We start from the raw sequence: 253,470 nt of genomic DNA on the forward strand, positions 1-253,470 counted from the left end.
CGCAAAAGCCTAAGTGTTCAACAAACATTTCGCCGTAAGCCGTTTTACTAAAATGACCGATGGAGGACCTTGGTGAAAAATAGAAAAAGTTACAGGGAATAAATCATAACATTGCAGACCCCGAGTAGCAAACACATCTCGAGGGAAACAACATTCAAGTCCTGCACCATTGAAGTGACACTGGCATGTCATCCGCATCATCAGCACTGAAGCGCCAGGTCGAGTCCGTTAGCCACGTGTGCAGGGATGTAGCGCGAATCAACAAATATAACGCCAAATCAGGCGGGGGTTGGCTAACCACGTGTGCAAGAACAGGTTCAATTTGCTGAGAGTCTAGAGAAACAATAAGTGGAAAAGGGGCAGGCTCGTGATGATTCGAAAACAACATTAATCTGTTTAATTTGTATTGAGGACAAGTCTTAGGGGTAGCCAATTATAAAGATCATCCAGATATTTGCTAGAGACCTCGAGGGCTGTGCCATCAGCAATTATGTTTATTTTCGAGTGGATTAGAGGTGTATCTTTCGTGGAGAGGGCGAACACAATCAAGTTGTCTATTCTTAGGGAACTATGCCTCCCTGAAATGTGGTTTTCCACAATACAGAGGGGAAAAGGCTGGACTTCATCGGCAGCGACAGCAGAAGAGGTGTTAAGGGAGGGGACTCGGTTAAATATGTTCAACTCAGAGATAGGGATGAGTTTGAATGCCTGCTGCAAGGTTTGTCAATGAAGAAGGCCAGGAGACTGCATAGCAGATATGGGGTCAAGTTGGTAAAAATTACGAAAAGATACAGCCTGCAGAGGCAAAATTGGAATATAGGCCATCTACGACTTATTTAGGGTCAGAGGCATTTACCAGCAATTTTAAGCTTCGGTGGAACTCCATAGTCAACATGTTAGCCGTCAACAGTCTTCATAGCTTTCCAGAATAGCTTCCGATCGTAATGGGAATCTAAGAGGATGTCTGGGAAGTAGCAATGTTTGGAATACCGAATCAGCTTAGTGCAGTGGTTCCTTAAAATTCTGTAATTGGTCCAATTTAAATCGAGGTTCGTATGCTCGGCCAATTTCCAGGCAGCATTTCTAGATTGGATGAGCTGGGCGATTTTGTGGCTGAACTAGGGGTGGTGGGGGGCTGTCTACCTTTCACTTTGAACTTTTTTCAGAGGGGCGTGTTCTATCCACAAGATGGTTGAACACTCTTTTTAAATAAGACCACCCTGTGGCCAAAACTGGAATTTTGCCAATGGTGGACAAAGCAGAGTAGGCAACCTCGTGGTGGTAGGCCTTGGGGTGAAAACACATTCAGGAACACTCACAGATTATTTTGTGGGGTAAATCTTGCATTTTAGAATTTCTAATACCAAAAATTTAATGACGCGAGTTCTTTTGCGAACTTTCCATGAGCATTGGATAGAATAAGGTCGGGTATAGATGAGTCAATGAGGGTTATAACCTGCAGCATCGCATCTGGCACACCTTTGTATTCCAGGCGCAGGTGTTTACAAACAATGTCAAGGTCGAAGTAAACCTAGGGGAGGCCTAGGCTTGTTTCAGATACCCACGTGTCACTGGTGCTGTGCACAAGGGAGAACACCAGAAGCCAGACGTGTGAATCACAGTGCAGTGGGTAGAGCAATGGGGCTTGTTGTTTTTATTCCAACACAGAGGCAACACATTGCACACGCAGGGCCCAGCTGACGACAAACACTCCTCCTCACAACGCCCCCATGCCCACCTTCCCCTCGTGGTTGTCATCGGAGGAGGAGCTCGAGTCACCATCTCCTTCGCACTGGGAAATAAACAAAAGCACAGCAAATCTCAACGGTAAAAAACAGGGGACCTCACGCACAGGAGAATAAACCATTCCCCCCTCCCCCCCAATGTAAAATCTCCCACCCACGACGATCATTTTCCACGTATTGTTCCCCGCGTTTGTAAACATGAAGCAGTTTACGGTGTCAGACAATGCTTTTGCAAGTAAATATTTAATGATAAATACGCAAAAACATGACTGCCATCATTATCATTGAAATATACGTACTCTAAATATGTGGACTGCAGAACAAGCAAATATCTTTGGGCAAAAGCCCTTTGCTCTATTAATATAAATGAATCTTCTTGGTTCTTTCGGTAAAGTCACGTAGAAGGGAAGTAATAAAATAATAAAAATAAAAATAAAACATTATTTTATTATTTTATTACTTCCCTTCTACGTGACTTTACCGAAAGAACCAAGAAGATGAATCCCTGCAGTCACGAAAGCTTTAAATCGAAATATAAATGAATTTTCCTTCCCAGTCAAATTTTTGTGGAACATTTGATTCTAAATGTGAGCATTACAGCTATATCATAAATTACGACATCTAACATTTTTTACACCGCTTCACGGTTTATTCTGTTGTATTTTGTAAATGTTTTGCTCATTGTTTACTGTTCGTTGTTTAATATTTGTGTTAAGTCCGGCTTGTTAGGTGTTTGAACCGTTTGTTGACATGTTTACAGTCTTGCCGTTCGACTCTTGGGCCTCTCGTGCACAAGAGACTTTTGGTCTGAATGGGTTCTCAAATCGTACAAAGTGTGTGTGTGTATGCATGTGCATACATGGCCACATCACCTGGGGTGTGCCCATTTTCATCAGATCTCAGAAGGAATAATGGCTTAAGCCTATTGCTTTGATGGACAGAGAATGCTGAAAGCGATCAAGGGTTGCATTGAACCAATGATGTTGCATTTATTTATGCACTTCCAGAAGTCCATGCGGCTCATGTATTGGGTGAATTATTCTTTTTGTATGTGGAGCGACAGATATGGGAAGGAGACATATTGTTGGCTTATTTATTGTTGCAATTCATTGGCGGGTTGCTATAGGGCTCCAGAAATGTGTGGTGGGCGTCAGATGGCGTGTGCAGCAACATCCATTGTTGTACTGTGCTTCTATGCTCCCGACAATATATGCCCGCCAACCCATAAATGACCAGCGTGGTGAAGTCTGGTCCAACAACCCGCCACGTGTACTGCATGTCTACGCATGTATGCATATTGGGAGCAGCAATGCATCCCTCCCACAGCCCAAGGTGCTCTCTTCACCTTCTTCCCTTCCTTGTGCTTATGTTCGCCGCCCTTGGGTTGAGGGTGACATTTGGACCCTTCGTCCTCCTTGCAGGGCAGAGCTGTCAAGCCACAGGACCTCTCATCGATCAACATTGATTCACAATGAAGGGCAATGGGTAAGAGCATTGTCTTATCAGGCTCATCAGGTGAGCAATACTTACCAGAGATGCATCTCAGCTACAACAGTCAAAAGTCAGTGATTTATTGCTTAAATGGACATTGGGGCGGTGGTTATCTCCCATTTAAAGTCTGGAGCCAGTGGTGGAAATTCCACATTGCCATTTCTGGGGTGAGACTATCCATTGGACAAACATTGTAGACTTCGACAAAATGGTAGCAATTTTATCGACCCGACTCAGGAGGTATTATGAGCCCTAGATGCGAGGCACTTTCTCGACTGCAATATCAACGGCTTATGGAAATTCCTCAAGGATTTAGAAGGGGATATGCCATTTAACAGGAATTGTTAATAAGTCACATTATTCAATTTAAGAAAACTTGCATTTAAAATCACATATTTGCATTGTGGCGATGCATCAATTAAATATTGCTTCTTACGCTCACGACATTCATATTTATACGGTATCGCCTGCGTAGTAATCTATATTTCGATTCGCGTACATTTCACTCGGGTTACGTGACCACTGCAGCCGCTAGAGGCCGCTGCATCAACAATGGAGTTGCCACCGTGAATCGTGACTTCATCGAATGGCGCATGTGGGGGGGGCAGGTGGAGGTGCTACTCCTCCCAAAGTGCGCAGTCGGTGCAAATGCACAGGGGTCCCAACGGGGCCGAAGGGGGTCCCCCCCGAGCACAGGGATACGAAAGGGGGTAGAAATTGGTCAGGGGGGCGGGGATTCATCCCTTGCGCCACGGCCGAAGGGGGCCGAAACTCACTGCGTCACACGGCAGCATCCATTCCTCTCCCGGGTGTTCCTAATTGGCGTCATCCTTACCCAAGGCCAAATGCTGCGGGTATAATTTCGCTCAACTGGGGACGATTATCATCACCACCGCAATACACGCACGTCGCGTTTAATAACATAATGATTTTCCATAACATTTTAATAATAGCGTACAACTGAAGAAAAATTGAATATCTTAATCATCACCGTCACCACCACCACCACAATGATTGACAACATTTCCTACCTTCTGCGAGATCCATCACTGCTGCGATGGCGATGCTGTCGTCTGGAGAAGATGGTGGCAATTGTGAGCGTGGAAAACGCCCTGCTCGTGGATTTGTGTGCTGCGTAGGGCGACGGGAGTCGAACAACCCCCCCCACCGCACCGTATTTATACCCCGTGCGGCCACGGGATCGCTCGAGGGGGCCTCCCCACGTCAGAGCGGGCAGCAGCAGCAGCGGAGGAGGAGGAGGCACCGCCACCACCATCCATCCTGGCCCCTTCCTCTCTCGCCAATCGCTTGCACGTGACCCAGTCACCGCCCCACGGATGGCGTGATATTTGTTGCTTGCGAATTCCTTAGAATTTCGACTTTTCAACCACCAACAAAAAAACACCGTTTTTAAATGTCCTCGATTTTTGTTATCAAATACCCGCAGTGGCATCCGGGCGTGACCCGGGCCACCGGCTGATGGTGACGGGGGAGATAACGCGTGTGTTGGTGCAGGCATCATCACAACCACCACCTCCCCACCCCTGCTCACACATTGCCCGCAGCCCCGCATGCGCATTGCATACGCGATGTTTCGTGCACGCGGTTATTTGGAATTTTCGTTCATGAACACGTCCGTGAACACGTCCGTGAACACGTCTGCCCGCACGCAAGGGGCGCGTTGGTGTCCCATCGCACGCGCGCGTTCTGTGTCGCCGCCGTCGTGCCCGTGGTGGATGCTGCGCTGGGGCCGATGCAACAAAGGCGCTGCCTCCAAACGTCGAATCGTGCCCGGCAATTGAAGAGGGGCAAGAGGCACCAGGGAGCTACCGAATGCGAAGACGGCGCAAACCCTCACCGTGTTATTTTTTTTCCTTTCGCATATTCATTTCTGTTTCAAATAAACCTGACTTTATTTTTTAAAATAAATCTTACCATAGAGGAATAATGGGGGTGGTGGGGGGGTCACAAGACATCTGGACCGCTATGTAGGGAGCAAGACTATATGACGCACAGTGCAATGTTATTATTTTCTGCACTGACCACAGTTCACGGTATCCCGTGGCAACCGAGATGCATGCACGGTGGTCACGCATCTCGGCACCACCCAGCCTCGCCGCCGCCGCTGATGATGATGATTCTAAAAGGGTCGTTCGTGATGCACCGTTTAATTAGAGGTCTGCCTCACCTGTTGATCGTGTATGACTCAGCTGTTATACAAAGATAAAGATCCCCCATATAGCCTTAACAGACTGTAGGGGCAAGTGCTGTTAGCGGGCACCTATGAAGGCCGGAACGGTACACGAGGGGGTTGGGTGGCCAGCACCACGCCCGACCGCCTTTGTCTCCCTAGTGGCGATGCTTACACACCGCACCAGGTACTCATTTGAGGCTGAGTCGACCTAGGGGAGGCCCGGGACCGATTCAGATAATCGTCACTGGTGTTGGCCGTGAGCGGGAATCGAACCCGGGTCGCCGGGTTCATAGCGCAGCGCGCTAACCGCGGCACCACCGCTCTCCACGTGTGTTTGACACAGCCTGACACGCACCCACTGCGACATGTACAGTGCCTCTATGTTGCTGTTCGCCAAAGCCTAAAGTAAACAAGGACATGCAAAGGATTATTGTTATTATAATGATCATGCCAAGTATTTTCCCAGGAGTCTCAAAGCGTCTCTAGACTATTTTCAAATGATCCCTGCATCGGTAATATTTACTGCAGGACAATATTTTGTATTTACATGAAAGCCTGAACACATTCTTCATTGACACTGCATTTATAAATATACTACAGTGTACTGTATACATCATTTCCGACTTTTCAGGCAATAGCTATGATTTACGTTATATATGGGTTATTGCCTGAAACGTCGCCGATTATATATATTTTATTTTAAGGCCACAGTATAATTGACGACTGTCGAGTTTATGTTCATTGTGCTTGTGCATCACCGCCAACGCAGCAGAAGAAAACCCGAGTACCTGGCTTAAACCAAAACTCCGCACAAATAGATTGCATTCACCACCGATGGACAAATCGATTAAAGCTATAATCCATTGTCGTACTGCTGTCGTTCTGGCATCCTCGCAGCCCATGCCTCCATCTGGTATGTCCAGGTATGCTCCATTCTCCAGCACGAACCAGGCTTAAACCCTGCTTGGCTTCTGAAATCGGATGCGTTCCGCGTGAATTCTTTGGAATCGTATCGGCTCAACACGATGGTTGTTAAAAAAAAGAATTGCATAACCAATTAACCGCATGAACCCCACAAAAAGCCAACCCCCTTAGTAGAACACTGCTCGGTTGCCGGTTTGTCACAAGTACAGACACGCCTATCGTGATAGGTGTTCGCACACTGGACTTGCGATGCTGTGGTGGTGGCCGGTTCGAGTCGATCTCCTGGCATCGGCAGTTGTTGAAACAACGGTGCGTGTTGCTTAGACACAAATTCCTGCGGAGGGAGCTGGTAGGAACGTTGGATTGCTCGGTCAATGGCCAGGGTCAACGGCGGCGTGGTGTATTCCGCAAATATGACCGACTGTGAGGGCGGGCACAAGCCGGCGTGAGTAGGTTAAACGTTGAGTTTTATAAGGGCACCACGGGGTGACCAGCCCCTCCCCACCCAGCCCCACCCCTCCCTCCCACCCCCCACCCAGCCCCACCCTCTCCACCCAGCCCCTCCCCACCCTCCCCACCCAGCCCCTCCCCTTTCCACCCAGCCCTACCCTCCCCACCCAGCCCATCCCTCCCCACCCAGCCCCTCCCTGCACGACGGACGGACGGACACAATAATCCCCTGTGGGCTGGTGTAACCAGGAGGTTCCTACCAGTTAAACCCTCCTCCGTCTCTGTCCACCCAGCAGCAGCAGCAGTGTACACGCGCACACCACAGCCAGTCCCATCGGCAAGCTGCGTGTGGTGAGGTAAAGCGTGGGTGCAGGACAGGTGGGCCAGTGTGAAAGAGTAGGCCAAATTACTTCTACAGGAAGACTTTGTTGAGTTACTCGTAGTGGAGCTCCTTCATTCAGCAGTGACGTAAGCGAGTAATTGTAGGATTGCACCTTTATCGAATAGCTTTTAGTATTATGACACTCCTTGGAGGCACGCAAGCCTGGAATTCAGGTCTCACTCTACACTCACTTGGGCCATTTTGTGCCTTTGACCACCACGAGGATGTGTGCAGAACAAGGTCAGGAATGGTGATGTCTTCCCGGAATGCAAAAAATCTTGGGATCTCCTTTGCGTTCAATGTATTCCTGTTATGCCTTGGTGTTGAAGACCTATTTTTTGCGAGTTCCGTATGTACTGTACAGCGTTCGCCCTAAAGGAAGCTTTGAACAAAAGCTGCAAAATTCGCACGAAACATGGAGGGGGGACACATTCTTGGAATGAAATCGAGGGGCAGAAGGACGATCAGAAGAATTCGATAGCATACGCAACGCAAATAATCTAATTTTGACTGTAAAGAAACAGCACCGCAGGTAAACAAGAGCAGGGCGCGTCGTGGCTAGAAGAAATAACGGATGGCCTATGGTCGAGACCCACCACGGAGTGCTAACCAAGAGATGGAACGCGCCTGAGAGGTCTCCACCACCGCCGAGGTGTTGGAGCGATGAAATCATCTCAACGTACAGCTGCTGGGTGGATTGTTACATTCCAGGACCGTGTGAAATATGGCGACGGCTTGCGGTGTGGGAGATCTATTTTGCAGTGGATTGATCATGGCCGACGATGATGATGATGACGACAATAAACAAACTCATCGATTAATTGATCACCGGAAGAAGCAGTTATTGATTTAAAAACCAAGTGCGCGTAGCTGCCGTTTCATCTCTCATCCCTGTGACCAGGCGCGCGCTCACAAAATACTCTCTCTCCCGTCTTGCTCTGCGGATGACAAGGCTGCGGATAAAGTGTGGGATAAGGACGCTTTCGGCGTTTCCAATTAGCCAGAGGGATGTAATTGCAACCGAGTCGTATCCAATTAATACACCGGCTCTATTTTCATTACTCGGGGTGCCTGGGGAGAGGAGGGGTGGGGGAGGCCATGGAATATTCGCCCCATTTCCAGAGCCTCCCCATCCCCTCTCTCAATATACGCGTGATGAAGCGACGTGCATGAGACGTACAACGACAAAGATACCCCGTATAGCATTAACAAACTGTTGAGGCAAGTGCTGTTAGCGAGCACACATGAAGGCCGGAACGGCACACGAGGGGGGTGGGTGGCCAACATCACAACCGGCCGCCTTTGTTTCCCCAGTGGCGATGTTTACACACCACACCAGGTCCTCATGTGAGGCTGAGTCGATCTAGGGGAGGCCCAGGACCGGTTCAGATAATCGTCTCTGGTGTTGGCCGTGAGCCAGAATCGAATTCGGGTCACCGGGTTCGCGCTACACACACGGCCGCAAACACGTAGATGAGCGGCGTGGGCACGGGCACCACCCTCATGGGCTGGTACTGAACGAGCAGCAAGGATTGTCCGTGGAAGTTCACCCCCCCCCCTTCAAGGTGATGTTGAAACACATCTTACAGTAATTTACGTCTACTTGGCTTCAACCCTGCCACGCCGCCAGTGGGCATTGTGTGGTGCCACGGCCGCGGAGCAACTCTGCAAGCGCTGCGACTCCCCGCTGGCCCCCACCCTGAGCACACACACGCAGTGCACACACGCAGTAGTGTCCTGGCGGGGGATCGCCTGGCACATCGGGTTTTAATCCGAAGGGTCCCGAGGAGGAAAGTCCCGCGGTTTCCCGGTGCCAGGAGATTGGCCGACCCTCGCAGGAGAAGTCACATCGCGGTGCCCCTGAGTTGGCTTAAAATTGTCTCGGCACACAAAGTTTCACCGGGATTGCCGCAAAGAGTCATACACGACATCGGGGGGAGGGAGCTGGAGCGAAATTTTAAGCGAGCAGAGCAGACTATGAGGTCAGGGCATCGCAGCGCCACGACCTCCACTGGCCCCAGACCGAGTACACACTAGCAGGGTGTGCATCTGCCAGCTGGACTTCTTTCCCGATTAAACGGGATGAGTCAGAAATGAATGAGTGCGAGTTAATAGACAATAGGCTGCCGAAGTAGCTGTCGCAACGCTCCATGTAAGTGGAGAGAAATGAGCGAGGGTCACAGGTAAGCGCACGATTGCCTGCGCGGGATAACGGAACCCTGGATTTTTGAAGTCAGGGGGCATACAAAGGGGAGCCTGAAACCGTTCAGATGAGAACTCTTCTTCAACATCTTCGTCACCAAGACCCTCCCCTGCCGTCCTGCCTCATCCAGCCACTGCCAGTGTGTGCTGCTACGAGGCAGTGATAGGAAAGGTTTTTTCGTCATCCTTCCGACTCTCACAGCCTCTGTGCGACGCCCTGAGTACAGCTGCGAGGTACGTGATATTTGGGGACTTGGGTAGCAGTAGGCTCGGCTCTGCTCGTAGAATATTCCCTCCGGGTAGTGCGGGGTTTGCGCCGCGAATAAAAGTTAGCACAGAGCATCGGTGTGGTGTCTCTGTGACTCCTGTGTGGAGCGGCTGTGTGGGCGGACGCGCGGCGAGAGTGAGGGCGGAGCCGCAGCACGAGCTTTAGTTGAGGTAATCGCTCGCAGGTGTGGCCGCTAGTGTGCCGCTGCGGACTGCGTTAACGTTAGCAGCGGTGTGTGCGCGTGTTAGCATATAATCGCCCGCAGGGGCGCGCGCATTCGCGCCCCTGCGTTTGCGGTAGCTGTGGTGTACGCGGGCGTGTGCGGGTTAACTCCGTGCGGCTGTGAGCCAGCAGCATGAGCATGTCCCTCAGAGGGGGCGCTAGCGCGGGGGGCCCGGTCACGCGGTCGGCGGGGGCCCGGCGGGAGCCGACCGACGCGGTGGAAGAGGTAGTGGAAGGGGTGGACGTCGCGCCCCACCTGCCCGGCGAGGGCGGTGGGGTGGACATCGGCCCCCACAATTGCTGAACAGGTTCCGGACAGGGTGAGGTCTCTGTGTAGTCAACCTCCGCCGTCTTCACGACAACCCACAACTACAAGTGTGGCTATCTACAAACAGAGTCGCGTATTGTTGACGAATGTCCACCGACTGAGTTTGGCGGAGCTCTACGAGAACACCACATGGCCACGGAGGACGCTACCGCATGGCTCGGCGATTACGCACACGCTGAATGACGACCATGTGACTTTGTGCTTCGGTAAATTAAACCATGTTTTTACCCTAGATCACAAATGTAATGTTTTCAAAATTGCCAATATATATACAACACCATTGTAACCTCATTTGCCAGTAGCAAAATATGATAATTGTTTTTTTGTTTTTTACCCTTTTATCTGGCAACAAAACATGACTCCTTGTAAAAAAGGTGTCAGTTTTGTTGCCAGACAAAAGAGTAAAAAAACAATTATCATATATACAACATAGAATGTGGTTATGCACTATCATTGGTTACCATTCCAGCTCTGATCGTTAAATACCGGGTTGACTGTCATGCGACAAAATGACGCTCTAGTGTGTAGAGGGTTAAGGAAGTGCTGCCCTCCATGGAGTGGGACTCGAGGTCCCTTCAAGGAGGGAACTCTCAAAGACAGCCTACTTCTTTGGCCACCAATGACTATAGGGGACCCGACGTGGACTCCAGCCCGCGGCCTCCACAAAGCTCCGGGCGGCCCTGATAACTCACAGCGTTTGGCCAATACACTGCTGGATGAAGAAATCGCCACGCCGTGTCGGTCATACGAGTTGTTTTGACCATACTTCACCACGCCGGGCAGTACAGGTTGGTGTGAAGGATGGGTAGGCGAGAAGCCATGGCCGGTACCGCTGATCCACCCCAATAGACAGCTTAAATACTTAATATTTTATCAAAGAAAGGCGCAAACATCACTCGCCACTGATGTTGGTCATGGCCAGGAATGGAAATCTTGTCGGATTTATATACACAGTGCAGTAACCACTGCGCCACCGCTCCACCCCCCACGACAATATAATCAGACCTGAAGGTCCCATTATTCACTACCCCACCCCCCACGACCCACACAACCGCGGGGCTCTCCGGGGCTTAGGGTTGATTCTAAAACAGGACGGTATTTTTTTTTCAAATTGTCACTTACTGCTAGCTAAGTGTGAACGCGAAAGGGCACGTGTGGCTCTTGCATATATTTAATTACCGAATTAACGCGGATCAGCCCGACTGCATATCCAATTACAAGCCAGCTAGCTTCACGCTCTCGCCTGTGCATGCGATTCAATGCACGGCGATTGCCGTTGTGTCCTGATAATGAGACGCTCCGGAAAGTAAGATGCACCCCAAACGTGTGCCCGGTGTCAATAACTGTGTATATATATAATCTGGTCGCACTCACCTAACCGGATTGTAAGACGCATATACAGGGGGAAAGAGTGTGCCTGATAATGCGGAGAACACGGCGATGAATGTGTAAGGGCACTGATCCCTATAACCGCGTGGTTTCTACAACTGCAGTTGTCGCGACCCATCACGTAACACCTTCCCACGTTTAGCCGTCCTCTCCGTCCAAATATTAAATGGGCTCACGCTCCACGCACCCTGACGATTGAAAAATATGTCCCACGTGGTCTATCGAATGCCGATTCAAATAAACATTTGAGGTCTCGAGCGCGCGCGTGGCTGTGTACACGTGTCTCCCTCGACGTGGGCGGCACTCGTTCTCATTAAGACGCGTCAGTTCAAACAAACGCTGAGGGCAGTGCCTCCAGAGGTATGACTCCAGGCTCCCAGTGTGGGCGGCGCGGTGAATCGGGGGAGTCGGTGAGATGGAGCAAGCATGGTGACACGTGGGGACCTGCCCTTGGACAGATAACTCATGAAGACGTTCAGTCTACATTCAAATAAAAAAAGCCACAATAAATGTCACAATTTGCTCTTTATGTACATGTGTTTAAGATAATCATTTTCAAAGTCAAAATAACGAATGTTTTGTATGAGCGCGTTGTATCTATTATGTGTGATGTACGTGACAGGTCTGTGTCGATTTCACTGCTGGATGAAGGCCTCCCCACTTCGTCTCGGTCACTGGGTGTTGTTGACCATACTTCACCACGCCGGTCAGTAAGGATTGGTGGAGTTTCGGGCCCAGAACCTGCTCGATTAACACGATTGGCTATGTACAGTGCATAAGAAGTGCAGATACTGTATATCCCTTGCTACTGAAGGTGGCAGTGGTCGAAAATCGAACGCGCTGCGTTTGTAGCCTGCAGGATGCTTAATTCGCTGCGTCATCTCTCCACCCCACGTTTTCTTAATTAAAATATATGAAGATACAGCGTTAAATTGCTATGTAAACTATAGAAGATAACGCTTGGTAATTTAATACGTGAATATAAATATTACTTTAACCCAGCAATGCCCTCCGATGTGCGAGCGAGCAGCATTATACTGTCAGCAGAGGGCGCACGTAGGCAATCATTAAAGCCCTCTTTGAACGCAATGGTGGGACAGGCAGTGGCCGACTGGGTTCATGGAATGAACTCCGTGAACTGTGCATGCAGCTCAATCTCACACAGAGCCGCAGCACCTCAGCGGTTTATCCACTTGCACAAAACTGATAAAAGTTAAATTAAGATTGTGCTTGTGAGATTTTCACCTGGTTATACAAAATAAACTTGAAACTCGATTGTGACCGGATCCACTAAACCACGTACAGAATTCAGATGTGCAGATATGGAAGGCCTTATATCTTTATTTCACTTATGTACAATAATAATATACGCCAATATATGCCGAGGAGATAAATACGTACACTTGTTCATGTAAATTATTCACTGTTGGCCACAAGCACAAAACACGCAACCGCTCACAACAGCACACATGTTTGAAAAACTGTGGACTAAAATACTGACAGTGGAAATTTTGAATTACGGTGCAATGAGCCACAGGGAAGGGATGCAGCCCTCCAACAGTTTGTTGCTGACACCGCTTCTGGCGCAAGAACCAACACCAGAATGAGCTCTCGAGAGCCAATAGAGAGGGTATTTGGCCTATTCTTCCACGCTGGCCAGACCTCTTGGAAGAGGTGGGGGTACCCACATTTTACCCCACCACACGTGGCGACCTGCCGGTTGAATAATTGTGATGAGCCCATTCATGCTGTTGGGTGCTCAGAAGCGGGGGTGGGGGGAGGGATTTTAGAGACCTTTCCCGTTGTTTCAACTTCCCTCGCCCTGAGATTGTGTTGCACCAGCCACCTCTGGGTTGCAACTCCAGTGGGCTCACCATTACACCACGGCAACATTCCTCGATACTTGATCATGTAAAATGAAATGTTCTAACAACAATATTGCATATAAGCTTTCAATACACATTGACGATTTAACGTAGAGATTTGTGGGCTGTTTTTGTCATATACACAATCAGCTATAGGAACCCGGTAGGCGTCAATACAAGCATTGTAGGACATTTATATGACTATACATTTTAGTTAATACACAAGGCAAACGTCACTATTAGTCATGTGAATGCATTTCAAATGCTTGCGATGATATACTTTTTAAAAAATTATTATAATTACAATGTGGATTTATATCGTGTCTCTAAATGCCACCCCATCTCAAGACGCTGTACAGAAACAGTAAAAAAGAAAACTACGACACAATGGAATAATACCTAACCATTGGATATCCCTTATTCCAACTGAGGCCAGTTTACCCAAGGTGGCCCTAAAACCACTTAAAACAAACAACAAAAGACACTCAAAAATGAGCAGAGCTGGTGAATGTGCTGGTAGAAAGCCCTTTCCCACGTGCATGAGGATGTAATGCTCAAATATCTGCACAAATGGGTTGACCAACACACTTGCTTTACCGCTATATTCTGAGCATCTTGAAGCCTCGCATATTTTAAAGTCTCATACATCTACTTGATCGATCCACCTTTGGCTCCACAAGAGTTAATAACATATGCCCAATATGAGTTTTAGACAGAAAAACACAGTCCAGTCATGCCCATTGGATCCGTCCTCCCATCATGCCCTGCATGTCACGTGAAATCACCGTGCTGCTTGGATAATGCGCACAGCCTTGTTTGAAACCACCGACTCGAAATAGTCAAAATCACTGCTATACTATTTTGGACATCAGCAGCGATAACAGCAGCAGCATCAGCAGCAGGGCAGTGACTTGGGTTTGTCATCATTTACAGAAAGCGTGAGAAATGCTTTATCTACTTGAACCACTTGCGGCTCACCTCCAAAGCGCTGGGACTAGGAGTACGCACGACCGCGCCTAACCATTCACCGCGTGAATCTGGCCCCGCATTGCCATGCGGCTGTAAAACCACAAGGTGAAGGTGCAGTCCTGTCTTTGCTTGCAGTGGGTCGAACTTGCCGGCCTCCCGCCCTCCCACGGCGTCTTGGCTCAGGACGCGAAGTGTTTGAGCGCCGCTTCGCCGGGCAGCAGCAGCAGCTGCTGCTGCTGCGGCAACGTGGGCACGGGGCCGTGGGGCGCGGTGTGGGGGTGCAACTCCGTGGGGGCCGCCGGCGACACCCACGGCAGCCCCTGGGGGAGCAGCATGAGGCCCCAGCAGTGCAAGGGTGGCGCCATGGATGACGACGACGATGGCGTCGACGACGACGATGAGTGCACGCAGGAGGACGGGAAGGAGGAGGTGGATGAGGAGGGCGTGCCGCTCATGCGGGGAGGCCCGGCGGGCCCGGCGCAGGGCAGGCGCGACGCGAGGCCGTGCAGGTGGGCGATGAGGCGGCTCCGCAGGGGGTGCTCGCAGGCCGGGTCTCCTCCACTCGCGGGGCTGGTCATGCTCAGGTAGCGCGCCACCTCGCCCAGGCACTCCCTGAAGCCCATGCTGCGGTAGAAGTCCAAGGCCAGGGAAGTGTCGTGCAGGTAACCGCCTGTAACGGCCGATTAATAAATTCACGAACGCAAGTCTTGGAAGTATTGCCTTGCAAATCGAATTCCAAGCATGCATTTCTCCGTGAATCTTTATGCACTTTCGAGTTTTTCTTTACGTAAAGTAATATTTGAAAATTCTACGAAATTGAACAAAATATCACAATTCCAACACTTTTCTGGCAAATCCATGCCGAGTTCTGCATGAGGGGCGAATCGTGGATATTGAACTCATCGCACGCACTGGAGGTAAATATGGCTTTACTCTACTGATGATATCTAACAAGGATAAACCCAGTATACAATCGTTGCATCGTCCTATTGCTGTCGAAAATAATATGGCCACAATCTTCTTGGTTCTTTCGGTAAAGTCACGTAGAAGTTCTACGTGACTTTACCGAAAGAACCAAGAAGATGAATCCCTGCAGTCACGAAAGCTTTAAATCGAAATATGGCCACAAGTTTGACACCTGGTGGACTATAACAAGGATGTGCCCATTATCCATGCACTTTTGTGACGTCTTGTGGCATGCTGGGAAAACCATGCTCATGGTCCACAATTATAGCAAATTCTGTTTTGTAAATGAGCATTGTGTGTATTATAATTATTACTCTAATTTGTTTGCAGATTGTATGTACGTCTCTGGTGAAATTGTCGCCATAATAATTTACATCTGTAAGGCGCATATCATCCATACATCCCAACGCACGCCGCGTATAGAAATCAGGAAATAAACAGAACCAGGGTCAAGGACCAGAACGAGGGAGTGCAGGCCAATTTAAAGCGGCGAGTTTTCAAAACACAACTTAAACATCTCTAACGACTCTGATTGTCTCATCACCAAAGGCAAAGCATCCAATAGTCTGGAAGCTGCACTGGCAAAAGCCCAATCACCCAAGTAAATGACCCATGCAGTGCGAGAATAGATTAACCGCAGGCCTCAGTTTCTCACTGCGGGCCACTGGCGGCCCGTGATGGCCTTTAGCGTGCACCCTGGCCCGCCGACAATACACAAATGGTGAAAACATCCCCCACCATCATCATCATCACCGTGCCGATGTCAAACCCAACAATGGTTTCAAATGTGTGGGCAGCCCTCACACTGCTGACATCTTATCGGCGACAGTGGCCAGGCTCCGATCATTAGTGAAGAACGCTGTAATAATACTGGATGGGTGCGCCGGGCGACAAAAATATTTCCCGTGCCGCCGTCCCGGATGGAGGCGGCCCGAGCGAAGCCCCTAGAGGGGCAGTGTTTACCGGCTGCTGCCCCGCACGAGTGCAGTTCCTTGAGGTGGTCCACAGTCATCTGCAGGATTTCGGCTTTCTCCAGCTTGCCGCGCTCCTGCGTCGTTACCCCGGCACCGGACGCCTGTGGCACACGAGGAGTTGGCCGATATTTTTTTGGTCGATTGATTGCAATCGTTTAAACTTGTTGAGATCCCCGTTTTATCGCACGTCTCTCTCTCTCTTAGTTTTTTGTTTGTTAGAGGAAGACCTGTGATACACTGAGTACATCAAACAGCAGGACGGATACGCACTATTCGTAGAGGAACTCACGTTGGGATTGTTGGGAGGCGTGTAGAGGTTTTGAAATTAATTCGTGTTTGTGATTTCTCACTGTTATTTTACTGGGGTGTCTATAAACGGATCGCCCTGTGCGTTAACCTCGGGTTTTACCCGGGAACATCCCACTGAGTCTCATGGCTCTTCTTCAGGAGGGTCCTGCCACGCTTTCGCAATAGAATACGATGGTTGCTATGTACACAGTAATCACGATTGAGTCATTTACAAGTAGATGTCCACATTTGGCTAAAAATGTGGACTGCACCGGCACGCAATGGCCGAATCTTGCTAATTATAGCCGTGGCACCTTTAATGTCCAATGTGAAGCAGACGGCCCCCTTCCCCCACTGTCGGCGGCTTTGCTCTGTAACCCCGCATCGCATCGACCGACAAAGGTTTTGCGCGTGTGTAAAGGTGTTTTTGGGCGAAGATGCGCCATTCCCATGCAGTTAGCCGGTAGTACCGGCCACATGCCAATAGGGGGCAGAAGAGGGGCTGGGCCCCAGTGCTAAGAGACGATGGTCCATAGGGCCCAACGGTTACCCCTATGGAACGGCATGTCCAGAGGTACAGACCCCAGACCCCAGGAGGGAGCTGGGGGATGACATCATCCCCAGGTCCTTCTGGAAGGTTCATGAAGGAAGGTGTGACTGGGGCGGAGCGAGCCACGGCCCTGCATAAAAGCAGGAACCCTGAACGGTCCCGGCAGTCGTCGTTCACCCGAAGATTGAAGAGCCTCCAGAAGAGAAGAGCCCAAGGGCAGAGCCGTACCCCTGGCTAGGGTCGGCTCGAGCTTATACCCGTGAAGACCCAAGCTTCATCCAAGACGGAGTGAGGTTAGCCAGTGAGAGGCGTGTTAGTCCAGAGGGGCTCCCTCCTTAGTGTATCGGGTGTGAGGGGCCGTTACCCCTCTGTGTTAAGGATTTATTGTTAAATAAATTCCGTGTTGCCTCAAGAAACTCTCCTCTAGTTATATAAGATCTTGTCTCTTGGACTTCCCTTTACTCGATACAGTAAATTTGGCTGTGACGGTCCCACCTGTGTTGCCTCCGAAACGTCCTGATTTAATTGATTTATTTTCATTTATTATTATTTTACTTCTATTTTTTACCTACGTGACTTCATCGAAAAACATAAGAGTATCAATCCTTGCAGTCACGAAAGCTTCAAATCTAGAATCTCCTCTAGTTATTTAACCTGGCTGGTCCGGATGTTTTGTGACCCCCTCCCATTGAATTCTCTAACACGTATTATTTTAGCAAACAATGTTTCTTTAAAACAGAAACGACGAATGTGCAAAGGAAAAACAAGTTAGGGGTCAATTAATTGGGCGGGTCACAAGACATCTGGGCCACGCTGTACAGTACATTATATCGTGGACCATATCGCGAACCGCTACTGACTGCGCTCCTTCAAAGGAAGAATCGCGATACAAGACAAACTCTCTCCTTGAAGCCCTCTAGTCGTGGCTAGCAGACCTCCACATTAATATCTAGCCCCTGAACGTATCGCTGCTGCCATCATGCGTAGGACTGGCATGGCATGAGTGCACCATTCAATCAGAGGAGGGGGGGGGCAATATAAATCAGTGGGGTATCAATAAATGGATCGCCCTGTATTTATTATTAATCTTGAGTTGTTGTTGTTCACAGCAAGGCCGTAATTATAAATATGCTCTTAATGTCCCCCCAAATATATTGCTATAAAATAGATTTCTGTTTATATGATTGTGGTGATGGTTGTACTTTATTAATCCCTAATCTCTGCCATTACATACAATGAAACAAGAAAAGGTAAAAAAAAGAGAAAAACAGAGCAATGTAATACAATAAACTATTCGACATTATTGTAAAAAATAAATAAAAAGTCCATCCCATGTGTTAGTGAAATTTGTAATATTTTGGCAGGAAATGGCAGGAAATTCGTTTTCAAATTTCGATTATTTTTTTTCTGGGGGGGGACCCCCAGAACCCCCTGGAGGATTTGGTCCCACCCCAATGTTGACTCCATAGTTACGGCCTTGGTTCACAGCACCTGCTGTTGCTGCTGTAGGAAGGCCGTGGGCTGCAGGAGATGGTGCAGCTCCGACAGGCAGTTGTTGATGCGATCCCGGCGGCGTTTCTCGATGACCTGCCGGGGAACACGCGCCACGTCTCACGGGCTCCGAACGGGCCGCCCTCTTAGACCATCCACTGCTGGATGAGGGCCTTCCCCAACCCCCCCCCCCGCCGCCGCATGGCTCGTGGCGATTGTTTAACTCGCCAGGTCATTTACTTGTCCTGTTATGTATCCAGCAGCAAACCGCAGCTACACCCCAAGGGGGCGTCCATAAATGACGTCACGCGATTTTGGACGATTTTTGACCCCCCCCTCGTCGTCACACGGAGTGACAAAAAGTCAGACCCTCCCCTAAAATATGACGTCACAAAGCTCTGCCCCCCCCCCAAATAAAACATGCTTCAAATCGCTTTAAACTATTGTCATTGTAGTGCGTATTTAATGTGGCGCTGCACTCTGATGTTGTAGGAGAAAACATTTATTAAAAAGTAGATTTAATTAAGTAGAACGTGTTGTCTATATTTATTTAAAGTTGCGCATTTTGATGTGACGTCACATTTCTCAACCCCCCCTCCCCCTTGTCACACATCGTCACACATCGTCACAAATATCTGACCCCCCCCCCCCCCCCCCTAGGTGCGTGAGGTCATTTATGGACGGCCCCAAGAAAAACATTTGTTTTTGCTCCGACCGAGATGCTCGGAGAGGGAAAGTACTGACACCACCGTGAGACGTTGGGAGCGCCTCAACATTTCGCCCCTCCGGTTGTCCGCTCACACTTTGAGTGTGGCAACTCGTGACATCAACTCTTACGCATGTGCACGCACAGCCCTTGTGTCAATCCACTGCTGGACAAGGGCATCTCCGCACCATGCGATTTTTGGCCTTCACCATGCTGGTCAGTGCGGGGGGGGGGGGCTAAGGCGAGGGAGCATAGGAACAGAGTGGTATTGTGGCTTTTGTTGCACTGCCCTCTGCTGCCCATAACAAAGCCTCCACAGTTGCCGATGTCACCAGTTTCATGCATGGTGGTCGACCAATCCAAGCACCGTCCAGACTCAATCCTGCTTACTTTTCAATATCCAATGAGATTGGACACATTCCGGGTGACCATATGCCACATGTCGTGTTATTGCAAGGCCCGCGGGCCACTGGTGGACCCCGACGGCCTTTAGCCCGGCCCCTGACGTGCGGCCCCCGACAATACACAAATGTAAAACCACCCCCCCCCCCCCCACATCATCATCGTGCTGTCAAACGTCAGTGGTTTAAAATGTGTGTGCGCGCCCTCACACTGATAATGTCTTATCGGCGAAAGTGCCCCCCCCCCAACCCCCTCTGAAAATGAGTGAAGAACCACTATATTATTGGGACAACTTCTCTCCACCCTCCATCCCCGAACGACCCCCTCCGCACCCGTCCTACGCGCTCACCCCACGCCGCTGCTTGCGAGCTATCGCTTGGAAGGCGGCGCTGGGAGAGAGGCACCGCGACTGCGGGTGGCCTGCCCTGCAGCACAGGGAGAGAGGCACGAAGGGCAAGAGGGCGCCCTGGTTAGTCGGCCGCACACCGCAGGGGCAAGGCACTCGACAGAGGCGGCGGTGTGACCAGCCGCTCACTGAAGATCCCAGCAGCAACGGCGCTCTTCGTCCGCACGCATTGTCCAGCGTGGTGGTGAAGCGTGGCCAATCCCTGTCACCGATAGGACTTGGAAAGGCATCCATCCAGGAGTGGATTGACAAAGGGGCTGTAGGTATATATATTTTTCCGCTATGGGTTACAGATGTTATTACAAGACAATGCTTATTTGGTTAATCCGTACTGCTGATGAGACAGCTAATGTCGAAACCGGCCCCGAGTTTGCTTGTATCAAACCAATGATGCTGAAACCTCCCGCCCCCCCAGAATGCTATGTAGCTGATGGGATCTGTAAAACAAATAAAAAGTAAATTGTTTCTAGATTTGAAGCTTTCGTGACTGCAAGGAATCATACTCTTTGTTTTTTTTTGGTTTGTAATGTAAATTTGGATTGTGAGAAAAATAAATAAATAATTCTCATCATTCCCATATCTGTCCCTCCAGATAAAAACAAATCAAAGCAATTTTTTATATCTCATTGAACCACACGGCCTTATGGGAGTGCATCATTTTCAGCAGGAATGTTTCACTCAAAACCGGCAACACTCTGGACAGGTTTCGACATCCAACGTCTCGTCTGTGAGAGAAAGAGCTTTACAGCTCATCGGATTCCTCCGGTAATAAATACAACATTCTGATTCCGATTCGGATGGATAGCACGCCGCCATGCGGGCCTCTATGAGTATCGCCAAACTTCTGACATTGACCATAACTCCTGCCACACATTAAAGATCCCCCGCATAGCCTTTTAACATTGCCCGAGCACAAGTGCTGTTAGCGAGCACCTATTAATGCCGACACTACACAAGAGGGAGTGGGTGGCTAAGCACCACGCCCGGCGGCCTTTGTCTCCCCAATGGCGATGTTTACACTCTGCTCACACACACATACCGGATTATATGACGCATCTCTAACGTTGGATTTGAAACACAGGCGAGGAAAGTGCGCCTTCTAATCCGGAGCAAAGTTACATATAACGAGACGCGGAGCCTATTTGACAATGACAAAGCCATGCACAATCCACTGCTGGATTAGAGGCATTGTATGGCAGTGCGGGTCGGCGGGGTTATATCACCATACTTCACCACACCAGTCAGAGCGGTGATGAAGGTGGAGAGAGGGGGCCGTGAAATTGGCAGCATAGAAGTACAACATGTTGCTGCATTGCCCTCCGCTGTGCGCGACGTAACGCAGCAGCAGCAGCAGCCTATAATACCTATCCCATGCAGGCTCCCATGCAACCGCTAAGCAGGTTGGAGCCTGCTTCGCCTCCGACATGTGATGAGGTCGGACGCACTCCGACCAATGTGGTCACAGGCAACGATGCACGCAGCAAACATCACCCATCAAGGACTGTGCATGTCCAACTCCGCTTGAGAAGCGTGGGTTAAGCAATGTCGCGGGGGGGGGGGGGTCAGTACCCCCCCAACCCCCCCCCCCCAGCTGAAGGCTAAGCCATCCGAAGGTATTTTCTTCTTAAAACGTTGGTACAGCCTCTACTCACACGTGGGTTGAGAGCTGGAGCAGAATAATGACAAAATCATTCCACATCGTTAATCATTCGGTTTAGTGTTGAATAACATTGACATTCGTCACCTTCCCCCCCCTCCCCTTTAAACAAGGTCACGCTACAGGGCTATGTGGAGGTGTGACGCTTACCTGCTCCTCATGCTGCCACTGCTCCTGTGGGCAGCCCCCCCTTTGAGCTGACAATCCACAGGGCAGCGACCCGCTTCATACACTGCCTTCATGCTCCCGGCTCCCAAACTTCACCAACAATCTTACAGAATGCCCGTCTCTCTGCTCTCCTGCCTGCTCCGCCCTGCCAGCGCGCGCGCGCGGGTGTGTGTGGCGTTAAATCACGCTCCTGCACCTAACACAACTTTTTTCACGGTTTTTGGGTGGGCTCCAGCCCACCCCCTGGGACAATTCTGAATAATCGTCGTGCACACAGAGGGAGGGAAGAGAGGCGGTTCCAGCATGTATTATGCGGATGTTCCCAATCGCCAGCATAGCCAAGCAGTGGCTGACGCATGCTACTACCCCCGGCAGCATAGCTGCAAACAGCAGTACACCAGATTGAAATACAAACGCAATCACCCAAATGTATTTTCACGTTGACAATGTGCAATTTATATTAGACTTAGTACAAAAAAAAGATAATTAATATTTACGTCACTTTTAGAGCCAATGAGCAAATCAGCCTGGATGTGTGTGTGATCTAAACAGGTATCAGAAGCTAAGCAGATTTGAGCCTGGACAGCGTCTTGGGATGGGCGATCACCAATCGTGAAGTACGGTCAAATAAACTGCACACACAGCGTGGCCTAGGGAGGCACTCACCCAGCAGCAGCAGTGGACAGACAAAAGCGCTGAATCTCCAAGCACCGTACGTACACAGCATAATAGTTTTTTTTTGTTAAACAAGTCATTTTTATTTTTGCTTACAACAGCACTTAAGTAGACTCGAAATTAACCCGTAGGCTTTCGCAGACAATATAATTCAACCAGCAACATCAAGCCTTGCGATGCTGGTTGTGATCACTAAGCGAAATGTCATACCCAATTGTAAATGTTATGGGTTTGCTCTCCGGCACACACCGACATGCTGAAGTAGTAACATACTGGCAGGTTCTGTTCAAGTGACAAACCTTACCGATTGGCTGTGTCAGATGGAGCTGGGTATACGATACATTTACACGTTTTAATAAAAAACCTCAGAATTTCACCGCTGCTTATTTTATATGAAGCTGTGCATGTGACTGTTGATTGCATAACAATTCCAATGCCACTTTTACAAGTAGAATGAACCAGTTTAATGCAATCTATTTGATTAACCAGTTCATGCAAAGCTGGATACAATTACTTAAATATGGACAGGTATAACCTACTGCATAAAGGTAGCTAATCTTTTAGAATGCTTTAGTGAAAACGCCATCATTCTTGAATGTAAGGGAGCTTTTGTCTACATCACCAGCTGTTCGCATCATGCTTTGGTTTACACACAAATATGAAGACTGTGCAGTACACTATTACATAGAGATGACTTTACTTAAAGTTTTATTTTGCAATTGGAACTGACCTTCAACACATGTTGCTTCAAAACAACTCAATAACAATGACATTTCTTTGTCTAATATGTTGCAGCTGTACAAAATCTATAACTGTAAAAAACAGAAAATATTCAGTCCATCGACAAGGTCCATTTGTGTCTTCGGTACGGTCTTCTCAACATCTCCGTGGGTGAGGCAAGCAGCGCGCCAGGCAGGTGGGCAGCGAGTCCCCCCCCCACTCTGCAGGCTACCTCGACAGCCCCCAGGGTCAGCAGACGTACAGACACACGCACGGACGGATGGATGGACGGACGGATGGACGGACAGACGCACGCACGGCTGATCACGCCGCCTCCCCCTTGCTCTCTTGCGGGTCGCGGGACTCAACGAGCCCCAGCAATGCGGCGTCGGCTTCCAGGAGCGTCGTGTCCGTCTTGGCACCGAGGAACCGTGCCGTCATCTCCAGGTCGATGAGCCGGAGACGGACCCGCGCGCCACGTTGGTATTTCCTGAGACACAGAGGGAACGCCCGATGAAATTAATGGGCGCGCAATGATGCATCGGTTAATCCATTAAAAGTTGATTCGTACGCTCAAGGGGCACGCATAGAACCATAGCGAGAAACGACGATCAATGTAAAATGTATCCTAGGTTAATGGCATGAACAAAAGTGTACAAACGAGGCAGAAAAAAAGAGAAAATGTAAACGAGATGATACAAATTTGAATAGAATCCCGACCCTCGATTTGTTTAAGGAGCGAATTATTCAACGCCTAAATTTGCATTGGAGAACCGATTCATCCAAGTCACCCAGGGGCAATTGTTATTTTATTAGAATTCAGGGCAAATGTTATGTATAAATTATAGCATTTTCAATCTATTGCTGTTTGGAAATATTACAAACTATTCGAACACACTTATAATTTATTAGCAATCCAGACCGAGGTGATTATTAATTGCATGCCATGGTGTTTTGTTTCTGTACAATGATGACCACCACACAAAGATTTTTTATTTATTTTAAGTTTCACAATGCACAGACACGGTCCGCTGAGTTCCCCAAGCTAAAGCTGCATAAAGAATGATTTAAATTTTCATTAAACCATATCAATTGGGATTTACAATCCATCCCATACTTTCCAGCAAATGGCAAACTTAAGCCCTGACAATAAAATCCCGTCGGGTATGATGCATGTGGGTAGATATACCGATGGCCTCCTGAGCAGAATTAATTTAACACCGCGTACGTCGACTCTCAATCACCTGACGCTGCACAACTCTCTGTTCCGCTCATTCGCAGTCTGATCAGGTCTGCCCCAGTATCCAGCTAAATGCTACCGATGGTTCTCTCCCAGTGTTATCGTGGGGAAGCAGCAGCAGCAGCCCCGCACTAGCGCAAGTGACAGGTGCTCACTCGAACACCCGTGATTGTCACGATCGTGTTTCCAGGCTGGCAGGGTGGAGTTCGAACTCTGGCATTAAGGCGATAAAATATACCTGGCCGAGGACCACTCACAGCGCCCGTTAAAATATTAGAATCAGAATATTTATATATACTGGAGGAATCCGATAGGCTATAAAGCTCTTTTTCGCATATATCCAGTAGGGGCCGGTCAGAAAGCTACTACAACAAATAATACAAAACACCATAGGAATGCGAAGTATAGAAAAGAAAAGCAAACACACACAATGTGTTTTTATTTTACCAAAGCCCACTGAGCTATTAGCTTCTTTTTCAGAAGCGATCTGGCCACTAATGATAGCTCAACGAAGTGGCTCATCATGTAAAAAAGGTGTCAGTTTTGTTGCCAGATAAAAGGGTAAAAAACCAATTATCATATTTTTTACTGGCAAATGAGGTTCCAATGGTGTAAATGCTTCACCCCGAGCTCTCATACTCTGATGGTGCATTGTCTTTGAGTTGTGCGCCTTTTGGCGTCATCTGGTCCAACACCATGTGAGACTAGGCTCTAAGGAAAGCTGTATCGGGTGTGGACCAATCAACTTCAAGGACAGTGCATACATTATCAGCGTTATGTTTTTTGTTTGCATTATGACTGCAGGTATTGTGGTCTATGCAAACATGACTCCTTGTAAAAAAGGTGTCAGTTTTGTTGCCAGATAAAAGGGTAAAAAACCAATTATCATGTAAAACCGTTCAGAGAAACTCTGAAGATGAAACATTTATAACGCTCCTCAACCAGACTGCTGTGATTTTGCTGCATACAACGGCATTTCCACTTAAAATAATTTGAATATTAAAAAAAAAATATGCCACTTAATAAATGTAAAAGCGCTTCACGGGGTCTAACTTTACCAAGCAAGTACGCACGCACTTAACGCGGACGCGAAAATGATGATGAATGTGAATGGGCCCCCTTAAACACTTTGATATTAAAATGCCTGGCAAGGGTAAAAGTTCACCCAAGGCTAATGTGCTTTGGACGAGGCGCTTTGATCCCATGGAAGCTGCAGTCGGGCACGGACGTCACGCAGCCCCGGCCGCCCACTCCACGCCAAAAACCTTGGCTACCTCTTTGTTTCTGTTCTTTCACGACTCAATGTGCCGGCTGCACTCTCCGCGCCGAACAAAGCTGCCAGGCGTGCGCTAAGAGCGGGCGCAGTGTGGGAAATGTGGAGGTGGTACAGAGCCAGCGTTGTGTGCGCACAGTCGCAGGCAGGAAGGCTGGGATAATTATAGATAAAAAAAACCATTGACTCATTTTGTACAAAAGACTCATAAAAAATCAACCCCAACTGCAGTGTAACACACAATGTGCATTTTCATGCTTTAATTAAACCAACCAATTCTGCTAGAGTGGAATGTATTTTTCATACATTACAAAAATGTTAATTACCGACGATGAATGTATAATAGAAACATCTACATCTGAAATCCTATTTATACACTTACTGGATAGCAATAAACGTCAAAATATTTTAACGCTATTTAACGTATACTACACGTCCAAATTATTCAAGTGTAATTTAAATTTATCATGCTACGGAATTTGGGACTCGAGGATTGAAAGTGACAGAGTTTGACGATATCTTAAAAGTATTTTTTTTATATTAAAACTTAATTAAGGATAATTACAAACAATTACAGGGGTAAGTGTGATGTGGAAGCTTTTATAATAACCCACAGGCCTAGTACGCACAAACATAAAGCAAATAAAGACGATTTCTCTAATTAGCAAAGATTCATTTTGAGTAGACAAAATATATTCATGCGATTACACACAGTGTGAGGCAAGTCACCACCTGAAACTGCATGGGTTCTGTCATTTTATTTCCTAAACATGCATGCCATAATTATCAAATTCCAGAAACATGATATCTTTGTCGGTAGGGAAAATACTGGCTGGTTGACTAGGAGTGTATCGCAGAAGTTAGCGCAATGCACTTTGCACCCGACAAAACTGTGTTTTACTCCTAGCCACGGCCAACATCAAAGGGCGAGTGATTTCCTAACCAGTCCTGAGCCCTCTTAACCAATCCTCAATAAGCAGCGTGGTGAAATACGGTCAAACAAGCCATAGGACCCACACAGCGTCAGAAGGTCTTCATTCAGCAATAGATTGAGAAATGGTTGTTAATTAATACATTAAAAAAAACTTCGTGCATGCCTTCCCCCATTCATCATGTAAAAAAAAACCTAGCCTTTCTGAAAGAAAAAAACCCACCCTTATATCAGAACAGCTAGGAGGCAGACCTTTGTTTTCTCACCTGCAACTACCCAAAGACACCATGATCAAAGCCAAGACGGGAACACAAGGGTATCATTCCAGTGAGGTCCGAGACCTCTTTTCTTTTATTCTCTGCCTCCCTAAGATCTAAAAAGGACCAATGCTACTGCTTCAGGAGGAACAAGTCAAAACACGCTCTGTTCGTAGCGCCGGGCGTGATCGCGTTAAAAACAAGGACCCCTCTTGATCGGAGCTTCAAACCGCCACACTTCTTGCGGGTAGAGGGCGTCATTCAGTAGCAAGCGTCTGCATCCTGCTCAGACGTGAAGCCTGTAAGGCCTCACCAACAGCCAAATTCTCTCACATGAGAGGCACAGAAAAAATACAGTTGTGTACTGAGGGTGCAACAATTGAGTTCCCAGACTTGATAATAATTTTGGAAACTGCATCGGATGGTAGATCCCCTCATGAGTATAGCCATGACATGAACCCATTATATGCAACATACATGAAAATAAATGAATAATTATTGCACACATGATTCAATGGGCATAATTGTGAAATAAAGAATCGATAATGAGGCAATGCATCGTTTCACCTCTATTACATATTGCACTCCTCAGAAACCTTACAGAGCCTTTCCAACTCTTTTTAAATTAAATAATTATTTTTGCTGTTCCTTATTCTATGCATATTTACATGTTACATATTTACATCAAATTATAGCACCCACCCACCAAATTTACCACCTCTCACCCTACTCTGATTAATAAAATATGATTACAGTACCATCATTCATCTGTCCTTCAGGGACATCTTTGACCTCTAAAACACAAGGTACGATAAAACATTTTTACTGCAAACTATCTGTAAACTCAATGGTTGGGCATGTGTACAAAATGTAACCAACTTTGTGTTATCCAGTCGTGCGATTATAAGTGTAAAAGGCAGCAGTGACTCAATTCATATTTAAGATTAGCCAAAACATTGAACTCAACAAAAATATTCCAAATCATACGAATCTAACGAGCACTGGCCAATTGTAGTTTTACAGGCAATAGAACTAATAATCTCTATGCTTTAAATGCCTGCTGTGATAAATCAATACAGTGGCATGCCCGGGAAAATGAGTACAATTAAGTTATATAAATCAAGGCAACTGAGACACTTCAGTGTTATCTCTCTACTTCCAGAAAGAACAGCGTGTATTGTTAACAAAGGCTGCCATTGTATTCACTCTTGATTTCAACTAAGTACCGGTTATATCTCAACCAGCATAAAACTAAAACACTATTAATTGGGCACGTAACAATTTATCAATTAAAACATATATTTGCACTCCCAATACACGTGTCAAATCGTGCATGTGGCAGCCAATTATTTGTGATTTATGAAAACGATGTGCATATGCTCCAATTAGGCTTAATGGAACAAATGGAACTGTATGCCTGAGACAGTGCAAATTAAAGTGGCCAAAAAATAACCGATTCTTCAAACCGCAACCCCCACACCCAACAGTGTTGGGGTTGCGGTTTGAAGAATCAATTATTGGGGGAATAGTTACACGCTCTTGCTACATGCACTTGTTTATGAAATGCCCGGGGTTGTGCTCCGAGCAGCAGCATGGGACTCACTCTCCGTCCACGGCGGGGCGCTGACACACGCAGTGGAACTTCCCCCCAAAGTCGATGTACAGCTCATTCTCCACCACGTGGAAGATGCGTCCCAGAACGAACTTGTCCTTGGCAGGGCCGAGCTGCATGAGCGGGGACTTGCGCAGCATCTCGGCAAACGTCTCCTGCACTCGCCCGACGCGCAGTTCGTGAAAGTAAATGGAAAAAACGTTGCGTTACACCCGCACATCTATGTTCAAATTGCAAACAGAAATATGGCTTTATTAATTTGGCTCTCTCAGCAAATACCATATTAGTACACAAATGTATTCTAAAATAATTTGTATTAATTATTTTCCAGTTACCAACCCAAGCTGTAACATAGAAACACAACTAAATATTAATAAACCTAAACTAATTAGGAAGCATTGAAAAGAGAATGTGTTTCCAGCATAAACAGCGTGAATTAATAACATCCTGTCGCCCAGACATTAAACATTGCCAACAGCGAACTTAATGAAACCAATGTTGAATGTAATTTCTATTTTACATTAATTTACTCACAAGAAAGCTCAGTGCAGCTCATGTTACATTAACAGAAATTACTTTAAGTAACATGTTATTGTGGCTGGAAATATAACCAAGTCGTGACTTTCTGGAAAATATATTTTACATATGCAGACAGCAGCAACGGTATAATTTACTGTGCACTTTAGAGGTATAGTAAAGGGAATATCCACATTATCAAAACATTATTCGATGTAGGACAATACAAATTTGAGGGTTTAAACAAAAACATTTCTAGAATAGTGTTCATGTGATCCGTTAAATGTAGATTAGTCACTTTAAAGCCTCGGAATTTCCCTGTGTATTATAATAATTATAATATTTTACAGGGATTAGTCGATCCACCGCTGCATGAGGGCCTTCTCTGGCGTGTCAGGCATGGGGATTGTATGACCATACATCACCACAATGGTCAATGCGGCTTGGTGAATGGATGTCTCAGACCAGTTCAGGCATCGCTGCACTCATGTTAAGCGGACAGAAATCGAACGCCAATATTGTGTAGAGCGCAGTGCGCTAACCACTCCACCCCCTGCAGGTACCAATTTGAAAATGCAATAAGTCTTATTGGTGCAGACAGTGCCATCTACTGCTTCGTAAAGTTTACACCGGTACGTATTGGGAAGTGACCTCGGTATCTTGAACTTCATTCAATCTTTCAGTATGCGCGAACCCACGCAGTCACTATGCACAGATCTCATCGCAAAGCAACCTCGTGCCCTTCACCAGCATTGGATCTCAATAAAGCCCGACTTTGCTGATGAGACGTTGAATGTCGAAACCAGTCATACCTGTCAACCCATACGGTCTACCCGTATTCTTGTACAGGAAAATAGAGTTTTCAGGTCCATACGGCGTACAGCAGTTTCAATATGGGCACAAGTTTGTGTTGTCTGTTTGTGTTTCTCCCGTGTGATCGGACTTTGTAGGATGAACGCTGAGATTCACGAGGGCCACGGGGTGACCAATAAGGTCTGAATTTGTCTGTAACGAGGTAGGGCACTGATAAGGGGATGACAGCTATGAAACCTGCGCCAAGAGCTTGCTTGTGTTGAACCAATGCTGCTGAAATGACGCACTCTCATTAGGCCGTGTGGTCGCCGTGCAAATTAATTGTATGTTTCTTCCAACTTATTTTTGTTAACTTGAGGCTTTCGTGACTGCAGGAATCCATACTCTTTGGTTCTTTCGGTAAAGCCACGTAGGTAGAAAATAAAATAAAAACATAAAAACCTACGTGACTTTACCGAAAGAAACAAAGAGTATTATATTTGTTACTCGTATTTTACCACAGCGACGCGAATGATTATCTGGTGAATTAAAAGTCTCCCCAGAACTCGAAAAAGCTCAGCAGAGGCCGGGCCCCGGGTGAGTGACCGCCGAGCAGGTGGCCGAGGGGCAGCGTGGTGAGGGCAGCGTGGTGTGGGCAGTACACCAACATTGTATGATCGACACCGCATTTAGATGCCCCCTGCGAGTATGCGCTCCCCCTGGACCAGCGTGGTGAAGTATGGTCAAACAACCCCCGCGACCAACGTACAGACGGGGGCCGTCATCCAGCAGATTGATTTCGAAGCGGGGTCTGAGCGTGAACTTGCTCGAGTCACCTTGTCCTTGCCGGGGGTCTGCCGCGAGTGTCTGTCCCACGCCGCCGCGAAGCCAGGCTGCACGGCCCCTGCTGCTGCCCCTGCTGCTGCCGCCTCGTCTCCTCCGCTAGCCGCCAGGCCGCTCTCTCGGCGCCTCGCCCCGAGCCCGGGGAGACCGCGGGGCTGCCTCAACCTCGCCCCGGCGCCGCACGCCCAGCGCGGAGCCGCCTTCCCCGCCGCCACAGACATCATCCTCATCCCTATCACCGCAGACATCGACATCGCCGCCGGCTTAACAGATACCTGTGAGGGGAAAGCGCTGTTAGCGAGCGCCACAAATCAACCACCACCACCAACAAGCGAGCACGCAAGGTCGCTTCACTGCACGCCGTGGGATGCCGCGTCTATAAAGGAGACGCGGTGCAAGTGGCGGCCATGTTAGGTAAGGAAGCCCCCCCCTACCCCCCCCCCTATCCCCTCCCTACCCCCCCCCCTATCCCCTCCCTACCCCCCCCCTATCCCCTCCCTACCCCCCCATCCCCCCCCCATCCCCCCATCCCCCCCCCATCCCCCCTCCACCCCCCCCCTCCACCCCCCCTCCATCCCCCCCCTCCACCCCCCCTCCATCCCCCCACCCCTCTATCCCCCCCACCCCACCTGGATGCTGCGTGTCTTGGGCGGCTGTGCTGAGACGGCGCCGCCGCCGTGGAGGGGTGGGGGGTGGGTGGAGGGGTGGAGGGGTGGGGGGATGGAGGGGGTGGGGCGTGGAGGGGTGGAGGGGGTGGAGGGGTGGGGAGTGGAGGGGTGGGGAGTTGAGGGGTGGAGGGGGTGGAGGGGGTGGAGGGGGTGGAGGGGTGGGGGGTGGAGGGGGTGGGGGGGGTGGAGGGGTGGGGAGATTTGAGGGGTGGAGGGAGTGGAGGGGTGGAGCGGTGGGGGGGGGGAGAGGTGGGGAGTGGAGGGGTGGGGGGTAGAGGGGTGGAGAGGTGGGGGGGTTGAGGGGGTGGAGGGGGTGGGGGGGGTAGGGGGTGGAGGGAGTGGGGGGGTGGAGCGGTGGGGGGGTGGAGGGGGTGGAGGGGGTGGGGGGGTAGGGGGTGGAGGGAGTGGGGGGGTGGAGCGGTGGGGGGGGTGGAGGGGGTGGAGGGGGGTGGGGGGGTAGGGGGTGGAGGGAGTGGGGGGGTGGAGCGGTGGGGGGGTGGAGGGGGTGGGAGGTGGTGGAGGGGGTGGAGGCTTGAGGGGTCGCTGCGAGCCGCTGGGACGGCGGCGGCGGCTCTACCCCCTCCCCCCCCGAGTAAGATGGCCGCGTTTGACGCCTCCACGTCCACGCGCAGGGCAGGGTGGCGTGCCACAGTCGTCGTCACCCAGTCAGCGGGACTTAATATTTACATGAGAGACAACGTTTTGGGCAATGGCCCTTCTTCACGGCACACGATTCGAGGGAAAGGAGGGGAGGAATATGAGCGGCAGAAAATCGATTATCGCAGGAAACTAGCGACGAGTCGATTATTTACAACTCAAATGTGATTTTGTTGTTGCTCAAATGCGCATTGAGGCGGTGCCCATCTACTTACACTCCGTGAGCCAGTGGTGGAAATTCCCCATTCCTATGGTGGCGGGCGAGTCTCTCCACAGGACAGCCGCTGTTGACTTTCCCACAAAGTGGTGCTCGTTTTACCGTTCCCGCAGGGATGATGGGCTGATTCATCCCCAGCATTAGAACTCGTAACCTTCAATCGTGCACCGCTCGCTCGACCAATGAACCACCTGACCATCAACTAACGCAGAATGGATGCAAATCAAATGATGCAAATACAAAAAAAAAGCATTCTCATTTTTGGCATCACGATTCAATAGTGATTCAAGAATCAACGATTGATGTCCTATTCATATTCTTTGGGTCTTTCGGTAAAGTCACGTCGATAGGTTGATTTCCTCTGTGTGGACAGATTCTGACACCGCTTACTGTGATCTTGGCAGGACGAGTATCTGGAGCCCGGGACACTGAGAATAAAACAATTCCAACACATATCCATTGCTGTCAACCTATATTCTTGTACAGGGAAATTGAGTTGTCAGGTCCATACGGCGTAAAGGCGTTTCAATACGGGCAATGGGGCATTGTAGGATGAACGATGATATTTCTAAGGGCACGGGGTGACTAATGTCTGAATTGGTCTATAATAAGGCAGGCACTGGTAAGGGGTTGACGGGTTTGCATATGTCATGTTTTATATGTTCGTGGGACCCTATTAAGTTTTGGGCCCTGCACAAATGTCCCCGCGTGTGTTCTACTACACAATCATTTGTTCCTCAAAAAAACCCTAAACAACTCCACGAGCACTGCTTTCATCACCACATTCACTACTGATGTCCTCACCACGCCATCCAGCATGCTGGGGAGCAATTGCTCGTGCTGGTTTAGGCGTGTGGCGTTCATGGGGGTTGACCATACTTCACCAGCCTGGTCAGTTTGGGTTGGTGCTGGGAGCACATTTGATCGAAACTAATCTTTTAAAAAAATGTACCAGGCAAGGCCCCCTGAGCTATATAGCTTTTTTCACAGCTCAACGAAGTGGCTTATCACGTGGACATTTATAGCAGCCAAATACGCTAAACGCATGTTGATTCTAAAGGTGGAGGGAAAAACCGGAGGATCTGGAGAAAAGCCGACCACCGGAGAGAGAGACACGCAAACTCCAAATATACAGCAGGCGTCAGGATCGGGATCGATCCCACGACCTCCTGTATACCAGGCGAGGTAGTTAACATAATGAGTGTGACTGGCGTAGGTGACGCTATCCAGTGTAGCTCCTCAAGTCTTCTGGAGCCCTGAGCTTCGTCATGTCACGGCAGCGCCCCGCTGAAGAGAATACCGCTGTAATACAATATACATTAACACGGACAAGGGTCTGTTTTTACCACCAATAAAAGAAAACAACATTTTGGTCCCATTACCCGATGAGTGGCCTGGACCAATTAATTATAACAGCATACTGTTGGCTTTTTATCGCTTGTGGTGTGTAAGAGCAAGCACAGTAATTTATGTGGTAGGTGTGCTTTCAAAACCCTGAAAGGCAGGCGAGGTCCTGATGACACAGGGTGGCAATTTTGCATCAGGGAATCGAGGAAAATACAGGGTGCAAACAGAGTATAACGAAAAAAAATGCACAAACCAACAGAGACCCAGCAGAAACACAATGACACCGTAATCACTCACTTATATAACCTCTGCAATTCACGAAAACTCACACATTTATCGGCACTTATTTCGTTGTATTCGTTTGGGGATATATTTTCAGTCTCTCACATACACGTCTGCCTATATACCCTTTAAAGTAATATGCCAGTTGATAGAAAGCCTCTGACATTTGGAGGACAGCACACCAAGCCGGACGCTTTTTGTGACTAAACATTCAATTTGTTTGGCTTTGTAACTGTATGTGACAAGTCCCCGGAGGAGTGATTGCTCTTGCATTGAAACCTTGTGCAACAGCTCCGCAGAAAGGGCAATATCTTGTGGAGCATAAATCTTAAGTGTGCAGCGTCTTGAATTTACAACAAGCATTAGCAGGCCAGACATACGCGTGGCTTGAAGGAGGATAGTGTTTTTGGGGTTAGAGATTTTCGGGCTAAGGGTTGGGATTCTGCAACAGTTTTTTTGTGGATTAAATGGAATTCTACATTCCAGCTTGGCCATAATATTAAGAAGCTAGTCGCTGTCCGCTCTGTACAAGTCAGCTGGAACAAATCACCTGGGATGCACCCGATCTCATCAAATTTCTTAAATTAAGCGGGGTTGGATAGTGCTTGGAGGGTTAACCACCGCCATGAACAAGCATGTTGCATTGGCTGCTTTGCGGCTGCGTGGTGGGCAGCAGAAAGCCGTGCAGCACGTTCCACTGTTGTACCGCTATGCACCTTACGACTGTTCTCAATGCCTTAACCAACCCGCTCTGATCGACGGGGTGAATTTTGATCAAATAACCCCCACAACCTACATGACGTGGGAGGGCTTCATGCAGCAGTGGATTAACAAGAATGGCTGGAGCTTACAGTCCACACGGCAATTGAATGTAATCTTGCAATTATTTATATGTGCATTGGCCAGTTGGAACAGAGGGGAATTGGGCTATGTATTTGCTCAATCGAACGTTTTACTGCATGAAAGGTAGGACTCTAGATCACAGATAAATTGTTAAAATCTAAGAAGAAATGTTTTGAAAAAAATGCTCCTTCTGAATTTAATTAAATGTAAAAAAGTGACAAAAAATAACAATTGGACTTTTAAGTGGGCATTTATTTAAGTATTTTTACTGCCGGAAATTGCAGCACTCAAAGACGTCGAAATTATTCAGGACATTTTATGTGCGTATTTTAAATTCTGAAACAAATTATGGAGGAATAAATATATTAATATACTTCTCCAAGTCAAAATTTGATCACAGATTAAAGTCTCGGCATACACAGAGAAAAAGATCCCCATTATAGTCTTTAACAGACTGTTGGGACAAGTGTTATTAGCAAGCACCGATGAAGGCTAGCATGTTACACTATGGAGTGGGTAGCCAACATCACACCCATTCCACACAGCACCAGGTACTCATTTAAGGTTAAGTTCACCTAGGGGAGGCCCAGGATTTGCTCAGATAATCTTTGCTGTAGTTGGCCGTGAGCGCAAATCAAACTCGGTTCACTGGGATCGTTACGCAGTCGCTAACCAGTGCGCCACCGCTCCTCACACACAAATACGTATACACACAGATGCTAATTATACATGCATATTGTGAATATGTGTAGTGACATCGCAGATGTCACTGTGTGGTGCCGGCCCTAGAGGGGCATGGCGTACGATGTACTCACATCGCAGACATCACGGATGTAACGACATCGTGGATGTCACTGGGTAATGCCGGCTCGAGCGAGGCATGTGTGCGATGTACTCACATCACGTGTGTAGCGACATCGTGAATGTCACTGTGTTATGCCGGCTCTAGCGAGGCACGGCGTGCGATGCGTTGCCATCGCGGACACCCCCTGGTGGGTGTGGTACCAGCCCTAGTGAGGGCTTGGTGAGTGCTGGGATAGCGCTCAGTGGCACCACGCGTGGCGTGCAGTGCTGACTCCGACAGGAGGGAGTGTGTGAGTGTCAGCCATGGGATGAGGTTACCCGAGGCCATGGCACTCTGGTTGACACTGGAAGACACGTGACCAGTAAGATCTACACAAGGGCCCCAGGTGAGGGCTTGGGGTGGTCACGTGTCAGGGTGAGATCCTACAGGAAGGGTCGAGAAACGACAAGAGGTTTCTCGAAGGTGGCCGTGGCCAAGAGCGGGGCCAGCCACGACCCGGGAGCATATAAACCGGGTCCCCACAGGGACCGGGGCTCAGCGTTGCTGTTGTCATCTGAAGATCTACGATCTACGTCCAAGAAGAAGTCACCAACACGTGGACGAGGACCCCAGCTAGGGTCCTGTCCGTTGTAGCTACTCCCAGTAACAAGCGTAGTTAGCCTGGTGGTCCACCACCAAAGGTTATAACCCCATTTGTGTTACGTGTTGGTGTTAATAAATATGTGTTGCCTCCAAGAAGTAAGTCTGCGACTAAGTTGAATCCACTACATTTGTACTAATCAATAAAATCGATACATATTGATGAGTAAATATATTCATTTCCATTTTAAGGAGACTATAAGCCATACTTTTAAATAAAAGGAGTACAGTTAACCTCAGTAATGGAGATTAATTAATCCTGTACATACATGCAGACATCTACATACAGTCACAGCCATTGTAAATCCACTGCTAGATTAAGGCCTCCCCACACCGTGTCAATTATATGGGGGATTGATCATACTTCAGTGCAGGTCGGTGTAGTGGGGACCTAGCGGCGGCTCAAATATCAGTCAGGCTCATAGTGCAGTGTGCAAACTGCTCATTACCACATACACGATACAGCACTCTGTATACAATGGTGTACATAGCTACTCACAAGCAGTCTACGCAATCACCAATACGTGAGTGATCATAGTTTCTGAGCATGCCATATACGGAACAATCTTTTTATATTAAAAAAATCATGAATGATTTAACGTTGTGTCCTTGTAGATCAATGTGCGTGGTCTACTGATGTACATCGGCTTTGAGCATTCTTTCTTATTAGATACAAGCCACTCATTAACTGCATCGGTCAATGCCACCCAGCTCAAACGCTTTTGCAATACAAATTTTTTTTATCAAATGTAAACAGGTCAGACAGCTTTAAACTTCATGAATAAAAAGCCAAGACATTATTTTGAATTGGTATACTGGGTATCAAAGAAAGTCGGTGCGACATGAGATATGATCTTGGGTACCACCTTGGTACAATGCTTGTACTTTTTCCAATTTCATTTTTCAAAGATTCATTGCTGAAATTTATTTGTAAAATAACACCCAGTGATGTGTAATTGCATGTCCCAGGCAGTTGACTGGTTGAACTTTATATACATTAATAATTCCAGAAAAAGTGCCCGCAACCCTTTAAATGTAACTTTGAGGATAATTGCATCGGAAATAAATCGCTACGGTTTAGAGATACGATTGAGATGGTGGAACAAGGACAAACCACACATTTCATCCACGTGACAAGCCAAAGCAGGGATCTTCGCAGCGTTGCCCAGATTCGGCTCGGGTCCCTTGAGGGTTTTTCACTTGAGGTCACTGCTCAGCACCTGTCGACAGCAACTCATCTCGAATGCACTTTTTATCGGGTCAAGGCTTTCTTTGCATTCCCTTTGAATGGCGCCTCGTGACAAGCCCCTGGATCTCACCAACGGCTGACAGCAGCAAGTTGTCAATAGGTAGGAATGCCTCATTATCACGCTGTGGATATCATCATTGTTTCACTGAGCCACGCGAGCCCGGAGAGGCCTGCTCTGAGGTCATCTTCGAGGCCGTAATGCTTGGCCCACAGGTTAACTATAAACAACAACCCTGCCGAGGTAAATGTAAGTGTTTAAACATATATATTTTCTCAAGGTTCTACGGATCTCTTATTTAGAACAATCAAAACTTTTCTCATTTGCACCAACACGATATATGTCTAATGTATTATCAATAGCACTTGCATGTTTTTAGTGGTTTGAAATCTTAATAATTGGTCTAAAAGTACGTGATATTTCAGTATGGTTTGGAATATATTGTAATGTCAATTGCAAATTAATGTTTCAGCAAGTATGTTAATTGGTTTTTTACCCTTTTATCTGGCAACAAAACTGACACCATTTTTACGAGGAGTCATGTTTGCATAGACCACAATACCTGCAGTCCAGGGGCTGTTTCTTCATTAGGGCGATTGGGCGACGCACCACCAATGTCATTCAACCACAGAGTCATGCTAGCCGTCACTGTGCCTCTGGATATAGTCCAATCAGCGTCATTTCACGTTCTGTGGAGTACCGCCTCTTTTTGGGCGATTTCACTCCGGCTGAGAATCGCCCCGAGAGGCCCCATAGACTTACATTCAAAGATGTTTTTTTTCGAAGGGCGGGCGCTGCAATGCATTCTCTATGGCTTCCGGGAGGGCTCGCACTAACGTGCTTACGTCATCATACGTAAGCACGTTTCATCCAACAATATAATTTGTCGCCACCTAGTGGAATATTTAATGAAATAAACTTGAGTGGATTGTATTAATAGTGAGTATAGAAACAAACAAGATGTATTGTAAGAGTCACTTTATTTTTCATTAATATTAAAGAAGTGAAGTTGCCTTTACATGCTTAAGCTGTTAATTTATCCATTGCATGGGTGGACCTTATCCTTATCAATCATCCAGACATTTGCCCCCCTGAGAGATTTTGCAGGAGCCGCCACTGCTGCAGTCATAATGCAAACAGAAAACATAACTCTGATCATTTATGCACTGTCCTTGAAGTTGATTGGTCCACACCCGAGACAGCTTTCCTTAGAGCCTAGTCTCACATGGGTTGGACCAGATGCAAACATGACTCCTCGTAAAAAAAGGTGTCAGTTTTGTTGCCAGATAAAAGGGTAAAAAACCAATTATCATATTTTTTTACTGGCAAATGAGGTACCAATGGAATGTTTCAGCAGTTAGCTTTCATACTGAACAACCTGCAGTTTGTTTGGAGGGAAAACTGGATTCCCGACTGCACACACGCACCACTGTGCAGTCGACGTGTTCTCTATTGGAGGTCTCTTTTTCTCCAGTGCTGCCCTCAGGATCTGGAACTCCCCTGGCTGTCATGTCTGACTGCATTCAAGGTCAGGCTTATAGACCTGCTTCTCTTTTGGTGACCAACTGTTTCCATCCATTAAATGTCTTATTTGGAGAAGTCCTACCTTCCCGAATATCCTCCTCCCCCCAACATCTTCCCCTTTAAAAGAACACCTCTCAAACTGGCCGGGTGGTTCAGGGGCGACAGCACTGAGTTGGTACCGATGGGAGCCTGGGTTCGAATCCGTGCAAACATCCATGATTAATAATACATCGTAGGATTTGCGAGAGTTTGGCTGATGATGGTCCATGACTAAGCAGAGTTCTCAATTGTAGCAAGTTGATGGTCTCAGCTTGGTCACCAATGACTGCAACACCCCCGCCCTCCAGCTCGGAGAGGGTAAAGTTTCCTTTTGACATGCGATGAATGCTCTCTGGAGGGTCTACAGAATGGCGGCTTAAGAGGCCGATTGAGTTAACGTTAGCAGCAGCTCCGTGTGATCATCTTGTCGGAGGTGCTCGGTGACACCCGGTGATGCACTACCATCGGCAGAGTCCTGATAGTACATTTGCTCGTCTGTAGCACAACTGGAATGCAATTTGGGAAAAGCGAAATAAATGTGATTACAATAAATACATACATTTACTTCTCTACCTTGCAACCTCGAAATATAAGCAAGTCTTTATGTTTATGCAGAGTGTCTTGAAATGCGGTTGCGTTATTGAAGCTTCATGAATTGTGTTATTGTGTGGGGATTTGTATTTTCTTATCAATGAACATTTTATTGAACAAAAATAGCCCATGATGAAAGCAACATTTACGTTGACACCAACGCCTCGTTGAAATGCAGAGTGCAGTCCGGTCGTGCATATTCCAGCTGCGGCTATTCTGTGAATTATTCTTTGGTTCTTTTCGGTTAAGTCACGTCTAAAAATAAAATAATAAATTAAAATAACATATTACGACGTTTCGATTGCAACACAAGCAATCATCATCAGGCATAAAAGAAATAGCAACAAAAATCTAACTAGAAAACTATAGACAGACATACAAGCAGACAGACATCACAACGGCACACAGAGAGAGGACACAAATCGGCACAAAGAGAGGGGTCGTTTCTGTGACTGTCCCTTAAATATAGAGAGGGGGCGGGGACGGAGAGAGGGAGGGGGCAGAGAGAATTAGCATAGCAATGAGTGTACGGCAACGTACTGCTGTTGCAAGTAAGATGACAATGTGGAACGGGCACGCAAAATAGAAAACGGGCACGCAAAATTGAAAATTAGGAGACAGGCACACGAAAATTAAATAACCTAGCAAAATATCGAAATGTGATGTAATACAACACAGAGAGTCGGTTAACACACAATTAACGCATAGCCTGGTTGATTACGTGTTTCAAAATTGGCTAAGTTAGAATTTTAAGTGTGAAAATTCCAAAGAGAGGACACAGGCAGAGAGAACAAATAGCCAGAAAGAAAAAGGATAAGCTTAAAACTTCCCCGTAGAAGTGGTTCAATCTTAATTTAGGAGCTTTCGTGACTGCAGGAATTATTCTTTGGTTCTTTTCGGTTAAGTCACGTTATAATTTTATTTTTAGACGTGACTTAACCGAAAAGAACCAAAGAATAATTCCTGCAGTCACGAAAGCTCCTAAATTAAGATATTCTGTGAATCTTTCTCAGCCGAGTCGAGGAAATGAAAGGTTGCATCTCACACGGGGCTGGTATTCCCCATTAAACGCTTTACTAAAACCAGATTAATATCCTCTCCGTTGACGAGGGTGGGAAAAATGCGCATTTAAAATGTCGATCGATAATAATGGCAGGGACAATGAAGCAATAACTGGAAGGGTTTCTTGGATTATTTGCTTTAAATTGAAAATGCCGTTTGTCGGCGCTTCATCAACACTTCCATTATGGTCAATATTTCCATAATACCCCGCGCAGTTTCACATTTCACGCTACATTAAGCACTCCTGCATCTGTAGGTGAGTAAACGATTGCGGTATACTGCAGCAACAACATGTGACCAGCTGGGGGCGAAAAAAATACACACAGTGACACAATCCTTCACCGAGGCATTACAACATTGAAGTGAGATATTTTTCCCTTCCACACAAACCCCAATTAAAACACTGTTATATAGTCGCATCCTGTGACAGCTCTCCACAGACAACTCATTTCCCTCCCCCCCCCTCATTGTCTCTCACGAAACGTGAAAATAACATACAATTGTGCTCGTCTTGTCAACGGCGATGTCTTCCCCACCAAAATGTGATGAAGGTTATAAACATCTTGCAAAATGGAGGCCACGATTGCAAAGCCACGAAGCACAAGAGGCATCCCGTGGGCTTGGCAATTCACCTTTCCGAGGGCATGACAACACTCAGAGCGGTCAGGGCGCTGCGCTACGAACCCGGCGTGACCCGAGTTCAATTCCCGCTCACGACCAACACCGGTGACGATTATCTGATCCGGTCATGGTCCTCCCCTAGGTCGACTCGGTCTCAAATGAGCAGAGGTGGGACAAAGTCATTGTTATGCAAGTCCAAGTCGAGTCGCAAGTCATCAAATTCATGACTCGAGTCTGACTCGAGTCCAAGTCACATGACTCGAGTCCACATCTCATAGGTGGGACAAAGTCATTGTTATGCAAGTCCAAGTCGAGTCGCAAGTCATCAAATTCATGACTCGAGTCTGACTCGAGTCCAAGTCACATGACTCGAGTCCACACCTCTGCAAATGAGGACCCGGTGCGGTGTGTAAGCATCGCCACTGGGGAGATAAAGGCTGCCGGGTATGGTGTTGACCACCCACCCCCTCGAGCAGCACTTGCCCCGACAGTTTGTTAAGGCTGTACGGGGGATCTTTATACTTTAGATTCTCGGGGGGGAGTCAACTGAGAGGCAAACCGAAGAACCCAGTGTGCTTCGCATTTATAGCGTGGAATTTTTCCCAAATGCGCTCCCCGGTCGATGCCAAATTATTACAATCAATTTCAAGTGGCTTTGCTGCCGATGGCCAGCTGATGGGCAGCAATCAAATCCTAACACGCAGTTTCGCCACGACGGAGAGACGCGTGACGCACAAAGCCACACAATTACAATTGACTCTAATCGCTTGGAATCAATCTGTATAACTGTTTTGAAATCAATTGGCAGTTCACTCGCTTATGAATTCCTGTGCACTTCAGCATTGAGCTCGGTAGAAATCCATATTTACAACGGTCATTTAACGATCACACCGCTCACCGGGTTTTCTATCGTGTCTTAGATGCACTGACAATGCAATAAAATACAGTTAGGAATTTTTTTCGCGCATATAAATGTGACCGCATCTCAATATACTGTGTAGAAACAGTAGGACTGTTTTTTTTATTTACAGAGGGAGCAGCAATCGGTTTTATCGGCAGAGACAACCAGGATGTCTCGAGTCTGGACTTGAATCAGGGGCAGGGAGTTGAGAGCACGAACGGCTGAGGGGGGATGGGAGATCCGCACTCTGAGAGCAGCACACGAGAACGAGTGGCTTGTCAATCACAGGGATCTGTGTGCTGTTATTGGCACTAATATGCAGTGTTAACACGGCAGCGGCATTTGGTGCACATTTACCACGTGAGTAGTCGCATGTTAATGCTTATGTGACGATGACTCGATATTAGTACTGTCTGGTCCAGTGAAACTCCGATTAGCCACATTCATACGGGGGTCACTGGTGGTCGATCATATTATTCGTGAACATAACCTCGCATTGTTATCTTGGGATGAACGCGAATGATTACAATAGGGAGAATCGTCCACCATTACTGGGTGACATCCAGTCGGCGAAGAGACGGATGGATATTCGGGTGAATACGGTATTTACAGGTAACCAAGCGACAACCGTAATAATTTTCATTAATTGTCGAAAATCAGTCCTTAACATAAACAGAAGTAAAAATATACTCGGGATAAGAGAGCAGACCTGCATGTAAATACACAAATATGCACACAGTATATAGTAACAACAGTTCAATTTTAATAATAATTAACTGTGTAGCAAATCCATATCTTTTTGTTCCTGGGTAGTAAGTGTTATTTCCTAATTGCTTATGCCTCAAAAGTACAAAAAATGGCTATTATTCCCCACAAACTTTTATTTTGTGACCCGGACAGTGATATTTTGAAACGTACCTATTGTCAATGAGAAAACGTGGTGTGCATTTGTATCATTCCTTCACACAAAGTCCTGGTCACAAAAGCCAAGTGTGTGGGGAATAATAGCCATTTTCTATACTTTTTAGGCATAAGCAATTAGAAAATAACACTTACTACCCAGGAACAAAAATCGTGTTACATCGTGTAATGATAGTAATTTACAGTTGTAAGGCGCATTTCATCTGTAGATCCCAATCCGTTGCTGGATGAGGCCCTCCCCACGCCATGTCAGTTATAGGGGTTGTTCGACCATACTTCTCCATGTTGGTGAGTGTGTTGGTGAGGGGGGCGATGAGGGGGTGGCTCAGGATCGGCTGATGTTTCCCGTGGCTGGGAATAGAAATCAGGTCACCAGGTTCACTTGTGTGCAGATGAATGTGGACAATATGATTAATAAGCTGCCGCTTCTGGATCACTCCTCTTATCCCGAACATGCGAATAGGAAGGCTCCATCCACGGATAACGGGATTTTCCACAGATCGATCGGGATCCTGGAGTCATGGGTAACAGGGCCACAGATATAAATGATTTCACTGCGCATTCAGAGGAACTGAAGCACGTGTGAAATAGAGCATGCTGGCAATACAATTAAGCGTTGTTTTTCTCACGAGCAAAACAAAACCATTGCACACATATAGTAAGCTAAATTCTATCGGACACATCATCTCATTTATCAGGCATTGCTTCATTTCACATGATGTGTTAATAGGAGTGGTGGGGTCAGGGGGCAGCGCGAGGTGAGGAGAGTTGTGGGTGGGTGGGTTAAGGGAGGGTTAGAAGCTGCGAAGCCCTCCGTATAATTTTTGGGCGGGAAAAAAAAAACATGTTCTATAATAATTGGAGCTTGCAGTCTGGCCTCATAAAAACAAGCCGATGATGAATTTATGTTGGTTCAGCCCAAGAGTGAATATCAGACGCTTTCGTGCGATACGCAGGTGCTTGTGCATGTCCACTTCAGGCTGCGTGAAGATAACACTGCCACGTCGTAGGTGGTCATTTACGTCACTGAATTCTGGGTCAGCGAGTGCCATTTATATAAGGTCTGGCCAGTTGTGGGCCAACGAAGTGGCGTTCAGCATTAAACAAGGTAAAGACACTTTATGCACGTCTTGATGATGATGTGTTCATGGCAACAGACAACTGTTTTGTATTGACAGATATACTCGATCAAGTACCTGAGAAGATGTTTACATGTCCCAGGGCGTTTACTCCCCAAGAGGGGAGCGGTAGCACGGTGGTTAGCTTACTTTTCTAAGAACCCGTTAACCTGAGTTTGAATCCTAGCTATGGCTAACATTATTGGCGAGTGATATCTGAACCAGTCCTAGCCCTCCCTTCGTCAACCCTCACTGACCATTGTGGTGATATATAGTAAATACAAAATCCCAACAACTCGGCATGTCGAGGTCTTCATCCAGCATCGGAGTGACAGGCTGCAAATGATTATCCTTGAATTATAAACAGACATGTAACCTCAATGTGTGATGGTCAGTGGGGCTTCGGTTGAATGGTGAAGGTGTAGAGGCCACTGAGTACATTCTAATAAAACCACAGGAGGCCATATCTGGCACGATGCTTACAACATGAAATAAGGCTTTGTCAGGTACCCTTGAAACGTGAGCAGTCCTGTTTATTGAGTACTCCCAATTTCGTTTGTGATACCAGACTGACTACCACGAGTAGTACCTGAGATCCATACGGTATTGTCAAAATCCAAATGTTTGAAATCATGCTGGAACAACAATTAAAATTGCGATGATTATCAATTTGCGTAATGTTAATTTAGATATTATACATGTGTAGTGTCGTAGGCTTCTGTGTGTGTGCGGGTGGCGTGCGGCGCACACAAACTCAGCCGGAGGCGAGGTAGTCGCAGGGGCCACCGTCCTTCTCTTTATTATCTCTCGTTCACGCCACCAACTCCGGCCCCCCCTCTCTCTCTCACGACCACGCTGCCGCACGACCCGGCCCAGACACGACCCTGTCCGCGTTGCACCGACGGCGTCGACCGAGACAGCCAACTACTGTCTGGCGACGAGGGCGACGACGGCAGCGACGACAAGACGAGTCCACTCCCAGAATCAGCAGCCCGGAGCTCGCGCTCTACGCTGCTTTTATTGCTCTTGGCGCGGCTTGGCTCCACCCTAGCCACGCTTGGCTCCGCCCTAGCCGTGCCTCTCCTCTCGAACCCACCAGAGGGTTCCAGGGGCCTCCCCACGAGGTCTACCGTGACCATTGCCCCAATTCCTCCGCCCTGCCGGCACACCCGTGGATATGCTCAACGGCGTGTGCGCCAAGTGTCTACCTGCAGTTGCAGCTGCTGTACAGCAGTCAGCGCTGTGTCACTGCACATGTGTAGTGGGTCCAATCAGGCGCACACTAGAACTTGGAGGCAACACGGTTTATTAACTAACATCACGTAACCCTGAACGGAATAACAACACAAGTTGGTAACCCACCGTTCCTACACTTAGCTGTATACACTTGGAGTAGATGGATATTTACATTCTGGATGGGCAACTACAAACCGGACCAGGTCAGCCAACGCGTTGCCTGGTCCACGTGCGCGATACCCGGAGACCCGGACACCCGAAGACCCGCCGACGACGAAGGTTTCTTCCAGCAACATCGACCCCGGTCCCCCCCCCCCCCCCGGGGCCCACCTCACGTGTTCCTCAACCCTGGCAACCCCCGTCCACACCACCTCCAGTCACGTGCCCCTTCCTGTTTATCCAGCCTCCCCTGGTATGCCCATCCGGTGTCCGGGGAGAGGCTCCGCCCCTACAGTACCACCTACACGGTACTGTCTCTACACAGCTGTACTCATACCAACGACACTACACATGAATGCAGGTTATCGTTTTGTCCACGTGTTTTTGTGAGATGCTTATATGAGGTATTGCATTTCATTCCATGATTGGACAATGCACCTGGCCGGGTGGCTAGGCGGTAGAATGTGCGGCTCACAATCAGAAGGTCGCCGAGTTCAAATCTTGGTTGGGGGTTGACTCAACCCATCATCCCCCTAGGGTCGATACAATAGGTAGCACTTTTTGGAAAAGTCAACGACGGTTGACCCCTGCCATGGCAACGTGGAATTAACAGCGATGGCTCAGGGATGTAAGTCGGAAATGAGCACTGCATCATTGCTCTCGTGAGCAAGGAACCACAGAGTCGATGCTTCCCAGGTGATGACGGGAAGCAAGTGGGACGCAGTCTACAGCACAAACCACTCTCGCCATCGCCACAGTCATCCCTCTTTGTCTCAGAAAAGCTACAATGATCCACTAATGATGATGTGCACTCTGGGCTTTCGTGTTTTTCCGTGCAGACGCATTGTGTCTTCTCAAGTTATTTATTTATATCTATTGTGAAAACCATTCATAGCCCATTTCTTGGCGCAGCTCAGTCGACGAGCAGTAAGTATCCATTTGAGGAAATCTGTCTCTAATTCCGCATTTTGCTTTCACAGCCAAAACACAACCCAAAACGAGAGCTATCAGTTGATCTGACCGATCGACATCCCTGAAATTTCTCCCCAAGGGGCTGAATGCTCACGCGATAGTGAAGATCCTTCCTAGACTCCCAGGATCAGATTTTTTTTTTAGGGGGGGAGGCAAGCAGAACATTTGCCCAGGGCCCATAAATCCAGAGGGACCCGCGGAGGAAAAGAAAAAAGATAATTATCGTTTCACTATCAGCAATATAATCAATGCTACCTTGATTAATTGCTGTTTTTGGCCCAGTGTTAATGTGACCCTCCATTTTCCCAACCGACATCAGGCAGCGAGGGTTTTTGAGTTGTGTTGCGTGTGTATGTCTATGTGTGTATTCGATTCCTGCTCACGACCGATAACGGTGGCGAATTATTTGAACCCGCCCTGGACCTCCCCTAGGTCGACTCAGCCTTTATAAACGACTACCTCATGGTCCGGTAAACATTAGCGCTTGGGGAGAGAGACGAAGACGGCCGGGCGTGATGCTGGCCACCCACCCCCTCACGTGCTCCACCGGCCTTCAAGAGGTGATCGCTAACAACACTTGTCCCAACAGTCTGTTCAAGGCGAAACAGGGGGTCGGGCGTCTTTGTATTTGTAGATCCAGCTCTGGTCCAGAGGTTACCGGCTCGATCTCATCTTCCAGCACGGCAGCTGCACCAATAGCGCAAGTTTCTAACTCAAATCCTTCCCTCCAACCCCCTCTGGCCACCCAGCGCTACGCGTACGTGGACACCACCACACAGTTTCGTCGATCGGCAGTCCGCGTGTGGTGGGGTAAAGTGTGGGTGAGTAACGCCCACCTCATCCAGAAGGTCTGCGCAAGGTGGAAGAGTGGAGCGAGCACCCTCCGAAGGTTCTTCCGCCAGCAGTGGCCCGAGCGAGGGCTTGCAGGGCCGCGCCTTGTTGAGCTCGAGGCGTAAAGCTCTCCGTCGCCCCGGACGGAGAGCATGCAAGGCGATCCGCTTATCGGTACCGCACTCGCATAATTGGGAGACGTTGCACAAGGATAGTGCGTGATTGAGAGCTGCTAACCACGCCATCCTATACGCACGCAGCACATTCCTGCCGGCCCTTTTTGCTCGATCTTTTATTTTGTGAAATATGTTCCTGGAACTCCGACCGTACCACGCAATCGTCGTGATAATTTGTAACCCAAATATCTTCTGAAATAGCTGTCGCGTGTGCTGTGCGTGCCGAATATCTGCGCATCGCCCATCCATGCTGCCCCTGCCTTCTCTGTTCCTCCGTGATATATGAAAGCCATCGCGTTTAAAAAATACAATCACATCGTGTTTAGTAGACATTAACAGGGTCATTCATCCAGCAGTGGATGGATCATAGCTGGTAATTATGATGAATTGTTTTGGAAAATAATTCAATGGCGGTTATTCTGTGCACAGTATACGTACTGAAGTTTATTTCTGCATCAGCGTATGTGATTAATTAATTAGGAGCGCCTGTATCGGCATCATTGCTTCACTCGGTTGAAACACTGAGCTCATTTAGTAAGAGAGTCTCCAATGAGGCTCTTTAAGGCTTTTGTTGAATGCCTCATCAATGGCTTAATCCATTTCTTTGGAATCCCTAGGGGCTCCTTTAGCCACAAGCCACTGAGCCCCCTCTCCTGCCTCCCCCAACTCCTCCACCCCCTACCCTCGAGCGCACAGGTTTCTGCCTGTGCGGCTGACAGCGGCAATGAGGAACGCGCCGGGATGGGATAGGGAAGTGCTGCCAGGAACATTGCCATCCTTAGCAGGCGGCACGCGCCAATTAGCAGGTGACGCGGACAGAGAGACGGGGGTTGGGGAGCGTCACGGGGGGTGGGGGGCGGGGTGAAACGCTCTCCCCCAGCACACACGGCAGTACACGCAGATACACTGTGTATGGTGTGTGCGCAGTAACAGCAGCAACACGCATCACCATCACCACCACACGTGCAACACTGCTGGTATTCGAGCACGCACAAAACAAACAATAAACAACGCACACGTTCATGGCCACCGCTGACAGCCGTTATTCGATGGAAAGACTCGCCCACCTGCCTTAGGAATGTGGAATTGTCTCGGGTGGCCTCGGGCTGTGAACTGCTGCTGAGGCACCGCCTCGATGGTTATTATTTTGCGAGCGTGACTTTTACTCGAGACCGGATCGCTCTCACCGCGCGCATTGTGACGTCTGCACGGCCGCGGATATGCTGAGCGAGACAAGTGACGCGCTCTGCTTCGGTTGAAAATGTGCATATAATTGATGTCCGACTCGTAAGGATTTACCACTCAACGGGTGCTTACATGCGATTGCATCTCACAGTTCCCTCTGCCTATATGAATCTGCTAGACATTGTAATCAATTACATGGATGTGTAGTGGTGATACGCGCTGGCAGGAGGGATCGTGAGGCAGCGCGTGGTGATTGGTTACATCGAGTGGGTGCTCACATCGCGGTCCGCATAGGCTCCGCCCCCTCGGGAGCGGAGGCCTATGTAAGGCGATGCGCGCGGGCACTCGGGGAGTTGGTAACCGGTGAAGACAGAAGACGGAGGAAGAGATAGGCCCTGGGACCCCTAGCCCCGCTGCCCTTGTAAGGGCCGGGGTTCTGAGAGGCTCAGAGGCGAGGCCTTGGGATTCACGGTCCGACGCCCTTGTAAGGGCTCGGGCTGTGTAGCCCAGTGGTCGAGACCCGTAGTCTGACAAGAGGGGTCTGATAGCTCCCCGTGGGGAGAGCGTAGCCGGAGATCCTGAGTCAAGGCAGAGTTAGGCACGCGTACCCTACGGGAGAGACTGAGTGCGGCCCGAGCCGAGTGCGCGTAGGGGTCTGATAGCTCCCCGTGGGGAGAGCGTAGCCGGAGAGCCTGAGTCGAGGCAGAGTTAGGTGCGCGTACCCCACGGGGAAGACGGAGTGCGTGGCCGAGTCAGGCACGTGTGCCATAGGTGTTATCTCGGTTGGGACTGTTACGTGTGCAACCGTTGTGAATAAAGAGTGCTGCCCCGTCAACTCGTCTCCCGCCATTATTGAAGATATTACAGATGGATAGAAATTGGGTCCAAATTCTAATAGCAACTTTAAGGTCCTTGTCAGCCCACTGTGTTGGCCATGGAGGTTTGTGATCATACCTCACCACTTTTGTCATTTCAGGTTGTTAAAGGAGGGGGGGAGCCCATGAACGGCCCAGTTATCGCTCGCCAACAATGTCAGCTGTGGCTGGGAATCATCAACAAGTCACCGGGTTCAGCACGTGGTGCTCTAAGCATGCGCTGCGCCACCTCTACATCCCAACATCGGCGACTGTTGACCGTGATCGGCCATCTTCACCAGCCGTGGTCAATCCACTGCTGGATGAAGTTGGCCCCAAGCTGCAGCCGCCGCCACCTCTCACGATCCTGCGATGTCAGGAATCCTCCCGGCACCCGTGCATCAAACTCCATCACTCAGGTGGACGTCCTCTCGGACGCGTTCCGTTCATCAGGTGCGGGAAGGCAAACGGTGGAGGCGCAGGGTGTCGCCGTCTTATCGCGGCAGGCCTCCGTCCGTGTGCGACACACGGTGCTTGTGAAACAAGGCGAGTGGTCTTCAATCGAGCCCTGCCTGCAGTGTTCTCGTAACCACCCACGACCGCCCCCATCTGCACTACACACATCCACTTAGCTAGCATCCCGCCCGGCCTCATTTACATAAATTTCAACTTTGCAAGAGTTCCAACCTGGGCAGCCCTTTGATCTCCTACTCCCAGGATATGGAGGATGAAAGCCAAATTATGTCAAGATCACGGTACAGCAGGGAAGCAATCTGCAATCAAAAACTAATATCCCAGTCCGCATTTCACAAAGCGTACACAACGCATATTGTGGGAGCAGTCGATAGCTCACTTGAGCATCATAATAATAATTCACAACCCTTTGCCAATTCACTGCTCGATGAAGGCCTCCCCACGCCGTCGCGGTCATGGGGGCCATTTGACCGTCCTTCACCGCACTGTGGTCAGTGCGGATCAGTCAAGGGTGAGCTCAGGAACCTATCACCGCTGATGTTAGCCGTGGCCAGGAATCGAACCCAGGTCGTGAGGTTCGTAGCTAACAATGAGGTATTTTCTCATCGCTCCCCCTTGAAGCACGTTGCAATAGGATGGCGAGGAGAACTTTTGACATCATTGTTGTTCTGTTTTTGTTTTATGATTATTATTATCATTTCGAGGGGGAGTGTTTATGTCGAAATGCGTTTCTCTAAAGCCCTCCACCGGCAGTGTTGTTTGATGTTTTGTTTTGGCTCCTTTCCCGTGGATGTTGTTGCGGCTTCGTCTCCGAGTGCAGCGCTGAGTGGGAAGCAGTTGGCCGAGAGACAAATTATTTAAAATTGGCCCAAAATAGGTTATTTACTGACCCCAGAGGTCACACATTGACGTCACCGAATTCAGAGAAAAAAATGTAAACCATCATACCATCACATAATTTAGTTAATTCTAAAACCACTCTTGCAATCACAGGAAGTGCGAAGTAATTCCGTAGATTTTTTTGCAAATGCTGCCATTGAGATGGGAAAGAGATTCTGTTCGGTGAATGTCGTGTGGCCTGCACTGTACAGGTACAGCTCTCTCGTGTAAGTCCCCTGGTGGCTGGGCTCTGGAGGTTGTTTGACCATTTTCACCGCGATGGTCACTGTGCGTTGATGAAGGCACGGTGCACAGAAAAGCAATGCGTCTCGGTGGCTCAGCGGGGACGGAAGAATGCAGCCGAACTGCGGAGGCTGTAACAAACGCTTTTATTCAGAATCATTATCTGTATTTATAGTGGCTGCAAGTGGGCAGCGTGCGCCACGGCGCGCGTCGCAACTTCGCAAACTGCGCCACGTCCGTCTCGGCACGACGATGCACTTCAATACAAAAAAAACCTCGACTTTTTAAAATGTATTCATAACAGCGCATTGCAATCACATCGATGCAAGGAGGAGGAGGAGTAAAGAAAAAAATAACCGCAACATGTTGAAACATTTCCAGGGACAAAATAATCGTCGGGCAATTTTTGTCGCCGAAACAAGACTCATGAACTGGGCTCATGGTGACAACCGCACGGATGATCCTGAAGCAGATGGTAACTGGGCCTAAGGCAATGGGGGTTCCGCTATGCTGTCAAATTACAGGGACAACGCCGCGCCACGGAATTCATCGCTGATATTGCGCGACCAAAAATACACCATAAGAACGAACGTGTAAAATCAGCAAAACGTCCAATAACACATGTATATATCTACATCCGAGTTAAAAAATGTCAACCAACTAAAGTGGTTATACGTCAACAGCCCCCCACTTCTCCATTATGTATACGTTAATGACGGATCCATATGCACAATACTGCTTCCATACGCCATAAAAACGTTTTTAGTCACACTCTAATCAGATTTGCCATGAAGGCGTGAGCAATACAAAAATGTACGATTAGTTATTTTGTCACAGTAGGCTGTTATTACATATTTGCAACGGGTAGGACAAGTAGCCGGTATTTGACGTACGACGCGCCGAGTTTACATGTGCGGAATGTACACAGAGTGCGGTAATAGACAAACGCACGTTTCTATCTCCAGCACACCCCAGTATCTTCATTGCAAGCCGCTGTATTTAACACAACTCCAGCCACACAGCACAGCAAAAAACTGCTGCGCGACGTGTTTCTCTTGAGCTTTGCTGAGAGCATGGACATGCAACCCAGCAGTGAATACGATTGCATGCCAGAAATGGCCCTTTTTTCTCTGTTAATTTCCCATTTAAGAAATCTGGCAGTGAATGAATCAGCAATAGAAGCACATTTCAACATGGCCACTGATCCATTAGTCCTTTTAAATCTCTCTCATCTCTGAATTTACAAGTGTTTGACTTCTCGCGAGGGTGATGTATTCACATATGTATGCATAGTGAATCGCCGCCGCAGCTCCACTGTGAAATTACGACGATGCACTCCGCGCTGTGAAATTAGAAATGCTCTGGTGGTCGGAGCGAAACATCCGTGTGAAAAAAATAATGAATTATACATCGCCTCCAAACGCTGCGCTCAGCCCACACGCAAGTGGCGGAGTGCAGGGGGGGGGGGGGGGTGCTGCTCAATTTGTTCATTGCAATGGCATTCTGGGGTTCGTTGAGACGTCACAGTTCCACCAATCGGATCACTCGAGGGACCAACGGCGCGCGCTCGGGCACAATTCCAGTTCGTGGTCAGGAAATTAAAGAAATATTCACACGTGCCAATGCAATTAAAGGGTTTGACAACAACAACAAAAAAACACCGCAGCTTAGTCGTAAAATATGGCTGTGGCGGCAGAAGAGATCGGATAGCGCCGAGCGACGGACGAACGAGCCAGATACAAAGGTGGATTGAATCGCTGCGCACCACGGCTGGAGGCCGATGACAACGTGGGATCTCTGTGGACTACGTGAGAGAATCTTCCGGTCAAAGACAGCACGGCCGTTCAATTATACTGCGATCCTTTCCCAGTGGTGAAGTAGAGTTAAATCAAGACTGGAAAATATACAGAGGTAGAAAGATGATCCCATTCATCTTCATTTAACTCTCTCCACAGCGAGCTGTGGAATGTAGAAATTCCCCACTGAGGGTGACTCACAACACGAGCCTCTGTGGGACGAGAGACAGCAGAGGCACCACCACAGGTAGCGAGCACATGGCATTCGTGTCAGGATCTTCATTAAAAGAAGAGCTAATTAAAGTGGGACACGATTGAAGCTGAGCACAGATTTATTGCCATACTTCTCAAAGGCATTTTTTTTTGCCAAATAGGTCAGAGAACAAACCCACCACCACCACCCCCTCCCCCCAAAAAAGAAATTATCGTTAAAAACAAAACCAACAAGGACTTGAACTCGCAGGTGACACTTTCTTTTTGTGACATGCAAATTACAATTCCTGTGTCGTGGACATCACAACGGCGCGAGGCCTGGGAGCGCGAGGAGGGTGACGGCGGCCGGGTGACCACCGGCGGGGAGGAGCGAGCAAGCGAGCGCCCCACCGCCCGCCTCGGACGGCTTGAGGAGTGACGACTTCGGAGCCGCCCGCGCGCACCGCGCCGCGTCGTGCCGCTTTGTGTCGCTCTTCGCCGGGCGAGGTTGGCCGTGGGCCCCCGCTGTGACCTCCCGCTGTGACCCCTCTCCTCCCCCATGCCGAGCCAGCGCCGCGGAAGGAGAACCCAGAGGTCTCCGCAGATACCTATTTAGGCCTGCAGGTCGACACACGCACGCAACAAGACAAAGATCCCCCGTGTAGCCTTAATACACTTTTGGGGCAAGTGCTGCTAGCGGGCACCTATGAAGGCCAGCATGGCATATGAGGGGGTGGGTGGCCAGCACCACGCCAGGCCGTCTTTGTCTTCCAAGTGGCAATGTTTACACACCGCACTAGGATCACATTTAAGGCTGAATCGACCTAGGGGTGGCCCAGGGCCGGTTCAGATAACCATCGCTGGTGTTGACTGTAAGTGGGAATTGAACTCTGGAAGCCGGGTTCGTAGCGCAGCGCGCTAACCGCTACACTACCACTCCCCATAGGCACACGTACACACACATTCACACACGCGCGCGCACACACGTGCAGAACTGTATCCACCAGACTCTGCTCTGTGTAATTTTTTGATTGAGTAAACGTTGTTGACTTCCATTTGTGTTCCTATTGTTAATGGTCAGCATATGGCGCTGCCTCATGCTTTCACGCCGTCCGGGACCTTTAAGGTTATCATGACATGAGCACAATTTACGCTGATGCCGGTTCGTGGAAAATAGTTAAACCCTGACCTGTGGGTCAATTAATTAGAGTGTGGAATTCACCGCATACTTTACTCAGTTGGCCAGGTGTGCTTCATGCATCACCCAAAGCCTGCAAATTCTAATTGTACTCAGGGATAGATTCAGCCTCTCGTCCCTCGAGAGTTTGTAAATTAAGTACCACTTTGTGGGAAGTCAACAGTGATCATCCTTTGGATAGACTGGTCCCTGCCACGGGAATGTGGAATTTCCACCACTCGTTCAGTGCCATAAGAAAAGAGCAACGCTACCCCTACGCTCATTTGAGCATTTTAACTTTTTTTTAACCATACTTAACCATTTCACTTTCATAAAATAATCCAGGAAATTAATCGAAGCATTATAGTTTAAAGTAATTTAATATTGTTTTAAAGTAATTTAACCTCTGTCGATCCACGACTAGATGAAGGCCTCCCCACAGTGTTGGTCATGGGGTTTGTTTGACCAAATATCACCTGACTGGCCAATGCAAGTTGATGAAGGGGTGAGCCCAGGACCGGTTCACACATCACTCACCACCGACGTTTGCCACTGCTGGGAATGGAACCTAAGCCGCAGGGGTCAACAGCGCACTCTTGTTTTGCGTGGTGCAAAGGAAGTTGGCCCACGAGGCCCGTGCGTCTCCTCCCAAGGGAGGCACCCGCCTTGGCGTTGAACCAGCGCACACAGTGGCCGACTGGTGGAAAGTGCCGGGGGATATATTTTGTTCTTGAAATGAAACGTCGCGGGGCCATTTGATACATTGTGCCTGCAGCAAATTACCAGAGGGTACTGGGACAGGGCTCATAACCAGCGCACCTCGGATGCGAAAAGAATAAAATGAAATCAAGCGAGTGGGCGGGTTTTTATATGCGGCACGGCATCACCGTCCTGCAAGCAACCAGGGCTCGCATACAAAGAAGGCCCGTTGGCCTTTAGCGGGCTATTGCGATCTTGGTGGATGATCCTCTCCACAAACGTGTCTGTCACACTTGCAAATAAGGAGCCACTTCTCACGTGCAGAATGTAATTGGATATTTTATTCCGCTAATTAACTGGAAAAATGTGTACTTCTTACGAAAGCCATGTAAGTATCCGATAATGTTCCGACATCACGATATCACGACGTGACCTTTACATGTGTAATGCGGGCGTAAGCGACCTTCCGGAGGTGACGTCACGGGGGGTGGAGTCATGTGACGTGGGGGGAAGGTTCGGGGGCCTTAAGCGGGTAAACCGGAAGGGGAAGTCAGTCGGGGTGTGAGCGGAAAAGAGTGAGGCCACGCGGGCAAGTGTGGAGAGGGGGGGGCGCCGACGGCCATCGGGAGCCAACCCCGAAGATAAGAGGAAGCTGCGGAGTGGTGTGCAGCTGGGGAGGAGACAGCCAGGAGGGCTGCGTGTTAGAGGCAGCGGTGTGGCTGCCAGGAGGAGCTGCGGAGAGAGAGAGAGAGGGGGCTGCTTGTTAGAGGCAGCGGTGTGGCTGCCAGGAGGAGCTGCGGAGAGAGAGAGAGAGAGCAAGAAGCTGTGAGAGCTGCGGAGGGAGAAGAGCAGCAGCGAGTACAGCCAAGGGGGGCTGTGTGAGAGAAACAGCAGCGGAGCTGCTGTTGTGGATCGGGCCGACATTGGAGTCAGCACCGTGGAGAAGCTACAGAGTAAAGACAGCCGTGTGGGTGTACAGCACGAACCGAATAATAAAGGACACTGAGCCAGACATCGTGGTCCAGTCGTTTATTACACTGGTGTCGGAAGTGCAACGGCATGTCGAAACAAGTGAGGAAGAAAGTTAATCCGGCGCCTGCATCGGCTTCTTCGTCCGACGACGACGAACTCCCCCCAACCACGGATCCTGTTGGGGTGGTGGAGGAGAGCCCGGCTGAGGCGACCACGGGAACGGGAGTGGAGGATGTTGGCGCGGTGGCGGGTCCGTCGACATCATCAGACGCGGATCAACGATGGCAAGCGATGGCGGTACAACTGGAGGCACTTAAGGACGTCCTGGCGCATCTATGCCATCTCGTCGCGCCAGGGACGATGGAGGATGCAAGTGGTGCTCCGCGGGCCGCCACGTTGCCTGTCCTGCCGCCGCCATTGCCCACGCGGCATGAGGCCGCCATTTTGCGCGCTCCGTGGCGCCAAACCGCCATCTTGGCCACGCCGCGGGCCGACGCCATTTTGAATTTGCCATCACAACCACCACCATTGGAAGACGGCGGGAAGAGGAGTCGGAGTCGCCACCTTACAACGGTTAAAGAATTTTCCGTCGGTGGGGACTGGAGCGCGTTCGCCTGCCGCTTCTTGGCGGCGGTACGCACAGCAAGATGGACCGATGCGGAGGCTTTGGAGGTGTTGCCGACTCTCCTGGACGACGAATCTGTCCGATTCTTCCGTTCCATAGCGACCGATAAGAAGGCAACTTTATGTGGTGTTTTTCAAGAAATGGCCGATGCTTATGAGCCACCAGATGATGCGCATCGGCGATTCGCTCAACGACAACGAGCACCAGAGGAGTCGCCCGTGGCGTTCAGGGGTGCGGTGCTGGAGCTGGCCATGGCAGCTTATCCTGAGACGCCACAGGACCTGCTTGAGCCTCTCATATTAGGGAAAATGTTGGAGCTGTCTCGGGATCTAGGGATCCCCATGCCTGTGTGTGGGCATGAGAAGCTAACTTCCCGGATGGCTGCTAAGTGTCTCGATGCGCAATTCAACCTCCGTCGCTGGAAACAAGTGACGGCGTGGACGGGGGGGCCCGTCAAAGAAGGGGAGGCGCTGGGGTGGAACCCTGCGCAGGCCGTCTATGTTCCGGATGACCGGGGCCCTCAACAACTGACGGCCGCCTCCGCTCCATGGACGGGACGCGGCGGGCCGAGACCGCGCGCGGTGCTACCAGAACGGGGCCGTCAGGAGGCGAGGCCTGCGCTTCGGCGCAACGAGGCCGAATGTTTCCGCTGCGGGCGTAGGGGCCACTACGCCAGAGACTGCTGGGCCCGCTTCCCGGCTCCGCCGCAGCAGGAGGCCTCGGCACCGGTCAAGTCGGCTAAAGATCCTCCGAAACAGGCATGTCGGCACGCACCAGACACTCGGCAAGGCTTTCCACCTCACCCACCACCTGTGTTGCGCGATCCTATTGTTGTTGTTAAAGAAAGGCCATCGACGGGGCCTTTTCATTCAGTTACGCAGTGGCGCAAATTGGCACGGAGAGTTGTCGCGGCCGCTACGGGTTCGTCCACTGTACCGGGGTCCATACAAGGTGTGGACGTGCGCATTTTGGTTGACTCGGGGGCGTCTGCGACTATTATATCGGATGTCATTTTCCATCTGTTGGGCATTCCGTCGGGGGCGTGCGTCCGGGATTGGCCGACTCCGGCCACCGTGGGGGATGTTCGGCGGTTTTTGGGATTTGCCTCGTATTACCGAAGATTCGTGCCGGGTTTTGCGACGATTGCGAGGCCTTTGCATCTCCTTACGGGTAAAGGACGGAAGTTTGTTTGGGGACAGCCGGAGGAGGCGGCCTTTTGGAGTCTGCGTGATCTATTGGCCACGGCCCCAACATTGGATTATCCCGATTTCGATCACCCATTCATTCTTGATACGGACGCGAGTGACACAGGTATTGGGGCGGTGTTATCACAGTCTAAAGGGGGTGTAGAGCGTGTCGTGGCGTATGGTAGCCGAGTCTTGTCTCCTGCGGAAACCCGCTACTGTGTCACTCGCAGAGAACTATTGGCGGTTGTTTTTTTCCTACGGCAATTTCGACCATACCTTTATGGTCGTTCTTTTATTGTGCGTACGGATCATGCGGCCTTGCAATATGCCCTTAAAATTGACCAGCCATCCGGACAGTTGGCACGTTGGTTGGACACGCTACAGGAATTTTCCTTCCAAATTCAACATCGGAAGGGAGTGCGCCATGCGAACGCGGACGCACTTTCCAGATTACCGCGGCGCGCCCCTTGTAAATGTGAGTCGGGGACGCATAGGTGTTCGCCGATTCCAAACCCCCCTCAGCCGCTCACGTTGGCCGTCGAGAAGTCGGACACTCCGATGGAACCGGGACCGGCTGACGGGGTTTTGAATCTGCCGCGGTCTGTCTGGATCCGGGAACAGATGATGGATGAGTCATTGGTGTCCTTGCGGAAGCGGTCTGCTAAGGACAATGGGAGTCCGAGTACGGCTGTGGGGCCGCAAACCGCTCTCCGAGATGGTCTGCTTATGTGGCGGGAGGGGTTCCAGGAACGTTGGCGCCTGGTGGTACCAACGTCCTTGCGGTTCGAGTTGATTAGAACCCTCCATTGTGACACTCTCTTACATTTAGGGGTGCAGAAGACCTTGTTGACGTTGCAACGTCATTATTTTTGGCACGGCATGGCGACAGATGTCGTAGGGCACGTGCGCGCGTGCCCTGCGTGTGCACAACGTAAGCCGCCGAAACATCCTTACGTGCCGCCTCTCCAGTCGATTCAGGTGTCTCGAGTCAATGAATTGGTGGCGCTGGACATATTGGGACCTTTTCCACCATCGGCGAGGGGTAATAAATATTTGCTGGTAGGGGTTGAGTACCTCTCCCGTTGGCCGATGGCCTGGCCGTTGCCCGATCAGTCGGCCGCGGCCATTACCGACGCCTTTTTGTTTGGGTATATTATGGATAAGGGGGCGCCTGAGAGACTCCTCACGGACCAGGGCAGGAATTTCTCTTCTAAATTATTGGCGGAAGTGTGCGCGGGCCTTGGGACTAAGAAGGTACGGACATCCCCATACCATCCGCAGACGGATGGTATGGTTGAACGGCTGAACAGGACATTGTCTGCCATGCTTTGCCATACCGTGAGTGAACAACAATCAGATTGGGATCTGCACATCCCCGGGGTGCTTTCGGCGTACAGGATGACGCCTCATGCGGCTACAGGATATTCGCCGTTTTACCTTATGTATGGTCGGGAAAACGTGCCGCCGGTGGATGTGCAATTGGGAACTGGGGTGAAGGGACCTCGTAAACCACTTCCTGAATACATTCAGGACACGGTTCGCCGAGTCACGGAGGCGCGGGAGAATGCCCGCGTGGCTACGGCCAAAGCCCAGGCCCGGAACGAGCGATATGCGCGACGGTCTGAGGGGGAGTGCCCTTGGAAGGTTGGGGACCTAGCCTGGCTTCATTGTCCACAGGTACGTCCGGGGACCTCGCCGAAATTGCACAAACCCTGGCATGGTCCCGTACGCCTCATTGCGGTTCCCAACCCACAGTCAGCACGCGTCCAGATTGGGTCTCGTCGCTGGGTTGTGCATACGTCGCGCTTGAAACCATATGTTGCTCCCTTACATGATGCGTCATCCCCCAATGTTGCCTTGCCGGGGTCTGTTGCTGCTGACTCTCCCCTGCCTGCGTCCATTGATCTCGCTAGAGCGCCTGTCGTACCTGTTCCAGACAGGCCGGCCGTGACATTGCGGGGGACGAGGGGCCCTGCTCGGAGGACGCCTGCCAGGTCTGCGGGACCTTCGAGCCCTGCAGCTCTTCCGACCCAGCTGCGGGCACGGTCACAGGACAAGCCCAAGACTAACTCTTTAGGGACACGGGACGTCGGTGGACTTCCAGCTGCGACAGGGGGATTACCCCCTGTCATTCCTCGACTTTCATCGCGTTCCCGTTCTGCGAGTGGGCCGCCGACCGTCCGGGACGGGCCGGCGACCCGCACACGTTCCAAATCGCTTACGTTTCGTTGATTGTTGCTGTCTTGTTATTTTTTTCTTACAGTTGTATTTATTGCATGCTTTTGTACGTTCGTTGATGTGAATTGCGTTGTTGTTGTTCTTGCTGTTACATTATATGCTTAGTGTCCTTTAGGGGGGGAAGCTCGGTTCGCCGCATTACGATTTGCTATTGGTCAGCCGAGGTCGGCTGGGATTTTTCTACGGGGGAGGGTGGTGTAATGCGGGCGTAAGCGACCTTCCGGAGGTGACGTCACGGGGGGTGGAGTCATGTGACGTGGGGGGAAGGTTCGGGGGCCTTAAGCGGGTAAACCGGAAGGGGAAGTCAGTCGGGGTGTGAGCGGAAAAGAGTGAGGCCACGCGGGCAAGTGTGGAGAGGGGGGGGCGCCGACGGCCATCGGGAGCCAACCCCGAAGATAAGAGGAAGCTGCGGAGTGGTGTGCAGCTGGGGAGGAGACAGCCAGGAGGGCTGCGTGTTAGAGGCAGCGGTGTGGCTGCCAGGAGGAGCTGCGGAGAGAGAGAGAGAGGGGGCTGCTTGTTAGAGGCAGCGGTGTGGCTGCCAGGAGGAGCTGCGGAGAGAGAGAGAGAGAGCAAGAAGCTGTGAGAGCTGCGGAGGGAGAAGAGCAGCAGCGAGTACAGCCAAGGGGGGCTGTGTGAGAGAAACAGCAGCGGAGCTGCTGTTGTGGATCGGGCCGACATTGGAGTCAGCACCGTGGAGAAGCTACAGAGTAAAGACAGCCGTGTGGGTGTACAGCACGAACCGAATAATAAAGGACACTGAGCCAGACATCGTGGTCCAGTCGTTTATTACACATGTAAGGCTATCAAATCTCCTGGTTTGGCCAAAACTGTCCAGGTGGCCTGAAGATTTTTTTTTTAAACTAGGATTTTGCCCCCAGTTTGTTTTTCTCGCTTCATGTTATGGCTTCATGCTCAACCCCATCAGGATAAAGGGCGGCGCTACCTGAGTAGTGAGCAAGGGCGAGTGGGTGAGTGGGCGTGGATATGTAAAAGTGGGTGGGGCTTACAGAAGGGTGGGTGGGGTGGGGGCATCCAGCTCGCCCTATGTCCCAGTTGAGCCTCCCAGACATTCGGTAGCTTCACTTTAAATTGGCCGACTCAGTAAAACATTTCGAGGCTACCCTGGCCACCTGCAGAGACATTATAATGAGCGGCAGTCCAGCTGCCCAGGCATATACTCACAGATAGAGCGGCTGCAGCTGTAGGTATGACATCTTCTGCGAGCCCCGGTACGCCGCGTACGAGTCAAATCCACCGATGAAATCAACTGTGGCCACGGAGACACACGCGGCACGGGCGTGAAGCCACACACAAGGTAATCGCGCTCGCCAGGTGATGGCACGGGGTGAAGGGGGAGAAAGCAAAACAAGACAAGTCTTGGTGATGCATATTAACGCAGGTACTGCAGGCGGTGGTGTTTGGTTTTGGCACGGTAAGGAGAGGGGCCCGTGCTTGTCAACTGTTGCGCTGCTGCTCGAGATCCCAACGGATGGCCCAATCGGGATGAAATTGTGGGGGGAAATAAAAAAAAAACGATGAGTCATAAGTATGTAGCTTGAATGTCATTTTGATCCCACTCAGCCTTAGGTTTCATCAGTTTTTTTTGTAATCGTTTGATTCTCGAGCCGATGCCGTATATCGCAGCGGTGGACGGTCGCATAGAGGCGCGAGGCAAATACAAAGCGGCGTTGCGCGCTCGTGTGCTCCACCCATTTGCAAAAACAACAGCGAGCGCGTTGGGGGAAGCGATGTGCACGCGGGACTCACAGCTGTCCTCTTCCTCCGTGAACACGCTGATGACATAGCAGGCGCAGACAAAACACACCAGCTGGCGACACGTACAAAGAGAACAAGAAAACGTGAGTTCCTTCCTACTTTGTCTCGACGCTGTGCAAAGCGGGAGAGAGAGCGCCACATCAGAATGGCAAACAACAGAAGGCCTCCCCCCCCATCCCCCCACCACCTTGCAGTGGTAAATATTTCCTTTTCCACCGCATCGCAATTAAATGTCAACAACAACAACAACACCAAACACAAATACATTTGTTCCCTTTATAAATAGTTAAAAAGTGTGAAGTCAGGGGTGTGGAATTCTTCACGTTTTAAATATTTAATAAAGAAACATTTCCGTATACATCGCTTGCATGCCTGTGCAGGCGAACTTAGAATCTGAAACGGGCCCTCGGTTTGGGATTTCATACTTGTAATCCTCATTGTGAACAATTACCTTAATCTCTGTCAAACACAACATTGGCCAAGTACTGACATTTGTTTCAATTGCACCATTTCAAAGTGAGATTTCCCCCTTCGGAACGACTCTGCTCGATTCGCCCGTGTACCTGCGAAATAAGAAAGCTTCTGCCCGCTACCGTTCCATTAAGGAACCATTACGGGCAAATTGTGACCATCTGATTACAGTCCCTGGTAATCGCTTCCCATTAGATCGACTAATTCCTATCTCGCGTGGATTCTAACGACGCGGACATTAAATTAGCTGGCTACAAATGAAAAATGGCCAATTAACCCAAGAAGCCCTCGGTGCATTCAGAAATCACCGCCTAAATAAACAACGCCAAGCCGGAGGGGGCGGGGGGAAATAATTATCCCGACCGTTCACTTGGGCGTGTAAATATTAACAGACAGATTTGAGACGCGACCATCGCGAGAAAGCCACGCAGACTCCAACCCCCACTCGCCTGTGACGGTAAAAAATGATTTGGCATTCTGAGGGTCCCATTACACGCGGTAACGCTAAAGGTTACACCCCAACTTGGCCACGGTTTCACCTGAATGTAAAATGAGTAATGGATTTAATTTATAGGCTGCGCAATTTTTTTAAAATATTTTTTTTCTTTGCACACTCTGCGGGGCGGTCATGAGCGGGCATCCGCGGAGGTGGAATCGTCGCCTGACGCCACACAGCTCTGATTCGAGCCAAGCACAAAAAATGTAATAAATTATTGCGCCCCGCATTTTAATGACATTCCTTGTAGAGGAAATGCTTTGACTTTGAAGTTCTGTCAACAGAAAGGGATCAGATTCAGTTTCCTTGTTTTATTTATTTTTTGGCCTCAAGGGACCGTATACGGATCATTGGTAAATTATTAATTTAAAAACTGGACCGGATCATTTCTTATCGGTGTAAAGTGCAAATAAAATCTATTTCAGTTTTCTTACAGCCTCCTTTTGTATAGTAACGTGGATTTCTCTGGCTAACCTGTCCTTTATCCCAATAAAATCCAGTGTTTGCACTTCACATTCACTCTTAATAAATTGGATTTATATTTTTTTCTCTGTTCATCCAGAAGGGATTTTTTTAATACAAACTGCGGCCATGTGCACACACTCCCATTGATATCAGCCGATGCCCCGCGCTCCCAATTCTCCGGCTGCCGCTGCTGTGCAAGGGTTACACCGGCAAGACGGGATCTGCCGCTAGCAGCCGCTGCTGCAGCTGCCAGCCACGGGGTTGATTGGAGCCTCCAAATCCCGGCAATAATTCCCATTCCCGGCTCCACGCCGGGTCGCTGTTGGGGATGGTCGGAGGCTCGACACGACAAACTGCTCTTGCCCTGCCCTTACGCCTTTATCTTCATTTTTTTCCCCTTTAAGCGGCGCCGGCAGCCAGCGGGTTGGAGGGCTTCATCCGAGCCCGAAATAAATAAGACCCCCTAATGAGCTCGTACTAATGGAGCGATAAGGAAGCAGATGGCAGTCTGTACGTTGTTAACCTAACAAACAAAAAACCCCGCAATCATTTTCACATCCCCTGCGAAGGACTTCTGAATACAAAAAAAAATCCGTGGAGATCCGACTGTTCTTTCTCGAGATATTCACGCTCGTAGAAGAAGGCACAGCATGCCTTTGTTCAATAATCGCCAATTATTCTCCCCGGTCTTCCCTCCCCTGCCATTGATAATGAGAGTTTAAAAGCACGACAATGGCAATATAGCGACTGCACGGACATACACACACACGCACACACGTACACACAGACATACACACGCACGTACACACATACACACGCACGAACACACGCACGAACACACGCACACACGCACACACGCCCGCATCATTCGCGGGGGGCGGGGGGGGAGACGACGTACCGCGAGCACGATTTGGCAGGCGCTGTGGATGACCTCGACGAACTGGAACTCGAGCGGACATTCCACGACGCCCACCGCCACGGGCCCCGTCAAGCCGTCAGACACCGTGTCGCCCGCCACCGAGGGGCCCGGCAGCGCCGTGGGTGGCGCGGGGGGGCACGCCGAGCCGTAGTCCCGCCACCATGAGCGGTGGTACGAGATGTTGAACGTGAGCAGGTCGCTGTCCTGCGGAGGAAATTCGCGAATTCCGGTGGGGGGGGGGGGTTAATTTCGTCGGCGTTTCCGAAAATTGCAGACACCAAAAACGAACGTCGCGATCGCCGTTCGCCGCCGCGGCAGCGGCCGGTCGCGAGCGTTGGACCTCGTGGCGGGCGCATGGATAATCTCGCACGCGGAACGGTGTTGATGTTGGATCGCACGCACGCACGTGGATGCGTTCCCGCGCGTCCGGACGATGGCAACGCGATGAGGACAAACGCGGCGCAATTCGTCTGGCCACGCAGCAGTAGCAGCAGGCAACACCGCCTCGAAGGGGATATTCACACTCGCGGCCAACGCACGCGGCAGTCTCGCGTAATGCATTAATTACGGTGAAAAGCTCTTCATATTATTCCCGTTAAATGCCTCTTAATGTCAGCCCTGCTCGTGATATTCATATACATCCGCGATAGAAATGAACCGCACGCAAATATGCGCACGCGCTCATCCTACATAATATCTCCCATCTGCAGCCAGTTCCCTGTTGGGCGCCCTAAATTATTTAACGACTCATGGCTTCTAACACTCGTACACATCCACCAGAACAATGAACACGGCCGATGGAGCCGTGTAGAAAGTGGTTAGCACACTGCGCCGTGAACCCAGCGAGCCGAGTTCGCTCCCGGGCACGGCTAACATCAATGCCGAGCGACGTCCGAACCGGTGCTGGGCACCCGCACGGACCAGCGTGGCGACGTATGGTCATACAAACTCCGATGAACGACACAAAGCACGGGGAGGCCTTTGTCCGACGGAAGACTGACAAAGGGCTCGCAAATCATTTCGTGTCACATTGATTGAAAACAAACTGTGCTCGCTCGTTCGGTTGTACGATCGCACGTCGATAAGTGGCTGCCGCACCCCCCCCCTCCCTCTATGAATGACGCAGCCGAGTCACCGCGAAGCGCCGGGAACGCTTCACAGAGGGTCGCTGTCACCACCAGGGTCGTGACGGCTGCATATCCATCTGGCTTCTAATGACGCGCCGCTCAGGGAACCAAACAAGGCCGTTTCACTCCAGCGCTCCCCCTGTGGATCATTTTAAAATGTTAACTCGGCGCCTCGCTTGAGTGGACGGCTGTTGTTGTTTTATGGCTGTACCTATGTCACCGTGAAGAGAATTGGCCCGTCCATTAAAATCCATTCGTGCTCCTCGCCAGCAGAGTCTAAGCGGAGTGAGAAACCATCCATCCTCTCTTCATGACCTCTCCTAAACCATACCTCCAATCTCCACACTATTTTCTGCGACACTTCACGAACGCCATCTCTCACCTGCGAATGCATTTTTTTTGTTTTATGAAGTTGGGTGGGCAGAGGTGGGGAGGGGGGAAAGGTCAAAGATGAATATCACAATTCACAATGATGCGCCGAGGCTGTCGGTGGAATATAACTGGGTTTTTATTTAGAAATCGATACCACTGTACGTGCATTTGTTCAGTGGTAGTCCTGAGCAGAAAGTGGCACCACTTTTCTTGCAGCATAACTTTAGTGCCTCCAATGTATTTACACAGCTCAAACGAGTGAATGATTTGATAGCCTTCTCGTTGCTAACGGTCATCACGCCGTTCACTATTATCGGCCACGTAAAGAAGTTGGAACCGCAACAGCTGACGCCATCCGCGGAGGTTACCGACGAGCGAGCTATTTACTCTGGGCTCATGGACGATGAGCCCAGAGTATACCCCGAGTTCGATTTCTTGCCACAGCTAGCATCAGTGCTGATCGATAACTGAATTAGTCTCGGATGCTCTGCTTTACAAACCCGCACTGACCAGCGCAGTGAAGAATGGTCAAACAACTCCCATGACCGACACAACGTCAGGCCTTCATCCAGCAGTAGAATGACAAGGGGCTGTACATTTAAACGTGAACACACCACACGAGCGATCTGATTTTAGGAAAGGTTTTTCTACCGACGAGCACATTCACTCCCCCAATGAAACTGCTGGTGCAGTAAAATACCACAGAAAACCCACGACATCTCACAGCAGTATGGGCTTCATGGAAACCATATTGTTATCACTTTGGATAATTGTTCACCTTCGTTAGATGCCAAAGAACCCCCACATATCCTAGTGTAATAACATGGCATGTCTCCCACAATCCACAACACGGGGTGCATTTAGGTGAAAACCCGGTCTGTCGAGGCGACAGCATCTGAATGAAACAGCACACGTGCTTGGAGCATATATACGTAAGCTGGGTTGGAAGGGGGGAAAAGGGCGCCTTGACAAAAAAATATGCATATCAAGAGGAATTTAGCATATTTATGGGAAATGCAGGTATGTGATTAGTACTACTTATGACCGTGCATTATGCAGGATTAGCAGCATCAAAGGGAAGGGATATGGGAAATGCAGGTATGTGATTAGTACTACTTATGCCCGTGCATTCTGCAGGATTAGCAGCATCAAAGGGAGGGGATATGGGAAATGCAGGTATGTGAATAGTACTACTTATGTCCGTGCATTATGCAGGATTAGCAGCATCAAATGGAGGGGATAGGGGTAGCATTAATAAAGGGAAAGAGTGTTAATAGTATGTAGCTGCAGTAACTAAAACCACCACGTAAACAACTAAAGTATAAACTACATAGTATCATCAGTATACTAAATATACTCTACAATAAGCTGAGTTACTAACAGTAAGTAATACATTACAATTCTACGTCGTAAAAAATATATAATATGCTTCCATCTAAACTTTATTCTCTTACATCACACGAGTCTACACCGTACTATATACTGCCATAGACAAACCCAACAGTCGTTTACGTGGTGGTTTTAGTTACTGCAGCTACATACTATTAACACTCCTTCCCTTTATTAATGCTACCCCTATCCCCTCCCTTTGATGCTGCTAATCCTGCATAATGCACGGACATAAGTAGTACTATTCACATACCTGCATTTCCCATATCCCCTCCCTTTGATGCTGCTAATCCTGCATAATGCACAGGCATAAGTAGTACTAATCACATACCTGCATTTCCCATAAATATGCTAAATTACTCTTGATATGCATATTCTTTTGTCAAGGCGCCCTTTTCCCCCCTTCCAACCCAGCTTATATATATGCTCCAAGCACGTGTGCTGTTTCTTTCAGACGCTGTCGCCTCGACAGACCTGGTTTTCATCTGAGGACGGCTGCTTGCGTTGTGGCCGAAACGTCGTGAGAATTGTTTTATTATGTTTTATTTTTATTATTTCATTACTTCCCTTCTACGTGACTTTACCGAAAGAACCAAGAAGATGAATCCCTGCAGTCACGAAAGCTTTAAATCGAAATTTCTGCCCACTGTTTACACACCCAGTGCAAAATCCACAAACAACCTGTACTCAACACTTGGGCCCTCTCTCCTCAGCAAATCTGTTACATTTCGTGCCAAAAAAAATAATCTATCAATCCTATTTTAATTTGTGCTGCCTGCTTCTCTGCATTCCCCAAAGACGATATGCGTATCTGAAGATTCGTTTCAGACAAGACCGCGCGCCGGGCTCTTCCGTTCGCTCCGCTGCTATTGTTTCTGCTGAAATTTAATTACTTTCGCTCACAGACGGCGCAAGACGAGACAAGATGATCACGCCATCATTTGATCGCAGCGTGCACTCGAAAGAACGGCTTTTGTTCATCGCTAAAATTATGCGCCGGGCCCAGATTTTAATCTGACACGCGTAAAAAAAAACAGGGAGCCACACCAGCTTTAAATATTAAACTCATTATGCAACGGGATTTATTTCTTGAGCCGTGGAAAAAAAAAATCTCTCGGTCAAAACAATGGCAAGAATTCACGGGGTCGACAAACCGCGGCGTTCTCCTGATAGCGACGGTGACGACGGTGACGACGGTGGGTAACTTTGAAAATCGCTGCGGGGTAACGATCGTTATTCGCATTGCAGTTAGAATCTGAATATTTTATTTACCCTGGAGAAAAACGATGAGCTGGTATTTTTCACAGGCACCTTGACGGCTAAAGAAGGCCTTCCGCTCCTCCTCACAAGCTAAGAGCGCTTTACTTTGTTAATATAATTTAAGCTATACTCTTTGGTTCTTTCGGTAATTTAAGCTATGTTCGAGGAAATCTGTCATGATTGTATTGTTTTATAGGCACTGCTCTGTCCTGAGCCCATGCGGTAATTTTTCATGAACAAAACGTTTTAGTTTATATTGGCACGAGAGGACTGCCTGGTGGACACTGCATTCAATACACGTGAGATGCACCGTTTACTTATCAACGGGAACAATGTACAGCACTTGATGTTCTATGATTAAAATTAATAAATGCCTAAACTCCAAAACTTTACTTTGTTGTGCCCAGTTGATAAGATGTCAGTTATACAAGTAAAGAAAAAAGTAATCATGCACTAAAACAACCTTTACCATTTGAAACGTGCCAGCATGACATGCCTGGAATAAATTGGTCGGGCTGGAAAGGTTCTTTGCATTCCTGGCTTGTTTCAAATTCATTTTCAGATTTTTTTTTTGCGAGTTGTTTAAAAAGTAGCAAAACGTACGCTGTTCCGTGATTTTCTATCAGTAAATACATCTAAAACTCTTATCACAAAATCAACGCAACCGACCCAGTCGCTCAGTGGCGCGCCATCGGAAGATTTCGAGTTCAAATCTTGGCTGGGGGTTGACTCGGCCCATCATCCTTATAGGTGTCGCAAAAGTGAGTACTACTTTGTGGGAAAGTCATCATTGGCTCTATGGATAGATTCACCACCATAGGAATGTGGAATTTCCACCACGAGTTCAGGGCTGTAGATGTGAGATGAGCACCATCTCAACGCTCACCAGAGATCACGGAAACGTTGACTCACGCAAAACAAATGTCTGCCTCGACGCAAGACCAACTTGCAATTATGGCAACACTGAAAATACGAAAAAAAAACGTTTAAATGCCACAATGTTACGTCCGTGCAGTCTAAAACTTCCCGTCGGTCGCAACTGGCATTTACACAAAAATAAGAGTGGCCGGGAAAAACGGTAAAAATGGCAACAAACCTAAATGATGATTCTGCATAAATGAATGAATTATCATGGGATTCGTGAGCGGCAAAGGACAGCCAGGGTAGCTGGTGCCGCGCCACCAATTGCTCTGCTGCGATTCGCCACCTCCCCCCCCGCGTGTCTCGCCGCTGCCTTGCGGACACACTGTGCATTATTAATCACGGGCCCTTAAATCGCTTCGTACATCTCATCATTAATAGGCAAGAGGATGTGAATATAAACTCTAAAAGTACAAATATATATTACATTCATATTGTCAAGAACATGTAGCTATTATTCAATTAACCTCTACGGTTAAGTGGCCCAGTTCGAGGGAAGAAATACATAAATAACCACGGCGAAGAAGAATAAACAGCTCGCACCTTCTTTTTGCTTGCACTATTTCTCTGCCGCGTGTGACTTTTCTCCTGAATAGCATTATACCGTGATTCAAATGCTGGATTTTTGGTGAATGGATGTCCCGTGGGTCTAAAGTCCACCGTGCCAAGCGACCAAATCTCCTCCTGGGAGTTTCTGAGCCGTGGCGCTTGGATAATGAACCCTGTTTACCTGCCCCAACGAGCCGCTAATGGGAATTGAGCTGCTGATGATCTCGTGCGGGAATGACTCGAGCCTTTCTGTATTACCCAGCGGCGTTCCGCTCTGTGTGACGAAGGACTTTGCAGGCGCCCCAAGAACAGCACGTTGCTTCTGAGGGCTGAGGTTACTGGAGTTAATTGATTAGACGAAGAACGTGGGATGACAGCAGCTTCATCTAAAGGGAAGCACTCGAGATCTCTAAAAGGCAAATGCGCGAACGGTTTAATCTGCCCCTCAACGAGCGCCGTGGAACAATCGTGGCTCTGAATCTGTTCCCTTTCTCTTGCAACTCCAACATCCGCCGCCGTTGGATGTAAAAACAAAAACGACGACAGTTAAAAAAATAACTAAAGGAATGCGCCGTGTCCTTTTACAATTGGGCAGTGAACAACGAATTTCTGATTGACGGCCATCGCGTGCGCTCGTGCCCCATCGCGGCGCGTTCAGTCGGCACGAGTGGCGCGGTGCGGGCCGCGCGTTCGCATCGCAGTGACGGAGCCCGCTGAGCGCGTGCGCGCCACTGACGTGATCGATTGTACGTGCGCATTGCACGTTGAACTTCTTTCGAGCCGTACGTCACTAACCGTTGCTAATCGGAGGTGCGGGGGAAGGACAACGCACTAGTAACAAAAAAAGCAGTTCTAAAGAAATGCGCCTTCAATCTGGATGCGAAACAAGTGAGACGGAGCGAGACAGAGAGAGGGAGAGTGAGACTGCGCAAGACAGAGTTAGACCGTGCCACACCTTGGCACACAGAGCCAGACGGTGGCGAGCGGGGGCAACAGCAGAGGCGGCGAGATGATGCTCAACCGCCTGCTATGGGCTGGGGCGATTGTGCAATGAGGAGTCTGCGAGTCGCCCCCCCCCCCCCCCCGAGCAGGTGTCCCGAGTCCTCAAGCTGTGCCGTCGATTGCATATTTGTCGTCGTTCATGTCGCAGATGATGACTTGCGCATGGCCACCGGCTTCAATTTCCCCTCCTTCCACCCAGGAGACGGAATGGAAACGGCACTGCCCTGCATGTGATGCGATCCCGCGCGTCCGTGATGTGAATGGATTCCACCACCGCGTCTGCCGCTCCCTGCTTGTATCCTGCAAGCTCCCTCGCCTTCTGCCACCCTGCCGCTACACTGTTAGTCCCGGGGATTTGGGGGCCTCCGTTTAGATAAGTCTTCGTAATAATAATAATGCCGTTGAGTTTCGTATCGCGTCGTTCGGACAAACTGCATCTCACAATGGCCGAGGAACCAGAGGCAAACTGGAAGGCAGCCAAGGGGTAAGTCGTCACCAATGGCTGAGGATGATATTTCAGTTAGGGAGTTATTGATGTTCAAGGTATGGTGAGAAATCGATGTTGTGACAATAATAATAATTGACATTCATTGTGCTCAATTTTCAGTCAGCAAATCATCATCAGCCATGGTCGATCCACTGCTGAATGAAGGCCTCCCCAAGCCACTGCTGCTCCCTCTTTGATATCCTCAATGTAATCATCTACTTAGCACTTGCGACCAGAGAGTCCATTCTAAAGTGTTATGATAATTTGGTACATACAGCCTGTAATGAGATTCTATTCAAGAGCCGATTATGATCATCATTTTTGCAGCGCCGTGCCATGACAGTTCCTCCAGTGGCTGACTGCACGTGGCACGTGAACTCGTTAACGTACCACACACATCACACATCGGAAAGACTGCCATCGCTTTGTACACGTGTATCGTGAATCGATTTTATTGAGCCCCGATGAAGGCCGACACGGTGCAAGAGGGGGTGGTGTGGTCAGCACCATGGCCAGTGCGATGATTTCTTGTTGTTATTATGCACTGCACCAGGTTCTCATGTAAGACCGAGCCGACCGAGGGGAGGCCCAGGACTCGCTGGTGATGTGAGCAGTGGCCGGGAATCGAACTCAGGAACCCAGATTTATTGGGCTGTCTACGGATTCTGTGTGCGTACAAAGAGCGTAATAATTTACTTTAGAATAAACAAGGCAGAGTCATGAACATCGTTTAAACAGCACATTTATGCACAATTTATCTTTGTGCTGAGCAATGTGGAACGTCAAGGTATTTCAATTCTGATCTGTAATTGTAACTTTTAAACCGTCAATTTTTAAATCTTTTTATTTGTATTCCCCAGTCACAAAAAAATGCCATCTGTTTTCTAGTTGTGTGCACATTTCATTATTTGCCTTGTACCTTGGCCCTTGATCAAGGCCAATTTTATTTTAAATTCCCAGCGCAAAATTGCACGGTTTATCTTGCTGTTTTTTTTTGCCCGCGCTCGTTATTTCACTTCATTTAATTCTTCTCAGGCGTCTCTTGAAAAAGTGATGATGTATTGTCTCGGGGGACTGCCACCTGGCTAAAGAAAGGTTTATTTATTGTTGTTTGCTCACGCAGGAAGTCATCTCCGTCGTGTACAAGCGCAGTGTGTGTGTGCGCGGTGTGCGCGCATTCAATTTTGAGAGGACAAATTGATCGCCATTCTGATGAGTGTTGGCACAGTAGTTCGCAAACAGCCCTGCAAACCTGCTCATCTGAGTGTTGATTTCCAGCCACCGCGAAACATCACTGGCGAGTAATATCTGAACCGGTCCAGGATCTCCCCAGTATATTTCAACACCGGAAAGAGAGAAGGGGACCAGGCATGGTGCCCATTGGCCACAACACTACCTCGTCGTGTACGGTACCAGCACTTGCTCCAACAGTCCGACAAAGGCCAATGTGGGATCGTTTTGTGTTGTGTGCCAGAGACCAGACCCGCTGCGTCAACTCTCTTTGCTCCCACCTTGATAATGGGAGAAGTGGCATCAGTTGTTACTGCTCGTGGAGCGTTATACAGCTCCTTCTGCGTGGCGAGCCCGGTTCAAATGGCCAACAGATAGAGGCAGGTTTTTTGGGTGTTTGCAGGGGACAGATTTTTGACTGTAAAAACCCGACCATGATTTTATTTCAATTTATTTGGTGGCTGGCGATCAGCATGGTAATGTCCTTCCACAAAACAAATGTGTGTATGCACACACGGACCATTAATCACACGAGTGCCCATGCGCTAAATGAATACCTGCTGTAGAAAAATCATTCTTCCATCAATGACCCTAATTGGAACAACTCTGCCGGCCAAGTTTGCCACTCTACAATATTTATACTCACAGTTGCTTCATAAAGTCGGCGATGTCTTGAACAATATATTCCCCATCATGGGACCTCCTTTGCCAGTACCAAAATATGATAATAGATTTTTACCCTTTTTTCTACCAACAAAACAGGTGTTAAGATGTTAAAACACCAAACTGAAACCTTTTACAAGGAATCATGTCCGTCAAAAGGCATACAGCTGGCTGTACGCCTTTTGGCGTCCTCTGGTCTAACACCGTTTGAGACGAGGCTCAAAAGAAAGCTGTCTCTGGTGTGGACCAATCAGTTACAAGGATCACAAGCATTGAGGTTAATGCAGACATGACTCTTTGTAAAAGGTTTCAGTTTGGTGTTTTAACATCTTAACACCTGTTTTGTTGCCATAAAAAAGGGGAAAACCCTATTATCAATATATTCCCCATTTACAGCCCAGAGCCAGTGGCGGTGGTAGCACATTCCAATGGCGGTGGCAAGTTCATCCATAAGACAACCACGAAGTGGTACCAATTTTATAAACCCCAGAGGGATGATGGGCCGAGTTAACAACCAACCGGTGAGCCGCCTGCTCTACCGCTGAGCCACCTGGCCATTCAGGATCGTTTTTTATTTACATTTCCTACCAATCTCCTCAAACACACGCGCACACACAGGGACACCATTCTCTCTCCGCCACACTAGATATTCCAGGCATGCGCTGGTGACCTCTGCGTGACGTCATCGACCCGGGTGATTAGCCGTTCTCGACTGCTTCATCACACGAACACCGCCCGGGCCACGAGGCCCTCCGAGTGTAATTTACGATGGTCGCTCCTCCCCAGGCCGGGGGGGGGGAGCTCTGCTTGAGTGGGATATTCTAAACGAGATGGATGGTCAACGGTTCGGACGGGGAAGTGCAGACATCGCGGCTAAGCTACCGCGGTTATTAATATAAACGGAGTGCCACGCGTGGCTGCGAAAATGAAAAAGTATTTTTTTTATAACGCCGGTCGCTTGTAATTTTTTTTCCCATTCCTCTAAAAAGTTTGCAAGGCGTCTTGGCGGGCTGGGTGGGTGGGCGGTTGGGGGGGGTCTGGGGGCTCACCGCCGATTTTGCCATCGGTGTGGCGGCGACGCCGCTCGCGTCCAACCCGTGGCGACGGCGGGGACGGTGGCAGCGCGACGCGGCATGCGGCCGGGGGACACGGCACGCGCCGTGTCACCGTGACGGATGGTTAACGATGGCGCGTTCGACCGCCCGGTGCAAATTGAAAACATTTGTTTTTTGCGCTATTGAGCATGCGAGCGCAGGAAATTAGCTTCGCCTCCGCGATGTCTTCGGAGAACTGTGTCGCGTCTATGTTGCGAAAACCTGACACCCTTTTGAGCCGTAAGACCCGGCGTTATGAGACTCTGTCAAAAGGCAAACACGCTATTTGGCGATGCTGCTGCATTGGCAGTGGTGCCCAAGCGCAATGAACAACATCTACAACACAAACGCAGCACGTGTGTCAATAATAATACTGCGGACTTCAAAGGAAAAGCATACAAGGGGCCTTCTTCATGCTATAAAGACCCAGTAAACATGGCGCGTTGGGCGAACGTCGCTCCAACAACGTTGGTCCAACGGTTCAAACCACGTGCCAATAACGTTCGCCCAACGTTACGTCAGTTTAACACGTAGGCTTTCGCGACCAATATTGTTCATAATCAACGATTTTTGGGTTTAGATCGCGTTATTTATAAATGTGTCGTAACCCTCCACCACCCGACACGGCCAATCAGTAAAAAAAGTGTCACTTTTTTGTAAATGTTGTGGTTTCACGCTTCAACACACCGGTGGGCTAAAGCAGTGAACTATTTGTCTTTTGTCAACGTGACACTTTTTTTACTGATTGGCCGTGTCGGGTGGTGGAGGGTTACGACACATTTATAAATAACGCGATCTAAACCCAAAAATCGTTGATTATGAACAACGTTACGTATTTACCGGGGGAGGGCTATTCCCAGAGATGTCGCTTGTTTTTACGTGTTTTTTTTTTCAGAGGGCAGTTACGTTCCAAATCAAGGTCGCGGTGTAACCGGTGTGCCGTCAGCGAGCGCACTCATCGAGGACAAAGCCGGGAGCCACGATCCTGCGATCGGCGCGGGGAACGGAGGAGCCATGCACAGAGGCGCTCGAAGTCCAATCTGGGGCACGAGGAGGAGGTGGAGGATGACGTCGGCAGTCATCGTCATCGTCACAGCCGCGCCACGGTGGCAAGCGTAGACGGTGTAGTTGTGATGGAGGGGCAAGGGGCGAGACTGTGCACAAGGGAGCGCAGGGCAGTGACGGAGAGTCGACGCTCTTTTCGTTCGTTCGATCGTCCCTCTGAGTACTTTATTGACAACCGCGCGAGAGCCAATTGGCCTAACGACGAAGTCACCCGGAGTGCATACGAGTGCGTCACAACTCGGAGGCTCAGCAGGGCTCAGCAGGGCTGAGCCTGGAGAGTGCTTGGATGGCTGACCACCACGTCGTGAAGTGGGTGCTGTAGGCTGCTGCTGCTGCGGTGCTACGGTGTCGACCGGAGCCAGTGCAGCAAACGCTGCTGTTGTACTGCACTACGCTCGAACATCTATGCTCTCCACCATCGCCAGCGAAGTGTCATGCCCAAGCCCATTTAACGGTCAATACGACGTCTCCGTCAGTTGTGTTCGTTCCCTGTGATCCGTGCGCATCTGTTCTTGTCTCTCAGTCTAATTGCAAGCATGGGTCGCTGCGTGCACCTTTGTGCACGTTTCAGATTGTATTCCATCTCCTTTGCCGGTGGCCACGATCCATGTCCAGACTTGGCAGTACGAAATGATTGAAACCTTTCTTCAGACTCATTCTCCTCCTTCCACCCTGCTCTTTTATTTAATCGTTTTGATCCAAACCCACCTTCAATGACTGCCCTGGGGTGCACATATTCTTCCAAGTTTTCAAGAGGCCTCCCTTCATTTGTTATTTTATTTTGTACCGAAAACTTTTTGTACATAACGGTTGTGTGTTTTTTTGTTCCTGTTCATCTTAAGGTACACTTTGCTCTCCGACATATTAGGAATTGAAAGACATCAATTCTTGCACATTATTCAGTGCATGTATCGTAACCACGAAACAATATAAATCTTTGGAGCAATGCATCGCTATACGGCTAGTACATGCTATGAAGTTATGGCTCTTTATTAAGCCGGAAAGAGCTTGACTTTGACATTTTGTATTAACCAATTTCCCAAACTCTTAAGAGTGCATACATTTTTCTTCACGCTTTTAGCTCTGATAGCCTTCACTGGCATTCGTGGCGTGAAACTCCACCAATAATCTCTGCATATTTGGTTAAAGTTGAAATGAAATGAGGAAAATTGCACAAATGTATGAGTGGCAGCCGAGAAGTTTTGGGACTGAGAAATATAAAAAGGATGAAGATAAAACGTTGCCACCAAACCAACATCAGGGTTCATTTGAGGCCTCCAGATCACAGTTCGGACTTTATGTGCAAATTGGCTTAATGCATGACCACTTTGAAAGATAAAAATGACCCTTTTTGGCACACACTTTAAAATCCGAAACTCTGTGTACATATACATTGTGGAAGTACTGCATGTGACAATGATAATGATGTCAATGATTTACCCAAGAAATCTCATTGAGTACCAAGGCCATGTCCAGGAGGGTCCTGCATTACAACACGTGATCGGTTCCATGAGTGGCACGTGGGAGCAGCCCGTCGAGCCTGCAGAAAGCCCATCGCGCACGCGAGGAGATAACACCAACAGCTACGCACGGATAGAGTCAATCATCCACAGACTCAATACTGCGAGTGGACCAAATCTATGTGTGGACCACAACTATTGTCATGCTGCCATCTATTGCCCCTTCCTAGCCATAGGCCTACAACAGCAGGTATTCACAGTAATTACACCCTGAAATGCCATGTGTATGCTTATGTTCTCACCTGCTTCTAAATAAAGTGTTTTTTGTTTTATGTGTAAAGAATTTAGATTATTTCTCAATACGAGAAATAACACTGTGATATCAAACGACCACCATTCCCCAATAAGTTACGTCTATTTGTTAAATCTTTCTGCCGCTGGAATGGTGCAAATTAAACATTTGCACTCGTGACGTTGGTGGCTTTCAGCTATAATCAGTTCACGAGAAAGGTTTACGGCTATACTTGATGCATCGAATTGAATCGTATATATACACACTAGTAACACAGACACTAATGCCGCTGAGTGAAAAGTATGCGGTGCATAGTGCTGAATACGTAATTGCATAATATGCACTCGTGGTGCCATTTATTATTGCAAGGTATAGGGCTACATTTTCAACGAAGGTTTGAAATTGGCAAACGCCGGCAGGAAAACTCATTGGCAGCACGAGCCGTCCCGGTTGCTCACACAGATTACAGTCGTTTTGGTACGAGCGCCGGTCCCACCTCCGCAAAATAAAAAATAAACTACGTGCACGTATCAAACTCCAATCACGCGATAGTGAAACGCGTCGACTTCAACTCAACTTGTGAACGGGGCTCTCGACACAGCTGCGGCCGCGTCGGTGGCAGCCACCGTGGATCCAATTCATCGCGAGCTCCAACATGAAAGCCGAGATATCGATTTGAAATCGGCGTTGACGAACCGCAACGCGGGCTCGTGTTTTACTCAAACGCGCCGCGTGGCAGGCAGGAACGAGGAGTGGTGCCCTGGCGTCCTGCCCGGGGATGGACGGGAGTCAATCGCCAATCTCAGGGGCTATGATGGGTCGATAAGCAGGCGGTGTAAGTTATTCCTTCCAAAGTGCTCCTCCCTTCCCCTCGCCCCACCCTGCTCTCTCCACTTTCTTGTTGTAAGTTCTTCAACCTCAACACCCTGCCCGCGGTGGGGCAGTAGCAACCCAGGTGCACGGTGTTCGGGACTGAGGTCCGTGGAGGTGTTCTATCCCACCACCCCCCACCGCGTCGCGGTTTGTGTTCTGTACCAGGCCTCAATTGATATGCATTAAATAAATTACATTAAAATAACAAAAAACTCGCCGCGTGGCGGTGCTCCCCGGACGCAGCGCTCCAAACCCATCCGGACACCTGCGAAAAAGGAGCCTCGCAGCCCATCGGATTCCTCCAGTCCCAATAAAGATTCTGACGAATCTGCCGCCGCGCGGCCCGGCAACCCCGAATGGCGCGGGGACAATGCGCCGCCTCTGTCGGAGCGGCTCCCTGTGGACTCGTCCCAATCGAGCCCACCTCTGATCCTATGCCACCAGAACTGCCGCGTGACCCCCGGCGTGCAGGTTGCCACGGCCCCGCCGGTCGCCCGCGTTGAACCCTTTCAGCCGTGATCTCTCTGCATGAGTGCGCCGTGTTGGGACACCGGTCCTGGGATACAACTGTAGTGCCGTTATTTCATGCGGACAACTTCTTCTTTTTCCTCCTGTGTCACTTTTATTCGAACAGAACTCCTCGCGTTCAACACCACGCAACTCCGTTCTCTCTCCCTGCCTCTCCACTGCTAGCATGCTCTCTCTCTCACTCTGCTAGCCTCTCCACTGCTAGCCTATCACTACGCACTCTGGTAGCTTCCCACCGTACACTCTGCTAGCCTCTCCACTGTTAACCTATTACTATACACTCTGCTAGCTTCTCCGCTGCTAGCCTTCCGCTATATACTCTGCTAGCTTCTCCACTGCTAGCCTTCCGCTATATACTCTGCTAGCTTCTCTACTGCTAGTCTTCGCGCACTCACACTAAGGATTCCGCTAGCCTCACTACTGCTAGCTTCTCTACCCTCGCCTCTCCAACCTCGCCCTTGCCTCCAGCGGGGGTTCAGCCATCACCGCTCGAGACGACGAGGTGTGGCGAGCGGGGCCTTGGACTTCTCTTGTGTTAACTCTTCTCTCTGCTCCAACCAACCTCCTCCCTGCCTCACACGTTGCCGTATTTATCCTGCTCCTCATTAAGCGCCCTAATTAAGCTGGCGCCCTCCTGTTGCCTCTCGCGCGTGGCTTCCGACGCTATCGCCTCAATCTGCAGACTCCGAGGCGCCTACACCGTGTCTGCATTTGCAGCTAGCCAATCACCGCTATGCATCTTAATGTGTCGTCTCTCTCTGGATTGCTCTCTCACCGCGCCTGTTTGTTGTCCTGGCGTGACTTCACTGTCCGCGGCTCACACGTGCATGCACACTGCTTGCAAAACCCCACGCGCGTTACTACACCACACGACGATCATTCAGCCCGAGCGTTCGCTACAAGTTGCACGACTGAAGTCGTGGACGTGTATTGTGACATTAGGGGGCAGTCAGAAAGATGAATTAAGTTCGTAGGCAAGGGCTTCGTTGGGGGGGGGGGGGTTATTTACCTTGCATCTGTTGAACCGGCATGGGTTCGTTTGACGATGTTCTATTGGTGATCTGGGACAACATTATTTTCAGACGCATTTTATTCTGAAATTAACTCGGAAGGAGATGACGCGGAAAAACTCTGCACAGACACATTTACTCCACTGACTCAATGCGGCGAGTGGCCCAATCTCTCTGTGGACGTACCGCCACACGCTCTCTATGGCCGACACGAGGAGGCCTTTGTCCGGCAGTAGTTACAAAAAACGGGGGCTGTAAATGATAATTGATTGTCGTCGCTATTTATTAAATGCCTCTACCGGCGTCCTCAGCCGCCCTCGATCGACACTTGCCCCCGCGGCTCGGGGAAGGGATTCTTTCCAAATGTCTACAAATGCCGACGGGCACGTGGAGAAGCTAGCAGAGTATATAGCGGTTCAGCGCTTGCTCGCCACGCGCCCCGAAACACAAAGCACCATAAGCCTCCAACACGGCAGCTTTTCGTTGTTGTTGCTTCCGCTGACAAAACTCTTCGCTTTTTTCAACATTCCGATTTACGCGCTGACGAAGGTTAGCTTTTTTTAGACATTTGCCGGCGTAATGGATCGAGTGCCGCTTTGTATCGTCTTCAATCACGCGCCTTGAATTACATCCGTCCGGCGCACTCGCGACTTTTGTGTGATTTACAACGCTGCAATGTGTGAACAGAGCAGCGGCCGCCCTTTCTTATTTAATCTGACGTTTCAGTTATATAAATATAAAAATATATATACATACGCTGAACTGTCAGTCACAGCTCCCCGAATCTTTTTATTTGCAAATGACTGCCGCGCGTGCCCCCCCACGTGTATTGGAAAATTATCAATCATGCAGACATCCGGTCGTTATCTTTTTTCGCAATAGTGTTTTTGGGGGCGCACGATGTGATGTCTCCGCTTCTCTCCGCAGCGGTGGCAATCATGGCTCCGTTGATATTTGCAGCGTGTTTGTCAATTCATCGTCACGCCTGGACAGCTCCGTCGAGTCAGAGACGACGACGTGATCGAGATTAACCGGCCGTGCGGCAGCATTTATATTTCGTGCGATGAGCGATGTTCGCTGTGATTGGGCCCTGAGTTGCGTATCTTCTCCCACGTTTTCACTCAAAGGTAACTTTTTCAATCATCGCCAGACCATCAAAACACTCACTGTGCCCAATGACTGTCAGCTAAAAAAATACAACTTTGGCGGGAATTATTTTTTTCAGTTTAATTTACAATCCAATTCGGTGGAGGTAATTGCCAAACTAGCTTCTGCTTCTTAATCCCACTTCAGTGTTTTAACTATCTGAGGCTAAATTAACAACGTCCCAAATCACAGTTTCAAAGTGTGTCACGTTAGCGCACAAGTATATCATGCCAAATTCCTCACTTAATACGAGACTGTTCCGTAAATCACTCGTGTAATTACAGCAGCAGGCATTTGTTTACCGATTGCCACCGTAAAAACGTCCGCACAAAACTGAGAGATGGTGCGTGCATTATTCTTTTTTTAGTCGGAAAACTTTATATTACGCCACACACATTCCAGCGGGACATTTGGTGATTTTACATAGATATATGTATGTGTATATATATAATGTGTTTTCTCATATACAAAGCCAGTTTTGGGATGATATGGAGTGGTCGAAAAGTTTTGAAATAGAAAAAAAATCTAAATAATGAGTTAATCAATCCACAACTTTCTTCCACGTTTTACAAAATATCCACGCTCATATCGGCGGCGCACTGCGAAGTAATGTAAGAGGTTAAACATAAGTTAACCATCAGATCAGTACTGCAAGATTGTGATAAGTACATAAACAAGTTATCACTCTTCTATCGCTACCACTATTATGGTTACCGTTCCCGTGAAATTCACCCGTTGATTCCGCCACCCGTCTTGAGGATTCGGTCTCTACCAGACACTCACTGTGTCGTCTCATCCACCAGACTGAGTTCACCAACACGCTCCAGATCACAACAACAAACTCACTCACCCACTCACCACACGAGAGGTCACAACAACACAACACACTCACCCAATCACCCACTCACCACACAAGAGGTCACAACAACACACTCACCCACTCACCCACTCACCACACAAGAGGTCACAACAACACACTCACCCACTCACCCAATCACCCACTCACCACACTCCAGGCCACAACAACACACTTACCCACTCACCCGATCACCCACTCACCACACAAGAGGTCACAACAACACACTCACCCACTAACCACATAAGAGGTCACAACAACGCACTCACCCACTCACCACACTGCATGTCACACCACTCCTCTCTCTGCTTCTTCCCTCGCACTGCTCCACTTTGCAATAATTCCTCGCTCAATAAAAATGGGTTACACTCGAATCCTTTACAACTTTGAGAGTGCTGTTTGTTGCTGGCAGTTTGACGATTTTTTGCCTGTACTCAGCATGTGTTTAACTGACCCACCCCAACTGGAAATCTGTGAAAAAGAGCTCCATAGCTCATCGGATTTTCTCCTCCAGTCTAAACAAAGATTGAGATTTTAATTAAAACAAACACACACACAACACGTCTGCATCAATAATATACACACCGTGAGGACACTGAACTAAAAATTCATATAAACGCATAAAAACGCACATGAACACATATACACCAAATCGATCAAACTCCCTGGAAAAATAAACGATGGGGTGCTTTTAACGTCGCCTCGCTCCTCACTCGTTACGAGGGGCGACGACATTGGGACAAGGTGCGGGGCGGCGGCTGATCCACCGCGCCGTAAAAACGTAACGATCGCATTGAATCGCGGCCGCCTTGGCACCCCCCCCCCACCGGCCGGCCAGCCTCGCCTCACCACCCACGGGAATCTAAACTCCCCGGGTCCACTCAGAAGGAAGCGGCGAGCCGGGCTCCTTTTACTCCGATGAGCCAAGCGGAGGAACGAGGCCACGCTCACGACGTCCGAGGCGTCGTCCGCTCTGTGACCGAGCGCTCCGCTCGAATCGATAAAGCAATCCTCGCCCTCAATCCTCATCTGCGGCCGTGTTATATCTAAAATTATCAGAATATTTGACATATTTGTGGAGTGACATCGCTGGATGTCACCATGCTGTGGGTGCAGTACCGGCCCTAGAGGGGCACGATGTAACGACATTCTGGATACCACCATGTCGTGGGTGTAATACCGGCCCTAGAGGGGCACGGTGTGCGCTGGTTAATAGCGCTAGATGGCACCACGCTGTAAGCGCAGTGCCGGCCATACAGAACAGGGTGTGTGGGTGCCGACTGAAGGGTAAGGTTGTGAGAGGCCATGGCACTCTGGTTGACCCGGGAGGACACGTGACCGGTTAAGTTGACAGAGGGGCCCCAAGATGGAGCTGGAAGTTGGACGTGGCCAAGGGAAGAGTCGGTCACGCCGCAGAGAATATAAGCCGCATCCCGGGGAAGAAACCCTTCGTCTATGATCTCCATTCAACGAGTCTTCCAGCACATGGACCCGGGCAGATGTTGTTGGTCCTGGGTCTGTAGTAACAGTTACGTTGTAACTAATGTAATTAGCTGGGTGGTCACCATCTTAGGTTGTTATTCTGTTAAGGGGAAGTTACCTTGTGCGTTGGAACCAAATAAAATGCATTGCTTCCAAAGTCTATGTCTGCGACTCAAGTGAACCCATTACAACTGGCGTCAGAAGTGGCCAAACGTTATTTTGTCAGGAAGATAGGCCGACTTAGGTTATGCTTACGCGACGCAGACTACATACCAGGACGTTGTCAGACGACGAGGGCGACGAAAGCATTATTCCCCAGACAGCCCGGGGGATGGCAACCTCAGAAAAAGGGAGTGAGGCGCGGCCGGCGGAGCAACGAGGCGACCATCTTAGCGACAGCTTGCCACCAGCAGGGAGAGAGCGCCATATGTTCCGCGCCCGCCTCGCTGAACTTCTTGAGGCCGTGGCCATGATGAGCTCGACCGTGGAGAGCCAGCACCGGAGCTGGGCGGGGTCGAGTCTTCCGTCGCTGTTTCCCGCCAGCGGGAAAGCTCCGTGGCGCAGCCCGCACATGCGGCCGCCATTTGTTCACGGAGCGGGACAGAGAGCCCGCCAAGTCTGAACGTCCGCCAAGTTCGCCTGTCGAGATTCCATCCCTCAGGCGCCGTCTACCATTTGGATCTATTGTTATCTGAGACAATGTTCTGATGCTGTGGTGTTCATTGTGTGGGTGTTTCCGAATTATAACAGATGCTGTATCTGTGTTTTCTCACCAGTTTTATCTGTTACAATCAATAAATGACGATCGGAGTTGGACGGTCATCCTGGCTCCGAGGGTTTATTGAACACATGGTTATCTACTCGACTAGCGGTGCAACGCAGCGCACGGCGAGGCCGAGATAGTAAAAAGATATTCTTCCTGAAGCTCCCAACCAGTGCTGCAGCCAGCTCTCTGCAGCCAAGTAAAAAGATACTCTTCTTAAAGCTCCCAAGAAGTCATGCAGCCAGCTCTGCAGCCAGCTCTGCAGCCAGCTCTGCAGCCAGCTCTGCAGCCAGCTCTGCAGCCAGCTCTGCAGCCAGCTCTGCAGCCAGCTCTGCAGCCAGCTCTGCAGCCAGCTCTGCAGCCAGCTCTGCAGCCAGCCCTGCAGCCAGCTCTGCAGCCAGCCCTGCAGCCATCTCTGCAGCCAGCTCTGCAGTCAGCTCTGCAGTCAGCTTTGCAGCCAGCCCTGCAGCCAGCTCTGCAGCCAGCCCTGCAGCCAGCTCTGCAGCCAGCCCTGCAGCCAGCTCTGCAGCCAGCCCTGCAGTCAACTCTGCAGCCAGATCTGCAGCCAGCCCTGCAGTCAGCCTGCAACAAGCAAGGAGCTCTGCAACGAGTCTACATTAAAATCGTGCTGCAAGCATCGCAGCATGGAAAGCCACAGTTCAGCAGGGAGAGATGCTGAAGAAGGTGAACCAAGCAATCCAGGATCTCCCATCCTGCCTCAAGAGGACCAAGGGAGTTCAAGGCCCCAGAGGGAGATCAGGTTGACGCAACGGGCCTTGGAAAGCTATGAGGCTGAGAAACAGGACCTGGATGCCAGGATACAACGGGCATGGGACCGGGTCGAAGCAGATTTATCTGAAGCTTCAAACGCCTCAGACACAGTGGTCTCAATTCAGCGGGCCAACCAGCGAGTGAAGGTGAGCAGCTCAAGCTACAAGCTCCTGGCAAATAAATACATATCCCTCCTGACGAAGATGAAAACAGATGAGGGCATTGAGGGAGTGCGCACGCAAGAGCACTTCCTCGAACTGCTCGATGATAATGTGCAGGCAGTGATACAAGATGCAATGGACCGTGTGGATGGCTTAAGAGAGACAGGATCTCAGCACTCCGTCTCATCCAGGCCCACCATAAGATCTAAAGCCTCAGCACACTCATAGACATCATCTACTAGTATGGCAGCAGCTCAGGCACGCGCAGCAGCAGAAGCAGCAAACGCCCGTATTGCCTACATGGCTGAAGAGGAAGCCATGCTAATTGAAAAGGCTCGCATACAAGAAGAAGAGAGTACATTAGCAGCTACTGCCGCACGGAAGAAAGCAGAGCTTGAAGAGCAAGAGCGTATATTAGTGGCTACTGCCACACGAAAGAAAATTGAGCTGGATGCTAAGTTAAGCACCCTACAACTAAAAAGGGAAGCAGCTGCTGCAAGGGCCCAGGCAGAGGTGCTCGAAGCAGCAGCCAACCTGGATAAGGAAGAGAATTGGAGTGAGTTTGCACGCAGATACCTGTCAAGGACCGTGATCAACTCACCAGAAAAAATATTTTGGACTGGTCTGAACAATGCATCAATGCTTCTCCACCAAACGATACTGAACAAAGGGTGGACGTTCAGGCATCGCCATCTCCACACCGAATGAACATGAATGCTGTCTACAGGAATGGTGGAAATGCATATCCTGCCCTGGCAGTTAGTCGCCAACTCAGCGTCGCGCACGTGGGGTCAGACGTGGATGCACCAAGTCAGACCCACATTCCAGACAGTCACATAAGGGGATCCAACCAACGTGATCGAAACCCTTTGGGCCCACAGTCCAACGCCATTGCAAATGACGGCATGCTAGGCAATACAGCCAATAATGCCGCCTCACAAGCGCCAGTATGGACACACCCTGGATCAGCAGGACTAGGAGACTTTGCTAGGTACCTGGCTCACCGCGAACTAATCAACACAGGACTCGTTAAGTTTGATGACCACTCTGAGAACTATCGAGCCTGGAGATCTACCTTCAGGAATGCAATCCGAAATGCAGACATCTCTGCAAGTGAAGAACTCGACCTGTTGGTGAAATGGTTAGGAAATGAATCTGCAGAGTACGCAAAGAGGATCCGGTCAGCAAACATTGACGACCCCGCCTCAAGCCTGCATGCGGTGTGGGAGAGGCTCGAGGAGTGCTATGGAAGCCCAGAAACCATTGAGAAGGCTCTCTTCAAGAAGTTGCAGAACTTTCCAAAAATCTCTGGTCGAGACAATAAAAGGTTACGGGAGCTTGGAGATCTTTTGATGGAGCTTGAATCAGCCCAGGCTGATCCCTACTTACCAGGTCTCATTTTCTTGAATACCGACCATGGCGTGAACCCCATCGTAGAGAAATTGCCATTTGACGTGCAGGAAAAATGGAGAACAGTGGGTTCAAGATACAAGTCAGAGCATCAGGTTGCATTCCCCCCATTCTCTTTTTTCTCAAAGTTTATCCGCAACCTGGCTAAGACTAGAAATGACCCGAGTTTCATGTTTGGCACCACGGGGATTTCCAGTCCAGATCTCCCAAAAATGGAAAGGACAACGGCGAAACGAGGAACAGCGAGAGTGCCAATTTCCGTACACAAGACTGAGGTCTCTCCTGCGACATTCGCAAACTCCGTCCTGCAACCACCACAAAGAAAAAGATAGAGGATCCAGAGAAGCAATGCCCATTGCATGATAAACCTCACTCCCTCCAGAAATGCCGTGAGTTCAGGAGGAAGCCATTGGAAGAGCGGAAGAACATGCTGAAAGAATTTGGAGTGTGCTTCAAATGCTGTGCTTCTACTAACCACCTTGCAAGGAATTGCAAGGCAGATATCAAGTGCGAGGAATGTGGCAGCGACAAACACGCAACTGCTCTGCACACATTTTACTCGAAACCCAGTAGCACTAAGGCTTCCGATCCCGAAGCAGAGCACGGCGGGGAGCAAGGCGAGACCGCCGCACTCACTTCGTCAATCACAACCAAATGCACAGAAGTCTGTGAAGAAGGCTTCAAAGGAAGATCTTGCTCAAAGATATGCCTCGTCCGAGTCTATCCCAAAGGACATCCTGAAAGGGCAGTAAGGATGTACGCCATAATGGACGCCCAGAGCAACAGGTCTTTGGCAAGGTCAGAGTTCTTTGATCAGCTAAGTGTAGGTGGGAATTCCTTTCCATACACGCTCAGAACATGCTCAGGACTGATGGAGACAGCGGGAAGAAGAGCGAGCGGCCTCATGGTGGAAACCATAGATAGCACCATGAAGCTAGCCCTTCCTACGGTGACAGAGTGCAACGAGATACCGGACGACAGGAGTGAGATTCCCACGCCCGAAGTTGCACGTCACCACCCACACCTGAAACCCATAGCAGAGTTCATCCCGCCATTGGATCACGCGGCACAGATTTTACTTCTGCTCGGCAGGGACATGCTGAGAGTCCACAAGGTTCGTAACCAACGCAATGGACCTCACGACGCTCCCTATGCCCAGAGACTCGACCTAGGATGGGTCATCGTAGGTGACGTTTGTCTGAAGGGAATACACAAACCAGACCACATTAGCACATTCAGAACGAGTGTGCTCACGAATGGACGCACGTCGCTCTTCAAACCGTGCCCCAACCACTTCACGCTGAAAGAGGAACTCGGCGAGAGAAGTCAAGGCTGTACCGTGCAGACTTACGAAGAAACCACCATGACTTCGCTTGTGCATCCACCGTCTTCGTTGGAGTTTGTTCCTCTACGTTTCTCCAAGCCAGTCCTGACTGACGGGAAGAAGACTAAGGTGAAGCCGCTGCTCGTCGCTCTGCTGGTGGTCGTGGCGGTGGTCGCTGTGACCGTGGCCTCTCCGTTCCTCGACTCGGAGCTATCGTCCGAGTGGGAATTCTGGAAGGAGTTCCACGGCAAGGCCCCACAACCGGAACATACCATCTCAAGGCTCGAGCTGTGTGGAGCCATTCTTGCTACAGAGGTGGCGGAACTGATCTTAGACGAATTTGACGTCAAACTGGACGCGGTCAAGTTCTACACGGACAGTAAGGTCGTACTAGGCTACATAAACAACCAAACCAGAAGGTTCTACACCTACATCAGCAACCGGGTGGAGCGCATCAGGAGATCGACGCAGCCGGAGCAATGGAATTACGTTCCAACTGACCAGAATCCAGCAGATCTCGCAACTAGGTCCGTCCCTGCATCTCTGCTGAATCAAACCATCTGGCTGACGGGTCCAGCGTTCCTGTTACGACGTGACGTTGGCCCATGTACTACCAAGGAGACCTTTGGACTCTTAGAGCCCGAGTCCGACAAGGAGATTCGTCCTCTAGTGACAACTTTCGTAACAAATGTGCGACCGAGAAGTCCACTGAGTCCACACCATTTTGAACATTTCTCGAAATGGACGACGCTCGTGCGAGCGATAGCACATTTAACGCATATCGCAGACTGCTTCCATCGCCCGATGAGAGGCACCACGGGTAGCTGCAATGGATGGCATTACTGCACAGTGCCACGCACTGAAGACGAGCTTTCCAGATCAAGGAAATCAATCTTCGGCTGTGTGCAACAGGCAGCTTATGCAAGTAAGATCAAGGCCATTAACAAGGGAGAAGACCTTCCTAGGGTCAGCACCCTCAGGAAGCTAAACCCTGGGATGGACAAAGACGACTTGCTCAGGATCGGTGGTCGGCTAGGGAATGCAAAATTAGATGAGAATGAACGAAACCCCCTCATAATCCCAAGCCAGAGCCACATCGCAATCTTACTCGTGCGCCACTACCACGAGAAGGTCAAGCACCAAGGTCGGCACTTCACAGAAGGAGCAATCCGATCTGCAGGGCTGTGGATCGTTGGAGCAAAGAGGTGCATCGCCAGCACAATCCACAAGTGTATCCAGTGTCGCAAGCTACGTGGAAAACAGGAAGAACAGAAAATGGCAGACCTCCCAGCCGATCGACTCAGTGTGGAACCTCCCTTCACCTCTGTAGGGATTGACGTATTCGGACCGTGGACAGTCATCTCCCGCCGCACCAGAGGAGGGCTCGCGAACAGCAAACGTTGGGCAGTGCTGTTCACCTGTATGAGTACACGAGCAGTGCACATCGAAGTCATCGAGTCCATGGACTCTTCGAGCTTTATAAATGCACTCCGGAGGTTCTTCGCCATCAGAGGGCCAGCCAAGCAACTCCGTTCTGATTATGGAACCAATTTCATAGGAGCATGTAAAGAGCTTAAGATCAATACGGAGAATGTCGAAGATTATTCTGTCAGGAAATACCTTAGTGACCAAGGCTGCACATGGATCTTTAATCCTCCCCACTCTTCGCACATGGGTGGAGCCTGGGAACGCATGATCGGGATTGCTCGACGCATTCTCGACTCCATGCTATGTGATGTCGGGTCCACACGGCTCTCTCACGAGGTCTTGACCACTCTCATGGCCGAGGTCTCAGCCATAATTAACTCAAGACCCCTAATCCCCGTCTCAACCGACCCGGAGTCACCATTCATCTTGACTCCTGCTACACTTCTTACCCAGAAGACAGATGTGCTCACAGCACCTACCGAGGAGGCCAACACTGCAGACCTCTACAGACGTCAATGGAAACAAGTGCAGAGCTTCGCGAACACGTTCTGGCGTCGCTGGAAAAACGAGTACCTTACGACACTCCAAGTGCGCAACAAGTGGCAGTCTAATAGACCAGACATCCAAGAAGGCAACCTCGTCCTACTGACGGACAACCAAGCCAAACGGAATAAGTGGCCAATGGGCCGCATCCTCAAGTCGATTCCAAGTGCCGATGGAAAAGTTCGAAAGGTCGAGGTTATGATTGCGAAGCAAGGAGTCGCAAGAACTTTCATCAGGCCCATAGTCGAGATAGTACTACTTCTCTCTCGCAAAGATATGGACAAATAAGTCGACCCGTTGAAGTTGTTATACACTTGTTTATGAGATAGGAAATAAATGGTGGTATCTCCTAGATACCAGACGGGGAGTGTCTTGCCTCACGGCAGATGTGGAGCGTGTGTTCACAGGAAGTTCCTGTTTTTTGATGCTAATGTTGGTCACGTGACCAGGAAGTGACGATGTTAGATTTCCACTGTACCACGCGGGCGTCAGCCATTACACAGATAAGTCAAGATGGCGGCACGCATCGCATCTCAGTGAGACCACAGCCGCACTTGTCCATTGTGGGAGCTTAAGAAGCATTATCTGTAAGTTGTTTAAATTCCTATAATATTGGAAATGCTGTTGAAATGTTGGAATGACCGTTATAGCAATGTAAATGCCTTTATGGTGCCGTTAAGTTGTTGTAGTAAATACGAGGCCTAGTTAGTAACGAAGCCTGTGACTTTCCTTATTGTGGATGTTACTTGTGATTTAGTAGGTCGAGTCAGACTTTGCCTATGTTGCGATCCTGAGAGTGATGACGAAGTATCTCATCCACAGTTTAGTGTTAAGTGTAATGCTGTACATTTGTGGTGCAGTGGGATGAATACACTATGTGCCTGTATGCAACGCACCAGCTTGTGCCTTTGTCTAGTTGTTCAGGGGTAATGTGGGGGCCTGGTCCTTCCAGGATCTATTGTTATCTGAGACAATGTTCTGATGCTGTGGTGTTCATTGTGTGGGTGTTTCCAAATTATAACAGATGCTGTATCTGTGTTTTCTCACCAGTTTTATCTGTTACAATCAATAAATGACGATCGGAGTTGGACGGTCATCCTGGCTCCGAGGGTTTATTGAACACATGGTTATCTACTCGACTAGCGGTGCAACGCAGCGCACGGCAAGGCCGAGATACTTACGATTGAGGAAGCCACTTGATTGGGAGACGACTGTGGTAGGAATCCTTCTAGGACCCTCAAACAAAGCTATTCGTGGGTTGACGTTAGTGGGGGCCCAGACTCTGGTGTCCAAAGACCAAGAACCGTTCATTCAGGTCCTCAATGCAGGGTTGTACACGTCTGTCATACACCAGGGCGCCGTGCAAGCCCATGCATCACCCGTGCTTCGCGAGGGGAACATTGTTGGCGGGGTGGGGGTCGAGTCGAATACAGAGCCACAACAGTTTTCCGATGAAAAGTGGATGAATGCGCTTTGTTCTTAAAAATTTGAATTGTCCCAGTCTCAGAGGAGGGAGTTGAGGGCGCTTTTGCGTGAATTCTCCGATGTGTTTAGCAAAGGCAAATTTGACATCGGCCTCACTACCCTTTTGAGTCACCCCATCGATATGGGTGATGCCGCTCCAATCCAGCAGAACCCCTACCAGCTGAGCCCCACAGAAAAAGACAATGTACGGCTGGCGGTTGATGAGATGTTGGCTGCCGATATTATCTCGCCGTCCAACAGTCATTGGGGAGCCCCGATTATTCTTGTTAAAAAGCAGGATGGTAGTTTGCACTTCTGTGTTGACTTCCGTAAACTTAATAAGATCTCTGTGGCTTGCATTTCCCGGGGTCCTGGCTGCCTATAGAATGGTCCCTCACACGTCCAACTGCTACTCGCCATTTTTTTTTATATACGGGAGAGAACACGACCCCCGATTGATGTCCAATTACATACTGAGCCAAACAGGGCTAAATCTAAAATTTTGGAGCCCATGAGCCTTACCCTTTAGAGGCTTTCGGAAGCGCGCGAGGCTTCCAGAGAAAATTCGAATTCACCCCAATTGGCAAATGAACGGCTGAGAAGTCTCCGTCTGTCCGGACATAAGTGGGCTCCAGGTGACAGAGCCTGGCTGCACTGTCCTCAGGTACCGGTGGGTACATCACCCAAATTGTTTAAACCTTGGAGGGGGCCGGTTGATGTGATTTGGGCTGTTCGGCTTCAGTGTGTTCAAATTCGCTGGGATCGATGGAGTTGGTTTGTACATCTCTCTCGCTTAATACCTTTCATCGCGCCGAGTGAATCGATCTCATCTCCACTACACAGAGGCCGAGTGTCGGGTGTGTCGGGCGAGCTGAGGTGTGTACCCGCTGAGGTTGATCCTCAGGGGAGTTACGTGATCCCGTCCTCAGGTTCCGCACATTTAACTTCCCCAAATCCGCCACCTGCGCCGTCTCCAAAAGCTTCGGGAGCGGAGAGCCTGTCTGCCCGGCTGACTGTTCTTCATGAGGAGCCAGGCTCATTGGCACATTTTCAAATTCACCCCGGGACCCTTAGGGAGCTTACGCCCACCTCGCCTGGAGGCCCAGCTACAAGGACTTGTTCCAAGACTGTTCGGTTTGCGTGACCCCCATACACACATTCTCCCATGCCGTCAGTTGGTTGTTGCACTCGTCATGTCGTATTGGTCATTGGCTGAACCTGGCCTTTATTGTGCTTGCGGGTGTTGTTACACGTTGACAGTGGGTGATGCTGGTGTTGAAGGAGGTCCCGAGGTTTTGTGTTACCGCTTTATTTTCTCTCTCTCTGTCCCCTTCTCTCTTCCATCGTGTTGTTGCCTATTGTTAGGTTCTGTACCTCTTTTCCCTTCCCCTGTTCGTCACTGTATATATTGTATATATGGGATGGGGTATTTATTTGTTGAGGCACGCTAGGGGGATTTGTTTTGTTGAGGGGGAGTTGACAGCCGGGATGGCTGAGTTTTACAAAGGGGGGGGGGGGGGGGGGTGATGTAACGACATCGCTGGATACCACCATGTTGTGGGTGTAGTACCGGCCCTAGAGGGGCACGGTGTGTGCTGGATACTAGCGTTGGATGGCACCACGCTGTAAGCGCAGTCCCAGCCATACAGGACAGGGTGTGTGGGTGCCGACCGAAGGATAGGGTTGTGTGAGGCCATGGCACTCTGGTTGACCCGGGAGAAGACGTGACCGGTTAAGTTGACAGAGAGGCCCCAAGAGGGGGCTAGGGGGGGTCACGTGATTGGGACCCAGATTCTTCCCGAGGGTTCTGGAAGGTGGACGTTGCCAAGGGCGGAGCTGGCCACGCCGCAGAGAATATAAGTCGGGTCCCGAGAGGGACCAGGGTTGTTGTTCATCCCGGGGAAGAAACCCTTCATCTACGATTCCCGTTCAACGAGTCTTCCAACACGTGGACCCGGGCAGATGCTGTTGGTCCCAGGTCCATAGTAACAGTTACGTAGTAACTAGTGTAGTTAGCCGGGTGGTTACCACCTGAGGTTGTTATTTTGTTAAGGGGAAGTTACCCCGTTGTTGGAACTAGATAAAATGCGTTGCACCCAAAGTCTACGTCAGTGACTCATATATACCAGACGAATCCGATGAGATATAAAGCTCTTTTTCTTTTAAACAGATTTCCAGTAGGTGCGGGTAAGAACATTACAACAACAATACAAAAACATGATAGCAGTACAAGAAAAAGAAAAATAAATCACCCAAACGCCTACAAATAACACTAAACCATCCCCATCATGCCACAAAGCGACCTGGTCAGAAACGATAGCTCAACAAAGTGCATTATCATTTGGACATTTATAGCAACAAAATAATCTAAATAATCTCAGTGCATGCTTCTAAATGTGGAGGGAAAAGCCAGAGGACCTGGAGAAAAAAATTCCATGCGACCCCGGGGCGAGAGACACGCAGACTCCAAAGATACAGCAGGCATCGTCAGGGTCGGGATCGAACCCACACCTCCTGCACGAAGGCCCCCCCCCCCTTGCCCCCCCCTACCACACTTCACTAAACAGTCGCTAACAAACGTCCGATTCACGTTCTGCTCTCTGATCCACGTGTGCTTCTTTGTCTAATGTCTTCCTTGCAATAAATAAATGCTGTGATAATTTTTTTGTCAAATTACTACGTAGCAATATCGATTCAACACACTACTGCAGGCTATTGACTGCTACTGATGAGCATACCTTTCTTCTGCAGATTTAAGAAAAGAACAACATATCATGGCAAGACCAACGTGGGCATGCTGCCCCCCCCCCCCCCCCCCGTACATCTCAATCCATTGCTGGACGAGGGCCTGCCTCCACGTGCCATGCAGGTTGCGGGGGATTCATTGCCCAATATCCCCATGATGGGTAACAGTATCGCATCTGTGCCCAACACGAAACTCTGTCACAGGCACAATCTCTACGCCTTGGTGGCCGTGTCATTAATTACTCGATGTTGTGTTGCCATCACGCTCAGCAGTGGATGGGGTGAGGGTGGGGGGTGTTGCGGAGCGGGCTCACAGAGGGTGACGGGGGCTGGCTTTGAATCCAAGAAGCCAAGAGGAGAGAGAGAGGGATGGCATTACATCCGCGTCGACAACAAAAACAACAGAGGCGAACGACGGGCTGACAGCACGGGCAAAAAAAAAACCGAGGCGCGACGATGTTTTAATTTGCTAAAGTGTCAGCGTGGCGACAGGGACGTGGCGGCAGCGGCGGCGTTGGCGGCCGACCTGCCACGCGGGGTTCAGGCCACGCGTGGTTCAGGCCGCACTTGCAGGCTGCGCCGTTTGTCTCCGGGCCGCACCTCGCATCCCACCAGCCACGCGGGATCGCTGAGCAGCCCCCGCCACCCACCTCACCCAGCCACCTCATCCACCCACCTCACCCACCCACCCATCCACCCACCCATCCACCTCACCCACCTAATCCACCCACCCATCCACCTCACCCACCCACCTCACCCACCCACCCATCCACCCACCTCACCCACCCACCTCACCCACCCATCCACCCACCCACCCATCCACCTCACCCACCCACCCATCCACCTCACCCACCTAATCCACCCACCCACCCACCCACCTCACCCACCCATCCACCCACCTCACCCATCCACCCACCTCACCCACCCACCCACCCACCTCACCCACCCATCCATCCACCCACCCACCCACCTCACCCACCCACCCATCCACCTCACCCACCCACCCATCCACCTCACCCACCTAATCCACCCACCCACCCACCTCACCCACCCATCCATCAACCCACACACCCATCCACCTCACCCACCCACCCACCCACCTCACCCACCCACCCACCTCACTCACCTCACCACCCACCCACCTCACCCACCCACCCACCTCACGCAGCCACCCATCCACCTCACCCACCTCACCCACCCACCCATCCACCTCACCCACCCACCCATTCACCTCACCCACCCACCTCACCCACCCACCCACACACCCACCTCACCCACCCACCCACCTCACCCACCCACCCAACCATTCACCTCACCCACCCACCTCACCCACCCACCCACCTCACTCACCTCACCCACCCACCCATCCACCTCACCCACCCACCCACCCACCTCATCCACCCACCTCACCCACCCACCCACCTCACCCACCCACCCATCCACCCACCCACCTCACCCACCCACCCACCCACCTCACCCACCCATCCATCCACCCACCCACACACCTCACCCACCCACCCACACACCTCACCCACCTCACCCACCCACCTCACCCACCTCACCCACCCATCCACCCCACCCACCTCACCCGATGTCGCCGTCGCGAGCGGGGCGATGTAATCGGAGCGCGTCTCCCCCCCCCCACCTCCGAAAAAATAATTGCCCGCTGTCCGTCTGTGGGCCTGACAGCGTTTTTTTTAAAATCGGGAACACACGTCGGGTGCGTTGACGAGGCCAGGTGAGCAGAGTGGAGTGGGGTGGAGTGGTTATGTCTGGGGGGGGGGGGGTTTGGCTGGTGGGAGGAAGGTGGGGGGTGAAGTTGAAGCAGAAGAAGAAGGATGGCGATGCGATTGCGTTGACAACGACGAGCGCTACGTTTGAAATGAAAGTGCAGCAGGAGGATAACCTTCATGAAACAGATGTCAATGGTCACTTTAGAGCGAAGTTAAGAAATTAAACGGGGATAAATAGCAATACATTAAACTCTTACACAAACACGAAAGATCGTTCAGAGAGAGGACGCGTTCGCGATACGCTACGATGCGAGACTGGGCATGTTGTGAAATAACAGTGGCCGGCAATGTTTTCTGTCTTCAGAAGAGACACACCAAACATATCTTTATTTTTTGAGAACGTGAACACGTATTTAACAACAACAATCACAACAGCCACCAATCGCCAATTAGTGGCGGTGACGTTACCACAGTGCTTATGCCAGGCTAGGTGCATTTTGAGGCCACGTGGAGTTTGGAATGCTGGCTGCTTGCAGGAGGTCACGGCACAGACCCAGGTGCTACGATTGACTGAGATGATTGTGATGACTGCGATGACTGACACGCACGATCATTATTTTCCCTGCAAGCTCAGCACAATATTTTAATATTAATGATGTGCAATTTTGGTGAGATGCAGGCTGCCTCTTATTATGCAGTCTGCAGAGTCTCGGCAAGCAATACGGCGACTCGGCTCAGGAGCAACACCCTCGCTCGATGTTTGTATTTGTCGGCTATCGAAAGAGTGGGTTTGAGTTTCTATTCGCGTGGCCGCGGTTAACGCCGTTGGGAGCAATGTCTGAACGATTCCTGCTCGATGCCCTGACCACTCAGCCAAATCGCCTCCCTTTGTGCTATGCAAAACAAAAAAAGAGAGGCACAGTCCAAAAACATCACCTGTCACCGAACAGGGACACCCGGTTTACGTCGGGGATGCGCTCGTGAAAGGTGCGACGACTAATATCGAAACGACGTCAATAGAAGCGATGCACAGGGTAAGGCAGCGGTGGCGGTGGTGGCGGTGGCGGTGGTGGCGGCGGCGGTGGTGGTGGCGGTGGTGGTGGTGGAGTCGAAGGGTGAGAGGCGACGGGTAACGAGGACGGACGATGATGCTGTCAGCGACGTGGGTGTGGGGTTGAGGCGACGCAAATCAGGTCGTGGTGATAATAAAGTGACGGCGAAACGATGTCACCGAGGGAGATGTAAATCTGGGTATTAACGTGCAGACTTTTATCATTTTGTGCAGGGTTATTATTTGTGCTTGTGCACCCCTGCTGATGAAGTATCACCAAATAGTGATTTATTTTATACCTACGTGACTTTACCGAAAGAACCAAAGAGTATCACCAAATAATTTGGTCAAGAATGGTGAAGTATGGTCAACAACCTCCCCCCCTCCCCATGACCAACACGGCGTGGGGAGAATGACAATTCACGCATAGATTACTTTAAATGTTAGCATGGGATATAATGTTGGATTTTACACCAATGCTTTATGGCTTTTCAATACATATGCTGCATTAAAAAAACGCCTACTTAACACAATGGCATTGCACTAGTACGCTGTTGTTGTTAATCAGGAAGCCCACTCCCAATTAATATTCTTCTCAGCCTACGCTTCAGGCAGATTAAAGTCAAAACAAAAACATACAATTTCACGCGACGTTTAGCAATTCCAGAACTTAAAGAATGAATTTTCAAAGTTACATCTGTTGAAAAGTGAATTCGCATCCATGCCCCCTTCTCGGTGTGAGACACTGTTAGTATCTTCGCATCGGGCAATTTGGCGAGTCGGAGCTGCTTAAGATGTTATTCTGTTGCATAATGCATCCGCCGCCAAAGTTAAATATATATTTTTTGCATCGTCGAGGAATCAAGAAGCTGCAAAAGAGGCAATGCATACTTCTGTGCCATCCTTATCTCGCTCGTGACGACGTTGCCATTCTCTCGCACATGTGTGAAATATTTCTCATTCTCTTGAGAAGCCCAGGGCTTTTGAGCTGTCACAAAGTAAATTTTAAGCAGGTGCTTAATATATACGTAAAAACAAATTTGAAAGAAGGGGGGGGGGAGAAATAATTCTCGAATTTCTACAAAAACTTTTCTCCCTCCGCCAGCTGTCCCTGCCTCACGGCATTGTGGGAAAGCTGCTCGTGCTCGGCTCGTCGGGCACGCAGCTTGACGCTCGCCCTGATTTATTGCCGCTTCTATTAAAGTGGCAAAGCGGCTATTTACGAGCGACCAAACACTTCGCGATTATGCGCGGTTTAGCGACGTGACTCGGCATCGCTGCGGCAATTTCACTGGAGGGTTTGCGGCCGGGGAGCGGGGAGGGGGGGTTGGGGGCACGTCCAGCCAAAATGAATTTCCTTCCTTTTAAGTGACTGAAAAAAAGTACTTTTGACAAAAGGCGTTTGAAAGCATTAACAAAATAATGGTGCGCTTGGACATTGTGCATTTTGTGCATTCTGAATGTTTTGCAGCACAAAAGATCGGCGTTGCGTGTGACGCAGTGTGTAGCACAAAGCCACTTGTCATGGATTGTGAGTATAAATGACCTTAACTATACGTGCTGGCAACACGGTGTTATGGACAGCGCTACTTAACATGTGCACGCAAACCACATTTGATCCAAGTGTGGTTTAAAATGTGCTGCACGTCTCGGCAAACTTCGAATATTCATCATCATCATGGGTCATGGTCAATCCGCTGCTGCATGAAGGCCTCCCCAAACCACCGGCACCTCTCGATGGCCTGCGACGCGCACTTCCCGCACCTCCGATTAAGCGCCGTCGGCTACGTCCCAGAATACACGAGCAGTCGCACGCTCCATCGCTCCGTCGTGCGAGCGGCACGCGCGGAGCGGCACCGCCGTCGTGCAGGAGGCGGCACGAGCGAGGAGTCGTCGCCGCATCTCAACCCGCCAAGCGGTGGCTCGAATACATCAATCAACAGGGGCGCTGCCTCCACAAACACAAAATAGGGAAGAGGGACGATCGGAACGCCGCTCGCCGTACGCGTGACGACGGCGGCGATGGTTGTGGTGGTTGTGGTGGTGCTTGTGGTGGTAGTTGTGGTGGTGGTTGTGGTGGTAGTGTAGCGGTTAGCGCGCTGCGCTATGAACCCGGTTACACAGGTTCGATTCCTGCTCACGGCCAACACCAGTGACGATTATCTGAACCGGTCCTGGGCCTCCCCTAGGTCGACTCAGCCTCAAATGAGTACCTGGTGCGGTGTGTAACACCACCACTGGGGAGACAAAGGCGGTCGGGCGTGGTGCTGGCCACCCACCCCCTCGTGTACCGTTCCGGCCTTCATAGGTGCTTGCTAACAGCACTTGCCCCTACAGTCTATTAAGGCTATATGGGGGATCTTTGTCTTTGTGGTAGTTGTGGTTGTGGTGCCGTGAGCAGTGACGCGGCGTGGAATCTCTTACCCGGGTCAGCCCGCCCACCTCCAGGTAGAAGCAGATGATGAAGATGTTCCAAGTCACCCAGAAGACGAGCCACAGGGCGTACTGCGGAGGGAGCACGCGCGGGAGACACGGCACAGCAGCGGCGCTTTAACTCGGAGCTACAACACGGAGCTTCAACATGGAGCTTCAACGTGGAGCTTCAACGTGGAGCTTCAACGTGGAGCTTTAACGCGCACCAGAGCAAACGTCTCCGGTGGCCAAGACTTGCAGCGTGAGAAGGGTGGATGAATGAAACTGCAGTGGAACGCGCGCGCCTCGGGTTGTTTACACTTTCTTTTTTTTGATAATGCCCCCCCGAGCGCTCGACCTCATTTCCCCCACATATTTACTCATTGCCTTCGACGTTCGTAATTGTCGTTTGTTTTGCCCTTTTTTTTACTACAAAATAAACGTGCGCGAGTGTAAACACTCGTGTGTGTGCGCGTCTAAATCCCGATACAACGAGCCGTTATGAATGGAATATTTAATTCGCACACGCCTTCAAGTATTCGTGAACGATGTTTTGTGTTATACACAAACACACCGTTGCTGTAATGAGTAAAACAATGTTGAACAAGGTAAAATATATTGCCATTAAATGTGCTCCTAAAGTGGGTCATTCTCAACAGCGTTGTGAATTCCCTACCTCATTGCACTGTCCTCGACACAGTACAAGATACCACCGGAGCAGTATAACAGATAAAGGTGCAGCCCTGCAATTACTTGCTCACATCACCTCTTGACATCTGAGAAAAAGAGTTTCTTTCATAGGTCATCGGATTTCTCCAGGGTAAATAAAGCTTCCGATTCTCTGGTGGAAGGGCCTCCGCTACAGCGAGCTCGATATCAGAGCGGGTTTGTTGTTTGCTTTCTGACCACAAGCATTGTGGTCAACGCAGACATGATTCATTGTAAAAGGTTTCCGTTGGGTGTTTTAACATCTCAACACCTGTTTTGTTGCCAGGAAAAAGGGGGAAATCCCATTATCTATAGAGGGTTGTTCGGTATAGGTGGGAATGGGCCACATTCTACCCCACCACACACACACACATTTCTCGGTGGACAGAGGCTGGCGGGCGGGCGGATGGACGGGCGGGCGAGCGGGGATAGTGGTGCTTAAGAAACTTGCGCCATTATTTTAACTGCGGCAGCGAGAGATGGAATTGAAACCGGCAACTGCCATGACAACGTAAATTAACCATGATTATATATATATTTACACACATCGATGCTGACATGTCGACAATCACCGCGGTTGAGTCACTGCAAAACTGGAAACAGACACAGACGAGACACGTGCATGCATGTCTGTTGGTACTTCTCTCGCACCGTACGTAGCTAACCGTGCTAATCGGAGGTGCAAATCTGCATTCGTGAGAGCGATCGCTGCCACGGCTATGGCGCCACCGCCCGCACAACCACTTATTCGAGCAGCGGTGGCTTCATCAGCTCCTTTGAATAATTTTTGTTGTTGTTAATCAGTACAGGAGAAGAATAGAAAAAACCCCCCACTAATGAGAATCACTGTCTCCGCGCGACGTCGGTGCTGCCGCTAGTTTAAAGCCACGGAAGCCTTGTTGAGAGACCGAAGCTCGTCCAACCATTACCGTGCCCGCCGGCTGATCACGCGAGCGGGTGAACCGGCGACCCCAGCCGCCGGTCTCCGCCGGCGCCCGTGAGCGGCACTCCCTTCGGGGCAGAGGTCGAGGAGCTGGCGCGAGGCGTCGCTCGCGAAATGCGTCACCTGCGCAGAGGTGCGCGTGTGCATGGCGAGCCTCGTAGGAGGCGATTACCCGGTGTCTGTGAGCGTCATGGGTTGGCCAAACATCACAATATAGGACCGTAGAGCTGCTTGGGCATTCTTTGGGGGGGGGGGGGGGGTTTGGCGCCGATCCTGGCTGCCTTGCCGCCTGCGTGTCTTGAGGTGCACTTTGCATGACTGACACGATAACAAAAACCAAAAAATACTCAACAGCCCACAGACGCTGTGCAGTACGGAGGAGTGGATGAAGACGTTGATGGGGAGCAACTGCCGCCAGAACCATGCAAAATACATCTAAGGCTGAGGGGAGGCGTTCCTGAAATAACACGATCGTCAATTATAACATCACACACAATCTGCGCTCTCATTTAAGTAAACATCCACATGTTCCATTGGGGTTAGCGCACGTCCCAATTCACTCTCTAACAGCAATTTACTACTACTGCCTTGGGGGAGGGAGGGCGGGCGGGGGGGGGGGGGAATGGGATATTTTTGTTGTCAAATTAGTTTTCACGCCTCGTGTTTCCTTCATAGATTTCATGTTAAACATTCTTCTTGAACAGTTTTGTCCTTGTTGTTGTAGAATACATTCTGACGGGTGCAAAAGAGACGCTCTTCGGCGGGCTCTCGCCTGGTTATAAATCTACGTTTGAATCATTCATCCATCCCTATGAATAACCACGCGAGAGCACGCTGCACCGCGCGAATGGTGACAGATTTCCTTCCTCGTGAGCCGCCGCTGCTGGCGTGGAGGGGTGTTGAGCGTCACACGGCCCTGAGCTCCGGCAGTCAGACACGATGAGAGGCAAACGCGCGCTGTTTACGACGTCTCAAATTCCTCTTCTTCGCCAAAAAAAGGGGGGGGGGGCGGGGAAAACTCTGCAGCTTCTCAGCCGTGAAAAGCGCCGAGTGCCGTCATTGCTCCGTGACGTCACTGCCCTCGCCTCTCGCGGCCCCTTCCTGATGTGCGAACACTTAGCGGACGCACGCTCGTTAACGGACGCACGCTTGTTAACGGAGAAACAAAGACTTGCTCTGCCGCATATTGTTTGACGGCAGCTCTGTAAAGTCCATGCTGGGGGGTGAGGGGGGGTGTATTTATAACGGCCTCCTCCAGGGATACAACTTGGGCTAATAAGCAATGGAGGAGGCCTTTTGCAATAAATACTGCCGATAGACACCGGGCACTTGAGCCGTTAAACATCGGGACATCACCGCTAATGGCCTTGCTGGCGAGGCCGCCAGTGCAGGAGATGCAACGGTGCAGCGAGGCGCGGACATCATCAGAGCGCGCGTTCTTATTTATTTGCTTACCTATTTGTGTGTACCGAGTATGTAAAACCTAACCCGCGGCTATTCATCTCGGGGCACAAGTAACCCAACTTTGCATATTTCAGGGATAATCAGGCCGCAGCGCATTCTACCGCGTCCGCCTGAGCGCATCACGCGGGGATGGCGGTGCCGCGACAATTACAGAGGCTGACGGAAATACGCGGATGCGCTCATCCGAATTTGCGAGAATTCGTTTTTTTTTCTAATTCCATTTTGAATTGCGGAAAATGTGAGATTTGGGAAAACAAGCCATTACATCTGTCCTGGTGCCAAAATGAACCGAGGTGAGATGTGTGGTTTATTATTTATTCTTTTCAAACCTCAAATCGCTGAACGGAGCTGTTGCGTATAAATCATACAGCCTCTTCCCCAGATGTCTCATTGGCCTTGGCAATTACCTTTGGAACGCAAGCGGCACACAGGTGGTTTTTGACCGCATTCACGCTGCCCGAGCCCCGTCGTTAATTCTGCACCGGGTGGCTAATTGTGTGGCTCGGCACGGCACGAGACTGTGTCGCGCTGCATTAGGGCAACGCGCTCGTAAATCAGCGACAGGACGATTCGGTGGTCGCAATCGATCCGGAGCAAGGGGGACACGAGTGGTAACGCTCGGGTTACAAGGTCCCTTGTTACACTGTGCGCGTTATGGACTCGGCGAGCATTCGACGGGAAGTGTCACTGCCACCTTCGCCACAGCGCTCGCCGGCACCGTAAGCGACTTGAGGGCCATCGCAGCATCGTCATCGCCGCCACCGCCGCTCGTCTGTTCCCATCTCAATTCTCTCTACCGCTGATGCAAAAATGCGGTGGGATTCCCCGCTGAGATTCTTAAACTCTCCACCTGGGTGACCTTAAAAGTCCATCATCGCATGGCCTTTAATATCAGCCTTAAGACTTTTAAGACTCTGGAAGGCATTGAAACAGCCCTAATCACTCCAGGACTGAAGTCCAGTGAACCATAAATGTCGGCAACCTCGTGGCAAATCCACACTTCCAGCAGTGTGGAAACTGCAGATGGAGATAGCGGTGAAGGATTGACGGGCATTTTAAACAGCCCCAATGGCCCGATGTCACAGTTAATACCAATTGTTAGTATTTTTTTTCTCACCCAATTACGTCTCATCCATCAAGGTGGCTGGCGGTTCAATGACTGCGGTGGCCTTGCCACAAACCCCCGATGACGGTGCAGGCTCGGCAAAGTTCAATTTCAATTCAGCCTCCCGCACGTGTACACCTGAACAAGTCGCGATACCGCCGTTAAAATTTTCCAAAGGGTACATTTCTTATTCGGTGGCCACATTCTAAAAGAACATTTTAAAGCTCTATTCACGGGCGCCCATTAAAGTGTTAGATTTTTATCGTTGCACGTAAATGATCTTCCCGCAAATGGCGGATGAGAGTTCCGTACCCCCCCCACCCCCCCGTTCGGTGCGGAGAGGAAGGCGGCCATCACAGACGGATTTATCTTGGGAGTTGTGGCCCCCACAACCCGGTCGCTCTCGCCGCATCGGAATTAAAGCGAGGTGCGCCATCCTCACCGAGCGCGACACGCCAGGGCTCGACCTAGGTTTGACTCACTTTGGCTGAGTCTCTTGAAAATGTCTCGTGTGAAAACACAAACCGTCACATTGCCATGCAGCGGCATTGATCAAGCGACGTCCCCTGTGGTGCTTCACGCGGCCACAACAGCAAACACTCGGGGGGCAGCGGTGGTGGTGGTGGTGGTGGTGCATGACTGTGACCCGGAACTTTGGAGGCAAGAATCGATGGATCGCACAGGTCTGTGAGATTCCTGACTTGCTACCCGCTGGGCTGCGACGTGGCCAGCATATGGCAGTGCAGCAACTTGGGCTCATGAACCCATCTGCTTTGGACATTTAGGTGTCTCCCCCCTCGCATGTACCAAATATAAATGGCCGAATGTCATAACGAGGAACCATCCTGAAAGTGTTGAGACCCGATGAGGATATATTTGGATAAATACATTAAAAGGTAATAATATTTCTCACTGTTTTTTTTTTATCACACTCATGAAGGTATCCCTTGGGCCAGACTTAGAATGCCTCTCTCACTGCACTCGATAGAATACCACATAAAGCAGCCAGCGTGATTGATTCACTGCAGCCACTCGCTTACTGGCCGTCTGTCATCTCCTTATCACTCTTCTATCGGTGCTGCTGCTGCTGCTGCTGTTGCCATGGTTACTCTTCCCGTGAACCGTACTTGTTAATTCCTCCACCTACGCTGAGGCCTCGGACTATCACACACTGACCGTTTCGTCTCATCCACACTGCAGGTCACAATAACTACACTCAACCACCACACTACAGGTCACAACAACAACTACACTCACCCACTCAACCACCACACAGCAGGTCACAACAACTACACTCACCCACTCAACCACCACACTGCAGGTCCCAACAGCTACACTCAACCACTCAACCACCACACTGCAGGTCACAACAACTACACTCATCCACTCAACCACCACACTGCAGGTCACAACAACAGCTACACTCAACCACTCAACCACCACACAGCAAGTCACAACAACTACACTCACCCACTCAACCACCACACTGCAGGTCACAACAACTACACTCATCCACTCAACCACCACACTGCAGGTCACAACAACTACACTCATCCACTCAACCACCACACTGCAGGTTACAACTACACTCAACCACTCAACCACCACACTGCAGGCCACAACAACTACACTCACCCACTCAACCACCACACTGCAGGCCACAACAGCTACACTCATCCACTCAACCACCACACTGCAGGTCACAACAACTACACTCACCCACTCAACCACCACACTGCAGGTCACAACAACTACACTCATCCACTCAACCACCACACTGCAGGTCACAACAACTACACTCACCCACTCAACCACCACACTGCAGGCCACAACAACTACACTCACCCACTCAACCACCACACTGCAGGCCACAACAGCTACACTCATCCACTCAACCACCACACTGCAGGTCATAACAACTACACTCACCCACTCAACCACCACACTGCAGGTCACAACAACTACACTCATCCACTCAACCACCACACTGCAGGTCACAACAACTACACTCACCCACTCAACCACCACACTGCAGGTCCCAACAGCTACACTCAACCACTCAACCACCACACTGCAGGTCACAACAACTACACTCATCCACTCAACCACCACACTGCAGGTCACAACAGCTACACTCAACCACTCAACCACCACACAGCAAGTCACAACAACTACACTCACCCACTCAACCACCACACTGCAGGTCACAACAACTACACTCATCCACTCAACCACCACACTGCAGGTCACAACAACTACACTCATCCACTCAACCACCACACTGCAGGTTACAACAACTACACTCATCCACTCAACCACCACACTGCAGGCCACAACAACTACACTCACCCACTCAACCACCACACTGCAGGCCACAACAGCTACACTCATCCACTCAACCACCACACTGCAGGTCACAACAACTACACTCACCCACTCAACCACCACACTGCAGGTCACAACAACTACACTCACCCACTCAACCACCACACTGCAGGCCACAACAGCTACACTCATCCACTCAACCACCACACTGCAGGTCACAACAACTACACTCATCCACTCAACCACCACACTGCAGGTCACAACAACTACACTCACCCACTCAACCACCACACTGCAGGTCACAACAACTACACTCACCCACTCAACCACCACACTGCAGGTCACAACAACTACACTCATCCACTCAACCACCACACTGCAGGCCACAACAACTACACTCAACCACTCAACCACCACACTGCCAGTCACAACAACTACACTCATCTACTCAACCACCATACTGCAGGCCACAACAACTACACTCATCCACTCAACCACCACACTGCAGGTCACAACAACTACACTCAACCACTCAACCACCACAATGCAGGTTACAACAACTACACTCATCCACTCAACCACCACACTGCAGGCCACAACAACTACACTCATCCACTCAACCACCATACTGCAGGTCACAACTTTACGCGTTCTGCTCCTTCCCTTGCACTGCTGCTGTTTCAAGTTCTCTCCCCATATCGTCTCTGTCTGCACGACCTTACAACAAGAACTTCGCTCTATTCAACAGCTGTTTTCTGCTGTCTGCTTTGACATTGTCGACCTTTGGTGCCCGCGCTCAGCAGCTGCAATAAAACAAAATCAACGTACACAAGCGACCGGCTGCTTGGCTTGACGACACGGCCCAGGCGTACGGAGTTCTGCCTTCAGCGTGCCCTGTGCTCTCCATCAAACCCGGCGATCCGTTCAAGTTCCCGTCCACAGAAGAAGATCACAGCGCGATCATGCCCCCCTCCCCTTCCCGGCGTTCCTGCGAGAAGCCCACGACGCCTTCGCAAATATTAGCCGCATCATCAGCGGCAGTGGCGGCTGCATTGTAGCACAACACTTATTAGAGGCGTCAGTTTGACAGACACGGACGATGAGTCTTCATCAACCGGGCTCCTCCCGTGATTGTGCACTCTTCAAGGTCACACGCTGCTAGCTTAGCGCGATGTCCGTGTCCGCGAGATGCATCCGTTGCATCCCACCATCCCGCCTTTTCCTTTGCTCCGTTGAATAATCTGATATCGCGGAATCTTCCCACCTGGAATTGCCTTTGACTCTACGACTTAATGGGGAGCACGGGACGCTGCTCGGCTTCCCTGCAGTAGCCGCTCCACTCCGCTTGCATATTTGACAAAACAAACGAAAGGAAAAGAAAACTAAATTGACATCCCTTAACAGGGGGGCTGCATACGAATCGCCTGTTGTTTTGGAGATGAAATATCAATGTTGATGTTTAGAGGTTGACAGGGCCTCGTGAAATAGCCCGAAGTCATCGATGGCAGTCGTTGCATGAATAATGACCAGCAAGATAATCTATTCCAATCGGCGGTTTCCCATCACCTGGTGGAAATTCCACATCCCTAGAGCGGAGGAGAGTATCGCCAGAGGACACCTCCCTTTGTGATTTCCCCGCAACGTGGTGCCCATTTTCATTACCCCCCCCCGCCCCAAACAAGATTCGAACTTGCAAACCTGATGGTGAGCCGCTCTCTCCACCAGCGAGCTTCCTGGGCGAGCGCAATTGCACTTTGTACGTGTGGGTTACTCAATGCTGCAAGTGATTGGGTTGATGCTTAACCGGCAAGAATTTTTATAACATGCATAATAATGCACAAGTTTAAGTCCAATACTTAAGTTTAAATCGAGGGATTAAATATGTAAGCTGACCTTCAAATATACAAAAAAGAATACGACTAAAAATTATCACGGAGTGCAGATACGGTACGGCCCGGCTAATTGTTAAGAGATGTCCAACATACAAATTGCCGAGATTAACATTGGTTCGGTAATAGCACTTTTTTCGCAGGCGAGTGCCGGCTTTTAAGGTTAATGAAACGAGCCAAGTGTGAAAGCTATTACAGCCCGGGGTGTTACCGTGCATAAATGCCTTGCCGCAGGTAATTTCAGCACCCACGTCTTTTACTCTTTGAAAGAAAAGACAAACAACGCTCGTGGCGCATTGTTCGGGGGGGCTTCGCATCCACACCGCGTGCAGAGAGCGAGAGAGAGAGAGAGTCGTCGCAACCTCTCACCGATTGTTTACAGATCTCCATTGTGTACGCTGGTCCCCTTGCAGGAGACAAACAACGAATTCGGAACGCATCCACACCGAGATGATTCACACGGAGCCCGCTCGCAATTAAACGAGGATCAAGGTCCGACTCGAGCACCACGGTGTCCAGGATGAGCGTCCGTGCTATTAGGGTCCAATCATTTCGGGGGGGTTCACGGGAAGGGATTTGCTGGGTCTCGTTTGGCAATGATCCTCAACTTTTCGCGACGCTATTTGCATCGGTTCAGGCACATGGCCAAAGATTGTTGTGCACATTTGCCAACACGTTTACAAACTTTAAAACGCCTTAGAGAACGTGACACTCTCTCATCTACAGGCAGTAAACCTATGCGCACGTTTTTATTTTAGTTACAAACCAACAGCTCGCGTCTTTCAAAACATTTCTCCGGGCTTTAAAACATTTTCACCGATGTGCCTGCGTGTGTGTGCGTCTGTGCGTGCGTTTGTGGGCAGCTACTGCTGAAGAAAACCATTTTCTTCACGAATGTGATCACCTGTGCTGTACGTGCGGAGCGGCATCGGCCGACCAGTAGCCAACGCGTGCAGACGAACGCATCTAAGCATCGTTTGCGGTCGCAGGGACATCGTTTGAAAGGAAGGGTTGAGGAAATCTCTCGGAGCTCGGTACATGCAGCGTCAACGCGCAGCTAAGGGCGCTCTTCCTACAAAGCCAGGGCACGCGCATCGTGGGCAGTAGCCAGATGAATACAAATACATTTCTTTGTGCTTGGGCACTTAAGCCACGTAAGTGGGCACTTAAGCCACGTAAGTGCGCGTGTTGTTTAAGGAATGGAAATGCCAAGCCTCACTGAGTCTCATAACTACATATATATATATTTTTTACGAGGGTCCTGTTACATTGGGATGATGTTTGGCCGGTTCGATGAATGAGAGTGTGGCTTCATGCAGGAAGAAACCAACCGGCCCAGAGAAAATCCAGCACGATTTCGTGGGGGGTACACTCAGCGCCAGAGGTGGGACAAAGTCATTGTTATGCAAGTCCAAGTCGAGTCGCAAGTCATCAAATTCATGACTCGAGTCTGACTCGAGTCCAAGTCACATGACTCGAGTCCACATCTCAGAGGTGGGACAAAGTCATTGTTATGCAAGTCCAAGTCGAGTCGCAAGTCATCAAATTCATGACTCGAGTCTGACTCGAGTCCAAGTCACATGACTCGAGTCCACACCTCTGCTCAGCGCTGTCGTCTCCTGGCCACACCTTGCCTATGACACCTGATATCCCCAGGCAGTATAGTCGCCAGGTTCAACACCAAACACTTTAACAACATGGGTCCTTACCAGAGCAAGTTTTTGTTTGCATGTTCACTACAAGTATGTGTGGTTAATGCAGTGACATGATTCCTTGCAAAAGGTTTCTGTTTGGTGTTTGAACATCTTAACAACTGTTTTATTGCAAGAAAGGGTAAAACGTATTCTTATACCAAACACTTTATGTGGTGACTGCATTGGTGCACAAGAGCACACTTCAACAACAACAACAACAAAAAGCACATTCGTCAATAACACTGTGTGGCCTTAAAAGGAAACATATATAATAGGTAACGTTTCGGGCAACGGCCCTTTTCATAGCACGTACATTTTCAAGGTTGGCTTCTGTGGCGAGCCTGGGCGTATTTAAGCTGATGTTGTGATAAGTCGTCGATTGAGCGCGATTTGGATGATTTCGACTCGGCCGTGAAGTTGATTGCAAACTGGCCAGAAAATTCCCGAATATTTCGCCTGTTAATCAGTGACATAACTGGGTTTTGATGGGCACATGACGTGCAATCCCAAAGCGGTGAGTACATAATTGCTTAATCAAGCGTCCAATCAAATTCCCCATTGTGTTCCTGGGGTTGAATGGAACTTGTGCCACGTGCGATGCATTACTCATCAGCGTTAGTCGTGCAGGTGGCGCGCATCTGGTTCTGCGTTTTAAAATAAATAAAACGTGCCAACCACGCCAGCTCCAACAGCCAAAAAAACGTTTTGTGGCAATGGTAAAAAATACTGATGGTAAAATAATTGCACGCGTTAATTAATCGTAATGTACTGACGTTGCTCACCCTGATAACAGTTGGGACAAGTTGCCTTCTACCTCTCGCCATGGAAACACAATCACTCGGCGAGAGCGAGTGCCCCCCCCCCCGTTCCCGCGTCTGCACATCCTGGGTTTATCGTGCTGCGGGGAGCCGTGTTGCCGAGTGAGACATGAGCGTTTTGAGAACAAGGAAGACGCGATCTGTCCGTCTGCTCGCCCTCGGTCAGCCGTTAATTACAGCCAGTCCCGGCACACGGCATTTAGTATACCCATCGCTATGGCTGTGGCTTCTAGTCATGTGTCTACTGCAGTCTACCGGTGAGCCACGAGATGTTTTCATGCCCAGCGCATCACATTTCGTCATGCGTCTCGCTATGGCTACAGCTACCAGTCTCGTGCCACCTACTGCAGCCTCGAAAGAGATTTCCAGCACTGGCACACTGCCTCAAGTATACCTTTTAATTACGACTTGTGGTCATGGGCCTACAGCACTCCAGGAGGGACGTACAAAAATATTCCTCCAGCCCGGCAAACTACCTCCAACGTGCCTCTCGCTACGACTGTGCACGAGAAGCGAACGCGTGGGCTCGAGACTCACCACAGCGATGTAGCGGTGCCGGTACTGGATGGTGCCGAAGAGTCCGAGGATGACGGCGAGGATGTGAAAGAAGTTGGTGAGGATGGGCGCCCACTGATATCCCAGGAAGTCGAATATCTGCCGCTCCATAGCCGCGACCTGTGAGCAGAGCGCGCGTGGCATCAGAGGGGAGTTCAACGTCAACGTGCAGCAGAGAGGAGTTCAACGTCAAAGTGCAGCAGAGAACACTGCCGCAGCCTGTCGTGCTTCCTTCAATCGATAAAAAAACCATCCTCGTCGCCTCGCCTCGTTTACAATCAAGTCCAAACAGACTGCGCCTCACGGTTACGCAAAACGCAGTGGACTTGCCTTCGTGTCAAAATGGCCGCGTTCATTTGGTGCTGCAGCCTTGGCAGTGACGTACAAGCACAATTAGAAAAACAAACAAAACCGCAACCTGTTTGTCAACAACACTGCCTCCAAAACTCAACATACATATTTTTTAATTTGAAGGCGGTGTTATTGTATGTAAGTATGTTGAACTTCTTTTGCACCGAGGAGGGGAGGGGGAGAGGAGGAGGGGGGGGGTGCAGCCTCACGCGTCGCGACAATCGCCGCGTCACCAACACCGCGGGCGGCCTTCTGCCAGCGTTTATCCTCAAACAAAACAACAACTATCCACCGTCTTATGGCCGATGCGTAGTTTATCACTCGATATAGTTGCCAGAACGCTGCGAGGCTGCTTTGGAGTAGGGTTTTTTGGGGGCGTAAAGCACTATCCGCAATCAGCCCGTTTAATAGTGCCCTTATATTCCTATAAGCACGTGAACAGACGCGTGAGAAAATAAGGCGAGATGGATGTGGTGTGAGAATTTTTTTTACCCCGAACTGCCTTCCGCAATGTTCCGGCTAAAATGAATCGCCGTTGAGAACAGAACGATTTAAATTGAGCTGATGGTGCTTCTTCAACGCAGAGAGTTGCCCTGTAGAACTCGGCTTGCATGTTCGTGCTCTGAGAAAAACCAACAGCGTGAAGTGCAACTTACAGCTGTCGTTCAGTCATGATACACGGGTTTGAGTTAGATCGCGTTATTTATAAATGTGTCGTAACCCTCCACCACCCGACACGGCCTCGATTTAAGACCGGGAGCAAGTGACGGCTTCACTGTTCTGGCAAATTGCCCGATGATGCTGGATGTAATTACCAGCGAAACGTCGTACTCGAATGTTGTAGATTCACTCTTCAACACGCCGGTGGGCTAAAGTAGTGAACTATTTGTTTTTTTATCAACGTGACACTTTTTTACTGATTGGCCGTGTCGGGTGGTGGAGGGTTACGACCAGTGGCGGCTCCTGCAAAATCTCTCAGGGGGGGCAAATGTCTGGATGATTGATAAGGATAAGGTCCACCCATGCAATGGATAAATTAACAGCTTAAGCATGTAAAGGCAACTTCACTTCTTTAATATTAATGAAAAATAAAGTGACTCTTACAATACATCTTGTTTGTTTCTATACTCACTATTACAATCCAGTTTCTTTTATTAAAGATTCCACTAGGTGGCGACAAATAATTTTGTTGACTGAAACGTGCTTACGTATGATGACGTAAGCACGTTAGTGCGAGCCCTCCCGGAAGCCATAGAGGATGCATTGCAGCGCCCGCCCTTCGAAAAAAAAACATCTTTGAATGTAAGTCTATGGGACCACACGGGGCGATTCTCAGCCGGAGTGAAATCGCCCAAAAAGAGGCGGTACTCCACAGAACGTGACATGACGCTGATTGGACTATATCCAGAGGCACAGTAACGGCTAGCATAGCTCTGTGGTTGAATGAGATTGTTAATGTGATTGAAAAAGTCCCTTTCACACATTGGTGGTGCGTCGCCCAATCGCCCTAATGAAGAAACCGCCCCTGGTTACGACACATTTATAAATAACGCGATCTAAACCCAAAAACTTTACTATGAATAATATTGGTCGCGATATCCTACGTGCTAAACTGATCTTTCAGTCAATCTTTTTGCCCTGAAAAAGGGTCATTGCCCGAAATGTCAGCTAGATATGTTTGATGCGATGAAGCAGCGTTTATGCCACGAGGCGACGAAGGCGAATATGGATGTTGGGGGCTCTTGTTAAGTTGTGCTTGTGCACCACTGCCACACTGTGCCTCGTTTGTTTGGTTCAATCGCGGTGGTTTACGCTGTTCGGCGAGAGGAAGGGAATTCATTAATTAATAAGTACACTTATTTATTAATGTCATCGCACGAGACGCTTTGGGAGTTTTATTGACGGCACGAGCAGTTGAGCCGGTGCGACATGAACAGTACTCCAACAAAAACACAGAAACCAAGGTCGCCTTCTTGGATAGCAGCAAAGTGATCACTTCCAGCCTCGAACCAATCCAGCGCTGTAAGAAAGCCCCCCCCCCCCCCGCTGTGATGGTCAAGGTATGCCATTGATTCTTGCGCAAATGCTTTTCTATTCTTATACCCTACGCTGAAGAATCGATACCAGTCCATGAATCGATGCACCCTCGTGCCCTCTCGTCATCTACGAACCGACCCAGGCGGTGCCTCCATCGAGACCGACGGTAATGACGATATTTACACAAGTATTTGTACATTTCATTTAACAAAAAAATAACCAATACGAACACAGAGCCCTCTATCAATGAACATTTCCTGCTGGTGGATGTTTTCCTATGCGCCGTACGTAGCATAAATTCATTTCACAACTGCACAGTGTGAAAGGCAGCTTAGCTGTGATGATGGTCTCATGGAGCGAGTGCGTGGATTCGTTGCCGAGATTCTGCCGTTTGGTAGATTGGTGCCCACTCGCATGCAGGAGCAGTGGCCACTGCCCCGGCACCAACACGGGATGAGCCTGATGCACGGACCTCCGGTGCCCATCTCTTGCCTGCCAATTCCACATGCATATCGGTGCTTTACCCAGAAATGCACGGACGTTAGCACTCCCATGCATTATTCATTTCCGAAGGTTGTCAGTTCGTGATCGGTGGATTGCATATATTTGTATATACATTTGCATATATTTGTTGTTAGCTTTATTGGGATGGTATATATTTGTTGGGATGGTATATATTTGTTGTTAGCTGTATTGGGCCGTGAGCGCAAGTTCCACCGACACCGCTGTAATGGGCTCACGCATTGGCCACGCGCTGTTCGAGTGGGCACCTCGCGGGGGGTGGGGGGGGCTGCTGCTGCGAGAGACGTGCCATTAAATGTGATGTAACACAGATAGGACACGTGGAATTCCTGAAATTGCGGTCGACCACGTTTCAAGTCAAATCCCTCATCTGATTAATGCGGTTCACTAAAATATGTCAATATCTCCGGCTGTAATGAATCACGATTTAGTGAGCGCTGCTATTTCTCTCTCTCATCGCTATTTATATTCCCAGGATTTATATTTTACAGCTCTAACTCGCGAGCGCGGGTTTGCACATTGCAACATAATCACACCTAAGCTGCCTTTCACACTTTGCAGTTGTGAAATGCAGTTGCTATGCTACGTACGGCGCGTAGGAAAACATTCACCGGCAGTAAATGTTAATTAACAGAGGGTTCTGTATTCGTATTGGTTCTTTTTTAATAACAGAAATTTACACAATTCTTTTACCGGTCGCACACCATGGAAATGGAAGTGGAGTCAAGGATATAAAGCATTGAAAACGGGAGAGGAATGGGAAGCTTTCCCGGGACGCAAGCCCCCAAGATGGACAAAGAGATGCGTAGTTCAAGATGAGCAGCAGGCAGGAAGGGAAGGAGTTCCGGACACGAAGGGGAGGAGCAGAGATAGAATAAGTCTGATTCTCAAGTCAGTTGATGGTCTCAGCACGGTGACCACTAAATACACACACACACAAAGAACCCCTCTCAATCATAGATTTGGATCTGCAGCTAATGTGACTCTGAAAATGTAAATAATGGTTTAATTTGTCATGCAGCAAACATTACCGTCAGAGTAGATGATAAAAATGCTGCCCGCTACCGTGTGAGCCAGAGGTCACTTGAAGAGATTTCGGAGGTAGCTCTGTGACATACACTTTCGTGGGCGATTCTCTCACATGGAGGGTTACACTGCACTGCGGGAGATCCGAACGGTTTATTTGTTTCATGACGCGATGCCAGCAACACAGAATGGTTCCCATGAGAACAGGCGAGGGTTGTGAAAGTCGTGATATTTTTTGCCCATTCAGCTGGGGGAAGCTTTTGAACTCGCAAATAAAAATGTAAAAAAAATCACAGAGCCTGCCCACGTCTACACCAGCAAACAAAACACCAAGGTTTAGAATGGATAGTGGCTTTTTTACATTTGCATTTTCAACATTTTAGCAATGAAGGGATAAGAATTCCTTCATCTAAAATTACATTTATTATGTTATATTGGCAGTCTACAATCGGTACATGCAATTTTCTATTTCAAAAGTTTTGTTGCAGAAAGACTATTTCGAATATGCAATTCAGAAAAATGCGAGTTATGTAGAAATTTCACTTTAATAAAGAACATTCGACCAAATTTTGACTTAAAACTTTCGTGACTACAGGAATTCATGTTCTTTGTATCTTTCGGTAAAGTCACGTAGATATAAAAAAATAAAAGAAAATTCAATAAAAAAAATTACGAAGTTTCGATCACAACAGAAGCGATCGTCATCAGGAGGAAAAGGGGGGAAGGCACTGAAGGCAAGCTGTTTTAAAGGTTTGAAATGTTTGGGCGTGGCACAAGCGTCCTGGTATCAGAGCGAAGTGGGCGGGGCATAAGTGCCCTGGGGTCAGAGAGCACCATGGTGGGGCACGAGCAGTTACACAAGAAGGAAACGTCACAACCAGTTATGACTTAAAGAGGTTGATGAAGTCTTTTCGATGATTGCTGAGTTGGTACCCATCCTCTCAGTTGAAATTGTGTCTGTATATATGAATGGCTTCATGAAGATTCATATATACAGACACAATTTTAACCTTTAAAACAGCTCGCCTTCAGTGGTCTTACCCCCGTTTTCCTCCTGATGACGATCGCTTGTGTTGTGATCGAAACTTCGTATTTTTTTTATTTTATTTACTTTTATTTTGTTCTATCTACGTGACTTTACCAAAAGATCCAAAAAATCATTCGACCATTTGTCATTTTTTTCCTAATTTTACCTCTTGTTTTTTTTCACATTGGCTTTCAAACAACTGAAAAAGTAATCAACCATTTTACAGATAAGGTCGTTTTCTTAATTGAAACAGCCGTTGGGGGATATGTATATTGAGAAATAAGGCATTTAAATATTGCCTCTAATTTGGTTATTTTTCAAATTTCATTGTGTTCAGCTTTAGAGTCTCTCTCTCTCGACACTTTAAATGTGCTGCACACAAATGTGTCCCACCTGCAGTTACGTGAACAATTTAATAGCAAATAAAAATAACGGTCGCATCATGGGTCTTTGTATTTTCCCCATTTCTACTCGATAATGAGCTTTCATATTTTTACCACAAACGTCTTATAGTGTGAAATGTGTTTTGTTTATCCTAGCCCCTCCAAAATGTTAATTATCTACATAGCCTAAAGTTGCTATCCTCGAAAGAGTTGTTGAAACAGATGGTTCAATTCATGAAAATAGAAAAATGTAAAAAAAATTTAAGGAAATGTTCCACTTCGTACAAACTGCGACGCAGTAGGACGTGCAGTGAAATGTACAGCGCGTGGAATTACGGCGCGCACAGAGATCTCTCCGGCTCCAACGAGCGCCAGGGCGACGGTGCTTCGTCCGCCGCTCACAGCTCTGGGCCATTGGCTGAAATTCCACATTCCTATGGCAGGAGCGAGCCTGTGAACAGGGCTTCCCCACGAAGTGGTGCTCGTTTTATTGACCCCGGAGGGATAGATGATGGGCTAAGTCAACCCCCTAGGAGGATTTGGACTGCGAGCCCCTCACTCCATTGCCGCGCCGCCTGACCAGGTCGCGGTCGACCGTGAAGGCACAAACAACACATCCGAGTGTCTCGCCGCCAGATGTGAAAGGGTTCAACAGAACAACTCTCTCGCGTTTGCCAATTGAACTCTCAATTTGTCCCTGTCGACAATCACGGTGTACGAGTTGCGACACAAAAAAAACAAAGGAGAAAATACGAAACATCTCGGCCTGCTATCAAGATAACAACACCGCTGCCGCCTCTGAAAACGAGAATGTCGCTCTGTCACAGCGATGGGAAAGCACAACAAATTACAGTGGCGGTGTTTTTGAAGCATTCAATTTCAAAACAGGCTACTCTTTCCATTTCAAAGACTTCATCTCAGTCGCTGGGAGGGATTCTCTCAGCCACCAGAAAAAAAGTCCAGTCACCCGCCACGGCTGCTGCAACTCTCTCCCTTTACGGCCTTTCCAAATATCTCGCTTTCAAACCCCCACGCGCAAGACTCCTCACACACACCCAGAAATGAAACCACATCACCCCAGTTTTCAAATCCCCCCAACGGTTACCATCCCCAGTCCCGAAACAACTTAAAGACCTCTCACAGCATCTTCAAGAACCCCCCTGCAAACATCACTATGCACCCTTCACATGTTCTCCTTCATGGCAGCCCAAGGCCTTTGGAAAGGAAAAAAAAACACCAGTTGACCGTCGCTCAGTGAGAGATTGCTCCCTCTCTGCTGCTGCCCCCACTGTCTGGAAATCCCTCCCCACAGCCATCTATGCTGCTGAAACCCTGCCCTTGTTCAAGTTCAGACTCAATCAAGGGCGTAATTCTTCTCCACTGCCGCATACTATCTCACAAATATAAAGTTATCTCATTTGCACCTCATTGTAGAAATCTAGATGTTTTCTATCCCCACGATATGCAATGCCGCCCTGGCATTTCGTCCAGTGGGCAGCTGATCGTGTCCATTCGCGTAGGGACAAAAGAGTTCTCAAGTTTACTTTGTTTTGACCAGGTGAGAACTCAAGAGACCGGGATGAATCTCATTTGTCAGAGTGATCTGAGACATTAATCTGCCAATAGCGGGAAATTATTATTTATAATCCCAATCAAGTAGCATGCTGGTATGTTGAAAATTTGACAAAACGTAGGCCCCGACGCCGGGCGCACAATGGCCTACTCTTGGGAATAACGTCACGGGATCTTTCAGGGCTACCGTGAAGCAGTCGGCGCGTGGTGATATGGTGAATACACCGGCGGCAATGATCGGGCCGGCTGCTGGTTTCGAACCGCGAACGTCTGCATCAAGCGGTGAGCGCTGAGCTACCACGAGGCCATCACCACTGGGCCACCACCGCTGAGCCACTGCTGGGTCTCAGCTGAGACACTACGGCTGTGCCACCGCTGTGTCACCGCTGGGCGAGTTGAGAGGTGGATGGACGCACGCGGGCAAGAAGAGGCAAGCCCAAGATCGTTTAAACGAGAGAGAGAGAGGATGCACATCATTGGACCTCCTTTGCCTGTACCAAAATATGAGAATATGTTTTTTTCTCTTTTATCTGGCAACAAAACGAGTGTCAAGCTGTTAAAACACAAAACTGAAACCTTTTACAAGGAATCATGTCTGCATTAACCACAATACTTGTGGTCAAAAGGCTAACAAAAAACATACTCTGATAATATATGCATTGTCCTTAAAACTGATTGGTCCACACAAGACGATGCATATATTATCAGAGTATGTTTTTTATTTGCATTTTGACCACAAGTATTGTGGTTAATGCAGACATGATTCCTTGTAAAAGGTTTCAGTTTGATGTTTTAACAACTTAACACCTGTTCTGTTGCCAGATAAAAGGGGAAACCCTTATTCTCAGAGAGAGGATGATCAAGTAGCTCTCCGGCAAAGCAGAACACTCCGAGTGATCGACAGCTCAGCCTAGGAGTTGGGTGAGATCCCAGCAGCGTCGTCGTGTCGGATTTATCCGGCGGCGAAAATCTGCCACGGAAATTTCCCAGCGTGGACTCTCCAAATCGACCAACCAGTCGTGGATACCCCCCGCCCCCGCCCCTTCACCCCCTGTCCCCGCCCCTCCACCTCCCGCCCCCGCCCCTCCGCCCCCCACCCCCCAAAAAAACATCAAAGAGCAGTCCCTAATTCAAATGCATTTGGAGCATTAAACAGCAAGTGCAGAATTTACACATCTGAGTGTTAACTCCGGTTGATTAGAGCAGCATGTTTAATTGCTGCACGTTTAAAAGTTATATTTGTGCATGGGAGTTGAAAAAAACACGAATGGAAATAACCCTGTAGCAGTAAGTTACGTAATATGCCTCGATTATCCTTTTTTAATTCGCAAAATTATTCTTAAGCGAGTAAAACTGTTTGTCCTAATTTTATTACTAAATCACCAAATACTTGTCCGATCTCATCAGATCTCAGAAGCTAAGCAGGGATTTGAGCCTGGACAGTGAGTGGATTTTGTGCTGTACTTACTCTTTCCTTGTCCTCTCCATGCTGCCACCGTCTATCCCCCCCCCTCCCGCAATCATTGACCCGCAATGACCAGCGTGGTGAGGTGTAGCCACATAACCCTCACGGCGCACACGGCATGGGGAGACTTATGCACGTGTGTGTGTTGAACTTCTTTCGTACCGTACGTAGCCAACCGTGCTCATCGGAGGTGTGGGGAAGGACAACAAACAGCAGTGGATTGACAAACGGCCCATTTTTAGCGACCAATATCATGAGAATCACAAGAGATAATTTTGCTTGGGGGGGTCGGATGGCTTGAGCACGGCGAGCAACTGGGCGGACGATACTGTACATAGCACACAGACACCGCCCCACGTACCGGGCCTCACCCATTCATTGCGTCAGTAACCGCACCTCCACCGACTCACAGCGCACGTCCCCAAAAACTCCTGAGCCGTAGCACCAGCCGCGTGGCATTGCTCGGCGCGTCGGAGACAGGACGGCTCGCTAATAATAGCGCTCATCAATTTTTTTCTTCCCAAAGGAGGGCCTTTAAGAAGCTTACGGGGAGATGGCGGGAACAAATGAAGCTCTGATAGGAGAGGAATTGTTGAAGCCAACGGTGGCAGGGGGGGGGGCGTGGAGGCAGGATTTAATGAGTCGATCGAGCGCCCGGAAAGGGAATGCACCACCTGCAATTGTTTCCCGATGCTGTGTGGCCCTCGCTGCTCACTGTAATAATGTTAATGCAAAGAAGTCATTGAGTTGATTAAATAGGCTATATTTTTTCTCACTACAGTCCTTTAGGATTTTTTATTGGTTGACTACATTTATCCCACCGACTTTGTTAACTTTAGGGGAATTGCATTTTTACGACCGTAGACTCTTTATTACTGACTTTGGAATTGATTGAATTTTGAGTAACAACCTTCAGGTGCATCATCAAAGCCATAAAGAATATTGGTACTGAGAATGGCTTGTATTTTGGAAGTGCATTAAAATGAAAACCACTGCGATTTCTTAAATGTGCTGATTTTGAATGGCCAATACCATTAAATTGCTCCACTCATTTCATCTTCCATTACATATGTCATAAAAAATACATCATTCGTTCATATATCAACGATTGTTAGTAACCGTAAAAGTGAAAAGTGAAAGGCTCTAATTCATTGAGGTTTTATTCATTAAACACTTTTGCCGAATTCTGGCATTACACACTGAGTGTGCAAAGAGCCCTAAACTTGAATTACCAGATATCACTGCAAAGTATAAATGAGCCGTAAAGGCTGTAAATGAAGCATTGCTGGATATAAGCAATGTCTAGATCCTCAGTTTAAAACATACGCGTTCTGACGCTTTTTGGCATCATTGCCTCCACCATAGACAGCCCAGCCATCACTGGCCACGTTGGCTCACTCCACGTCGCCGATGTGTGGGAAGCAGTGATGTTGGTGAATATTTGGACGAAATTGACCACGCATGAATTGTAAAACACGGGGTGGGGGGGGGGCACCAATTGTACAAATCCGGCTGTCATTCTGTGAAAGAGAAGTCGATTTTGGCTTTCCCTGAATTCTGGTTTTATTCGAGTGTGGCATCTAGAGTAAAAATTTTTACTGGACCAGCAAAAGAAGCCCTTCTCTTGCACTCCTCACATTGAGCGAGACACTTTGTTGACGAGGAGCGTAAATAGCGGCAGCCATGGATATAGCCTGCGAGGCGCGGCACGAGTCACGGTATATTGAACTTCTTTTGCACCGTACGTAGCCAACCGTGCTAATCAGAGGTGTGGGGCGGGAGAGAGAGGGGGGGGGAGACAACAACAACAACCCAAACACAAAAAGCAGTTCCAAGCCTGGGATGGGGGCTAGGGGAGGCAGCGCTGCGTCGCGTCAGCACGGTGTCCCGCGCGACGCGCCCCTTATCGGGCAGGGGTCGATCCCCCCCCGCTCCCGCCGCACAGCGAGGCCCTCTCTGCCCTCGCCCCCCGGAATTGTTGTCACGCCCCGAGTTGGCGGCCGCGTGCAAGCGACCCAAACCGTCGCCGGAGTGGGGGTGGCGAGGGGGCGGGGCGACGCGGCGCATCCCTCCACCACGGCGCCCGAGACAATTCCACGTTGGAATTCGCCTTTCGTACATTATGCGCTTCATTAGCCGAGAGACTTGCCTGGGCTGGCAGGGGGTCACGTGGGGATCAATTAGCAAACAATCTGTATTATTATTATCGTGTCGCGTCTGTAGAGAGAGCTTGCTCATCGAATGTGGGTAATTTCTTCTCCACGGATATGAATCAAGTGAATGGCACATAAGTAATTGCTCATTTTTTTTCTAAAAAGATTTAGGGTTGTTCGCCTAAATGATGTTGTTATTATTATTTTGTTGTTGTTTGCACCTTTATGCTTGTGGGGAAATGACGGTTTACAAATTGAGTTGAGACTAAAAATGCTCTTTCTTTCCGCTCGCGTAAGACTGCTGCTTATGATTGTGTAACGACGCGCGGCATTTGCGACGCGATAACGACGTTCATCTCTCTTACGATTCTCAAACAGGGGGGCGGTGGGAGAGGGGGGGGGGGGTGTGCAAACACTTCACTTTGTTTCGTCGGGAAAGGAAGGGGGGAGAGACCGAGCGCACTGAAGCCATCAGCCTGCACCGGCCGGGCAGGTCGCGACTTCTGAGCACAAAGTCCGGAGCAACGCCGTGTGAGCGATGTCTCAGATCAGCACGCAATTCAAATGGGAGTTTAGGAATAAATGCATGAAAATCCTCGCCGGAACGAGAGAGCTGTTGGATGAAGATGAGCCCGAGAGATTCAACCAATGACCTGGGATTTGCCAAGCCTCGTTTCGTTATTTTCATTGTCGCGGGCATGTTCGCGTTTCCAATTTCGAGCCAAATTAAATTAGGATGGAACTCGCCATCCGAGTTGATTGCCTTTTAAACCAAACTCTGCTCCGTCTAATGCTAAATGACACGCCGTTATTTTGAGGGCCGTCCGTTGGAAAATGCAAGCGATGACCCCCCCCCCACGCCCTCTACCGCTAGTCCAGCGAACGATCCATCCGCTCCGAGCACGGGGTCAGCCGCCTCCTACACATGCGGTAATTTAATTGCGGTGCATTACCAACCATAATTTCATAGCCATTGCGTTGATTGATTAGCGAGGCAAAATGACAGTGGCAGAAGGAAAAATACTAATGGCGCGCCGCTCGTGGCCGAGATGTATTCGCAGATCCTTTTTTTTTCTTTAACAGCCCCCGGGGGCAAGGCAGGCAGGCAAGCAGCCGCTTGTGATCATCATCGCCGCATCTGCCTCGAGGCGGCTCCCCCACCTCCCCCCACCTCACCTCGGCCCATTAGAGGAGCGCACGCGGCGACGCAAAGTGCCTTGGGATCGGAATTCCTCAGAACATCTCCCTCGCACGAACAAAGCGACGCTCTCGCTCATTGCTCGTCGCTCGTGTCGTTGTCACGTGTCACGTTCGGCGATGAATGGTGCGTGAGCCGTCGTACCTTCTCCCCACGTGTCTCTCTCCCTCTCTTTGTCTTAGTCTCTCCCGACCGACCCGTCCTTCATTGCGTCGCTCGGTAAATAACGCAACACTAACCTCGCTGCAGGTGCGTGCGTTGAACAACCATCGGCCTGCACGCGGTGATTCTTAATCGCTTTGATTTTGCGCTACGGCAAAGACGATCCGGCCAGGTGGCTCGGTGCTAGAGTGAGCAGGTCGCAATGGGGAAAGCTCTGAGTTGAAATCATGGCTGGGGGTTGACTCAGCTCATCATCCCTCTGGGTGGATAAAATAAGTTCCATTTTGTTGGGGGGAGTCAAGAGTGGTTGGTCTGTGGATGGACTCGCATGCGGCACGGGAAAGTGAAAGTCGCACCCCTGGATTAGGACTGTCGACAGGATCTGAGCGCCGACTTTTTGAGCAGCAATCACTTTTACCTTTTAATGTTGGGGGAACATGGGACGGATACTCTGTGTGGCGAAACAAAGGAGCTGATACGAACAAACCTTCCCGTATAATAATACCACTGCTCATTACCCTGGAAAGCCTCACTCACTCTCACGCTTTTTTTTCCGGAGGATCCGACATTGGGATGTTTGACCAATTCCACACCCACGTGACATTGTCGGAGTAAACTGCCGTGCACACGGGGGTGTTGACACGCAAAGCGCTGCACAGATAGAGTCATGAATCCACTCGCTGTACTGCCATTTGCTAGCCGCCTCGCAGCCCAAGCCTGCAACGCCTTGCTCATCTCAGGCAGCCTCCCACCCGGGCACTAAGTCAGCCTGCGTAGCTGCAGAGACATCCGATGAGATCGGGAGCCGTCGTGGCGATCTGCTCTGTGTGACGAGAGAAGCTCTGTTGTTGTGCGCGTGGTGGTTGGCAACATCGGCGGCAGCCGCCTCGTGAGGCATTTCCATTTCCAAAAGCGCCCATGTGGGATGAGGGGGGGGGCAGAGGGGGGCAGAGGGGGGCTGAGAGGCCAGAGTGGGGCAATGGGCTATGGCAAGGCAAGCACAACCTTGCATATAATGAATACGATATACAGCACACGGTTTATATAAATACTGAATACAGCATATAGCGTACACGTCCTTCTACAACGGCAGCTGCATGAATATGAATGCGAGAAGACCAACCAGCTAAAGGCGAAGCTGAACAATAAAGCCCCGTCAAGGATCACCGTGAAGAAACAAAATGGCAATTGGACGCAACTACATGAAAGGTATATAGGCTGCAAGAGGAAACACATGTTCCCTTCGCAGTGATAAAACGCACCGTTGTTTGACTCCTATTATCACGTGCACATATTTGTGTAGCTACATAAACATGCCAAATTAATTGCTGCACACCGTGTGTCAATGCTCACTTCGCTTTTCAACGCAACTCTGCTATTCCGTTGCTGCGCATGATGGCAGCGATATATTCAGGAGCTGAATGGCAATGTCAAGGTCCGCTGCTGGCCACGATTTAGCCCCCGATAAAATGCGCTCACCGCATCGCCGGCTTTCAGATGTGCTTCTGCGGCCGTCTGGGACGCTCTCCTTCCGATATTAGGAAGCCACTGGAGCTACGATGCACTTTTAATTCTCGATTTAAAACTCATTTCTGTAGAACTGCTTTATGTGTTTAGTTTGGTGTCCTTTCCCCGCACCTCCGATGAGCAAGGTTGGCTACGTACGGTGCGAAAGAAGTTCAACGTGCAGTACATTCGTGAGAGGGCTTCAGGAGAGAGTTCGAGTAGTTTTGTGGTGAAACTGTGCTGACGCCATGGTCGTTTCTCTGCACAGAGTGATTTCCCCATCTTTATGTTTTGTTTATCACTGCGCGGTTTCTCTCTCCCTGTGGTGAGAGGAGGAATTCTCTGAATCGCGGTGGCCGTTATCAGACAATCACCCAGAAGGAACATCTTGTGACGGTCATGGCACTTGGGACAATGGAATATGTATTATTTGTATTATTATTTGAAAATGTGAATAGGAACATCGGAACAATGAGCAAATTAAATTGGCTGCCTCGCTTGACGAGGTGTGGTGCGGGCAGAAATCTTCCGTTGTATTTCATCGCTTTTGCAGCCTTACACGTGCAGAGCCAAGCGGCCAACCGTGGCACCGAGCCCATGTCGGAAATTAAAACTCTACCCGAAAAAAACCAACAACAACAAATGCGCCTAATGCATAATGCAGAGTTGATCTGAAATCGACTTCTCCTAAGTCACAGCGCTTTGTCAAACCACTGCCGAACGAAAGCCTCTCTAAAGGCGTGCTGTGTTGTTGGTCAAAGGGGGTTGTTTGACCATACTTCACCATGTTGGTCAGTGTGGGTTAGTGAAGGTGGTGTTGGGTTAGGGGGGGGGAGGCAGGGCCGGTTCAGATGTCGCTCGCCATCGATGTTGTTAGCCATGAACGAGAATGAACTCGTGGCCGGGTCCATACTAACCACTGCGCAACCGCTACCTCCAGCCAAGACACTCACACAAAGACAACGATCCCCCACATACAGCCTTCAACAGACTGTTGAGGGAAGTGCAAGCATGGCACTTTGAGGTCACGCGAAGTACAGAAGGCTTGCTGGCAGGAGGTCAAAGGATCGACCTAGGTACCATGGGTTGACTGACTCAGATGACGGACAGATGCCCCACCTGTGCTCCCCACTGTGCCAACTTGCTGCATTTCAGCCGCCCGGAGTGCACTCACACACAAGGAGCGTGCATACACAGGTACGCACATGAAGCCAAGACACCCCATACAGTGTTCAACACATTGTTGAGGCAAGTACTAAATTTCGATTTAAAGCTTTTGTGACTGCATGGATTCATCTTCTTGGTTCTTTCGGTGAAGTCACGTAGAAGGGAAATAATAAAATAATAATAAAACATAATAAAATACAATTCTCACGACGTTTCGGCCACAACGCAAGCAGCCGTCCTCAGGTGAAGAACAGGTCTGTCGGAAAGACAGCGTCTGAATGAACTGCACCAAGCTTGGCAGCGTATATTTAAGCTGGGTTAGAGGAGGAAGGCAGTATATAGTACGGGGTAGATCCGTGTGATGGAAGAAAAAAGTTTAGCTGGAGGCATATTATATTTTTTGCGACGTAGAATTGTAATGTATGACTTACTGTTAGTAGCTCAGCTTATTGGAGAGTATATTTAGTATATTGATGACATTGATGTAGTTTATATATTAGTTTTTTATGTGGTGGTTTGGCTGCTGCAGCTTCTTACTATTAAAATTCCTTCCCTTTATTACTGCTAACCCTATTTCCTCCCTTTGCTGCTGCTAATTCTACATAATGCACGGGCATAATATGACTTTGAGACCCCCCCACCTCCTACGCATTCCACAAGTAGTGACTAATCCCATATCTGCATTTTCCATACATATGCTAAATTCCTCTGTTGATATGCAAATTCCTTTGTCAAGGCGCCCTTCCTCCTCTAACCCAGCTTAAATATACGCTGCCAAGCTTGGTGGTGTTCATTCAGACGCTGTCTCTCCGACAGACCTGTTCTTTACCTGAAGACGGCTGCTTGCGTTGTGGCCGAAACGTCGTGAGAATTGTATTTTATTATGTTTTATTTTTATTATTTTATTATTTCCCTTCTACGTGACTTTACCGAAAGAACCAAGAAGAGGCAAGTACTGTTAGCAGGCACCGATTAAGGTCGGCACGGTACACTAGGGAGTGGATGGCCGGCATCGCACCAGGCCACCTTAGGTCCCCTCAGTGCACTAGATGTCTCATTTAAGGCTGAGTCAACCTAGAGGAGACCCTAAAATATTCACCACTATTATTGGGCACGAGCGGGAATCAAACTCGACTGCGCACGCTTTCAAGCAACCTGCACGCGCCACGCATTCATTTGATGCGGCAGAACAGCCTCCAGGGCACCGACCTTGCCTCGGTTCACAGTTTGACAATTCCATAATCCAGAGGTATCCCCAGGCTCAGAGACAGCACACGGTCAGGCAACGTCCGAGCGCTTTGTAGCAGTGCACACGCAGTGTACTACCGGACTCATTACAATAATAGACTGGCCCCCTTCGCGAATGCTCGCAGCCACGCGAATACACGGGGATGGAGGCAGAGTGCCTCGCGCTCGCATTGGGCGCGGGAAGTGACGCTGGCGGCGTAGCGTGGTTGGCGTGGGCCCTGGTGGTGAGAGGAATAGGATGTCCTGCCACCCTCTATGCCCACACGCGCGTAGGGTGGTTTCTCTCACGAAACACGAGATGGTAGGGACGGAGTGCTCGTAAAAAATAAGTAACCAATGATCGACTTGAAACTTTTTGCTTTTATTATTTATTTATTTTTTTATAATTTTACTTTACTAATTTTTTTTGTATTGTGTTTTTTGTATTTATATTTTCAATGTATTTTTTTTATTGTATTATAATTTTTTCTATCTACGGGATTTTACCGAAAGAACCAAAAATATAACCAATTATCATTATTATTATTTCGTGAATTTACGTAGCAGCTCAATGCAAGGGGCTCTCGAGGCTGTATTCAGCAACCGGCAAAATAAACGAACGGGCGGTGCTGTGGTGCAACGGTGCGGCCTCTGGAGACACGCGGTATTGGTCAAAGGGCTTGTTGACCAATGACACGGGTTATTCTGGCCAACAGCCAACATATGGGTCAAGCGACTGTGAATTATTATCATGACAATTCATGAATCAGACCAACCACAAAATTAAAAAGATATATATATTTTTTAAGGAATATTTTCTGTTTTGATTCTGTACCCAAAGGCAGGCACACGGTTCAGGTTACCTCCAGCCCACCTGATCCCCCACTCCGCCACGCGTACTTCTCGGTCTAATGTATGGGCTGCGTTTGGGACGTGAGGCTATGGGCTACGCGCAAATTTGCGAGGGTATCGTTTGTCTCGCAGGCTGCCACCATTCACGAGAAGCGGTGGCGTTCAGCGGCGACAAATAAAAAAAACACAGGGCAGCTTGCGAAACGAATCTCCGGGTCCCGAGTGTGGAAGGCGGGATGTCACGTGGAGGGAAAACCACGCCGTTGCTGATCCTGCCAAGGCCACGGAAAGAGTGCCACCATCGCTTCTGCTGTCGGGACACGGCTCGGAGAGAGAGAGAGCTGTGACGCTTCACGGCCGGCCAGATGATGACAGCCTGGATGGCAAGTTTTTTGTTGCAACTCTAGAACGATCAAGTCGCAAAGCATAAAGACGGTGAGCAAACGGCATTGTCCTTTGCCAAGCAAAGCCTCACCGAGTCTCGAGGGTCGTTTGCAGGGGGATCAGAAATTGCGGTGTTTGGCCAATTCCATTTTGGAGCATCTGGCTTGAGGGAATGGAGAACACCGAAGTCTCACGTGAAAGGCCATGCAAAAAAGAGGCGAGTGTCAGTAAAATAGCCACGCAGATTCAAGACTATGTTGCTGTACTGCCGTTCACCTGGCCCGCATCGCGGCCCTTTTTCAAACAACGCCTGCACATTCTCAGCCAGTCCGGCTCATCCGTGCCAGGCTTGCGAAATCCCACCAAGCGATTGAAGGATGCGTGGCGAATGATATCGTCGTCGTGCGAGTGCTATGCGTCAATTGTTTTCTTTGTGATAATCGGGTTTCCCCTTTCTGGCAATAAAACAGGTGTTAAGATGTTAAAACACCAAGCTGAAACCTTTGCAAGGAATCATGTCTGCATTGACCACACAGACTTGTGGTGAACATGCAAACAGAAAGACATGCTCTGACAGTATGTGCATTGTCTTTTACTGTCAGAGCATGTGTTTTTCTGTTTGCATGTTCACCACAAGTCTGTGTGGTCAATGCAGACATGATTCCTTGCGAAGGTTTCAGTTTGGTGTTTTAACGTCTTAACACAACTGTTTTATTGCCAGAAAGGGGACAACCCTATTATTATAATTTAATACTGGCAAAGGAGGTCTCATGATGCTTTTTTTTTAAGTGCGAACGCGTCTCGCATGTTTTGCATTGAGCGCAGCACACGCATTTGCACGCATTTCCCTTCCGATACGAATAATCGTCGCGCAAAAATGGTGGTGGGGGAGAGGCGAAGCCTCTCACCATCGCTGTAAAATTGTTCAATGCGTCCTAAATGCCCCCATTTTTCAAAACACCCGTAGCCGCTCCTTCAACAGACAAAGACAAAGATCCCCTTAACAGACTGTTGGGGTAAGTGCTGTTAGCGAGCACCTATGAAGGCCGGCACGGCATGCGAGGGGGTGGGGTGGCCAGCACCACGCCCGGCCGTCTTTGTCTCCCCAATGGCGATATTTACACACCGCACCAGTTTTTTTATTTGAGGCTGAGTCGACATAGGGGAGGCCCAGGACCGGTTCAGACAATCGTCACCGGTGTTGACCGTGAGCAGGAATCGAACTCGGGTCGCCGGGTTCGTAGCGCAGCGTCGCGCTAACCGCTCCACCACCGCTCCTTGAACAGCCACATCTCCACACAGAGCATCTGCAGTGGAAGTCTTGGCGGGCTGCTGCTGCTGTCACAGCTCCGGACACAGTCGTCACCCGCCATCGAGAGAAACGTAAAATACCGTCGCGAGATCCCATTTCCTGTTGGGCGCTGATGATAGTATATAAATAATTAACTCGGCGGCTAAACTGTTTAATGGATTTTTCAGGGTTTTACATTGCTGCGCTGTGAAAATAAAGCGTTTCCTTGGACAGTAATTTCAACTAAAAAAAAAAGTTTGAGTTGAAACTTCATGTGCCTTAAAATTTCGATTTCGAATTCAAAAGCTCCCAAGAAGAAGGAGAGACAGAGGGATTTTTTTACCCGGCGGTTTTAATCTCTCGGGGCTCTCCTGCACCGCAAGCAAATTACGTGAATAATCGTTCGCCGTTAACACGCGTGTATGTGTGTGTGCGTACGTGTGTACGTGCGTGCCTGTGTGTGAGTGCTTGGCCGCTGACGGCAAAATCTGGCCTTGGCACGCACGAGGCGACGCGTGCGTGCATACTGGTGCATCCTTGTGCAATAATCACCCAAAAAAAATCAATTTTGATGTGACTGTAACTGACTTTTACAATGAACTGTTTCAAAAAAATTCTTTAATATTGATTTAGTGTTTGTTGCACCATTCATAATTTCGTCCACGACACTGTTCTTTTTGCTCTGAATTCCAGTTGCTTCCTTGCTGTACTCGTTTTTACGTCGTTGCTTTGGTAATTTTGGTGACGAATGAGACTCATCCTGGTCACTTGAGTTCTTCAGTGGTGAAGTCAAAATCAACTTACAACCACCTCCAACCTCTCCGGCATAATTGCTGCGAACACTCTTTCCAAGCAAACTCACAGTCCTTGCTGCGCACAGTGCGGAAAATCTAAATAAATACGAATAAACAAATAGAGCATTTCACCTGGAAAGTCCCCTTGAGATGGAACGTCTCACCTTCAGGGGTATCCAGGGTGTCAACTAACGCACACAGCGCATTGCGTGGTGATGCTGCATTGGCGGTGGTGCGCAAATAAACAAAAAAATAACGGGACACGTTCATGAATAACACTGCAGTCTTCAAAGAAAAATATACAGGGTGGTTCAAAAGTCACGACACGTGGAGTTATTTTATTTATGTTAACATATCACGTAGGGTTGCTGCATTCGTTTTAACAAATGTAAAAAAAACTGACTTTCAATAACATCAATTCGAGCATGGATTTTGTTTTTAAATGAATTTAGGACTTACAAAAAAGATTATATGTGTAATCTCTGAGCATTCATTAATTATGTTTTGTCTCAATTCACTCGGGGTTCTTGGTCGAACTTTGTAAACGACGAAATTGAGGTGACCCCACGAGAAGAAGAAAACTATATATAAATACTGATAATAGATACAATATTAACTTAAATAAAACGTTTTAATGCCAATGTCAAAATAAATTAAATAACCCTATGTGTTTTTACAGAGATGAACACATGAATAAAGTGTGCGCACTGGCGGGCTATATAAAATATACTCCAACTGTAACAGTTGCAGATGTTCTGCCAGTGAGTTTTAATTAGAGATGCAAATACGTTGAGCCTGGCGGCTCGTCTGCGTGTGTCTGGGAGATAGTCCAGATCTGGACAAATTCCCATCGGTTAACTCCTCCGGCAGGCAAGGCTGCGTTGGCTGGGTCATGTAACCCGCATGCCCAGCCACCGCATGTCCAACCATCTTCTGTTTGGCCAAATAGAAGGGAGCTAAACGGACACGACATGGGCTGCAGAATAGACGGACTGATGCGGTACAGGAGGATGTGGAGCTGAGTGGACTTGCCGATGACTGGTACCAGCGGTGTCAACATCGGCCTCTATGGAGGAGGCACGTGAAGGTCGCTACTGGGCAGTTGGAGGCAGTCGTCCTCCAGCAACAACGGAGGGCGGAGGAGCGACGCTCACAACAACGAGAGGAGCGCCGGGCGGCTAACATTCAGAAAGTTGGCACAGTAGGGGGCGCAGCTCGTGTGTATCTACCAGTCATCTCAGTCGACCCGTGGCACCTGCTGGGTCTGTCCCGTGACCTCCTGTCAGCGAGCCTTCGACACTTCACGTGGCCTCAAAGTGCACCTGGCCTGGCACAAACACCGTGGTGACGTCACCGCCACTTCATGGCGAGTGGAGGCAGCGGTTGTTGTTGATCCATGCTCAAGTAGCTCCGTGTCTGATTATTGCACTCAGGTATTGTAAGTAGTGAAGATGTACAGAGCTTTCTCAATCCATTGCTGAGGACCTCCCTAAGCCCTGTTGGAGATCGTGGAGATGATTTGACTATAATTCGCAATGCTGGTCAGTGCGAGTTGGTGAAGCGGGAGGTGGAGGGGGGGTGTCAGTGACCGCTTCAGATATCACTCGCCGCTGACGTTAGCTGTGGCCAGGGTATGCTGACCATCGCTCCAGCGGAGAGTAACTTACTGCTAAATAAAGTTTACCCACGGTGAGATTGGTGACATGTTACACCGTGGCGGCTTCACAAGATCATTCGCTCGCAATTGCAGCTGGGCCTGGCCCTGCCTCGCTCTTATTCTCCAGCCGTGATCGTAAGGCCGACCAAAAATATCAAAAATATCAAAAATCCCCACCGAAGAACGTGGGAACCGGCGCTACCGCAATCTGTCGGAGTTCGTGATGTGGCGACGCGAGCAGCGGCAGCACACGTGCCTCTGGTGCCTCTGGTGGCTCTGGTGCCTCTGGTGGCTCTGGTGGCTCTGGTGGCTCTGGTGGCTCTGGTGCCTCTGGTGCCTCTGGTGGCTCTGGTGGCTCTGGTGCCTCTGGTGGCACTGGTGGCTCTGGTGCCTCTGGTACCTCTGGTGGCTCTGGTGCCTCTGGTGGCTCTGGTGGCTCTGGTGGCTCTGGTGCCTCTGGTGCTTCTGGTGGCTCTGGTGACTCTGGTGGCTCTGGTGGCTCTGGTGCCTCTGGTGGCTCTGGTGGCTCTGGTGCCTCTGGTGGCGGCGACACTTCTGACGGAGGCGTTCCAGACGGAGGTGGCTGGCGCAGAGAAATGGTCGCTGGTGTGAAGGGGGCACCACGGTGGCGAGATGTTAGCGACCTCGCCTGGTATACAGGAGGTCGTGGGTTTGATCCCGACCCTGACGCCTGTTGTATATTTAGAGTTTGCATGTCTCTTTCCCCGTGGTCGTGTGGGATTTCAGCCGGGTCCTCCGGTTTTTTCCTTCACATTTAGAAAAATGCATTTAGAGTATTTGGCTGCTATACATTTACACGTGATAAGCCACTTCGTTGAGCTGTGATTTATGGCCAGGTTGCATCTGAAAAAGAGCTCTAGAGCTCAGTGGGCCTTACCTGGTAAAATAAAAAATAGTGTATCGTTTTAAATTAGTTCACAGAAAGGAGGTTGTGAGTCGCGCTGCTGCTAGGAAAGTTCCTCTACTTGTACAACATCAATATTGGTCACCCCTGCAGATATCAGCCTCGGCCATGGTAACGTGGCATTGCCTCTGGTGACTCGGGGCCACCAAGAGATGTGAACGCTGCCTCGGTGCTCGCTCGGTTACGGAGAAATGTCGCCTTACCGATTCAATTATGTATTTATTTCACTTACCCCACACTCGCACGTCAAAACACACTGCGCGCATTGTTCCGTGATGGGTTCCCCCCCCCCCTTTCTCTCGAAGGTTGTGGAGCCCTCGTAGAGAGCCGCGCAGTCCAGGCCTGCGCCGCCCGGGTCAAGTGGGGTCGGGGCTTGGCACGCCGAGGCAGCGAACGATGGCCCACAAACAGACGGTCAATTGTCAGTGACACCGGCCATGGCCAATAACCGATGGTATTTGTGCAAAAACAAGCAGCAGGCATTAAGACCTCGAGGTTGACAATTTGCTTTCATTCTCAGAGTCACCGGCACTTTTCTTCGCTGCCTCTCAGCAGCAGAAGCAACAACAGCATTATCGTCAGCCATGTTCAATCTGCCGACGGTTGAAAGCCTCCCTCCCAAAGTCGTCGCCAGCTCTCACGAGCCTGCGATGCAACAATCCACTTCGCACCTGCGTACACGAGCTGATTTCATCGCTCCATCTCCTCTGTGGACGTGCTCTGGGATGCGTTCCATCGCCCGGCTGCCGCTGCGTCAATGCGACGTGTGATGCACGGCTCCCACCAGGAAGCAAGCAACGCTCTTGACGGCAAAGCTCGTGCAGCGGTTTGTCCATCAGTCGCAGTAGATTCTCCGTGGTGGAATGCTTTTATTTGTTTCCCAATTACTCAGCTGCCAGAACACACGTATGTATCTGTATTCATGATTCACTTGAATACCATTTGGTGATTGAGTCAATGTAATTCAAGTAAGCATCTTGAGCAGTCTTCTAAACTTTTCTGTATAGCCACACAACTTGACCATGATGTAGAATTTCGCCAAATAGTATTATTTTCCCATTGCCACTCTAACACGGGTAAAGCCACGTTTTTTTTCTCCCTGCAGGGCTGTCATGTTGCTGCGCAAATGGATTCATAAATCCAGGATACACGGCTCCATTAAAGGCGCAACGGTGGTTCCACAACCACTCCTCCAATGCCTCAGGTTTCTGCTACTCAATCAAGACAGGTGCCTTTGCTTTATACAAATATTTGACACCCGTTTTGAATTGACTGGGGCGTTGAGTGGTAGCGGATTGGTGAACGCACTGCATCGTGAACCGGGTAACCTAAGCTGAATTTCTGGACACGGCTGACATGAGCAAAGAATGACATCCGAACCACACATGGGTCCCATCCTTCATCAACCCTTCGTCCACCAGTGGCTTGATAAAGAGCTGTAAATTATTTACTCCTTAATTTATTTTTTAATGGCCTAACCTTTAGAGCGCGCGACATGCAGACTTTGCTGTTAGGTCAAACTGCGCGGGGAGTGTCATTGGTTAATGCTTCCAAGGTCTTGCCGAAAATAATGCGATTGCATTAAAACTAAATTTAAAAAAAGCAACTCGCTGTCAGAACTCAATGATGCATCATCAGTGTAGATAATTAACCTTTGCACCAACTGTGTACGCCATTCATCAACGGGAAGTGTTACGCCTTTTAAAAAAAATGCACAATGAATTAATGGCAGGCCCTCGAGTTCAAACGAAAGAGCGGCGCAAAGTGAAACTGATTAAATTGGGGAGAATTAAAAAGCTGGAGGATAGTTGTGCCTAAAGTAAGCTGCATAATCAAATTTTAAGCCTCGCCTCGTGTCAATCTATCCATGGAATGTAGTAATTTGGTGAAGGGTACACGTTTGAAAGTGGGAAATTACATCTCACAATGCATTTATTAATAGAGTATTAGGTTTAATGGAAAAAAAAACATTCTACATGTTTCGCAACGTAAAATATGAGGACTATACCATTGCTAATTAATGTTCAAAGGTGCGTCGAAGGATTGTCACGTAAGTAAAAACTAAATAAGTTAAGGATCAAAAAAAAGGCATTGAAATGTAATTCACGCGGAATGGATTCTGGATTGATGCAGACTCCGAGTCCCGCATGACGGTACGCAATCGAGCGCGAGCAGCAGCCACGAAGTCAAGGCACACGGCTCGATTTTCTGCTCGCATGGAAAACTCGTTACGCGTTGTAGTTGGCGCATTTTCGGAAATGAATAAATAAATCAACACTACCAAGAATGTCGCAAGACAGAGCGCAAAAGTGTTGTTCTTTTTTTAAAAATGCCCTGACAAGGCCCTAACATTTAGAGGGAGTACACTTACCAACAACATGTGATAAAGCATCGGTATTTGTTTACCAAGCCCGACTATGACGATATTATTTCATATTTACAGATCTCATTCACTCAATGCCCTTAACATAGTTCAAAACAACGGTGACCATATAGAATGATTGAGATGGCAGGGGCGTGAGAGCGTTGAGGAATGAGTTGCCGCGATAGAGGGGTGCTTAGAGGTCACTCAAGGGTTGGGGAGGGACGGGAAGGAGCAGAGGGGCGAGGGGATGGAATAGAATGGCCAATGACGAGTCCCAGGACGTCAAAACCCGGTCTAGAGTTTGCATGCTGCTTTAAAAACCGCTGCTGGCTATTCCGCGTCGGGAAGACCAATAGACCAAGGCTGAAATATATTCAAGTTTTTTTTTTGACGTGGAGATACAGGAGACGGCGAGTTATTTATTTTGCCACATCTCCTTGTTTGAATGTATTACACACGGCGGGGGTGGGGGGGGGTCCTCTGGTCACGCTCCGATACCTCTGTGGCGCGAGTGCGCGCTGAGCGCCGAGAGCGAGTGGCCGGATAAGCGGAGGCGGCCGAAGCAGGAGCGACGCCGCTCGGAGTGCGAAGTCAAGGGGGCCGGCGTGACCTCGCGTGACCCCGCGCGTGACCCCGCGCGTGACCCCTGCCCGAAAGGGCGCTGCCGCGTTGCTCTCCGTGGCGAACAGGGCCGTGATCGTGTGGGCGGAGTGCTCGTGCTGAAGACGCATTGGGGACACACGGCGCTGTTTGCTTGACGTGCCGGGCTCTGCTGATGAGACCTCATGTGTTAGAACCGGCCCAGAGTTCGCTTGCTTCAACAGATGCTGCTGGATAAGATTTGTCTTCAAACCCCATCAGGCGATGGACTAAAAAGAATAATAATATTAGCTTTGTATGCGGAAATAAAGTTTTTTTTTCCATGCACGTTGAACTTATTTTGCACCGCACGTCGCCAACCGTGCTAATCGGAGGTGCGGGGGAAGGACAACAAACTAAACACCGCATCACGCTGAACGAGCACCCAGAGTGAGCCCACCTGGTCAGATCGCGCGAGCTAAGCGGGGGTCGTGCGAGCAGACGATCACAGCCGGGCGTCTCCTCGGCTTCACCTCCCGCGCGAGAGCGGCGACAGAGCCGGGCTGAAGGGACGAGCGTCCACTCCCCCGTGTGGGCCGTGCCCGGCGCCAATGAGCACGCGCGCAGCTCAAAGGTGAACGCCAAATCCCTCGCACGGAGCACGGCTCACACCACCGCCTCTTGCCCTGCCTGGCAGTCGCCACGCAACACAGCTGGCGGCGGCGGGGGGGGGGGGTCGCACTTGAGCGGCCCGTTCCCACGAATCATCCATCGCGAAATTATTCGTGGGATCGGTGGGCGACCGCTTTCCGGCGGTATCGCTGCAGGCGCCTGCCCCCCCCAGCCCCCTTGCACAGCCCTCGCCTGTGATGTCGCCAGAATCTGAGGACCCCGGCGGCGGCGGCCTCCCAAAGGGCACCCGCCTCTTTATTTCCGTCTCATCATCGTGTGGATAACGCGCGCCGAGTGCTGAGGGTGAAGCGGTGAGCGCTGCCGTCCGTCGCAGCCTCCAACACCGACGGTTCTCAACTCCCTCCGGCAGTCGCATTCACGGCGGTGCCCCTGTGGGGCGATCAAAGGAGCGAGAGCTGCCCCGGGCCAGCCCTTTAATTTAAATGTACGGCAATAATCAGCAAAGGCCAAGCAGCAGTTATTCCTTATATTCCTTCGAGATCTCGCTCGCAAAATAGACTGATCTTTGTTGCAGCCTTCTCACCAGGAGAGAGAGAGGTCAGCGTCAGCCCGCTACCGCAGAGACTCGTCCTCGTTATATGATGAAACTCATTTGGAAGCTAAGATCTGGAAGCGAAGATCTGGAAGCGAAGATCTGGAAGCGAAGATCTGGAAGCTAAGATCTGGAAGCGAAGATCTGGAAGCGAAGATCTGGAAGCTAAGATCTGGAAGTGAAGATCTGGAAGCTAAGATCTGGAAGCTAAGATCTTGAAGCTGATTTGGTCTCGTTACGTGGAGCCACCCCCAAGGCATCTTGATGTCTCCGTAGACTCGGATTAAAAAAAGGACGTCTCGTCCACCGCACCGCGATGTGTTCATGCACACCGATTCTAACAACATTCATTCGTCGTCAACGTCATCGGCCGCGATCGATCCGCTGCTGGATGGAAGCCTCTTCCCCCCGTGCCGACTTTGCCTTCTCGCATAGTCGTGCATAATGATTCATAACAAAGGTTGGGGGGGAGGGGGGTTATATTTGCGCTCACATAAATGTGTCGTTAACCCACCACCACCACCCGACACAGTCAATTAGTCATTAGTAACGTGACGAAGATTATAAGATTCTAATCTTCGTCACATTAACATAACGTGCCAACTAGCTACCAATCAGGACACCGCATGTTGGAGAGTAAACCCACAAGCGTTCACAATTTGAGTACGGCGACGTTTTTATTTGTTTCTGCTCTTTCAATGCAGCGACTTCTGCCTCGCGCCTACGCGCGGGCTGACGTCGCTGCTCCATCTCCGCTGTGCGGTGCGGGGGGGCTTGCTCCGGCTTGTTCCGACTTGTTCACTCTAGTTCACGCTTGTTCACGCTTCTTCACGCTTGTTCACGCTTCTTCACGCTTGTTCACGCTAGTTCACGCTTGTTCACGCTTTTTCACGCTATGTCACGCTAGTTTACGCTAGTTCACTCTAGTTCACGCTATTTCACGCTAGTTCACGCTATTTCACGCTAGTTCACGCTAGTTCACGCTATTTTATGCTAGTTCACGCTAGTTCACGCTAGTTCACGCTATTTCACGCTATTTCACGCTAGTTCACGCTATTTCACGCTAGTTTACGCTAGTTCACTCTAGTTCACGCTTGTTCACGCTTGTTCACGCTTGTTCACGCTAGTTCACGCTAGTTTACGCTAGTTCACTCTAGTTCACGCTAGTTCACGCTTGTTCACGCTTGTTCACGTTAGTTCACGCTAGTTCCGGCTTGTTCACGCTTGTTCACGCTAGTTCACGCTAGTTCCGGCTTGTTCACGCTTGTTCACGCTTGTTGACGCTTGTTCACGCTAGTTCCGGCTTGTTCACGCTTGTTCACGCTTGTTCACGCTTGTTCACGTTAGTTCACGCTAGTTCCGGCTTGTTCACGCTTGTTCACGCTTGTTCACGCTAGTTCACGCTAGTTCCGGCTTGTTCACGCTTGTTCACGCTTGTTCACGCTTGTTCACGCTAGTTCACGCTAGTTCCGGCTTGTTCACGCTTGTTCACGCTAGTTCACGCTAGTTCCGGCTTGTTCACGCTTGTTCACGCTTGTTCACGTTAGTTCACGCTAGTTCCGGCTTGTTCACGCTTGTTCACGCTTGTTCACGCTTGTTCACGTTAGTTCACGCTAGTTCCGGCTTGTTCACGCTTGTTCACGCTTGTTCACGCTTGTTCACGTTAGTTCACACTAGTTCCCGCTTGTTCACGCTTGTTCACGCTTGCTGCGGCTTGTTCACGCTGTCGTCCATGACGCCAAGACTCCTCGGGACGTTCGGCAGTCATTCCCAAGCTGCCCAGTCGACTTTGGAGGTCCCCCTCCAAACCATCGTCCCCCCTTTTCTCACGGATCTTATCACAATTACCTCGCTCGATAAAAAAAAAACATACTCAACACATTGGTTAATTAGACTGCCTTAAAAAGTATATAATGCGGGGATATCTTTGTTCTGTGTGGAAATGCCACTGCCTGAAACGTCGCCTATTATTTACTGTTTTAATGTCAGACAACACAGTTTTAAGTACTCATCTGTTGAGTTTTGTTGTTGTTGTTGTTGTTTTTATTTGTGCTCGTGCACAGCTGCAGTACCACCAAATAATGTGCTCAATTCAAGAATCGCGTTACACTATAATACGGGTCGCAACTTTGACAACATACCTGTTTGTTGCTGGTCGCTTGACAGTTTAGGTTATTTGGGCCCTATGCTTGTTTCGAGAGGGAAACACAAGGACCCAGAGCGCAGTGTCAATGCCATGGGGATGCCCTGGATATCGATTTCCTTCAGTGAGCTCGGCGCACCGAGGGAATGGTAACCTCCATCTAGATTAAAAGAGAATGATAACCTCTATCTAACATAGAAGAGTGTGATAACCTCCATCTAGCATAGAAGATCATGATAAGCTCTATCTAGCATAGAAGAGGATGGTAACCTCCATCTAGCATAATCGAGGATGGTAACCTCTATCTAGCATAGAAGAGGATGGTAACCTCTATCTAGCATATAAGAGGATGATAACCTCTATCTAGCATAGAAGAGGATGATATCCTCTATCTAGCATAGAAGGGGGTGATAACCTCCATCTAGCATAGAAGAGGTTGATAACCTCCATCTAGTATAGAAGATAATGGTAACCTCCATCTAGCATAATCGAGGATGATATCCTCTATCTAGCATAGAAGAGAATGATAACCTCCATCTAGCATAATCGAGGATGATAACCTCTATCTAGCATAATCGAGGATGATAACCTCTAACATAGAATAGGATGATAACCTCTATCTAGCATAGAAGAGGATGATAACCTCCATCTAGCATAGAAGAGGATGATAACCTCCATCTAGCATAATCGAGGATGGTAACCTCTATCTAGCATAGAAGAGGATGGTAACCTCTATCTAGCATATAAGAGGATGATAACCTCTATCTAGCATAGAAGAGGATGATATCCTCTATCTAGCATAGAAGAGAATGATAACCTCCATCTAGCATAATCGAGGATGATAACCTCTATCTAGCATAATCGAGGATGATAACCTCTATCTAACATAGAAAAGGATGATAACCTCTAACATAGAAGAGGGTGATAACCTCCATCTAACATAGAAGAGGATGATAACCTCCATCTAGCATAGAAGAGGATGATAACCTCCATCTAGCATAGAAGAGAATGATAACCTCTATCTAGCATAGAAGAGGATGATAACCTCCATCTAGCATAGAAGGGAATGATAACCTCCATCTAGCATAGAAGAGAATGGTAACCTCCATCTAGCATAGAAGAGGATGATAACCTCCATCTAGCATAGAAGAGGATGATAACCTCCATCTAGCATATAAGAGAATGATAACCTCTATCTAGCATAGAAGAGCATGATAACCTCCATCTAGCATAGAAGAAAATGATAACCTCCATCTGGCATAGAAGAGAATGGTAACCTCCATCTAGCATAGAAGAGGATGATAACCTCCATCTAGCATATAAGAGAATGATAACCTCTATCTAGCATAGAAGAGGATGATAACCTCCATCTAGCATAGAAGAAAATGATAACCTCCATCTAGCATAGAAGAGAATGGTAACCTCCATCTAGCTTAGAAGAGGATGATAACCTCCATCTAGCATAGAAGAGGATGATAACCTCTATCTAGCATAGAAGAGGGTGGTAACCTCCATCTATCATAGAAGAGGGTGATAACCTCTATCTAGCATAGAAGAGGATGATAACCTCTATCTAGCATATAAGATAATGGTAACCTCCATCTAGCATAGAAGAGGGTGATAACCTTTGTCTAGCATAGAAGAAGGTGGTAACCTCCATCTAGCATAGAAGAGGATGGTAACCTCTATCTAGCATAGAAGAGGATGGTAACCTCCATCTAGCATAGAAGAGGATGGTAACCTCCATCTAGCATAGAAGAGGATGGTAACCTTTATCTAGCATAGAAGAGGATGGTAACCTCCATCTAGATAGAAGAGGATGGTAACCTCCATCTAGCATAGAAGAGGGTGATAACCTCTATGGAGCGAGCAAAGAAGGCGTTACAGTGCATCATGACAGAACGGTTCATTCTGGGCCACCCGTTCCTTCGTATTTTTACAATCACAGCATTCCATTAAACATAGTTTGGAGCAGTAATTTCCCTACCAAGAGCTCGTAGTGAGATTCTAATTGAATCGCATTCTAATTAATCAAAGCATTTTCTCGAGCACACTTAATATTCCTGAAGCAGGAGATTAGCGCTGGATATAGTCCCATTTGAAAATATGATTTGTAACTTTGATCCTTACCGGTGTATCGATAGTTCAGTGTTAATGTGCCATGCTGTGGGGTGTTATCTTGGAGTGGTCTGGGACTTTTATTCTTTGCTGCCTTGCCCAAACTTGATCAATTGGTCTAATATAATTGATTAATTTTATATACAGTGAGGGAAAAAAGTATTTGATCCCCTGCTGATTTTGTACGTTTGCCCACTGACAAAGAAATGATCAGTCTATAATTTTAATGGTAGGGTTATTTGAACAGCGAGAGACAGAATAACAACAACAAAATCCATAAAAATGCATCTAAAAATGTTAGAAATTGATTTGTGTTTTAATGAGGGAAATAAGTATTTGACCCCTCTGCAAAACATGACTTAGTACTTGGTAGCAAAACCCTTGTTGGCAATCACAGAGGTCAGACGTTGCTTGTAGTTGGCCACCAGGTTTGCACACATCTCAGGAGGGATTTTGTCCCACTCCTCTTTGCAGATCTTCTCCAAGTCATTAAGGTATCGAGGCTGACGTTTGGCAACTCGAAACTTCAGCTCCCTCCACATATTGTCTATGGGATTAAGGTCTGGAGACTGGCTAGGCCACTCCATGACCTTAATGTGCTTCTTCTTGAGCCACTCCTTTGTTGCCTTGGCCGTGTGTTTTGGGTCATTGTCATGCTGGAATACCCATCCATGACCCATTTTCAATGCCCTGGCTGAGGGAAGGAGGTTCTCACCCAAGATTTGACGGTACATGGCCCCGTCCATCGTCCCTTTGATGCGGTGAAGTTGTCCTGTCCCCTTAGCAGAAAAACACCCCCAAAGCATAATGTTTCCACCTCCATGTTTGATGGTGGGGATGGTGTTCTTGGGGTCATAGGCAGCATTCCTCCTCCTCCAAACACGGCGAGTTGAGTTGATGCCAAAGAGCTCCATTTTGGTCTCATCTGACTACAACACTTTCACCCAGTTGTCCTCTGAATCATTCAGATGTTCATTGGCAAACTTCAGACGGGCATGTATATGTGCTTTCTTGAGCAGGGGGACCTTGCGGGTGCTGCAGGATTTCAGTCCTTCACGGCGTAGTGTGTTACCAACTGTTTTCTTGGTGACTATGGTCCCAGCTGCCTTGAGATCATTAACAAGATCCTCCCGTGTAGTTCTGGGCTGATTCCTCACCGTTCTCATAATCATTGCAACTCCACGAGGTGAGATCTTGCATGGAGCCCCAGGCCGACGGAGATTGACAGTTCTTTTGTGTTTCTTCCATTTGCGAATAATCGAAGCAACTCTTGTCACCTTCTCACCAAGCTGCTTGATGATGGTCTTGTAGCCCATTCCAGCCTTGTGTAGGTCTACAATCTTGTCCCTGACATCCTTGGAGAGCTCTTTGGTCTTGGCCATGGTGGAGAGTTTGGAATCTGATTGATCGATTGCTTCTGTGAACAGGTGTCTTTTATACAGGTAACAAGCTGAGATTAGGAGCACACCCTTTAAGAGTGTGCTCCTAATCTCAGCTCGTTACCTGTATTAAAGACACCTGGGAGCCAGAAATCTTTCTGATTGAGAGGGGGTCAAATACTTATTTCCCTTATTAAAATGCAAATCAATTTATAACATTTTTAGATGCATTTCTCTGGATTTTGTTATTGTTATTCTGTCTCTCACTGTTCAAATAAACCTACCATTAAAATGATAGACTGATCATTTCTTTTGTCAGTGGGCAAACGTACAAAATCAGCAGGGGATCAAATACCTTTTTCCCTAACTGTATATTTAGTAACTTTCTTACAATTTTCTCTATTTTGCACTCCTATTGTGTTTTTTTCTATTTCGATTTAAAGTTTTCGTGACTGCAGTGATTAATATTCTTGGTTCTTTCGGTAAAGTCACGGATAAGGTAAATAATTAAATTTGTCAGTGTTAAATTTGTATTACTCTATTATTTTCCTTCTACGTGACTTTACCGAAAGAACAAGAATATGTGTTTGTATTGTTTCTTGTGGCAACTTGCTGACCCGTACATACCTGGACAGTCGTGAAAAAAGAGCTTCATAGCTCATCGGATTCCTCCTGCCATATCGATTCCGATTCTCATTGTATAATACCTCCAAATCAACAACAAAAAATAATCCACGTCATATCCAGCACGACCATCTGGGATAATGTATTTCTGAAATGCAACGGGGTGGTGGTAGCAGAAGGTGAATGCTGAGCGGCGCGTGCCACGCGTAGCCGCGTCAGATGCCTGTCAGCTTGCCCGTGTGATGCCGGATTGTGGAATATGTAACCGAGCGAGAGGTGATGATCTGTTGCTCAGCGGAGAGCGAGCGGAGGGGGGCTGCCGACGTGGGAAAGACGAAGACAAAACGGCCGCTTCGATAGCTCACAGCTCGTTCTTGTTTTTTTAACGTCGAGCTCACATCCATCACAATCGTGGCATGCCTCCCACTTGGTAAACTTCTGAAAGCAGCTATTCTCCACGTCCGAGATTCTGCACAAAAATAATTAACCCCTTGCATAACCGGAGCCATTGTTGCAGCAATTTCGCCAGATGGAACATTTTATGATGCGCCTCGTTTTTTTATGTTGTAGTTGGTGCTCTTAAAAGCGTCCGGATGGCTTGAGCCCTGCCAGATTGCCTGAACGCAGGGGGGCTCGCAGTTGTAATGACACTAATAGACCCGAGTCGTTATAATGCTGTGCGCGGGCCTTAGAAAGCGCAACCCACGCTTTGCGTGCTTCTTGCCTCGTGGAGTTCTCAGAGAGAAGACGATTTATTTTCCGAAGAATCTCGGCCCATCTCCCGCTCTCCCTCTCTCCATCCTCGCTGTCTCTCTCCTCTCGTTCTGTGAATGTTTCGTCGTATATAGCCACGTGGCAACGCAGCTCCTGCCACCCACGACGCCGCAACCCGTAATAATGTCGAATGAACTTCTGCAGGCAATTTGTCGGTGTTTTCATATTTCGGTTTAATTTTGTGTTTGTTTGTTTAGCCAGTGATTTGTACAGTACAGTACTGCAATTGTGAAATGTTGATGTGAAGCTGCTGCTGCTGCTGCTGCTGCTGCTTTCTTTGTCGCTTGCTCCTGGGGGTCTGAGCGAAGGACAGGTTTCATTCGCGTAGAGGTTGTCCCGGGTTAAATATATTCAATTAAATAAATACTCGCGCAAGGATTCACAGTGCCAAATAAAATCAGCACCGACCATTGCATTTGCCACCTGTTAACTTGCAAACGGATTAACAATTAAGCTCCCCCCTAATTGCACAACGCCGGCAAGCACACTGGCGGTACGCGTGGCGTTGCAACGAGGTGGGCCGTCACACCGCACACACCACGCGCTACCGCACGGAGAGCCGAACCCAATCAAGCTTCGTGTTGTTAATTTCTCCACCGGCAAATTTGACAGAAGCTGCGCTGTGAACCGATGCTGACACTTTCCACGAATCACGAGAGAGAGAGAAAGCCATGAGACTGAAAAGTGAGTGCAGGCTGGAAACAAATAAAAGTGATTTCTAAAGACAGCATGAATGTGAGACGGCGACCATAGGATTGGCAACTCCACAGTGCATTGCACGTCACGTGACATCGCCATGCAGCCCACACGATTTACGCGGCCAAACTAACCCTAGATATTGAGAGGTATAGCCAACGTTCACCTCCAAAATAAATTATTGATGTTGCCTGATGTATTCTAAAATTGCTTAAAGTTTAAGACTTTTTGCCTGCGACCAAATCACTTTAAACGCGCCCCAATCTTCTCAAATAGAAATAAGCAAAGCGGAGCTGAACCTCGGAGAGGACTTGGATGGGAGATCGATAAAAGCAGGAGACGTGAACTTGGGGCTGCAAGGTGGCCAAGGCGGTGGCAATGCAGCCACGGACTCGTGTTGCCCTCCGTGGGGAGCTTTGAGTGAGTCACGGAACCTCGTGATGGGGTTTCTTCCACGAAGCGCCTACGCTTTCCTCACACACGAGGCCAAAAGCTCGTTCGTGGAATTGGATAAAAACGTCCCGGTGCGTGTGTAGTTTAACGCGCCGTAGGCTTTCGCGACCAATGTTATCTATGAGAGGGTTGTTTTGGGTTAGATCGCGTAAACATAAACGCGTCGTTAAACAGCCTCATGAGGCTGGTTGTAATCACAAGCGAAACGTCACGGTACCCGAATTGTCAATGTTGTGGGGTTACTCTCCAACACGCCGGTGTACGTAACACACCTTAATAATTGGCTGTGTCGGGTGGTGCAGGATGGACAACACATTTATATTCACGCGATCTAAACCCGCCCAAATAAACCTCTATTATGAATCCCATTGAGGAGCCGGAGCCAAACTCAAAAAAGAGTCGTCAGAATCAGCGAGGCCTTACCGGAATAAACAAGCATACACATAATAATAATTATCACCACCATCACAGATCAATGGTTGTTGTGGTTACCATCCCTTATAAATGAAGGCAGGTCCACAACCGAGGCGTTTTTCCCTGCATCGCGCCTGAAACGATTGCAACAGCCCTAATCAAATGCCACCACAGCATTCATCGCCCCGTGAAAGCGTATTAATTAGCAGCCTAATTCACGACGTCTTAAACAGTCCGCAGGACAAATCTTGGATTAGGCGACCAATTAAGCATGTTTAAGATGCCCGTCTTGAAATGCACAATGACTTAAACGGGATTTAGTAACTCATTCTGGGCATTCCACATTCGATTTTTGCATCTCCCTCACATTAATCAACATTCGTCAGCCTCATACACTCCGAGCTAATGAAATATCCAAGCAAACAGCAATCGAGAGAATTGACCGTTTGCCGTTCGTCGGATTGCGACATCCAAATCGCCCCCCCCCCACCCCTCGTTGAGGGGAGAGGGCAGCGCTGATTCATCTAAAAATCCTCAAAGGAAACGATGTCAATTTCGGACAAGCTGGGCCCTGTTTATTTCTGAGTGGCGGCGCGATTAATTTGCAAGAACAATGTGGCCGCGCGCCTATTGCTATGATTTGATAATGACGAAGTGTGCTGTGATAATGCAGAATAACTTTTAATAATGCCCTGGAGCCAGCAAACACAGCAGAGGGCGATAAACCAGCACAACGAAGCAAAGCTAATCACCGAGGCATTCTAATTGATGAATGCGGTGTTGGTGATGTGTGGGGGGGAGGGAGGTGGCGGCGGGCGGGGTATTAAAAACAAACACCATAAGTTATCCCCACCCTCAAACTATCTAAGCCTGCAATTCACACTTATCTTTTTTTCTCCTCCGTGCAACAAAAAACAATATCTGCTAATTAATGCCAAGCCAAACACAGCCACCACAACGGCAACAACGTCCCAGGTGTTCTGCCGATGGCGTCGCGTTGTCAATCGGCCCGATGAGCTCGTCGGCGGCGTGTCCCGGGGCACATCTCGGCGGCGGCGTCGCGTCGGTGGGGAGGAGCGCTCAACGGCGCTCGAAGCGTCCGACACAACGAGGTAACGAGGTAACCGTCGGACGCGACCAGGTAACCACGCACGGCGAGTTACGGCATACGGCCAGGCCTGGTCGCAGGCAGGGCAGCTCGCTGCTGGGTCTGATGCTGTGCTACTTAGAACAACAACAGCAGCAGCAGCGGCGGCAGAGGCGGCCACATCGACGCTCGCTTGAGGCCGCGTGCACCGTCGACGCCCCGGGCCGCGTCGCCTCACGCTGGCCACGTGGCGAGCCGAGATTGACAAAAGCGGGGCCCAACTCTACGCGTCCACCGCCCCTGCAATTGATCGGTTGCGTGGAAACCCCGACGAAAACGCATTCTCGAGAGCGTAAAAAAAAGAGCCGGGTGAGAGAAGGCATCTACCGATATTCGCAATTGTAAAACGCGTGCCGACACAATTGGGGGCATGACAAGGGCTGTTTAAAATAGCTCGAGCACGCTGCATAAAAAACAACAATAACAACGACAACGTATAGCTGAATGCGCACAGTGCGACGCATGATTATCCATGGGAACGTTCACGACGCGCATCCCTGGACACCTGGGACGCGACGCGCGAAGACGACGCGCGCCCTTGGCTCCGGATGGAACTGAACGGGTCACGAGGCCTCGCCCTGAATGAAGCTGGCGCCAAGGCGATTCGGCGCCGTGCATAATGTGCCGCTGTCATGACGAAGGCGGGACGATGTCGCCACGCGAATGAGCCGATGCCGGAGACCCAAGGTTGTCATTTCTTCCTTTGAACACGCGAAGGTTATGACAACGTTATTTTGCATCGCAGTTTTCTATCACTTCTTCATCCTCGCTCCCAAAACAAGTCACCCTTATGAAACCATATATATACCTAGAAATAATAAGATAATGTGTATTCTAGATTTGAGGTTTTCGTGACTGCAATAAATTAAATCACGACGACGGACGCTTGTGTTGCGTCCGAAACGTCGTGATTTAATTTATTTGTATTTTTTATCTACGTGACTTTACCGAAAGAACCAAAGAGTAAGATCATGTGTACACATGTTTGGAGAAGTGAAACAATCGGTGTTGGTGATCTACTTGGGGGGGGGGGGGGGAGGACCCAAGGCCAGTTTGGATATCGCTCACCGCCGACGTGAGCCATGACCGGTCCGACTCCTTAGGAATTCTCACCCAACCCTTCGCATGTTCGGCATGAGTCCATGACTCCACAACTTCTCGACTTGCAGCTCAGGAGACAATGTGTTACTACGCATTTGAAGGGGAAACCACTTTCGTGGAAATTACATCGCGAGATGAAACATAAGTTTCTGCCGTAGGCGGCCCTATGACTTCTTCACCATTTGTCGTAACTACAAAAAACACTTTCTACCCCCCCCCCCCCCCCCACGGGAGGTAGCCGTGGTCTCAGTGCGTCATCTCCCTCCCACCACATCTCGCGCTCTCTGCTCCAGCAGCCGAGGCCTCCTGTCGAAGCCACGTCTGGTGAGAGGTCGCCCATTCTTCTCTGCTGCCCCCACGGTCTAGAATTCCCTACCCCCCAGGACCGTCCGTGCTGTCGACTCCCTGCTCCTGTCCAAGTCCAGCTCAAAGCCTTCCTCTTCTCCTCTGCCTATACATTGCCACAAATCTCTCTCTCTCTATATAATATATACACATCATATCTTGATTTCCTAGTTGTGTATTAACAACATAAATAAGCAGACAGCACGCCTCCGTCACTTATCCATCTCCCTACATGAGCAAGCCGTCAGCTGTACGGCATTCCCCTTACCTCCAGCGTTATACGTACATTCTACACTCCGACGCCGATGACGACCTCGTGTTTCGTGCGAGCATCCTGCGGGCGTGGGCTTACGCGACGCGAGCGTTTCGTGCGCGTCCCAACCGCATTGCACCGCCCGTGCCGTGAGCCGTCCTCCGAGAGGAGCGAGGCATCAATCACATCGGCGGGAGGAGGCGATCCGCGGAGCGTGCGGCCGCGACCTCCCTCGTGCCGAGCGGGCGAAGCGCGAGACCCCCCCCCCCCCGAGTTCTCTCACCTCCCCGGCACCAAACCGTGGCTCCCCCGATCGGAGCGGTGGGATGGCGTGAGCGCTCGAACGACGCCCTTCGTTGACTTGCAGTCTCAGCTGCTAAAACTAAAAGCTCAACTATTTGTTTTACTTTACCAGGTGAGGTCCACTAAGCTACGTAGCTCTTTTTCAGAAGCGACCTGGCCACATACGATAGAACAACGAAGTGGCTTGTCGTGTGGAAGTATAAACAGCAGACGAATACTCGAAACGCACGTTGTTTCTAGATGTGGAGGGGGAAACCCCGGAGGGCTCGGAGAAAATGTCACGCCACCACGGCGAGAGAGACGCAAACTTTCCACCGTCAGCGGGGAGGGTGAAACGCCACCGGGACGTCGCCCCATCCTGCCCGCCAGGTTACGGTTCAGCCGAGGATTTCCCAAGCCGCAACAGTCTCCCTCCATTGTTTTTGAGCCGTAGAACAGCAACAGCAACAACAGCAACAACAGCAAATTTTGGCTTCTTCGGGGCGGCTGCAAAACAAGAGCGTAAGCAGTTCCACACGGATGTTCCAATCGGTCGCGAACGACCATAGACGTGGCGGCACAGAAGAACAATACCGTGCAGCGATTGATTTGCCGAACTCTCTTCTGGTGCCTACCGCACGCGGCCACGATTGTTGATGTGGTCGCCCGTCCGGGCACTCGTCAGACTCCAAACCCTGCTTAGGTTGCGAGATCTGACAAGATTGGGCGCACTCCACGTGATTTGGTTGGAGGATATTGGTCCGACCATACTATCCATAACAACTCCATGACACGTCCACACGATACGCGCACCAGTGGCAGAGGCGGCTGTGGTCTTGCGGCGTGTTAAATATAGACGTGAATATATCATCATCAGAATATTTATTTATACTGCAGGAATCCGATGAACTATCGAGCTCCTTTTCACAGAAGTACGTGGACACGTGGAGCCAGACAGACATGAGGGTGACACCCCAGGGGTCGGCAAGCAAGGGGGAACGCCTAAACTTGGAGGGTGACACACTGCAACGGGCGAGGTCAGATGTCGAGGGTGCAACAGCTGAGCAACCTGGCACGTGGGAGGAAGGAAAACGCGAGGTGGTTTTCAATCTTTGGCATTGGCCAAGATGACCTCTCGACCTTTTACATAGATGGATGGATCGTTTAGGTTAAATGCAGCAAAGGGATGTCTTGCCATTGCGCTAGGATACGTTTACAAAGGGCAAGCACCCTCTCGCTTGTGTCGTGCGCGCACTTGTCTGTGGTACATGCGCGCACATGATCATTGCCATATTTGGTCACTATTATTTGTTTCTTTATTTGTTCGTGTACCTGCCGGCTTTAAGCGGAAAAGTTGCAAACGCCATGATTTGTCACCGTCCCCAATAAAGGTCCGCGCGTGGTGCCGCACTGTTCACAAATCATTTTCATTTCGCCGAGTCGGAGGGAGAGGAAAAAACACCCGGTGATATTACGGTGGCTCACAATATAAAACATTTTTACATTGGCCCCCGTGGATCACCGTGGATCTGGTGGCGGTGGTAAAGGCCGCGTGTTGGGTTAATTCTCTAACCTCGTGTGCGGACGAGCCGAGCGGGATTGAGAAGACCCCGGGGGAGCGGTACTTTGGTCTCGTGAGATAAGCCTAATTTGCTCATTTCCAGACGCGGCTTCCTTCTCTCTGTGACCCAGCGCGATAGACCCCGAGAGAGAGAGAGAGTGAGCAGCTAAACACTCCCAGTTCTTATAATCTGACCCAGATTCCTGCAACCTGGCTCAATTTTTTACTCCCTCCCTCCCTTCTCCCTCCATCCCTGCCCTCCCTCCCTCGCTCCCCTCCCTCCCTCCCTTCCTCCGGACCAAATTCAGAAACAAACTCACACGCACACACACGCACGTGCGCGCACGCCCGTGGACAAGAAATGTGTAATTGACGGGCGGAGCGTCCGCGTGGCAGGGCGTCCCCGCAGGTCATCTGGAGAGAGCTGGCGGGCTCGAGGTGCTGCCAATCACCGTGGTGCCATCCGTGCCGCCACCACCGAAATCTGTTCAGCAGTGCTCGAGTCGGCGTCCATTCCCCCCCCCCTCCCCAACCTTTGCCACTGGTTTTCCTAAACAAATTTTTTTTTCGCTAAGTTTGAGAATCTTGTTGCGACGCCAGCGGGTAGCAGAAGCCACGGGCGAGGTGCGGCGCCGCCGATAGCGGCGACAGCAGCTCCGCAACAACAAAAACAACAAGAAAAACATGAAACACGCGACGGTGGAAATTTGCACGAGGGACGAACAAAAGCACGTCCCGGCTGGCAGGTCAGCGGCGGGATGAATTAATTTACCTACGCTCCCAAACTTGTTCTTTCACGGTTTAGTTTCCCTTTGAAAAATACGTTCCGATCAAACGCATATTCTGCGAGTCGGATATCACGAGCAAGCGTCGAACGTAAAATTGTAGTTATTTGTAATTGGGCTTTGATGTGTACTGTTGGTTGTGGCTGGGTCAACAAAGTGACGGATCGCGTAGCCGTCAATTGGAGAACGCAAAGGGTTAACGAGCACTCTCCGTGTCCGTTTAATGAGGACCCGGCTCGTATATTAATACAGGGCTCTGCTATTACTTTTTTTAATTACCCCCTTTCATATGTTGCTCTGTGATGGCTTTGTTGAATATTTTTTGCAATAACAAAAAGTCAACAAAGCTATAAATATTTGTTTTCCATTACGCGGAACGTAATGAAAGCCAAACCATTTACAGAAATTGACTTTGCTGCAAATTTTTCCTCTAAAAGCGTCGCAATATTTTTTGTTTCATGTTTGTTGGCAGAAACTAAAGTTGTAAGGTTTATCAAACTATCCCCTCAATAACAACCCCGACGGAAATAAAATAACAACGACAACGACTCGAAGCCGCACACTCCGTTGTTGGCGATTTCACGCGGCGCAGGCCACGTGTTCATTCGTCTCCCCGTCCCACGACACCAACCCGCCCAACGCGGCGATGGCGCCAACTCTCGGGGGGCTTTAGAATCCCGCTTGAAAATCCACGCCTCTCTCCCCCTCAATGGCTGCACCCCGCCCCCCCCCCCCAATTATTCCAAGTGGTGGAAATCGGTGGAGGGGGGCCGCGGACGGTGTACCCTGATGTCCACATTGGCTGCGAGCGGTAAAAACGCCACAAATAACCAGCACCAGCACCATGATCACCACCACCACCAGCAGCACCACGACCACCACCACCGCCACCACCACCACCGCTGCCGCCACCACCACCACCACCAGCAGCAGCACCACGACCACCACCACCACCAGCAGCACCACGACCACCACCGCCACGGCCACCACCACCGCTGCCACCACCACCACAACCACCGCCACCACCATCACCACCACCACCAGCAGCACCACGATCAGCACTACCACCGCCACCACCGTGCACCCGCGCCACGGAAGAGATTGCGGGAGCTTCCATCCGAGGTGATCGTGCGTCCCGCCGGGTACAGCTCGCGACACCCCCCCACCCCCCCCCCCCCGGCCAGTGAAATTGTGCCGCCAAACGCGGACGGAACAGAACGTTCCGAGATTTTCGACACCCAGGGGATCTCGTAAATTTCCACCAAGTCTCGGGCAAATTAAGTTCAAATAAAAAAAAATCAAACAAAAACTGAATTCTGAGCACGATTGACGAAGCCGAGTGTGACCCGCTTTGTCATTCGTATTGGAGCACGATGTGATGTTTGTTATTTATTTAGTTGCCTTCCATTGGGAGGCTGGGTGCCACTAAGGCTGTGCAGTCACCGAGTCTCGTGGCGCTGAGAGCTGCCGTGAGTGCGGCTCTCACGGACAATGGAGCAGCCCCCCCCCTGGCCCTGCCGAGTTGATGCTCCTGAACTGGATTGTCACTCGCTGCCGCCTTAATCTGCCAGATCTTCTTGGTTAATTGTAGCCCACATTTCTGCTCACAGATGGCACGAATGCATTCAGTGTTGCTCCGTTGAGAGTGCGGATGTACGAATGGATGTCCCCACCACAGTGGCATCGCTGTGCGGGTACTGGCAGGGCAATGTTAATTCGTTTCCAATTGGCAAGCATTGGACGCTAATTCCCCGTCACGTTCAATTATTTTCTGTGTATCAACATCACCAGACCGTGAGCTATCCACTGCTAGATGAAGGCCCTCCTTCCGAGCCATTGCCCTCTCTCGATGTCCACGACGTGACAATCCATCGAGACGCTCCATCTCATCTCGTCGCTCCGTCTCCGCGGCGGTCGCGTCCCTGTCGGGGCTTCTTCCCCTTCTCCTCCTCCGCCGAGAGCCTGGGCCACCGGCCACCGGCCCTTTGGCGCCGCGTTCCGGCCCAAGCCCTCTCAGTCTTCTCGCCAGCCTATTCACTTGCGCGCCGTGTCTGCGTTTGCGTTTAAAAACTGTGGCTGCGACGAGGGGCTTCCCTCCAGCCGGTAGTCGAGCGACGGTGGTGACGATGATGATGACGATGATGACGACGATGACGACGATGATGACGACGACGATGCGTGCCTCACGTGGCGGCGCACGCTCGCAAAGCAAACAGGTCCACAGCCAGGCCTGCCGGGTGCTTTTACGGCGTCTCAACCCCATCGGCGCATCGCGGGAATTGTCAAACGGCGCGGGCCGCGTCAATGTTTCACGCGAGTGTTGAATGATAAATGTTGCGTGGAAAATGCGGCCAAGAACCAGTTGTAGTTTTTATTTTTCTCCCAATGCTTATTTATCGAGCGGCCATCGTTGCATCGCGCACTTTCAGACGCGCTTCTGAGGCCGTCTGGAACGCTCTTCCTTCCGATATTAGGAAGCCACTGGCGTTATCCAATGTTAAATCATCTCGATTGAAAAGTGATTTATTTACAACTACTTTGTTTTAGTTTGTTGTCTTTCCCCCCACACCTCCGATTACCATGGTTGGCTACGTATGGTGCGATAGAAGTTCAACATACATGCATATGGACGGTGGGAGCAGTGGCGCAGTGGTTCGTGTGACGCAATATGAACCTGGTGATCTCAGTGTTGATGTTGGCTAACCCCACCCCCCACCAACTTTCTCCCACATGCACGTAACCACACTGGCCAGCATGGTGAAGTATGGTCAAACAACAACAACAACAACAACAACCCCCAAGCCCCATGTGGTATCGATGAATGGGTTTCCAATCAGCGTAAACGTGCTCTAATTCTTATACATTTAGTTTTTTTTATCTATTGATGTTTAAGTATATGTGTGTATGTGTTGGATGCATTGTTAGTGGGTACTAATTGTAAAGTCGTAAACAAGTTACAGCATTAAAGATGATAGTGTCTACACGGTAATAACACACGGTATCATCATTAGCACAATCGGCTGTTTGATGACAGCATCACGAAACACTGTTGCCACATCCGACGTGATGTCGGCCTTAAATTGAAAAATGTTAAAACAGGAAATAGCCGCGGATATTTAACAATCAATCTGCCAAGCGACAACACTCGACAATCACTGACAGCTGAGATGTACGGGAAGCAAATGTACCGCATTTATTAAAAACGTCACTCCACCATGAAAGGTACGCTCAATTTGAAGGGCCATTTCTACGTCGCGTTTTAATCGTATAATAAACGGGTAGATGTCCACAGTTACTTAATTTAAATGTAAAGTAATAATTACGCGCCACGCGCGCTCGTCTTTTATAATTCTGCCCTCGAAACATTCTGGCCGTCCTTTGCCGGGGAAACGATTTTTTTTTTGCTGCACGGCAACGTTTTTTTGCTGCACGGCAACGTTTCGTTAAATTTGACGGCAGGCAATTTACGTCGCCACACGGCTGCTCGTCAAATCCGCGGCGCTGAATGACAAAGTAGTTCGGCTCCGACTGTCGTCGAGCGGATGGTCTCGCTCTCGCATCGCTCACTCCGTGACCCCCACGAACACACAGCCGGAGCCGCGTCTACTTTTCTCGCACGCCCACATCATTTGCGCTCCTCGCTTTGGACCTTGCTCGACAGACTGGGACACGGGCTTTGCGAATCCGAGCCGGCGAGGTCCCCGTTTGGGCTAAGGAGCTTTGGAGCACCGAGGTAGCTACGAGATGTTAACTCCCTCGCCTGGTATGCAGGAGGTCGTGGGTTCGATCCCAACCCTGACGCCTGCTGCTGTATATTTGTAGTGTACAAGTTCTCCCCGTGGTTGCGTGGATTTTTCTCTGCTTTACTTGGTAGAAATAGTTCAGTAGTGGTACGACGGACAGCGGTGGTCGCTACCGGGCATCGCAGGGTGGAGGGAAAGTGCAAGCAAACCAGATCGACAGTAACAACGACAACTTGTTAACACGAAACCCACGCCACAGAACTCACTGCAGACATGATGAACAAACAAACGGCGCTGCCATACAAATCAACAACAGCGTTACACAAAAAACACTGCCATGGACGCGTGCAGATAAAGTGGAGGGCATGATCACTCGCGTGCCATGCTACTTGCGACAGTCACAAACAAAGGACCTCATGAAAAAAAGAGCCATCTTTGAAGCCCCGTGACTCCCCCCCCGCCACCAATATGAACTTGTCGGGGAAGCTTGTAAAATGTACAAGTACGAACATGCGTGTCCGGTTTCAATTGCTCTGCTGTGTTGCCGATAATTAAACAACAACATCGTCTGTAAAATACGCCCATGACTGTGGGTTGTTGTTGTTGTTGTTGTTTTTTTGCGCATGAAGGCAAGGAAAAAAATCAATCATGCCATTTGCAATGAAAGAAATTTCATTTGAACTTCAGTCAATGAAAACTGTTTCAGCTCCTTGAAATCCACGGGGACTTTCTAATCCCAAAGAAGTGTAAATAAAATTATTACCGAAAGGGGGGGGGGAGTGGGATGGGATGCTTTTCAGCATTACTCATCCCCGCTCTGCCTAAACACGTTTGGCAGTTTAATTTGGAGGCCACTGCTGCCTAAATTATAATCTGCGGGGGCTGCCGCCAATATCGCGCGGGCTGGCATCGCGCGCGCCTCAAAGCTTCCTTGTTTACTTGCGACGCGCGCTCTTTCCAGCGGCGTGCAATCAGCGACTTAATGCGGTGTAGGCGTCACCGGCTGATTCTCCGTCCCGGAGTTGTCAGTGAAGGAGACGAGCTCGATCGCCCTGTTTGACGCAACCTTTTGGTTCACAAGCCAGCAATCTGCGGAACCCAGTGTCTTGATAAGTTTCATGAAGCGAGCACAGCCTCGTGGATATCCTCGTGCGAGAAACAGATCCCGCCACTAAAACACCGAACGAAGCAACCCCACCGCCACCACAGTTTGTCTCGGAGCATGCACTCATTGGCAGTGAGGTGGGTATCATGTGCAGTGCCACGCTCGGCCACCTCGGTCTCCCCTGCGCCGATATGTTCAGGCACCATCTAAGGTATTAATTCACAAAAAAAAGGTGATTTTATTTTTGTAGTTGCTCAAAACAGCATTGAAGTGGTGCTCATCTCCTGAGTTCGTGGTGGGAATTCCACATTTCTATGGCGGCGGGGAGGTGGAGCAAGTTTAGCCACAGGACAACCAGTGCTGACCTCCCCACAAACTGGAGACTCGTTTTCTTGATTCCGGCTAAATGACGGGCCGAGTGAGTCCCGCAACCAGGGTGCGAACTTGGAACCTTCCATTTGCGGGCCGCTCGCCCTGCCGCTGCGCCTGGCCACTCACTGAAACACCACGTGGCACCGATGTTCCACGTGGCCAGGAATGAAACCGGCAGAGACGGACACTCCCGCATGCGTGCACACGAATCGATTTATAAAAACATATATATATTCCATGCGTGGATCACGCTCCCCTTCCTCGCCACATTTAACAAGTTCGCCGCTGAAACACACGCTCTAGTTTGAGACGGCATGAGTGAGACAACTGCAGCTCGTACACATTACCAAAGAGCAACTGAGAAGACAAAGCGTTAGCTCTGTGGTCTATCGCGTTTCCGATTGCCACTCGAACGCGGCCACGATTGTCAACGTTGTAAGAACAACAAGTAAACAAATAACACCGTCAGCATGTTTACGTTTGAGCATCGTACCGGGAAAATTGACAACATTCGTCGCGACCAAACATGCAATTCTCCACGACATATTTCCCCTCTCGCCGCTGTGGCGAGCTAAGCGGGGGACTTTGAGTCGGCGGTGTCATTCCGGAACCTCGGGCACTTCTGCAAGAGACGATATGAATGTTTTGTTATTCTTACATTAACTTGTACTTCCGAGGAAGCCAGCGCAGCGGGGAAAGATAAGTGGCGAGGGTGTTGCATAAGCGTCGCATTAGATGTATTATTGTTCCAACTACGTTCATGGTTACAACTTTCACTTCAGGTCGATGCCTTTAAAAGAAAAACAAACATTCAGCCGGAGTAAAACATAAAATAATTCTCACGACGTTTCGGCCACAACGCAAGCAGCCGTCCTCAGGTGAAGACCAGGTCTGTCGGGGAGACAGCGTCATTCAGACGCTGTCTCCCCGTCTGAATGACGCTGTCTCCCCGTCTGAATGACGCTGTCTCCCCGACAGACCTGGTCTTCACCTGAGGACGGCTGCTTGCGTTGTGGCCGAAACGTCGTGAGAATTATTTTATGTTTTATTTTTATTATTTTATTACTTCCCTTCTACGTGACTTACCGAAAGAACCCAGAAGATGAATCCCTGCAGTCACGAAAGCTTTAAATCGAAATTCAGCCGGAGTTTTGTGTTTTGGAAGTTTTCGTCACTTTTCCAGGTTTTTTCGTTTACGTTTTTGTTGTTTACTTTTGCTGTTATTCAGCGGTGGCTTGGGGAGGCCTTCATCCAACAGTGGCTTAACAAAGGGCTGCACTTTATAATTAAACAAAATATTGGGTGATGCTGCTGTGTTGGCAGTGCTGCACAAGCGCTTCTCCCAACAGCACTCAACACATTGGTCAATAACGCTGTGATCTTAAAAGCTATAGGCGCTATTTGATGCGCTATGAAGAAGGTACATTTCCTGAAACGTTGCCCATTCAGAAAACATTTTATTTTAAGGCCACAGTGTTATTGACGAACGTGTTGTTCCTGAAGAATTCTAATTCTTATTTCTAAAGATGTCAGACTTGTGAGAATTGCAGCACGCGGTGCGCTTCGCTTCCAATTGATACATATTTCTTGGAACGCAGCTCAAGTTATGAGATGAGCAATGAACAGTGCTGCGAGGCAGATGTAAAACAACCACGCTTCGTATGCAAAGGGTGCGCGTGCGAATGTCTGTGCGGAGCGATAACGCAGCGGTGAGCGCGCTGCACTACAAACCCGCGAACCGAGTTCGAGTCGCGCTCACGGCCGTGTTCAGATAATTCAGTTAATTATCTGAACCGGTCCTGGGACTCCGCTAGGTCGACTCAGCCTCAAACGAATACCTTGTGTCATGTTTAAACATCGCCATTTGGGAAACAATGCGACGGGGCGTGGTGCTGGCCAACCACCCCCTCGTGTTGCTTTCCGGCCTTCATAGGCGCTCGCCAAACAGAACTTGCCCCAAAAGTCTGTTGAGGCTATACCGGGGGAATCTTTGTCTTTATCCGAGAGCAATGATGATGTGGTCTTGCATAACAATGGGAATTGGAATCTGAGCCTTTACGGAGCCTCCGATGCATCATCTCCGCTTCATCAGAGCACCAGTCGTGCGTGTCACCACCACCACCACCCGCGGTGAGACGGAATGGAGACGAGGCGTTTGGCTGGCCCCACCACATCCTGTCGCGCCGCGGCAGCCTCAAGAAGCGCTCGCTCACAGTCCATCTTGCAAGTGGGATCTCCTCGTGTCGGCGCGAGAGAGCGACAGACGGAGAGCAATGGGTGGGAGTTGCGGGAGAGCAGTCCCCGTGGGAGGGAGGATCATCGGGTCGTGGACTGCGAGCGGATAATGAAATTCATTATCGCGGAGTGCCAGCCACTCCCTTGTAGTCGCGCGGCTCCCCAACGCAGCCGGCCAGCGAAGCCACCACGCCGAGCTACCCGAGCCATCCGAATGGCAGTGCCCCCCTCTACCCCCCCCCTGCAATTGGCGAGTCACCCTCCCCCCCGACCCACCCCGTGTCCTGCCCGTTCGCCGTTCATGCGGCCTATCAATTCATCTCGGCTCGAATATTTACCTCGGGACAGGTCTTTCGTGCTCCTCTATTGATTCGGGTGCTTATGCGTTTCATCCGTTCTCAAATTCATTTTCTTTTTGGGTACAATATTCGCCTTACCGCCTGCCCGCTCTTATTTTGATTGATCGTGCGGTTCTGAGGCGAGGCGTACGCACGGGGTCCCCTTCCGCCCACCCCCCCAAAAAAGAGGGGAGCCTTCGGGGCGCGCACGACGCCCCCTCCGCACGCGCGGGCGTCGCTCGGACACCCGTGACGGCGGCCGAGCGACAGGGATTCTCACTGTAGAGGAGAGGGATTGTCATTGTAGAGGAGAGGGATTCTCACTGTAGAGGAGAGGGATTCTCACTGTAGAGGAAAGGGATTGTCATTGTAGAGGAGAGGGATTCTCACTGTAGAGGAGAGGGATTCTCACTGTAGAGGAGAGGGATTGTCATTGTAGAGGAAAGGGATTCTCACTGTAGAGGAGAGGGATTGTCATTGTAGAGGAAAGGGATTCTCACTGTAGAGGATAGGGATTCTCACTGTAGAGGAAAGGGATTCTCACTGTAGAGGAGAGGGATTGTCATTGTAGAGGAAAGGGATTCTCACTGTAGAGGAGAGGGATTGTCATTGTAGAGGAGAGGGATTCTCACTGTAGAGGAGAGCGATTCTCACTGTAGAGGAGAGGGATTCTCACTGTAGAGGAGAGGGATTGTCATTGTAGAGGAAAGGGATTCTCACTGTAGAGGAGAGGGATTCTCACTGTAGAGGAGAGGGATTGTCATTGTAGAGGAGAGGGATTGTCATTGTAGAGGAGAGGGATTGTCATTGTAGAGGAGAGGGATTCTCACTGTAGAGGAGAGGGATTCTCACTGAAGAGGAAAGGGATTCTCACTGTAGAGGAGAGGGATTGTCATTGTAGAGGAGAGGGATTCTCACTGTAGAGGAGAGGGATTGTCATTGTAGAGGAAAGGGATTCTCACTGTAGAGGAGAGGGATTCTCACTGTAGAGGAGAGGGATTCTCGCTGTAGAGGAGAGGGATTGTCATTGTTGACGAGAGGGATTGTCATTGTAGAGGAGAGGGATTCTCACTGTAGATGAGAGGGATTCTCACTGTAGAGGAGAGGGATTCTCACTGTAGAGGAGAGGGATTCTCACTGTAGAGGAGAGGGATTTTCACTGTAGAGGAGAGGGATTGTCATTGTAGAGGAGAGGGATTCTCACTGTAGAGGAGAGGGATTCTCACTGTAGAGGAGAGGGATTCTCACTGTAGAGGAGAGGGATTTTCACTGTAGAGGAGAGGGATTGTCATTGTAGAGGAGAGGGATTCTCACTGTAGAGGAGAGGGATTCTCACTGTAGAGGAGAGGGATTGTCATTGTAGAGGAGAGGGATTCTCACTGTAGAGGAGAGGGATTCTCACTGTAGAGGAGAGGGATTCTCACTGTAGAGGAGAGGGATTCTCACTGTAGAGGAGAGGGATTCTCACTGTAGAGGAGAGGGATTCTCACTGTAGAGGAGAGGGATTCTCACTGTAGAGGAGAGGGATTGTCACTGTAGAGGAGAGGGATTCTCACTGTAGAGGAGAGGGATTCTCACTGTAGAGGAGAGGGATTCTCACTGTAGAGGAGAGGGATTCTCACTGTAGAGGAGAGGGATTCTCACTGTAGAGGAGATGGATTCTCACTGTAGAGGAGAGGGATTCTCACTGTAGAGGAGAGGGATTGCCACTGTAGAGGAGAGGGATTCTCACTGTAGAGGAGAGGGATTCTCACTGTAGAGGAGAGGGATTGTCACTGTAGAGGAGAGGGATTCTCACTGTAGAGGAGAGGGATTCTCACTGTAGAGGAGAGGGATTGTCATTGTAGAGGAGAGGGATTCTCACTGTAGAGGAAAGGGATTCTCACTGTAGAGGAGAGGGATTGTCACTGTAGATGAGAGGGATTGTCACTGTAGAGGAGAGGGATTCTCACTGTAGAGGAGAGGGATTCTCACTGTAGAGGAGAGGGATTCTCACTGTAGAGGAGAGGGATTCTCACTGTAGAGGAGAGGGATTCTCACTGTAGAGGAAATGGATTCTCACTGTAGAGGAGAGGGATTGTCACTGTAGAGGAGAGGGATTCTCACTGTAGAGGAGAGGGATTGTCATTGTAGAGGAGAGGGATTCTCACTGTAGAGGAAAGGGATTCTCACTGTAGAGGAGAGGGATTGTCACTGTAGAGGAGAGGGATTCTCACTGTAGAGGAAAGGGATTCTCACTGTAGAGGAGAGGGATTCTCACTGTAGAGGAGAGGGATTCTCACTGTAGAGGAGAGGGATTCTCACTGTAGAGGAGAGAAATTGTCATTGTAGAGGAGAGGGATTCTCACTGTAGAGGAGAGGGATTCTCACTGTAGAGGAGAGGGATTATCACTGTAGTGGAGAGGGATTGTCATTGTAGAGGAGAGGGATTGACATTGTAGAGGAGAGGGATTCTCACTGTAGAGGAGAGGGATTGTCACTGTAGAGGAGAGGGATTCTCACTGTAGTGGAGAGGGATTCTCACTGTAGAGGAGAGGGATTCTCACTGTAGAGGAGAGGGATTGTCACTGTAGAGGAGAGGGATTGTCACTGTAGTGGAGAGGGATTCTCACTGTAGAGGAGAGGGATTGTAATCGGAGCACGCAGCACAGAATCGGAACCGCTCAGTGAAACATTTCCCCCAACCCCCACCTCGCAGCAGCAGCAGTACTTTATATCTGTCATCAAACTATTTATTTCGGAGTTTCTGAAACGAAATTACTTCCTTAAACTTTAAACGCAAAAATTGACCACGTTCAGGGCAAGCGGCCGCTCGCCTGCGTTTCGAAGCGCTCTAACCCTTAGACAGTGTCCCTACAAACAATCAAAACCCACGACGCAACGACAACCTCGAATGTTCCACTCGTGATTAACGTTCGATCGCGTGCGGGATTGGGATGTTGTTTTCGATAGTTAAGGAGCACAGACCAAAATGTGGTGGTTTAAATGTTTTTATTTGGTCGATAACCTTTCGAAATGAGAGGGTTATCGATTAATTCACTAGTATCAGCCGTATATATGAATGGTCACTACTAAGGATGTTGTTACATCAGGTGGTACTCATTTCTGCTTTGGCCGATGGACTTGCCTGTTTCTGGTCAATGTTTTGAACTTTAAGAAAATTAGTCTCGACTCTGTATTTTGAATGTCTACAATTCCAGCACAGTAGCTGTTAATCTATTTATGCATTTGTTGAATACAAATTCTGTACAACACGTTTACGCTATTTCGGTATGTACGTGAAATACATAACGCAATCACTTTAAGTAAAAAAAAAATAATCGAGGAATGCAATGTCCATATTCAACATTCCCCGGTGACGGCATGGAATTGAATTTGCTATTAAAATAGCAAATACAGCGCACTGTGGTCAAATCGGCTGCCGGGAAAGCAAACACGTGAGCTTTGGAATCATCAATGAAAATTGGAATCGAAGAGAGGAATGGGATGCGAATTTAAACTGCAGATAAGTTGGATGCAAATTATAGCGCCGATTATTCACCTGGACAGCTCTAAGCGGCACGTGTGTGTAGAAAGAGAGAGAGAGAGAGAGAAAAATGTTTCGGTAATCTGTATCAAAAGAAAGCATTGCACTGCAATACGCTTTGCAAGAAAAAAAAGCTCATTATTTCAATGCACTGATCGTAAAGCCTATCGCACGTGGCCGTACCAAATTATCGCAGGAGCGTACACGACATGTGTGCATGCAGAGCATGGCAACATTACCTCCAATGCGGCAGAAAAAAAGAAATGGCATTTAACATTCTCTGACCCTGTGTGTGTTGTATAAATGACCTAGTCCATTTTGGCGGATAGAAACCAATTTCTTTGAAATAGTGCGCGCGCGCACACACACAGAAACACAGAGAAACACGTGTGTGTGTGTGCGTGCCCAAAGACAAAGGTAAAGAAAATGATCCCCCACATATCGTACACACGCTCTAGTAGCAAGCGCCGTTAGTGATCACCTATTAAAGCCGGCACAGCACAGGAGGTGTTGCCAGCACCACGGCCACGTTCGTCTACCCAGTGCCGATGTGTAAACACCTATTGCACCAGGTACTACTCATTTCAGGCTGAGTCGAGCTAAGCGAAGGCTGGGGCCAGTTCTGATGGCACTTGCCAAGGAGCACTGGGTTCGTAGCGCACGCCGTGCATTAACCGCGATGCCACCACTCCCCAACCAAACAAACAAAGATCCCCTGTATAGCCTTCACAGACTGTCGGGGCAAGTGCTGTTAGCGAGCACCTATGAAGGCCGGCACGGCACACGAGAGGGTGGGTGGTCAACACCACGCCCAGCCGCCTTTGTCTCCCCGGTGGCGATGTTGCCACAGCATGCCAAGTACTCAATTGAGGCTGAGTCGACATAGGTGAGGCCCAGGACCGGTTCAGACAATCGTCACCGGTGTTGGCCGTGAGCCGGGTTCGTAGCGCAGTGTAGCGCTAACCGCTACATTACCGCTCCCCACCATCCACACACGCACACACGTGCACCGTACACCCACCCACATAAAGTAGAATACAAGATCCCCCATAAAACCTTTACCGTAGGGGCAAGTGCTGTTAATGGGCACCTATCAAGGTCGGCACGGCACACGAGGGGCTGGGTGGCCAGCTCCGCACCCGGCCACCTTCATGTCTACCCGGTGCTCATGTTAACGCACCGTGCCAAGCACTCGTTTGAGGCTGAGTCGACCAATGGGAGGCCCAGGATCGGTTCAGATATTCGCCACACTCAGCCGTCACACAGGGACGTCAAAAAGCTACGTCTGTGTGAACGTTTACAGCTGACCACTCTTCAATGCAGAGAGTCAAAGAACGTTGAGATATAATGAATGAATAAACACAGCACAAAGGCAAGGAAGTGAACGTAATATCAGCTGTGAAAGGCTTTATTGTGAGTCCCAGCACTATTTCAAGAAAGATAGAGAGACAAATAAATATATAATGTGGATTTTATAAAGCGTGCCCCTCGATATTTTTCAGAAAGTAAAATAAGACATTGTCACCGTCTCGCGGAATGTTTCCACGTGCCCAGTTCCACGTGACACGCTCATGGCAGTGATTACACGTGGCAGTCGCGCACAGACCGTCGCTGATGCCTCTTCTGATATTTACGCTTTGTAACATCCCTCACCTCTGAATATTTCATGTGAAACAAAAGCTCATACTTCCAGCACACTCGTTTGCACAAAGCTGTACTGCTTCATCTGGAGATAATACAAACAGAGGAAGAGAATAGGGCTCCATTGCACGGATGTTTTTGCCCGCATTATTTTCAGAAATTAGTGTTGATTATTTACACAAATTAATTGTACGATCACGTTTTCACTTGAGCATCTCCACTAATTTGATCTCATCATCGATCTCTCGAGAAGCGTCAAAATTGTGCCTGCACACAACAACGATCTCATTAAACGTATGGGCAGGGTGCGTGCGATTTCGACAGGACCGCCAAATGATGGCATTCATGCTCCACTCCTTCTTCCCCCCCCCCGCCCTCTCTTCGTAACCCCCCCCCTGCCCCCATCCCTCCTCCGAGCACTGGCTAATGCCAATATCATTTTAATGTAGGATGCCGTCGGCGGGGAAAGCCAATGGGAAACCAATTTTACGCCTCTGCCACGCTCCTTGCCGATACTTCCAAATTTGCGGAGAGAGCGGCGGCGCGGAGATGAGCGCCGCGCGCCGCGCTCGATGCCCCGCACCGAGACGAGCTGCCGCGAGCTGCCCGCGACTGCCGCGAGCGGTGGGTGCCCTTTCGTTGCCGGAGACCGACCCACACGCAACCACCCCGTCGCGTTCCTCCGCGCTCCTCCCCGCGACCTCTTCCCACGCAGGTCGACGTCGCAGACTCCATGGTGCCCTCCGCCACGCAGCTCAGGGCTGCTGCTACGGCTGCTCAGCTCGTGGCGTCGTGCGCTGCCCATGCCATTAATGCCACGAACCGTAAAAAAAAACCTAATAATCGTATTCGTCAAACATGTTTCGCCTGGAAAATGCCGATGTAGAGTCTCTCGTCTGTATGGGTTGACCGGGTGAGGTGAAGGCCTCCGCGTTGTTCTGCATAGAAATGTAAAGTTGCAATGGTGTTTCCCCCCCCACCCTTCCTCTTAAGCGTTTCTTTGCAGACGAAACAATGTGCCACACGGGCGAGTGCTCAGTCAACTGTGATCGCTACCCCAATTGGAAGCGCACACTCGTAACTTGTATTGTAACCATCATCACCATCAGCCATGGTCAGTCCACTGCTGGATGAAGGCCTCCCCAAGCCGGCGCCAACTCTCACGATCCGGCAATGCAATAATCCACCCAGCGCCCGCACAAGCTGATTTCATTGCTCCGTCTCATTGGTGGGCATCCTCTCGGAATTTAACTTTAACAAATACGCAGTCAGCTGCATCTTTAATATCAATACAGGGCTTTTGTTTGCCCATCAAAATCTGTTTTTCAATAGTTACGAAATGTAAATAATAGTGCATTGTTGTTGCATATGCAGTGCATTATCTAATTGTAGTGTGTGGCTCTATGATGCAGTGGCACGAGATGCCACGTGCTTGAGCTCATCCGTACATTGTCGTTTAAATCCACATCACTTCCTGTCACTCTACATCACGCTCACTGCATATTTCTCGAGGCTTTTATTTTTTTATTATATAACGCCACCGTACAGCAGGGCAGGGCAGACTACGCACACAGTAAAGTTAATCTTTTTCGACTCAATACATTTGCCAATCGCAGCCAGTTCTCTCACGTTCCTACGACAGCAACAACAAAAACAAATTCCACCTCGATTAATAAAAGTGTTCCACGTGAACAAACATCATTGGGAAAGGGGGAATTGCTCGCATGGTCGAGTGACGCCACGAAAGAGCACTTTGCACACAGCCCGCAGAGAGGCGGGCAGGCGGGCACGCGCTTCTTGCGAGTCGCCGGAGTTCAGAGCCAAGCACTCGGGACGGAGAAGATCAGCGGCGGTGGCGACCGCTCCCTCCCCACACCGCCCAACTACTGGGAAGCCCCCCTCACACACCCCCCAACAGCCCTCCCACACCCCCAACAGCCCCCCCACACCCCCATATTCTTCCTCATTGAATGTCACCCCCTCCCACACCCCCCCACCCCCATGCATCCATTCCCTTGTACTGCATTGATTCCGCATTTAATCCATTATTGCCGATTCCATTCAATTCGACTCTGAATGAAAAATAAACAAAAGGAAATTACTTAAATTATTCACTTGTCATATTGTTGCACAATTGATTAACTCCAGGAGTTACAAATATATCTGTATTTTATTTTGTGCATGTAATATTGATTTTTTTTTAAGCGAATTTAAGGTTACGTCTTAGCCCTGATGCTCCATACGGTGCCGACGGGCGGACGCTGCGAGGAACCGCCTGGACAAGGAGAGACTTGAGACTCCGCGAGCCCTCGCTGGGAACATCCAGGAGTTCACATCCAGGTGTTCACATCCAGGAGTTCACATCCAGGAGTTCACATCCAGGAGTTCACATCCAGGAGATAACATCCAGGAGTTCACATCCAGGAGTTCACATCCAGGAGTTCACATCCAAGAGTTCACATCCAGGAGTTCACATCCAGGAGATAACATCCAGGAGTTCACATCCAGGAGTTCACATCCAGGAGATAACATCCAGGAGTTCACATCCAGGAGATAACATCCAGGAGTTCACATCCAGGAGTTCACATCCAGGAGTTCACATCCAGGAGTTGACATGCCCTGCCGGTGGGCCTACACACACCGCACACGTGAACATCGACACCAAAAACAACCCCACAATGGGAAGAGAAATGAACATTAATTTGGACAAAAAAAATCACCCGTGGAAATAACGAGTGGGTGTCCCCGTCTATGCAACGAGCAGCGAACGCGGCCATGTCACCGCCACTACGTGGGCACGATTAGCAGTGTTCGACAATCAACACGACACGAGATCACAATGTCATCATGGTCAGAACTTCTGATGCCGCGCCACCTCGTCCACACCTTCCACACCTCGTCCAAACCTTCCCTACTTCGTCCACACCTTCCCTACTTCGTCAACACCTTCCCTACTTCCCTATCTCATCAACATCTTCCCTTCCTCGTCTCCACCTTACCTACCTCGCCCACACCTTCCCAACCCTCCGCCGGGTGCCGCACGTTCTGCCCCCGGGGATCTGCCCTGCCCGGCGGCCTCGACAGCCCCTCTCAGGGCCTCCTCTCAGCGGGCACACTCACGGGGGCCACTCCGCACAACCCATGCACGGCATGCATGTTGCCGTGAACTTGAACCTATTTCGCGCCGTACGTAGCCAACTGCTTCATCTAAGGAGAATACAAAAAACTGAGATCGAGAGAAAGAGAGTAGAGGGCTACAACCGCAATTATTTCCACCGATTTTTGTTTATGTACTATTCACTCAAGTACCGTACATTAGTTGTATACTTACGATTTCATTCATGCGTATCCGCTAATTTGATATCATCATCGAACTCTCAAGATGCGTGAAATTGTGTCTGCAAACAACAGCTACTTAATTAAACTCATGGGCAGCGTGAATGTAATTTCGATATGGCCACCACATTTGGAATTAGTTTTCCCTCCTCCTCCGCTTTTGTTTTATCTGCACCCCCCCCACCACCACTCCTCCTCCACCCCCCAATGGCCCAGGGCGATCGGGAGATAACGAAGCCAATTGAGATTGAGACGGACTTCGACGCGTGCCAACAATGCGTGGTGTCATCGCGGTCCCTGCAGCAAGCACGTTCTGGTGAGCGGCAAAGCTGTCGTACGCGTGACAAACGTGGGGACCGCGTGGGTGTGAAAATAAACAAATTGAAAAACGCGAGTGTATAATATTGTAATACATATATGCGCAAGCTGAGAATCCCACGCTGGTCATTTAGCTGATAACGCCCGACATACGTGGCAAAGACACTCGTCACAACTCAGCTTCTGTGACCCAGTAAGACATCTGTGGCACTTAGTGCATTAAATATTAAAAACGCCGACCCTGAAACCCCTGAAAGCCACGTGCCGCCAAACTGTGCCCCGAGCGTAGCCGCGTGCCGCGTGCCACCAAATGCTGATGAGTGGTGGCACAGCTGTTAGCGCACTGGGCAACCAACCCGTCGAGCCGAGTTGGATTTGGTGGCCACGGCTAACACGAGTGGAGAGTAACGTTGAAACCGGTCCAGTATCATCAGCGGCGAGCGATTTCGAAAACTCCACATTCCCATGGCAAGCGTCGTGCCATAACACCACTCACCCAACACAATAAAAACACCACGACTCAGAGTCATGGGCAGTCGTCAAATATTTTGCGACTCGTCAAATTGCATTGCCATTATTATTTATTGTTAACAAACGACCCGTCATCATAAGCCAGGGCGTTCTCAAGGGACTTTTATTTTGAAGAGTTGCTGTCTCAAGCACATGGCACCGGTCAATCTGTAATTAGAACGAAATGATGTAAACTCAGTATAGATTAACCAGGTCTATTTATTGGCCTCTGCCACCGTGGAGAGGAAAACAGAAACCCCAAGTGGGATTTGAATTAACAAGCTGACCGCAGCGGCCTGACAGTAATGATAGCGCAGCCTTTTCTCTAACGCAAAAAGAAAAATACGCAAATAATCGGAAACAAAGAAGACGGCATTTGCGGCAAGTGCAGTAAATGCATCTTAATCGAAGGTGCGCGCACTCAGAAGCCACTCCACGCGATGTGTTTGTTTTTGAGATTGTTGGTTAACAATTAAATGCGAAAAGTATATATACTTAACCATCGCTCCCCGCGCAAAGTGAACGCTTGCTGTGAAATGGACGTCCAGAAGGAAAATAACGATTTGTGTGAGCGAACGTGCGGCGCGTTACGTAAACACGAGCAAGCAACAGACGCGGCTGTAACGCAGAAACAACAACAACAAACAACAGCAAACCGCCTAGCGACGGAAGTGACGCGGATTGAATCCGGCGATCGCTTGAACAGAGCACACGATGGGGAATGGTCGTGGTTTAGGCACACGGAGAGTGTGGAGAGTCGCCCAGGTGGAAGTTCAGTTGAACACGTCGGCTTTCGCGACCAATAGTATTCATAATAAAGATGTTTGGGTTATTTATAAATGTGTCGCCACCCTCCACCACCCGACACGGCCAATCAGTAAAAAATGTGTCACGTTGACAACAGACAAATTAGTTCACTACGTTAGCCCACCGGTGTGTTGAAGAGTGAATCCACAACATTTGCATGTTTTATTTAGTACGACGTTTGGCTGGTAATTACATCCAGCATCATCGGCCAATTTGCCAGAATAGTGAAGCCCTCCACCTGCTCCCGGTCTTAAATAGAGCAGCAGGGTGACGTCATAATTTAACTCATTCAGGTGCAGAGATCAGAGGCGGAGGTGGGGGTATTGTAATTATATAATATACGAGCTTTACTACCCGGCTTCGCCCGAGACTTGGATTCTTGTCTTGGATTAATACACGGCCTATGCGGAGGGTGGGGGGGGGTGTGACGTCAGCAGGCACACTGCGTAACGCTGCCACATGCGGGTGACATCACAGATGTGACGTCACCACTTACTTGCCGTGCAATATTTTATATCCATTATTGCGCCCCCCCCCCCCCCCAAATAGAAAAGTATAGTTTTATACTTTTGCATTGTGTACAGTCTGGAAGCTACCCACATGCCAATTTTCAAGTTTGTTGCATGTCGGGAAGTATGCTAAACATTTTGAACAGACACACATATTCACAAATTTCCCTTTTATATATTTAGATTAGTAATCAGTTGTAGATTATTAATTAGTTGTAATGTGTATTAATAAATAACTGAACCCAATATCTATACCCAATCTGGTGCAGAAATCAGAGGTGGCAGAGGGGGGCTTATTGTAATTATATACTACGTCATTAATCAGTCAATTAGTATGTGTTTCCCCTATAAGGAATTGTAATATGTATTATTTAATAATACGCTTCCAGGCCGCACTAAGTCTGTAGCTGTCAGAGCGATTAAAGTTATTTGTATTTCTCTCAATATCAATAGATTCTCTAATTAGTCTTGGCCAGTAATAATTAGTTTTTCACAATGCTTCAACGTTATCAAAATCAATTGAGTGGCCTTTTTGGCAAGCATGTTCTGCCACTGCCGACAGTTGTGTTTGAGATAATTAAATTTTTCTTTGGGGGGAGTTGTCGAAGGGGAATGGTCGTGGTTCGGGCGCACGGAGAGTGCGGAGAGTCACCCAGGGGGCAGTTGTCGAAGGGGAGAGGTTCCAGGATGGCACTGAACGCTTCGTGCCGCAGTCAGGCAGAGCAGACTCCGCTGATGAGACCTTCGCTTTAAAAGGAGAGAAAAAACAACTCGTTCAGAGTTTGCTTGTGTTGAACCAATGTTGCTTAAAAGTGTGAACTCACACAATGCCGTGTGGTGCCTTGTGGCTGATATGGGATGTGTAGATTTTTTTTTTTATAACTTAAAATATTTTTGTTTATGTGGAGTGCTTTTGTCTACACATCCCGTCAGCTACACAGCCTTCTGCGAGTGTAGAGTTTCAGCAATATTGATTCAATACGAGCAGCCTCTGGACCGCCTTTGAAGCGCATTGCCAGCTCGTATGTTGCATTACCTACGTTCTCAAACGATTGATTTGTGTTCGCACTTTGTTGGATTGGTGAGGTCTCTGCAATGTCCAGATAAGAAGTTCCAGACAACCAAATTATTAACTCATCACGAACATTTGCTGCCGTGTTCCGGGGGCCCTCCAAGTAATACTGTCACTGTGTCACGGCACAACGGCGCTGTTTACACCAGGTTTGCGTTGTGAGAACATTACTTCATCCAACTAAGCTCTCACTTGATTATAAACCAACAGATTCATCGGTAACATCTGCATATTCAGTGCCCATGTTTAAATCACACCTGAAGGCACACGTGCTGAATGAGACGTTTACCGATATTGAATGCATCAGCACTGAGATGTGTCCGTACACGTTGATTCCATCCCCTTTGCTCTCTAGTTTCGGCACACAGCATGTGGTTGCATTGTTCGGCGCTTCGTGAATAATTTGCCCTGAGCATCGCGAAATGCATACAATGTTCTTGATGTATTCTTGACTTATTGATTAATTGAACAGATAACACAATATTTGAGATGGCATTTGGCCGTGTGAACAAGACGGGTTGGTGTGTACGCAGAAGAGCACCCGCGTGGCCCACTGGCCACAATAGGCGTCTTGAAGTTACGATACATCATCCTCATCGTCATCAGCAGCCATGGTCACTCCACTGCTGGATGAAGGCCTCTCCAAACTGCCGCAGCCTCTCACAATCCTGCGATGCAGCACTCACCGAGCACCCGCACACACGAGCCGATTCCGTCGCTCCATCTCCTCGGACGCAGCGAGGAGGTGACGTACAGACACCGGTGTATGCGGTGTGGGACGCTTTTTTTCGTGTGTTGTTGTCTTCGTTGAGGCTGGACGAGAACGCCAGTTCTGCTACTTGTTGAGCCGCGAAGCTTCCCACTTTGATTGACTTCGTCTCTCGCGGAAACGAGTCGTGGCGTAAACAAATGTAATTTCTTCAGGTGCCATCTTTGCTTAAGGGTGAGCCGAGATCGCCGGATAATGCGACGGATGATATTCCCTCGATGGGAAGCGCTCCCCAATCACTCCACGAGCACCGCCGCGCGGTAATCTCCGCACGTCGCCCCGATTTTCATTAACTGCGTTTGAACCTCCGCGAGACGGATCAATCTCTTTAATTTGACTCAACTTAACCCGTGTTATTCTCGGAAAGCACGTGCTCGCGTAATTGCCGCTCGATCTGTTGGTGCGCACATTTTTTTTCTTACTGAGTTATAAAAAAGAAAAAAGGAATGAAGGTGGTGCTAGTGTGGTCCGGTGGCGGCTATGGTCGGGCACTGCGGCGTTAGCCAGAGTTAGTGGATCACCGCATGAATGTTGTAAAACGGGTGGCGAGGTGCCGTTCTCTGGCCTTCCAGGAGAAGACAGTTTTATTTTTTTCCATCTGCATGGGCGAGAGTTGCCTCCCTTGTAAGAGTGGGGGTTTCTCCGGGTCCTCCGGTTTCCTCCCAAACGTAACCACCCACTAATTGGTCGACAGCACCTTCATATAGAGAGGACCGCCAAGCTTGGACAGTTGTTGGCACAAGCTCAGCGCGTGCACGAGGCTTCCTTCCCACTCCACGACTGTGATTCGTCCTCCTCCTCCTCCTCTCCCCTCTCAGCCGTCCCCTCTCTCCTCGAGAGCGAGGAGCCGACGCCGCGCTGTGCGTTACAAGTTTACATCATTGTTTATTATTATTATTACTCCCACATGCAGACGAAAGTCTCCCCCTATGCTACGTTGACCATGGGAGCTGTTTTACCATACTTCACCATGCTGGTCAGTTTGGGTTGCTAAAGTCGGAGGCAGAGGAGGGCGAGGGAGAGCAGGGTGGCTTGAGATATTATGTGCCGTGGATGCAAGCCACAGCCGGGCATGGTACTTAGGTCACAAGGTTCAAACCACAGTGAGCAGATCACTGTACCTCCCCACCCCCACCTACTTCAACACGTGTAAACATTTATAATAATCATAATTTATCATTATTTCTGAAACGCGATTACCTAGGGATGCCTCACTGAGTCTCAATACTCTTCATCAGGAGGGTCCTGCCAAGTTATTTTCTCAATAGGAGGCAAAGATTGCGATGTGATTTCCAATTAAGTAGATTAGTAATTGCCCATTATATTAGCTGTAGACGGTTAAGCAGAATTTGTGAATAATAATAATAATAATAGTTAACATCACACATTTATCGTGGTCTAAAGGACAACCGCTATTCGCGGCCTCAGCAGGCACACTCACGTGTTAATGTCGGGATTCTGTTTATGGCATTACGGGAATGATGGACTTGTCGCAGGGGTAGAGGCATCTGTTGGACAAGCCCGACTGAGATTGAACGGTGGTATTAATAGCACGGCTCTAAATAGATTAGCAGTGGTGGCTCCTCCTGATCCAGCAGGCAGAGCGAGACCCCGGTGCCCGCGGTGGCTCGATTGCGTCTCAAACGATCGCCCGGAGAGAGTGCGGGAATTAGCATCGGGGATGCTGCGGATGAGATAGTGGCGCGGAATGATAGCAGTGCCGAATAGATGGGATGTGTGCACGAAGGGCGATGCTGGGCAGAGTGAGCCGAGAATCGCTGCGCGCGCTTTACTTGCGAACGAACGACACGAAAGACGCGCGAGTGGATGAATGAATTAGCGGTGCAGAATATACAAAATATCATTGTGTCGTCATCATCGTGTCATCGGATAAGATCCTCAAGGGAGGCTTGGGTTACAAAGGAATATAACGCACACGTCAACATGTTTGCAACACTTTACAACAATTAGAAATATTCAACAATCACCACAATATCAAGGTCAATACCTAATCATGGCCAACGGCGTCGACATCCCGGCCACAGTTCCTGGCTACCAGCGCTGCTCTCTTCCCTCCTCCAGATTCCCACAGCGGCTGCACATCAGACACGTGACCTCCACGACCTGACCTGACAGTCTCCTACCATCTGGCCTTAGACTTACATGGACTCAAAGAGAGACCCATGGACTCACAGAGACCCATAGAATCACACATAGACCCACAGACCCACAGAGAGGCACATAGACTCACAGAGAGACCCATAGAATCACACGTAGACCCACAGACCCACAGAGAGGCACATAGACTCATAGAAAACCATAGAATCACACGTAGACCCACAGACTCACAGAGAGGTACATAAACTCACATAGACCCATAGAATCACACGTAGACCCACAGACTCACAGAGAGGCACATAGACTTACATAGACCCATAGAATCACACGTAGACCCACAGACCCACAGACAGGCACACAGACTCACAGAGACCCATAGAATCACACGTAGACCCACAGACCCACAGAGAGGCACATAGACTCACAGAGAGACCCATAGAATCACACGTAGACCCACAGACCCACAGAGAGGCACATAGACTCACAGAGACCCATAGAATCACACGTAGACCCACAGACTCACAGACAGGAACATAGACTCACATAGACCCATAGAATCACACGTAGATCCACAGACTCACAGAGAGGCACATAGACTTACATAGACCCATAGAATCACACGTAGACCCACAGACCCACAGACAGGCACACAGACTCACAGAGACCCATAGAATCACACGTAGACCCAAAGACCCACAGAGAGGCACACAGACTCACAGAGACCCATAGAATCACACGTAGACCCACAGACCCACAGACAGGCACACAGACTCACAGAGACCCATAGAATCACACGTAGACCCAAAGACCCACAGAGAGGCACACAGACTCACAGAGACCCATAGAATCACACGTAGACCCACAGACCCACAGAGAGGCACACAGACTCACAGACACCCATAGAATCACACGTAGACCCACAGACCCACAGAGAGGCACATAGACTCACAGACAAATCCATAGACTCACAGAAAGACAAACAGGCTCAAACATAGACCCATGGACTCCCACAGAGACCCATCGTCGTGCCCAAACAGCCTCCCACCATCCGCCCTGAGGTCACCTCCCAGGTCGCCGGAATCGTGGAGCCCTCTCCAGTCGCTGTCTCAGCGATCGGTCTCCCCCATGCCGCACCGCGTGCCCCACCCAGCGCAACCGTCATTACCGCCTCATAGTGTCTCGAACACTCTCCTGAAATGCGCCCTATAATTGCTCATCCTGGCTTGCCACACCATTGCTCGTGTCATTCTCGTGGAGCTGTTGCACAGGGAGTTGTTAGTGCTACAACACTGACACCACCCGAGTTCAATTCCCAGATTATCAGTGGCAAATAATGATTATCACCATCTAAAGCGAGGTGATGTTGCGCTGGGTTTGAGAGCAATCAGTGGAGCGTCATATTCGTATGTTTGCAGAATTGCCCCCCAAAAGAAAACACACAGCCGTCCACACCGTTGAAGACCGTTCCTCACGACGGTGGCCAGACGGTGGAATGCGACGACTCGTTGAAGCGGAAAAAGTGGCGATCAGATGGTGTGAGTCACTTGGATCGAGACCTTCGACAGAAGGTGGCAGCAGGAGAAGAGGAACAGGGGCGAGCGCAGCGCCGTTGCAGCGTCGAGTGCGAATCCCGTCTCGAGCGCCGTGGGGCATGCAGCGGCAAGGCGGAGTCGATCATTTTCTCCAGCGTTTCACGCGGTGTGTAAAATGGGCTTCTGAATACAAAAACCGCACGCGGCTTTTGTAAAGCAACGAACGCCGTGCGACACAAAGTGAGATGGAGGTAATGAATATGCTTTGGGTCTTTCGGTAAAGTCACGTAGTCGATGGTTCACAGAAAATAACGAAAACACGATGACGTTTCGATCGCAACACAAGCGATCGTCATCTCTACTCTTTCCTCCTGATGACGATCGCTTGTGTTGTGATCGAAAGGTCGCAACTTTTTGTTATTTTCTTTGAACCATCCACACGCGATTTTACCGAAAGACCCAACAAATGTGAATTCCTGCAGTCAAGAGAGCTTTACGTCAAATAATAATAATAAAATAGAAATAATAATAATAATCTGCCTGTGCCAGCGATTGAATTCGCTTTCATATGAGTTTTGGTGTCGTGGGTCTATGGAAAGAGTGAATAAGAGAGGGAATTAAACACGAATGGCGTTGTTTGTAAGGGAGGATCTCATTAATATAATGGATGGTGCGACAGCCAGAAAGAGAGAGAAAAAAGAGCAGCTGATGGATGTCGGAGGCTCCGTCTCGGACAGTTTCAAAGAAATAGGTGACGAGGAAATGGGCAGAAACAATCACGGAAGGCCGCTACAGACCGCGGCGTGTAATGAGAAGGCCACCGCTGAGTTACAGTGTGGATTTTCGTCGTTTTCTTTCACTTATTGATTGGGAAGTGATTGCGTCTACAGAGTCAAGATTTATGGAGATTATTCAAGCGCCCACTTTTTCGTTGTTGTTGTTCTTCTTATGCTGTGAGGCAAAACGTGAACGGGCCAATGCCTGCGGATGCAGCGACTTGAGGCAAACTGCTCTCACGAACCGTGAGCAGCCCAGCTGTGTGGAAGGGAAGCCGAGCTCCACGCGATCGTTATTAAATTTGATATCTCCACAGGGCTTAAGGCAACCTGGTAATATTAAAACCCCCACGCGTTGCCAAAGCACATTCCAAGGCGGCATTGAGGTCGAGATGGGAAAGCAACGATTGGAGAGAGGCACCCGCCACGAAGCTGAGTGAATAAGACATTGAAAGATATTTTTTCTATTCTCACCACTTCAGTGTTTCGTGAATTCGCCGAGGAAATGCAAACGCTTTGAAAACGGAGAGCCCATCGTTAATATTGCCCCCGTTCAATCCCGCAGGCAAGCACTGCGCATCGTCAATATCCAGACGAAATGCACATACAAACACAATCTCGTGAGATTTGAAATGCCCAAAGCGGACTCGTGAAGTCACCCTCAATACCCACAGTTACGAGAAGCCCGGCAGCGGGCAGATTTATTTTTCACCAATTTTTTGTTTGTGGGTTTTTTTTCGTAAATAAATAATACGGCGGCTTACAAGTTTCGTGAAGAACCCAGTGCATGGTATGGAGCGAGAGGTCTTTAGCGATCGAGCGAGCGACGAGTTCCAGGCTGCACCGTCGTCACCACGCCGATGGAGGCAACGCGCCCGAGTGGACGGAGCACCGCCCGGGAGACGGAGCCATCAAACCGGCGAGCTTGGTGGATTGCGTAGCCATCACAGCACCACGAGAGACGGTGACGGATTGAGAGGCCTTCGTTGGGCGGTGGATAGAGCATGGCTGATGGTGACGACGCCGATGGTATTTGCCTGAGCTCATTTTGTGATCAGCGGTTTGATAGATTATGGCTAACGATCATCATTGTATTCGTGTCGAATCGTTTGCTGAATGACAGTGGATAGAACATGGCTGATGACGACGATGATGGTATTTGTGTGAACTCATTTGGTGATTGGCATTGGGTAGATCTTGACTGATGGCGATGATGATGGTATTTGTGTTAACTCATTTGGTGACCCGGGCTGAGACCATCAACTATCTGCACCTGAGAGCCTGCTTTTTAATCGCGGGTGGCTGCCCACGTTCAAAGGTCACGATCTCAGCCGTGCTCGCTCGATGCTCTGACCTCCACGCTGCCCCCGGACACCTCGAGTCTTGCTCGAGTCTTGCACCAGGGAAAGGCGGTGGGAGTTTTTTGTTTTGTTTCACGATGTATACAAATGCCTACAAGGCATTCTGATTCACGATCAAGTCATATGCTTCCATGTTAACAATCGTGTTACATTGCAAACTTCTGCTTAATATGTATTAAAATGAACGACATATTTCAATTATATGGGCTTGTATGTCACGACTGGAGAACACGATATCCAGTTTCAACGTGGGATCACACCAAAAATATTAAGCATACGAAATGTATGCACGCAACGATATTGTATTAAGGTCTAATTTAATATCATTTTTTTTTTCAGAAACGGCTTCTCAGAATTCAAGCGGGCGTATTAAACTACTCCGCGGAATAAAACAGTGCATTCATTTCCCCAATTGATTTCCCATGTTTTGTTCAGTGGATAGCTGTGGGCGCGTGAGCGCTGTGCTCGCGCGGCTGTGTGCATGAGGTCCGCGTGCATGGGAGCGGTGGTGCAGCGGTCAGCGCGCTGCGCCGCTACGAACCCGGCCACCCGGGTTCGATTCCCGTTCACGGCCAACACCAGTGACGATTGTTTGAACCGGTACTGGGCCTCCCCTAGGTCGGCTCAGCATCAAATGAGTTCCTAGTGCGGTGTGTAAAAAAACATTGCCACTGGGGAGACAAAGGCGTGGCGCTGGCCACCCACCCCATCGTGTACGGTTTCTGCCTTCATAGGTGCTCGCTAACAGCACTTGCCCCAACAGTCTGTTCAGGCTATAACGGGACATTTTTGTCTTTGTGTGTGTACGTGTGATGATCCTGCTCAATGAGCAGTGAGACGATGCTCTGAGCCAGTGGTTGCAATATCCCCATCCCTATGCCAGAAGCGACTCTACTCACATGACAACCTCTGTCCAGTGCTACCTATTGTATCCACCGCAACACTGTCCATTGATCCAGCAGCAATACGGCCACTCAACAATAAACATGGGATATTTCTTTTACCCTCGTAATACATGCTTAGAATATTGCGTGCAAGAATCGATGATCTACGGACTCGTACAAACGATGCGTAAATGTTACCTAGAGGGTAACGCGGCAGACAAACGACATCGTGAAAATTAGAAAATCATATCTTTGAATCGAATCTACAGCAGCAGCAGCCATGATAAATCCACTGCTGGATGAAGGTCTCAGCAACCGTTCCCCTTCCCCCATGGTCGCGCAACAATCCAACTGGCACCTCCACATGGGCTGATGTCATCACTCCACCTGCGTATGCATGTATGTTGAACTTCTTTCGCACGCTACGTAGCCAACCGCACTTATCACAGTGGACGTCCCTCTAGGGTGCGTTCCATCCGCGGGACATCGTCTCTCCCAGTGAAATATCCTTCCCCGAGCACGCCTCACTCTTCTCGCCGGTCGGCATGAAAGTCTCGAGCACGCGTTCGTTCCCTAGCCCCTTGCGGCTCCTGCAAACCCCGACTCTCAGTGCAATTTCCAACACGCGTCCCCTCGCCGTCGCTCCTTCTTCTTTTTCGCGCACTGCTCAGCTAATTGTCCGCTGGCACGAATCGAAAAACGACAATCCATCGAATGCTCTCGGGGGAGTCGTGCGTGGGTCGCGCATTACACGCCGAGGACACGCGCGCGCCTGCGTTGATCCAAGCCAACAGGTGAAGCTCTCCGAAACCCGCAACCCTTGGGCTTGCTCCGCACGACGGAGACGAGCGCCGACCTAATTCACAGCGAGCTCTCGGCGCGTTGTGAATAAATCTGACGGACGGGGCCGAGGCCATCAAAAATCGCTGCACGTGACAAACTCCGCACCCCCACCACCACCACCCCACCACCACCACCACGTGGAGAAGACGTTATAGTTTTCAGATTGTTTTGCCCGCGGGCTTCCGGACCCTGGACGAGCGAGGCGGCGATAGCTCGGCGTCTCGACGTGGGGAATTCGCCCCTTGAGCCGCCCCTCAATTTTAACGAAGGTTATCTTCGAGGGTAATCGTAATAGCAAAAAACGACGAGCGACAGCATTTGACGATATTTGACGATATCCTTCAAAATGCAAAGATTGCCCCTCAAAAGCTTTGCCCGGAGGTGGTTGGGCAACCGAACAGCGCAAGGAGAGCCTCGAGACGCGGCGCCGCTCGGGACAATTTGTCCATCGGATCATCATTCACGATCCCCACGTCTCCTTCTGCTTATTCTTGTTACGGATGCTGTTCCCAGACTGCTATGCAGTCGACTGTCCGGGTCGTCCTTCTCCACTCCTGCCTGTGGAAGCCTCCCCTCCCCTCCAAAGACAAAGATCCCCCGTGTAGCCTGTAACAGACTGTTCGGGCAAGCGCTCTCAGCGAGCACCAATGAAGACCGGCACGGCACACGAGGGTATGGATGGCCAATAGCACCCCCCGCCCGCCCGCCTTTGTCTCCCCTAGTGCCGATGTCTGCACAACCACACCAGGACCGGTTCACGTAACCATCGCGACTATTGTTGACCACGAGCGAGAATCGAACCCGGGTGGGGTCGGGTTCGTCGGCCCCAAGTGCGTGCGCTAACCGCTGCGCCACCGCTCCCTTCCATCCGCGTCACCCAGCCACTCTCGCGCCCCTGGTGCCGCTCTCCTTCCGTCTCAGCCTCCCTCTCCCGTCTCCCCCGGCCCGCGCCGTGTTGACTCTCTCCTCTTAAACGTGCTAAATTGGAAACACTCGATTTCTTAGATGATACACGCACGCACACGCGCGCGCTGCAACACAATTCGACAAGTGAGACCATCGATGTTGATCAAGTAACATCAATGCAATAATAGGGTTTTTCCCTTTTTTCTGGCAACAAAACTGAAACCGTTTTACGAGGAATCATGTCTGCATTAACCACAATACTTGTGGTCAAAATGCAAAGGGGAAAACCCCTATTATTATACTTTGGTACTGGCAAAGGAGATCTAATGATGTAGATGCTTACCCCGAGCCCTCATTACTTTGCTAGTGCATTGTTTTTGAGCTGTGGACGCCTTTTGACGTCCTCTGGTCTAGCACCAATTGAGACGAGGCTCAAAAGAAAGCCGTCTCTGGTGTGGACCAATCAGTTTCAAGGACAATGCATATATGATCAGTGTGTTTTTTGTTTGCATTTTGACCACACGTATTGTGGTTAATGCAGACATGATTCCTTCTAAAAAATGCTTCAGTTTTGTTGCCAGAAAAAATGGGAAAACCCCTATTATTATATTTTGGTACTGGAAAAGGTGGTCTAATGATGTGATACCACCAATGCATCGTTACACTTGTGCCAACAACAACAAAAACAATCACCACCGTACTTGATTGTGTGTGTTTATGAGAACACACTTGCGCAGGTAGTGCCAGCTGTTGGCTATTATTCACAACATGTGGTGCGCCGTGTGAACGAGCCCTCTCCTTCATATTCAACGGCTCTTCGTTCAACGAAAACCAAAGATTCCGTACCATCTACGACCGATTACTCTTAATGATTAAAAAAATAAATAAAGCGAAATAATTCCTTCCGCATTTGAATGTCGCATTAAAACGCGCGCGATATTAAGCCGTTTTGATTAAATGCACCGCGATTTAACGCAAGAAGAGTCTGCCTCGATATTAGCCACTCAAGACACATCATCATTCAAGCTGTCAGAACGCGAGCGGATAGATACATAAATAACGCCTGCCTCCGACGCGTGGAAATGCGTTACATTAAGACACGCGCGTCGTAAATAAATAAATGAATGGGGGTAAATAAATAACTGAGCGCGTGAGCACGGTGACGGTGAAACAGAACACGTGGGCTGATGAATGTTGGGCGGAATTAATCGTTGTTAATATCCTGGCTTTGTGGGTAAAAGGGAATGGAAGCTCTCCGCGGCTATCTCTTCCCGGCCACCACCAAAAACCAAACACCACCAACCAAACACCACTAACAACCAAACACCACCACCAACAACCAACACCACCACCAACCACCAAACACCACCAACCAAACACCACCACCAACCAAACAACACCAACAACCCAACACCATCACCAACAACCAAACACCACCACCTAAACACCAGCAGCAACAACAAAAAAACCCCACAAACAAACAACCAGGAGTTCACCACCAAGTGGCGGTGACGTCACCACGGCCCTTGTGCCAGGCTAGGTACACTTTGAGGCCACCGTGAAGTGTCGAAGGCTCGCTGCTGACAGGAGGTCACAGAACAGACGCAGCAGGTGCCGCGGGTTGGCTGACTTGAGATAGCCAGGGGCCGGCAATACATTTGTTGAGGAGTGGAGTGCTGACGTCAGGTCACACTCGCCTCGGGGGAATGCCGTCAAGGTAAAGTGACGTCATGCCCCCCGGGGAATTTGAGGGGAGACCCGTGACGTGGACGGGGTCTTCGCCGAGAGTCAGAGGAGTGAGTGGTTAGGAAGTAGGGGGCTCCGGGATTGCGGGTAGAGAGCCAGGCTAAAGGGCTGCTTTACCCGGCTGGCCGAGTTGGCTGAACCTTCGGTCAGTGCTGTGGGAAGAGCCCGATAGCCTGGTGGGGTGTAGGGAACTCCCAGTACCCTTTCCCTGGGGAGCTTAGTTAATAACCGTTGTGTTAACCCCTTCCTCCGAGTTAGGCGTAAGCCCTAAATAAACAGTTTGGCGTCAGCCCCTACACGACCGGCTTCAGCGTCCTTTTCTACCACGCAACAACTGGTGTCAGAAGTGGCTTCCGTACGTGCTGAGATGTCAAAATCAGGCGCGAGACGGAAGACCATGCCTGGCCTACCTCCGGTGGAGGAGGACGAAGCTGCGGCTGGCCTGGCGGAGACCCCGGAGTCTGGGGCCCCGGAGACGCGCCCCGGAAAAGTGGCCCAGCTTGAGCCGGAGGAGGCGGTGACTGGGGGAGCCACGGCACCACCAGCTGACGCCTGGCGCGTCATGGCAGCCCAACTGGAGCTGCTCCAGTAGTCGGTGGCACAGCTTACCGTCACGCTGGCGGAGGTGGGAGCGCGCACACACGTCGCGGGCGAGGGGGATGCGCGATCGGCGTGATTTGGCCGACGTCGCACTTCCCGCCGCGACTCCAGCTCCCGCCACTTTCGCACTGGCTGCGCCAGAGCAGGGTGCCGCCATTTTTTCCGCGACGCCGCCGGCGGGCACCATTTTTTCCGCGAAGCCACCGGCGGGTACCATTTTTTCCGCGACGCCGCCGGCGGGCGCCATAGGTGATGCGACGCCGTACCTCAGGCATCTCACAGGGTTAGGGTCCATCTTCACGGGCCCATCTCTGGGGGGTCCGATTCGGGGGTCGCGGGAGTGCGGTCGACGACTGGCTGGCCCAGACGGACTCGCCAGTGGCGGGCCCTCGCGCATCGAGTGGTGGCCGCTGCTGCCGGCTCCTCGGCCGTGCTGGGGTGCGTGCAGGGGGTCGAGGTACGTATCCTGGTGGATACGGGGGCGTCCGCCACCATGGTGTCCGAGGCCGTTTTTCAATCACTGCCACGCAGTGTGGGGCCATTGCGGCCGGTTCGGGGGGTGTGCGTGGCTGCAAACGGTAGCAACCTGGGTATTTTGGGCCATGTTATTGCATCTGTGGCGATCGGGGAGATCGCGTTGCGGGGACCCGTGTTGGTCTCCAAGGCTTTGGCGGTGCCGTGTCTATTGGGCACGGATTTTTTGGCCAGAATGCCCATTCGGATCCTGGTCGACCAGGGGTGTGTTGAAATGCCATCGGGGAACCGACTGCATTTCCTGCAGTCCCCCTCTGTGGTGGCTCCCTTGGCCCCTAGTGTTCGCGCGCTGACCACAAAATCCGTGACAGTCCCACCCGGGTCACAGATCCTACTTCCCCTAAGGCTGCGCGGCCCGCTGATGTTGGAGTCCCCGGAGACAGGCATCCTCCTGTCTCCCTCCAATTATTTTTCAAGGTTCGACGGGCTGGTGGCTGCTTTCACTGCAGTGGCGGCAGGCCGGGATCTTTTTTTGCAGTTCCTAAATTCGGGGCCCACGCCGATCGCTGTCCCTATTGGTGTGGTGTTGGCTCATGCCACCCCAGGCCCTCCTCCCGACATCCGGAGGCCGCCGGAAGGGGTGGTAGCGGGTGTGCTGCCCGCGGGGAGGGCGTTGTGCACCGAAAACACCTCGTTGTCCTCCCAGGAGCGCCAGCAGCTCCGCGACCTCGTTGTCAGGTTCGCCGATGTGTTCAGCCAGGGTAAATTCGATTTGGAACGTACCACTCTTCTTGAACACCATATTGACATGGGCGACTCCGCCCCTATTCAGCTGAATTGTCACCGCTTTAGCCCAGCGGATAAAGATCATGTCTGCTCCGCAGTTGATGACATGTTAGCGGCGGACATTATCTCCCCTTCCACTAGCCCCTGGGGAGCCCCCATCGTGCTAGTCAAGAAACGGGAAGGGAGTCTCCGATTCTGCGTCGACTTCCGTAAGTTAAACAAGGTTTCGGTGGCCGATGCGTACCCTTTACCTCGCATGGACGATTCCCTCGATGCCCTCTCGGGTGCGCGGTTCTTTTCCACCCTCGATTTGCTTTCGGGCTTCTGGTAGTTGCCACTGGATGAGGCCTCCAAACCCAAGACCGCGTTCCGCACACCCCAAGGGCTGTTTCAATTCAATCGGCTTTCTATGGGTCTTCATTCGGCCCTGGCCACCTTTCAGCGCCTCATGGAATTGGTCCTGGCAGGGCTGCAGTGGGAGTCTTGCTTAATTTACTTGGACGACATGATCGTTTTCGGTCGTACGTTTGATGAACACTTGTTGCGATTGGAGGCAGTGTTCGCCAAAGTGCGTGCCGCGGGCTTGAAATTCAAACCCCAGAAATTCCATCTGCTGCAGCCATCGGTGAAGTATTTGGGTCACATTGTGAGTGCGTCAGGTGTGGCCATGGATCCGGAAAATACTGCTTGTGTCCGGATGTGGCTAACTCCTACATCTGTCGCTGAGGTGCGTAGCTTTGTGGGCTTTGCATCGTACTATCGCTGGTTCTTCCGGAATTTTGCGACCATTGTGAAGCCACTGCACGCACTATCTGCCAAAGGACAGAAATTTCGCTGGGGGGAAGAGGAGGAGGCCGCTTTTGTGGCGCTTGGTATGGCCTTGGCGGACGCACCGCCTCTGGGGTACCCGAATTTCTCCCGACCATTCCTCCTCGACACCGACGCCAGCGACACGGGCATTGGGGCTGTCCTGGCTCAGGTTGTCGACGGGGTGGAACGGGTGGTGGCCTATGGTAGCCGCGTTTTGTCCCCCACTGAGCAGCGGTACTGTGTGACTAGGAAAGAGCTGCTGGCCATTGTCTTCTTCGTCCAATTGTACAGGCCATATCTGTACGGTACCGTCCGGACCAACCATGCAGCCCTGCAATATTCCCTCCGAATTGACCAGCCCTCGGGTCAGCTGTCTCGCTGGCTCGAGGTGCTCCAGGAGTACCCCTTTGATGTCATCCATAGGAAGGGGACCCTGCATGGGAATGCGGATGGCCTTTCTAGGCGGCCCCCGGAGGGCGAGTGCGCCTGCACCCTGGGTTCCAGCCACTGTAAGGCCCCAGCGGATACCGCGGTCCAGTTGTTCGCATCGGCCGAAGCGGCGCCCGCACCGGGGGTGGCGTTGCCTGTGGATTTTGGCCTGGGGCTCCCCCAGGAGGTATGGTCCCAGATGCAGATGGAGGATTCCTCTCTGCTGAGGCTGCGACGCCATGTTGGGACTAAGGCCCGGAGATCGGCTCTGTCGGCTGCCCCGGAGATCGCCATTCATGACGGCCTCCTCATGCATTGGGATGCTCAGTTGGAATGGTATTGCGTGGTGGTGCCCATTGGCTTGCGAGGTAAGTTGACCCGGGCCATTCATGAGAAACTTATGCACCTCGGCTACCACAAGACCCTGTTGACCCTTAAGCGGGACTACTATTGGCCGGGTGTGGAGGATGATGTGGCGCTTATTTTGAAGGGTTGCCACTACTGTGCACGGAGGAAGGCCCCAATTGGTCAGGATCGGGCCCCGCTGCAGTCCATCCGGGTTTCTCGCGTAAATGAGCTCGTGGCGCTCGATATCTTAGGGTCCTTCCCTGCATCCCAACAGGGACACAAATACCTCTTGGTGGGGGTGGAATACCTCACACGTTGGCCCATGGCGTGGCCCCTGGTGGACCAATCGGCCTCGTCCATCACGGAGGCATTTGTACAAGGGTATATTCTCGATAAGGGGGCGCCAGAACGACTCTTAACCGATCAAGGGCGGAAATTTTCTTCACGATTACTCAAGGAGATCTGTGACCTCCTTGGGACGAAGAAGGTCCACACCTCGCCCTACCATCCCCAGTCCGACAGGATGGTAGAACGTTTGAACCGTACGCTCACGTCTATGTTGTGCCATCACGTGAGCACGTCCCAATCGGACTGGGACCTGTTCATCCCAGGGGTACTGGCCACGTATAGGATGGCCCCACATGCCTCGACGGGGTTCTCCCCCTTTTACCTTATGTATGGGATAGAACCTGAGCCCCCGGTGTTGGTCCAACTGGACCCTGCAGCAGGCAAGAGGGGTTCCTCCATTCCCCTTCCGATGAAGGTTGCGCTTGATCGCCTGTGCGAAGTACGGCAGGCGGCCTTGGAGAACTCTGCCAGCCGACAGGCGGCCGCGGAGCGCTTGCCTAAACATCAGGCGAGGGGTCGGTCATGGGAGGCGGGGCAGTTGGCGTGGCTGCACTGCCCTCAGGTGCCAGTGGGCACCTCCCCTAAATTACATCGTCCGTGGCAGGGCCCCATGGAGGTGGTTGGTGTCCGCCGGCCTCAGTGTGTCCGGATCCGGCTGGGCCGGCGCCACTGGACCATGCACCTGTCGCGGCTCAAGCGGGTCATTCCGCCCGCCTTCCTTGATTCATCCCCAATTCCGGGACGGCCGGCGGTGGACGCGTCCGATGGGCCGGGTCCTGGGGGTCGGGGGGATGTCACCGTTGCCTTGCCCTCCTGTGTGCCAGCTTGCCCTAATGTTTTGTTCTTCTAGCAGCTGGTCGGGGTTCGCGTTTTGGGGTCACGAGCGTCGGTCGTCATCAGGGCCGCTCATAGGGGGGGGGTTGCAGCCGGGTCAGCTGAGTTTTTTTACGGGGGGGGGGGTGATGTTGAGGAGTGGAGTGCTAACGTCAGGTCACACTCGCCTCGGGGGAATGCCGTCAGGGTAAAGTGACGTCATGCCCCCCGGGGTATTTGAGGGGAGACCCGTGACGTGGACGGGGTCTTCGCCGAGAGTCAGAGGAGTGAGTGGTTAGGAAGTAGGGGGCTCCGGGATTGCGGGTAGAGAGCCAGGCTAAAGGGCTGCTTTACCCTGCTGGCCGAGTTGGCTGAACCCTCGGTCAGTGCTGTGGGAAGAGCCCGATAGCCTGGTGGGGTGTAGGGAACTCCCAGTACCCTTCCCCTGGGGAGCTTAATTAATAACCGTTGTGTTAACCCCTTCCCCAGAGTTAGGCGTAAGCCCTAAATAAACAGTTTGGCGTCAGCCCCTACACGACCGGCTTCAGCGTCCTTTTCTACCACGCAACAAATTTAACAAGAATATACTTTTTTTCCCCATAACAAAAAATAAACCCTCAATATTTCAAGAGCCGCGACGCATGTGAATACGAGACCGTGATCCTTAATAAAATAACGTCATGAAATGGTCAGTAAAGAGCCGCATGCGACTCCCGTGCCGCCGATTTCCGACCCCTTAGAGATGACTGGCCGATGAACCAACTGTGCTCCCCACCGTGTCAACTCGCTGCGCTTAATCATTCGTGCGCTCCGCCCGCTGCTGTGAGCATCGCTCATCTGGCCTCCGTTGGCGCTGGAGGGTGACCGCCTCCGACTACCCAGCAGCATCCTTCACAAACCTCGTCCACAGAGGCCAATCTTGACACCGCTGGGTACGAGTCATTGGCGAGTCCACTCAGCTCCACGTCCTCCTGCACCGCAGCAGTTAATCTCCTGTCCAGTGCGTGTCGTGCCCGTTTGAGCCACCTCTGTCTAGCCAAACAGACGCTGCTTGGGCACGCGGTGGCTGGGCATACGGGCAACATGACCCAGTCAACGCAAGCCGCCACTGGCCAACACAACTACAAACAATGTCACCGCAACACGCAAACTATATTGAAGCAGATGAATAATACCACGCACGTACTTTTCTTACGTGCACAGTTTACATTATAGCGCTTAAAAATACGAGCTAAAATGGATTGTATCATCCCCAGCAGTTTGGTTATTACGTTAATGGAAACCAAATACTAATATAATGGGCATGTAACGATGCGTGCTCGATTTCTCGATGAACGTCAATTCTTAAGCTCACAATACGAGCATCACATCGCCCACGTTCGCTGACAATCGATGTGCCCCCTCTCTGTATTGGCTACGCGTGCCGCGCACTCGCGTCACCGTGACGGCACCTGGGCGTGCTAACATTCAGCACAGCGATAAAACCCGAATACTAGCAACATTGGCATTCCTGAATCAAATCGCGACTCATCCAACCATTCCGCCTCCGATGTAACGCGGAAAGGAAATATGACGGAGATGATACTCTTTGGTTCGTAAAATAAATCACGACGTTTCGGGCTGCAACACACACGTCCATCATCAGGTGGGAAAGCATGTTCTGCTGCTGAGGCAGACTGTTTCACCGACTCTCTGTGTGTGTCTCTCTCTCTCTCTATGCCTCTCTCTTAGATCTTTCATGCTCACATGTCATTTGCATTGCACTCTCATGCCTTTGGATTGCACTCTCATGCTCACATGTCCTTTGGATTGCACTCTCATATTCACGGTGCATTTAGATTGCACCCGTTGGGTTGCACTCTACCCTCGTCGATGAGGCCGCTCTCCTTCTATCTTACAGTTACATGCTTATTTCTCACATTAACATCACTAGCCCCGGCCACTTCTTTATGACCTATTTCAAACCTTTTAAAACAGTCTGCCTCAGCAGCAGACCATGCTTTCCCACCGGATGCGCCCGAAACGTAGTGATTCATTTTATTTTCTATCTACGTGACTTTACCCAAAGAACCAAAGAGTATGGATTCCTGCAGTCACGAAAGCTTCAAACCATGACGGAGATTGTGATCTCTGGAAAGCCGCGTTTTAATTTCACGCCACTTGTCAAACTGAACTTTTGTCTCTCATTCTGAACACTATCCGACACCCAGGACCCTCACATTCCCCCCCCCCCATTCCATAAACGAAACGGTCTATCAGCAGAAGAGTCTCCCTTAGGGTATCCAACGCTGATGTGTGCCGAAGTGATGGGTGCAGAGGAATTCGCTTCCCATTGGCCATGGAAATTTGTGGTAACCACACACGTGGTAACCACACACGTGGTAACCACACACGTGGTAACCACACACGTGGTAACCACACACGTGGTAACCACACACGTGGTAACCACACACGTGGTAACCACACACGTGGTAACCACACACGTGGTAACCACACACGTGGTAACCACACACGTGGTAACCACACACGTGGTCGCATAGCCACGAAGCAGCACTCACACGACATCGCCTTGGCAACAGGTGATCGAGTTTATCAGAAAGTCGGTCTGGACTACACAACGCGAGAACAATCGTGGGAACATTGATTACAACAAAGCAATTGTGAGGGTCTTCTTGCAATACGTAAATGTGTATATCGATTATTATTCTTAGATCAAACAAAGACCCTGAACAGACTGTTGGGGCAAGTGTTGTTAGGGAGCACCTATGAAGGCCGGCACGACACACGAGGGGTGTGGGTGGCCAGCACCACGCCCGGTCGCCTTTGTCTTCCCAGTGGTGATGTTTGCACACCGCACCAGGTACTCATTTGAGGTTGGTCGACCTAGGGGAGGCCCATGGCCCATGACCGGTGAAGATAATCGTCAGCGGGAATCAAACTCGGGTCGCCGGGTCTGTAGCGCAGCGCGCTAACCGCCCGACTCCCGCTCCACACATTGTCAATCTTACATCGCACTTGTCGAATGGTATCGACGCGAGCGTGAATTGCGTGTTCAGGCAACGCGTGTGATGCGCGTGATCGGGTGACGTGAGCCCTTGCAGCAACCGAGGGCCCGACAGTCGCCGCAAATCAACACGACGAATGATTCTCGATTGGAAAAGCGACCGTGATTTTGGGACAATTCGTCACATCGCAAGAGTCGGTTGGGGAAGTCGGGGCTCATCGTGACTGGCCTGCCGGTTGAGTGTATCATGGAGCCATCCTTGCCTGCTCGTAGCGCAACAACGGAATGTCAAACGGCTCCTGCCAGACATGCAGTCGGACCGGACGACGACGATGATGGTGCTGCTGTAGTTCGCCCGAAGCAAAACCGACGGTGGAAGAACACGCAGGCCACACAGCACAGCTGTTGCTGGGGCTCGCGTAAACAAACAAAATCAATGAATAGTTGCAGCGTTGCTTGCAGAGGATTCGGCGCATTCTCTCCTCACTATGAGACGCAAACATTTTTGGCGAGAATCCACTCAGAGACTTCACGGCACAAGGATGAGACGCAAAATTAAAAACACCGATCACGTGTGCACGCGATTTGCACCGCACGCCACAGGACCGATTGGAGCGCACGCGTTGCGCGTTTGTGGCTAAATAAATGTTCGTGATGCAAATGTTTGTGACGTTTGTGGGTAAACGCTGGTGGTGTACATTTACACGAGAACACTCCCTGAGCTGTCACCACCCGTGTTGCGCGTTAAGTCGCTGCATTTTCTTATTACCGTCAACTAATAAAAGTATTAATCAGGGATGAAATGAAGCGTGGTTTTAATCAACTTTGCAGGCAGCGCATTTAAATGTTGTCAACATTCCATCCTTCAATGTGCGTACGTAGATAAATTGCTCGCAGGGTTCACCCTGCTACGTGATGGCCTCTGCTGTTGCAGACAAGCAGGAATCGCACTCAAAAACGTTCACGCGAATTAATGTTCACAACGCGCCGCTCGCAACACGAACGGTGGATGTATGAACACTCTTCACTCTCCGGCCAAGCGACGCCACCTGATCGGAAACGGTCACGGGAATGTTTTGTAGTTCTGCAATGTTTCCCCCAAGTTTAAAGATTACGGCTTTCCACCTGCGCTGTTTATCCGCCTATTTGTGAGATATTTCACAGTGAGTCGTTCTTCACGAGACGTACATAGCGTCTGGACACTACCAGATCCATAACCAACAACAAACGCCATTCGCCAGTAAGTGGCGGTGACGTCACCACAACGCTTGTGCCAGGCTACGTGCACCTTGAGGCCACGTGAAGTGTCGAACGCCCGCTGGCAGGAGGTCACGGGGCAGACCCAGGTGGCACGGGTCGACTGACTGAGATGAATGAGATGTCCAAGATGAGTGGCTGATGCACCACCTGTGCCCCCCACAGTGCCAACTCGATGTGCTTTAGCCACCCGTCGCTCCGCTCCGCACCATCGCCACCACCGCTTCACGATTACTTTTGCTGATGATGCAAAGACAACGTCAGGCTCCACGTAGTGAGCTCCGTGGTACGACACACGGTGACCTGCCCAGCCGATGACCAAGCCACCCGGGACGCGCCTGACCTCAACAGCTCTCAGAAGCTCAGCGAGGGACGAGGCTGGCTTGTGCCGAAATGGGCGGTCGCCACGCGCACAGGCAACTGCCGCAGGCGGCTTTGTGGCTCCGTAGTGGTCAGCAGCAACATCAGAATCGCAATGTGTATTTATACTGGATGAATCCGATGAGCTATAAAGCTCTGCAAGCTCTCAAAATCTCATTAACACGATCCACACCTCCGATTAGCACGGTTGGCTACTTACGTTGCGAAGGAAGTTCAACACACATACAGACAGACAGACATAGAAGCCTATGACCCCCACTTCCATCCACCCACACCGAGCAGCATGCACGAGGACAGTCAAACAGCCCCCCGCCCCCGCCCAGGACCTGCACGGGGTGGGGAGGCCCTCATCCAGCAGTGGATTGGCAACACCCCTGTGCACGTGTATGTCAAACCTCAACTTGGCAATGGTTCGTGGTTAAGAAGGGTGGAGGGGGGGGAGCTGCTCAACGTTGAGAACGCACGCGCGTGTGGTAGGCGGATTTCAAATTGCTTGACACCGACGGAGCACCGGGCAGTGAGCGGACAGAAGAAGGATGGCTGTTTCTCTACAATGCCTCTTTGTATCTACCCGCACAGATGAGACATTGCAGGGAGAGTTCAAACCGCACGCACACACACACACAGAGGACCGCAGATTTGTATTAAGGCCACTTTTGCGGCACATATGAGGCTCTGCTGACCTCATGGCTCAACTCCCATTGGACATCCCACGGGAACACGGGCCGCTGTCTCAAACGAGCCGTGCTCACCGTCTCACGTCTCCTGGAACAACCTTAACGGGCCGAAGAGCCGGGCAAATTGGAGAAATATAGCCAGGATTCTCTCGCACCTTCAGATGTCAACATTGCTTTCGCTCTGGTAGTAATAGAATCATCGTGGAATATACGACCTCCAACTCTATAACTGGAGAAAACATCAGAGCCTCTTTATTAATAAGCCTCAGGCAGCCTCAACAGAGGCTCAATTATAATTAATCTGATAACAAAAAATCAAAGGCATTCTGCACTGTGTTAGCATGTAGGAAATCAAAAATTTTGTTATTTCAGATGCAGTTTCGATATGAAAAAATAATAAGCATAAGCACAGCCACTACACATTTTTGTTTTACAAATAAAGCAATGGTTCATTCTACTTGTGAAATTATTATTATTATTATTATGTACATATGAATATTTAACTAAGAAAGCCTCACAAAGTCTCAAGGCTCTTGTCCAGGATGGCCCTGCCAAGTGGAGGGTGACGTTGCTGTTGCTGTGTGATTCCATTTGAGTACATTTGCAGGTAATGCTTCATCATTGGGATGTTTTGGCCGATACGAGTTACATTGTGTGTGTGTGTGTGTCTCTAGCTGTGGGTGGAAACCAGACAACCCCAGTTAAGCATGCAGAACAGCAGGATAACAGATGTGACTGGCCCGCCCTATCCCTCTCCTCCCGTGTTCGTTACGAGGGGACAGGCCGGTTAACAAGTACAAAAAAAAACAATAGTCGATAAGTTCGGAGGCGATGAGTGGATACTCTGCGTTGTGTTCTGCCCTCCTTCTGAGAATCCGATGACTCCACCACCAAGGGACACCAGAGGATTGTGTGACTGCAACTCTTTATTTTAGAGTGTTCATCTGAGGAGCATTCGTGCATCGATAATTATGACCAGATGCACAGCAATCAACCCCAATTCACACCATCTCATTATAAGTTTTATTCACAATTGAACTTGTGGTTCATTTACATTAAGCCCATACCGGCTACACACACACCATTCCACACAAGAAGACACCTGTGTCGGGTATTAAACCCAGTACCTTGGGGCCGTCCGTAAATGACGTCACGCGATTTTGGACGATTTTTGACCCCCCCCCCCCCCTAGTCACACGGCGTCACAAAAAGTCAGACCCCTCCCTCAAATATGACGTCACAAAGCTCTGCCCTCCCCCCACCCCCAAAACCATATTTCCATTTTGAAAATAAAACATGCTCCAAATCGCTTTAAACTATTGTCATTGTAGTGCGTATTTAATGTGGCGCTGCACTCTGATTTTGTAGGAGAAAACATTTATTTAAAAGTCTATTCAATTAAGTAGAACGTGTTGTCTATATTTATTTAAAGGTGCGCATTTTGATGTGACGTCACATTTCTCAACCCCCCCCCCTCGTCACACATCGTCACAAATATCTGACCCCCCCCCCCCCCCTAGGTGAGTGACGTCATTTATGGACGGCCCCCTTCTTGCTGTGAGGCACAAGTGTTACCAATGCGCCACACTGGTTGACAAAAGGGATTGAAGAGGGTGGTTGTCCTGTGGATAAATCGATCCTCTGCCATCGGATTGTGGAATTTCTACAACTGGCTCAGAGCTACAAACTCTCGCTTGAGACAGGAGACACCGACTTACGTTTGGAATCTTGAGAAGTTTAAAACTAAACTAAAATTATTTTTTATTTTACCAGTTAAGGCCCATTGAGCTATATAGCTATTTTTCAGAAGCGACCTGGCCACAAATGATGGCTCAAAGAAGCGACTTTATCACGTAGAAATTTATATCAGCCAACTACTCTAAACGCACGTTGTTTCTAAATCTGAAGGGAAAAAAAAACAGAGGATCCTGAGAAGAATCCATACGACCACGGGGAGAGAGACATGCAAACTCCAAATATACAGCAGATATCAGGGTTAGAGCTCGAATCCACGACCTCCTGTATACCAGGCGAGGTAGTTAACATCTCGCCACCGTGGCACCCATACCGGCTGAGGCACAGTCGATGCCCTTGTTCGTGACATTCGTGACGACCGTCTTCAGTTTCCAGCAGCAATGGCAACGGCTCAACTATGTACGAAAGCGCCCACGCCGCGCACAGGGGCGCGGCTGTTCGTTGGTCGTCGCCGCGAAACTCTCCGTACCCCCGATCGCACGTGGGTGGCATCCATCCGACAACTTCCCACCGCGGTCTTTGCAAAGTTGCACAAGTCAAACGATGCGCCATTGGCGTGAGTGACGGGCACCTGAACGAGCGTCAACGGAGAGTTCGGCGGCGCGATGGATTCTCAGAGAGAGAGAGAGGGAGAGAGAGGGAGGCGTGCGGGAGATTGATGTGACACAGCAGCAGCCATGCATTTCTTTTTAAAACGCCACTTTGCAATAAAAGTCCCCACGTGTTAAGATCTCGCTGAGAAGAAGAGGTTCCCCAGAGATTAGGCGAGAAACAGACACCGCCAAGCCTTGACGGACAAGACGTTTATTTACATCTCGCTAGTTGCCTTTATTGCCAGATATTTCTGCACATTAATGAACGAGGCCTCCTATGATAAAAAGCGATGCTTGACTTAACCGAAAGAAACAAATATTAATTCCTGCAGTCACGAAAGTTCTAAAATTAAGATTAAAGCGATGCTTGTTTATGTACTGTCAGATCTCCTTTCTGTTATAAATTTTAATTGTATTATACCAGCCTTGCCAGATGCCCTATTACATTTTATACCGGCAAAGCTCATTTTCACCATAGCAATAAGAGCACAGAGCTGACTTGAGTTTGAATTTTCATCAATGCTCCGGCATCAATATAAATGCGTAAACTGCTACCTTCCGCGCATTCAAACAAGCGCAAAACGCACGGGGCACGTGACGGTGAAAAAATATTTTTTTGTTCGAAGAACAAAGAAAAAAACGCTTTTTCCTTTCCCATACGTGAATTAAATTCCTCGGATGACTGAACTCAATCTTTAATTTTTTGGAGAAATAAAATTTGTGAGGATAATGAAAAATCCTGCCACTTGCTGTGACATGCAGCATCCCATTGCAGCTTCCACATTAATGTGGAAAGAAAAAAAAATGTAATTATCCATTTAAAAAAATTAGCCACTATTTTAAACATTCAAACTAATTTCCCGTAATTGGACAAAACAATTTGCACCTGCAATTATTGTTTGAATCGTTTTGATGAACAGAGGCCATAACACATCTGCGAAATCTTCTTTTAACCGATACACAACTCAACCAAATAACATTCTGCTATTTAATTCGTTTGCTGGTTGTTTGAGGGAGTGGAAAGTGTGCATTAGAGAATACACGTTTGTGCGAGTTTCGTGGATGTGGGGAGTGGTGGTGTAGTGGTTAGCGCATTGCGCTATGAACCCCGGTGACCCGAGCTCACGGCCAACATCAATGACGAATATCTGAACCGGTTCCGGGTCTACACTAGGTCCACTCAGCCTTAAATAATTACCGTGTGTGGAGTGTAAACATCAGCACTGGGGAGGCAAAGGCGGCCGGGCGTGGTGTTGACCACCCACCCCCTCGTGTGCAGTACAGCCCTTCATAGGTGCTCGTGAACAGCACTTGTCCCAACAGTCTGTTAAGGCTACACGGGGGAACTTTGTCTTTGAAAGAGAGAGAGAGAGAGAAAGGGAGAGGGAGGCCAGCTTGCCCAGCTTGCTTGTCGTTGTGAACACTGTGTTGTCAAATCTCTCACGTCTTAAAATGGAGTTGAAAATAACCGCAGGGAGAAGGCACAGCGATCATTACAACGGCACGCAATGGTGAAACGAGCCAGCCTTGAATGGTAAAAAGAAAACTTCCAATAAACGTCGACACATTTTTACGCTTACAATTTACGCACTAAACAATAATATTTCTTTTGTGCGTTGCGTCGTGGAGAAATTGGTTATAATCATGGTTTGCTAAGATATATAAGCGAATATATATAAGCGAGCTATATGTACTTTGGTGGGGTGCGGGGGAGCTATTTCCATTAATTCCGTGCATCTCGAGTGTAAAAGATCTTAGAGAAGACGGCGGGGGGAGACGGTTACGGCAGATCCTGGAGGTGGCAGGGAGCCGATTGTGCGGCAGCTGCGGGACATGGCGGAGGGGAGAATGCCAGGAGGTTCGACGGTGGCGGTGGTGGCGGTGGTGGCGGTGGTGGTGGTGGCGGTGGTGGCGGCGGCGGTGGTGGTGGTGGTGACGGTGATGGTGGTTGTGGTTGTGGTGGCGGTGGTGGTTGTGGTAGTGGTGACGGTCGTGGTGGTGATGCTGGCAGTGGTGATGTTGGTGGTCGTAGTGGTGGAGGTGGTGGTGGTGGCATCATCAACGGACGGCTTTGGCCAGGTGACGTCGTTGCGATCTTTCCAACAACCCTTAAACTACACTTATGACAATGATAACTAACATATTTGAAGCATTGATATTTCTGTTCACTTTCCCATATTCACGGCAGTGGATTAGTGTAATATCTGTGGCCCAGAAAGGACTAAAACGTGTGAATGTGATGTCATCCACAGAATGATGAACCTGTCTGAGGTGCCAGGTTTGACATTGTACGTGGGGATCAACTTTAGTGCGTAGAAGGAGAAGACACGGACGCTTATGTCGAGCTAAAGAAACAAACCACTATCATCATCGGTGTATCCTTTACCCATGATAATCTCCCCTGTCGAAATACTTTTCGTTCAGAGGGTCCTGCGTGCGACCTTTGGCCCATCCTCTCGCAGAGCACTCTCGCGTGTCAGAGGGTAACAAAGAAAAAACGTCACCTGGCAAAAATAAAACTCACACGCGACAGCACGGGACACGTGCTGGTCGGCAAAGCTACTTGCTGTACTGTCTAGTTCAGGCCACCTCATAGTCATGCAGGTGGGTGTCTACATGGACTAGGTGATCTTTGAGCAATTGGCAAACTCTGCCTCCAAAGCACCACAATAACTTATAGCCAATCCTTTGCCGGAAGCAATAATCTTCGTTGAGTATCAGTCGTGGAGATTGTTTGACCATACTTCACCACCCTGTTCATTACGGATTGTCAAAGGTGGGTGGGGGGTGGGGGGGGCCTATGAATTCTGATATCACTTGTCGCTGGCGTGAGCCATGGCAGGGAATCGAACTCAAGCCGCCGGGGTCATTGTGCACTGCGTTCGCCCCTTCACCCCAATGCCTGAACACGTATTACCGGATCAATTGTATTCGCCACTGTCTCCGCAACATTACAGGCATGGGTGGAGGCCCTGCCTCCGAAAACGATTATCCGCTGCACAGGAGCGACTTTCCATAACGCCTTTCCAATTTTCAGTTCCACTGGCGCCGAGAGACGCGCGATGACCACGTTCAATGGCCCTCCTCCTCCTCCCCCGAGAAACGCCGCGCATGTGATTAGCTTCGGGTTGCTTTCCTCTCATTACAATTCACCTTTTGAAAAAAAAAACTTGAACAAAAAAGCGAGTCTATCTTGATGTGAAGCTTTCGATTCTCTTTCACACAGAGAGAGGGTGGGGGGGTGAGAAATCACACAATGACCGTGATGTGCTGAATTAGCTTAATTTCGTTTTCACCCCACCCGTAATTTAGTCGCGAGCAGCGTTAACATGTGGCGATATGAGCCGTGACGCGGGAACGCGGTGAAGAACCCCTCCTGCTCGTGCGAGCGTTCCGGCAGCCCGCGTCGGGACTACCCCTGGCTTAGTGGCGAATGGAGGTCATGCGATTTTATTAAAATAATAATCATAATTTCAATCTGGAACGCGCACAATATTGGCTCACTCTCGTCGTGAATAGTGTAGCTTGCTCTAGACAAATATCGCCTCCGACATAGCCTTAACAGACTGTTGAGGCAGGTGCTGTTAACGAGCACCTATGAAGGCCGGTACGGCACAGGAGGGGATGGGTGGCCAGCACCACGCCGACCGCTTTTGTCCCCTGAGTAGCGATGTTTACACACCGCGCCTCTTTTGAGGCTAAGTCGACCCAGCGGAGGTCCAGGAACGGTTCAGATAATCATCTCTGTGGTTGGTGGCCATGAACGGAAATCGAACTCCGGTCGCGCGCTAGCCACTATCGCCCCCCAAGCGAACTCTGACCAATGTACTCTCCACCCCTCGTACCCTCAATCTCTTAAGCAACTAAAACCAAGGCATCATAAATGCAGCCGGTCAACATTTACAAAACCACCGCCATGGCTTTTTTTCCGATTTCACGCGGCTGCCAAAATCGGCGCCAACTTAGGCGAAAAGGAGGCTTCTTAAGGCCAATCTGCGAGCGATTTCATATTGCCACTATGCCCAATGCGTGTACCTTGTTAAGGGCACGGTCGCTGTGCATTGCCAATTACAAGGGTCACATTTTCAAGGCAGTGCCAGAGGACGCGCTTTCCGGATCCTTCTGTTGAGGGCGTTTCCGTAGGGCTGTAACGAGCATCGATCCCCGATCATCAATCGAGATCAATTAGATGTTTCAGGTGTAAATACGCGCTTGGAATTGCGCGTGCGAGGAACAGGTGACTCATTAGTATGTGCTCCGTGAAATGGGTTCACGTGACTCCCCCTCCGGCCACTAGGGGCCGCTACGCTTGCCGAAATGTGAAAAGCAAGAATTGATCGAAGCCTTGAATCAATACAATTCATCAAATCTCGGGGGTTGGTATAATAGTGGATGGGTGTGTGTGTGTGGAGGGGGGGGGGTCTAGTGGTTTGCGCTACGCTGCGCTACGAACCTAGCTATGACCCGAGTTCGATTCCCGCTCACGGCCAACACCAGTGACGATTACTGAACCGGTCCTGGGCCTCCCCTAGGTCGACTCAGCTTCAAATGACTACCGGGTGCGGTGTGTAAACATCGCCAGCGGGGTAACAAAGACGGCCGGGCGTGGTGCTGGCCACCCACCTCCTCGTGTGACGTCCCGGCCTTCATAGGTAGCGCTCGCGAACAGCACTTGCCCCAACTGTCTGTTAAGGCTACACGGTGGATCTTGGTCTTGTGTGTGTGCGTAGGGGGTGAGATCGTTACAGATCGAGGGGCCGGGTGCTGTGGGGTGGTTGGGGTGGTTCGGGTGTCCGAGTCAGCAGGGCAGCAGTCTTAATGACATCTCCAAGGACCGTGGCCTTTGTGATGTCGTGCCGCACCACAAATGCATTCACCGGAAATGCATTCAGCCGACTGCGCTGGGAATCTTGACACGATCCCATCGGTGTGGCCAAATCACCCGAAATGTGCCCAGCCTCATCAAATATCAGACGCTAAGTAGCGTTGGGTCCGGTTCGTGCGTGGATGGGTGACCATCGGGGTGCTCAGCCAGGTGTTAAGCCAGGTGCTGTAGGCCTTGGTTGCTGTGAGGTCACCAGAGGCAGCTTGCAGGGTCGCCACATCCTCATGGTTGTGAGGAGTGTCTCCGGTCTCATCCTCACATTCACCTCGGTAATAGTCCTGATCGAACATACCCATCATGCGGAAACCCTCCTCAGTAAGAGTCTTCACAATCAAGTGAAGCAGGCTTTCCTCGGTTAACAATGCCCACTAATTCTGTGCTCTTCACACGGAGCTCATGCTAGCACGCCATGTGACGAGCGCTGGCAGGCCGCGTTGCAATCTGCGTGCGCGTCTGTCAAATCCATTGCGCGTCACGCTCGCGAGAGCTTTCTTTTTTTGTGCTTTTAGTGTCAAAGCCAGGCTCCAAAATCTCAGCTCTGCCCTCCAATGCCCTCAATCACCTGACACGCCACTCCAGGTCTGCTCCTACCTGAGAGCGAATGTACAATACACTTGTGCTAGGAATCATATATCACCGAGTCATCGATTGCTCTATTCTATGCAGCCATGAGAGCAATGTGTTTCACGCAATGTTTCAGGAATTTTAATAACCTAAGTGAATTACATAAGTAGCAACCTTTGGAAGAAAAAAAACTCCCAAGACATGTTCTTGGGAGTTTTTTTTTAATACCATTCCCTCCAGAATGGAGTACACAGCGCTATGTTGTATCAATCGTTATCTGAGCCGGTCCTGGGTCTCCCCTAGGTCGACTCAGCCTCAAATGAGTGCCTTGTGCGGTGTGTAGCAAACATCGCCAATGGGGAGTCATGGACAGTCGGGCGTGGTGCTGGCCACCCACTCACTCGTGTGCCACAGTGCCGCCCTTCATAGGTCCTGCTCGCAGCAGTACTTTCCCGAACAAAAGTCGAGGCTACACGGTGGATCTTTGTCTTTGTCGGTTGTCCAAACAACTCCCACCACGGATAAGTGGCTCTGGAGCCACAGCGATTGTCGCTCCGTCTTCAGCAGGAACCAATTACGCCGGTTCATTGTACCCTGGGTGCGCAGCACATCACACACGCGACCAGCGGAAGAGTGATGCGCGCGATTATCTGCTTCCCATTACAGCCGCGAATCATCTCACCTCGGACCAAAGCCGAGGATTCTGCAGCCGAGTGCCACCGGATACCCTCTTCTTTTTGCCGCGACCTTTCCCATCTGCAATTCGCACGGCACTCGCCATTCTCAAAGCCGAGTGGCCGTTAGGCGGCACGGAGCAGCTTCCCGTCCGCGTGGGTCGCGGAGTTCGAGGCGGCGTGCGCCTCCCCGTCGCGTCCCACCCACCTGCCCGATATGCCCCGAACGTGATGCGCTCGCGTTCGTTCTCCTGCCTTGAACGTGCCATCCGTGTGCCTGCCCTGCGCAGTCGTCTTATTACGCGTGGCTACACTTTAAATCACTGAGCCTTTCATCAAGTCTCAATCCCACATTCTTAATTTGTTCATGTTTCTGGAGGGATTAATTATTACTTGCTTACTGAGAGTTTAGATCTGGTCTCATGAACCCAAAAAGTGTCATTTCTCGAATGCATCATCCCTGTTACGTCTCCCTTAGAAGTGATGCGTGTATCTGTGATCACCTCCTCCCCCGGTGATGATAACTATAATAATAATAATGTCCAGCTCTTTGTCAGTCCCCTGCTCGACAAAGGCCTTTCCACACCATCATGGTGATGACGGTTTGTTTGACCATACTTCACTACCATTGCCAGTACAGTATGATTAAGGGGGGGGGGGGCAGCACGAGTGCAGCTATCGCTCACCACTCACGTTAGACGCGTCCATCTGGCTCAGCTCAGTGCGCGAACCACTGCACCACCGCTCCCCAAATGTGATACGTGGCATGCGGGATACACACTCGCAGGATTTACGATTTCTGAAAATAAAGCATTTGTAGCGATCTTAACTCGGTTTGATTCTTCACGGATGGGGGGGGGGGACCTCTCGTGGCATTTTTAAAATATGTTTTAATATCAAAGGCTTTGTAATGACTCCCACTTGAAACGATTCTCTGTTATGACGAACGGCAACGCGCTCTTGTGAGAGAATTGTAGAGCCGTCTTTGTCAACAAAGGGAGCAGGAACAGCCGGAACAAAGGCCCCATCTTGCAGCGTGGCAGCCAGTCAACTCCCCCTCCAGCAGAACCGAGCAGCAGCACTCGGCTTCTAATTATTCATCGTATAATGCCGTGGCATGTCGTGTTATTGCTCCCGTGTGTGTGTGTTGCATTGCACCGTGTGTTTACATCTATGTTGTGTTTGCCTGGGTTGTGTCCAAGGAGGCTAAGCCGCTCATTGCTGGACAACAACAGCAACAGAAAATAATATATAGGATCTAGCGGCCTAATGCCTTTCCCGTAAAGCGAGCCAGCCCTGTGTGAGGCTGCATCGTGTGGCAGATTGTTACACAAACAGCTTTCCCTAGCTCCGACTAAGATGGCATGCAAATGATTGATGGAATGAAATTTCGGTTCGAGAGATTTTTCGCGAAATTGCAAAAAAAAAAAATCGAAATTTACCCTGAGCCAGTTGAGAAGACAACATTTCCGGCGAGACCTTACATTCACTAAATTTGCCCTACGGCTGCGGTGCAAATCGCTGCACTGAGAATCCCGAGGAGCAGATTTAGAGCGGAGGATCGCACGCAGCAAACGCCGCTGGGATCCAACGCAGAAAACTGTTTTGCCGAAATTGCGACGTTGTCCCAAGCCTCGGCACGCGTGCCGTTATCGTAAACGACGCAGCGCAGTCGAAGCAATAAGCCACGCCAAACGTCCACGCAGAAAGGTAATCTGCACTCTCTTCAGTCAAATGAAACCCAACCGGTGCGTTTGCGGACTCGGCTACGGCGCGCATCCACAGCCGACGCTGCGTTGTGGAAAATGCAATCCAGAGCACCCAGCACGCGGTGGAACAAAACCCAGAGAGCACAATTATAATTCTTTTGAAATCTCTGTACTAAGAACAACAACACCACTCCTAATGACACAAGCGCACGCAACATAATAAAACGGCTCGTACGATGTGAGACGCTGCTCCACAACACGCTTCCCGGTCTCGTTGAGTAAACACGTGGGGCCCGCGACGCGACAAATCCCCGCGATCGCCACGGCCGCTCGTCTCCCCCAGCCGAGCAGAGCCGCGCGTTGCCCCAGCCGCGTTATTAACGTGCCCCCCCCGCCCCTCCCCCCTTCTTTCTTCCCACAGATGAGAAATGTGAACACTGTTGTTGTTTAGGGGTGACGGGGATTGGGCACCGGGGGAGGAGGTGAGCTTGGATCGGGAATCATCATTCTTCTCAAATAGATGGGCTTGAGCCCGAGTGTCCTGGGAATTGGGAATGTGGAGGTGGCCTGACCTGTGGTTTTTGCTGCTGATGAGAAGAGAGGATGGGGGCAGCACTCGGGAAATGTGCACAGAAGCTGCCAGACGGAAAGACTCGCGAGCCGTATCGGAAGTGGATCGTATTTTTTGCTTTTTTTATTTTGCCTTTGCTTTAACTGGCAGCGATGGCTGCTGATAATCTGCTACATGAAGCAGATTCCTTGCCAAATGCGATATTTCAGGATAAAGCTATTTTAATATATATATTTAAATAACATTAAGTGTTTTGTAATCAACGTGGTTACGACACGAACCCATAGCGTAGCCTTTGCGTTGCCAGTCCACAATGCACCATTATTTACTCGTTTTGATTGCTTCTGGTGTAAATGCAATTTCATGACGTGACCCAGGGCGCACATTTTGGAGAAAAAACTAATTTTTTAAAACCAATTTACAAATAAAACAATACGCCATTGTCACGCTGCACAAATCTCGCGTCTAGTGACACGCGATGAACACATTTGGCCGCGAGAGAAACTCTGCGCGGTAACGACGCGCTGAGTCCACGACGCGAGCGGCTGAGCCTCCGGGGAGCCTCACAGCGCCGCCAGGCGCAGCGCCTGCGAGCCATCGGCGGGCGGTAAAGACGAAGACCCCCCCCCCCCCACCGTGTAGCCTTCACAGACTGCTGAGGGCGAGTGCTGTTCGCGAGTAGCGCCTATGAAAGGCCCGCACGGCACACGAGGGGTGGGTGGCCAGCAGCGGCGATGTTTACACACCGCGCCAGGTAACCATTTGTGGCTGAGTTCATCTAGGGGAGGCCCAGAACCAGTTCAAGTACCACTCTATGCCGTACAGATGGAACAGGCGGAGTCCGTACTTTGCTCTACCGCCCGCTCATGGCGAGCCAGGATGCGTTTCCCCCTCGACGCCCAGGGGGAGGGAGTTTACCCCTCGCTGCCTCCACAGTACCGCGGTTCAAGTTCAAGTTCATTTATTAGGTATAGCCCTGTGAGCCATTCGGCTCTTGAATCGGGTGCAACCGCAACAAACAAAAAACATGAACAAAAAACATCTTAAAGTGAATATGCGACTAAGTGCAAACAGAAAATCCAAGCAAAGACAGCAAAATATTGCAGAAAAAAACACCGTACACCAACGCTGTGTGCAAAAATCGGTGTACAGGCGTTGCGCCTGGGTGATAGGAGGCGCCGATAAGCGGAGGTCTCGAGTATTCGCGAGTTCTCCCCGTGTATTTCACTGGTCAGACACATATAGAGTTCATGTAAAATACTAAACTCATTTAACGTGTTCGCGAAAGGGAATACGATTCAGTGGGAATACATTGTTCTTGTTGCGTTCCAGGAGTGTCAATTCGAAAGTAAAAGCGTTGGAATGGGACTACTCCCACTCGTCAGCTGGACACAGCTATGCACGGCAAATAAATTAATGAAAACTTTTATTTTACTTGACTTAAAAAAGAAAGCTACGCTCACAAAAAATATTGAAAAATTACTGTGGCCAGACTCGCATTTATGGCTTTTCACAGTAGTACTGCACCTACTGCTACTCATCGCGAACGTCTGTGCCTCACAGACCTCCGTCCGGATGTAAATATTAATGCGCCCTTATCAGAGGTGCATATTAAGGAGGGGTTAATTATGCTTCATGCGGCAGAATGTGATAACGTTTCCGATAAAACCCCTGCAACAAAACCGCATCGCGGGCGTTTCATATCCCTGCCTCCAGGTTTATTTTGTTGTTGCGAGGAGCAACTTCAGCACAAGATGCCGTTTGTTCGCAGCACAGGTTCCATTGTCTTAAAACACTCACTAATTGACTTCCTGTACGTATTTCAAGTGTAAGGATCAACACCGTGCGGTGATCCATCGAGGCTTTGGCTGGCTCCGGGGTTTATTTAACGGAGGCATTTTCCGCTTGAGGCGACAATCAGGGAGCCGCGGGGGTGGGGTGGCTGTTGTGGGGGGGGGGCAGAAGCGAGAAGGGGTTATTGAACTGTTTGCAAACGATCGAGCTTTTCATCAAATGGATCTGAACAGCTCAGGAAAAAAAATCAAATAAAAGATAAGCCGCATATGCAACAGTGAGAGAGCAAAGAAAGGCTGGGGGGGAAGCAATCACCTCTGTGTTTCTAACCCAACAACACAATTACGACAACCAGGTATCCCGCTGATGTTGAAAATACACAAACAATTGAACGCTTTAACTGCGTAGAGACACCTGGGGAGGCGAGTCGGTAATTTTAAAAAAATGCAGCGCGAGATTCATTCACACGACGCTAAAAAAGAATCTCCGTTTCCTGGAATACTCGAAACAGACCGGCAGCGCCATTGCTTATTCCGCAGATTTTTTTTCACTTCGGCCACAATTAGCGGGGTTTTTTTTATTTTCCTCGGGCCCATGTGAAATATAATTTGGCCAATCGGCAAGCGAGGGAGCGCGGGAGCGAGAGAGCGAGAGGGCTCGCGCCTCCTGCGCGCGGTGGTCGCAAATCTCGCCGCTGCACGGGGGAGGTGGCGGGCGGGCGGGCGGGGGGGAACCTTCCACAGATTTACGATTTCATTTTCCACGTCAGCCCCCCAGTAACAACCCAAAGCACGTGCGCAGCCCACGCCGCCGCTTGTAATTAGAAGTGAAGGCGACGGAGAGGGGGTGGGAGGGGGTGGGTGTGGAGGAAAACCCCAAACGGGGGCGTCTTTGTGTCAGCGGGGCTCGCGGGATCCGTCGGTCCCCACCGTTGGGACGCTGAGCGTTTGTCAAACGACGGGCGGGCGGGCGGGCGGGCGGACAGGCGGGCGGGCGGGCGGGCGGAGTGCAGAGGAGAGCGTGGGACATCTCCAGGAGTCTGCTGCCGCTCTCCGCAGCCACGGACACTTTTTTTCTCGTCGAGGCGTGACATTTTTGAGCTCGCCGAGTGTATGCAGATGGCTCCCGCTATTCATTCTCAAAATGGCCAATTGGGAGGGATGAGTGGAATTTTAATGGATTTTCTGCTGAGCAGCTGAAGATCACGGGCGTCTGGTGCGACATCAAACAATTACCGCTCCCGAAACGTGAAATGAACTCGCTTGACTTCCTAGCAGCAAAAAAAGTGACCCCATATCTCGCCCGCTGACCCGGGAAACTCTTGCAATTAAAGAAAGAGTCGTTACATCGGGAATTCGATAGAAGTCTTAATTTCACAAGCAAAGCCATATTATTTCCGTTATCGTTAAATTTTGCTGAATAAATATTTTTTCTCTCCGTGCCAAAATAATAATAATAATCAATATTTGTAGTTGAGCCGTGACAGTGATGTTGATGAATGTTCTACCTGGCATTGTGTGGCGGCGTAGTCGCTCACACTATGAACACGGCCACCTGAGTTCGATTCCCGGCCAAAGCTAACATGTGATACCTGAACTAGTCCTGTGCCTTCCAAATCTGAGCTAACCTCCACAGAACCGCCTGGTGAAGTATGGTAAAACAATCTACCCCCCCCCCCCATGACTTACATGCCGAAGAGCGGTCTTTACCCAGAAGCTGTAAATTCATCATCATGCCAACGCCATCCCTCGCCTTCGTGCAGTCTCCCAAAATGCACCTCGCTTCTGCACACGAGCGGCTCGCATCGCTCTCTCGTGCCACCTCTCTCCTAGCGCAGCCGTTCTGTCACGAGTCTTGTCCATCCTGCCATCACGCCATTCTGGCGATGTGTCCCGTGAACGCTCTCTTATTTCCCTTTAACAGTAAATGAGTTGTCTATGCAATGTTTAGACACCTTTCCCTTGCAGTCGCTCCACGCGATTCCCAACCTGCATCACTCAATTCTAGATTTGAAGCTTTCGTGACTGCAAGGATTCATATTCTTAGGTTTTTTCGGTAAAGTCACGTAGGTAAAACATCAAAAATAATGAAAATAAAATAAAATAAAACAAAAATCACGACGTTTCGGAGGCAACACAAGTCTCCGTCATCAGGTGGGACCGTCACAGCCGAATTAGCTGCATCAAGTGAGGCAATGATTCAAGATGTAATCCCCCCCTTCAACTTGCTTATAAGGGATTACATCTTGAATCATTGCCTCACTTGATGCAGCTAATTCGGCTGTGACGGTCCCACCTGATGACGGAGACTTGTGTTGCCTCCGAAACGTCGTGATTTTTGTTTTATTTTATTTTCATTAATTTCGATGTTTTACCTACGTGACTTTACCGAAAAAACCTAAGAATATGCATCACTCAATGTTTATTTGCGCGTTCCATAGCCTGTCGCCGTGCTCTTGATGCATATGCCACGCCAGGGAGTCAGCTTGTGTTGCGATCGAAACGTCGTAGTTTTTTGTTACTTTCTTTGAACCTATCTACGTGGCTTTACCGAAAGACCCAAATAATATGTAGTACGCCCTTAACATTTTTTATTAAATTTATTTTTATTTTTATTTTTATTCTATCTACATGACTTTACTGAAAGAATAACATTTTCATTATTTAACCGGATTGCCATGTTGCTTTTCACGCTCAAACTCAGTTGTCAAAAAGCATTCCATTCTGCTATCGTTCACCTCTTTTTCTCCCGGTCCTCCGGCTTTTCCTTCCACATTTAGAATCAACATCACGCGTTTAGAGTATTGGCTGCTATACATTTCCACATCGTGATAAGCCACTTCGTTGAGCTATCATTTGTGGCCAAGTCGCTTCTCAAAAAAGAGCTGCCCTGCTAAGTCGACCTTTACCTGGTCAGATAAAAAAAACATCCTTTCATTTCTAGGTTGTCCATGTTATTAAACTGTGCAATGTTTTGGGATGTTGGACGAGCTGAGGGAAGGATATTGAGTGGGACTGAAGAGGGGGGGGGGGGCAGAGACGGTGACGATGCCAGCCAAGGCTCTACGATGAAAGCCGAGCGACAACAACTGAGAAGAACGTCGTTGTGCCGTTGAGTCTTCTGCAGGTGATTCCAAGATAATTATTCTAAAGCCAACAAACTGGGAATACGTCACAGCAATATTCCAGCGTTCACGGCAAATACTTTCCTGATTGCATTAGAGGAAATACAATGTGGAACGGTATTCGGGTAAGAGTGTCAGATGGGAAAGTATACGTGGAAGATGTTAAAAATATATTTTTGTACATTTCCACAGCGGTGATTTTGGACCAATAATTACAAGATGCAGTCAAACGAATATAACACGAAGATTTTACATTTTGTCGAGTTAACTCCTCCGCGAGCGAGTGTGGTTGTCATGAACGCGGTCATCGATGCAAGGTTACGCAGTCAACAAGGACCTGTTATGCGTCTCACAGAAAGCGTACAACATTTCTAAAGATGCACACCGGGGCATCTTGGTGGGGGTGGACATGTGAATTTCTTTTGAAAGCTGTCAACACAAAACAGTAAAAGATGTGGACAGGAGAGAGAGGGAGAGAACATATTCTCTGCTCCAATAAAATGTGCAGCAGTCGTACAACCGTAAAAATCTCTGTGAATTTGAAAGCTGACCGCTCTCTCCGGCGGTGAGCAATAATTCCAAGTGCTGCCTTTGCTTGTGACATCGTATTCCCACAGTAGTCGCTCCCGTTTTAATGTTCTTCCAATCGAATAGAGCTAATTGTTTTCCCGTTGCCGAGGGAGTTCCCCCGTCTCCCACCTCGTGTGACTCCGTCACGTGCCTCTGCGTGGTAATGAAATGTTTTTTGTTGCCGTGTCGTAGCGGACACGGCGGTGCTTTCGGAGGGAAGCCTCATCTGTCGGTGTCTCCTCTGTGGATACCAGACTTCGTGCACGCGCGTTCCCACGCAGTACCCGCAAGCAGGTGGAACCCATTTACTATTCAAGGTGCGTCGTGTACCCACCTCCACATATTTAAACTATTCAACTTTTTTTTATTATTTTACTCGGCAAGGCCCACTGCGCTGCTGTATAGCTCTTTTTCAGAAGCCAGCTGGTTATCACAAATGATAGCTCAACGAAGTGGCTTGTCCTGTTGAAATGTATAGCAGCCAAAACTCTAAACGAGTGGTGATGTTGATTCTAAATGTGGAGGGAAAAACCCGGAGGACCCGGAGACAAATCCACGCGCCCACGGGAAGAGAGACACGCAAACTCCAAATATACAATCCCGATTGGAAGCTTTTCGTGACTGCAGGACTCCATACTCTTTGATGCTTTCCGTAAAGTCACGTAGGTAGAAAAATAATAGATCACGACGTTTCGATCGCAACACAAGCAATCGTCATCAGGTGGGACAACCACAGGAAGAAGTAGGCGAGAGATCTGCCGTGGCACGGGGTCCGGATCGAACCCACGAACTTCTGTATACCAGGCGAGGTAGTTAACATTTCGCCACCGCGGCAAACTTAGGAGGCGTGACGACGCGTTGAGTCGACAATGGATATTTGGGGCGAGAAAAGCCTCGTGACCTGCGCTGGCACGGGAAGGCCCTCGTCCAGCAGTGCAGTGGCAGAAGGTGGCGTCATTTGTACAATCCTACAGCAGCGCATCTCATTTCTGGAGCGGTTCGTCTTCAGCCGACGCACTGAAGGAGTTGCGTAACGCGGGACTGCTCGCGGCAAGGCCGTAATTATTATATATATGGGGGGGGGGGACACATCCCCCACCCCCAATATTCAAATATGCTCAAAATGTCCCCCCAATATATTGCTATAAAATAGATTTATGTTTATATGATTGTGGTTATGGTTGTACTTTATTAATCCAGAATCTGCCATTACATGCAATTAAACAATAAAGGTAAAAAAAGAAAAAAACAGCAATGTAATACAATACACTATTAGACATTATTATAAAAAAGAAAAGAAAAAAATTAACCCGTAAAAACAAAGTTTTTCACTATAAATCCTTTATATGCGTGGCGGCTAGAGTCCTCTCGTCCTCTGGCTTGAGATGGCTGCAACCTATGGGTCAGATGATTTCCTGCCACCATTAAGCAATTGGTAATTAAATATAATTTTTTTTCCTAAAAAGTGTAAAGTTATAGAAAAAATTTTTCACGAAAATAAATTGTCACGCACAACGAGTCTGTGTGCAAAATGTCAGCTCGATTGGATCACGGGAAGTGGGTTAAAAAACGACCGAAAGATTTGCACGGTCGTAAGCGCGCAAGCAAGCAAGCAAGTGAACTTAATATAAAGGATTTAAAAAGTCCATCCTATGTGTTAGTGCTTTTTTATATTTTAGGCAGGAAATGGTAGGGAATTCGTTTTCAAATTTAGATTATTATTATTTTCTGGGGGTGACCCCCAGACTCCCTGGAAATGTTGACTCCATGGCTACGGACTTGGGTAAGAGCATCGGCATCCTTTGCAACAGCCCCGAATGTCTTATTATGGGAGTGGTGGGGGGGGGGCTCTCAGTAGAGGTGCTCAGCCCCTTCCAGCGTCCCCCACCAACCTTCTAAACATCTGAAGTCAAAGTGAGTCGAGCGATCCGATGGGCGTTGCAACCTCTCCTCGTATGCCCAGGGGCAGGGAGTCCAAGCAGAACACGCGGTGGGCACAAGCCGGTGGCGTCCGTCCGTCCTCCTGTTTCGCTTTTAAAAAAATTTTCACGTTTATTTCACATTGTGCCGTGGCCCCCACTCCACTCCACACGCACCCCCCCCCCCCCCCGAGTTTGGTATCCCCCCCCTCCCCCCCACCACCACCCCTTGCCCCTCTTTAAACAGGGTCACGCTTCAGGGGGCTGTGATGCGAATGCTGACGCCCTTCTGAGAAAGCCGGAGGACACTTTGTTAAAGTCCACGCGGCGACCCGCGTGACCCCCACGGTGGCCCACCCCACGGACGGTGCGAGCGCACTGAGCATTTAGCGCTGCGTGTTGATTTCGCTCTGACTTTGAAGAGCGCTGCATTTCTCCAATTGTATTTGTCTCCTGGGTTCCTTAAAAAAAACACATTTAAAAAATCTTCTTCTAGCCCATCTGGCTAGTCTTATTATTTCTGTCCTTTATACCCCTAAAGGGATTTCATTTTTAATCCGGTATTTTATTCCAGCACGCGCGCGTGCACGCGCCCACGTCTAATTTGTATAGCGCACAGTTTATATAAACACACGCATAATGAGAGACGTATATCATCGTCGTCCCGGCGTTTAATGACATAAATGGAACAAAAAAAACTGAAAAAGTAAGACTCATGCTTGGAATTACACCGAGGTACGGAGAGAAGGGAAGCACGTGCATCTGAGCGCGCGTGCAGGTCACGGACACCTTCGCACCGTTCAGGAGAGCTACGGGGGCCTGGGCAGGTGGCGTCGTGGCGAGGCGGGGCGGTGGCCGCTGGCCGAGAGTGAACACGGAGCGGCAGCCGAGGGAGGGGACGCGCCCTGGAGGGCGGCTACCGGAGGCGATGGAGCGGTTTAGAGAGCTCGTGAGAGTGGCAGGTGCTGGCTGGCTGGATGATTTGTTCTCACATCGAAGGACGGTGAGAGGTTGATGGAGGCGCTCCAGTCAACACTCTCTGCACTACAAGCTCAGTGACCCGAATTCGATTCGCGACGATTTTACCAAGCCACACCGTTCAGCGTGGTGAAGTATGGTGAAGTATGGTGAAGTATGGTGAAGTATGGTGAAGAAAAAACACATTCCGTGGGACGGTCTTCATCTATCAGCGGAATGGCAATGGATTACTTTTTATATTACTGTATTATTAACGGGCAATATATGTATAATGTGGATTTATAATACAAATAATACATATTAACATTAATACATTACATTTATGTTGTGTTTAAAAGTACACCTTTCGTGCGTCAAAAAATAAACATGGTGACCACTTTAATAATAACCGATTTGTTGGTATTTTTGTTGTATCTCCCTCCCCCAATCCAAAATTTCGTGGATAAGCTAAACCCAGCGTGTCACGGATGGCTGCCACCTGGACCCGTCACCCTGTGGGGTGCGCCCGTGGGTGGCTCTGCCTGTCGACGCACGGCGCGTACACCGCGTTTATCTCCACCACTCACCCTCCAGCTGCCCAGCTTCCTATCGGCCTGGCCATCCTACACCGGGACACCAACGCCATTGTTAAACATCACGTGATTTACAGCCACTTTTAAGAATCCACCGCCACACGACATTCTCCCCCACGGCGTGTCCATCGCAAAAAAAAAACCTGCGCGGTTACCGTTTAAAATCCTCCGCGGCTGTGAAAAAGGTAATTTTAAAAAAATGCAGCCTGGATTTTTTATTTCGATATGCACAAGCCTTGCGGGAAAATTGACTTAAAAATACGAATTCTTTTGACATTATTTATCGTTAACGTAAGCGTTCCCGAACTAATTTTCTCCAAATTGGGCCTGCAGAGCGGACTTCTGTCATCTCGCGAGGAGAGGCGCACGATCGCAGCGCCGTCGTTACTGCTGACGATGAATGACGCCGCGAATCGCCCCCTAATTCGTTCCCCGAGCCGCTCCTCCAAGGTACACCCACCATTGGACGCAGCATCAACATACAGCGGTGTATCCCCAGACGCAGCGAAACGCGCTGACAGAATATCATTACCGGCGTCAACAAATCGCGCAGTGGAAGTGTGGTGTCAAGGACTCGGCAAACCCACTGACGGCAAGGCGAAACCCTCCTCGCCTCCGAGTGCTGTTGCCGAAACTGCGGCGAGCGTGTTCCTGCCGGGTCGCATTGCAAAGAGCTCTCGCATTCAGGGCCACCCATAGCGGGCCCCCGCCCCCCACACCATCCCACGTGGGATTTTGCCCCAGGAATGTCTGGGTGGTGCTGCTCACAGCATCCTCAGCCACCTCCACTCGCTGGCGTCTCTCATCGCGTGGGGCACGAGTCATCTGGTGAACGCTGAAGCGAAAACCGCCACAATGTACGATTGCGGCTACGTGCGGTGCGAAATACGTTCAACATACACGTAGTACGTAGCCAACCGTGCTCATCGGAGGCGACTGTCTCCATCCCCAGCCATGGTCAATCCACTACCGGATGAAGGTCCTCCTCAGCTGCCGGCGCCTCTCCAACAAACAAAAAAAAACATCTTTGCGGGCGACTGAGTCAGCGGGCTGCAGCTGCGTTGGAGAGTCGCTTGGAGAGTCACTCGAGATGATGCGATTATGGTGAGAGTGGGGATGGATTATTCGGAGCACCCAAGCGGGAGAGCCACACCATACAATAAAAAAAAACAAATATACAACTATCCCCAGAACGTCAATTCGGATTTCCGAGAGGCGAAACATCTTTCCGAGAAATGTGAGAACCCAAAGGCAAGCAACTCGTTTGCAGACCCAAGTCCCACAGGAGGGCTTCATCGAGCAGAAGTCGGGGGCACACGGTGGGTATTGTTGATGGTAGAGAATCATCTTTGCGTGAAAGTGACGTTGAACGTGCGGGCCCCAGCGCATGCCGGCCGACTGCCAGAGGCAGCGAGGTCCTCCTGCCAGAGCCAGCGAGGTCCTCCTGCCGAGGGGATCGAGACCGGCGACCAGCGTGTCCTGCCCGCCGAGCTCTTCCAGCCACTGTGACAACGCCAATTGTTTTAATAATATTTATTTCCTTTAAATACACACACAATTCTCGTTGAGTCTTAAGACTCTTTTTCAGGTGACCTATTCATGGACGCTCGGTGCACATGCGGAAAAACAAAAGAGCCGGAAAAAACCCCATGCCTACTCAAAGCCCGCCACACACACATAGATCTTCTTGGTTCTTTCGGTAAAGTCACGTAGAAGGTAAGTAATAAAAGAATAAAAATAAAACACAGTAAAATAATTCTCACGACGTTTCGGCCACAACGCAAGCAGCCGTCCTCAGGTGAAAACCAGGTCCGTCGAGGCGACAGAGTCTGAATGAAACAGCACACGAGCTTGGAGCATATATATAAGCTGGGCGCCTAGACAAAGGAATTTGCATATCAAGTGGAATTTAGCATATTTATGGGAAATTCAGGAATGTGATTAGTACTACATATGCATGTGCATTATGCAGGATTAACAGCATCGAAATTTAACACACATAGATTTCAAGCACAGATGGACCCGATGCATTGACTCATGTGCGGAGTGAGCTCCATGCTTTACTGCAGGTATTTCATGCGCGCATTGCGACCCCAAGCCTACAACACCTGGCATGCACCGGCGATCACCCCTACACGTACTGTGGACGAGCACTCGTATATGCAGCAAACTCAAAAACCGCGCTTCGCTTCCGGGCTCGGAGTAATTTGGCCAAAGAAAACCCTCGGCTTGCTCAAAAAAGTTAATGTTAGAAAAAACCAACCCCAATCGTTCAGTGCAGCCGACATCGCAACGAGGTAGCTATTTCCTAGCGCAGAGCTGGTTTATCGGGCGAGGCAGCCTGCCTGATTAATTTTATATGGAGCGTGCAGGGGAGGGGGGGTGAGGCTTTGGAGACAGAGGCACGCAAACAGTGGAGCCGGCGAGCCCCCAGTTCGTCACGTCCTTGACGCCGGCGTGTGCAAAGCGCAGCTCCGCGCCATGCGTCTTTCCTTGCCGCCGCTATCAGATGATTGCCCCCATCAACACCCACGGTAAATGTCGCGCACTCCCAGGATGTTGTTGTTGTTTTGTGCTTATCGCGTTGCAGATTTGACACGCGCCCATAAATCAGACGGCGAGCGCCCGTGGTGTTAGCGGGGCAGACGAGGGGCGTCGCTGTGCCCACCGCAGATACTGGCACACGGCGGTGCCGAGGGCCCCCCCGGCCCCCCCCCGTCAGCTCCGGGCTCTGCCCCGATCGCCCTTGGGGCCCTGCGTGGTCGCTCGCCGGCCCCGAGTGAACGGTGACCGCCGGTGGCCGTTCGCTCGCTGAAGTCGCGAAAAAAATGTTCCCGTAGAGTTCGAAAGGACACACGTGTCCTTAAGTAGGTCATGTGCTGTGTTGTGTTTCTTTCGTCTTCAATTACAATTAGACCTTTCTCCGTGAATGCATGAAAAGTTTGTATTAATGTAAAGATTGAGGGTAGGGGTGGGGGTGAGGGTGGGGGGGTGGGACCCCCCCCCCAATTGGAATCCCCATGAACTGGGGGGTCACGGCAGCTGCCCTCACAGAATCGCCGCATAAGCAACAAATACGGAGCGGCGAGTGCCCCTGAGCTAGCACAACGTGGAGGAGGAGGAGGCGGCTTGTCACTTGCAACGGCGTCCCTGTAGCCTGCTGCACGACCGGGAGGAACAAGGCAGCCAGGCCAGGGAGGCTTCATTCGAGTCTCCCGCCAAATGTGGTCTGGTGTGAATTGGGAAAGTTTCGCGTTCATTTTGTTTAGGCAGTTTATAGGTGAAGAGACAAGCACAGTCACACTTGCCAAAAGGCAAAACAGATGAAAGCAAAAATAAGTTGTGTGCAACAATAAAGCGAATCGACATTAGAGCAAACACAGCCAAATAGAAATCGGCGCGAAAACAACAACGTTACACAAGACATTGAAAACAGTGCACAAACATAACCAATACTAATCACATTGCATTTCCTACAGAAAAAGTTAGCTCAGGACATTTTCTTTTAAACATTTTTTTAGCAAAACTATGTTAGTGAACCATCAAAATAGATTTCTGATGTAAAATACAACTTGCAGCAACCCAAAGTTCTTATACCAGCCAACATAACTTCGATTCCCATTCACGACCAAAGCAGTGGCGATAATTTGAACTGGTCCTGGGCTTTCCCTAGGTCGACTCAGCCTCAAATGAGTAGCTGGTGAAGTGCGTATACATCGCTACTTGGGAGACAAAGGCGGCCGGACGTGGTGCTGGCCACCCACCCCCTCGTGTGCCTTTCCGGACTTCATTAGGTGCCCGCTATGGGCACTTACCCCAACAGTGTGTTAGGGCTATAGAGGCGATATTGTCTTTGTGCCGCACAAAGCAAGGCACCACCCCGTGTCCTACCCCCGCTAAAACGCCGGCAGGATGCCCATCATCAGCTGGGCTCCTGTGGGAGCGCTCCGAGTGACTGAACACCCTTCCGTCGCGCTGCGGACACGGAATAAGGCGACGATTGATGTTTTCCCCCCGTCTCTGATGTCCTGGGCTCGGGGTGACTTGTTATCTTATCTCTTCAAAGCAGTAGCATGCTGCTGATACTACGCGGCTGATCCTAATGTGCCCCTTGTATTGTGTGTCCTGCGTGTACATTTACAAAAGTAAGGGAGGAGGGGGGGAAATGGTCTGCGGTTTATTTATTTTTTATCGCAGTTGAACAGAAAAGGGGGCTGCTATACGAGTTAAAAATGAAGCCATTGTGTGCTATGTCAGACTGCAGCATCACACCAATTTGACTGTTCAGGCTCCAGCTAAATTTGTAAGTGCGGAGTGAAAAATATTGATAATTATAACAAGAACTTTCTTACAGCCAAGTGACAATATGGCCTTCAAAGTTGAGTTCTGACGAAGGGCCACGAGCTGAACCCATTTAAATCCTGCAAACTGCATGTCATGGCAGTTGCAATTACAACCGCGTTTACTTCTGATTCCTCGTGATACAACATTTCTATCAATGCAGACCTAAAGATAAAAAGACACGTTTTAAGGATTGGAAAAAAACATATCCAAGGATGATGAATTCCAATTTTTTTAATTGGCGCCAGATAAAAAAAAAACTGTATGAATGTAAAAAATATAACCGTCGGAGCTGTGGGACCTTTCAAGGGAGTTTGCTCGTGGCAATGGCTCTGTTGCTTTTGGAGGATAATTCCCGTGTCACGACAGAAATGCAGTGGGTCACGTCTGGAGGGCATGCTCATGCAAAATCCCTTCCTTTTCTCCGGGTGTTAAAACGGGGTTCTCGGGTGTGCCATGGACGGCAGTTTGTGCCCGAGCCGCGGGTCGTCAACCACGCGACATGAGTCCGTGCAGGACTCTCGGCAGCTGGCTTGATCTTGGCTTTGGCATAAAACCAAGTATAGGATGACGAGTCGCAGTCGCTGCCTGGGATAATGAAAAGCTGTTTTGTGTACAGCCGTGGTGGTGGTGGTGTTAGTAAAAAAAAATCCGTATTAATCGGGCGTTGAGGAATGCACTGCTGGGGTTTGAAATGGATTTGCGTCTTTGACTGAGAGCTGTGAACGACACGAGCTCTTTGCCAGATGCTCGCTAATGGGATAATGTTCTCAGTGGTGTAAATAAAAGCGCTGAAACACATTTAACATACACTTTTGGTGGCAACGTTTTTTTACTTAAATATGACATTTAAAAAATACCTAATTTAGTCGTAATAATTGCATTTTGCTGCCACACGTGCGAACGCCTTTTAGAGAAAACGTCTTTTCAAGTGCAGGACCCGGTGCACTTTTTAATGCGATAGACTTTTATCCCCCACTAAAAATGCAAACCGTTCATTATGAGCTGCCCGTTGCAGCATGAGAGAGAGAAAAAAACCCGTAATACGTATAACTGCTTATGGGCTGAGTTCTCATATTGAATTTTGCCTCTAACCCGTTTAGCTCGCCGTGCGAATTACCAACCCCCCCGCCACCCCACCCCCATCCCAGCGCCCCTTTCCCTCGCCGTGTTCAGTTAGCCCGAAGCAGAATGGTTGCGCACATTCGTGATGAAAACACAGACAGGCACAAAGGAACAAATCCTGTAACGAAGAGGATTCCACCACGGAACCCCGCTTTGAATCGGGCTCCGTTCCGTCGGGACGCCGCGAGAGAAGCTCTTGCGGCAGTTGTCAGCATCAAACGTTTATTTTAAATACGTATTACACACTGAATACTTCCACAACGATGCACGCGTATCTCTTCATGGCGAAGTGAAACGCCCTGCAGAGGCAAGATTTACGTTCAGGAATTAGCCCGTTCGCGGCAAATTCGACGAAAGCCAAGATTTGTAATTGAGCTGAAGTAGCGTTGCATCCATCGGGGCCACTGTTCATATCACGCTGCTGCTGCTGCTGCTGCTATGTAATGCTCAGATGGGTTGATAACGTTTCATCATCATCAGACATGATTTATCCACTGCTAAATGTCTCCCCAAGCATCACCCACATCTGTCTGTCCTGCCGTACGACAATCCAACTGGCTCCTGCACACGTTTGTATGTCATCGTTTCATCTCCACAGTGAGGGATGTTCTCTCAGATGTGTTCCCTTCCTTTGACGGTAGGACACCTCGCTAGAAGGGGGAATGACCACGTGGTTAAACGTTCCAAACGGTGATGTTCTCATGATTGGAGCAATGGTGCAGTGGTTAGCGCACTCCAATATCTCGAGTTTGATCGCCTGCCACGGCTAACATCAGTGGCGCGTGCAATCCGCACCCGCCCTCGCACCTTTCGCCAACCTGCACTGACCAGCGCGGTGAAGTATGGTGTCAAACGATTGCCAATGAGTTTACCCGCCGTGAGGGAGGCCCCTCATCCTCCAGTGGATAGCCTTCGGAGGGAGCCTCCTGGGGCGTGGCAACAACCCAGCGCCTACGTCGGGGGACGGCATCGCCGCTCGTCCACGGCGACCTGGGGGGGAGTTCAGTGGCCACGGAACGTGGCGCGAGCAAGGACCGCGTGGACGCCACTTCTGTGACGTGCGGCACGAGCTTCGTGGCGTGTCACGTGACTGCTGCAGGGACACGTGACTGCGGGCCATCACCGCCAAAGCATCAAGGAGGGAGAGAGATTTTTTTTTATCAATTTAATTGAGCACGCGATTGTAAGCTCGTCATTAGTGTGCACAATGACAAAACGTTAAATGTGTGCTGGCTGCAGGCAATAATAATGGCACGGGTGAGAGCGGTGCTCTGCAAGTATTTTTTTTTTATTTCTCAACTACAAAACATTCAAGGTGGCAGTTTAATGGCTGTGCGCTTAAATATATTCCAAATTATTGACTTCGGAATATGAGCCTTTATATAAAAAACGGCCTTGGTTTTTACACAAATAAAACACAAATAGCTTTGTCGCCAACAGTTTTGTGAAGCTGAACAGTCGTTTCTTGCTCGCAGCTTCATTAGCCTTCAACTATTAAATGCGCTCAAATAAAACCCCACGGATAATGAAGTAAACACCATTCCAACTGCCAGTCACAGGAGGACGAGAGAGATAAATGGCACAAAGGTGAGCGTCTTCCTGTTGCTGTGACGGTACAAGCAGAGGCGAGGAACCTTCAAGGTGCGTCTCCAACAGACGCGCGCGGCAGGGGGCTTTTGAAGCAACTGGGAAATGAATCAAACATCGCTTCCCTAAACTCTTATCGCATACATTCTCCAAAGCGTACACTTGAAGTTAATACCCACTGCAGGGGACGGACCATATATAAACCAGCAAACTTTTAGAACCCTTTGACGGGTTATAACGGCAGCGGTAATCCGTGCGCGAACGGCGGCCCCCTACGATCACAGCTCGCAGACGACGCGACGATCACGGACTCGGCTCCCTGCGGCTCCCCCCCTCGACTCGGCACGCAGCGCGCCGGCTCCCCCCGGCTCCAGGCGGCTCCCTCCCTCGACTCGGCACGCAGCGCCACAGCGGCCCCCCCCCCTCACCCCTCTCAGCCATCAATCACCGCGCGCCACTGCGGGGACCCAAGCTATTGGAGCAGGGATTAGGGGAGCTCAGTTTGGAGGAGGAGGTGCAGTCGAGGGGCGGGGGCTTTAGCGGGAAGCGAGGGGATTAGGAGGTAAAATAACGTCCCATAGAACACGGGGTTAAAAGTCACGAAGTCGTAAATAACCGCACAATGGGAGGGGTGATTCTGCGCGGAGCAATGCTCCCTTCCTGCGGAGGCGTTTATCTGCCCCGGGGCCTCCCGGTTGCAGCTCGTGCGCCGCCACAGCCCAGCGAGCGGTGAACCCACAACAACCGCGCGCCCATCGTGTGACAATTGGCCCCGTTGTGTCGATCTGCGGCTGGATGAGGGCTCTCGTACGCAACGCTGTCGGTCGTCGGGGGTTGTCCAAACGCGCTTCACCACGCAGGAGTCGCGCGCTCGGCCACGCCACGCGGAGCGGCGCTCCCCGGGGCTCGCAGCTCTGAGCTGCGAGCCCCGACACAACACGCCGGGCTGCCGCGAGGTGTCGGCCAGGACAAAAGGCAGTGGAACAAGTGGGTTCGTGAGCCCGTCTGTTTAGAGGGATTGTAGCGAGCTGTATCCCTCCGTGGTGGTGGCGGTGGTGGCTGTGAGTGGGTGCGCAGATCTCACGCGCCCGTCGCATCAGGAAAGTGACGAGGCGAGGCACGCGACACAAATGTTAATGTCAAGAACGGGATCATATTAGCGTAGCGCCAATAATTTAAGGGCGCGCGGGCCCCGCCGGCATGATCCCATCAAATACGGAGCTGTTTGTCACCCGCGCCGCGCGCTTTATGCGCGTGGCCGTGCAGCTGGCTCGGAGCACCTGCACGGCGAGTCGCACCCCCCCCCCCCCCCACCGCTGCGCCTCGGTACGCCCCGGGCCCCTCGTAGCGGAGCGAGGGGGGAGTCCAGTCGCGCTGAGCGGGCCACGCGGGCAGCCCCCGCAGGGGGGGGGGCTTCGCTAGCGGCTCGCGCTGAAGCTGCCGTGGGATCCGATTCGCCGAATGTCGAGGACGTCGCGAATATTCACGTGGCGTTGACCGACAGCAGAGGGTAAGCCGTCTCGGGGCCAGGCCACGCCGTGGCCCAGCAGAGATGACGGCCGGCAGGTCGAGGCCTCCTGACGGAGTGGCAGCCAGGCGAGTGAACGCTCCCTGGAGGAGGCGTCCGCCCGGGGAGATGGAGCGTTGAGTTCAGCTCGTGTGCAGGAGCCATGTAGGGATTTATGTTGCATTATGAGACCGTGAGAGATCGAGACGGCTTGGGGAGGGGGGGGGGTCTATCTTCATTCAGCAGTCGATATATCTCGACTAATGAGGGCCATGATGATGCAAATTCACAGCAATGAGGGCTCCAATTGGTGAGCGTAAACTGCCCATGCGAGCAGAAGGCGACGCAGCTCTGGACTCCGACGCCACGGCTCTCGCTGTGTGTGGTGAGGGCCTGGCAGGGCGTGCGAGGGTTTGTTTTGCACAAGAGTGGTCCGGAGCGAGCGAGGGGGGGGACTATGAGACAATCGCCCCTTTTCTGTTCACATCGAGAAGAGCATTGATCGTGTTCAAGCCGCAGCTTCAAACAGTTGCACACATGGTGGTGGTAGAGGCTCCCATGAGCGAGTTGTACAAATATAAATTATGTCCCCGTAAGGTCGCATATCAACATCCAGATCCTCGACGGCTTAGAAGTCATGAGGGCATCCTCTGTTGAGGGTTAGCACAACATGCAACCAATTGTTACGCTTTCATTTGCAGGCTGTAGGTTGTGTTGCCTCCTTCGTTTCTTCAGTGACAAATGTCTCTTAGAAATCAGAGAATCCCGGACATCATTATTATTTCATAATTATTTTATTACTTTCTATCTACGTGACTTTACCGAAAGAACAAAAGAACAAAGAATATCATCCGGGACATCATTTGTCTCTTGCGTTGCCGGACCATGGGATGCAGGGTACATCAGTCACTTGTCGCAATATCCCTTAACGTCGGATCTGTACTCCACATCACCGACAGCTTCCCAAGCCGCAACCTCCTCCCACAGCCCTCATCCCACTCCACCGGCCGGGCCCCAACACCCGACTGACAATCGACCCCCATCCCCCCCCTGTCTCCTGCTGCTGTTGCTGCTATGGGTGCCCTCTTCCAAGTTGCGCGGGAAAGACCCTGACTCGCAAGCTACCACCCAGAGGGGGCATCTGGCATATATGGACGTGTCGGCTTTACCAGCTCGCTGGGCGTCGCGGTGGCGAGATGTTTATTCGCTCGCCTGGTATGCAGGAGGACGTGGATTCTATTCCGATGTTGACGTCGGCTGTATATTTGGAGTTGCGTGTCTCTCTCACCGGGCCCTCCGGTTTTCCCCTCCGCATTTATAATTATCAAAATGGGTTTAGAGTATTTGGCTGCTATCAATTTCCACGTGATAAGCCACTTCGTTGCGCTATTTTTTGTGGTAGTCCAAGTCGCTTCTGAAAACGATATACACGGCTCAACGGGCCTTACCTGGTAAAATAAAACATGGTTTCGTTTTAGTTTAGCATGAGACCTCGGCCGAGTCGGCCGAGTCGCTTACGCTACACTTCCATTCCGCGGGAGCAATTCCCCTCTGCACGTGGTCAAACACGTGTGCGTGTGTGCGTGCGCGTGCGTGTGTGCGTGCGCGTGTGCGTGCGCGTGCGTGTGTGCGTGCGCGCAAGCGACAACATTGAACGCACTCGAAACGCGCTCATCCGACTTAGGGACGCTGCTGTGGTGTAACGGTCAGCGCACCGGACTTGCAATTCAGATGCCGCCGGTTCAATTCCATCTGTCGTCGCAAGTGTCTTGATTCATTCGTCTCTGCCTCTGTCCACACGGCGGTTATTAACGAGTTCACCACCGTTTGTCAATCGACAGGTCGCGTGTCGTGGGGTAAAGTGCAGGTATCCCCCCCACCTCTTCCAAGACGTTTTGCCAGCGAGGAGGAGTAGGCCAAATAGCCTCTTTAAGGGATAGAGAGATCCCTCTAGTGGAGACATTTCCTCCAGCAGGTGGCGAGATCGAGCGATTGCAGGGCTGCGCGTGTGCCTTCACTTAATCCTTTACCTTTACATAATCCAAGCGGATGAAAGATATTTACATGCAGACACGCAGCTTTTAGATGAGCCGATTCGAATAACGCCGTATGCGTGATCCAGAAAACGTGCGCAATTGAAAAATAGCAAATGCCGACGCCACCGCAGCAAATATCCCGCATGTCCTCCCCGTCTCAGCGGCGGCCTTTTCAAAATCAACATTCGGTAGTCTATTGTCAAGGAGCAAAAGTGACTCGCGATTCTGACTCGGCGTGTGTTTGCGCTCGATGGAACCAGAACCAGAGAAGATCCCGTCTAGGAACATAAACCATCACGCGAACTCGGGTCACCCGCGCAGCAGCGGCCTTTGGGCTCGCCATCGCTTCCGCGGCCGTCTGGAACGTTCTTTCTTTCCATATCGAGAAGCCACTGGAGCTATGCACTTTTAAATGGACATTCTAAACTAATTTCTTGATAACTGCTTTTTGTGTTTAGTTTGTTGTCCTTCCCCCGCACCTCTGGTCAGCACGGTTGGCTACGTACGGTGCGAAAGATGTTCAACATACTGCACATACCACTGCCTACCTCTACACTGTTAGAGGTGCTCAGAAACATTGCAGCTCACCTCGTCAATGTTCGTGGGGCAATCAGCAGTGAGACGAGTCGGGGCTCGAGAACCGGGAGTCGTGGAGACGAGGAGTGAGATGGAGAGAGAGGGAGAGAGTTGCGGGGTGGTTGCTGATGACAACAGAGCCCTGTTTAGCCAAGTTCACTCCCTACTCGCAGGGGAAAGGGGTCAGCGCTCAGCTACCATCGGCGACCCCAATGACAATTTCACACTTCAATTATTATCATCATACTTGTTAACCCGGGACCGCCTCACTGAGTCTCAAGACTCTCTTTCAGGAGGGTCCTGCCAAGGTTTCACAGTAATTGGGGTGACGAATGCTATATATATTTTTAGTTATATATTTACGCTATCGAACCCAGAAGACCTGTGTTATGGATGATATTGGTCGCGAAAGCCTTCGTATTAAACCAATTTAGAATTTCAATTGAGTGATTTGCGGGTAATATATTTTTTCAAGTTTGGACCATGGCTCTGACACACAATGGCCTTGCGAATGACATCACGGGATATTTATTATCCACTGTGAAGAAAGCGGCGTTTATATTTACAGCGAATTCCCCCACAGTATTAACCATGATGGCCACGAGGTTCGAACCGTTTACCTCTTGCAACAAAGCGACGAACGAGCTACCCCTGGGCGGAGGGCAGTCTCCCAACAACAAAAACTGCTATTGACTTTCAACAAAGTGGTCCTAATTTTATCAACCCCCACCCCCTCCCCCGCATGGGCTGATGGGTTGAGTTAACCCCTCCACCAACATTGTAACTCGTAGTCTCTCTCATTGCGAGTCGGGCGCACTGACCCACAGCTGCCACGGCTGCACACGCAAGTAACGCAGCACAAACGACGTTTGTGCCACAGACAAGAGAAAGACAAAGATACCCCGTATAGCCTTAACAGACTGTTGGGGCAAGTGCTGTAGCGCGCAAACACCCGTTGGGTGGCTAGCACCACGCCCTGGCGCGATATCTACACATCACACCAGGTACTCGTTTAAGGCTGAGTCGACCTAAGGGATTCCCAGGACCCGCGCACACACACACGTGTAGTAGTAACTCGTAGGGTATGAAATGCATTCATCCCACGCGGACATCTGTATCCAGTAGAAGGTGGAGGATTATGCCACTGCTGGCGGAAAGAGACTCAACCAGCCACTCGAAGGCATTTGACCTCCTCTTTCACGCTTGCCAGATGCCATCGAATACATGGGAGCAGCGGCCACACTTTAGCCCACCACAACACACGCGGCTCGGCCCGATCACAGTCGAACTGTGTGCATCCATTTATTCCCCTGCACGGGGGCGCGCGATGGAAGGAGTTTGCCCCCATCGCTTTCCCTCGCCGCGATTAAAGTCGAGCCGGTGACCTCTGGATGGCAAGCGCACTGTGCCAAACACCGCGACAGGACCCCCGTGGCACGCTCGCTACTCTCGCGACAAACCACGGCGTGGGCGCTTCCCACAGCGGGGACAATGGAGGCGACGCGCGTGAGTGATGCTCTCATGACCCGCCACTTTACAGCCTCCCCACAGCTCAGATGATGATCATCTACTTCTGTCCTTACATCCAGGAGCTATCGACCCCCTAAGTATCCCAGACACTGGAGGGTCACAGGTCTCTGTTGTCCTCCTCCTCCCCCCCAAGTGGGATTTGTTTGTAGGTTTACACTCATTGCTCAAGTTGCGCCTCACCCACCGAACCCACAGCACATACAGAACCCACACCACACACACCACACACACCACACACACGACCCACACCACACACACCACCCACACGACCCCACAGGACCCACACCACACATACCACACACACCACATACACAGAACCCACACCACCCACACCACCCACACCACACACACCACACACACAGAACCCACACCACCCACACCACCCACACCACACACACCACACACACGACCCACACCACACACACAGACCCCACACCACCCACACCACCCACACACACCACCCACACGACCCACACCACACACACCACCCACACGACCCACACCACCCACACGACCCCACAGGACCCACACCACACACACCACACTCACACACCACACACACCACACACGACCCCACAGGACCCACACGACTCCACAGGACCCACAACACCCACACCACACACACCACCCACACCACACACACCACACACACAACCCACACCACCCCACAGCACCAACAGGCGGAGGCACGTCCCGTGTACGACGTCATTATTGACTCTTCCTATTGCCACCATACACTCTAAACTGCACACGGTAATTGTTACAATTGTATACTGTATGCTGCCTAGTGTATACTGTATGCTGCCTAGTATATATAATGTATGCTGTCTAGTGTGTATACTGCATGCATTGACCAAATCACTCGGAATATGCCTTGTTAGATCTCGGAAGCAAAGCAGGGTTGAGCCTGGATAGTAGTGATTGCCATCCTCTGGCCACTCCTCGCCAGCTCCATGCCTACAACACCTGCAAGCCTTAGTGGTCACTTACTTAAAACTAACCAGGCTAAACAACAGCGGAGCTATGTCAAGAGCGCCGTCTAATCTAGCTCGTTTCCTGCCGCTCGAATTAGGCTTCATCGGTGATACGTTCCGTTCGTTTCACGAATTAATTCATTGACAACGATTTTTTTTAAAGACATAAAATCAACAACTCAATGACATCGCATCAACAACCCTCGGGTCGAAACGAACCGCGATGCCACGATTACAAATCACATCCACGTGGGCATATCGCCAATCACGTCTCTGTGGAAACGCTCTAATGAACGGACCGAATGCGAAGCGCCAAGAAACACAGCAACAAGGCACTTCTGCAAGTTGTCCGTCTCTATTGGCTCATCTCGAGCCACTTACCAATAGTCGCGCGTGTGGGTAAAACTCGACGAAAGTCGCGCGGATGACTTTGCGCGCGGACCCCCCCCCCCCCCCCCGCCGTCGTTCCATCGCGAAATCGATGCGCGTCGAACAAAGATCGATTGGCAATGCTGACCGGGAGTACCGCGCGGATATCTCGGAGAGCCGACACTTCCACAAACGCCAGCTGTGCCCCCCCCCGCTCCACCCCGCTGCGAGCTGCGACCACGCTGGGTGCGAGCGTGCGAGTCAGGAGTCTTCCCGCACGCGCCGCGAGGCCAGAGCCGTGCGCCGAGTGCTCACCGCACGCGCTCACGCGCTCACCGCGAGCGCGGCCGCCGACTTCCTCGGCGTGGAAAGCGCCGCCCCGCGCAGCCGCGCACGAGGCGCGCACCGCGCTCCGAGCTGGCACGCATCGCACGGGCGTCGGGTCGACATCTCGGTTCGTGTCGCGACTCACCCGTGGCGCAGCGGCGAGTCGGCGTCACGGCGACGGTGTCCTCGAAGCAAGGTCAGCTTTAGCGCAAAGTAGCATCGCTGTGGGTGTGAGTCACTCACCCCACTCACTCGGCCGCTCACTCACTCACCTCATCACTCGCTTGCCCTCGCACTCACTCATCTCAGCCACTCGGTGGCTCGTTCCACTACCCATTCAGCCACTCGCTCATCCGCTCGCTCACCCACTCAGCCACCAACCTACATACTCACTAGCTCGCTCACTCGGCCACTCACCAGCTGTATGCTGCACAGAATAACTAAGGCACAGCGTCCCGTGCAGTGGAACGCCATGGCCTGGGAGGTTCGTGACGGCAGCGTGGAGAGGCGCAGAGCTCCCGTTGCGAGACTTGGAGGAGCCGACACAGTCCTGGGCAGCTCCGATCCTTATTGCAAAGACACACGCAGACATACGCACTGACACATCCGCACACGTACACACACACACGCGCGCGCACAGCGCTGCTGGCTACCTTTGTGAAACTGCTGCTGCTGCTCCACGGACTCGCTCGGCAGTCGCTAACGACAACACATCCTAACCAGAGGTGTGCGTAGTAGCAGTTGTATAACCATGGTATTACCACATTGTTCGAATAGGTCATCATACCACGCCAACAACTGCATACAGGAAAATAAAATGTAAGAATTAAGCACCTAATGTCGTGTCGAGCAGAGTCCGTGCCAAGCCAGGCAACAGCCCCTCAGACATCCGCCCCCGGTGTGGATGTCCAGAGCAGCATAATGGCTCGAGATGATTGCAAACCCCTCGTGCTTAGCTCGCACAGTCCCACCACCACTTGGGGAATTGTGGAGGAAGCGAAAGCGGCAGAGGAGGTAGCAACAACCACCAGCAGCACCACCACCAGCAACCACCACCAGTAGCACCACCAGCAACACCACCGCCACCAGCAGCAGCACCACCAGCAGCAACACCACTAGCAGCAGCAACAACCGCCACCACCAGCACCACCAGCAACACCACCACCACCAGCAGCAGCACCACCAGCAACACCACTAGCAGCAGCAACCACCAGCACCACCAGCACCACCAGCAACACCACCGCCACCAGCAGCAGCACCACCAGCAGCAACACCACTAGCAGCAGCAACAACCGCCACCACCAGCACCACCAGCAGCAGCAAGCAGCAGCAAGCAGCAGCAACCAGCAGCAGCAACAGCAACCAGCAGCATCAGCAGCAGCCACGAGCGGCTGTTTGTGTTGCGGAGTGCGCGCTGCTGCTCCCAGCCGGGGAAGCTCCCCCCCCCATCACCCCCCCCATCACCCCCCCCATCACCCCCCCCATCACCCCCCCCCTCCTCCCCCGACTCCTCTCTCTCCCCGCGTGGCTCGGCGGGGGCGCCGCCGCTGGAGGGCGCTGCTGCTGCTGCTGTAGCGGCGCGGGGCTCGGGGAGGACGTCGGTGGAGCCCTCAGAGCCCGAGCCCCCCCCCCCCCCAGTTCACCCCCCCCAGTTCACCCCCCCCCCAGTTCACCCCCCCCCCCAGTTCACCCCCCCCCCCCAGTTCACCCCCCCCCAGTTCACCCCCCACCACCCCCCTGTTCACACCACCCCTCCACCCTCGTGGGTGCATCCTGCAGGCAGCAGCAGCAGCAGTCACACGGCAGTAAGTCCGCACGCTCCGCACGCTGACGCGTGTGCGCGTGTGAGTCGGGGTTGCGTCGCGCGGCTGCTTGGCCGTGATGTCCCGACGTTTCGCTCCACGTACCGGGGAGCTTCACAAAGCTCGCCCAAAACAAACTCCGTGTTTAGATTGGTGGCAAGACGCTGTGGTTCGCGCGGTATAAATAAATCCGGGACATGTTGTGGTTCAGGTGCTCTGGTTCGTTGCAAATCGCAGATCCTGAGAGATGAAGGACGCTTGGGGAGACGTGCATCCAGCAGTGCATAGGCCAAATGAAAGTGGAGTGGTGGCGCAGTGGTTAGCGCGCTGTGTAATGAACGCGGCAACCTGGGTTCGATTCCCGGCCACCGATGACATCAACTGCGAGTGATATCGTCATCCAGCAGTGGATTGAGGGTTGTGCAAATATATTTAATAATATGTAGCATTTATGGTAATGTGGAGAAAGTAATATAAATACACAATGGATCCTTGAATTGAGTCACTTTCATGCGTCTGGACTCTTGACTGAAATGTCGATTTACCTCCCTTCAGATGCCAATTACGTGCCTGATAATCACTCAACGCGTGCCTGAATACTAATCAAATGAACGTAAATCAACGTAATTAACTAATAATGAACTATCTATACCACGTGGGATGTACGCGCGCACACGCAGGTGCCTCAACATTAACGCGCGCTCGAAGTCACGTGGGACGTGTTTGCTCATCATCAGGCGCGTGAAGCGGGAAGCATTTGCAGGGCTGAAAACGCTTCGCTCTCGACGCGACTTCCCCCCCTCGTCGCGTCTCTACTGTGATTTTTTTGGATACACAAAACGCAGCCGCCACGCGTTTCGCCTCGGGCTGTAAAAGAGCAATGTCACATTCCGCCCATCATCCCTCGCGCCTTGCGACGAGGGATGATGCCCTCGCGTTCCACCCGCCACCACCACGGACCCCCAGGAGCCCTCATCAGCAGGGCCCCCTCACCCCATACCGACCGCTGGTCGGCTAGGCTGCCTCTCAGTAGGTTTTTATCGACGTAAGGCACTAGCACTAGCGGACAATGTACGTCTGATCGTAATGCGGCATTTGTGTACCGCTTCGTTCGCATCACTCGCCTCATTCGTCAATAACACTGCGTGAAAAGGAATACACATCGAGTGCAATTGCTCCAAAACGTCGCCTATTACATACATCGTTTTCCTTTGACGTCGGCGTTATTGACGAATGTGTTGGGTTCCGCTTGTTTATTTTTATTGTTGTTATTTGTGCACCACAGCCAACGGCAGCAGGCGGCATCGCCAAATAATTTTGTTCGCGGGCCGTGGCTGCCAAAAACGAATCCCGGGACAGCGTTGCGGACACTGTTTGGACTGAAATTAAGCACTGGCCTGCCATACACTGCGACGTTTGGCCAATTCCATTGAAACGTGCACCTGCGTTGTTGTTGAACGCAATACTAATGTTGACAGGAGCGTTGGTGCCATTGTGAGCGCTAAGTGATATTAATTTGGTGACCTGAATTAGATTACTCTGACCCCCCCCCCCCGCCGAACTTGACCAACCCGCGCCAACCAGCGTGAAGTATGGTGAAGTTTGGTGAAGTGTGAAGTGTGGTGAAGTATGGTGAAGTGTGGTGAAATATGGTGAAGTGTGAAGTGTGAAGTATGGTGAAGTATGGTGAAGTGTGGTGAAGTGTGGTGCAGTATAATGCAGTGTGGTAAAGTATGGTGAAGTGTGGTGAAGTATGGTGGAGTATGGTGAAGTGTGGTGAAGTGTTGTGAAGTGTGGTGAAGTATGGTAAAGCGTAGTGAAGTATAATGAAGTGTGGTGAAGTATGGTGAAGTGTGGTGAAGTGTGGTGAAGTGTGGTGAAGTATGGTGAAGTATGGCGAGGTGTGGTGAAGTGTGGTGAAGTGTGGTGAAGTGTGGTGAAGTATGGTGGAGTATGGTGGAGTATGGTGAAGTGTGGTGAAGTGTGGTGAAGTATGGTGAAGTGTGGTGAAGTGTGGTGAAGTATGGTGAAGTGTGGTGAAGTGTGGTGAAGTATAATGAAGTGTGGTGAAGTATGGTGAAGTGTGGTGAAGTGTGGTGAAGTGTGGTGAAGTGTGATGAAGTGTGGTGAAGTGGGGTGAAGTGTGGTGAAGTATGGTGAAGTGTGGTGATGTGTGGTGAAGTATGGTAAAGTATGGTGAAGTGTGGTGAAGTGTGATGAAGTGTGGTGAAGTATGGTGAAGTGTGATGAAGTGTGGTGAAGTATGGTGAAGTGTGGTGAAGTATAATGAAGTGTGGTGAAGTGTGATGAAGTGTGATGAAGTGTGGTGAAGTATGGTGAGGTGTGGTGAAGTGTGGTGAAGTATTGTGAAATGTGGTGAAGTGTTGTGAAGTATGGTGAAATGCTGTGAAGTATGGTGAAGTGTGATGAAGTATGGTGAAGTATGGTGAAGTGTGGTGGAGTATGGTGAAGTGTGGTGAAGTATGGTGAATTGTGATGAAGTGTGGAGAAGTGTGGTGAAGTGTGGTGAAGTGTGGAGAAGTATGGTGAAGTGTGGTGAAGTGTGGTGAAGTGTGGTGAAGTGTGATGAAGTGTGGTGAAGTGGGGTGAAGTGTGGTGAAGTATGGTGAAGTGTGGTGAAGTGTGGTGAAGTATGGTAAAGTATGGTGAAGTGTGGTGAAGTGTGATGAAGTGTGGTGAAGTATGGTGAAGTGTGATGAAGTGTGGTGAAGTATGGTGAAGTGTGGTGAAGTATAATGAAGTGTGGTGAAGTGTGATGAAGTGTGATGAAGTGTGGTGAAGTATGGTGAGGTGTGGTGAAGTGTGGTGAAGTATTGTAAAGTGTGGTGAAGTGTTGTGAAGTATGGTGAAATGCTGTGAAGTATGGTATAGTGTGATGAAGTATGGTGAAGTATGGTGAAGTGTGGTGGAGTATGGTGAAGTGTGGTGAAGTATGGTGAATTGTGATGAAGTGTGGAGAAGTGTGGTGAAGTGTGGTGAAGTGTGGAGAAGTATGGTGAAGTGTGGTGAAGTGTGGTGAAGTGTGGTGGAGTATGGTGGAGTGTGGTGAAGTGTGGTGAAATGTGGTGAAGTGTGGTGAAGTGTGGTGAAGTATGGTGAAGTGTGGTGAAGTGTGGTGAAGTGTGGTGAAGTGTGGTGAAGTATGGTGAAGTGTGGTGAAGTGTGAGGAAGTGTGGTGAAGTGTGATGAAGTGTGGTGAAGTGTGGTGAAGTATGGTGAAGTATGGTGAAGTATGGTCTAACGACCACCGTGGCAGATAGGGTGTGGCAAGGCCTTCGTTCAGCAGTGAATTGAGAAACGCGCTGGAGATTATTGTTACCGCGATTATAAACTATAACTTTACAATGTACCAAGCGTGACTTCATGGAGCGTGTAAAAGTAGGCCAAATACTCTCTAGAGTGGAGGCCCTTCTGCCAGCAGTGGCGTGAGCAAAGCAGTTGCAGGGCTGCGCCTTTAACGTGTTATATACATATATATATAGACATAAAATAAAGTCGAAGCGTTTCACAACAAATCATTTCCCTCCGGCCTTGTCTGTGACTCCTGAATGAAGCCAGAGACGCCGTCTTCATCCTCAGATATATCACAGTCGGTGTCTGTCGACGCTATAGAGGAGAGGCCGGGTGAGAGTGAATCACAAACATGTCCTACATTCTTAATGCATCCAATCAATCATGCTTAGTTACAGCCGCATTATTATTATTATTCCACTTCTGCTTATACAATTTTAAAATGGGTTTTTTGCGTAAACAAAAAATAACGATAAGTCGTTTGCATAGTAATTTCAAAAACAGTGCGAGCAATTTATTCAAATTTGTTTTATAGTACGGTACATTGACGCGTTACAATCGTAGCATAGGCTACTTCAGGATATTAAGAATTGCGTGTAAACCTGTCCCATTTTAGTCGCTAACAACAATATAGCCATATTTCTTGTGTTTTGCATTACGCAACAACCCTTTGTCAATCCACTGATGAATGAAGGCCTTTCCACGCTCCATCTGTCATGGCAGTTGTTTGCCATACTTCCCCATCATGGTCAATACAGGTTGGTAAAGGAAGGATGCTCACCGCCGGTTCAGATCTCACTCGCCACTGACATTGTGCCATGGTCGCCAATCTGCCTCAGCAGCAGACCATGCTTTCCCACCTGATGACGGACGCTTGTGTTGCGCCCGAAACATCGTGATTTATTTTACCGAAAGAACCAAATAGTATAAACTCTGGGTGCACAATAGTGCGATGCGCTAACCATTGCACCACTGCTCCACCGAACGTGAGCCGCATGGCATCAGGGGGGGCCCGGGCTCACACATTGCTGGTGAGTGCTCGCTCTCGTCCTATTTTTTGGTTAAATCGTCCCCCCCCCCCCCACGTCTCCATCACCAACGGTGGAGGCGCGGGGGGACGTCTTGGCGCTTTCGTCATCTCGCTGCCGGCACGTTGGCACCGCCGCGCAGCGCTCCGATGTTGATGAGAGGTACCCACTCCCTGATGAGACATCTCACCGTTGCCTGACGCTGCGGTTATTCTCTCACTCGCTCTCGTGTCACGTCTTTACCGCGGTGATAATCGTTTCAAGTGCTTTAAAAAAAATAAGTGCCCAACTTATTCTTTGAAGTTTCGTGAATGGGGGTTATACGAAAGCGATGCTTTGCGAAGGAGACTGGAAGCATGATCCCTGCCCTGCAACACCCACGCGTTCTCAAAGACACGATCCCTGGCTTGTGTCTGCTACGACCGCCACTCACACGCTGGCGATCCTGAGTCGCTCTTCAACACAGCAGACTCTCTTACCGAGTCAGCACACAGCGAGAATTCCCGTGCTTCAAATTGTAACGCAGTCAAATTGACAGGACGACTTTGTAAAGATGGGGATTTTATTGTTAAAATAAGTATAACCCGTAAAAACAAAGTGTTTCACTCTAAATCCTTTATATGCGTGGCGGCTAGAGTCATCTCGTCCTCTGGCTTGAGATGGCTGCAATCTATGGGTCAGATGATTGTCTGCCAGTATTAAGCAATTGGTAATTAAATGTTTAATTTATTTTCCCTAAACAGTGTAAAATTTTGGAAAAAATTTTCCACAAAAATTAATTGTCACACACAACGAGTCTGTGTGGAAAATGTCAGCTCGATTGGATCACGGGAAGTGGGTTAAAAAACGAGCGAAAGATTTGCACGGTCCTAAGCAAGCAAGCGAACTTAATATAAATGATTTAAAAATATATTCGCCTGTGGAGGACGCGGGGATCGATCCCGCGACCTTTGGCATGGGAAGCGAGGGCGCTACCAACTGCGCAACTCCGCCACGGCCTGTGGAGGGGTTACGCTCTGGGCTCTTACACTCTGACGTTAATCCAAAGCGATGAATAAGTTCTATTTGAATATATGTAAAATATTTTTTTTTTGCCTAAAAAGTGTTCACGAACAATAATTGTCTGGCACAACGAGTCTGTGTGGAAAATGTCAGCTCGATTGGATCACGGGAAGTGGGTTAAAAAACGACCGAAAGATTTGCACGGTCGTAAGCAAGCAAGCAAGCAAGCGAACTTAATATAAAGGATTTAATAAGGATGCATTAAAGTCATCAGCGACTACGATACATTACGATACGTTTTGTAGGATCACGTACAGCAGTCTCTCTACGTTACGGTATATGCCTCGCTGTCATATGAATCTCCCTCTTGATCAAGATCTAATTTTCAGCCCTTGGCATCACAGGGTCAGCAGCATCTGATTCAATCTTCCACCAGCGATCTGCTGTTGTCTACACACACGACTTATATGTGATAATGGGAAAAACCAACCAGCATGCACCCCAATGTTGTCATATCTTGAAAGCGAAGCACACTTGACACTGGGTATAGTGCCTGGAATTTGTGACAGCCATGCATAACAGGTGCTATAGGCTGCGTGACTGCTCTTCTAGAAGCGGATGGCAATGCAGCCCGATCCATTGTTGTGCTCTACTTCTATGCTCTCGCGTCTATGCTCTCCGCCTTTACGACCCCCTTCCTGACGTGCGTGGTGAAGTGTGGTCAAACGACCCCCTAAGCGGCCCGCACAGCACACCGAGGCCCTCATCCAGCAGTGGATTGGGACAAAAGCGCTGTCCACGTACATACACCACGCGCGCGTGTCATTTTATCGAGGTCACGCCAAGGCTGATAATTGTGATGCACGGACCTCGGCGTGGCGACCTTTCTCTCTGTTTCATTTCCTTACTGCTTGGCCTGCCAGCGGGGGGGGTGTGGGGTGGGGGGACCCTGACCTCAACGCTCGCTTCCCACGTGGCATTTGGGTGACACAAGCCAAGGCCGTGTCATCACTCTCCCTGAATTATTACGTTGAGTCTCGTCCGCTCCGATTTATTTCCGAGCGTTTCGTTTGATTCCCGCGCCTGCCATTTAATTGCATCACATTTCCCAATAAAACACCGCACCTTTTCAAATACGTACATCATGTGCGTCCCTCCTTCCTCTTTACAAATTGCACGCACATCTGCTCTGTCTGAAACTATCGACATGCCCTAATGCGTAACCTATACGCATACTGACATGGGTCTCTAGGTATTGGCTCGTCCGATCAATAAACCTGCTGCCGTTTGTATCCCTACATTTATTTAGCTAATGCGCCGCTCCATTCGCTCATCTCGACGCTGCTATCAAAATCACGTTTTGTTTCCGAAGCGTTCACTGCGCTATGCGGGAAATAGCGTCGCCAATATAATCTGCAAAATATGAAGCCGCGTACCAGTGGCATCGTGACATCTTAACGTTTCAATTCATCCCCAACAGTGTTTCTCCGTGAGACGTTTCCCAGCGTAGTGGATGTGACTGTTGCTCTGATGAGGGCGTTTGCTGAACGCGTCTCAAAGCCGAGCCGCGGTGCGCACTGGCAGGCGTGGCTGGAAGCTGCCCAGCTCGGAGATGGTTGGGAGTGCAGACACTGCCATCTGCCGATCGCTGTTGCCCTCACACCCCCCCCCCCCCTCGGTGCCCTCCCCGCCCCCTCGCACTGGCGATCGTCTCCACCACAACTCGTGCTGCCGACTTCTCCATTGTGAGCGACGGCTTCGCTCGACTCACGCCACGTGCATCTTCACGCACTCGGGCAACAGGCGCCAGAAATGCGCGCTGGCGTTTCTGCGACTTGATGTGTGGCTGTGAATGGATGTTTTAATGTCATTTGTCGATGTTTGTGTACCGTCTTCGATTTGTTCCAATTTCGATTTGGTTCTTCATCGTCGCTTCATTGTGCTGCTTGCTTTTGTTGTACGTTAGGGGCCGTCCATAAATGACGTCCCGCACCTGGGGGAGGGGGGGTCAGACATTTGTGACGATGTGTGACGAGGGGGGGGGGTGAGAAATGTGACGTCACATCAAAATGCGTAACTTTAAATAAATATAGACAACACGTTCTACTTAATTAGACTTTTTAATACATGTTTTCTCCTCCAACATCAGAGTGCATCGCCACATTAAATACGCACTACAATGACAATAGTTTAAAGCGATTTGAATCATGTTTTATTTGGGGGGGGGCATAGCTTTGTGACGTCATATTTGAGGGGGGGGGGGTCTGACTTTTTGTGACGCCGTGTGACGAAGGGGGGGGGGGGTAAAAAAATCGTCCAAAATCGCGTGACGTCATTTATGGACGGCCCCTTACTGCTTTTGTCACTTCGGCGACCCGAGTGACTCTCGCGAGTTGAGACTCCGCCCTCTACACCTCGGTCCACCTGGGTTCTCACCCTGGCGAGACGAACTCAACTTGAAACGGGAATCAGAACAGACAGCAAACCGAGGATGCCGCTGCTCGCCGTCGATGAGGCCCACGTGCCCACTCCATTCAGAATCTGACTCTCGCATCGGGAACAGCGGCACGACGCCCACGGCCTTCTCGGTCTGTCTTGAAGCCAGATGGCCATGGGGGGGGGGTGGGTTGTGCGTGATAATCTAAAAACGAGGCGGCCCTCCTCTGAGCGAGCGAGCGATCTGCTGGCGCCCTCTCGGCATCCGCCTCCCAGGCCAGGAGCCCCAGACAGCAGCAGCAGCAGCCACGGACTCAACGGTCCAGCAAGTCGCGGGGCGCTTCGCCGTCTCACAATCAACGCTGGCTTAATCAAATGTAGGACATTCGTGATGGCGTCGCTTTCATAGAGGGAACTACATCGTCAAAGGTAGCGTGAGAATACAGAGCGATAATCAACTCAAAGACGTGAGCGGGTTCCTCAAACGCGGCGAGTTTGTGCGGAGCTGCTATCGAATTTGAAACGCAGTCGTCAAATCGGAATGTGTGACTCCGCTTACAGTTCTGAGCTGTGCACAAACTTGTCCCGGAGAATGGGAAAGACGATAGGGGGTGGATCAATTGGAATTTCCGTGGTGATGATTGTTTTCCAGTCTTTCTTGTTTAAACGCCAGGCTCCGCAGTAGTTCCCCATTCCCTTTGCGCCTCAGTGTGTCAGCTGATATGCAGAAGTCCTAATTTGAAAGAAAAAAAAGTTCCTGGGGTCATTCATCACCATTTAAAAAAGCGACGATGTAGGGTGATCTCGCAAGCTGCTATGTCTCGTACAAAATACACTCGTCGTGTTTGATGACGTCGCAGCGGTCTTATCTTGATTTACATATATAGCGGCGTGTTCCAAGGGCTTGATCTACGAGCAATTCTAAAGTTGCACACACGATGATGGTGGCTGAAATAACGAGTGCCGACCTTAAAAGTGGTCGTCTCACGAGTGGAGAAAGGCTTCGAACTCCCAGCGTGCATTGTTGTTGTTGTCCGTGTTTTTGTTGTTCACGTGTAAAGTAATGATTTCGTTGCGAGCGCTGTCTGTCACACTTCGTTACAACTCCAACTGTCAAAACGGACACCGCAGAGTGGCCCCGTCAGACGTCGCGTCCACAAGAGCGAATCGGCGCCCACGGGCGTCGCGCGCGCTCCAAATCGTCACGCGCCGGCAGAAATCGTTCCCGGCCAATTTACCCATTAGCCCTGTTAATGTTGAGCTGTCGGAAAAAAAAAGATTTTAATTGGCCTGCTTCAATTATTTATTTTACCAAAAAAACGAGTATTTCATATAATGTACCGTACAATTTCTGAAAAAGAAAAAGTATACCGCATCGGTGATCATGGCTTAAATAATAATAATAATAGCGTTGGGCTTAACACATTATTCTTGCCAAGCCAATAGATACGATAGTTGCTAATGCACTGAATGCAATGACCTAACATACAGTGAGGGAAAAAAGTATTGATCCCCTGCTGATTTTGTACGTTTGCCCACTGACAAAGAAATGATCAGTCTATAATTTTAATGGTAGGTTTATTTGAACAGTGAGAGACAGAATAACAACAACACAATCCAGAAAAACGCATGTCAAAAATGTTATAAATTGATTTGGATTTTAATGAGAAAAATAAGTATTTGACCCCCTCTCAATCAGAAAGGTTTCTGGCTCCCAGGTGTCTTTTATACAGGTAACGAGATGAGATTAGGAGCACACTCTTAAAGGGGGAACTCCTAATCTCAGCTTGTTACCTGTGTAGTGGTGATACGCGCTGGGTGTATATGTCGTGTGCCAGCGCGTATGTACGGGTGTGTGTGTGGTGACGCGCGCTGACGGGGAGGAGCAGGCGTCAGTGCGCGGGTGGGGGTAGTGCTGCTGATTGGCTGTGTGCCGGTGACGCGCCCAGAGGGAGTGATCGGGTAGCAGCGCGGTGTGATTGGTCGGGGAGTGGAAACACGCGCTGAGCGGAACCGGATCGTAGGGATAGCGCGTGGGGATTGGGTAACTGAGGAGCGGTGCCGACGTTGAGGTCCGCATCCGCTCCGTCTCCCGGGAAGAAGGGGTATATAAGGTGATGCACAGAGGAGCAGGGGCAGAAGTGGAACCATCTAAGAATGAAGACGAAGGTGCAGAGATAGAGCCCGGAGAGGAGAGTAGAGGAGAGTAATGGAGAGTAATGGAGAGTAGAGGAGAGTAAGGTATAAGTGTGTAGCCAGCGAGAGAGAACAGTCTACACGAGCTGAGTAATGTATAGTGTGTAGCCAGCGAGAGAGAACGGTCTACACGAGCTGAGTAATGTATAGTGTGTAGCCAGCGAGAGAGAACGGTCTACACGAGCTGAGTAATGTATAGTGTGTAGCCAGCGAGAGAGAACGGTCTACACGAGCTGAGTAATGTATAGTGTGTAGCCAGCGAGAGAGAACGGTCTACACGAGCCGAGTATGCATACGGTGTAGCCAGCGAGAGAGGAAGGTCTACACGAGCCGAGTATGCATACGGTGTAGCCAGAGAGAGAGATGCAAAGTCTACACGAGGCGAGTGGAGAGTGTAGCCGAGGCGCAGAGTCTACACGAGGCGAGAGAGGAGTGTAGCCGAGGCGCGGAGTCTACACGAGGCACAGAGAGCCGGCAGCACAGAATCCAGAGTCAAGAGAAGCGCATTGTGAAGAAGAGAGGCCACGCGTTGTATTGTTACAAGTCAAGATTTAATAAAAGAAGTGTGTTCCCGTCAAGGAGTTTCCTGCCGTCATTTTCCAATACTTCATCTGGCGTCAGAAGTGAAACGGGCTTCCAAGTATGGAGACGAGGAAGACCCGTAGGACCCACGGGATTGACCGCGAGGAAGACCTGGACGACTCGGGGCCGCTGGTGGCGGGGGGTGAGGAAGAGGACTTGCCCACGCTGCAGGGTCCGTCGACGGCGCCGGCCGAGCGACCGGGGACAGACGCCGGGCTTCGTGAGGCGCACTCCCGACTGGCGGAGCTGCTGCTCGCCGCCGCGTCCATCTTGGCGGAGATCAGCTCGTCGGGAGGAGCGGGGACGGTGGGGGACATTTTACAAGGTCGCCCCGCAGATTCCCGCCAAAACGAATGGGGGATTCCCGCCATTGCGCCTGGGCCTACTTTTGGCGGGAACGGCGAGCGCCACGTGGTGGTGGGTTCCCAAGCGCGCGCATCGACGTCATCAGCGCGCGAGGGGGTCCGCCATCTTACGTCTGCTGCTGGAGCCGCCATCTTAGACACCGACGGACAGGCGGAGAGGAACCACGAGGCGGATGACTTCATTTTTCAGCAGCGCCTGCCCACGTTGTCAGCCTTCAAGGCGGAAGGCGGAGACTGGGGCCAATTTCAGCGAAGGTTTTTGGCGCATCAAGAGATGTCAGCGTGGTCCGATGCTACGGCGCTGCGGGCATTGCCCGCCATGCTGGACGACGATGCGCTCGCGGCCTTCAGGGCTGCACGGAAGTCGGACCGCTCCACGCTGAAGGATGCGCTGGGGTTGTTGGCCAGGGTCTACGGGCCTCCCTCTACGTGCCGCCATCAGTTCTACGCAAGACGGAAAGCGGCCACGGAGACCGCGCTGGCCTATCGCACGGCGTTGCTGGCTCTTGCTGATGCTGCGTTCCCTCGGATGGACGAGGAGGGCCAAGACGCGATGGTTTTGGAGCAGCTGCTCAAGTTGGCGCAGGACCTGGGGGTCCCTATCAACACAGCTGACGAGATTGATATTTCTTCTTTGAGAGTCGCCACGAGTATTCAAGCGCACGAGGCCCTACAACGGAAGCAAGGCGTTGGTTGCAACGCTGCTGTCGTCGCAGCCCCGGGTTTGGTGGTCGCCGAACCCCAAGTCGTCAGCCCACGGGAGGAGGCGTTCGCCACGGGACGACCAGGGGACTGGAGGCCGGGGGCCCGGTCGCCTCTGCGATCGGGCCGAAAGTCGGAGCAACCAAGATCTACTCCGACCCTCGTCACGTGCTATAACTGCGGCCTCCGGGGCCACGTGGCGTCCGGGTGCCGCGCTCCGCGGCAGCGCGCCATGGGAGCTCGGCTGGACGACGACCGAGAGCCCAAGTCATCTCTACAATCCCCGGCAAGTCGCGGCACCTCACACGCTCGGCCTGTTTATTCGGCACACATGGGACGCCGCGTTGCGGCGGAGGAGGGCCGGTTAAGGTTCGGGGATTCGGTTCGGCGAGGGGGGCTCGGCCGGGACCAGGGAGACATTGAATGGGCGGAATTGGGGCATAGAATTGTGGCTGCTTCGGCGGGTTCGTCCGTTGTTACGGGATCTATTGATGGGGTTGAGATTAGGGTGTTAGTGGACACGGGGGCATCGGCAACTATTATATCGGACCTCATTTATAATATTCTTCCGGTCCAATGTCGTCCGCTGCTTCCAGTGGATGTGCCATTTTACGCCGCTAATGGGGGATCGTTGGGCATTATCGGTCAGGTTAGGGCGTCCATTTGCATTGGAGATATCAAATTGTCGGGACCCGTTTTCGTTTCGTCTTCTTTGGCAGTTCCGTGTCTTTTGGGCACTGACTTTTTGGCTAAAATGCCCATTAAAATTCTTATCGATCAACGATGCATTGAACTGCCATCGGGTCGCCGGATTTCATTTTTGACGGGCCCTACTGACATTCGGACGGCGTGCGCTACGATACAAGCGGTGGCGACGCAGACAGTGCAAGTGCCCCCGGGTTCACAGATGTTGATTCCCCTCCGGTTGCGGAAACCATGGGTGAGGGAGGCTTCGGGACAGAGCATGCTTTTGGGTCCTTCTAACAAGGCTGTCGGGGGTCTTGATTTATCGGTGGCTCACACTTTGGTGCGGGCTGACAGGGATCCGTTTGTGATGGTTTTGAACGCGGGGTCGCGACCAGCTGTCATTCCGCAGGGCACCGTGCTGGCTCACGCGGCGCAGGTCCCTGGGGATGATGGGTTGGTTGCGCAGGTGGGCTCGAGCCCCGCGCGGAACGTTGAGCCAAGGGAAGACCTTGAGTGGGTCCATTCGTTATGTGCCGCCTCGGACGATTTGTCGGCGGCGCAGTTGGGTGCGCTGCGCGAGTTGCTCATTGAATTCTCTGATGTATTCAGTAAACATAAGTATGACATTGGGTGCACGGATTTGTTGCACCATCACATTGAAACGGGCGATGCGGCGCCGGTCAGGCTAAATCCCTTCCGACTGAGTCCCGTGGAGAAGGAACATGTTCAGTCGGCTGTTAACGATATGCTAGAAGCCGATATTATTTCGCCCTCCTCTAGCCCGTGGGGAGCGCCTATTGTGCTGGTTAAGAAGCAGGACGGGTCCCTGCGATTCTGCGTTGATTTCCGTCGCCTGAATAAGATCTCTGTGGCTGACGCGTATCCGCTCCCCAGGATGGATGAGTCCCTCGATGCATTGTCTGGTGCGCGATATTTTTCGACTCTTGATTTGTTATCGGGGTTTTGGCAGTTGCTGCTCGACGAAGAGTCGAAACCTAAGACAGCATTTCGGACTCCAGGGGGGCTGTTCCAGTTTAACCGGTTACCCATGGGACTTCACTCCTCTCCAGCGACGTTTCAGCGACTTATGGAGTTGGTTTTGTCGGGCTTGCAGTGGGATACATGCTTGATTTATATGGACGATGTCATTGTTTTCAGTAAAACGTTTGAGGAACACCTCCGGCGATTGAGAGGGGTGTTCTTGCGAATGCGATCGGCTAAGTTGAAATTTAAACCGGCCAAATGTCACCTCCTTCGTAGGTCCGTTAGATACTTGGGTCACATTGTCGATTCTTCGGGGATCTCCACCGATCCCGCGAAGACGGATTGTGTCGGTTCGTGGCCGACACCTACGTCCGTTTCCGACGTGCGTAGTTTCATCGGGTTTGCTTCTTATTATCGGCGGTTCGTTGAGCACTTCGCCACTATTGCAAAACCCTTGCACGCTCTAACGGCGAAGGGAGTGAAGTTCAAATGGGGACCGGAGGAGGAGGCCGCGTTTCGCTCCCTCCGGGACGCCTTGGTGGGTGCCCCACCCTTGTGTTATCCCGATTTTGCCAGTCCCTTTTTGCTGGACACGGATGCTAGCAACACGGGCATTGGGGGGGTGCTATCCCAAGTCGTTGGGGGTGTCGAAAGAGTTGTCGCCTACGGTAGTAGGGTGTTGTCTCCGGCGGAGCAGCGCTACTGTGTCACCCGTCGCGAGCTGCTTGCCATTGTTTTTTTTGTGCAGCAGTTTAGGCCATATCTTTATGGTCGTCACTTTACAGTCCGAACGGACCACGCGGCGCTACAGTATTCATTGAGGGTCGCCCAGCCCTCGGGCCAGTTGTCGCGTTGGTTGGAAGTCCTCCAGGACTATCAGTTTACGACTACGTACCGTAAGGGGTTGCGACACACGAATGCCGATTGCTTGTCGCGGTTGTTGCCTTGTGATGAATGCGCGTGTTTGTCGGGATCGGCGCGCTGTAAACCGACGCTTGCGGGGGAGATGGGGGCACTGGCTGCGACAGCGGGCGCACCGATCGGGGATGATTCCACTGCCTCTCAGGGTCGGGACTCGCTGCTCTCGCTGTCGCTCAGCGAATGGGGCCGCCTCCAGATGGCGGACAGCTCGCTGCTAGCATTGCGCCGCAAGGTTGGGGGTCCCGAGGGGGACCAGGAGCGTACCGGCTCCTATGTACTTGAGCGGGGCGTGTTATTGAAATGGGACAGTTTGTCCCGGCGGAACGCACTCGTGGTGCCTTCCGCTGTGAGGGGGAGGGTTGTCTTGGCGGCACACGAACGCCTCTTGCACTTGGGAGTTAACAAGACGCTTGCCCTGCTTCAGCGTGACTATTACTGGCCGGGAATGGGAAGTGATGTGGTGCATATTCTGAAGGGGTGCGTTGAGTGCGCCAGGCGTAAACCACCGGCCGTGGCAGCTAATCCACCGCTGCAATCTATTCAGGTCTCGCGTACCAACGAGCTCGTTGCACTCTATTTTGGGGCCCTTCCCAGTCACGCCGAGAGGGAATAAATATTTGTTAGTGGGGGTCGAATACTTTACCCGATGGCCTATGGCGTGGCCTCTCGCTAACCAGTCGGCAGCGGCTGTGACGGATGCCTTCGTCCAGGGCTATGTCCTGGACAAGGGGGCTCCCGAACGCCTGCTGACCGACCAAGGTAAAAAAATTTCGAGTAAATTGTTGCAAGAGGTGTGCGATCTGTTGGGTACCAAGAAGGTGCGTACCTCCCCGTACCACCCGCAGACTGACGGGATGGTGGAGAGACTCCACAAAACCTTGACTTCCATGCTGTGCCAGCAGGTGTGCGAGGCACATGTAGATTGGGACCTGCAGGTCCCGGGAGTCCTTGCCGCGTATAGAATGGCCCCCCATGCAGCTACGGGGTTTTCCCCATTCTATTTGATGTACGGTCGGGAAGCTGACCCGCCAATAGAAACGCAACTTGGCCTGTCCGCTCCACGAACTAATTCTAATTTGGCAGAACATATTAAGTTTAATATTCACAAGCTGACAGAGGCGAGGGAGGCCGCGCGGCTTAATTCGCGGGCTCGCCAAATTGCTAATGAACGGTTGCGGGCACGGAAGGTGTCCATGCACGAATGGAAACCAGGTGACAGGGCCTGGCTGCATTGCCCTCAGGCACCCTTGGCTACGTCGCCTAAATTGTTGAGACCGTGGAGGGGACCCGTGGAGGTCGTGCGCGTTGCACGGCCCCAGTGCGTTCAGATAAAGTGGGGAAAGCGCCGGTGGTACGTTCACCCCTCCCGACTGAAACCGTTCTCGCCTCCATATGGCCTCCCCTTGTGTCGTGATGGCCGGGCGTGTGACGTGACCGGCGACCCAGAGGGGGAAATGTCTCTGCCTGATCCACACGTATTTTCGCCTGATCTGCTCCCAGGTGTCTCGGAACTGACAGCTGCCGATCACCGGCGGCCGGATCTCCGCGGCGGGGCCGGCCCTTTCAGGCCCGTTCCGCGCCGTCTGGAGCAGCCGGAACCGCCGGACGGTCGTCAGTGTCCCGCCCCATACGATGGACCAGCCAGACGGACTCGCGCCAGGTCGTGCTACTTTGCATGACCTGCCTCGTGAGGAGTCGGGGCAGTTGGAGCGCCTCGTCACTGCGTGTAGTCGCAGGGACGTGGGGCGCGTTCGTTTCGAATTTGCTCGTATCGTGTTATTGTTGACTTTTCGGGTTCATTGTCAATCTGTACATAGTTATTCTTGTTGTTGTTGTTGTTGTGTTATGTTACGGGGCACACTCGGGGGGTTACGGGGTTTTTTTTGTTGGTTGTCGTTTTATCGTCGCGGTTGGTTGTTGTTAGCAGCCGGGCCGGCTGCGAGCTATGTGGGAGGGGGTGATGTAGTGGTGATACGCGCTGGGTGTATATGTCGTGTGCCAGCGCGTATGTACGGGTGTGTGTGTGGTGACGCGCGCTGACGGGGAGGAGCAGGCGTCAGTGCGCGGGTGGGGGTAGTGCTGCTGATTGGCTGTGTGCCGGTGACGCGCCCAGAGGGAGTGATCGGGTAGCAGCGCGGTGTGATTGGTCGGGGAGTGGAAACACGCGCTGAGCGGAACCGGATCGTAGGGATAGCGCGTGGGGATTGGGTAACTGAGGAGCGGTGCCGACGTTGAGGTCCGCATCCGCTCCGTCTCCCGGGAAGAAGGGGTATATAAGGTGATGCACAGAGGAGCAGGGGCAGAAGTGGAACCATCTAAGAATGAAGACGAAGGTGCAGAGATAGAGCCCGGAGAGGAGAGTAGAGGAGAGTAATGGAGAGTAATGGAGAGTAGAGGAGAGTAAGGTATAAGTGTGTAGCCAGCGAGAGAGAACGGTCTACACGAGCTGAGTAATGTATAGTGTGTAGCCAGCGAGAGAGAACGGTCTACACGAGCTGAGTAATGTATAGTGTGTAGCCAGCGAGAGAGAACGGTCTACACGAGCTGAGTAATGTATAGTGTGTAGCCAGCGAGAGAGAACGGTCTACACGAGCTGAGTAATGTATAGTGTGTAGCCAGCGAGAGAGAACGGTCTACACGAGCCGAGTATGCATACGGTGTAGCCAGCGAGAGAGGAAGGTCTACACGAGCCGAGTATGCATACGGTGTAGCCAGAGAGAGAGATGCAAAGTCTACACGAGGCGAGTGGAGAGTGTAGCCGAGGCGCAGAGTCTACACGAGGCGAGAGAGGAGTGTAGCCGAGGCGCGGAGTCTACACGAGGCACAGAGAGCCGGCAGCACAGAATCCAGAGTCAAGAGAAGCGCATTGTGAAGAAGAGAGGCCACGCGTTGTATTGTTACAAGTCAAGATTTAATAAAAGAAGTGTGTTCCCGTCAAGGAGTTTCCTGCCGTCATTTTCCAATACTTCACCTGTATAAAAGACACCTGTTCACAGAAGAAATCAATCAATCAGATTCCAAACTCTCCACCATGGCCAAGACCAAAGAACTCTCCAAGGATGTCAGGGACAAGATTGTAGACCTACACAAGGCTGGAATGGGCTACAAGACCATCGCCAAGCAGCTTGGCGAGAAGGTGACAACAGTTGGTGCGATTATTCGCAAATGGAAGAAACACAAAAGAACTGTCAATCTCCCTCGGCCTGGGGCTCCATGCAAGATCTCACCTCGTGGAGTTGCAATGATCATGAGAACGGTGAGGAATCAGCCCAGAACTACACGGGAGGATCTTGTCAATGATCTCAAGGGAGCTGGGACCATAGTCACCAAGAAAAAGTTGGTAACACACTACGCCGTGAAGGACTGAAATCCTGCAGCGCCCGCAAGGTCCCCCTGCTCAAGAAAGCACATATACATGCCCGTCTGAAGTTTGCCAATGAACATCTGAATGATTCAGAGGTCAACTGGGTGAAAGTGTTGTGGTCAGATGAGACCAAAATGGAGCTCTTTGGCATCAACTCAACTCGCCGTGTTTGGAGGAGGAGAAATGCTGCCTATGACCCCAAGAACACCATCCCCACCGTCAAACATGGAGGTGGAAACATTATGCTTTGGGGGTGTTTTTCTGCTAAGGGGACAGGACAACTTCACCGCATCAAAGGGACGATGGACGGGGCCATGTACCGTCAAATCTTGGGTGAGAACCTCCTTCCCTCAGCCAGGGCATTGAAAATGGGTCGTGGATGGGTATTCCAGCATGACAATGACCCAAAACGTCGGGCCAAGGCAACAAAGGAGTGGCTCAAGAAGAAGCACATTAAGGTCCTGGAGTGGCCTAGCCAGTCTCCAGACCTTAATCCCATAGACAATCTGTGGATGGAGCTGAAGGTTCGAGTTGCCAAACGTCAGCCTCGAAACCTTAATGACTTTGAGAAGATCTGCAAAGAGGAGTGGGACAAAATCCCTCCTGAGATGTGTGCAAACCACGTGGCCAACTACAAGAAACGTCTGACCTCTGTGATTGCCAACAAGGGTTTTGCCACCAAGTACTAAGTCATGTTTTGCAGAGGGGTCAAATACGTATTTCCCTCATTAAATGCAAATCAATTTATAACATTTTTGAAATGCGTTTTTCTGGATTTTTTTGTTGTTATTCTGTCTCTCACTGTCCAATTAAACCTACCATTAAAATTATAGACTGATAATTTATTTTTGTCAGTGGGCAAGCGTACAAAATCAGCAGGGGATCAAATACTTTTTTCCCTCACTGTACGCTGACAGGAACAAGATATTTCCACGGACATCCCGATAACAGAACATATTGTAAGACTTCAAAAGGAGAGCCAGCTCATCGCAATGATCCTGATCCACTTTCGATCGTGGACCATTCATCGACAATTTCACTGCTGTATGAGATCCAATTGTGAAAAAAATTGGATTTCATTCGTGTCTAAAGAAACATTGTTCGTTTCGTGCAGGTGTTGCGGGCATCGTACTGAGTAAAGTCGATCCCCAGGGTCTCAACAAACTTCCGCAACACCTGTCACCCACACAGGTTTTATTTACCTCCACACTCTTACGTGTTTTTTGTGTTGAACATTTTTTAAAATCTCATTTTACGGCATATTTTTTGCACAGCCTTTATCAATCGACTGTTGGATGAAGGCCTCCACACACTGTTATCTGCTGTGGGAGCTTTGGGACCATATTTCACCGCAATGTTCAGTGCGGAGTGGTGGAGGGGGTCACCCAGAATCGGATAGGATAATCACAAGCAACCGATGCTAACCGTGGCAGGTAAGTTAAGTCGTCAGGTTGTTGGGCTAATAGCAGAGTGTGCAACCCTCTGCGCCATGACTGGCCTCCCCTGTAGATGATATCACGTGGTCCGGCGTTTCTCAAATCCAGACCTCACGAACCCAAACCGCGATCCACCTCGTCGCGATTACCAATCTGTTCTAGTCATTACACGTTATTTAGTGATGCCTTGCATGGGCATTGGTGCACAAACACAACAACAAAACTCAACCACACTGCACGCACCTGATGTTTGGCATGCACGTGACGCTGTACCGTGGGGAGTTGAGAGGTGCAGGAGTTGATGGGCAACCCCAGGCACAGGTCACGTGTAATTGCGGGGCGCTGCCGCTCTGGGACACGCGTAGCGAATGACCCCGATGCCGGCTTCGGGTCGCGTCCGCTCCAAGCCGCCCGTCACGGCGCGCACGCAGCTCCATGGGGTCAGAGCAGGGAGTGAAACGGTGCCGGCAACTCATTAGGGTATCTCAGGCACTTGATTAAGATTGGCTGATTTGCTAATCCGAAGCAATTTGTCTCGTACATTACACCGTTTGCCAATCTCCAGCTCCAATTAGCGCAATTGTTTAAGTCAGGTTTTTTTTTCATCGGTCAGTCGATGGCGTGAGTTATTATTGTGATTTATACAGCGTGCCTGACGGCATGGGGGGGGGGGGGGGGGCGGCAGGGCGGGGGGAGGGAGCGCTCACACGGAGCTCCCCTAAGACCCACACCGCTCGTCCACCTCTGCACAGTAAACACGATGGAATGAAGACGGCGTCTCGTGGCGACCGCATCTCAAGCCGCTGCACAACGAGCGGGACACGCGTGCGCCACGCGGGGATGAAGAACAAGGAGGTATCCAGAATCTCTAAAGGACTAAACGAAACTATTTTTTGTATCTTACCACGTAGGGCCCACTGAGCTATGTAGCTCGTTTTCAAAAGCTTCCTGGCCACAAATGTGGAAATTTCTAGCAGCCAAATAGTCCAAACGCCGTGAAGTTGATTCTAAATGTTGAGAGAAAACCCAGAGGACCCGGAGAAAAATCCACGCGACCACGGGGAGAGAGACATGCCAACTTTAAATATACAGCAGGCGTCAGGGTCGGGATCTAACATATCGACGACCTCCTGCATACCAGGCGAAGCAGTGAACATCTCGCCATCGTGGCACCCAAGTATTGTTTTATTAAACAATACATCACGGGTGGAGGAGAGCAGTGCCGCGGTGTCGGCATGGGGCTCGGTGCAATGGAATTAAATGCCCCCCCCCCGTCCACACTCACACCCCTCTTTGCAACCCAGCGACAGGGCCCCTCCGGTCCCGTGGGCCCCAGTGCAGTTGCACTGCCTGCACACTCAGTAACTGCGCTCACGGCGGTAGGGGGGGGGGGAGCGGAGGTGGGCAAGGTCTCTTTTTTTTAAGATAACACAATTGCTGAGCACACGGGACCCAAAGGTCCAACACGTCACACGGCCAGCAACAAACAGCACTGCCAGAGTTGTAATAGACGAGTTAACATGATTCTAATATTGAGCAACGTTATTATTGTTGTTGTTATAAGAGCTTGGGGAAAAGTGACGATGGCAGAGAATTCCAAATTTGGGGCAGTGCTAGGGAAGAAGCAGAGAGAGAGATTGTGACAAGCTCAAGGAAGGACTCGATCCGCGTGCCACTTTGGCAGCTGAGGGCACCACGTGGGACTCGCGGGGTTCCCACGGAGTTCCGACGGAGCTGAGGCGTGCCCCGGTTGGAGTGCCTCGCCTGGTGTACAGGAGATGTTAACTCCCTCGCCTGGTGTACAGGAGGTCGTGGGTTCGATCCCGACCCTGACGCCTGCTGTATATTTGGAGTTTGCGTGTCTCTTCTTGTGGTCGCGTGGATTTTTCTCCGGCTCCTCCAGGTTTTTCCCTCCACATTTAGAATCAACATCACGCGTTTAGAGTGTTTGGCATCTATACATTTCCACACGATAAGCCACTTCGTTGAGCTATCATTTTTATGATCGCCAAGTCTCTCTTGAAAGCGAGTTATGCAGCAGTTCAGTGGGGTCTTATCCCGGTAAAATTAAACAGTTGTATCGTGACTTAAAACTTTCGTGACTACAGGCATTCATATAATATGGTTCTTTCGGTGAAGTCACGTAGATAGAAAAAATAATAACAATAAAATAATAAATAATAAAGTGAATAAAAAATATCACGACGTATCGATCGCAACACAAGCGGTCGTTATCAGGAACAGGGACGATGACGACCGCTTGTGTTGTGATTTATTCACTTTTCATTATTTTATTGTAATTTTTTCTATGTACGTGACTTTACCGGAAGAACCATAGAACATCGTTGTATCGTTGATGTCGGTTGTTGCTCGGAGCTCGCTGCTGCCTCTCGCCGTGGGCCCGATCGGCCACACGCAGCTCCGCGACTCTAACGAGCTGAGCGTGCCACTTATCAGCGTGGCACGGCCGATAGACTCATAACCATCGTCACCTCCCTCCCTCCTCCTTCTATCATCGCGCTGTTCGTACGCACGCCGCGGAGGGTGCGGGCATTATTCGAGCGACTGTGCAAGCGGACGCACCGTTATTGTTGTTGTGCCACGTCTCCGCTTGTTCACAGTTATGGGTCTGTGCAGAGGACGGTACAAAACGAGCCATCTCGCCACGCGTGGAGCAGGGCCAGCAATGCGTTCTCGATTAAACTGGCGGCATTCGATTGTTTTATTCGCAGTCCCTTTGTTAAATCCACTGCTGGTGAAGCCCCCCCCACCCACGCCGTGTCACGCATGTGGTGTTGGTTGACCATACTTCACCACGCTCGTCAATGCAACTTGGATTAAAGGGGGTGTCCACGTCCGGTTCAGGTATCGCTCGAGACTGATGGTAGCAGTGGCAGGGAATGAAACTCAGATCGGCGGCATTATGCCGCAATGTGCTAACCACCACCGGTGCCACTGCAATACCTCCCCTGTGTAATGTATTCTACTTCATGCCATCACCGTCATGAGACATGTTCGATCCACTGCTGTATGAAGGCCTCCCCAAGCCTCCGCCGCCACCTCTCGCGATCTTGCGATGTAATCATCGACGACCCGAGTTCGATTCCCGCTCACGGCCAACACCAGTGTCGAATATTTGAACCGGTCCTGCGCTTCCTCGAGGTCGACTCAGCCTCAAATGAGTACCTGGAGCGGTGTGTAAACATTGTTACTGGGGCGACAAAGGCGGTCGGACGTGGTGCTGGCCACCCACCCCCTCGTGTGCCGTGTCGGCCTTCATAGGTGCTCGCTAACAGCACTTGCCCCCTACAGTCTGTTGAGGTTATGAGGGCGATCGTCGTCTTTATAGGAGCTCAAGTGTTCTCAGGCCAGCCGCGCGGAGCCGGAGTGATGGAACGCAGACGACGCCGTTCACAGTGCCATGTGGACGCGGAGCCATTTCACACTTATCAACACTCATCGGCAATTCAGAGTTGTGCGATGTGAAATCGTAAGGCTCCATCTCGTGACCCGTCTCGTGTCTTAAATGTGTGCAGCATCATCAGCAGTAGCAGCAGCATCAGCAGCAGCAGCACACGATATATTTGTCCTGTGACCTTTACCCTTCAAAAACAATCCGGAGCAGCAGCCACAACAAAAACATGATCTGGTGCTGAGATAGCCTTTTAAAATACTCATCGTATCGATCTCGGTGTTTTAAGAGGCATCGTCGCTATAGTCATGTTGACAGTTTGACCGAAATTCCTTTTGTAATGTAATTGCGCGGTCGTGGATTCGTTGCGAAAAGTTTGACACGGTTCTGGAAATCGTTTTTCTTTGCTTACAAATGGAACAGTAGATGAGTGTAACACCTGCGTTTGAATTGTATACAGTTGTGTATTATTATTGCAATGATTTATATAAAACAATAGACTACAGGGCGCTGGAAATATATATCTTTTGGACCAAGTCAGTAAAAATCGATTCACACACATTTGTGACATTTAGGGTCATGTACCCGACTTTGCCAATTAATATCCAACTTGGCACACACACACGCAGCTTTATGCCATTAGATATCATACGCTAACCTTCAAATGCATTTACACGATAGCTTCCGTGGCTATCGTACGATGCAACATTTCCCAACATCTCACAGGACTCATTAAAATGTATTCTATAGAAACGCGAAGTGGCGGCTGCCCGTGAATGGATCGTCACGCCCGGTTACGGATCGCGCGATGCGCATCAGTGTTTGACAGGCGTCAACATCGAAGTTCATCAGGATTTTCCTTGCGCGCGGTGCGATGCCATCGCCGGGTTTAGCATTCTCAACATCGCTGCAATCATCGGAGGCACGCTTCCAACATCTCCCGCCTCCTCCGATGCTTTTCTGCAACAGAAATAATTCCCGCGTGGTTTTAATCTAAACCTGTCACTCGCATCGCCATCTACTTTGTAAGAGGCTGCTGGGTTCAAGAGCAGCAACCCGCCAACGTGGGGCGAACACACGGATGACTGCTGTGAAACGTATCTTATTCAATAAATGGTCATGTGTGTACTGTACAGATATGAGGCATTCATCGCATTTGAATTATTTTTACATTTTATTTGACCATTTCGTACGTTTAGGCATATATAAAATATTTTTCGAGGTTAAATGTTCGATCCTGTAGACGATGTTATGCTGCATAATTTAATTCACATTATTGTGTACGTGTGTGTAGGTGTGTGTGTGGCTCACGGCCAACACCGGTGACGATTAACTGATCCGGTCATGGGCCTCCCCTAGGTCGACTCAGCCTCAAATGAGTACCTGGTGCGGTGTGTAAACATCGCTACTAGGGAGACAAAGGGGGCCAGGCGTGGTGCTGGCCACCAACCCCCTCGTGTGCCGTGCCGGCCTTTCATATGTGCTCGCTAACAGCACTTGCCCCAAGAGTCTGTTTAGGCTACACGGGGGATCTTTGTCTTTGTTTGGCACCTGGGTCTGTCCCGAGACCTCTGTGAGCGAGCCTTCGACACTTCACGTGGCCTCAAAGTGCACCCGGCCTGGCACAGGCGCCGTGGTGACGTCACCGTCACTTAGTGACGAATGGCGAGCATTGGTTTTGGTGTGTACGTTAGCGAGCACCTATGAAGGCCGGCACGCCACACGAGGGGGTGAGTGGCCAACACCACGCCCGGCATTCGTTTTGAGGCTGAGTCGACCTAGGGGAGTCCCGTGACCGGATCAGATAATCGTCACCGGTGTTGGCCGTGAGCGCGAATCGAACTTGGGTCGCCGGGTTCGTAGCGCAGCGTAGCGCTAACCGCGACGCTTCCGCTCCCCATCGCTTCATATGTGCTCGCTAACAGCACTTGCCCCAAGTCTGTTTTGACTATACGGGGGATCTTTGTCTTTGTATGTGTACGTGTGTAATGGGCCGTCCATAAATGACGTCACGCAATTTTGGACGATTTTTGACCCCCCCCCCCTCGTCACACGGCGTCACAAAAAGTCAGACCCCCCCTCAAATATGACGTCACGAAGCTCTGCCCTCCCCAAAACCATATTTCCATTTTGAAAATAAAACATGCTTCAAATCTCTTTAAACTATTGTCATTGTAGTGCGTATTTAATGTGGCGCTGCACTCTGATGTTGTAGGAGAAAACATTTATTTAAAAGTATCTTTAATTAAGTAGAACGTGTTGTCTATATTTATTTAAAGTTGCGCATTTTGATGTGACGTCACATTTCTCAACCCCCCCCCCCCCCCTCATTGTCACAAAAATCTGACCCCCCCCAGGTGCGTGACGTCATTTATGGATGGCCCCTAAATCAGCGGTGCACTGCGCGTTTTCCCACTCCCACGTGATAACGCGTGCACGTGAATTCATTTAAAATTGGCACACAGTGGCAACGTGTGGTGATAATGATGCACCGGTGCTGGGTCTCTTGTGAATCTATGGGTCTCTGTGTGAATTGAATGGATCTCTTGCTCTGAGTCTGTGGGACTAATGATCATTAGAACACAAAAGACACGCGTGGTGATGGTGGTGGTGATGCTGCTGCTCCAGTGCGAGGCTACATTCGACCAGTCGTGCTGGGAAGTGGCGTGGGGCTCCGTCTGCTGGAGAAAGCGCCGATTATGATCGAGCGACTTGCCAGCGCATTGCAGCCGTTCCCGTGTGCGCGTCACCCCGAGCGAGGCTGGAGAGCCCGAGTCGGACCTCGCAGCTTCGGCGAACCGGAGCTGCGAGCCACCGCAGGTGCAGACGCGCGAGCCGCTGTCTGTCCACGCGTGTCGCTTCCACGGACAGCAAACTCGCGGTCAACCCCGAGTCGGCCCGAATCTCCACGATGGACAACTCAAGTCGGTCGAAAAAGAGATATATATATAAATAAAAGTGGCGTTTCCGTGACTTTCCACTTGACTTTGAGTTTACCGCGCGAGTCGGGCAAATTCACATTTCCATTCAGAATCAGAATCTCTATTTATACTGGAGGAATTCGATGAGCTACACAGCTCTCTCTCTCTCAGGTCGCAGTTCTGACGTCGATCTCAGACTCCAGCCCGAGAAGCGAAATTGCCTGGAAGGACTCGGGACTGCTGCCTAAGCTGGCAACCATCTCGAGTTGAGGGGGGGAAGGAGGAGGTGGGGGGGAAGGGGGGTTGAGGGGTGGAGAGCGGCAGTGGGGGGGGGGGCATCTCGAGCGTGCTCCACGCATGCCCCCCAACAGCTGACGTCACATTTCCGTCATACGCGCTGAACCCGTTCATCATTTATCCAACGCCATGAGACGCGAATCGCAACATGTCAGCAGCAGGAGCTCCACCGGCACACAGACTGCCAGGTGGCACGCAATTCACGAGGGGGGGGGGGCAGCTATTTGAGATGAATCCTGCAAAAAGAGAAAGATAGAGAGACACAATCTATATTCTGGGCTGGTTGAAGGCTGGAGGCAGGCGATTCTCTCTCTGTGGAGGAGATACGTTATCTTGGTTAAAAAAAAACGATGCCTTCTCATGTCCCCCACCTGGTCCACTCATCTGCATCGCACCCAAATTGACTCCAGGCAAAATTGCTTTCAAATGGACGCCCAGATTTCACTCTCAATTTCCCAACTCATCTCACTTTGTCAGAAGGCATCTAAAGAAACCGCCTAGCCACACGCTCCTTCCCTCCGATCTCATTTCGAGCTCAATCCAGGAACCGCCCAGGCCGAGCGCTCATCTCTCTAATCTCTCTATCGCTTTGTGGAACTAAAGTACTTGACGACAATCGTCATTTGAAGCGTTCGTGACGGCAGGAATCCATACTCTTTGGTTCTTTCGGTAAAGTCACGTAGGTAGTAACACAAGCGACCGTCTTCAGGGGAGAAGACGGTAGCTTGTGTTGCGATCGAAACGTCGTGATTGATCTATTAATTTGCTATCTACGTGACTTTACCGAAAGAACCAAAGAGTACTTGACAACAATTGATTTGGGTCACTACTATTATCATGGACTTTGTTGTTGTCTTAGAAGTGAACTTGAACATTACAGGGAAGGAGACTTTCTTCCTCAGTGGCTTCTGCTCATCGTGACCTCTTGCCCCTACAAACCAACGCGACCCTCCACATATCGTCACCTCAACCCACCATCGTGATTTCTGTCCAACTTTCTTTCTTCTTCTCACACATCGGTCTCCTTCCCGTTGTTGATTGTGTTAATCTGATGTCCGCACTAATTCCATGAAGAAAAATCACGGAGTAAAGTTTCCGAGTTTTAATTCTCACG

At 50.2% G+C, this 253,470-nt stretch overlaps 4 protein-coding genes across 4 annotated transcripts in view; all 4 read right to left on the minus strand.

The window, feature by feature from the left end:
- LOC144719156 (uncharacterized) overlaps positions 1 to 4,544 on the minus strand; it is a 7,103-nt gene extending 2,559 nt beyond the window's left edge. The window contains exons 1-3 of the mRNA XM_078595028.1: positions 4,268 to 4,544; positions 3,091 to 3,173; positions 1,739 to 1,792 (exon numbers count right to left, since the gene is read on the minus strand). Coding sequence (XP_078451154.1) covers positions 1,739 to 1,792; positions 3,091 to 3,173; positions 4,268 to 4,283 — 153 coding nt within the window. The 5' untranslated portion in view covers positions 4,284 to 4,544. The remainder of the gene's footprint in view (positions 1 to 1,738; positions 1,793 to 3,090; positions 3,174 to 4,267) is intronic.
- An 8,376-nt stretch (positions 4,545 to 12,920) lies between these two features.
- Positions 12,921 to 22,030, minus strand: LOC144718593 (hairy/enhancer-of-split related with YRPW motif protein 1-like). The gene is made up of 5 exons (XM_078593966.1): positions 22,020 to 22,030; positions 20,156 to 20,231; positions 18,699 to 18,794; positions 16,359 to 16,470; positions 12,921 to 15,099 (listed from the first exon to the last, which is right to left on the minus strand). The coding sequence occupies exons 1-5, from the start codon at positions 22,028 to 22,030 to the stop codon at positions 14,609 to 14,611; spliced, it is 786 nt and encodes a 261-aa protein (XP_078450092.1). The 3' UTR covers positions 12,921 to 14,608.
- A 739-nt stretch (positions 22,031 to 22,769) lies between these two features.
- MRPS28 (mitochondrial ribosomal protein S28) lies at positions 22,770 to 31,317 on the minus strand. Its single transcript, XM_078595029.1, has 3 exons — positions 30,890 to 31,317; positions 28,737 to 28,900; positions 22,770 to 23,922 (listed from the first exon to the last, which is right to left on the minus strand). Exons 1-3 carry the CDS (start codon positions 31,148 to 31,150, stop codon positions 23,757 to 23,759), a joined length of 591 nt encoding a protein of 196 aa, XP_078451155.1. The 5' UTR covers positions 31,151 to 31,317; the 3' UTR covers positions 22,770 to 23,756.
- A 20,202-nt stretch (positions 31,318 to 51,519) lies between these two features.
- Positions 51,520 to 226,306, minus strand: LOC144719159 (sodium/potassium-transporting ATPase subunit beta-1-interacting protein 3-like). Its single transcript, XM_078595030.1, has 8 exons — positions 225,744 to 226,306; positions 225,327 to 225,475; positions 110,495 to 110,632; positions 99,024 to 99,104; positions 64,380 to 64,604; positions 62,041 to 62,101; positions 61,456 to 61,540; positions 51,520 to 53,993 (listed from the first exon to the last, which is right to left on the minus strand). Exons 1-8 carry the CDS (start codon positions 225,796 to 225,798, stop codon positions 53,984 to 53,986), a joined length of 804 nt encoding a protein of 267 aa, XP_078451156.1. The 5' UTR covers positions 225,799 to 226,306; the 3' UTR covers positions 51,520 to 53,983.
- Positions 226,307 to 253,470: the final 27,164 nt, after the last annotated feature.

The sequence above is a fragment of the Lampetra planeri genome, chromosome 5 (assembly GCF_965212315.1).
Source record: "Lampetra planeri chromosome 5, kcLamPlan1.2.h2, whole genome shotgun sequence".
NCBI lineage: Eukaryota > Metazoa > Chordata > Hyperoartia > Petromyzontiformes > Petromyzontidae > Lampetra > Lampetra planeri.

Excerpts from the sequence above, each read along its gene's own strand:
- LOC144719159 (XM_078595030.1), bottom strand. The coding sequence starts at position 225,798 with ATGTCTGAGGGGCTGTTGCCTGGCTTGGCACGGACTCTGCTCGACACG. Across the intron at positions 99,105-110,494 it reads GGCACCGCTACATCGCTGTG|TACGCCCTGTGGCTCGTCTT; the intron begins GTGAGTCTCGAG and ends CTCCCTCCGCAG. Across the intron at positions 62,102-64,379 it reads CCTGCCAAATCGTGCTCGCG|CTGGTGTGTTTTGTCTGCGC; the intron begins GTACGTCGTCTC and ends ACGTGTCGCCAG.
- MRPS28 (XM_078595029.1), bottom strand. The coding sequence starts at position 31,150 with ATGTCGATGTCTGCGGTGATAGGGATGAGGATGATGTCTGTGGCGGCG. Across the intron at positions 28,901-30,889 it reads AGACCCCCGGCAAGGACAAG|GAGACGTTTGCCGAGATGCT; the intron begins GTGACTCGAGCA and ends GGGCGAGTGCAG. Across the intron at positions 23,923-28,736 it reads CGCCCCGCCGTGGACGGAGA|GAAATACCAACGTGGCGCGC; the intron begins GTGAGTCCCATG and ends TCTGTGTCTCAG.
- LOC144718593 (XM_078593966.1), bottom strand. Across the intron at positions 18,795-20,155 it reads CTCGCAAGCAGCGGCGTGGG|GTCATCGAGAAACGCCGCCG; the intron begins GTGAGCGCGTAG and ends GTTCCCCGGCAG. Across the intron at positions 15,100-16,358 it reads CTCGTGCGGGGCAGCAGCCG|GCGGTTACCTGCACGACACT; the intron begins GTAAACACTGCC and ends CGGCCGTTACAG.